The sequence below is a fragment of the Erpetoichthys calabaricus genome, chromosome 2, assembly GCF_900747795.2.
Source record: "Erpetoichthys calabaricus chromosome 2, fErpCal1.3, whole genome shotgun sequence".
NCBI lineage: Eukaryota > Metazoa > Chordata > Cladistia > Polypteriformes > Polypteridae > Erpetoichthys > Erpetoichthys calabaricus.
Window position 1 is genome coordinate 253402719 of NC_041395.2, and position 264498 is coordinate 253667216.

Sequence of the window (264498 nt, forward strand, 5' to 3'; positions counted from 1 at the left end):
TGAACGATTTACACGGGGCACCTTTTTCCTTGGTGTGGAATCATGTCCACCTAGATTCTGTAACAAATTGATGAGCATATTTTGCGTAAGGTAGCACGTATTATAACAATCCAGAATCTGTTCTACCCCATGTCAATCATATCAGAGAGGCTAAGAAACGCTTCACTAAAGCCGATGTGGTCATTACACCAGTATGTGCACAAGACACTCCTCATTAAACGTTTTTGATTCCCAGATTTGTAGCTGATATGTATTATTGATTTCCAAAAAGTAATGTGAGTAAAAGCGTGTGCTGCATAACTAATCACAACTGTCTTTAAAACAGAATCAGCGCCATCAACAGTGTCTTCTGCAATTTTAGAAAAGCCTCGGGATTTCTGTGTTAATGAGACAAAAAAGTTGTAAAGAGACTTTGCGAATTCATCCAGAGGTGGACATAAAGATCACTCAAGTACTGACAAGAATGAACAGCTGGATAAGCACATCTGGAGCCAAACTTTCAAAAAATCATGTGACTTTGTCAGCAACATCCTTTCCTTGTGAATGCATCTTATCAAAGGCTGCGGTGGGGGGTAAATAAATAATTTTCCGAACTGCTGAACAACAGAGTAAATCATTGATGTAAATAGAATTATTGAAAGACTAAGCTTTTGTCGTTTCTGTATTCTAAAACCATCTTCCAGTTACACAATCCCCTGCAGTCACTGACATGTTTAACGTTCCCTGCTCCTTAACCTGTCTTGTTACCCAAAGCATCAACACTGAGTTTCATTCAAGGCTTTACCCTCTTTCCTTTCATAGACATAAAATAAAACACACATTTCCTCTACATACGTGTCCAATAATAATAGTAAACTGGCAGGTGCCTTGTCTCCCATTACGTGAGGTCGTCTGCCGCCCCTCAGTTGCACTGGCACACGTTACACTGGGGACAAATACTATGGAGAATACCGACAATGTACACCTTCAGAAGTGAAATAAATCGACTGTATAAGTAGAACATTTCAGACAAACGATGAGTTTTGTTAATCATAAACAATGCAACTTAACTATTATATGTGTTGTTACTTTTTCATTTATTCTCACCAAACGTTACATATCTACATGGGAGATGAACATGGGTAATATGTTTATAATCATTCTCATTAAAATACACTGTCAAAATATATTAATGAACAAATTGAGACACATTGGCCTTTAGGAAATATAAAAAAGTGTGTGCACTGTCATTTAGGACAGAATGCATTGTTAACATTACGCACTCTCTACTGACACAATGTCACGAAAATAAAAAGAAACAGCACAGTCCATGCAAACTCTTATCCTCTTTGATTTTTGACCTTATGATTAATTGTCAATATCAAATAAATAAAGTCATTATTAAGAAGATGACACGTCTGCTATAGTCAGTTCAATTAACACTCCTTTTAAAATGGTTGCATATACGGAAAATAAAAGAGAATCTCAATGATGCGGGACTCGCGAGTAGTAATGAATAATATGTGACACTGAGAAATTATAATTCCTAATAACGGGAACAAGTAAAAACTATGACTTCCTAAAACGAACACTGTAAATGTAGGCATTTCAATAAATAATTTAGAAGGCATGTGTGTGCATTTCAGTATCGATTTAAGAACTAGGTAGGCCACCTGTTGTACTATAAACAGTAGCTCAAGCAGCACTTAACAGTAAATAGTCTAACAGGACAATAACTGACTGAAATGAAGAGGCCGCACCACTGACAATGAAGGTTCACACTGTCATTCTGCATGTTTAGAAGATGCTGATTGGCTGAAACTGTTTATAGTGAATTGTCCCAAGTTGGAAGTGCCGTATAGTGATCAGAAATGAAAAGACACATTTCAGCATGCTGGACAGTAGTTTGTTTTACTACAATACTAATTCAGTACGACACCAGGGTCTCCAAACACACAACTGTGAAGCTTATTACATTGTACAGTGAAACTCTTTACATACACAATATAATTAGGGATGTGTACCCATCTGGCTGACTACGGCGGCCCAACCTCCCCTCGATAGCTCAATTTGCTCGCTATCCATCCAAGTTGGAAATTTTTGTTAAATGGAAGAATTGAAAAAAAAAAACTTTTCACAAGAGGAGGATCAATGATGCGAACCCCTGGTGTTTTTACTGAGAGACAGTTGCAATACCATTCAGCCACCTAATCGGGATAATTAACGAGCTCCGCACAACTGAACTACTACTACTGTTCTTACTGCAGCGGATGTAGACATTATATGTTGTTTGACATATGCACGTTAAATTGCTTTAATTGTTGTACTCTCCTAATGAAGACAAAAAAATTATATTTATAGATGTATACTATATGACGTATGGTCTTGAAGAAAATTAAGCGTTGCATAAAAAGGTTGCACGAATTACCTAATCTTTTTATATATATAAAGTTGATATATGACAATATATCTTTGACACTATGTATCAGACAAAGGAAATCACATCAATCCACAATAACAATAATGAATTTTCAGCAACTACCTGAATTGTCATTTCAGGCAGTCACTTAACTATATCAACTGAAGTGAGTAGTGTCAATACGAATTACAAAACTTTAAGTAGAGAGTTATGTATCAGATAGACTCTCAAAAATATAGAGGTCAATGCCTTTGAGTATGTTGAGGCTTCACAAAGCCTCCTTTAACTGCTCATGTCTGCTCAGTGCTTCAACGGCCTTGACAATTCAATAACCAGTGTGCATGTCTGCTCGGTGCTCTGAACTGTGTGTCATGATGCAATACCAGTGCGCATGTTTGCTCGATGCTTCGAACTGCATGTCAACCCAGTACACATGTCTGCTCGGTGCTTCGAAGCACGTGTCATGATGCAATCCCGGTGCGCATGTCTGCTCAGTGCTTTAAACCAAGCTTGACAATTCCAGTGCACATGTCTGCTTAGTGCTTCGAATCATTATTCATCGAGCTCCCATTTAAAGTACATATGGCATCAGCAGAGTTCAAAAACTTGACAGAATTGCCAGGCGAAATGAATGTTTGTGGATGATTAATACATTTTAAATGATTGTGCCCGATAATACTTAGTGGCAAAAAATAAAACTATAAATTATACATCATACAAATGCCGACTTGTAGAATGCATAATGCTGTAAAGAAGAGCTTTAGTAATACGGGTGACGACACCTCTCACTTTAATACTCTCATAAATATTCATTCTTCACCTTGTGCAACGTTTTCATGCAACACTGAATGTACGTCATATAGTATACATCTATATATAATTGTTTTCGTCTTCATTACATACATTATATACATCCACTCTGCTAAAAACAGTAGTGGTGCAGCGGTAGTATTGCCGCCCCATAATAAGGCATGCATGGGTTCGGGTCTTACGTCCACCCAGTGTGAATTGTTACACAAAAGAGTCTGGTTTTCTTTTTTTTTTTTCATTTAACTGCAAATTCCACCGTGGACCGATAGCGAGCAAGGCGAGTTATAGAAGTGGGTTTGGATTGCCATACGCAGTAAAGATATATCAAACGTGTATATATAATATATCAATGGGCATCTTGTTTTATGTTTATAACAAAACAAATTATTTGAGTGACGATTTCAACTGTTATTGTAGTTGCTGATGGTGGGTTTAGCGGTTTAAATTTTTAAATATTAAATTAATCAGGTAGAATGTGTTCTTACTTTGAGTGTGGGGGGAGGGGCTACACAGTAAATGTGTAGACTGGACAACTATCATAAGTGTTTTAGGAAATGTTTTATTATAGCACTGTGCTGTGACTAAGAGAACTTTTTACTGATCATCTATCTGGACCTTGAAGATGTGTTCACGAAGGAGGGATGCTGCGGGTAAAGGCAAATGCTTTTTCGACAGCAGGTCCAGATGTGTTTATCCTGCTGCTTTTTGTTGCCTCAGCACTCAAGAGGATCTTTAATGCCGACCTTGATACATACAATGCTCACTTGATACATGCAATGCTCACTTGATACATGCAATGCTCACCTTGGAGTGTCCCGTGTGTGTCTGTGTGTCAGTGTGCCAGTGACTGATCTGTGCCGTGTCTCTCAGCCTCTCTAATGTGCTCTGGATCAACACCTTTGAATGTTTGGTGCAGCAGAGCAAACTCAACCTGATCTGCCACAGTAGGTTTGTTATCACCTTATTCAATGGAGGGATTCATAGACGTCAAATAGCAATGAATAGAAGATGGATTAATGTAAGTACGTGAGCTGCCTTATACGCAATTATTCATCGCATTTTGATGGTGATTCTAAGTGGGGATGATTCCCGATAAAGATCTCTTATGCGATCCTTCCACAGTACAGTATCTCTCAAAATTATTTAGTTCAAACTGGTTATAAAGATTTCACTCCTGATCGTTATTTTTATTATTATTAATTTTGATGAATCTTTAATTCGAATCGAACTCGGGCTTGCACTATGCTCAAAATTTGGAAAGCAACCACCTTAGTTAGTTGAGCCACTGATGTCATCTTTTTTTCATAGCAAACTTGTTACTTTTGCGCTCCACAAAATATTGTATTAATTAATGAAATATCTCAATACTTGATCGAATAATAACATCTGTGATTTAAGGAATTCAGCTTTTCTTTCTCAAATGTGCTTACTTATATCATGGCAAAGTACAGGGATAAACCTTTATTTTCTGTCTACTCCGTTTTAATTAAATTAGAAGAAAGAAAGCATTTAAGGCTATTAAATGTGATCTCAAGAAAAGAGGGCTAATTATAATACTAATAACAGGAGTGATAATAATGATACAGTGCAAAAGTGAATATTCATTGAAAGAGCCAGAGATCCAAGAGTGAGGCGTCTTATTTTAACTCTTGCTATCGTATAGTACATTCTGCCTGTTGGCATTAGTTTTTTATATATATATATATATATATATATATATATATATATATAAAATTGTTTACGTGTTTGAAACGAAAATTATGTATGAGCGTTTGAAACGGAAACTACGTATGACCACAGAACATATTATAATACACCTTTTTTAAATTTCAGATACCCACAATACCATCAAAAAAACAATTTATTGGGGAACTTGAGGAACCGTCAACATCGACAAAAAGAGTCAGGTTACACAGAGAAAGTGAGACAGAAGCAGATCGAGAGAGAAGGCTCGCTGATCAACGTATACGATCACAATTGAGGGCCTCACAAACACCTGAACAACGTGCTGAACAAAATTGAATTCACGGATGCAGTATTCACAGGCTACCACGTCACTCTGGCGTCAAGATCTGTATATGGAGGGATTCAATTATAACATTGAAAAAGATTATTGCCTACATCCAAAAGTTACAATTGGAGAAATGGACATTATGTGTGAGTACTGCCAAGCAAAGAATTTTAAATTAGAATCACATGGGAAGTGTTGTTCAGACAACAAGGTGAAATTAACACCTTTAAGTCATCCACCTGAACCGTTGTTGTCTCTTATTTCTGGCGCAAATCCACATTCAACTCATTTTCTACAGAACATTAGGAAATACAATTCGTGTTTTCAGATGACATCGTTTGGCACCACGGCTGCTACCGAAGAGTCTGGGTAATGTATCTTTACTTCTTAAATGTTAATGTTTTACTGTTTAATAATTTATACTCTTCTTATATGTTGTTCAAATTCTTTTATCAAAATATTTTACTGTTTAATAATTTATATTTATATGCAATGTGCTTCTTATATATTACATATTCTCATATGATAATCATGTTAATAATGTTGTTTATATTGATTTCTATGTTATTGTAAATGCTCTTTATTTGTTGAAAAATAAAATTGGTAATTAACAAACTTATTTTATAAACACTGCATTTTATTTTTTTCCCTTGCACTCAGTGAGTGAAGCCACTGGGTAATCAGCCAGTATATATATATATATATATATATATATTAGACATCAGACACTAGAAGCCGCTGACAAACCCTTCTCTTTGTTGCCAGTCTGTAGCAGCGAAAAAGTAAAAGCAATAAGAGTTTTAACAGATGTCATTGAAGTGGATCATGAGTTTGTACAACGTTAATGAAAACGACCAGGAGGTGTCACTAGAGAGGTGAGTGTCAAATGCTTCGAAGCTTTGATACGATTTCCGACACAATTACTTCAAACGTTTTGATGCTTCGTGAGGCTTCACTCCGCCCATCTCTACAGTATATATGTATTGTGAGAACTAGCCCAAACACCATCAGACAGACATCAGTAGTTCTATAAAACACACAGTTTATTTACAGTTTAAACCACGCACACACACACAGTGCCCTGCACCAATCACCCTCACACGGGCCTTTAAACGTCCGTGGGCTGCCTTTCTTCCTCTCACTGGAGCTTCGTGCTCCTCCTGCACCCGACTCTTGCTCCCCGACTGTAGGAAGGCGGCCCCTTTTATAATCACCCGGATGTGCTCCAGGTGCTTGTTGACGTCCTTCCAGCAGCACTTCCTGGTGTGGCGGAAGTGGTGCATGAGCACCCGGAAGCACTCCGGGCATCTCTGGTGTGGCGGAAGTGCAGATATCCCGGGCTCTATGAGGCTCGGGGCGTCCCCTGGCGGTGGCCATGGGCCGTAATGGATTTAAGCCTCCACGCTCTGTCCCCGTGGTACCCACACTATCCACGGTGGTTGCCCCCTTGTGGCCCGGGGGACGTATAGTCTGCCTCCTGGTCCTTCCAGGCGTCCTGGCTGGGTCTGATCCCCAGCCGCCTCCTGCCATATATAATATGCGTGTGTGTGTGTGTGTGTATTGTATATATGTGTACATTATATGTGTGTATATATGTATATGCATGTTATATATATATTTATATATATATATATTGTGACCAGACAGGGTTGCACCAGTCACCCAAACCCAACACAAACAGATAGCAGGCACACATATATAATATGTGTGTGTGTGTGTGTGTGTATTGTATATATGTGTACATTATATATGTGTGTATATATGTATATGCATGTTTATATATATATATATATATATATATATATATATATATATATATATATATAGTGACCAGACAGGGGTGCACCCAAACCCAACACAAACAGATGGCAGGCACACATGGTTATTTACACAGGGAAGCTCTTTATCCCTTGCTCCCCACAGCAGCATAGTACAACGCACCTATTTAAGCACAATATGCACAGTACTATCTTTCTTCTTCCTTTTCTCTCTCTTGGGTCTCTGCCTCCTCCACTCCTCCTTGTAAGCAGTGTTGTTGTTGTTGCTGCTGTCCTCGTCCACATTCTCCTTCTGATTCTGGTTCCTTGAGTGATGTGAGGCAGCTTTTTTTACGCTGTACCTGAGAGCACTTCAGGTGGCTCATCAGTGTTATCTGGAAGTACTCCCAGGTGTGGCGGAAACCCAAAGTAGGACTTTGCAGCTCCCCCTGGGTTCCTCCACAGAACCCAACAGGGATGTGCCAAACTGCAATTCCCATGGAGCCCTGTGGAAATTCAAGGTGCTACTGCAACCTACGGGGTCTACCATCTAACGCTCCAGGGAAGGCAATGTCCTGTGCGCATCTGCTCCCCCAGTCCTTCCTGTATATTGGCCTCCTGGCCAGGAAAGCCAGAGCCGTCCTTCACTCTCTCTCTCTCTCTCTCTCTCTCTCTCTCTCTCTCTCTCTCTCTCTCTCTCTCTCTCTCTCTCTCTCTCTCTCTCTCTCTCTCTCTCTCTCTCTCTCTGTGTGTATATATATATATATATATATATATATATATATATATATATATATTGCATAAAAAATCTTTTAACGCAATGAGATGTGACTTTTTGGAAAATATTTTTTTCAAGTCCCGCAAGACGAGAATATTGCCATGATATTTTTAAAAGTCACACCCTCCAAGCAAACCATTTTCAAAAAACACCATGGTACTCTCGCCTCTCATTTGTGTGAATGCTTTTGTCATACACAGCTCCTGCTCTTTCAGCTCTTATAAATTTTAATGTTTTCCTCACTTTAAGTTCCCAATTAAAGAAGACATATAATGTCCAAATCTTATTGAAGAATTTCATCATGAAGAGTTATCAACAGAAAAGATGAGTACACGGGCAATCCTAGCAGCGAGAAACAAGGAAGTCAAAAGAATTTACGCCAAAAATGGTTAAATGCATATCAATAGACTATGCTGAAACTGTTGTTGGTGGTTGTGCGGAAGATGAAAACAACAACTTACAATATCCCGAAGAATATCTACAACCGTTAACACCGTCAGATCTTCCACCAAACGAATTACTGTAGAAAGAAGGATGTATCCAAGAAAGGTAATGTAGTACATCTCCCACGGATAACATTAGACACAAAAGGAGATCTTGATACACCATTCGTATTAAAACATTAACAGTTTCCCATTAGAATAGCTTTTGCAAAGACAATTAACAAGTCTCAGAGCCAAACATTTGAAAAAGTTGTTTTATTTAATAGAGAGAAAGAAACAAAATGCAATCATGGGCAGTTATACGTCGCGTGGATGCAAATGTAACACTTCACATGCAGCAGAACCGCAAAGATGCTAGCACGCGAATATACACACATTCATACGTACAGGTGGTGTAGTGCTACTGTTTCACAGCTGCAGAATCACACGTTGGAATCCCAGCCTGGGCAAAGATAGTATTTATGGTCATTGTATGTTCTTACCGTGTCTGTGGAGGTTGTTAATTGGCTATTCCAGCTTCCTTTCCAAAGCCCACAATAAGGTCAACAGTCACTTAAAAAGACCTGTAGGTGTTTGCATGAGTGAGCCCTGTGATGGACTTATGCCCCACCTTGTGACCAATACTACTAGGATAGACCCCTTGCCCTCTACCACAAAGAAATGGTTTAATTGGACATAAGAATCCCATTTTGTGTTATTTCTAAAATAATGTATTGGGGAATCACTGTATAACTGTTGCATTATGAAAATGATTAAATCATTGAGTTTATTAACAAAATAAAGTATATAGAGAGGCAATAACAAAGAACATTAAGTAAGTTAACAGGACAAAATTTTGTTCCCCGGGCTTGACTGATTTAGAATCCTTTCTACCAAATGACATGGCTTCTTCACTTATCTCAAGTCTGAAGTATTGGAAAGCATTTCTCTTCTCCCCTACTGCTTCTTTGACTTGAGCCTGAGCCCTCTTCCTGCCGATAGTTTATCCTTTGGCCCAAACCCCTCTCCTGACTCGGGCTAATCCCCAAGATCAGTTGTTTTAAAGTTGTCCCTACATTTATTATAGGGACACCAACTTTGAACTCTCTGTAGCAGGCCCAAGTATCTCTACCTCAACCTGAACCTTCAGTTACTTTAACAGGCCCGGTGTCCAACGTAGTCTTCATGCTGCCTGCTCTGTTAATTTGGAAGCCTGGTTTTCTGATCTTTCACCTCTTTCTCATCTGCATTTTTTCCATCTAGTTTTCATCCTTTTTTGCCCCTGAGAGTCAGGTATTCCTGGCAATCTACCGTCCTGGAAAAATAGGCATGACCTGTCCAGGCCTTACCACTCTGTTACTACTAGGGGGCTCTGCCCCCTGCTCGCTTCGCTCGCCAACCCCTGGTGTTGGGAATGACAAAGAGCGTGATGTATGAATGAGATATAGAATAGTGTGACGGTGTAGATGATGCAAATAGAAAGCAAACAATAAAGTGTGTGGCACAGTGTAAAGGTTTATTTGAAAATTTCTTTGTACACGCCGTTTAAGTGTAAAAGGTAATTCCAGCTCAGAACTTGTAAGGTCATTTAAGATGGTTATTGTTGTGATCAGAGTCAAGTTTGTCAGAGCTTAGAAAGAGTTGTGTCTCTCCAGGAAGTAATGGAATGACTTGGGTATTAATGTTTTCCATATTAATATTTTTTGGACATAATATAGTGCGTTGTGTTAAAAGGGGCATTTGGTCTAATGAGATTGCTGTTCGAAATGTCTCTGTAACTAAGTTGTCGCAGATAAAGGCTTGAGGAATTGTAATAATATGTGCCTGAAGTCCAGCTGTATTGGTGAGTGTACCATTTCTCAGTTGTAATAAGCAATTGTTATGATCTGGTTCTGGATATCGTATCTTTTTTACTAACTGTATGTTTTGAAAGCAATGCCAATTGTCTGCGTATTTTAAGGTGCACTGAACAATAGCTGAGTGCATGGCATCTGGAAGAATAGCTAATCACTGTCTAAAATCTCCTCCTCATAAAAGTACCTTTCCTTCAAATCGAATATTATTATTCATAAACGTTTGTAGAAGTTTATGAATGGTGTTGAGTAAGTGACTACATGCCATTGAACATTCATCAATAAACAACATTTTTTGAAGACGGATGTCACGTGCAGTGCCACCGTTAATGTTCATAGTGGATACCGATTTGTAGGATCTAATGTAGTTCATAAAGATTTCACTTTCAGGTACATCGTCAGTTATAAGCTTCTGTAGATATTCAGTATATGAATGTAAAGAAGGCAGTCTAATTTGACCCTTTTGACAACAACGTGTAAATGTATAACTTGTATTTCCAGTTGTTTCTTCAGGGAAGTGAACTGAATGACAATGATTGCAAATGACATTCATTAATCCGAATGAATTTTACTGGTGTATGTTTTTCTTGTGCCGTTTGAGAGGCGCGTTGTTGCATGTGTAGTATTTGGGACGTGTTGTTTTGGAGCTGTAATCGATTTGCCTGTGCTGTGTGAGAAGCCCGTTGTAGCCTTCGCTGCCATTAACGTATGTCTGAGACGGGAGGTGTTTCGTTTTGAATCCGTGCCTGTTTCGATGCAGCACTTTGATTGATAGTTTGCGTCATGTGGATCTAGGATGTAGATTTGTGCATATTTGCGTTGTTGATTTGTTTCAGGGTGCACTGTTCCAATGCGATGCAGTATTTGTGCACATATGCGAAAGTAGTATGGGCCATTGCCTTTTGGTGGCCTGATATTTACTCCGGTATATGCAAAAGCAAATGAACCATTGTAGGATCTAATGCAGTTCATAAAGTTTTTACTTTTAGGTACATCGTTAGTTAGAAGCTTTAGTTGAGCTTTGCGTTTTTGGAGTCGAGACATTTTTTCTTTTAGAAATATGGATAAGTAATAAGGAGAATTGCACTCACTGTTAATATGGAGCCTTTTCTGCGGTTGAACGGTTAATAGTGCCTTATTGTAATGAGATCCACCTATGCTGCATAGCCGTCTATTTTGTTGTTTCTTTCGTTTTCGTGTGTTTGTTCCTGTTATCCTTTCCTTTTCGTTTTGTACCCGTGACCGTGTATTCATGACTTGTTTCTTTCTCAGCATGCGAAATATGGATAAGTAATAAGAAGGATCGCAGTCACTGTTAATATGTTTCTTTTTCTGCAGTTGAACGGTTAATAGTGCTTTATTGTAAGGAGATCCACCAATGCTGACACCTATGCTGTCTAGTGTGAAGGTGTTGATGTTCACTTTAGAATATGTGGGCTTTGGGTGTCACTTCTTATGGATGTGGGGGGGGTTGAGGATTGTTGTCGCGCGAGCGTCTTCTTTCTTTTTGTGTTCCTGTGTCTTGTTGAATCCCCCTCTTTGTGTGTGTCCCGTCCCTTGCTTGTAGGGTCTGTGGGGTGGTTTTGTGTTCTTTTTTTTGTGTTCCATGGGCTTGTTGAATCCCCCTCTTGGTGTGTGTCCCGTCCGGTGCCTGTAGGGGGGGGGGTGCCTTGCTGTTGTGCGCGAGCCTCTTTTTTTTTTTTTTTTTTTTTTTTTTTTGGGTCTAGTTTCGTGTGCAATGTGTTTCGTGCTTTGCTTGCGTTTGAATACTTTTTTATGTGCCGTTTCCTTTTTTCGGTGCTCTTTGCGCCTCATTTCTCAATTTTTCCTGTGCTCACTCCTTTTTTCTGTGGTCTTGTCCGCCTCTCGCGGCCCCTCATCCGCCTCTCTCGCCCTCTTCTATCCGCCTTTCTCGGCTCCTCAGCCGACCCTCGCGGACTCTTTTTGCGCCTGCGCAGTACGTCTTTTTGCAGCTACGGCCCATTGCCGGATGCGGACTGTTTTTGCGCCTGCGCAGTACGTCTTTTTGCAGCTACGGCCCATTGCCGGATGTGCCTGCGTCCATCATCCGGTTTAGCATTCTCGGTTAGTAATATGGATTGGTGGTACCTCAGCACACATATTGCCCACTAGTGGCCCCTGTTCTCCCCTTCTGCTGCTAGATATGCCTCGTTCTCATTACCATGAAACGTAACTTTGTCCTATGCCAATATGTTGGTGAATATTTAGTACTGCCATTATTAAAGTAGCATATGGATTAGTAACAAGTTTGAAATTTGTTTGAGCATGACTGTATTTCCCCTTAAGTCACATTTTTTCCTATGGTGTATGATTCATCTTAATGAGACATTCAGTACTTACCACATCAGTATATAAATCATAAACTCATGCACAAAAATGGGCTCATCTGCTGGGTTTTTTTGTGGTTAATTGAATTAATGATATTTGTCTTTGAGCTTTATTAATTAATGTCAATCAGATGATGAAGAATTGTTACACATAAACACCACACACCCTAACTTCAAAGACTGTTTGAAAAAACAGCCTTATGTCTAGAATTTTATCACACCTCTATTTATGAACAATATCTTCACACTGTTTATGCCAACTTAGTTTATAGTGTCTCACTCATATAAGTAAATTCAGTCTCTTCTAGGGTCCAATCTTAAAAAAGAACACTGGGAAAGGAAATAGAGGTTGGACAACCGCTCACTTATCCTTTGTTTCCACCCTTAGCCAGGAAGACCATAAATGAATGAAAAACATGAGGTGTCACCTCCACACCCACCTCTTCTTCTTCTATCTATTTTAAAAGAGGGCAGCACAGGAAGAGGTCATCATTTTGGGACCAGTGCATGCAGAAAGCACAGTGTTGTTCGTAATTCTTGCTCACCTTTTCACAACAATCGGAGGAAAATGCCTTCATTCATTCATTGAGGTAACCCTTGTAACATCTTTTTGTATTTTTTTTCACAGGACATTTACACTCTATAAAATAGCTTCTCCAAAGTGAAGACTTTGAGTGATTGGCATCATTGAAACCTTGTTTTTCTTTGCAGATTTTTTTTCCTTTTCAGCTTTATAACAATGTAAGATATTTGTCAAATGATTAGAGATCATTCAGTCAATCAAGCTTCTTTTAGTTATCAAATAGGTGAATTGTCCCAATATCTCACCCAGATATTTTATTTTAAAACTTGTCAAGTTTTCGGCTTCAACTATAAGGCCTGAACATTAGGCAGAGGCTTTTGAAATAAAAGATTCTGAACAAAGATGATCCATCATCTCAATTTCTGAAGGTAGGAAGCAATTCTAGACTGTAGGGCCAAAATTATGACCTTAAAATACATTATAAGAAAGGTAAGGTAATGGAAAGTATTGGAACCTACCGGGCACTGATGGTCATGAAAGCAGCTGAATGTTTTCAGAGATGTTCAAGGAATGTGTTGAACAGCAGAACTAGATGACTTTGTGCTACAGAAGGGAGCCACTTGAGATGCATCAAAAACAAGAAACCTAATATTTAACCAATGCTGTGCATCAGCAACTATGTCAGTGTGCAATCTTGGCACATCATGAAGAGACCATTAAATTATTTTGCAGGTGGCAGAATGAACTCAAGGTAGATGAAACATAGCAATTAATGTAGATCCTCTCACTTCACATTGCAATGATTTAGCCTGGATACCTGAGTAACCCAGCCTGGATGGTGCAGCTAGACACTGACTCCTAGGTGAAAACATAAAAGGCCTAAGTCCCCCCAAAAAACATTCACAAGCCTACTCTATCCACTCTAAGATCACATAGAGTCAGATCTTATGATACCAGTTACCAAACCAGTCCATTTCAGAGAGCTCTAATGCTCGCATTTGGTGAGCCAATTTAGAATCGTTAATTAACCCAAACTTACTGTAGGTAGTATGGTAGGTACCGTAAATACAGACATGCACTCTCAAACCCTCTTAATTCAGTTTAGGGTCAGAGCCTGTTCTGCAAGCCAGGAAAAAACCAGGACAGGACACAAGTCCATCACAGGGCACCAGCAACCACACTGTGTCCAGTTTAGAGTCATCAGTTAACTTAAGCAGCACATCCCAGTTAACACCCAGGCAGACGCTGAGAACATGGAAACTCCACACCGATAATGATGTTGAGTTTGAACTCAGGATGGAGGATTGATAATGCAGAAGGTCATGTAAATTTGACACAGATGAAGAATTTACCCAGGGTAGCGTGACAAAGCAGTAATTAGTGTGCCGTCATGCCTATAGAATTAATTCGAAGGCTTTGCATGATTTATTTTCCATTTTTAACGTTACGTTTTTGGTAGGACTTTAGTTTAGAAAGCCATTATAAGCAGCTATTAACCGTGTGCATGTTATAATACTTTGTATAAGCCTTTTAAATATGAAATAAAACAACATAAAATAACTAACATATCTGAAGATTCTTACAATTGTATATTTATTTTACTAATTAGCATAACGAATAAAATGTTTCTAGACTATAAATAGCTGGTTTATAATGGATACCTCAAGTTTGGCCATATTTTTAGTGATTTCTTCTTATATAACATGCTACGGTGGTTGCCCGTTTGTCTGACCAAGATTTAAAATCACTTGTAGCTTGCAAACCGTTTGACTTATTGACCTGAAATTTGGTATACATGTACTACGTGACGTCTACTATCCGCTTTTGGGGTGATGATTGACCTCCAAGGTTATTCCATCCATCCATCCATTATCCAACCTGCTATATCCTAACTACAGGGTCACGGGGGTCTGCTGGAGCCAATCTCAGCCAACACAGGGCGCAAGGCAGGAAACAAACTCCGGGCAGGGCGCAAACACACACACACTCACACACCAAGGACAATTTAGGTTCGCCAATGCACCTAACCTGCATGTCTTTGGACTGTGGGAGGAAATCGGAGTACCCAGAGGAAATTCACGCAGACACAGGGAGAACATGCAAACTCCACTCAGGGAGGACCCGGGAAGTGAACCCAGGTCTCCTAACTGCGAGGCAGCAGCGCTACCCATTGCACCACCATGCCGCCCATGTTATTTTTGCTTTTATTTTTATTTTATTTTATTGTAGAATCAACTCTCGGCAGTGGCCAGCAGGGCATCTGTGCGGCGCATGAATATGGGTGCTGTTCTCATTCCCTACCATCTTCACAGTCACTTCCCGTTCTGCTTCATATCTTAAATCATTCTTGAGGCAGATTGAAGACTTAAGTGCCAGCTTAAGGGAAAAATGAAAGAAAACGTACTAACTAATTGCAACACAAACACTGACTTAATCAGTTTTAATGCGAAAAGATGCTGACGAAAGAAGAGAAGAAGCAGGCCGCTAGGGTGGACAACTGAAGAGCTGCTCAGGAAGCAGCAAGCGCATCAACCTCTGAGCAAACGAATGCTAAATGTACAGAGAAAGAGTATGAAACCTAGGAATGCTCAAGTCAAGTGTATTCACTGCCAGTTATCGTGCAGTGCGCCGTTACTGGTGTAAAAATAATACGTAAAAAAATCCAAATGAGATGCATCAGTGATGAGTATTCTTAGGTTTAAACTTCAGTAATTGGAGCACAAGCAGGTTAGAAGATGTGCTCAGAGTCAGAGGTGTTCAGTCAGTGCTCCATAGTGCCTTATCCACTAGGCCATGCAGCCTGCTCAAGCATTCACCTGTGGGAGGAGATGAAAGGCAGAAACAGATACAGTTACAGGGGGTTCTGCCCCAGTGTGGAGATGAGTCACAAGCCATTAGGTGGCCTGCTTTCCGGTGAATGGATTACAAAGCTCCTTGATCTGCTGCACTGACAGCTATCAGGAACAATAACATGATATACAGAAAACGAGTCATGGGTGCAGCAGTTTTGTGTTTCTTAGATAACAATAAGGATTTATTTTCCATGAAAGTCTGATTGTACAGCTGTGTTCTGCCTTGTGTGTGGAATGTATTCTATTTAAAGCTGTCTTTGTGCAGCCGGCTTCATTTATTCAATACTTACACTGAACACTAGAGGGCAAAATAAGACAAGAGAGCCAACTGAAGAAAGCAAGTTTTCAATGTGACAAGAATGTGTTTTCATGTGGCAGATGGGAGAAAAGTAATCCATTTTGTTAATACTGTGCTCAATAATGGCAGCCCTGGAGTAGAATTTACACTGCAGCATGTATGTGTCAAACACATGGACACCAGCATGCTGCTCAAAAATAAAGTTATTGGGGATCAGAAAAAGTACATTTTCATCTAAGAACTGGACATCCATTTTTCAATAGCAATTTCTGTAATGTGAGGCCGTGAAAGTGATTGTTTATGCTCTACTTATTTATTATGAGAAGCAGCACCTGATGTTGCATGTGCAAATAAGTTTAAATTCTGGTCTGTTCATCTGCTAGTCTGGCTTCAGTGTTTTTTGACATTTCACCAGGTGGCATTGTCATTTATACTGTATTAAAAAAACACCCAAATGTGCCCCCAGGGTCATTTGGCAGGGTGGGCTCTATGCATAGATAAGGAGGGTGCCAATCATATCATGAAGGTATCAACAGTCTTAAAGAGGGAAGTTCATTCATTTCAAATGCATTAGTGAGAGAGTTGATTTTGAAAGAGGACCTGTAGATTTCATACATAATTACCAAGGGGGACAGTTCTTGATTTCATATGCAAATCGGGGGGCGCCACTCATTTATTTCAAATGCGATCTCAAGTACGACAATTTCCAACGGGAAAACCTTTTGTCCATCATTTTCAGTTACAGATAGGACTTTGCAATCTAAAAGTGAGAATCTTTGGATGTCTCATTTTGGGCTCTTGCAACCAACTCTGCCTAGGAGCGCAATTAACCCTTAAGTTGCCTCTGGTGTCAGGACATAGCCTATAGTCTTCATCTGATCAACTGATGGAGCTGAGATTGGTCCAATGGTGTATATTTGTATACTGGGTATACAAATTTATATATACAGTAGATATAATTACACATACACCAAAACTGGCCAAACATGTAAAACAGCTATAAAAGTAGGTGTACAAAAATATATAAATCACATTTGTTCAGAATTGTTTTGTCAATTATAAAAACATTGAACTTTTTATGGTCATAAATACAATGTTATACAAATAAGATGACTTTTAAATATCTATAAACAAAGCCATGGTTATTTGTCACCCAGGTGAACTAAAGCATCCATTGAACTGTTTAAGGCTCATTGCTGGACAGATTTCCCTTTATGATTTTGCTCCATTTTTCCCATCCCAGCATTATACATTTTATTAGTGGGGCACACACTGGACCAAGGCAAGGCATCCTAGAAGCTTTCTTGAACGTATAAGACTAAGGCTAGTTTGAGAACTAATATGGGTCTAAAATGAGACGTCAAAAATGCTGATTAAGCAGAGTTCTTGCCCTTAAATAGTGAATTGGGTATTCGAGGACTGTGATGGAAATTAAAAATTAATGAGAAGTACATTCATTATAGAAACCCGGAAGGTAACCTCTTGAGTCATCTGAAACAAACCATCGAGTAATGTTGTTGAAGAAGAAACCTTGAAAACATTTATGAAGTATCTGATTGAGGTGTGAGGGCTGAATGGCTAAATGAAATATTCCTGATGGATTAACTGGTCTCTACTCACCTGTCCAAAAATTAGTTTAGCCATGTGGCCCACCCTGAGCCCACCTGAATGTCATTCATCTATCCATTTCAAAACCACTTTATCCAGCTTATTAATGCCTTGTGAATGACAATATTTTTTTTAAAAAAGTAAGCAATTATTTTGGGTTGTCTAGTAATTAATTAACTCTTTATAAATGTCAAATATACAGTTTTAATATACTGTAATTCCAAGTGTCCATTACAAACCTGCATTGATGGACATCAGTACCTGGGCCATGGTGCTGTACTTGCTGTGTGCCTTGGGATCAGATTCAGCTCTATTCAAAAATAGAGCATCTTCAGCTTTGAGGGCATTGTCATATGTACGCGGGACATTCAAAAAGTTTCTGCACTTTTATATTTTCATTGGAAACGGTGAAGGCGGGAGGAGTAGTAATTGGGCTTTAAAAACTTGGTATGATACTGGGAAAATTGCATCTCAAAGGAAGGTGACTTTGTAGAAAAGTGTTGTAATTTGTTTTTTAAATTCTTTAATAGAGTTAAAAAAAATGCAGGAACTTTTTGAATGTCCCTCGTATATTACATCAAAAAGCGAGGTGGTGTATTTTGAAAGTGCTGATATATGAAAGACTCAACCCACCTACACCTGAACACCAGCAAAACCAAGGAGCTGGTGGTGGATTTTAGGAGGCCCAGGCCCCTTATGGACCCCGTGATCATCAGAGGTGACTGTGTGCAGAGGATGCAGACCTATAAATACCTGGGAGTTCAGCTGGATGATAAACTGGACTGGACTGCCAATACTGATGCTCTGTGTAAGAAAGGACAGAGCCGACTATACTTCCTTAGAAGGCTGGTGTCATTCAACATCTGCAATAAGATGCTGCAGATGTTCTACCAGACGGTTGTGGCGAGTGCCCTCTTCTACGCAGTGATGTGCTGGGGAGGCAGCATAAAGAAGAGGGATGCCTCACGCCTGGACAAACTGGTGAGGAAGGCAGGCTCTATTGTTGGCATGGAGCTGGACAGTTTGACATCTGTGGCAGAGCGACGGGAGCTGAGCAGGCTCCTGTCAATAATGAAGAATCCACTGCATCCACTGAACAGTATCATCTCCAGACAGAGGAGCAGCTTCAGCGACAGACTGCTGTCAATGTCCTGCTCCACTGACAGACTCAGGAGATCGTTCCTCCCCTACACTATGCGACTCTTCAGTACTTTATTAGTATGCTGCTGCTGGAGTATGTGAATTTCCCCTTGGGATTAATAAAGTATCTATCTATCTATCTATCTATCTATCTATCTATCTATCTATCTATCTATCTATCTATCTATCTATCTATCTATCTATCTATCTATCTATCTATCTATCTATCTATCTATCTATCTATCTATCTATCTATCTATCTATCTATCTATATCAAAGTGTGATTTAGTTTTATTATATCAAAGAGCAGGATGTAGGTGTGTGGTCACCCTTGGTGTTGTATTAAGTCTGAGTACTTGAGTCTGATGTTTGAAATAATGCTGCTGCATTAATCACTGGGTGAATGTTGCTATATAAAAGGAAATTGTTCGGAATTCTTGCATCTACTTTTTCAAGTACAGCACTTTCCTTTTAGTATAAGCCCAGAATGTTACATATAACATTCAACAATAGAAAATGGAAGAGTGTAACATAACAGTCTCCATTTAAGGACAGGCTGCAAGTCCGTCACAGAGACCACACTTGCAAATACTCGCACTGCCCCTCACCCATGGCCAACTAAGGAAACAGATTAAAGTGTCAGTTAACATTATGAATTATTCAGCTAAACAGAAAACAATAACGATAAAGAAAGGAGAAACCATTTTGCAGGCACTCCCATTTTTGTTTGGGAAAGTAAATAGCATTTTTGCTCTCTGGAGCATTAGAGACATCACTCTCAATATGCTGTAAGAGGTGGTGATAAAAAAATAATAAAACTGCTCTTAAGACACATCAATAAAACACCAAAGCACAGTAAAAACACAATCAATTAGATAGTAAAATATCTTTTAATTAAATATACAGTGGATCATAAAGTACAAAATTGTTTTCTTTTTTGCCAGCTATGTGATTGGGAAACTAATGGCACATTGTATCAAAAGCATTTCCAGAAGTAAAGCTTTAAAAACAAAAATATACACACGCACACACACACATACGCACACACACAACCCCCTCCCGCTCCCACCCCCCAAAAAAGAACAAAAAGAAATAACAAAATGAAACTGAGTATTTATAGTTGGCTCAGCATTTAAACTGTAGTGTTTAATCTATAAAAGGTTACTCGGTAACCTTAAGAACAAGGAGTTACTACATAGTGTTAACCAACTACATTGTACTATATACAGTTAAATCACCTTACAGATAACAAAAAGGCTAAAGATGAGTAACACAAGTGTCCATTATTTACAGCATCAAAAAAGAAACAACAGAGACAAGTTTTGTTTTGCATTGCCTTCCAGCATGAAAGATTTGAAACCCAAAGAAACGCATTGAGTCGCTGCTGAAACAGACTTGTAAGTGCTGATGAAAGACATTCAATCACAGAGCTGACCCCGCCCCGCCCCCTTACAATCTGAACGATAACAGAACGCGCACGTGCGTGCGTGTCGTGTACGCGCACACAGTCAAAGTTCTGCTCGGAGATGCTGACCCCGTGTCTGCCGCTTTCTGCTTTAACACCTTATCATCGCGCGCCTTAGAACGCAGTTTATGGGTTAATTCGAAGTCTTTAACTAAATGTGATGTGTTTAACTTCAGCGCTACATCTTCCCACATATTTTTCCAAATTAATTGTGACTCTTTTACTATAATGAAGGTACAATCCTCCATTCATTTAACGTTCACAACTAACCATAAATAGAGCTGTGTCAGCTACCCTCCTCCAAGCTGGTTATGGTTTTAAAAAATGAATTCAACTAGAAAAAAAAAGTGATAAAAGTTGCAGCTTCAAAATGATGCCATCCAAAATGTGTAACTCATTCAGCTGGGCACTTAGCAACCGAACGTGTTGCTCCAAAACATCGGAACACATTCGCTCCAGACACTAACGAGATACTCACCTCTAATAAATAAAGCGAACCTGTCAGAATTTATTCCAATACTGGTGTCAAAATAGCCTGTATTAAAAAAGTCTTAAGCCTAGAATTCTTTTTTATTTTTTCACTTTTTCATTACAAAATATGCACAGTTTTATGACATGCCTTATCTCCAAGCAGATTTGTAACGTTCATTTACAATTAAATCTTTGAAAAATGGCTTTAGGTTTTTCTGACCGGGGCTGGTAATTTCTTGCCACGACAGAATCTCAGATTGTCTTTGTCACATTTTCCGTCAAAAGCGGAATTGATCAGAAAGCGTTCAATTCCCAGTGCAGCATAATCTCCAAAAACACATTACTGATTTTCTTTAATGTTCACCAGCTTGTTTATCTCAATGCAAACATTTTGTGTGCAGCGTAATTGTTTTCAACTGACTACATCATCAAAAAAGCATGTTCAGACATAAAACAGCTGGTCTATTTTGGTTCATTTTTTAGAGCCTCATAACCCTGAAAAGTAAAGTTAAAAGGACTTGTAAAAACACACAAAGTCAACTTAATTTGGAACTAATCTTACTTTTTCATGTGGGTTGCCGGACGACAGACAAAAATGTCAAGATTAAAAAAAAAAAGAAGAAGAAATAAAAAGAAGCAGCAGTACACTGCAAGTAAGTAATACAAAAATATGTTTGCATTACAGTAGACAGCAAGTAGAAGACAAGTTTGAACAGTTTCTTCATATATAAATAATTTGTATGCTTCGATGTCCATAGAGATATGAATGTGTATGCTGTTTTCATATATACATATGTTCAGTATAAATATAAAGATATGTGTATATACACACAGTGATGGTATGTACTGACACACTTGTGTGGTATATACATTGCTTGAGCGTGTATATACACATATATACAATATAAACATAGATATGTGCTTATACACACACAGTATATACATACTGTATAGCTGCATTGTATGTACAATGTCATGTGTACACATATAGTATAAATATTTGTGTATATATAAACTGTGTTTGTTTGTGCACCTATACCTACCATATACAATGTGCTTGTGTGTGTGTATACACATATAGAAAGGGTGAATTTAAAGATGTGCATATGGTATGTACACTCAGTATGTACATGCATACACTTCATACATATAATGCATTTGTGTGTATATAGCATATATTCAGTGTGAATGTATAGATATACACACTATATATAGTGTGTGTCTGTGTATATATATATATATATAATATAAACACATACACACACATTTATTCTAAATATATGGATGCATATTTACATACTTTATATGTGTATGTGCAGTATACATATTTACTGGTATGTACAATGTGTGTCTTTACTGGCTTATACATATATACAGTATCAGTATACAGATATGTACATCCACACACAGTGTGTGTATATACATATACTGTATATTTACATATATATACAGTGTGGATGTGGTACATATACATATATACATATCTACAATACACACATATATAAAACTTTATCAGTACTGTATATATACACAGTTTATGTATGTATACATCCCTACCTAAAATATGTATACAGTGTGTGTATACTGTACTGTATATGTTTTTTTTTACATTTGAACTTAGCAAAAGACATAACAGGTTGACTTCCTACTTTGCAATTACAGCTTTTAGGCCTTAACAAAGTGACAAATGAACAAGCTGCTTCCCCACTATAGTCCCCCATCTTTGAAATTCCCATACGAAATGATTCGAGAGTTCAGGTCCTATCATTCAAGCAAGCACAGGTATTACAAAAATTCACATCAGTCTCAGTGAAGCCAACACAAGCACACCAGTATGAATTCATTTACAGAGCAAAATAACAAGATCCCACTGTATATAGACTGTAAAACAGAAGAACTTATAAATAGCAAAGCAAAAAATTAAATAAAAATAAAAGAAAACGAACAATACCACAAAATATTAAATTATTTTGAAACACTTCTCTGACAGTAAAGAGCCGATTTAAATACATGCCCCATCGCTGTGTTTCTGCTGTAGTTTGTTTTTCATAGTGTTGCTAAATGGAAACGTCCAGAAGCTAACTGAAATTACACTGTACATTGCATTGATTTGTCATGCCACTATTTTTTTTTTATTATCCTCATTACCCTTTGGAAACTCTGCAATAATTCTCCAAAAATCTTTAACCAGGGCAAATTCCTTTTCTTCCTTATTGCTTGTCTCTACTTTACATCGCTTTGTATATGCCTCTCCTCCACTAAGCATGAAAACGAGACTGAAAATAGTTGCAGGAATGGATACAATTCTGTTTTAAAAACAAAACACTCAGAATCATCCCATATTCAACGTAATGTGCAAAACATTTTTTTTCTTTTAAAGTGGCATTATCGGGTGTAATAGGGGCCTGTCCCAGACTGAAGCAATAATGATTGTGTTGCTTTCCTTAACTATGAGAACATGCCTAACGCAAAAATGCCGACCATCCAGGTGGAATTTTCAATTACTTTGCCATATGGAATGTCAGGCTATTACTAATGTCTTGTGATCACAGTTCGTGTTTTCCGTTTCAAAGTTTTGTACTTGGATGTACTGAAGACAGCTGCGAGGGATTGAATGAGGACTGTGGATTTAATGCAGATAAAGGGTACAGGCCATGGTGCAAGAGTTCCCCATAAGAAGGCCCTACTGGTGCAGCTGCTGTAGCTAAATGCCTATAAATCTGAGGAGGGTTGGCAGAAGAAGAGAGAAGTTGTCTTTGCATCATTATGGAATGGATTGTCAAAGGTGGCATCAATGGAGAGATTACTGCTTGGTTTTTCAAGTACTGCAAGGGGTGAGAATAACCTGCTGGGAGGTGGCTGCCCAGGCTATCACACATGTCCTGCACCTGAGAAACAAAGGTTCCCGGATAAATACCCGAAAAAATAGGAGTTGGCAGGGGAAACTTATGGCTATCCAACAGGCTTCCGGCATGCGTGGTCTCTACGGATTTGCTTGCTTCACCATCTGGCTCTGGGGTTTTACTGGAAGTCTCCTTAGTCATGTGCATAGGCGTGACAGCTCGAATTTTTTTCTCTGGAGTCCCGCTTTCTAATTCCTCAAGGTTCCTCTTCAGCGGCCTAGCAGCCCCCACATTTTGGGTGCAGGTTTTGGTGCTCAGGATAGGTCGAGGCGCCACATCCTCTCCTCGTGAACTTGGTGGCTTTCCTGATGCTCGAAGGGGCTCAGCAGGCTTCTTTGGAGTTGACATAGTCATTGGAGGCACTCGACAGGCTTTAGGGTTGCAGTCAATGCCCGACACCTGTGTGCGAGTGGCTTGAAAGAGTGGCGCATTTTTGTTTTCCTGTTGCATCAGCGTCTGACTCATGCTGGATGTTAGGGGCTTTGATGAAGGCAGTTTGTGAGCAGAGGATTTGGGAAGACTCAAGTCCGTTGGCTGGTCATCCGATGAAATGTCACTGGTGGCCATTTTATCTTTCTCATTCATGGGAGGTCGATAAATGGTGGTCGTTTTCTCCAGATGTTTCTTTTGAGCAAAAGGAGAAACATTTTCATGGTCCTGGATGTACAGTGTTTCCCTTGACAGGTATTTGGATAACTGCTCCTTGTTCAAGTGATGCTCTGCATGCCTGTACAGACTGTGCAAGTGAGGTGAGGAGTAGAACTCTGCAAAATAGGTGGGCATCTGGCATGGTTGCACTGTCCTATTCTCCTGACTTTTTTCCTTTTCTTGAACATCAGACCTGTAATGCTCCACAGAAGAGGACATCTGGTGCTTGGAAAGGTCACAGGGGAAAGAATCAGACTTTCCGCACATGTCATTTTTGAAGACCTCACTTGCTGCCTTTCTTTCATCTGAGTTTCGTGCCTTAAAACTCTGGGCGTGCTGGATGACAGAGGGCCTGCTGACCATGATGGTCTCAGGGGTGGAAACCTGTGGACCTGGGGGCACAGTCACCTCTTCTCCATTGCTGCCGACTATTTTCTTCAAGACTAATGGCTGGCTTGAACCAAATGAATAACTGTTCGGCAAACAAGTGCCACTAACCTGTGATAACAGCTTCTTTTTGGCCAAAGGTGACATAATGCCTGAATTGCTCCTTGGATAGAGTACTGGCGAATAACTGGCACTGACTTCATCCTTGCCAGCTGCATCCTTCTCTTTGCCGTTTTCAGACACAAGAGTGGTTCTAATAGCTTGCTGCTTTAAAGACAGCAGTGGGCTCTTATCTAAAGAGTTTTGAGTTTCACTAAATCCTGTTGGATCTGCTTTTGTTTGGGGAGAGGTGCTGCAGCGCTCTGGTGTGACTGGTTCTTCTTGACTTGGTTGAGTGCTGGGAGCAGCTGGCTGTGGTGACACTGAACAGTGCGCACTGGCTGCTTTTTCCTGCAGTTCAATGCTTAGTTTGTCCAAAATACTTTGTATTCGTGACTCCTGTTTAGTGTTTACAGTAGCATCTGGAGTCACTGTGATGTTTGTCTCTCCTTCTAATGAGGAACCCTTGGAAGAAGATGAAGGGCTTGGTACTGTGGCAAGATGCACAACTTCTTCCTTGATGATATTCTGATTACTGCTACTCGTGCAAACTTCTACGAGTCCGGTACTTTGCTGGGCTTCATCTTTGTCTTTGACTTCTACCTTCACTGTAATTTGCTGCTGTGACTGGAATGCCACATCCACAGACGTCTTTCCAGGATCAGGTGCCTGAGAGGAAAAAAAAAATATCTACTATTAGTTCAGTCAGAAAAATAGCTAAAAAACAGTCAAATAGTCAAATTGAAAAATAGTTAAAAAATAATCAAATCATATCTACTGATTTAGTCTTTGTAAAGCACTAATATATTCTGTCTTTCACTTTCAGCATCTGAGTCCTCATTTTTGTCAAATATGTAAGTTGGACATGTGTATTTTGTGCTGTTTTTATGTTTTTTAGTGTTTCTTTATATTGTCTGGATGGATAGCAGTCTTGCATTATGCTAAGGACCCAAATTGGCCAGAATACAGTGATTTCATGCAGATGTGGCCAAAGGACACACAAGGACGTCTATTCTATTCTATTCTATTCTATTCTATTTCTATTCTATAAAAAGCTGGCAATAAAAGGATGGACAGTTTTTCTGAACTGTTTAAAAAAGATAGACTTCGTCTTTTGATGACATTTCTGCTAATTATTTTGTCTTTTTTTTGTACATTGACATTTTTGTGTTAAATTTACTTTTTGCTTTATTTCCTTGTTTCTTTTTGTTTTCAGCATTGTGATGAATGTGCCCATTAAGGTTTAGATAAAATAGGTAGGCACTCAGACAGGATACATGGTGTCAGTTGGTTAAAACGGGGCCTTCTGTACTATTGCTCAACTTCTGTTTAGGTGCTCTATAAGGTTAGCGCTAGGGTCAACTAGGGATTTAAGCACATGGCCCATTATAAATGTTAATCTCACATGGCTGTAGCTCTTTGAATACAGAATAAGAGAATTTAGAAGGTCAGCTAATTAAATATTGAGATCAACTCAGTGATCGTAGAACTACTTAGTATGAAAAACTGCAGTCAGGGGATCCTCAGAACTGTAAAAGTCAAAGCACCACAACATTAAAGTACAAACTGGCAGGGTGAAAAACTGAATGATTCTCTTTTATGGGTTGTCTAATTGTTATGTTTTAATGCAGACATTTTGTAAATAATCTGGCTGTAATTTTTTATTCATTTTTTGTCTCTTACAGGAAAAAAATGCACTGGATACAGTATATACACTGATCAGCCACAACATTATAAACTATCGACCTAATATTGTGTAGGTCGCCCTCAAGGGACTACACCAGACTTCTGAAGTTGTCCTGTGGTGTTTGGTATCAAGATGCTAGTGGCAGATCTTTTAAGTCCTGTCAGTTGTGAGGTGAGGCCTACACGGAATAAACTTTATTTTTCCAGTATAGTCCCACAGATGCTTGATCAAACTAAGATCTGGGAAATTTGATGGTTAAGTCAACACCTTGAACTCTTTGTCATGTTCCTTAATCTATTCCTGAACAATGTTTGCACTTTGGAAGGGCACAGTATCCTGCTGAAAGAGGCCACTGTCATCAGGCAATAACATTACCTTGAAGTGGTGTATGAGGTTTGCAAAAATCTTTTGGTAGGTAGTTCTGATGTTCAATTGCCCTATGTGGATGGTTTTGGTGGTGGACATGAGTCTGTATGGGCACTGTAACCGGTCTGTGGCTACACAGCCCAATACACAGAAAGCTGTCATGCAGCTTATGGCTAGCATTAATTTTTTTCAGCAATTTGTGTTACAGTAACTCTGTTGTGGGATCAGACAAGAAAAGCTAGTCTTCCCTCTCCACACACATCAATGAGCCTTGGGGGCCCATGACCCTGTTTCAGATTCACCGGTTACCATTCTTTGGGAGTATTTTTGGTAGGTACTAACCGATACATGCAAGGAACAATCCTTACGACCTGCCATTTTGGAGGTGCTCCCATTACAATTTGGTCCTTGTCTATGCTGCTCAGATCCTTATGCTTGCCCCTTTTTTCTGTTTCCAACACATCACCTTCAAGAACTGACTGTTTACATGCTACCTAATATATCACACCCTTTGAGAGGTGCCACCGTAATGAGATAATCAATGTTATTCACTTGACTTGTAAGTGGTTTTAATGATGTAGCTGATCGTTGTATGTCAAACACAATATAAACATGACTTTAAAAGCACTTAGCTTTGTATTCATGACATCAGTACATTCTGAGGCATAAAGCTTGTAACCATTCATTGTTTACTTTGTAATACTTTTACATATACATACATACTAGGGGGCTTCGCCCCCTGCTTGTTTTGCTCGCCAGCCCCCCGTCCTGCACTACGTGCCAGCCACTTCACATCTCTGTCGCTTGCATATGTGGATTTCACTTCACCAAACAACAAATCTTTTAATTATTGTGGATACACCTCTTTATTGGGAAGAAACACTACTTTTCCCTGATGGCAACACGAATTAGACGATCTACAAGTCTCCGACTTCAAGGTTAAAGCCGAACAATTTATTCGATCTCTTTTCTTTGTTCTGTTATTTCACCAAGTAATAATTTCTGTTTGTTTGTGCTAATGCAGTCTTTACTATCATTTTTTTGAGACTTTTGAATTTTCATACTTTCATAACCTGCTCTGCATGTGTATCGTGCCAACATTTTTAAACCTCTTTACGACATTCTATTTTGTCATCTACTCTTTGTCTTTTATTTCTTGCCCCAGGCATGGTTAAATCTCTTGGCACAAAGTCTCATCTCGCAGGACATGAAAGTGACTCTCTCTCAAAAAGTCCCGTCTCATCAACAGGCTAAAAAGTCTCGTCTCGTTCCAGGTATATAATTTCATCCTTGCAGACATCTGACAGCCATATAAACTGTAAACTTCCAACAGCCATATTAAGATGTTTATTAATTAGGAATAGCATACTAATATATATAAATATTCCTCACTGTCCTACTGCTAAGCTTCGGTGGGTTTGTCCACCTTTAAGGCGAAAGTTTATACATTGCAGTCCAAAATATATATTACTAAATTTACCAACCTAAAAGTGCTAAAAATAGTTTGCATATTGATGTAAATCATTTTTATGAATTTAATGGAAGGAAAAAACACAACTGCTACAGATATGCTGACTTTCTAAAAGTTCTTGCCGTCCCCTTGTTCCATTACTGCTTTCTGCAAAACAATCAAAGGCCCAAATTTAGAAGACCCTCACCCCACCCCCTCCTTTTAAACATGATTCATACTCGAAAAAAACGTGATGTGATAAACATGTGTTTGAGCTCTAAGGAAAAAGTAAACCCTTCAGATTAATTTTAACATTTTTTTTTCTTAAAATGCTGCAAGTTTAAATTATAAACATAGCGCTAAGCAGAACTAGACTTTTTTTAGATACAGATGGCAGTTGAATGTAGCCATGCATTTGATCAAGACAATTACTTAAAGAGCAAAAGCCAAATGTAAGCATTTGCCTTCTGAGTGATTACATTAAATTAGATAAAAGGTTTGGACCACTGAAATAAGTCTAATAGGGCCTGTGTTTTAATGCGTTTGCATGGCTTGCCAGTGTAACACCTGTTTGAGCATATTCGATTCTATTCTTCTTGCCACTTTGAAGGCTATGGACTGTGACCCCAGAGGTCATGGCCAGTTTCCATTTACCACAGTAATGACTAACGGTCTTTTTCATGTCACTTACAATTTTGCTACAATGGACGAGTGATGTCCGGGTAATTATGTCTTCCATGGCTAATTTTTTTTTTTATAGCTCTGTGGTTTTCACAGTGTTCTGATTTCAGGCACGGCATACAACAAGTAGGAAGTGGGAGAAAGCAAAACTGCTATTTTTTTCTTAAAAGCTTTTAAAAGGAAAAACAAAAGTTATCTTTTATGTGTACATAATATCATTAATACACAATACTGATTTATAGCCACCACTACTGCACTGGCTCTGTATATCAGTACAGCAACATTCATGACATAAAATCCTAACTTTGTGTAAGGTGCATTTCATTCATTTATTTGTGTGACTGATGCTTTTATTGTTACAAGTAAGATTACATCACACACGTATTTAAAGAACGGCAGCACTGGTCATCTATGGTTAAGGAAATGTAGTTTTCAGGGAGCTTTAAATATCTTAAATTGATCAGAGAAACTGCAAGCTTATTGAAAATGATGTTTAAGTAAGATTAGCTGAAGCTCAGGCAAAACAGAAAGTAACATCTGGCCTTGGGGGTGATAAGAAGATGCCAAACATTTCAGTCATTTGAGGAACTGGCCTTGCCTTATGGATATAAATTCTGGCAAATAATTAAATGATATGAATAGTGGATAAGAAGAATAGAAGCATGTTAAATTAAGGGCATATCATAATTTAAACTGGACTGAATTAAGGGTGAGAGAATCAAGAACAATCTTAATGTTATGAATATAGCCGACAACATGAGACGAGCCAGACAGGGATAGTATGGCCAACTGAAAATGAAGTATCAACCACATGGTTGTGAAGAGTCTTTATGGGGACTAATTTGTGAGGTGCACAGGAATATATTTTTCATTGGGTGTTGCTTTGTCTCACGTTCACTTCCTTCCTCTGCCCTCAGACAGGAGGACTCTGACTCCTTTTCCTCAGTTCCTCAGAGAAGAAGAGTGGCATCATTTCTAGGCCAACTGTGGAGGAAGGCACACCACTGGAATTTACTTTTTTCTAACAACTACATTTGCCAGTGCTAAGGTGAGTTAAATATGGTTACCCCGGCAACCCCAGCTCTTTTTATGTGTCTCCATTTGATATTTTACAAGAGGAAAGCAGGACCAAGATGATGTTTCACAAAGAGATGGGTAGGGGCAGTCAAAAAGAACTGAAGACTTATGGCAGAGAAAGACAAAAATATCTAAAATCTCCTGCTTAGGACAAGTATGTCAACAGTGTACAGTAGAAGATGAACACAGATTGGTGATGTGACTTGTTCTGAGCATGTACGCATCTGTGTTTTTGTGCAAATCAATGTAAGTGCCCTTAGGCTATACCTAGTGAACATTGCTACATGAGAATAAATGAAATTGGATTAATTATACTGGTCTGCAGTGGTTCAGGGCTACTTGCAGTTTTGCCCACAATGTGGCCAGAATAGGCTCAGGTTCCCCACCACCCAGAATGAGCTGAAGCAAGTTTAAGAATTTCCTGCTATTTTAATTATATAGTCCACCTTGTGGCTTACGGTGCAACGTCTTAATCACTACACCACACTGCTTAGATGGTGTACTTTTTCACTTACTGTGTAACAAATCAAAAAAATAATATTCCAAATACAAGTCAAAACACGAAAAGAGAACCAAAACAGCTTTACATCAATTAGAAACCAGCTTCTATAGGGTCTCTACTTCAGCGCTGAACAAAGAAGTTGAGTGTGAGATTAATGAATAGATTTTTTTAACAACATTAAATAACTCTAAAAAAAAGTGGGACGGGGGTGGGGGATAAGCAGTAAAATATTTATTACATATTTTAAGAACTTGCACTTTATTTTTCCCCAGGGAGTGACTAACAACTAAAAAATGTCAGCTGTTGTTGCTTTTGTTATTTGAAGTTTCTTTTTTTAATAAATGAAAGCTTGCTCAGAAACACAGAGAAACGGGCAGGCTAATCTTTCTAGCAGAGAATGGTCCCTTCTCTTGCCGCTTTTATTGATTTTATGAAGCTGTTATTTAATGACAACTAAACAGATCAGTCTCAGATGTTTGTATTTCTCCTGTTTCTGCATAAAGGAATCCAGTTTCAAAATGATTTTATCAAGCAGCAGTGCTCTCAGGAGCCTTTAAAATTACAGGGACATACCAGACGGATGAGTGAGAAATTATCCAGGAAAAACTATTCAATATGCGCCACTGCGGCTCCCCTTTTACAATAATAATACAATGGTATTGTATTGTTTATTTATTGCTTGTGATAGTTCAAAATATATCAAGTGCTGCAGCTTGTAAACAAGACTCTACGTAAGCTGTTATTATTTTAATAATTATAAAAGCATTTCATTTTTTTATCTCCCTAATGGAAACATTTTTTCAAATATAAAATACATGTTTCCTCTAGTACAATACAAATGTTCTTTTTGTTCCTACTTGTTCTTAACTAGAAATGCAAAGACATTTGCAAATCACCATGGATTTATTGGATTTTTGAGATAAAAATAGCTCATGTGGTTTATGTAACATCAAAACACGCCAATGCTTAGCTCTCCACATAATAGTAGATCAAATACTGTATGAAATACAGCCACCACGAGTGAAATCTGTTTTGCAAGGAATAAATATTATTTATCATAATAAATCTGCCTACATGCTTTTTTTAAATGTTTTGAGGTTGACATAAATAGTGTCCACATTCAACCAACGCAACAGAATGCTTTTCAGTTTTGTAACAATAGTGTCTACGTTGCCTTAGCTTGTGGCATTGTCTTATTCCTAAACCCTGTGAATAGTTGGCCGGCAGAATTAGATTTGTAATAAAGTAAATCCTGACCTTAACAAGAATAAGAAAAAAAAAAAACATCATTTCTAAAATGAGACTTAAATACAGCTTTTACTCCAGAAAGCATGTGGTTTAAAATTATCAGATGGCTCTTTCTAATGGATCTTATAACTGGACTGACCTCATATAAATAAAGCCAAGGCATGTTTTCATTTAAATTACTATTATGTTAGTCCAATTAAGGAAATAAATAGAACAAACAAAAGTTAGATTGAAAAAAATAATCTGATCAATGTGTTATGGAACGTTTCCTTGCTGGAAGGTTATTTCTAAAACAGGAGGAAAAATGCAATTACTTGAATGCACACTTTAAGTAATCAAAAAGCACATTTGCTAAATCAATGCATAATATGTCTCACATGTAGTGGAGTGTGGGAAAGAGAGAAGCATGTAGCCTGAGACTTAAAAAAAACAAAACAAAACAGATGCTGCTTCACGGGTAATGCAGTTTAGAGGCCAGGGATAGGCTGGTGCAGTTATAATTAGTGGCAGCAGGTGGCACCGTTGTGCTCAGTGTCTTTTCGATAGCCCTTTAGTTTGGGTACTGCAGAAATGCATCACTCAATTACTCTTATGTAACAAGACCTTCACAAAGATTTCTTTTGGTCTTCATAGCAGTTATAAAGACATCAGTAGATAGGTTATTCATCTCTGTGCGGTGTGATATATGAACATGATGGGAGAATTAGTTGTTTAAGTGAAGGATTCACAGGTCTTATACTAAAACTAACGAAGGTTTCACAGGTCTTATACTAAAACTAATTATGTAATATCAAGACTTAAACCAACTCAGACCACCCCAAAGTGAATTCTGGTTATTAGTTCACATTGCAGAGATAGATAAACACTTTGCTGATGCTTTGTAATGTGACAAAGACCCAAAGAAGTGTACGTTAAGGTGTTCTTATATTATAGTAAATGAGTAATAGATACATTTTTGCGGTACCCAAACTAAAGTGTTACCACCTTCTATTTTATAATACAATTAAAAAAATGTCATTCATGGAAACACATGTGGACTACATGTTATTATCGAATCCCCTTCCACTCTGATCAGTTTTGCTTTTCAAGATTGCTGCAAAAACAGGGTAGGAATGAAGACCATCCAGAATTATCGCCTGACTTGACCTGAATCAGAATGAGGAAGAACAACCTAATAATATGAATGTGCATTTTAAAAAAATGCTATCATATTTGCTGTCCTGCATGTGTTTATGTAAAAAAAGGAATATTTTGTACAGCTCGTACTCTCGCCTCAACCTCACTCTTGGCCCTGTCCTCTACGAGAAGTAAAACAGAATTCTTTTAAGCCTCATTATCAATTCATGTTTTTGCTCCCACTGCTCACTTGTAACAGGCTCACTGGAAGTGGGATCTAAAAAAGGAAACAAAAATAGTGCAGACTGCATAATATTGTAATGATCTACAGTACTTTCACAGATGTTGGGTGAGTGAATAATTCATATAAGAATGGCCTGTTTAATAAGTAACAACCATTGATTTACAATATGTTCCGTCTTCTTACAAACTCATTTGCGCATGTTTCTACTCTGACAATTTTAGGTAGTTTAGTACAGCAGTACTTCAGTTAATGAAGCAGATGTGTTCTAAGAACCTTAGTTCATTATAAGACACTTTGGATACATCAAGATGCAACTGCATTCACTCACCCCACATTCCTCCAGGACTTTTGTCTCCTTTTCCTTCTTTGGCTTCTGAATTTGTTCACTCTTGATGCGCTTTGCCATGTTAACTTTGGGTTTCCCCTGTCCCTCCTGAGGGCTTGCTTCCTGCTTTCGAGGTTTTACAGGGGGAAGAGGCTTATCTTCTTCTCCTTTAATATGCCTTTCATAGGGCAGAATAAGTCTGAAAAAGTAGAAAAAAACATATAAGAAATATTTCTATATTTACTCAATTGAATATGATTATACACTATCAACATTTCTACAGAGCATTTCACACCTGCTTAAAGCAATTTAGGGTCACGGTGATACCAGAGCTTCAGTAACATGGAGAAGGGTCTAGTTGCAGCTTGTAATACGTATGACATAGATCAGGTAATGCCCATAACGTCAGTTATAAAATGCCCTTTGACTCAGATAACCCTCCTACAACCCTAATCTTAACCATAGTATAACGGTGTCCTAATGTTAATCATAGTCTAATGTGATGGGTGTTACGTGACTGACGTTGAGGGCATTTCGTGATGTTGGGACATTACATGACTGACCTCATAAGTACTGCGGTCTGTAATTACACTCTTTTGGTAACACTGGACACAAAATAGTAAAATCCTTGGATTGAAAGCAAAGGCTATTGCAACACACCTAAGTTAATGAATACACAAAATTTATTTTGATAAATACAAATTTATTGTCATTTTATTTACTTTATATTTTTAACACACACCACAGATATAAGTATATCATAATCAAAAGGTCTTGTGCATTCTTCTTCTTCTTTCGGCTGCTCCTGTTAGGGGTTGCCACAGCAGATCGTTGTTTTCTATATCTTCCTGTCCTCTACATCTTGCTCTGTTACACCCATCACCTGCATGTATGTCATTAAATTGCACACACAGAGTTGTAAGTATTTGATTTTATTCTAAGTTTATGTAAGGTTATAAAATATATTTTATGTTACTAAAGAAACTAAGAGTTTACTTCACACACACTATTTGTTGTTGGTGTTATCCATAGTACTAAACGAGAATGGTAAACCAGAAGGCATGGATGCAGGTACACGGCGATGGGACCATGAGACATAATGCGCAGGCGCCTACAGTGCGCGTCTCATAAACCGCAAGCGAAGTCTGATCCACCGCAAACGAAGGAGTCACGGCCCAAAAACGAAAGAGCTCAACTAACATGAATGAGAAATGAAGCAACAACGCGCCCATAGCTAACGACTAATGACACAGCCACACAAAAAAGAGGATTCTGCGCTGCACCCCAGAGTCAAACGGAAGAGGCTACGGAGGCCCCACAGGTCCACAAAGATAGTACGGAAGACGCGTGAAAGTACGAAAGGCGCATGCGCCTACAACGCGCTTCTGAACTAAATGGCCACACTACACAGCATGGTCCACGAGCTTCTAACACACCTACGGAGGCCCCACAGGTCCACAAAGATAGTACGGAAGGCGTGTGAAAGTACGAAAGGCGCATGCGCCTACAACGCGCTTCTGAACTAACGTCCACACTACACAGCATGGTCCGGGTAATAAGAATAAACAAACTCTCCGTATTAAACGTACGGCATCCTCACACGTCCAAACCATATAGCATATGTGAATCACATTACAGTGATGCATTATTAACAGTACAACCACAGAAAACGCTCCGTATTAACAGTAAGTGCAATTATCCATATTACTAATGGTAGACAACGGATACCTAATAGAGTCACGGTCACGGCTCCAAAACGATCCAGCTCAACTAAAGGAGCTACAAAAGCGAGCCCGCATGGATAAAAACAATAGACGTGGGCGCCTACAACGCGCGTCTGAAACCACAGAAGCAAAACTGTCTCGGCTCCAAAACCAAACAGCTCGACTAACGGAGCTACAAAAACGAGCCCGCATGGACAAATACAATGTACATAGACGCCTACAACGCGCGTCTGAAACTGCGGAAGCAAAGCAGGCACAAAAGCTGGGGTATCACCTTGGTAACCCCATGTACTTTTGAAACTGCGAGAGGAAAATAGCACGACTTTACAGACAGGAGTCCAATGCAGAACTCTACTTACTTTTTTACTTTGTAAAAAAAAATTATTAACTGCTGATGATATAGATCGTTTTGTCTGTGCTGAAATTCCAAACAGAGAAACCTATCTTGACCTTATTAAAAAAATTCAGCATATTGGGACTTGCAAGATTACAAATATTGTTTTTACAGAAGTTCAGAAATAAAAGTGAAACTAATGAAGTAACAACAATTCAAAGAAAAAAAATCTTTAAAGTGTGTATCCGGAAAACCAAACACGGGGGTTGGCGAGCAAAGCGAGCAGGGGGCGATGCCCCCTAGTTATGACTAATCACAAATTATGCCTGACTGTATGGTATATCTGGAAATGTAAATTCCTAATAACTTCCATCTTGAATGTCATCAAATCAAAACATTATTTTTTGTTGTAATATAATTTTAATGACTAGTGCAGGTTTTCTCTTTTTGAGGGTGGGGAAAGCTTACTTCAAAACCAATTTAACATTTCACAGTAACTAATATGATAAGACAATGAAAAGTCTGACTTTGAGTTTGGTTGTAGGAAGGTTCGTACAGGTTGTCCTTTTGCATACTTAGCCTGTGGTTTTGATTAGAGGGTATTTGGGAGGCCTAGCCAACCTAGCCAAGCAGCGCTGGGTGCAAGGCATGAAGCGATCTTTGTTAATGACACTGTCCTGTTCCCACCCACATTCGCTCACTCAGGTGCACCTTAAACCTGTCAGTTTACATAACATGTTTATGTCTGGAATGGGGAAGACAACCTAATAAAAACACATGTAGAATACTGCAAAGTCTACCACGACAAGGTGTAATGTCAGGAATGTTCAACGTAGTGATCTTTGCACTTATACATAACATGCCCAAAATGTTTAATCTTGTCTCTCAAACACTCTGGCCTCCAAATAAAATTATCATTGTGTCGCTAGTTAGTGTATGTATAGCCACCATCTAACCAGCCATGATGATTATATATAATTACAGAGAAATTTAGGTGAAATATACAGATACTCAGAAGTATGCAATGAAAAAGAAAACAGAATGAGTAATGTGATTTTACCTGATTTTACTGTCACTTGTGTTGCCCATTACATAATAATAATAATGCATAAATTAACTGTATTCATGTAAGTAAATAATGTGTAACTGCTCTATACGAAGTACACTAAGAGCACAAGAAATATTTGTTTTTAATATATATGAACATTTCAAGATTTGATCTTCATTTAAACAATATCTACAGATAAAGGTGATATAACAGACATTATTCTACATTTACATTTTGCAATCCATTGAAAAATTTAAATACACATAAATGCAAATTCCGCATGTGGAAAAAGTAAGTACACTGCTACATTTGTCACTACCTCAAACATCTAAAATTAGGATCAAGTGCTAATGATTTAAACATCATTAGAGAAGACCTTGGAAGAACCTGTCTTATTTGAAACACAGACATTTAGTTTGATTTAAGTCTCTGTTGTTGATGTGTGTGTTATCACTATGCCTGGACCTGAAAGACCTTTTCTGAGGCCCCCAGAAAGAAGAAAATAGATGCCTATGAGCCAGAAAAGAAATTAAAAAGATCTCCACACAATTGTAAATCAACCAAACCACTGTCTGAAAGATCACTTGCAAGTGGAGAAGATTTCTATCAGCTGCCAACTTGTCCAAGCCATGCTGCCTCACCAAGTTCATCCAAAGAGCAAGACACAAGATGTTGAAAGAAATCTTTACGAGCCCCAGAATTTAATCATTGGACCTATAGATAGCTCTTTGCCACTGCTGATCTCAAAGTGTCCAAGTCTACCATTAGAAAAAGGCTGCACAAGTTTGATCTAAATGGAAGCAGTGGCAAGAGAAAAACTTAGCTGTTCAGAAAAAAACTTCAGGGCAGATTAAGGATTGCTGATGAACACCTTGGCAAAGATCAGGACTTCAGGAATAATGTGCTCTGGTCAGACAAAACAAAAACAGAATTATTTGGCCAATGATCTAGAAGAAATGTTTGGTGAAAACCAAAGAGTGATTTTTACCAAAAGAATCTGATTAAACATGCTGGTAGAAATGTTATGTTTTAGGGCTGCTTTGCTGCATCAGGACCTGAGCACCTCACTACATAAGATCCATTATGAATTCTTCTTTGTACCAGAGAATACTTGAACATATTGTCAGACCATTTGTCAGAACATTGAAGCTAAAATGAAGGTGGACCTTGCAACATGACCATGACCCTAAACATACCAGTAAATCCACCTAGGAATGGCTGAAAGGAAAGAAATGGTGGCCCTGGAATGGCCAAGTCAAAGCCAGAGTCTGAATCCTATCATGATGATGTGTGGGGGAATCTGAAACAGGCCCTTCATACAAGACACCCCTTAAACATTACATAGTATATAGCAGAAAGAATTGTGCGCAGTGGGGTTCTGGCGGGTGGCGCAGTTTCACCTAGTCAATGTCACAAGACTAGTAGACAAATATTGGAAATGTCAACTTGAGGGGCCAATACTAGCCATTAGAGCCAAGGGTGGACTTAGTTTTTAGTCCGAAATGGCATGGCTGTTAATTTTTCATTGAAAAAATTATTGTAAAGTCAATTTTTTTTAAATTTAACTGCCTTTACACATACACACTGTTTAAATGAAGTTCCAACTTTGATATGCCCACATATGTTAAAAAAGAAAAAAACAGTTCATGGAGTGTGCTGACTTTTTTACGTGACTATAAGTAAAATGATTGGGTGGCCAGTGCTGCCTCACAACTACAAAGTTCTTGTTTAGGTATGGGGTCTGGACACTCCATTTTTCCCCCATATCTCAAAAGATGTACATGTTAGGTTAAAGAGTTATTCTTTATTGATCTGCTGTGCTTGTGTCCTGTGTTGGAGTGGCACCTGCCCAGGGCTACAGAGAAGGGCATAATTTCCCTGTGACCTTAAGCTCAAAAAACTGTTTAGAAAATAAATGGAAAGACTGTATTATATACTTAGGACATTATTATCAAAGGTAGAAACCAACACTCCCATCATATTTGCTATAAAGCATCAGTTAAGACTTGCTAATTTAGTTTACATGCACATCTTTATAATAGCCAAAGTAACCCATATAAGCATATGGAGAATGTGCAGACATTATACAGACACTAAGTGTGTAGTCAACATATTTATATATATATAAATATATATAATACACATATATATATATAAATAAATAATATATATATATATATATAAATAATATATATATATATATATATATATATATATATATATATATATATATATATATAAATTACATATATATATATATATTTATATATATATATATATATATATATATATATATATATATATATATATATATATATATATATATATATATATATACATACAGTACCTGTCCATATGTAATGGAGCACAGTAGCACCGAAGTGTCCCAGGACTAAATCGTTGTTGGCCCTGTGGATTTTGTATGTTGTTTTCCTCTCACATCCTCAAAGACTTTGATGTAAGGTAAAATGTTGGCTGTAATGCGAGTGAGCCCTGTGATGGACTGGTTCCCTGCCTAGGGTTGCTTTCTGCCTTGTACCCAGTGCTGTCAGAATAGGCCCCACTCCATGAGCCAATTAAATGGATTCAGAGAATGACTGACTATGTATATTGGTTTTGTTTAGGCTTCTGAGGACCCTTTGATATACTGCCACCCTGACTGGGTCTCTTTTCTACTAGGAAGATACATTCCACTTCGTACAACCCTGCCTTGTACTTATTTGGTCTTAGCTGGCAGCTGATGTTGTGCCCTCTTTGTGGATTCTCGCATACGAGTGTATGTTCTCCCTGAATTTGTGTTCATTTCCTGTAGGGAGTTAGGTTTCCTCCTCCATTCCAAAGTCATGCCAAATATCACTTGACTGTTATGCATCGCCAGAGTTTGAGTTAACGTGCTGTGATAAATGTATTTCCATCCACTGTGGGCTGCCTGCCTTGTTCTAGCAGGTAAAGAAAATGGATGGGTGAAAATTACCAAACAAGTACTAATATGATGAGGACAAAGTATTCAATGACGGACATTTTTACATATTCAAACAGTAGTCAGATGGAGCTGAATCAAGTCTTTTGTGTAAGAGTGCAGTCAACCATACAGGTCTTCTAAAGGCAACGGCTCAAATTACATTAGTAAGTATCTTTGTAATGTGCAGTACTGCCAATCATCTAAGTGTGACATTAGTAAAGTGAAAAATTATGACATGTTTTTCCTGTGGTATCATCCCCCTAGCCTCCCCAACACACACACATACACAATTCAAAAATGGAACATTTATGACAGAAAGCATTATCACAATATTCTTCTGCGGCATGTTTGAAGGCCTTTTCTTTACAAAGTGTAATATACTTTGTGTGATTAATGAGCCACAACGGGAGTAATAATGGGCTTGGGAGAATTATAAATATTAACACAGTCCAGATGCATTTTTGCGGCCCTGAGTTTAGAAACCAAACAAAAAGACAGAATGAAAGAAAAAAAAAAAAAAAAAAAAACGAATACAGGGAGAATATAAACACTTAATTTAAGCACACGCAACAAGTCGTTAGCAAAGATTCTACAGTAATAATAACTGATGGCATCATTCTTCTGCAGCCTCTGCCTTTCCTGTTCGCGCCAGCATTGGGTCCCTGGCTCAAGCACATAAAGGAGCATGCTCAGGCATGGCGTTGTGCAGAAAAGCATGAATAAAAAGTATGCTGGCTAGAATTTGGCGGAGCGCCAGCAATGAAGCTAAGCCGGAGCCCACAGGGAACATTCATCTTCAGATCCCATTACCAAAAGAGTTTAAACATGTTACAGCTGCTAAAACTGGAAAACGCTCTCTGTATGCAGACAAATCAAAATAGCTTACAGCTGCCAAATACCTGATTCCCACTGTAATGTTTCAGTTAATGTTTATATAATGAAAACATAATAATGCATACAAAGACTTATCCTGTTCACAAGTAATCCGCTGAAGCCAGAAAAAAACAGAATGCGAGTCCGTTTCTCGGGCTCATTTGGAACAGTTTAATGGCTGCCTTTACTTTTTGACCCGCTTTCTCAATGAGTTTTGAGCGGCAACGGAACAATGTTTCAACTTTTTGAAAAGAAAATCTTGGCCGGATGATCCTTGTTAAGTTGACACTGTGATTTATAAAGCATGCACAAATAATAGCGCCAACCCCCCCACCCCGAAAAAATTTACGCCACACTGTACACTGACACTGTTTCCTTCTAAGGGAGTTTGTAACAACTGCCTTATTAAGATTTGCTTTATGACAGCCATATTATTTCATTTCTGTGCAAATTGGCCATGGAGAGGATTATTTCCTTTATAGGAAAAAATAGACATACTGTACATCCAAACAGATCTGCAAAGTTTTAATTTTTTTTTTGTTATTTTTCACTGCGCTCAGCAGCTGGCAAGGAGTCAAGAGTAAAAGTACATTTCATGCAGCTGGTCAAAAAGGACGTGTGCCAGGAGCGAGATATTTTATCTGGAATGAAATGTGTGAGACACACAAATAGGGAGGCAGTGCGAGGGGAGGGGAGGAATGAGTCAGGTAGAACAGCCTAAAATGTCACAGAGCTGCTTATCAGCAAGTCATTATTATTAGCATCATTATTAGGAAACCGTACACTTGGCTTAAGAGCCCACAAAGTGTGAATTTGCCACAGGGCACAAAACACAATTTAAGCACCCCCAACGCTGAAGCTCCATTCTTTATGCAGGCTGTTTAATGCCAGGAATTACACACACTGGGTCAAAGATTTTTTTTTTTAGTTAAATGTCTGACACTGCATATCAAGTGACTGATAATATCTCTATACATTTACCTTACAACAATTGTCCTGCTTTAGTTACAGGTTTTTGTATACATTATCCATGCTCAACTACCTTTAAAAGCAGAAATGTGTAAACCTAGTAGTGGCCTGGAGGGGTGGTGGGGTTCAGCCCGCATGCTGCAAAAAGGAAAACTAAAAAAAAACAAAACAAAAAAAAAAGAGGTTGACTAAATAAAGCTTGTTCATCTGAACAGTTTGCAAATGTGGTTAATCGGCAGGAGGCTGTGGGTAATTTAGCCTAAGTATAAATCCACTTTCCAGGTTTGTACAGTTTGCCATTATCAAAAATGCCTAAATCTCACCAGCATCAGGAGAGACACATGAGACACACTCGTATTCACACATCCAAGGCAAGGCAGCCTGAACTACACGTATTTTGGGAGGTGGCAAGAAAATCAGAGTAACTACGGAGAAAGTCACAAAGACATGGAGAGAATGTGCAGATGCCACACAGATAGCAGCGAGGCAGGGATCTTAAGAATGGATGCCGAAGGTGTGAGGGTACTGTAATAACCATTTTTCCAGCACCTTTAAAGACTGCAAAGCAAGAAATCTTTACCATAAAAGCAAATAAAGAAAATAATACAAGCAGAACTGAAAAGCGAAACAAAGTCTCTAACTGGCATTTTGTCGCAAGAATAAACTGACGATATCATGGGCAGAGTGCAAAATCACTGAAGTGGGGAGCGGTCAGGGGTTACACCCACTCACAGATCCCCCAGCTTCCACATTTAGGATTGTGCAGTAGTTGAGGTGTTTGCTGAGGGTGACAGATGTTTCTCCTATAAGCTTACAAATTAATACCAAAACTTGCTGTTACGAATTTAAAAAATTCAAAGGCTTCACCTTTCACTATGTTTGGTATTTTAGATCTGTTTTCTGATACATGTCACTATAGAAATAAAAAAAAAAAAGAAAAAAGCAGTAAAAATGAAATTAAAACAACAACTTTGCTTTTCTGGTTTTACTACATTGTCCTATGTCACCCAGGTTTGGGCACATTGCTTAGACGCACACTGATAAGTGGAAGAATTTTTTTTTTCTCTCTTTCAATTAATTCTGCTATCAATTTTCTTAAGCCCTCTCATAAAGTGATTTCAGTATTTTATGAGTATCTATCTATCTATCTATCTATCTATCTATCTATCTATCTGTCTGTCTGTCTGTCTGTCTGTCTGTCTGTCTGTCTGTCTGTCTGTCTGTCTGTCTGTCTTTCTTTCTTTTTAAAAAATGTTTCCATTCAAACCATGTAAAATATCTTAATATAATAAAGAATGCTAAGTTCAATTTAACAAGTTATTATTAAATTATAAGTTAAACATTAGTATGACTTTTGTTATGTGAAATGTTTCATACCTGTCTATATAACTATCTGAGTAGATCTCTAAAATAATGTGAATGTATGTTAAATGTATACATTAATGTTTTTATTTTTTGAATCTATATACAGATTATTTCAAATATAAAAACAAATCTATCTATTGTAAAGGAACGTGTGGACAGACTGGAGTCCCGGCCAGGTCAGTTAATGGTGTCTTTCCGGGTCAGGGGGGCCATTGGAGTGGAAGGAAAGAAGGAGATTGCCTTACAAAGTCCAATAGTCCTCCAATGCACTAGGTGGCAGCATCCCACTGGGATTACTCTCATTTCAACACCTGCAAGGCCGCATGTGAGTGGAAGCTCTGGTGGCCAGCCCTGTTAGGGTCAATGGGTGCTGCAAGAGGAAGCTGCGAGGGGCAGGCTCCCGTCAGGAAAAAATCTCACCTGGCATGGAAGTGATTCTAGGAGGCACTGTAAAAACCCCTGGGTACAGGAGAAAATATGCTGTAAAAGACTAAAAACTCACTGCCATTTCAGGAAGAAAGAAGGAGGGTTGTTTAAACTTGAGTCTTGTAAAAAGGTATTTGTTTAATGAAAGACTTAATTTTAACCTGGGACTGTGCTTGTGGCAAATGTGTCATGGGTTTGGGGTTTCAGTATGCCCCCTAGTGGCCACTCTATCTATCTATCTATCTATCTATCTATCTATCTATCTATCTATCTATCTATCTATCTATCTATCTATCTGTCTGTCTGTCTGTCTGTCTGTCTGTCTGTCTGTCTGTCTGTCTGTCTGTCTGTATCTACACATTAAATACTTCATGTACTGATCTTTCTTAATCCAGTTTTAGGGTCAAAAGCCCATCCTGGCATGAACCAATCCTTGATAAAATATCAGGCCACTGTAGAACACACTCATGCACACATTCACAGTAAATAACTATGGACATGTACCGTATAAATAATGTGGGTGTAGATACATTTTTCTGGGTCTTTGAAGATACCCCTCAGGTAGAATTCCATTGCAGCCATGCATAAACAGAGATGAACTGCTGCTTGGACTGTTTCATTTCTTTTATTGTCACTTCAACCCTCTCTGATTAGCTCATAGATTTTTTGTAACCACTTTGGAGCTGATGAACAGTCTCCACGTTCCCATTCTTTACGTGTTTTACCTTTGTCTGACACTGCAGACGTTTCTATATGCATAATGAAGGTATGTGTGAATGCCATTTGATGGGATTTACTCATTCACTTGAAATAGAAAAACACTGCAAATAACTGCAATGATCGATCAGCCAATTACTCTCACTGAACTATCAAAACATAAGTAAGTGAGTGTGGTAAAAGCACATTTTTTTAAGTTTGAGGCAAAAGAGTTACCCACTAACTATGCTATTGCATATTTAAACATTGTCAGGCATTTCCAAAATGCTAATTACCTATGGCACAATCATCATAAATTAGCCTGGAATGGATAGTATGCCACCTATCAATGGTTTCTGCATTGCATCATTTGTCAAGATCAGCGTCCACCTCCATTATAGTAGATACGTAAATGGTTAGATTTGCAAATATATTTATTATATGTGCATTATACTTAGGTGTGTGTTTATACTGTAATTATAACTAAGCTTCTGTTCACTAAAATTTGGGTTATTTGACAAAACAGAGTCCAGTCTGTCATGCTAGTCTTAGTCAACACACTGTATTTTCTTGTCTGAAAAAAAAAAAAACCTGTCCACCATGACAGCATTTTCTTTTAATAAACCTTCACAGCTCCAACCCAACCCTCTACTATCAGATTTATTTTTATCACTTACCACAAATGATTTATATAGTACTGTCTGCTAGACTGTTTTGCCTTTTTTCATGACTTTTTCTAATTTTATTTTCTCTGGTAGCTAAAAAAGTGGCATCAGTGCTATACATTGTACAATAATAAGACTGTGATGGTTAAAAGAAATATGACAGGTGAGCTGGAATTGTCGAATATGAGGATTGTCACTATAATGCTGTATCTTCATACAGGAAAACATTAATCTTGCTGATATCATCAAATATGGCTTTGGACTTTGATTAATTTGTCACTGTGGCATGATATTTAAAAATACATACTGATACTCTGAATTGAAGCAAGCAATTTTTTCAAATTACAATTCTGTTCCTTGGCTGTAAGGATTTAATTATTATTTTTTAAACCATTTAGCAAATGGTGTATGCTCAAATGCACTATCATTCAGATTAATAGAGGCGACTGGCAATAGCTGGAAGATAAAGACGATGGCACAACACAGACTTTTTTTGTCATAATACACACTGAGGTGAACAAGGCCTTCACTTGGTGTTGCTAACACCTGCCTATCCATCCATTAGTAGAGTCTGATGAGAACTCCTTAGCAATGTTCAACTGCTCATTACTCCTACATACTGAGATATATATATATATATATATATATATATATATATATATACATACATACATGTACTCACCCGCCACTTTATTAGCTACACCTTGCCAGAACTGGTTTGGACCCCCTTTTGTCTTCGGACCTGCTGTAATTCTTCATGGCATAGATTCAATAAGGTGCTAGAAACATTCCTCAGTGACTCTGGTCCAAATTGACAGAACAGCATCACAGATTTTCTGCAAATTTGTCGGCTGTACATTCCATGATACAAATCTTGCATTCCACCACATCCCAAAGGTGCTTTAATGGATTGTGATCTGATGACTGGGGAAACCAGTCTGAGATTATTTGAGCTTTGGGACATGGCGCGTTATCCTGCTGGAAGTAGCCATCAGAAGACTGTGCTCATAAAGGGATGGACATGGTCAACAACAATACTCAGGTAGGCTGTGGTGTCTAAACAATGCTCAATTGCTCTTAAGGGGCCCAAAGTGTGCCAAGAATACATCCCCCACACCATTACAACAACTCCAACAGCCTGATCCATTGACACAAGGCAGGATGGGTCCATGATTTCAAGTCGTTGATGTCCCAATTCTGACCTTACCATCCAAATATTGCAGCAGAAATTGAAACTCGTCAGACCAGGCAACATTTTTCTAATCTTCTATTGTCCAGTTTTGGTGAGTCCGTGTGAATTATAGCCTCAGTTGCCTGTTCTTAGCTGACAGGATTGGCACCCTGTGTGGTTTCCTGGTGCTGTAGCAAATCTGCTTGAAGGTTTGATTTGTTAATGTATTCAGAGATGCATATCTCAGTTTTAACAGGGTGGTTATTTGACTTACTGATGCCTTTCTATCAGCTCAAACCAGTCTGGTGATTCTCCTCCGACCTCTGGTATCAAAAAGGAATTTTCATTCAGACAACTGCCACTCACTGGATATTTATCCTTTTTGGACCATTCTCTGTAAACCCTAGACATGGTTGTGCATGAAAATGCCAGCACATGAGCAGTTTCTCAATACTCATAGCAGCCTGTCTGGCACCAACAACCATGCCAGATTCAAAGTCACTTAATTCACCTTTCTTCCTCATTCCGATGCTCAGTTTAAACTTCAGTAGGTTGTCTTGACAGTGTCTACATGCCTAAATGCATTGAGTTGCTGCCATGTGATTGGCAGATTAGATATTTGTGTTAACAGTTGAACAGGTGCACCTAATAAAGTGGCCGGTGAGTGTATATATATATATATATATATATATATATATATATATATATATATATATATATATACACTCATATATGAGTATACACACATATATATGAGTATATATATATATACTCAAAATTTTATGAAATAATAAATAAGAAAAACATTGCTTCAATATTGGGCAGTAAGTATGGAGATGGCATCCAACATACTGATTCCTCAAAAGGCTGCAGATATCTTTCACTCAGGCAACTTCAGCCTAGATGCTGGTTTATCCAGTGTTAAATTGGGCATTGCTAAAAATTGGTTATTCGTTAAACAAGCCAGTAACATTTTCAATTAAAGGGCCCACTTGCTACTAACGGCTGGCAATAGTAGTACAAATTATTTCTAAATTACTTAATTTAAAAAGTGTTAGTCATTCAGAACTCATTTAGGCTAGAATTTGTCCTCATTGATGATGAGTTTTCCTTGAATTAAGCATGCTGCTTTATAAATAATTAATACGTAAGAGTTCCTAATCATTACATGCTGGAAATGTGAGAACGTTGGGCGACTTATCAAGGTTTGCTGGGTTAAGATATGCTAGGAAACCTTATTTAACTAACTTAAATAAATAAAATCAATTTTACATTTCTCTTTTTGAACAAACTACAAGGGTAGGATTTTGTTTCTAAAATATTTACGGTATGAAAATGTGGCCTCCCAGTCCTAAGCACAGAAGCACAAGTGTGTCATGACTTCATTAAAAGTTACAAATTCAACCATTCATTTTCTGTACTCTTTGCATTCTTATTTTTAACATTATTATTTCTATTTTCTTTTCAAGTACACCAATTTGTGTTTTTCTATTAAATAACGTGATGTTTCTTATTTTAATACATTCTTATTTTATCATAGCACTGGAAAGTGGCCAGGTATTGTATATTAGTATGACATGCAAGTAAGAGCTTCACGGCACTCACTGTCCTCAACATCTGGCACATTGCTAATATTGTTACTACTACTACTCCTCAATTCACTTCTTCTATTCTGATGGTTGTGGCGGGGGTAGGGCAGTGGCAAAATTAATCTTAACAATACAAGAGGCAACTCTTGGTGGGACGCCAGTCTGTCCAAGGGCATGTGAACACATAAGGACACTTTGAAGTAGTCAATCAACCTACTAACTTGTGCAAAATATTCTATAAATAAAAAAAGTCACTCTAAAGATGAAGCAAGACAATCTATTCATTCGATATCTTAAAATGGACCATTATCATGCTACAAATCAAGCCTATGCAGACCTATAGCAGAGCAATTTTTTCTTTTACATGTTTCTTGTTGGGCATGGCAATGTTTTATAAAATTCTGTCTCACAGCTCCAAGACAGTGGGTTCCAATCCCAGTTTGATCACTTTATATGTGGCGTTGACATGTTCTCCCCATGTCGTTTTGTAGGTACTCTGAAAGACCTGCAGGTGAGTGTGTCTTACAACAGACTGGTGCAGGGTCAGGGTGTGTACAACAGTTACACTGTTGATATTCAGCTGGATGGCTATTTCCCATGTTTCGTATAAAAATTACAACAATTTCTGTTATTACTGTCATACAACTACTAAGTACAGTGGCTAATACTGCTGTCTCAAGCATCCAAAGGTGTGTATTTGATTCTTTTTTCAGGGTGGTGTGGAGTTTCTGAATGAGTGCAACAGCCCCTGTACTGTTCCGCCACCTTGTGAGTCAACAACAGAAGATTTATACTCGGAAGAGTTACAACAAGTAAAAAGTACCTTACACTCCATGTAACTAGAATAGACTCTACTTGTCCAAGAACTTGAAATGGCAGGATTGGATGGGTTATGTCTGTAACAAGACACATTGAAGTCACATATAGTACAGCAGTGAATTTTTCCTTGCAATACTTTTTTGCTATCAAACTTCATTGTGAATTCTGATTTATTGCTGTTTACAAAAGCTGCTTAAACGATTTCAGCCAGACCTACAAGGAACAAAGTGCAAGCTGAAAGAAAAAAAAAGTCCCATAATTCTGAGGTGTGGCTTTATGGCCACACACATTTCTAGTGAGACCAGTCTTGAGTATGTTGGCATGTGCTATCAGTCTAAGAAGGCTTTTACCTGGCACTTCATGGATTATTCTACAAACTGTGTGTCAGTTGGGCATTTTTTCAGTAGACAACAAACTTTTCATCTTGCCACTAAAAACTCTACATAGTAAAAGCACATGAGCACATTTTGGGCTGCCTCTTGCATTTAATCTACTCGAGCCGAAGCTGTTAAAACCGTGCCCAATCCTTATACTGAATATCTTCAATAAAGGGCAGGATATCATCTTACCTGTTGGGTATTATTACATTTATAGAAAATTGAAAGCTGAGAATCATGCAATTTAACTAAAAAAAGTGTGTGCATGGGGGAGCTGGTGGATCCTTGGGGTTTCAGTCTTGGAAATACCAGCATATTAGATCAAAGAGTGATTTATCCCCATAATTCATTCATTGTGAAAATACTTATACATGGCTGTTATGGTTAAATAATGCTGCCCACTCAATTATTGCCACCCTAGTTGACTGCCTAGATTGCCTGTATGGTTGAGCCAGCCCTGAAGATGTGGCTTCTTATCAGTGCATTGGCTTCCACAAGTCGGATGCTGCCATTCAAGGTGTCTGGGTCAGGCCAATAGAAAAACAATCTATTATGAGACATTTCATTTTTAAATTTACGAACCTTGATAATGATCTAATTTTAATAAGCACTCACCACTTTCATGATTTACTCTCTACGTAGCTACTAAACAGTGCCAGAACTGAAAAGTGAAAGCTGGTTCAGGCAATAAACCCCCTTCTGTCAGCAGGATTATAATCTCATTTGAGGGATAGCCATTCTGCATTTGGTGGGAAGACTGCCGGCCAACTTTGCTCTCCCACAGAAGGGAGTATAATAAACACGTCTTCTAGATGGTCTACTGGATTCAAGGATCCCATCCATCAAGCCCTGGGTTAATGACAGCGTTTAAACAAGTCACTTAAACTTCCCAGCTCTTGATCCTGCTGATAGGAAGTGAGAGCTAAGGCTCTATTAGGAGGGGTTCAGCTATACCCATTTACATTCTATTTTGTGTAAAATTCTGTGGGGGCCATTAGCAGATCACATGTGCAGAATTAATGTAAACATCATGATAATAAGAGGCAGCCACAAACATAAATGACAAAAACAAATCTCTGTGGCTGATAGAAAAAGAGAAAAACATTGTGGTTTAGGCTCTAACAAAAAAATACACTGTATTTTTTGCAAAGAAATTTGTAATATTTGCATATATTGTATAGTATATATGTTCTGATCCCCCACAATATTATATTAGAGAGATCTAGCATGCATAGATGTGAGTTTTTGAATTCGAGTGTCAAGATGAAACAAAGTCATAGGCCACAAGAACTTTAGAAAAATATTCACCACAGCCTGGAACAAGCCAGGCGGTTAACTAAAAGATAAACAGGGCCTATTTTGTTTAAGATACTAGCAAAAGGCGGTATAAGAAATTAGGTTACCACCTCACAGTACATCAGCTGCTGGAACTCTTTCTGTTTCACAATGCATAAGGATTTCCTCCAGTAGTCCAAAATCAGGGCTTTAGGCTGAACTCTGGAGGTACTAATAGTCTTATACTTACAGTATGCTGCATTTGAGATCAGGATAACCTAAACAAGTTTCTGTGGCCTGTCCCCCACATAGGCTTAAATGCCAGCCCTTGTGCTTACTGTCCACTGCAGAGTGCACTTCATTATATCACTAGTATATCTGCCATTTACACAAGCTTTGAAAGTAAAAACTGGGTTAGCTAGGTTAAGCAATCACTAAAGACAAACCAATTATACACACTCAACATTCAGTATATCCCATCAACAAATAACGACTTTACAGGTGTCATATAGTAGATATCAATCAATGTCCCATTAGTAATGTACAAGATTTGATTTTTCAATCTAAATCAATGGCTTATATAGGTATACTGTATACTGTAACTGAGTTAAGGGCTGACCATGTTGCATTGAGTGATGCAGTGATGTTTTGCCCTGCACTTAAAAACAATAGCTTCTCATTCTACAGGAATGTTCCTTTAGGTGAACATGTTAAGTTGGTATTTTTTTCTACTTTGTAGCTGGAATACGCAGGTTCGAGTCATAGAGGAGAATCTTTTGCACTTAGAGAATTTCTCTCCCTTTCTCTGTCTGTTTCAGTATATATATATATATATATATATATATATATATATATATATATATATATATATATATATATTGTCACACACGAGCGCTTGGGGAGCAGCTGATTGACCCGGTTTGCTTCGCAATAAGACCCACAGGGGAACAACGGCAGTGTACTAATCTTTCTTTCTTTGCTTCCTTAGAAAGGCCAAGACGTCGCAGCCATAAAATGCGCCCAGATGACTCTAGAAGACGCACCCTTCCGGGTTCCTTTCTTCCCTCTGTTTAACCTTGATGACGTCATGCTCCCATAATCCATCACAACTATCCCAGCATTCCTCACCTTAATATCTGGTCCGCCACCATAAAATGTCCATCCTCCCTCCCTTCAATGTCTTTTTGAGTTTGAAAAACCAACTGATGATAATTTTGCTTTACAGTATACGGGGCTAAAAACCCCAAATCTTCATAATTGTTGTGTCTTTATTACAATATATTTATTTATTTATAGACAGTACAAACACATGTAAATTTATATAAATAGATACCCTTACATAGCATCTCATCCAGAATTAGCTTCTCTGTTACAGTCCATGATGCCAGGATAACCTTTGGTTTGCTGTTCCTGCAACCCTGAATTAAATTACTTTATTTAACAATCTGCCTCTATATGTAAATTGTATATATATATATAATATATATTGTGTGTGTGTGCATGTGTGTGTGGATGTGTGTATGGGGGAAGTCCCATCAAAAACCCTGGCTGGATACAAAAAGGGCCATGCAGAATCTTTATAAAAGATTTATTCTTCACAAAAATGCTGTTCAATAACAACATAGCTCTCTGAAACACAAAGGCAATACGATTTGCCCAAAACAATAAGGCAATCCAAAAGTAACCAAACTCCGAATACAGAAAGCATGAAGTCAAAATCTGAAAGTCACAAACAAAGTAGAAGATTGCGGTAACTCGCCACTCACTACCACTTTCAAATCAACCACCGGGAATTGTGGAAGACTTTCTGGATTTATAGAGCATAGGGCAGTTCCTGGTGGTGATTAGAAGATGGTCCCGACTCTTGAGGGACCACCTGTAAAATACAGTACATGGAACAGAACACGTCATCAAAGGTAGCAACTGCTGCATTTTTTTCTTAAACACTTTGGGATTCGAACTTCATTGTCTCACTGAATTACAGCATCTGTCTGTCTGTTTTCCTTATAATTACCTTTTGTGATGTTATATTTTGCATACTCTATGAAGCAAGAATCAGGCAGCTAGACACTGGCAGCATGATACACTTGGCCAAATGTGTACATTTTACTATGTCCATCGAAAGACACAATAAATCTGAGATAAACTGATTACAACACTTTTTTTATCAGTGCATAGTCTTGATTTTTTTGAAAAAAACAATACTGTTGTCCACCTACATATTGTCATTAAGTTTGCAATATCAATCAAATATTTGCATTAAGTGCTTTTTGAAGTAAAAAAAAAAACAATCGCACACACACACACAGCAGATTAACCAATGGAGCCAAACCGAGATTGAACAGAATGAAGCACATTTTTTGTATATCTGTTGAAGGTTCTGTTTTTAAGAATGTGATAGTAGTAGGGTGTTGTACTGTGTTAGCCATTTTGGATGTAATGAGAAGTCAAGCAAAATGACACCTTTTATTGGCTAACTAAAAAGATTACAATATGCAAGCTTTCGAGGCAACTCAGGCCCCTTCTTCAGAACAACTGAAGAAGAAGCCTGAATGTGATAGGAAGAGAACAGGATGGTGCTTCTCAGTGACTAAAAATAATTTGTAACTTTGTTCTTTTTTTTTTGGTAGACATTTTTCAGTCTCACTGTAAACTGAGGCAGTATTAATTTTTGGCTTTGATGCTAATGGAAAATTAAGATTTTTTTGCAGTTTTAGCAATTTTAAATCACCATTGTACCATTACTGAATACAACTACTCTGATGTCATTTAATACAGAGTTCTGCAACAATCTCTTTCACACCAACACCACTTAGGAGAGTATGTAGTATGTTCAACAGGAAGCTGCTGAAATAAACCAATAAAACTATCTCCTGGAAAAAATATAAATATTATATACACAATAGTACTTAGTTACATAGCCTTTCTGATACATCCGATTAACCAACAGCATTATAACTGAGGCCCACTGACTTAGAAAATTTCTAAGCAGGAAGCCGGATAAGAGAGATGGAGAGAGTATAAGTATCTGTTTAATGAGGAACACTACATACAATAAAAACTGAAAGGAATTTAATATAAACATACCCACATATATATAATCAATCAAAAGAAGGCAGAAACAAAGTAGACAGTATATCTATATACTATATACTAAGTAGACAGATATCTATCTATCTATCTATCTATCTATCTATCTATCTATCTATCTATCTCTCTCTCTCTCTCTCTCTCTCTCTCTCTCTCTCTCTCTCTCTCTCTCTCTCTCTCTCTCTCTCTCTCTCTCTCTCTCTCTGTGTCTGTCTGTCTGTCTGTCTGTCTGTCTGTCTGTCTGTCTGTATACCTACACTTTTCTTTCAACCAATGGAATCGATGCGGTTCTGGACATGAATCCAGACTTTGCTGAGGATTCTACTGCAGCAGTCCACTCAGAGTTATATGCAGCTGTCTCACTGCTTCTCCTATTGGGCCCTAGATTATATAACAATGATATCCATAATATGTATATGTAAATTCTTTACATAATCTTATATTGAGGACAACAACAATTATACAAGAAAGTATGATATATTCATTTGTGATTTAGCTGCCAAATTCAAGGGCTCAAAAGAACAGATAAAGTGAAATATAAATGCAACTTTCTTCCTTTTCTTTACGTAACATTCCTTACAAATTGCAGAAATGTCCAAAACTCTTGGCAACCAATAATTCCTTATTAATAACCTAATATTAGGCAAATACCGGCATTCTGTCCACTGCACATTCCTGTCTTGTACATATTGACGCCATGATACATTTGGGAACCTCTGAGATTCTGAATTGGAACTAGCAGGGAAAAAACAGATTAAGTAATGTAAGTAAAAATGTCATCTAAAAATATGATTTACATTGTACTTATTTTTCTTATCTAATAATGTTTGCTTGAGATAAAGTCCTGAGTGCCAATACTTTACTTCTGTTTGTATTTTGTATGGTATTTAGTTATAAGTAACTTAGTAACCAAGTATTTTACAAGATTTTAAATACTGTACTTTCATTTCTTTGGACTACATTTTTAAACTAATATGCAGCATGGACAGCCACAGATTTATTTACATATTTTTTATGTACAAACTGTGAATTTGCTTGATACTGCAGTTTTAATCTTTAATCTAAATATCTGTATTTCTTGCTTGTACCTGCGCATTTGTATTAATGAAAGTTTGCATGATTTTAATTACTGCTTGATGTGCAAGGACACCACAAAAATGCAATAACCTTTACTGATTAGCCAATGCATTAAAGTATGAATAAATTTCATTATCTGCACCGAAGGAAGGGTATAACTGATGAACACATTAAAAAGTTCAAAGCAATTAGTTTAAATTTGCACAGGCTCTTGAAGCGCTAATATCTACAGTATGCATCTACAAAGTGTTTCTCCACTTCTCTCTACTGGCAGGAAATAAGACCACTTCTGAAAATAAAATTAAAAAAATAATAATAAAAAAAACAAGGCAGTTGTGTGTAGAGCAGCTCTGCATTTCACACCCTGATGGAATGCTTTCATTAACAATATTTGAAGCCAAGCCCTTTTTAGGTAGATTAAACTTTCCACTTGCTACTTGTGCTCTTCTGAATGTTTATTAAAAACAGTAGTAACCACGACTGCACCACTGAGGAAGTGGGGAGGAAAGCATAACCTATAAATACAGTCAAGAATTTGTGCAAAAGCTATGCAGTAGCAGTACAACTTTTGACCTTGTTGAAAATGAGATCAGTACCGTTTCATTACTGCATGGCTGCATGTCTTACTTGAGTTACATGTAAACTAAATAATTGAAAAATAGAAGTTCCTTCTTTATGAAGAGTCAGTTTATGTCTAAATCTGTTTTTATGAAAAATGTTTTTTTATGTTTCTGGACTTTGTCAAATTCACTTGTCTGTAATAAACTGTTAAACAAATTTCTTAGAAATAAGAATTATTTTGGTTTCTCCATTTTGGCATACAGCAGACTTTTCTATCACCAGACAATTCGTTTTACTTTCATCCATTTTCTGAACCTGTATCTTGTAACTCAGGGTGATGAAGGCTGACTTATTCTCTATCCATGCACATTTTGAACCCTCTTATTCCATTTAAGGTTATGGAGCCAGTTTGTTTTGAGATTCCATAAAATAAAGAGAAGTTTTCTTTTTTGAAAGCACACTGGCTCTCCCCTTCCCCTTGAGTGAAACTCATTTTGTATTGGAGAAGTATTGATTTTCACCACCAGGTGGCACTCTTTCCTAGAAGACCTCCTATGAAAAAATAATTCAAATCAGCAGAATGTTGCCTGTTCTTAGCTTTTGCTTATATAGATCTTACTCTGGCTTACCCTTCAGAGCAGTTCTGCAGCCCCTACACAAGTACAGCCATGTTGTGCAAAGGCAGAGTGACTTTATTTCTACCTCATGTCTTCATATAAAATCTCAAATTCTCTAACAGAGGAGCTAGCACTGCTTACAAACAGGTTGCAAAGCATCTAGGCTACTATAATACATGAATAATGCTGCCTAATACATCTTTAAAGTTAGATATTTGGCTAAAAGACAACATTTCGCTTATGTTTTGTGAACTATTTTTAAAATATTACACAAAAATTGAAATCAGGTTTGCACCAAAGTTACTCCTTGAAGCACAAAAGATTATTACTGTGTATCATTATTATCTATGCATAAACCCTCATTAATTGCATAGATTATTATCTATGCTTAAACTCTCAATAATTCCATTGACCATTTTAGTTCTATTTTATATAGCTCATTTCATATCTATCTATCTATCTATCTATCTATCTATCTATCTATCTATCTATCTATCTATCTATCTATCTATCTATCTATCTATCTATCTATCTATCTGTCTGTCTGTCTGTCTGTCTGTCTGTCTGTCTGTCTGTCTGTCTGTCTGTCTGTCTGTCTGTCTACTCATACAGTTTTTTTATGACATTAAAATAATAAGTTCATAAAATGTGCTCCAATTGAAGCAATATAAAGAGATCCTAGAAAACTGGGACACACTGTAAGTAGCCCAAACAAAACAAAACAAAAAAGCAGTATCACGGCAGCACTGGAGTCAATGTAGGCGCTGAAGACCTAGTGGACAGAGACAGAGACACTCACCTACAGTATGAATACTGAATTTTGGGGAGTACTTTTTGATGTTTTTTCAAAGTGTAATATATTAATGTAATAAAGAATATCACACATATATCAAATTAAAAAACAACATGCTTAAATAATAAGCACAACATCTGGATAATTTGCATTCTGTAATACATGAAATCCTCTGTAAAGGACAATTCTAAAAGAAAATAAATATCTTTTCCAGAGAGCGCGCATTACATAATTGCCATCCTGTTTACACTTGGCCCTGCTGGGATGTTACGGCCACGACTGCCGTATCTGTATAACCATATTATTTACAGGATTTTGTTCATCACATGTGTTATCTGATGAAACGTTGGCCATTTTTTCTAGCCGGCACTTTACTGTTGGTTCCTGTCATGTGAATAAACTGTAGCTGTTTTCGGTGGCTCTGTAAACACCGTATTCTTATGGTGCCTCTTTTAATGACTCAAGCTGTATTGTTTTCAGTTAAGCTCTATTCATTTACGGAATCAATTCCAATGCGAAGTAAAATGTTTCCTTGTGAGTAAAGGTCAGCACATGCATTTGATAATGTTTCAGTCAAAGCTGCAAATCCTGCCATTAATCTTGGTGAAAGCTGAAACAGTACAGCTTTATCATTGTACTTCTGTATGATATATACATATATATGTATATATAGTACATGTTTATTTTAATATATACAGATATATAAATAAAGTTTGGGTTGCTCTTGGAAATAACCTGCTAAGCCGGGGAAAAACACTGCATTTTACAACAAAAAAAATATACTGATAACATAGACAAACAATTGACATCATGACTGATATATCTGTTGGATAAGCCTGAAATTCGACTCCAGTGAAATCAGTCACAGTAGTATATTACAAAATGCCCATGGAGGGACAGGATAGCCAGTTTCCCAGCACTTTTTCTAGGGACATGAGCCTCCAGAGGTTTAGTTTCCTCTGTTACATAGCCAAGGGGCTTTATCTTAATTTACTTTATGTTACAATTTACTTACTTCACTATCATCTGGAGCTCTAAGAACCTGAAGACTGCACAAGTATGACAAATTTTACTGTCTGATCTCTTTATCAGTCTTTTATTGGGCCTGTTTCAGGGTTGTGGGTTTTTAACTGTAAGTGTATTTTGTTAGTAAAAGTGCTGGTGTAATGTTGCCTCTCAGGTACAAGGAGCAGACTTTAAATTCTGGACTGGCCAATTTCTGTGTGATTTTTACGTGTTCTCTCTGGGTCTCACACCCCAAAGGCTAATCAGTGGCTCCCAAATGAGGGAGTGTGAATGTCTACATGAGTTGCGCTGTGATGGCACATATGCTTTGGTTGTGTGACAATAAAATTGGATTAAGCAGGTCAGAAAAGATAGACAATTTAGAATTAAGTAGAAAATGACCTTTGTTTTGTAACTCTCCTTAAAACAACCACTTAGTTAAGATTATGTAAAAAAAAAGAGCTCAGTGACTAAGAGGAATATAAGCAGGGACTCTCCAGCAGATTAGTTAGTGTTCAACAAGGGAAGCTTTCTGTTTAAAATGCTTCCTGAAAATAGTTCTCTTCACAGAGTAAACATTCATTTTACTGTTCCTTTGGAGAAAATGTCTAGTGAGTTTATATTAAAATACAAAACCTTGAAAATACAGTGAGAAACAAAGGTAAAAAATCAACATCTTCAGAAAGGAAAAGAAGCTTAACCACATGCCTGATTCTGCCGTCTTATCGTAATGTGATCTCAGCTGATGTTTAAACAGAAGATTGTTTTCTTCATGAAAGGAAGGTATCTAAATATGAAGCAAACTGTGTAGAGTGCAGTATTCTTACATCAGGAGGCTCATCTTTTGCCTCTGATGAAGCAAACAAGTGATTTCTAAAATAAGTTTCAGTTTAAATGAACTGATAACGCAGCTGGAGAAAAAAGACAAGAACAGCAGAGAGAGCTGGAAAAATAAAAAATGCATACATATAGTACATATGTGTAAAGCAAACCTCTAAAAGGATGTCTGTTGGAGAGGTTTACAAAGCAGTGCCTCAGGCTAGCTACTAAAAAAAAAAAAATGAAAAAGAAAAAAAGAAAGAAAAGAAAAATATATACAATGAATATGAAAGAGGCCACGAGAAACAAAACCATTAGGCAAGTATAAGAATGTCTCATATTATGTCCCTGTTACGCCACGGTTCACTAGCTGTGTGAGTGCACACATAAGAGTATGCAAGTGTGTATCTAAATTGTCACTACTTGTCCCACCTGAGAGGCGCGCTTGAAGCTCTCATTGTGCATGCCTGGTTTTGAAGAGGAAAAAATATCCCAAACAGAGAGAAGGCAGGTCAGGAATGGTGGACAGTCAGTAAGTAGCTTCAGCTGCACAGAGCGTGACAAGATAGAGAAGAGTAATCTCTAGTAACTGGCCTGTCTGGTACATAGTCAGAGCCTCATAGCCATGAGTGTAAGGAGCAAGAAAGGGGGTACCAATAGGAGTTTTGAATGGGGAATAATAATAATAATAATAATAATTCATTAGATATATATTGTACATTTTCTCAGTACTCAAATTGCTACCACACAGGGGGGACCCAGGATGCAAACCCATGAGCTCCTTACTGCAAGGCAGTAGCACTATCACTACAGGCTGACAAAGAACAACCCCGATGTCCTGCTCTGTAGTGATGAATATGGATAACTCATATTTTTTGGCAGTTTGACATTTTTAAATGTAACCTTGCTACTGTGTTCATCTATCTATGTAAATCTCTAGCGCGAAAGATTATTACTTTGCATCATTATTATCTATGCTTATACTCTCATTAATTGCGTATGTTTTCACTTTAGATTTTAGACCATTTTATTTCTATTTTATATAGCTAATTTCATATCTATCTATCTATCTATCTATCTAAGAAGTAGACCAGTACAGATATCTATCTATTCACCTGTCTGTCTGTCTGTCTCTGCTCATATAGAGTTTTTATGACATTAAATAACAAGTTCATAAAATATGCTGAAATTAAAGAAATATAAAGAGATCATAGAAAACTGCTCAGGGACACAATGCAAGTAGCCCAAATAAGCAAATCATGGTAGCATTACAGACAATGTAATGCATTAAAAACCTAGTACACCGAGACAGAGACAGAAAGGGCAGAGGGTACTACCCTACAAATCTAAAATCCTCCATTCAAATCCCCTGTCAGTGTGGAGTTTACATGATCTAGCCGTGTCTCAGTGGGGTTTTCACCGGGCATTTCTGTTTTCTTCCCACCATTAAAAAAATACTTATGTGTGTTAATTGACAAGTCTATAATAGCCTAGCATGGCTGTGTGCATGAAAAGGTACAGCAATGGACTGGCATCTTCTCCAGAACTAGATGTCACCTGAGTAGGCTTTCTGTAGCTTTGTTGCACATATAAACACATAATTAAACATTCAAATAGCTAATACTTTAGTAATGTCATTTATTGCAGGTATGACCGGAGTTGAATAGGCTGTGAAACAACTAACCACTAAGCCACTGTGCCTCTCTGTATATATATATATATATATATATATATATATATATATATATATATATATATTCTGAACACTTTTAGGACCCCCCAGCAGGACGGTACTGCTTGTCCATTGCCGAGGCAACCACAGGTTCGCAGCACAGCAGCATAGCACAGTAGAAACAGCTACGAGCTGATCAAGGCGTTATAAATGCATGGAACAGTATTACTTGGCCACTGACCTGGCCCCTACTATGCCCGTTTGCTGTGTCTGTGTATAGGAAAGTGGTAGCTCCCGCTGCAATAAATAACCCTGCTGTCCCTGTTTCAAGTTGAATAAAGCGGGTTTTGCTAATGTACAGAGACTCAGCCTTGTATTTTGGAATGCGTCACAATATATATAATAAATTAATGTCTTATGATGAATATGCAGATTAAACTGATTAACACTGATGTAAAGAGTTTAATTCTGGTGTATCTTTTTAAAAATGCCTGGCGATTTGTACACTTTTTTAGATAACATACAGATACAAAAAAAAGTGATCTGTGTTGTAACACACACACACGCACACACATATGTATGTACTGTAAAAATAAATATATATATATTTCTTAGGAAAATGAACATTAAAATAACTAACACTCAAGTAAACAATTTATTTCAGGTATATTTTTTTAAAAATGCCTGGCGGCTTGTAAATTTTTTTTTTTAAATACCACAATTACATAAATAATAAGTGATCTGTGTTATTAGGTAACCAGGTTGCACTCCCAGAGGCTTTGTAAAGAAGATGACCTTTGAACCAATCCCAAACTGCACACTAAAACAGTGTTTTTAAAGAATGCCAAACTTTGCCTTTGTCATGACTGGCTTTCAGTCCTAAAATTACCTCATTGTTCCCCCAAGGGCAAAATCCATTACTGTTTGAACAGGAGCTTTAATTATTAAAAGTGTTGAAAAATAGGCAGCTTGTACAGCATTCTTGTACAACATCAGGCATTACACTTTTCATAGGCACATTCTCCTATTGGATTAGGCCAAGCTTGAAAATTAGTTCAAATAACGCTTTCAAATAAAAGTGTTTCTAACACTTTGCCAAGTCCCAGGGAACTTTTTTTTACATACAGAATACAAACACATGCCTGAATTTTCCTAGAGAAGAGAGATAAATTGGCCTTTATGGAATGCTACCACTGCTTGAACAATCATGTGGATATTACAATGTACAGTTCGTGCACATCAGTGCAACCCTCAACTTCTTCAGAGGCATGGAATAGAAATAATAAAAACTATTTGTATACTTGATATTATGAGAGAAAAATAATACAGGAATGGTGCCTATTATTTATTGTTAATTCATTAAAAAAAAACAACAACTGCATTTTAGCTCAGTTAGACTTGTCTAAACTCATCACAGCTATAAATAATGAATCAACTAACCAAGCAAAATCACTTTACATTGCCAATTGGCCAACCTATAACTAATAAAAGGCTTCTGGTTGAAAAATATTAGCTTTTCATTAGTGTTAACTGATTTTCAGAGTCAAGCAGTTCACATCGCGCACTGAGATTCGGGGCCAAAGCTACAGGCGCTGTGCTTCAGTCAAATGCTAACAGAGAAGTTTTACAACAAAGCCACAACAGTCTGGAATTTCAGATCTGTGGCATGTTTAGACCAGTCAGGCCAGCTGGAACATACATGAATTAATTTGTTTAAATAATCATTGCTGCTGTTGTTTTTAAGTAACTGACAGTATCTAATGCGCAGAGTCAGCTACTCCTAGAAACAGGCAGTGGAAAAATGACCTAAATAGCCTGCTAAATCACAGCTAAGTAAAGATATCAGGATTAAGGCATACAAAAAGTGTGTAATTTAGCTGCACACACAACGTGACATTAAAAATACAGATTACATTCTTCTAAATATCAGTTTTTAGAGAGTTTGTACTTTCTGGAATAATAAAACACTACATGTTTAAAACATTAGCAAAGCTCCCTCTAGGGAAGATGGAAAATCACAAGAGTTAAATGAGGAGTAGATGTGACTTTATTCTGAGAAACTGTTTCTAGGCTTTCTTCAAACCTTCCATGTACAAGGAATAAAAAAAAGTTCATTTGACACACCATTGCCTTTGCAGACTGTAAGGAAAATGCAGTTTAGCTTTAGCTAATTAGACATTCCCTGCAAGATCACATATTTGGTTAATATAAAGTGAATTTTAATTGAGATCTTTTTTCTTTTTTTTTTATCATTTCCATGCTGTGTGCAGTTAAGTAAAAGACATCCCACACAAATTAATTTTTTTTATCAATCACAATATCATCAGAGGGAATCTTTTGTAAAGGTTTAAGTCGCCAGGCATATTCTAAAGTAGAGCATTATTTACAATGCAGATAAAATGCTTTTGTTGGGGGTGGGTGCAAATGATGTAGAAGTTATCTACTTTCTGGAACAAAGTGTTCACAAGATAATTTTCATGACTGATTTTATATATATATATATATATATATATATATATATATATAATTATGTCTCATTGTTTCCCAACTTAATTATCTCCTGTACCTGTCCTCTATTTCAGGCACAGTATGAAGCAAAAATTAAATAAATAAATAAATGAATACATAACAGAGTCTATTTAAGGTTGACTCATTGCAACTGATGACCTCCTTTTTAATAGCAGAGTACAGATTAGTTAGTAATAAAAAGCATTAAGCAATCTCAACTGTTAAGCAGCACAAAGAGCAGGAAACTACCATAGGGCCTCTTGTGCATGATAAAGGCCATTCACTGTTCCTGATAAATTTGGTGTTGTTACGTCAATATTACCAGTGAGTTTCTTTAAAGTATTCATTTCTTATACTTTCATCATCTGTTGAAAAACATCTCTGGCTTTGGTTATCCTTCACTGTCTTCAGTTCTAAAACTGTAATATTTAGCTGTGAATCATAGCTGCCTGTAGACATCAAAGACACATTCATCTCTGACTGACTATAAATGACTACTTCTGCATCCTTGCTAGAATGGTGCTCTAGATGACTTAACGCCACATGTAATGTTGAATTTAACCAGAATTGCCTGTACATGGAGCATATGCACATTATGGGTAATAATGTACAGCCAATGACTGGGTACTGTCCTAAGAGAAGATGGGAGATTGACTGGGGCACAGGTATTGCCCAAGGGAAGAAAAATGTTCTTGAGGGAATGTATAGGTCATGAAATCGTCTTGTTCATGAAGACATTTCATCTGTGGGAGGATATTTTTCCTTGAGGTTTGTTATCACTAGAAGGGTAAAGACCATAATAAACAGTACTTCAGAGGATATTCTTTTGAGGGAGGAATATTGCTATGATAACGGACATTGCATTATTGAGGTTCAAACCAAGATCTGAGCAAACTTTCTATCATATTGTGGATTTTTGCATGTATTATTAGATAGTAAACATTCTGATTAATTCTGAGAATGTCCAAAACAGTCACACAAAATGCTAATGATAGGAGCCTAAATCATTTATTTAAAAGTGGGAAGAGGCTTATGAGGTTCAATTGAAAGGAACTAGTGAGACATACTTAATCATTAAGCAATAAATTCACCAATGCAACTTAAACCAAAATCAGTAAGTAGAAACTGTTCATTTTTTAAACAGGCGAAAAATGAAAAACTAAAAGAAAACCGGATCACATAGAAACTGTTCAGATAGCTAACCTTTTTGAGCCAATGAGATGTAGTCACTAAACAATCCACATCTCAGAGTTTGAAAGATGGCCGCCATGATACACTCATGCAGTGAATGCACTTTTAACAATGTGCGGTGTTGTAACAACAGAAATACCAAATGGTGCAGAAGCAAGAGACTCCTTCAAAACAATAAACATAAACCAAAAATAAAACAGCAAAATCACTTAATTCCTCAGATAAAAGTTGTGATTTACTTCTGCATTATATATATATCCTTTTGCTGAGGATGTAGCAACAACCCCTTACAACATCTGGAAGGTTTATACTATATTCCAGAATCCCATTTTCAGAAAGCAAATGCTACAGTGAACTGTTTTGTATTCTCCTCTTGTTGGCTCAAGCAGTAAAAACACCTTACACAAGTCCACATTTGAAAAGTCAGAGGATTAGTTCTGGAACATCCGTAAGCCGGCTATTTGCAGAAAATCTCTTTTTCACTTTCTTTTGTTTATTTAACAGTCCATTATTTTATGCAATGGGATCTAATGAGTTTTTAATGATTCAGATTGTGATTTCACAAGCTGTCAGCCAAGCATGGAAGTGAATACATGACAATCTGCTCATACAGCACTGGGTGAATCACTAATTCAATGGAGAGACCAAATTCCTGCAGCTTTTGCCTAGGCTTATCTGAAGAACAACCCTAGTAGATGTGGACAGCCCTCTGAAGCAAACTCTTGCCATTCCACACAGTGATATAAATGCAGTAAAATCAGTCTTTAAAGCAGAAGGTGTGGACCATTGCAACCAAAAAAAACCGAAAAAACAATAGCTGGTCTTACCGTTCATAGTGCCTTCTTGTGCATGTAGCTGCACTGGTGCTCCCTGGATTCCCCCCCAGTTCATCATACACATTTTTCCACTGTCGGCGAGCAGTTATCTGTTGCAAAGATGAGAAGGCAGCGTTGGAGATATCATGGCAATATTGAAAAAACTGTTAAACATAATGGAGATATCTGCAGTTGACTAAAACAAGCATTACTGAGCACCAAGTACACTCTTAAAAATAAACGTGCCACAGTGTTTTTACAGATTGATACAATTGGGGAACCAGTTTTGGTTCTCAAAAGACCCATCTATCGACATGATGGTTCCAGGAAGAATCTTTTTTGTTTATTAACAGGCTCCATAGATACAATAGATAACCATGAATAGATAGCAACAGATTTGTGAAACCCCAGTGGTTCATGTGTTTAAAAAGCACTCTTCCTTGTACAGGAACCCACCTACCATCATAACTGGGAAGGTGTAATGCTTAAATATGTGCATTAAGACACAATTCAAGACAACAGAAACAATGTTAGCCCAGAGATTAAATAAGCATTGCTTCTATTTTTCATATTTAGTACATGATGGCCTTTTGTTTGCAAAATGCATGTTCTTTCACAATATAAATGGTTTACTTCGCTAAACTCAAACGCACTGCCTCATTGGTCTTGGACATATTCTGCTGCTTCACTTTATATATTTTGAGGCTAGAGCTGCCATTCATTAGAATACTGGGTTGATCTACCCAAGTTGTACACAAAACCCTAATTGTATCCAAAACTGTTTCGTTAGTAGTTTGCAGTCATGCAAAGGGTTGGTTTAAAGCTCAGCTCTGTTTTAAGGAAAACTTCAACTACAACTGATACATTTACCCTTTGATTTGAAGTGACATTGCCAATGATGTTTTTTTCCCTACAGTTTTAATCTATTTTTGTTTCTGCTTTTTCCATCATGGCTTCAAAGTTGGAAACGATGATGCACCAAGCACCTCGGCTTGAAAACACAAGCTCACAAATAAAATGCTCATGCAAAAAAAGAAGACCTCCAGTTGTTTCCAAAGCTCAATAATCTTAATTTTGAACTAATTCTCAATCGGGTGGTAAATTTAAGACTCCCTCCCTCATTGCTCCGAGATTTGCTCACATATTACATTTGGCAAAGTATAGTAGGCCTAATATACATCTCCTGCCTATTCCTTCTGATGTGGTAACTGAAAAAAATGTCCAGTTTGCCAAAAAAATGCCTAGTGGTACAATCACATAAAATATATATTAGAATCAGCTTTGTTAACTTTTAGGGTGGGGCTCCTAGAGTGCATTGTGATAGCTCCTACATCTTCCTCCTGTGAGATGATGCCAGTTTGACTGGAGAATTATCTGTGCCACCCAATCCAATATGACAATGGCTACAAATGTAACATTTCTAGTTTATTAAGAAATGTACCAGTTACCAGCTACACTGCCAAATTGACATTTCTTTATTATAGCACTGGCTTGCTGTAAAGTAATAGTCTCAACAGAGGAAAATATTATTAGGAAAGTATTATATAGTCCCCGCTAACTTCCTCATCTGAAAAAGTTGCACATGTTTTCCACTTGCAGGATTATAGCATTAGTATGGTGCAAATCCGATTCGAGAGGCTACTTGCAAATCTAGACTAATTTGTGAATGATTATTTATTTAAAGCAGTCAGTAACATGGAATGCACAATAAAAAGGGGGGCTACTTACCAATTCATAACCTCCCAGTTTCTGAGCAGCTTGAAACATAGTCCAAAGGTTTACTGTTAGAAGGACAATAAGTATTTAAGTCAACACTACCCTAAACAAAAAGAAATCAAAAATCCACACAAATAAGGTGCTAACAACTTTCCTAGGGTGCCAGTTTCAGGATTTTTTTTTCTTTCTAAGCACTAGTGATCTATGAATTTTGTTTTACACTTAATATACACAAATAGAAGGCACCACTTTACAGCAGTATCAAAATTACTTTCTTTGGCTCATTATGCCAGGTAGTTAATTTCAGTAAATTCAGGTAATTTTTTTAGTTGGATCCAAAAATGGGTAAGTGAATTGTTATAAAACCATGCAAGTATATCCTTGTCATTAGAATGGATCATTCATTTGTACAATTTTTATTGGAAATTATACTAATAAAAGGTTTTCCCATCTTGGGTATTATTCAATTCACTGTCTCTCCAGTTACTATAAAATTAATTACTTAAAAGAAGCTAGGAATGATGATTGGGTTGATGGAGGCTTACTATAAACAAACTAGCAGCCATCCAGAAAATGCATCAAGATTAAAAGATTGATTGTTCAGAAAGTAGCCAGAGAGATAATTATTGCAATAAATACATTAAAAATCAAAACACTTGATTCATCCATCTATCCATTTATTAGCTCTGCTTGATCCAGTTTTAGGGTCAGGGGAGCCAAAGCCATTCCTGGCAACATCAAGAGCAAAGCAAGATCCAACTCTGGACATAGTGTCCACACTTGCTCATATGGGGACAATTGTAGACTCGCCAATTAGCATAACACATCTTTTCAAAACTGCAGAATAACCTCACTCAGATAAAACAAATATATACAAATTCCACACAAACAATAATCGGGTTGGAATTCAAACTAAGAAGTTCTTAGCTGTGCCACACAGAGTATTAATCTATTGAAATAAGCCATTCCTAAATGAGTCCTAGTATGAAAGGTAATGATGTGCCGATAACCTTTGGCATTCAAACACTACTCTGCTCCCATCAGTGGACCAAGTTTATACCATGAATGTATACTAAATCAACACCACACAGGATAGGCCAATGCACTCAACGTGAGCTGGAATTCATCAAATGTTTACTTCACTTTAACACGGACAGTGTCTGTATGTCTTAGGTCACACTATGACCAATCTCCTTTAGGTCAATGGCTGCCATATGCCATCAATATGCCAATTTAATCGGACGCATTCTTGCTCCAAGTTGAAGACTCATGGTCTCAAGGTGCCCAACTGCTTTACTGACATAATGACACACACTCAACAGTTAATAGTTAATGGGGTATCCTAATAAGAGGCTAATCAGTGTATTTCAACTCTGGCTTCTTCCTTACTTGTAATATTTTGTGAATCATCAATAGTAGGAATTTAAGATTACACAATCATGTCCCTTTTAAAGAAAAACACACTATTTCCTTATCTGCTTGCATTATTGATTTTTGTGTGAACCAAAGGTCTTGGAATGGAATTTTACAGCTAGTTACATTATCCAGCCAGTCATACATTATAGAAAGGTTTTAGTCACATCGAAACTTCCTCTGAAAAGTTAATATATTTAGGACATTTTGTATAAGAACGTCACTATTTGCTTTAGAGATACTAGCGAATTCCAACTGGGCATTATTTGAAAAGTGAATCCAATAAATAAAGATTTCTTGATGGCAATTTTACTGATGGCTGTCAGAAATGAATGCCTATTTTTGATACACTTTGAAAAGAACTATTTAAAAGCAAAGTCTGCAGACAGAAAATGCAGCATACACACTTCAGTTCTGCTGCATACTGAAAAGTATTCTTAGCCATTATTAGTAAACCTTTGGTCTGCCCAAAATGATTAGCAAGCATTATAAACAAATAGATTCCATTACAATGAGTATTGCAAACTCTTTCCTATTTGTCAGTAGGTTTAGTGTTTTATAGCGGAGATTTTGAAACTTAATTCTGGGGAATCACAGTGGTTTTGGAATTTTTTTCCAGCTGACTTCTTAATCAGAGGCTAATTTTAAATAAACTGCTTTTTTAATTTGTAAGGCTAGAGTTATTTTTGTAATACTGAATAAAACAATGTCTTACATATGATTTAGATCAGTTTAATACCTAATTTGTTAAGAATGTCTTATTTATGCATATGTTGAAAGGGTTGAGAAAATATATCTTGTGAAATACAATGCAGTTAGTAGACTACATTACAAAATGAACACAATTTAACAAAGTCCCAATGCTCTTTAACACACTGCAAAGCATTTATAAATCTTTGGTCAAAAAATATCTGCAGACAAAGCAAGAACATTGTATGTCACTGAATACAAGGAATCTGATAAAGATAGTCATTGAGACTGAGGGCTTGCAGCCAACAGGGTGTGTCAAAACATCATTTCAATAATTTTGTTTCTCTAGACCTGTCACTAATATGATTTTTTTGGGGATTACACATCTTGGCTAATTATTTCATTGCTAAATCAACTGTTTCTGCATGAAGGCAGTGAGAAGGTGCAGTCTATCCAGGTAAGAACCATTATCTGAATGGGATACCAGTCCATTTCAAGACAATCACTCAAAGACATCCACTTTGAACAATTTACAGTCCTCATTTTATGATAAGTATTTAAACTGTGAATTAGTCCAAGTGAAAACGCCATCTGGAGAATTAAAACCTGTATATGTGAATATATCGCAAATATATGATATATACAGTTTATGATATATATGCACATACAATATATATATATATATATATATATATATATATATATATATATATATATATATATATATATATATATGCATTATACTGTATATGACTCACTTTTCAGTTCATTGTCATAGGGCTCTGGAACCTTAACCAGATGAGTTACTTGGGGGTCTAGCATATCAAGAAGCACACCCAATCACGGTCACACTACTGTTCTCATTATTAATGCAAAGCTAAGGAATGGTGTAGGAGTAACGTAAACTGTTGGAGAATCTGCAACATCTATGCTTGGGGCTGTTCAGCCATAACTGAACCACTCCTAAATGGTAAAACTACTTGTTGTGTTGCCAAGCCTTCTAATAAGTGGGGTTATTAAAAAACACAGACCTTTCCATTTCCTAAATATGCACATTATACAGTATATGGTTGCAGGGGACAGAAACTATTCCAGGATCATCAGGTGTAAGACAGAATAAAACCCTGAATAGAGCACTAGTTCATCACAGGACACACTTATTTATAGAGAAGCACTCACAAATTCTGAGTCAATGTTGGGTGCAAATAACCTATTAGACACAGCTCCCACTACCTGATATGACTTGAACCTATGGTGTGATGCACACTGGATATCTCCCATTTACCATTTATTTGCCCACATCCTTGTTAATGTCTTACTATTATTCAATCCATTTAAACTCTTGCTCTTTTCTCTCAACAGCCTGGCCAAATGTCCACAGGCATCAACAACCTTGCCTCAACTCTAAAGATCCTACACCTGACACAAAATCATTTATTTTCTTAACCATTTTGGGGTCAAAGGCTGGAGCTGAATCTGGCCATATTGGGCAAAAAACAGGAATGAGTACAGTATACATTGCTAGTCCACACACCTATGCTAAAAATCAAAAAAATAAACTAAATGAATGTCTTTGGACTGCAGGAAGAAACCATTTCTTTAAGATAAACAGGTTGTTTAAACAGAAGGCAGCATGCTGTGAACAGGTACATTAATAAATGACAGTGTTACAGCAGTCTTCTAAAGGACACATTCTTGTTAGGGGTCGCATCTGTTTTTCAGAAATTAGTTACTTTTAAATGATAATTTAGACAAAGAAAGCTTTTAACAAGAAGTTCATGGAGATGGTTTCTTTGAATTGAGTGGTCGGGAATATAAAGCTGTTTTAGCAGATTTATTAGAAAATCAAAGCACCCTGTTGGATCATTCCAAAAATCAATCAGGTGTTCATAACCTGTTTTCTAAGAAGAAGAAGAGGATGTATAAGTCAGCTATAGATCTAAAAACTAGAGTAAATATGGTCACTGCCAACAGGAACAAGTTCAAAGAAGGTGGCCAGAAACCAGGTCCACCTTGGATGTTTCAGTGAACAGTTCACACAGAAGGCTATGTCAATTACCCCCTTAACACTCTGAATAACAGAGTGACCTCCCTCTCCACTCTCATTTCCTACTTACACTTTCAGGTTTTACTTTTGAACTTGTATTTGTCTTTAATGAAATTTGAATTTGAATATTTAAAAAACGGGTGGTGTGGGTGATTAGCACTACTGCCTCACAGCTCTGGAGTTCCTGGGTTCAAATGGCAGCACCACTCATTTATTCCTCTATTCCCACATCACAAAATGACACGTTTTAGATGAAGTGGTCTCATGTGAATGAGTGTGGGTATGTGCAGGAGAGTGCCTTCTGATGGACTGCCAGTCTGCATACCTGTCCAGGGTTGAAACCAGTTATGATCTTAATAACATCAGCTAAGTGTGAATTGGAGGGATAGACACGATATTTAAATTACAACTGGAACTTATCAAGGGAAATTGTGCTTACAGGTACGCTTTACAGGGCTTGAGTGAAAATCTGGGACATCCAAGTGATTATATGAATAGACATTTGGACCCCGTCCAGAAACATGGAAAGATGTGGAAGGAGATCCTGCTTTAATTAAGAAGACACATTAACAAGTGATAGGTTGTCAAATCAAAACCCCAAGCCTTCATAGACATGCTCTCATTATACAGATGTGATTAGGTTAGTCCTGCTTTATATGGCATCTTTGACCAGTCATTAAACTCACCCAAAAAGGGGGGGGGAAGGGGGCGCAGAGAGGGTATAGTGGCTCTGGAGCTGAATAAGCTGCATAATCTTGATAATTAAGAGGCTAAAAAAATAGCAAGACCATAATGCGTTCCTCGCTTTTAATTACACCGCATTATTCACCGCAGAATCATCAGCTTAATGGCAATTCATTACACGACAGATAATGTTGTTGTGAAGCCCATTTTAGCTTCTTGGCAAAAGTGCTCAATTTGTCTTATTTTAGCGACTCTATGACATGAACAATTACCTGGTGTGTGTGTGTGTGTGTGTGTGTGTGTGTGTGTGTGCATGTGTGTGTGCGCGCGCGTTTATCTAACTTGATACAGCCAGACAGGAATCACAGTAAATAACCTAAAAGGCACCTCACGAAGACCTTGGTTAGTCCCAGGGGGTCTGCCTGTTCTCAATGGGATAGTGCCATTGCTGCTCTGGCTCCTCTGTGATCTTACACTGGATAAGCAGGTTAAGGGTTTGAATAGATGAATCAGATATTTTTTTGATGACAGAAATAGCATATAATAGCTTGTACTTACTTTGCTTGAAACCAAGGTAAGGTATCCTTTCAATCGGAGTTTTTCGTTCTTTCATGTATTTGTACAGAGCAACAAGGAACGCCTGCTCATCGGCTCTGCACTCCTCACCTGCCCCCATTTTAGAGTGGTCTTCTGCCAACGTTTTTTTACAATTGCCGTTGCTTTTTGGTTTGGCCCCAATAGGCTTTTGCTCCGTTTTTACCTGGAATTAAAAAGGCATCAAGAAATAAACTGGGTAAGCTAAGGCAGCTGATTATTTAGATCTCAACCCATCTTAGATAGGTAGTACAGCTAGTAATTTTAATAAGGAAAAACAAACTTTGTTAACTTGTCCATGTCTTGGTTATGTGTTTCAAATGAAGATTTTAACACTTATTTGCTTCAATGCAAAATAATAATAATAATAAAAACATTTACATCACATGTATCTAAAATCAACACCCAATGGCAAAGGGGCACATTTAAGATGCAAGCTGTGTTGTGCTTTAAACTTTCAAACCTTGATAGTCAGAGGTTGAACGTGACACTAGAACTAAAATGAATATAAAAATGTCAGACATAAAATGCATTAGCCTACATGCAGGACATTTGTCCATATTTTTAGTTTTATTGCCTACTATGTTTATTCATTGAATCTTTTTATTTTTGCGTGGCACCACCACTGAGTCACACGTTCTTTAGTAATCTTGCTTAGTATGAAGGTCCTACCCAAAAGCAAATATTCATTGACTGATCTCTTATCCTGCCACTAAAAAAATCACTTCCTGAGACTTGGAAAATAGATTATGCAGGCATATAATCACATACAACAGAGGGCATTTCACTACTTGCAGTCACCTATTTTAATGAAATATATTATATTCCACCTCTTTTATTTTTTACTTTTGTATTCTTTGACCACAACTTAACCAAACAAGCAAAGTTAAGAGTAAAGTGCAGCCTGCTGAGTCTCAGTCACTCTAAACATAATGATGCAAACAACTTTGCCTGAGGTCAGTTAAGAGCTGATCAACATGACACTGGCCTGGAAGAAGAATAATAGAAGAACAAATCTTGTGCTGAACATGTAAACATTGACAGAGTACACCCCAATGTAAGCCATTAGCCTTGTGTGGAAGATAAGAGACTCTCCTGATGATTTTTCTGCTGAAACTGATCAGATGATATACAGGATGTCTTCATTTGATTTAACTTTGCTTTGTAATCACAGGATGGAGTTTGTCTTTATTTGCTGGGATAGGCTCGTGTGATGTGAATGTGAGAGACGACAAAAAATGAGAGTTTATCCAGAAGTTCAATTAATAGAATGCTGTACCAAAGGAAAGAAGAAATACAAATATTTTGGACCACGCAAACAGAGGAGAATCTTATCTGTTTGATGTTTTGTGTTTATCAGTCCATGACAGAATTGAAAAAGGAAAGTAAATGGGTAGAGATTGCAGCTTAACTCGCCATACCTATAAAGCCTTCATACATGGACCAGAAAATTCATGATATGTTGAATAAGTGAAACTGTGCTGAAAAGTCTTCATGAAGTGCTGAACAGGAATTTGCCACCCTATGCAATGCCTAGTCTTCTAATCAGACATCCTCAAGGCAAAGAGATCCAACAACTTTAGTTCTTAAGTTATTTTTTTTTTTGACCACACAAGTGGTGCTGCACATTCCCAAATGAAAATTGCTTGAGTTTTGTGAAGATGTCATTTGTAAGGGAGTATGAAAACCAGATATGATCCATTACCTGTTAGGAGGCAACTTATACAACATTTTATGATATCTCCTCTAACCCCCACAGTTAACTCTACAATGACAGCTTCTGATTATGTTTTCATAAAGGCTGTCCTTCACATCTAAAAGGCATTTCCAGTAAAAAAAGTCAGCTCATGTACTCAGCATTTAAACCACTTTCAACTAATAATATGATTGCCCAAACTATCAGTCTGTGGTAAATTTAAATACCTTGGCAAAGGCTTTTCCTTCTGAACTGCTGCTGCTGCTTACACCATTTTGGGTTTGTGAATCACGTCGCTGGGAAATGGAAAGCTTCTTCTTTCGTGGTCGGCCTTTAAGGTTCGGAGCTGCAAATGAAGATACCAAGAGTTAAGTGCAAAGTACAGCATGTTGAGTGTCTCAGTCATTCAAAAACATAATGATGCAAACAACTTCACTTGAAGTCAATTAAGAGCTCATCAATGTGACACTGGCCTGGAAGCAGAAAAGAAGAACAAATCTTAGGCTGAACATGGAAACATTGATAGAGTGCATCCCAATGTAAGCCATTAGCCTTGTGTGGAAGATAGGATACTCTGCTGACGGTTTTCTGCTAAAACAGATTAGATGTTGCTGATAACGCACTGGAAATGTATCACAAATGGTTACATTTTCAGAAGGCCTTTCCTTTTACATGTGCTGACTAAGAAAACTTAATTAAATACAGCTTCTGCGAGATTACAACACCTTATCGCACACAAATTTCAGCCTTACTAACTGCAGAATGTTTTTTTCTAAGTGAAGCTGATAACATCTTGAACTTCCTTCTACAGTTTATAATTTAACACTGCTAGCATAATACCGGCTACCAAAAACAAAACAAAAGGCATCCTTTTTGAAACCCTCAATCAACAAGTGATCTGAAGTGTGTTAAGACCCTTTTGTCTAAATGAACAAATACCAAATGCCCACCCCCTCAAATTATCACAAGAAGAAATTTAGTGTCCATGTTGTTCTGCAACTTAGTTTTTGCCTATTGATCACACAATACACACACAACAGAAATTCATCCCTCCTTTATTTTTTAAATCCACTTTGTTCATTACATGGTAGCAGAAGAGCAGACGCAGAAGATAACTTTGAATAGAACTCCTGCCTGTCACAGGGCACACACAAATGTACATACTGTATTGATCAATTTAAGAACATAAGATTGTCAAATTAAATTAAGAACATTCAGTTCATCAAGCTCATTTATTTAAGACTACATGATTATTTAGGGACCCCAAATAACTTCTGGATGCTAAAGACAATGGAGTTACTAGAGAAAACTAACATAACAAGAGTAAAAGTACCTAACTACGTTCTGACTGTGGCCAGACCGGCCATCCATCCTTCCATTTTCTGGATAAGCTTCTTCTCAATAAGTGTTGCAAAGTACCGTATACTATCCAAATAACATTGGATACAAGGCGGAAAAACAACCCTGAATAGGACCCAAGGCCTTGACGTGGAACCCTCACTCACACACCTAATAAAGTATCTATCTATCTATCTATCTATCTATCTATCTATCTATCTATCTATCTATCTATCTATCTATCTATCTATCTATCTATCTACACTAACGCTCATTCATGCTGGCCAATTTAGAGATAAATGTAGGTGGAAAAGTGGAGCACCTTAAGAAAACATGGTAAGAACATGCAAACTTCATACTGACAAGAAAATGGATAAGCAGGGTTAAAATAGTGTAAAAGCATTTAGGCCACAACAATAAAACGGTCACTTTTACCTAGAAAACAAAGACTGAGTGTTAAGCATGTGATAATGAATGTCTTTGGTTACTTATTTGGCATTGTAAAGATGTATGTGGGGGCCAATAAACAAAACATTGCAAAACTTAAATGTTTAAAATACAGGATTGCTACAGTCACTAGAATTTTAAATTGCATTCTTTTAATGCAGTTCTATGGATCATTCGTGCTTAATTCTACTGGCACAACAGACGCTCTTGCCTTCTGCTTTAGATAAATCCCATGTGTCACATCTGAAATGCTCATAATGTCTGAGAAAATATCTGTTTGCTGTTACTGAACCAAGTGCTTTGATTTAAGATTTATGCTGTTTCATTTCTGCCCATTTATATTGCTATTGAAATTAAAGCTCGTAATTTAAATAAATATTATTGTGGCAAAACACTTTTCATGTGGCCGTTAGTTAAGAGCAACCTCAAGTTCCCTTCTATTGATTGGAACTTAATCAATAGATACAGATGTGTAGCATTCATCAGTTTAAAGCTCCAGTCACACAGCTGCCACATAGCTGTATAGAAAAATGGGCTACTTTGATTTCTGAACTGAGCACTCTGGAGTCTTATGAGAGTAATGTTTGCCATCATCTACAAGGTATGTATCCATCCATTAAAGCATTTTTTGAATGTGCACTTTCCATTGCAGGGTCTCCATTGGCAGTATAGTGTGCAAGAATGGAAACATCCCTGGTTGAAAATGATGCCAATGAGCACATCAACATTAATACATAATGACCTGTACAGTACACAGCCGTCGATTAACCCAACATGTACTTCTTTGGGATTTGGGAGGAAATTGGAGTCCCCCGAGAAAACCACTGAGAAAGTAACTTGCACTGTGTGAATGACGACTGAACCTCATTACATAAAGTGAATTAGATCCGTTGCGGTAATGTTGTCCTGGCAATAATAGTCTTCCTATTGTTGTGTTAGTCACTTCTACTGCTGAGTATTGATTCAGCTTCTATTTCCAAGATAATTCTTTTCCGGATTTGGTGCATTGATAAGTAATTCAGTTAACTTAACATTTTAGCCCTTTGCCGAGTGAGCTTTCATTAGACGCTTAAATCGGAAAAGCAGTTTGTAAAAATAAGGATTACAAAAATCAGTCTATCGTACAACAGACAAAGTTACAAGGAGGAAATTAAAAAGCGATAAAAAAAGCTTAATTGCTTTGAACTTTGCATCTTATTGTTGTGGTAGGCTCCGGCTACCCACAATCCAGTCCTGGAATATGCAGGTTCAGTAAATGGATGGATGCAAATGTATCTGCACATGGCGACACATGTAAGAGAAACAACTGAAAATTAAGAGAAGGAGGAATGGCGAAGAGTAATACTTACAATCACAAGGTCCATGCGGTTGCTTTTTGGCCTCACTCTGACAAGCAGGAGTATATGCTACGCTAATTAGCTTGCTTTTTGTCCGCTCCAGTGTAGGTACAACATTAATGATGTGAATCTGATTCTCCAAGCTTTAATGAGGGTGCAGTTGTAGTCTGTATTTAGTTTAAATTCACTTTTGCCATACATCGGTATCCGAGGCAATGTGGAATCACTTTAAATTTTCAATGATGCTTGTTTTTAATTGAAATTGCAACTAGGTCAACATGATCTGAAACATAACAGATGTAACCAAATTCTCAGCATAATAGCAGAGTTAAAAAATAGGCGCAACATGATACAAACATGTGCCTGCAGTTAAACATCTGCAGAAGTTACTGTACCATTACTGATGCCTGGCCATGCAATGAAAGAATAAATAAACAAGAAAATAAAAAGTCAAAGCTCTAATCCCATATTAAAAAAAAAAAAAAAGACAAAGTGAGAGTATGTTACCCGCTTCTATCACTGATCAGCTCTCCAGCAAGGTTTTCCAACATGAGTGCCACTGCCTGTGACAATCCGAGTACTACGGCTGTCTGGAACTGTGTGAAAGACTTGGCTTTTTGCTCCCAGTTTACAATTACTGTTAGCCCTCCTTGCCACTCCATTACTCACACAAAAACAGATTAGTGACACTTGTACGTAAGTGCAGGATGAAGGACCTGGATGAAAGACAGCTGAGTTCAGCTGCCAGTGTAACACTGACCTCTGCACCCCATTTTACCACATCAAGGAGTTCCCTTGGGACCTTGTGTCCTTGTGACAGTATGCATATGCAGATGAAGGAACCTCGCAAACCACCGCACCAGAGCTTGTGAAGCAAAACCATCAAAACCAATTTTCAGCCCCCAAGCGTTATTGTTAAAAACTGTCAGAACGTCGCATGGATATCCTATTTTTTCATCACTCACTTCTTAATGATTCGCATAAACAGTCATGTGTTCTCCACCTTTAGATAATGATATTCCGATGGCACCCGTTGGTAAAATATGATGAAGCCATTTCCATAATACAACCAGAATAATTACTGTGTGTTTATGTCTGTAAAATAGCCTCACTTCCCCAGTTTATTTTAAGGAAATATTTTAATTTAAAGGAGATGCTGATTTCTGCCAGGAGCTAAGGTAAAAGCTCATCATTAAAAAAGCAAATTAATAACTGCAGTGCATCAGAATGTAATTAAAGAAAATGGAATACCGTAATAAATTGTTCAGGCAGCAAAGATGCCACATGATATACACTTTCTTCCATAATAAGAAAGAAAAAGAAATTGCCTTTTGTTTTAATACATTTCTCTAGATTGTTAGTACTTGCAGAATGAAAAATGAACCAGGGCTCATTTCACTGAGTGCATGCTCTGACATCACTCACCGTCACTCCCACTCTCTTCATACACAACCTGCCATATTTACAAGCTTTAGTATTGTTTTGCAATATCCTTATTGCATGAATACAATACATTTTGGGTAATTTCAAACTCAAGGACCTGGCGCAACTCGTTCAGCCAGTTCTGTATACATTAGGCCTTTCAGCTTACTTATACTGTAGGTCAATAAAGAGCTAAGGATCTGCTTCAATCAGGAGCCTAAGAGCAACATGTAAAACCTCTCTTTATGTGGCGCATTTCACCACGCAACAAAAGATCATTCAGCCCATGAACACTTTATTGTAATTTAATAACTGAAAAGGTGATGTGAAAAAAAAATAAAAGAGAATAAAGACCACAACTTGACTGAATGGAAATTTACAAAAATTTACATACACATTTTACAAAGCTAGTGACACTGTGAAACTGTGAGCAATATCAGAAACTCAAAGCGGCTACACTGAGGTTAGGTCAGGGCTCAACTCCCTCAAATTAGAAACTACACGCTGTACTAATTGTTTGTAAATATTTAATCAGGAGAAGTTTTAACATTCAAGGATTCAAAAAAATCATGTCTGTCACACATTATATTAAAAGGACAACATGTTAAGTCAATGTTTATGTCACTGCTCACAGCTCCAGAATGGTCTGGACACTGTGCAGACTCTTCTTGTTCTACCTGGGTCTCTAAGTATTTTCCTCCATGTACTCTCAGATCCCAAAATGCAAATCATTATTTGTATTGAATGACAACTGCTACGGTTATTTTGCTCAAAATCTACATTTTTCTAGCACTATGCACTACTCATGACAGTGATGTTTAATTTGGAATGTGTGATTCTTTTTGGAGTCATCATATTCACAGACTACCACACTCATTGTCTATATAGACACACACATACACAAAGTGTAGTGGCCAAATCATGTGCAGAGATGTCTAAAAATGTGTAAATCCCAAGAAAAATTGCAGTTGAAATTTTCACCCCATCACAATTCTTTCTCGGTATGCATATGGTCATTCATGTGGGTTTGGTGAGTGCTTTACAGGGCTTAGTGTGAAGAAGCACAGCGGGAGAAAGAAAAGGGATTTTGCACCAACATGCTTTTCATTCAATCCCAACACCACAAAGAGACTACCGGACCAAATATAAAGAAGACCACCACCGGAATTGGGTGTAGAACCACTGATGGAAGAAGCTGATCTCTCTTCTGAGCACTGCCACAATAACAAAATATAATTCATTATTTTATGACAAACTTTACCACCCTTTTACCACAAGGGGAGCTATATGGAATTATTTTGGCTAGTACTTCAAGCCCTTGATGTTTTTTTGTCTATTTTTATTGAAATGATACAGTACATACCTACAAATATATAAAGGGAAAGCAAAAACTTGGAAGTGACCCGCACATGATTTTCGCTACATAAAGATGTTAAAAAAAAAAAACAGCAGTATGTTGCTTTATTATATGGCTAAAATGAAAGAAACATATTGCTTTTGAAAAAAAGAAATATTTTCCTCATTCCTCAGTTGTGCTGCAGTGAAACCGTTAAACCATTACATTATGAGGTGATTTTTCTAAAAAAATCAATAGGTTTCAAGAATGTTACAATCCTAATAACTGTGCCCAGCTTCATTTGAATTGAGTAATTTGTTTCTGAATCTTGTGTTCATACTCTCCCACCCCAACACGCACACACAGGCAGACAGAAAATCATAGGATACCTAAAATGTGACAATCCATTGAAAAACTGAGCCATACTTTCCATATTTACACAGAAAAAAAAATCTGATTTGTCTACTTAAAGGTATAAAATTTGGCAGGCTGGTATTTTATTATATGGAATGAAGCTGAAAGGTCATATTGCATTGAATGTGTGCCTATTCTCGTTCCCCAATTGTGTATTTGAGAAAAGTGAGAAGAAAAAGAAACCTAGACGATAAATAAATAATACAAGCAAAAACACTGCTCTGCAGTATGAACAAAAATAACATTTTTTTTAATCTTGTGTAATTATGGTGATATTCAGTAAATTGATGGAAACCTATCATTTTCTTACACAACCTGGTTTTTAGCTCTGAAAAATCCTAAACTCAATTTTAAATACATACTACTAATTACACAATATGAAATAGATTTTAAATAAAGCACTCCTACTATGCTATTCAAAAAACATTTTTTTTTAAATTATGGGCTGGGGTTTATGTTTTCATCTTCTTGCTCAGACTCTGGTATTAGATGTGAGCGCGCTGGCAGAGAGAACATGAGTGCTCTCAAAGGATGGATTTCTTGAGGGCACATTAATTATGAATAGTGTAGATTTTGCCCATCAAGAAAAAGGAAAAAGCAAGTACATTGAAAATCAAAATTATTTGCCAAGCAACATCATCTCTTTTAACATTGCCGAGGTGAGAAATTAGAAAACATGAGGCACAGTGGAATTGCAGCCGGACAAAGCTTGCAGAATTTCATCTGAAAGGAATAATGTGACTTGATTCTAATTATGAGTAGGTCTAATTCGAGCCTGTGGTTTTCTTTACCCACAGGACTGCTTTCTACCACATGGTGAGAAACATATTTCAGCAAGCAACATTATTAACTCATGACCAACTGTCATTTGATCATTATCTAACCCAAAAAAAGGCTTAATACACATACACAAAAAAAGAAGACCCTTATTTGGTCAAAAATGAACTTTCTGAATCAGCCTCAAAGACTCCTTTTTTTTCATTTGTTGCCAATGTGTTTTTAGTTTTATAGACTAAGAGGTAAAAAAACATTTGAAAGTGACGACAGGAAAAGAAATGTTTGCAGTGTTTAACAGAGAAAAAAAAGCTTAGGTGATTCATCTATTTCCTGGTAGTTACAGCAATTTGGATCCATGCATGGTGAGTCGCCCTCTGCTGTTGGTTTCAAGAGCTGCTTGAATAACAATCCTTTCACTGTATACGTAACCAAAAAAAAAAAAAATTCTAATTACAGGGCTATGCTGGAAAGCGGCTTAGATAAGACACACTCACTTATATTGTTTCTCCAGTTCTGGGGAAGTTCCTGGGTATTTTTTTTCAGTATATCACTGTATAAAAAAGACAATCCTATCTACACTTCTTAGAAATGACATCATAACCACTTTTTAATTTGCTTTTTTTTTTAAAAACAAAATAGCATTTTTATTGCCACTACATATACCAAATGATTCACCCAGTCTTTCAGATGCACAATTCCATGTTCTCAGGCTCTAGTTAAAAATAGGAACCACACAAGTCCAGGCAAACTTGCCCATGCACACACACACACACACACACACACACACACACACACACACACACACACACACACACACACAACAATAACAACAACATTTATTTATATAGCACATTTTCATACAAATAATGTAGCTCAAAGTCCTTATGTAGCTCAAAGTGCTTGTGTGTGCACACACGTGCACATACACACACACACTAAAATTAAAATTCCAAGTTTGCCACCCTAATAACACGTATCGCTGAAAGTACTTTCATGACCATTACACCCAGTATTTCTAAACATAAATATAAAGCTTGCATACAACACAAATAATATAACCGATTATTCTGTTGTGTACACATATAGTATACTTACACGCACACAAGATCATATAATAGATGGACCATCACTAAGGCGACATTATTGCCATTTTTTTTAAATCTAGACGTGAGCACAAATCCATGCACCTATCCATCCATGCTTACTCACTGTAGTCACTGAAGGCCAGTCACACAATTATGATCCTAAGTCAACATCACATCCACTTGTACACTTCTGTCCAACTAGACGTGATGTCTGGGACAGTATGAGGACTGCACTGCTCAGATTTACTGCACACTCAGCCTTCAAATGACTCAATGTCTGTCTAATATCCTGAAGTAAGGGTTTACTATTTTACTGAATACACAATAATAACACTGATGATAACATAAACGATAGTAACATTTTTATATTATCTTAATAGGAGAAACAGAAAAGGTGTTTAACAGCATTAGTAAGATCATGGTGATGTTTACAGTGCACTCATCTATTTTATAAACACATTACATACCCAGGACTCCTGTGCTTGTATACTTCATGTTGTTTTTTTTATTTTTTCTCATGCACTGTACATCAACTATTACAACTGTGCAATGACAGGTTATTATTTCTGTCAGGCACCTCAACTGTCATGCTGCAATTTTTAATAACAACACTGTGTGATTCATTAAACAGTGTATGCAGATATTTTAATCATTAATTCTTTAGACTTGTATCAATAAACATTTTGATATTTTAGCGGTAAACAATAGGGTAGAGATTAATTTTTGCAGTGCACTAGTAATATGGTTTAGTGGCTAAAGCGTTAAGATAGTGAACCACAAGATTACTTGTTCAGTCCCCACTAGTAACTCGCCGCATGATCGAGGGAATCACTTAAAATGCTCCAACTACGAAACAAACATGAAACAACTGTGGCTATGGATCTGTGAGGAGTGTTTGGGTGTGTACAATATCAAATTAGGGCCACACATGTTTATGTTTATATTAGACATTATAATTGAAAGAACCCCACTGATTGGTGACGCATTTATCAAATTAATCTGTGACTGAGCAAATGGAGTGCTGTAACAGGGAAAGATAGTAAAACCAGTACGGTAACAGTGCATGACATGGTGGAAATAACATTTTATGATTCAGATGTGGACTGAGCTCTCATTAGCTTATATATACACAGACAGACACACACATCCATCCATATTCAAGCCCATTTTTTTCATTATGGGATCATAAGAAGTCAGTGACCAGCCCAAGACCATGAAAGGAAAGGTAGGAGCCATTCTGGTATGCAGCAACCATCCATCACAGCTCATTTATACCAGTTTATAGCCACCGATTTATCTGACATGCAGATCTTTGGTACCATAACCTAAGCAGACCGGGGTAGAAAGTGCAAACTCTAAACACAAAGTACCTTGTGGCAAACTCGGTCAGACAGCATTACTGTTGATTTGGAAATGCTCCGAACAGTTTGTTTGGCCATCACAATTTGGCTCTTGTCAAAGTCAAAGTCTCTCAGATCCTCATCCTTGGCCATTTTTCCTGCTTCCAACACATCAGTTTCAAGAGCTGACTGTTCACATGCTGCCTAATATATCCTACCTTTTGAGAGGTACCCTTTTAATGAAATATTCAATGTTATTTACTTCACCTGTTGAGGTCAAACACTCTAAAAGCTTGTTTTCGAGTAAGTGGTAGCAATAGAAGGGAAGACATGGTCAATCCAAGATTAGTAATGCTCACTTGCCATTTGGCAGCAGGCAATCAGTACTTCATGTACTAGATGTTATACCACCGGAATTATATTCTGTAGATGCAAAAATATAAATGGCTGCATATATATGCAACAGTGGCACATAGAGGCCTTACTAAGTATTTTATAGCCCTTAAGGGAATATGCACTTTGTGTTTCATATCAGAGCTTCTTCCTAATGATCTTGCTACAAACATGATCCTCCTTGACTCAGTTTTCACACTCAAATATTTCACTTCTTAATTAATTTATTGTAACCCCAGACTTAGTAATTTTTTTCTGTTTTCTGAAATTATAAAACCCCATTGAGAATTTTCATTCATTTTCTGACTGTTTAGTTCAACGTCAGTGTCGTTGAGATCTTGGCAACAGAAACCCAGCCCTAGATAGGAGGACACTAAAGCTGCTCATTCACCAAACATGCATGTCTTTGGAATGGGAGAGGAAAACCAGATTACCTAGAGGAAAAAAAAAGGCATGCAAACCTAGACAGAACGTCTGCTAACCTTTGTGTACCTCTGCCACTCAACGAAAATTCACTTACTGATAAATATATCAATGAAACACCCTATATTGCTGGAAGATAAACGATTCTGATAGATCATTAATCATTCCAAAAACTCAGAAGGCATCTATAAAGTATGGCCATTATCATGCATATGATCATCATACTGTCATTTCAGAGATGGAATTCGAGGCACCATCAGAGAGGACAGCTTCTAAAACTGGCAGGGCAGCAAATCTGTTTGGTCTCTCTGTAAACCAGAAACCACCCTCTGAAAAGCCTGTCTCTATTCCCTTTCTTTCCAGCAAAGATAGCACGATGTTCACACTCATGATTGTTGGGTATTAAAAAAAAGATGACCACGATACAAATTATTACATGCACATCCCACATCTGTAGTACGAATTTGATCTACTTTTTGGGCTATCCACAAACATTCATTTCTTAGGCTGCTGAAGGGGACTGTTTCAATAAATCACCAAGCCATTAAAAACCATCCTTAAAAATATACGTTGACATTTGAGAATTTAATTACTCTTGTATTCCAATGTTTTGCTAGTAGGATTTATGTTCTGAGTTACAGTGAGCCATCCAAACTTTCAGCAGTACACCAACTAGCCAGTCATTCACTCTTTCATTTTCTGGACAGGTGCAAAGCAGTAAATGAAGTGCTGAATTATAATGTCGCCTTGTGTATACATGCGTTTGAAAATTTATCCTCGATAATGTAGCAAGCTTATGACTGCCATTCAAATGCAGGATTTAAAATGAACACATTAATCAATACGCAGACAATCCATTCTTTAGGTTAGAACATTCCTAAATTGTTGATTCAAGTGAGAAATAATAACCCATTATTGAAGCCCTAATTACTTGAACCAAGGTACTTTCTTTTGAGAACACCATGCAGTGCAATTCATGAGGGAAGCCTCTGCAAACAATAAAGTCCAGATATCTTGATAAATCCCAGAGTTCATCTTACAGCTCGCGCATGTCTGAAGGCATCTGATATGCCAATTTGAAATGGACTTGGCAGGGGTCATTTCTTGCATGGAATGGTTTGAATAATTGCAAAAGTTCATAAGAAGTATGATTTATAGGAGAAACAAATTAATATTCACATCTGGAACAATGGATTCCACTGTAACCAGATCTCTCATCTGGAAGTTCATGTACCATCTAGCTCACTTTGTCTTCAATTACAAATGTCACATAAACACCACAGAATGTCATGTTTTGTTCTAAACAATAGATGTAAGGACTTGCTAGAAAAAAATGATTGCCAGTGACCACTCCATTAAACCACTTTATAAAATAATAATGTCTTACTCTGTGATCTTTTTGCATATTGTTTTTTTTTTTGCATGTATTTGGAGTTTCTCGTATTCAATAGCTTCTCCTCTCAGGTTAACAGTCCACTCAATGCAGGCTTGACTGTTCATATGGACACAAGACTCTATTTACAATCACACAAGCCATTACTCTTTTATTGAGTTTCAGTAAATTGTTGCCATTGCTAGCCTACTTACATAAACTAGCAACAACATTAAACCCATTTTGGGCTTTTAAAGGATAAAATAAAGCCTAATGGTATCTGATGCATTTGCAGATTTACAAAGCTAATAACAAATAAATTAAACATGCCAGTGCTACAATATGCACCAAGATATTTTAATCTCAAAACGGCATTCGGAGAGCCTTACAGCTGCCAGAACAAACGGCTACACTTGCATAACAAAAGCTGAATTAATTAAAGCAAAGTCTCTACAAGGAAGCAGGCTTGAAGCTTATTGGCAGCTCTGATTTGACCCAATGATAGTATGTGTTTGCTTTTATTCTGAAAAGGACTGGTGTCTGATACAGTTCACTCCCTACTTAATACAAAATCCATCTGAGATCAGGTCATTCTCCTCATTATTGCATAATGGAAACAGCAGTTTAAGAAAGTGGATGGACTATAAATATGGTGAAGAATCCCTAGAATCTTGTCTGCATGCCTGTGAATATTTGGTCAAGTTGCAAGCTATTATCAGAAATGAGCTGAAACAGAACCTTAAAAAATGTTAACAATGTCTGGATGATGCAGAAACCATAAGCCCGTATGTTCTTGTACCTAGCATTTGGCAACAGATCACCCAAAATGCAAGAATTTGAATTTAAAGAATAAACAGGTATGCCATCAGAAAAGTCATAAAACTGTCAATATCTATCTATCTATCTATCTATCTATCTATCTATCTATCTATCTATCTATCTATCTATCTATCTATCTATCTATCTATCTATCTATCTATCTATCTAATCATATAGTACACTCCATTTCTTTCTGTTTATCTAAGCTCTGTAAGTAGTATATCATGTAAATGAGAACTCCATGTTATATTTTTGCCAAGAGCTGCCCTAATATCATCAGGTTTAGCATACTGGTTGCATTATACTTTTTCTAGGCAGTACATAATTCTGTTAAGAGAACACATATTTCACTATAATGAAAACCCCAGTACAAACACACTGATCTAGTCTAGGGAAATCAGAATCCATTATAACTGCATTATTTTGTTCCATGCTGTTTCTTGGGTATTGTATCTCCTGTTAAAATGAGTACAGCCTTGTTTAATATTGCAATAAACAAAGATATTTGATGTATTCTTTGTTTAACAAAACAGCAATTCTCAAGTTAAAAGAAAAACAAGAAAAAACCAAACACACACACACACACACACTTGCAACAAACTCAGCTCATATGGTGTTTACACAACATGCTTCGCTTGCCAGTATGAGAAACATGACTTTGCCCTCAAGCTGCATTCTTCCATTGACAAATGATCCAGGTCATATTGGCCAGGGAGAATTACTTACTTATCTGAAATTCTTTTAAAATTTGTTTCCCATTTCCTAGATAACAAAATGATCAAAATGCCTTTTTGCTTTTGTTATGTTAATTAAGATACATTTTGGCAGCAAGACACAGCAGCTAAGGTGTTTGTTCATTATAATGAAATAATATAAACCCCTTGAGAGTGAGAGAAGAGGGAAAAAAGAATGACACATAAGATCCTCTTACCACATTCCAAAACTCTGATTTCCTGTAAATATAATTGCACAATACGTCAGATGTCTTTAAATACACTCATTCCTTTAAGTTGTAAGAAATACACAGCTTCAACACCACAAGATCTCTGTTCTTGTGTCAAGGGGCCAGTCCAAATTATAAAATTCTCCTGAACCAGATGTAATTTGCTTATGTGAAATGGGTAATATATTTTTTGCCTGTTCCCACCATATTAACAGTGATAAACTAAGACAGGTGCTAACAGTAATATTATTCATTGTGGTGTCTACAAAGCATAATACAACATAGATGGCTAAAGCTCTTTCTTTCTTTCTTTCTTTCTTTCTTTCTTTCTTTCTTTCTTTCTTTCTTTCTTTCTTTCTTTCTTTTACTATTCTGTTACTATTCTGTTCTAATCTCTTCTTGGGAGAGATACCAAATTCAGAGTGCTACAAAACCCACCATCATAACAGCACACTGGCCTGGACTTTTAAACTCATTGCCACGGTAGCCAATTTTACGTTCACTTACTTCAGTTTTTAATTATTTATTTGGACATACTGCTTTACAATTGTTTCATTTCCAACCCGCATCTATTTCAAACCCACTTAGTACAATTCAGGGTTGTAAATACCTAATATAGCAGAATTGGAACCAAAGTAGGAACCAACCTTAAATGGGGCACCAGTCCATTACAGCACTGGGGAAAAATAAATATTAAAGCAAAGCTAAAATAAGTAAGTGTAGTGTAAAGAATATTGGCCGGTAAATTTTCCAGTCCCTACTTTACCATTACAAAGTCATAGAACTAAAGTGCCTATTGTGACAGCACTAATCCAAGATAGGACAGGATATGCTTGGTCCTTCTGGGCCAGTTTTAGAGTTGTGGTTGAGGTGGTACTCATGGGTTTGAACCTGACCCCAGCAGGCTGAAACCTCAGTGTGTCACCTTGAGTAGGTCAATCATCAGTGCTTCAGTTTAACCCATTTGTACTTCTGACGTACTTTTAAAGACTACATATAAACTAAAGAGTAGCTGACAGAAAATAATTGGAAATGAAAAACATGAATTGTCTGTATTTTCAACAAAGGAAATGTTTCCAATTATTCAAGAAAGCCCATTTGAAAAACTGTAACTGACTTCTGATTAAGAAATTACTTTAAACATAAAGCAGCAGCCACAGGAAATTTCCAGTGATGGCACTCCTGCCTTTCAGGATCAGATGTTCCATGGTGTCAAAAAATTCTCCTTAAATGACAGAAGCCCATATGGGCTCCTACTGGAAAATAAGGAAATAAAACAATGAGTCGTGAAAGCTCTGTGCCAACAATAAGCGAAACCGTCACACCAAACAGAGTATGAATCTTATGCCAATTGTTGTCTGTGTCTAAGTGGAATTTCCTCCAGGTCCTCCAGTTTTTCTCCTCCATTCTCAAAGTTGTCAAACATCTCTCTAAATGTGATACTGTAAGTAATTCAACTTTAAAGAATATGTCCTATTCTTGCCGAACAAGTTGCAAAATGATTTTTTTTCACAAAATTACAAATTAAAGTCTATAACGAATATTGTACTGATCACCTAGGAATTAGATGCCCTTACACTTTTGCACCTCACTTTGCCACAGATATGCTTGATATTCCAAAACAATGGTTTCAAAAACATTTTAGAATTAGCATGATGAATAAACAATGGGATGTGCACAGTCAGTACCGCAATATCTTCCACTTTAATTAGCAGCATACCCAAACCCATTTCTGGGCTGGATCATTAGAACATTAAAATATCAGAAAAGCTGTGATGAGTCAAGATGATTCAGCCCATCCTTCCTATTCACATTGATAGTTCAAAACAAAAGAGATCTGACCATCGGCCTGTACTTCTCAAGGTCATCACAGGATGGTCAAGACTGTTCAAGACCTAGGAATGCTTTAAATATTACGAGAACAAGAGAGGAATAAAGGGAAATTCAAAAAAAGCTTTTTCTTTTCTTTATGTTTTTACAAGAGAACATAAAACTTGTGCTATTCCTTTCTGTTTTTCAGATGTTACTGCGAGTGTTTTCTCCAGCTAAATCTGGGGTTTTCCAAGTTGTTGAAGTGCTTCAGACATCATTGACGAATCAGCATTTTCTCACATCACACTAAAATACTGTAGGTGACGAATTTGTACAACTTGCACGCCCACATACATCTATCATAAATTACGCAGTTTCACTTTTGCATTAAAGTGATTTAACACTTAATACTTCCTTACAATCTTTATATTATTTACATTTGAATTGCAGCACTCACTCAATTAGATAACACACAATATAATATTTTCAAAGCCCCTAAATCCAATTCAGGGTCACAGTGAGGCTGTCTACTGCAGCAGCATCAAGCACAGACCAACCCAAGATGGGGTGCTAGTGGAGCCCTATCACACACAAGACAGTGCCACACAGGGCCAATTTGGAAGCAAAAATTAATTTTATAGATGTACACTTGGGGATATACAGTGGTGTGAAAAACTATTTGCCCCCTTCCTGATTTCTTATTCTTTTGCATGTTTGTCACACAAAATGTTTCTGATCATCAAACACATTTAACCATTAGTCAAATATAACACAAGTAAACACAAAATGCAGTTTGTAAATGGTGGTTTTTATTATTTAGGGAGAAAAAAAATCCAAACTTACATGGCCCTGTGTGAAAAAGTAATTGCCCCCTTGTTAAAAAATAACCTAACTGTGGTGTATCACACCTGAGTTCAATTTCCGTAGCCACCCCCAGGCCTGATTACTGCCACACCTGTTTCAATCAAGAAATCACTTAAATAGGAGTTGCCTGACACAGAGAAGTAGACCAAAAGCACCTCAAAAGCTAGACATCATGCCAAGATCCAAAGAAATTCAGGAACAAATGAGAACAGAAGTAATTGAGATCTATCAGTCTGGTAAAGGTTATAAAGCCATTTCTAAAGCTTTGGGACTCCAGCGAACCACAGTGAGAGCCATTATCCACAAATGGCAAAAACATGGAACAGTGATGAACCTTCCCAGGAGTGGCCGGCCGACCAACCAAAATTACCCCAAGAGCGCAGAGACGACTCATCCGAGAGGTCACAAAAGACCCCAGGACAATGTCTAAAGAACTGCAGGCCTCACTTGCCTCAATTAAGGTCAGTGTTCACGACTCCACCATAAGAAAGAGACTGGGCAAAAATGGCCTGCATGGCAGATTTCCAAGACGCAAACCACTGTTAAGCAAAAAGAACATTAGGGCTCGTCTCAATTTTGCTAAGAAACATCTCAATGATTGCCAAGACTTTTTGGAAAATACCTTGTGGACTGATGAGTCAAAAGTTGAACTTTTTGGAAGGCAAATGTCCCGTTACATCTGGCGTAAAAGGAACACAGCATTTCAGAAAAAGAACATCATACCAACAGTAAAATATGGTGGTGGTAGTGTGATGGTCTGGGGTTGTTTTGCTGCTTCAGGACCTGGAAGGCTTGCTGTGATAGATGGAACCATGAATTCTACTGTCTACCAAAAAATCCTGAAGGAGAATGTCCGGCCATCTGTTCGTCAACTCAAGCTGAAGCGATCTTGGGTGCTGCAACAGGACAATGACCCAAAACACACCAGCAAATCCACCTCTGAATGGCTGAAGAAAAACAAAATGAAGACTTTGGAGTGGCCTAGTCAAAGTCCTGACCTGAATCCAATTGAGATGCTATGGCATAACCTTAAAAAGGCGGTTCATGCTAGAAAACCCTCAAATAAAGCTGAATTACAACAATTTTGCAAAGATGAGTGGGCCAAAATTCCTCCAGAGTGCTGTAAAAGACTCATTGCAAGTTATCGCAAACGCTTGATTGCAGTTATTGCTGCTAAGGGTGGCCCAACCAGTTATTAGGTTCAGGGGGCAATTACTTTTTCACACAGGGCCATGTAGGTTTGGATTTTTTTTTTCTCCCTAAATAATAAAAACCACCATTTACAAACTGCATTTTGTGTTTACTTGTGTTATATTTGACTAATGGTTAAATGTGTTTGATGATCAGAAACATTTTGTGTGACAAACATGCAAAAGAATAAGAAATCAGGAAGGGGGCAAATAGTTTTTCACACCACTGTAGATGGAAAACTCAACATAGAAGAGAATAGAGAGAATGGCCAGACCTCATAGGATTTGAACCTTAGGGTGTACACATACTAGGCACGTTTGTTCCGTACCTTGCCCAAGCGCGACTGTCCCCACTCCCTACCTCCCCCACTGGCCTGCACTCACACAGCGCTTAACATTACGGGCCTGGGCATGGTTTTGTCATAACCATGCGACTTCGTGTAAACCCAGACCAAGATCTGAACATGGAGTGACAGCATGCACGTCAAAATGATTTTACTTATTTTGTGGTTGCTTTGGAGTCGTGTATAACGCTCTGCCCTCTTACAGATTTATTGAGTATGCAGCACAAAGTTTTGATGTTAATCGTGCTGCACATACGAGAAGATTGAGACAAATGATGTTAAGGGAGAAATTTGCAGCTTTTATTACCAATTACAATTCACGTTCATGTGTAAGGTTAGAATAAAAACTTTTATCTCAAAAGATATTAAATGAAAAGAGAATAGCACTATCTGACTTGCATCATTGACGTCATGTCTGTTTTCCATGCTCGGGCACCATTAGCGATCACACTGTTCCCGAATGCTACTGAACCATGCTCAGGCCCACCTTTTCCAAGCAGGCCAGGGCATAGTAAAGTTGGCCCAGCACTACTCCAGATAACACAGGTATCTTTCAATCAAGATGGAAAGTGATGTGGATGATTGGTTAAGGTGCTGGACTGTAACACATAAGGTTCCTATTTCAATCCTCATTGTGATCCCTCACCTAACTGAAAAATTACTCAACACAGTAGATGTGCAAGTAAAAAATTCATTGCACTATGTGCACATAAACCTCAGCTTTATGGAATGGTAGTAATGTTGCCATTAGTAGGATGAACACATTTTCAGATTTAAAATTATTAAAACAAAAAATAATCACACCTGTGTGATACCCATCAGGCAGTCTTCTTATTTTAAGTATGAACTGTATGAGTAAGTTCTATGGAACTGATTGACTTTGTGAAAATGCTTATTCAAATTCATTGCGTATAAAGCCACCAATCCAGTAAACGGCTTGCTATCAAACACAAGACACTCACACTCAGTCCCTGCCATCTTACTGAGGAGTAGTTCTGGTCATACTGATACAGGCTGTGACCCTGTAAAGAAAAATGCAGGTTCAGAAATGAACAGATTGGAGCGATCTTATGTTCTCAGTGTCTGACTAGCGAAAATACTGTATCATTTTATAAGAACTGAAATAGCCAAAAAAAATATTTTTACATCTTTAAATTTCTTTCTAGAGATACAGTAAAAAAAAAAAAAAAAAGATTTAATCTACATTATTGAAAAAACAAGAGCAGTGTCCATGTTTACTACTCAGAAATAAACAGATGCCCAGAAATAACAAATACACTTTTTGGAGAAGTTTCAACCTTATCTGGTTAGAAACCACAGCTACAGTGTGAGCGAGCACACTGACATAAGGCAAAAGGCAAAAGCCTACTTTTCTTTCTCTTGGGCTGGATTATTCATCAGGGAAGCAATTTTTCTTAAAAGGGTGGGTGGCATCACTCTGTGTCAGGTCAGGTCTAGCAAAGGATTCCAAGGATTTACCTTTTCCACAACACTGATAAATCTAGACACACTAGATAAAAGTGGAGATCTGCTGAGCCATAACGGAAGCCACCATCTGCTTTTCCATTAATACAGTAATATGATGTTCTGTGGCTGAGTGATGCAAATATCTACTGATATGATATTGAGCTGCCTAGGCAAAGCTAATTTTTATAATGATGACACCAGAAAAAAATCATCACCTGTGCCTGCAAACCAAAGCAATTTGAAAAAGGGGGATTCCCCGCTTCATCAATATAAAAGCATCTTTCTATTTAATGATGGGGCACATTACAACAAACGTCACAAAAGAAGATCCAGCTATCCACACCTGAATGACTAAATAGTATTGGAAAAGTACAGTATACCAAATTAACAGTACAACTAAATGGCTACTGATTAAGAAATTGGCTAAACTGTCATCCTATGGCTTTGAATCTCATGCCTGGTTGCTGTCAGTGTTGAATTTGCATGTTCTCCCTGTGTCTTTACCTCTGCATACTCTGTTTCTATATCCTACATCCCCAAGGACAAACATGATAGATCAATGGGTGATTCCAAATTAGCTTTGCATAGATATGCAGAGGAATGGGCCTTTGGATGAACTGATATCCACTTTAGGTCTTCCACCGAGAACTGCTGCCCCCACACTATCCGGACTTAGATTAAGCCAGTTTGAGAAGTTGTATTACAACAGTCACCAGGGAAAACCTCAGCTGCCACTGAAAAAAAAATATTCCATAGCATAAAAAATAAACGTGAAAGGCCACAAGCCACATAGAAATCTAGATAAGCATTATTTAACCTGCTTAACGCAGGTGCAGGAGGGGTTATACTAGCAGCATGAAATGTAATTCAGGAAACTACCATCTGTGAGGTGCCAGTCCATCACATATCACACTTATACACAAGCAGATAATTTTGAGGTGCCTATTACTTTACTATATCATTGGTAAGATATGTCAGGGCTAAATCGAGGTACCAACACAGACACAGGATTAAAATGCAAACTCCGTGCAGACTGCGTCCAGGTCAGAATTCAAAGTCAGGACCACTACTGTGCCGTCCAGCGTTGAGATCTATTTGAATTTAACTTGCCTATTCAATTTCCAAAAAAAACAACTCAATAAGGGTAGTAACCAGTCTGCATTTGTTCAGAATTCCCAAACTAAAAAAATCTAAATAAGACTCAAAAGATATTTTTGTTATCACGAAAACAGAATGAAAGCCACCATTTACCAGGCTTTGCTGGTGTCATGTGGGCTGGTGCAAGACTAAGATTGAGTGGGCTTTAAACTTTACTTTTATCAGTTTTTCCCTTTTGTCAGCTCTGTTTTCCTTTCTTTTAACATTTAGCAGGACAGAATTGTCTGTCGTGTTCACTTCAATGGCAACTTTAAATCAAGTTAAGATTTTTATTTTAGATTTGGGACCAGAGATTAGAATGGAGATTCCTGTTACACGGGAGACAGCAGGCATTGTAACTTGAGCAGTGAGTACTTATCACTGGACTCTAAAACCAGTCAATGATTACTTCACATATGTTTACAAGAAACATAATATATCGTGCACACTGATCTCTTTCCTTGAAGTGAACTGTAAAACATTTGATATACGCATTTTGTAAATGGCAGGAACAACGAGGGCAATTAATTTCAGATTCCTTTTCCATTAAATTTTACACAGTTCATACAAAGAAAAAAAAATTTACTCACTAAGTCAAACAAAAAACACAAAAATTGTAAATTTCATAAACTGCAAGAACATCAAAGAACATTAATTTCAGGATCCTTTTCTATAAAACTGCAGGAATAGGGAAATGTATCCAATTTTTCGTAGACGCTTACACAGCATATGCTTGTCTCTGTACCTATAAAGCAAAACCTGTTTGTCTTAATGCACAATTTTCAAGCCACAAACTTGATATTTTGAACACATGTAGTTTTAACCTAAGTCAGGCTTTGGCTTGGCTAATAACTTAACTCTTGCCACCGCTCCTGGGGGCAAGTCAGTGCCAAAAAATACTACAATGTGATCTATTGACAAAAAATAAGGACCAAGCAGGTTATAATGAATGAGGAAAAGGTTACCACACTTTGCTTTCAATCCGAGTTCGATTCTCAACTATTACATTTAACTTTTTTCTTTGATTGAACATTTCCTTAACTAACTTGTGCTTCCAAGCCACTCCAAATGGCTGAATCTTGTCTCCAGTGTTTCCAACCATGTTCTTTGCAACAGAGGAAAAAATCAAGAATACAAATAAGCTTACCAATATCAGGAGTAGTTAAGCCCTAAACACAACAAGTTTAAGGATAACAAACTTAGGGAATATATCATTTGTAGTTACTTTTTATATTTTTGCTTTTTTTGACTGGCAATGCCGGGTGACTCAGCTAGTAACCATATAAATAAAAACATTTTGCCACAAAGTACAAGATAGTCTTTGTTGGAGAACACAGTTTACTGTGAATATCCTTTTTAAAGCAGAATTTAAATGTGGTGTACACATTTGTTAAGCCACCTTCAAAGCTCACTAGGCGATCTCAATTGGCAAAATGTAATACAATCTATACCACTTTACAGCCAAGTGAATGGGATATCTCGACAACTGTGGCTGTATAATTTGGCAGCACATGGTGCTAATCCTGTCCAGGACTGGGACAGAAGAAATCATTCTTCTCTAGGTAATCATCGTCAAAAACAGATAGCACGGAGCCTAGGATATAAAGTTTATGCCAAGTAAATATTTTGTGTAATGCACTTATTTCATTCATGAGACATGAAGCTATGTATCACAAAAAAAAAGTATCTGCCAACAGAGTCAATTTTATATTAACTGGTTACACATTAACATAAGAATCTGAGAAATTGTTGCTTGAACAGAGAGTATTTCAATCAAGCTAAAGGCAATTGCCTAAGAGAGCAATAGGCAAAAGCCACAAAGAATAAGAAAGTCATTATGCACTGGCTTGACTTGCACAAAGAAGGCAGTTAAGACTTGACATACACCATTAAAAGTACAATCCAAGCCTCCCACCCTAAAGGAATATCCAGAGTTAATTAGTCAAAAGTAAAGTAGTCCCAAATAGGCACACATCATTCAGGAAAATCCCAATGATTGCAAACCTTGTAGGCCCTGTCAACTTGGTCTTGTGACAGGGGTTTAATATCCTTTATGTGGGTTTAGCCACATTGGCCAGCTGGCCCCCCAAATTGCCTTCCTTCATGTTTCACAGGCATCTGTAATGATGAAATCTGTTTTTTTATACCATTATTCTCTGTCACAGAACAACTCTACCTTTTCCTCCACATGCCCTGGCTGCTCCACCTCAGGTTCTTATTTATTGTTTTTTACGGTGGTCCGTCCAATCTGTCAGTCAAACTCAACACGTTTTCGGTTCCATTCTCATGACAGTCCTTCATGTTTTATATTCAGTGGCTACTTTTCACTGTATGTAACTCTTAACATAGCATCATGGGCAGCACAAACGGTCAGACTATCACACTTCACCTCTGTAATGTCATTTTACTCCTTTCTTTTCACGAATGCAGTTTGGTTCCCTCAAGTCAAATACTTTGATCAATTCCCTCTGCTCTTTTGACCTTCTGCTCACAACAAATGAAGAACACTGATGGGTGGTGAATTTAGCGGCAGGAATTGCTTATAGTCCATCCCATTCATTTAACAGCACGGCAAGTGCACTTCAATGGAACACAGAACGCATTCACAGTGGACTCGTTTGCAGAGCCAACTTCCACATCTTATCTAGGCGCAATCCCTGATCATATCTCAAAATGGATGGATGGATGGATGGATGGTTACCCTGAAAAGAACATTCCAGAAAATAAATAAGTTATGGGATCAGCAGACACTGATCTAAAAAAGTGTTCAGAATATTGGCATAGCAAGACATCAATTTTGAGAAAAGTTGAATCGCGAAGAACTGGGTTTCGAAGTTCTTCAGAGAAAATGAACCAGGACGGCAATATATTGCTGCACAATAGGGGGTGGAAATTTCAAATATTTATGAAGGAAACTGGATGTGTCATAAGGAGAAGGCTATCCATTTCTGTCTGAAATTTCAGGAATGGTATGAATCCATTCACCCCCTTACTCCAACCATGCTCTTACCTGTACATGACATGTTTTGTCCAATCACACTGCTTAACCTACAAATTGTTTATATGACCTGTGTCGGCCCTAAGCAACAAACAACAGGCCTCTAAGAAGCCTGCGTATTTGCACCAAATCACTAATGCCTCATGTCGAACACTGAGCGCTTCTCACAACATGTGCTAATTATGCCTGTGAAATCACAACCGCCTGCTAGAAGGACCCATTTCAATTAAACATTATTGCATTTCCAAGGCTTTACTGTAAACAACATTCGACATTTGTTTTGTAGTCAATAAAAAACTCAGAGACTAATTAGCTGACAGTTAATGCTTAACTGAAGAGTAATGCATGCGCCACTGAAGACAAATAAGAGCAAATACATTACTTAAGATGGTACATTACTAATAATAAACACGAGGGAGGCGGTTAACTTTCAACCGGGAACAATGAAGGCTGACATCACCTAGAAAGATCCTTGGACTTTGATTTGAATGTAACCAAAAACAGTTGGCCTAGGAGTTATTTTTAAAGAGTAAAATGCTTAAAATATTTAACTCTAAAAATGGGGTGTTTTTTTTTTTTTGGAGGGGGGGTGTTCCAAGAAACACAGTATACAATTACAGCACATTATGTAAGCATTCCATAGGGCTTGAATCATTATGAAACCAAATTACAAAATGACACAATGTTTTTTTTCCTCTTCTCCTTCTTCTGTAAATGAGCTTGCGAGAGACATCTTGATAATCGTTCTTCCCATTTTAGAAATAAATGTTTGCCTATTCTTGGGAAAGCACGATGAAATAAAACACTGTTAGCGATATTTCAATTTCTTTTTTTCCATTCCCCTCCCCCTCCTCCTCCTCTCCCCCTTCCCGCCCCCTTTGATTTACTAAATCAGAACAATCTTTTTGTCGGTCTTGTAAAAATACATTTGTTGTGAGATGTGACCCTTTGAGGTATGCAGCCTTGATTTTACAATACTAGTGAAAGTTTCCTGGCTGCAGTGCTGGGGTGAGCTGCCAAGAGCTGAAAATTACAACGCAAACATGCTGTGTGTCAGCTGAAAAGCAAGGATGAGGCTTTATTTATCTTTTTTTAAGCAAACCTACGAGTCACACTGCACTAACTGTGTAAGAAATATTTTCCCCTTGCAGACGTAATTGTAGTTGCTCCTCGCTACAAGTTTTCTAATTACCTTGTTGATGCACATTTTTTTTATTCTTTTACCCACTCTCATTTTCTCCAAATTAGTGTGATTTCGTTAAGTATGCTTTGTCGTTGAAAGACCCAGCACCACAATGCAGCAACTACTTGTTCAGCTGATCTCAACAGCTTTTAAGGCTGCAATTGGGAGGCACTTCAGAACGGAAGGCTATTATTTCTGCATGAATACTATTGTGCTATGCTAACTCACCATGGCCTGCAACTCTCTACCTAAAAAGAAGACCAGAAATGATTTCCAGGACTAAATATGAAATGTACACAAGAGGTTTTTAGTACTGAGAACAAATAAAGGTGTAATTATCAAGTAATCAGCCTTGCCTCCTTTAAGTATTTTCATACAGCAAGGAACAGCATGACGCTAACAAAACACACAAAAAATGGATACAAAGATGTTGTTTGTTTAAAAACTACTAATTTGTTTTTCCTATTGGAAATGACAGAGCTTGTAAGTAAATGTGTAGGGTGGCACACTTGATAGAACTGTTGTCTCATGACTAAAGTGTTCAGTTCCCAGCCTGATTAATATTCTGGAACAGTTTGTTACCCTTAACTCTAATAATATGAAGGATATTCCCTGCATGGAATTTGGCATGTTCTCCCCATATCCATATGGGTTTCCTCCTGGTGCTTTGGTTTCCCCCCACAGCACACAGACATGCAGGTTAGGTGATTCTAACTTAGCCCTAGCTTGTGTGTATGTGTGTTCACCACGAGATGGACTGGCATCCCCTGCGCAGGGGATTGTTCCTGCCTTACACCCTAAGCTCCAGCCCCTGATAACTGTGCTCAGGATAAAAGGGGGGTTAGAAAATAGTATGGTATGGTATGAAGAACATGTAACTTGCTTTGTTGGGTGATTAGGGTTTATTGGACTGCTTTTCTGTCCAGGGTTCTGTTTCACAGCTAAAGTTACTGAGGTCTGGCTGCCCAAACTTGCAAGTCAAAATATAGAAATCAGAGTTATGTGTGTCAGAGTGGTTAGTGCATATTCTCTCACAGCTAAACAGACCTGGACTCATTCCCAAGTCTAGTTATTGCCTTTGAAGAGTCTGCACCTTCTTCCCATATTTCCATTAATTTTTCACCATGTGTCACATCTGAAAGACATGTACGTCACCAAATGACTGTGGGTGTGTGTATGAGAAAGTCTTATGTTGGACTGGTATCTCTTCCAGAACTGCTTTGCGTCTTACACATGCTGTTATTATGATGGAATTATGCAAACATTGTAACTGAAAATGCAGGTTTAACAACTGGAGTGATGGATAATTTTAATAGGGTTGGGACAGCAGTTAGCGAAGCTGTGTCACAGTCCCAGAAACACAGGTTCAATTATCGGCCTGGCTAATCCGTCTCTCTTTGTGACGTTTGCACATACCACTCATATCTGTGTTAATCTTTTCCAAGTATTTCCACTTAAATCTAAACAAACATGAAATTCCTCTGAAACAGTGTGGTTGTGTAGCTAACTAAGTTGTATGATGGGCTAGCACCTTCATCCAAAGCTGTTTCCTGTCTTGCACCTCCAAGAAAGTGGGGGCAAAAAATGGATGCACAATATGTGCAATATGTGCATAGTACTATTAAGAGTGGCACACTTATTATTGCTGTTTTTCATAGATCCAGGGACCATGTTGGGATTCCCTCTATGTTCAGACAATACTTTTCAGGTCTATGTGGGTTTTCTCCAGATATTCCAATATCCTCCAACATAAATGTTAGATTTAATGATGACTTGTCTAATGAGGATTGGTGTGTAATTGCGCCCTGGGAAGAACTAGCATCCCACTCAGGATTGTTTTTTGCATTGTGCCTGCTGAAGCTGGAGCAGTCAGACACTCCACAGGTCAGGTCAGGTCAGGTTGGAAAGCATACACTGGTACAGCGCATTGCTGCACTCACCACACGACAAAACAGCTCAGGATCCTGGTTGGCAACCCCTCAGGTAGACAGGAGGTCTAGTCCCACCCTCGAGAAATGACCAGCTATCTGCCACAGCCAGGTGTTATGTGGATGTCCCCTTAACCAGGTGCAGCTGCTCGAGTCCTCAGCAATGAGGATCCTGCGAGCCGGATCATCTTTGGGGAATCGCGGCACATGGCCATAGTACCGTAACTGATGCTTCCTCGCAAAGCAGGTAATGTGCTTATTTGGTACACAAAGTCAAACCAGCAGTACCCAAGGATTTTCCAAAGAGACACAGTACTAACACTGGATAGCATCCATGTGTCGCAACCATATAGCAAAACTCTTTAAAGTTTCTTTAGAGTCCTGGTGCTTTTTTTGTTTTTTTTTTCTATACACTCCACACAAACTGAAAATGGAAGCTATGAAGATGAATGATTTACAGCTCCTGGGACCCGGTTTCCATTCTGGCCCTTGACGTAGTCTGAATTCAACTTCAGTATTCTCCTCAGGTCTGTATTGATTTTCTGCAGGTCTTCTCCTGCATCCCAAAGAGATTTACGTTTAGTGGTTCTCCTGGGGTGAGTGAGTGTGAGTGTCTGTGAGAGTGCCACAAAATACACTGGTCTCCCATTCATGGTAAGCTTCTGCCTTTGACCTGATGCTGCTGTGATTATTGCTTCAGTTCCACACAATTCAAATTAAAAAATGCAGGGTTTGAAATTGGGTGATATTATTGGAATAGTACAATAACTAGTGACACTACCACACAGCTTCACGAACTTGGGTTTAACTCCTGGTCTAGTTATTTTCTGCATAGAATGGGTTCATAAAATGTGTTAACATAAAGCAAAATGTCATGGAAAACTACAAACATTTGTTTAAATCCCAATAAAGGCAAAGATATGAAAATGACAATTGAACTCATAGTAGCAGACAAATTTAAAAAAGGGTGCAGCCAGCCCAATCCCACCGCTCCCACTATGTTTACCTTGTCACACACAGTATTTTAAGCTAACCTCCTGGTCTTCATCGTGCTAACAGTTTCATAATAACAGAGGCTTGCTGCAGGCCATTCAGGAGACAGATGCTCTTTCTTCTCCCTTGGCTGAATTTGCACTCTTTTTATGGACAGTGGGAGGGTCTGGAGTATCACAGGTACTCTCATACCACGGGTTTGTTTGTAATTTGATCACCTTGGGCACTGATATCTAATTAACATCATTCGTCATCAGGCAGCACCTTCCCATATTTCCCTATCCTCCTGTTTCATTTCCCTTCAGGTCTGTCAGCTATAAAACCAAATGTCACCTTTGAACAATGTTTATCTTTATCAACGCTTCACAAATCTATAGTTTGGGCCATAAAGTAATTTAATACCTTTTTATTTTCCTTTTTGGTGGATCTAGGTTAAGGTTTATATAAAACAAATCTAGATTTAGCCGACCAGCCCCCTACCACCACCACCTTAAGTCGTGCTAATAAGAAAAAAACCTTCATGACTAATTTGATTCATTATATAAAAATGAAACATATCCTGAGCTCCTGGAGACAGCATCTTTTTTTAGACCTCAAGGAATCAGGCATTCTGCTCTCAAACGCACGTGTCTTTGTTTTTTCAACTTCTTCTTAAAGAATTCTTTTTGTGATTTTCTATTTTTTTTTTTTACCATTAGGTCTACTGTCTTTCATTTTCCATGACCACTTTTTCCAATTCAAGGAGGCTGGGAACTTATTGTGAAAGCACTGGGTCCAAGGCAGGAAGTAACCCCGCACAAAAGTGCCAATTCACTACAGGGTATCCTCATGTAAACACCCACAATGGGTCATAATGGGCCAATTTAAAGTCGCCATTTAACTGACCCTGTCTGCAAGGCTTTGGGAGAAAAACCCACCAAAAAAAAAAAAAAGAAAGAAAGATATCCCCAGACATGGGGACAATGTGCAAATTCCACACTCCTGGACCTCTGGGGCTGTAGCACTAATTATAGCGCCACTCTATATTAAATGTCTAAAATCATCTAATTATATTGGAATAAAGCGAGACACAGCTGACCTAAGAGGGAGTCAGGAGCCATGGTAGTCATTCCATTAAATGGTCATAACCTCATGTAAAGAAGCTTTATAACTGAATATTATACAAAGCAGGATAGTATGTTTGATGTAATCAAAAATATGCTTACAATTATAAAAGTGGAACAGTGATTAGAATTCACATCTCCAGAGGACGTGACTTTGGTACATAGACCAGTCATTGGAGTTTCACATCCTTTCATTCATGTCTTAGTTTTTTTTTTCTTTTTGGCCAAGCATGAGTGGTGATGGCAGTGCAAGTATGCCCAGCGGTGGTCTGGCATTCTACATACAGCTGGTTGGAGCTTTTGAGCCACATAATGTTGTGATAAAATTTGCATGTTAGGTTCACCAGTAACTCTACGCTAGTCTAGTATGTGTAAGGGTGTGCGGGTGTACACACGAGTGTAGCTCAAGGTATCATGTTCAGAACTGAGATGGAAGCAGCTGGTTTTGAAGATAGATGGATGGATGGATGGAATTACACAGGGAACTCAAAGGCAAAGAAATACAAAGATCAAACACTGGGCTGGTCGAACCATGGAAACAAAAATCTGTAATTGTCAAAAAGGGTTCATCAGACACTGGAAGAGACTCTCAGTTAATGGGAATATGTTCAAATGTAGCTTACAATGGGCAAAAACAAAACAGTCACATGGAAATGTGTGGGATAGCTCACTGGTACAGGACTTCTCACTTCCAGCCTCGCCATTTCTGGGAGCTTGGTTCAATTCTCAGTCCAGTCACGGGTCTGGGCTGAGTTTGCACTTTCTGCCTATGATTTATAAGGGTCTTCTTTGAGCATTCCCATTTTGTAAAGATGTGTGGGTTTAGGAAAACAGACACTTAATAAGTGGTGGGTGTCATGGATGAGTGTCTTATCTTGGTTAACCAAGGTTGCCTTTCTTTTTGTCATAGTATGCACTAACTAATACAGTGGAATTTAATGCTAAGAATGTCAGTTCAGTCCCATCTCCAACTCACTATGTGACCCTAAGGAGGTCACTAAAATTGTTTTTATTGAAAAGTATTTTATTGCATCCTGAACTTTTAGGTTGTCCTGGGTAAATAAATTAGACAAATTCATAATGATTCTAATGATAATGGTGTGAATAATTAACAAGAAGAGGAATAATAATAATAATAATAATAATAATAATAATAATAATAATAAGAAGAAGAAGAAGAAGAAGAAGAAGAAGAAGAAGAAGGTAACTTTGAGTGAATCACTTAAGCTGGTCCAACTGTAAAAATTCATAGAAGCTGTTGTAATGTATTGTGACCTTTTAAGTCACCTTAGCGCCAAAAAGCTACACAATAATTAGAAAGCAGGTTCAAGAAAAGGAGATTAAAAATTAAGAGAGTAAACACAAAATTATAATTTACTGTTAGCCCCATAAAACATAAGCAAGTAAAATAAGCAGCCTGTAAATGTTACAGATGTGATAAATCAGTGCAGACTCGGTTCATTTAACAATTATAAAGAGTTTTGGCTTTTCTATTAAATATACCATTGATGTAGCGAGAGTGTATGTAGCTTGTGAATGTCCAACATGCCGTAGATGTGAAGGTTAGGTCAACTGTCAGCTCTGAATTAGCCCCATGAGTGAGTGCGCCCTGTGCTAGACTGGCATCCGAACCGCACTGGCTCTGTTCCTGCGTTCGCTGCTGCTGCCAGGATTGGCTCCGGGCTCACTGACTTGGAACTGGATTAAGCGCAAGTAATGAATGATAATGATGAATGGATGAATACTTTTAAGAACCTTTTACACCAAAATAAGGGTCTGAGGCACTTTTGCATTACTAAAACACATAAAATACCCAAAATATAAAACAATAATTACCTAAATAAAATATGCATTTCTCAAAAAGTTTTTATAAAAAGAATCTAAACACATTTAAAAGTTTTGATTTGACTCTTGATTTTAACACATCAAGGGATTAAAGCTGTCTAATGGTGCTTGAAATAGAGATTGGAACTATTAATATTTTATCAAAAATATGATAAGAATTATTTTAACATTTTTCCGTTTTCGGTTTCAGACTAACAATACAGAATACAATGATCCAGTTACAAAATGGAATTCTATTTAGTTTATAATCTTTCACATCCATGCTGACGAATATTCTTTTCCTAAAGGTAACACACAATTGATTAGATGCAATAATCTTTAACATACATGGCTGCCCATGTGACAGTCTCATGATCACAGAGGCTCATTAACACACATCACAGTCACAGCTTTGAATCGCTGCCAGTTGCAGAAGTTCTGCTGACTGAACTTTGACCTCGTAACTAATAACTTCAGACTTCATCGAAATCTCCCAGCCCTTTGTACAAGCCAGCAACACCCATTCACTACAACTGAATTTCTCCATCACTTCTTTAGAGCAAAAAAAAAAAAAATAAAGGAAAGAGCCGTTAATAACGCATCCTGCTTCCAGCACTGTTCTCATTTTCCTCTTAGACATAACAATGTTTCTCTCTGCTTTCTTTTGAGAATTAACTACATAAGCGTCAAGAATTTCCCCTTTTGTATGTCAGCTATGATGCAAAGAGTTGTAATAATAGGCATTGAAATAAAAACAAAGACTAACCCACCGAGTTGCGCTCTGTTGGCAGGCTGAACGCTCACCGTCAGTTCGCTTCCACTGCGTCCAGAAAAGTTCATCAAACTGGCTCTTGTAAAAAAACGAGACGCAGCCCCCGGGTCAGATTTTCCGAGGCATAAAGTAATTCAGACTCATGTTTGATACAGTAGCTGACGAAAGAAATCCGGAACAACAACAAAAAATGAACTTGATTTTCCCGTTACAGAGAAGGTTTATGAAAATCAGGCCGCTTTTACATAAACTTAATAAAGCATCATCTGTTTTAAATATTAATGTTTTTAATTTGCTGCAGTTCTTTTTTGTGATGTCGATATGCAGAGAAAGCCAAACCTGTTCAAAGCTATTTTCAAAAAAGATTTAAAAAAATGCTCGGCTATAAAATCAAAATGAAATGGAAGATTATGCAGCGTCTGCTTTAGGTTTTCAAAAAAGTTAACTTTTGTGGAAGCTTCATTTTGTTGTCAGCCTTCCTCCCGGAGACGTTTTTAAAGTCAGCTTTCACTGAGAAAACCAATGGCACCCCAGGCATTTAATTTATAAGGACCCTTTCTGTTGAGCGTGGCATTGCCACCTTTCTGATTCAGCATCTTTGGGTTCAACTCAAATACCTGGAGGAGGTCCTAGTGGTGTTTGAATGTTCTCCCTGTGCCGGAGTGGGTTTTCCTCCAACATCCCCATAAAAGAGCAGGGTAATTGTCATTCCCTATTTGGACTGTGTGTGCATAAATGGGCTTTGTGATGAACGGGCACTCTTTCCAGGACTGTTTCCTGCCTTGCTCTCAATGCTGCTGGGATAGGCTCCAGACCTTCGCATTCCTTAAAGTTGATCTGAGACTCTTACATTAGTTTTCAATGAAGAATGCAATCCCAAGGCTTTCTTTCTTTCTTTCTTTCTTTCTTTCTTTCTTTCTTTCTTTCTTTCTTTCTTTCTTTCTTTCTTTCTTTCTTTCTTTCTTTCTTTCTTTCTTTCTTTCTTTCCAGTTAAAGCACAGCGCAAGTGGTCCCAAAAGTGGATTGGATGTGGGAGCTCAACAGGCAAAGGCAACTGTGTGTTTTAGCATGAAGGGCCTCAGCCACTGCATCATAATGATGTCTGGTCAATTTTTACACAACATTTCCAACCAGTGTGTCAAACATCTTACAAGCTGCACAGCACACATCACTCATGGTAGAACACTGGGCTAGTAACACTTTTATAAAATATTATATTTACATTGATTTACATTAATTTATTGATCAAATGCTTTTACCTGTAGCAACTTGTGAACTATAATACTGTGAAGACAGTTGTTTATGTAGTCTTAAAATTGAACAATGGAAAGAGAGAAGTCTAGCATGGATTGGAAGCTGTGAGATGAATGTTTTCTGTCTATCAGCATCTATAATTTATATAGCACCTTTCATATTTATTCATTGTTCCATTTTAAAAGTTTATTAAAGTTTATAAGTTTGAAATTAATTTCATGAAAATTGTGCACGGTAGTGTGCAGTGGTTAGCACTGCTGCCTCACAACCCCAAAGGGTGCAAATCCCGTTGTCATTGTCAGTGTAGAATTTGTATTTTCTCCTTGTGACTGTGTGGGTTTTGTTAGGAGTACTCCGGTTTTCTTTTTGCATCACAAACACATACAGGTTAGGCTAACTGGCAATAAAAAAAATTACTTGTGGCTGTGTATGAGTGTGCTGATTGATGGACCAGTGCTTCAATCATATACTGTATATACAGGGGTGAGAAAAAGGAGGTTTACAGTTGTTTGTACAGAAAAAGACATGGAAGTTATGATTATTACATAGCTTCATTAACTCAATAGCATTATTAGCTTCTTTATTTACTCAATCGAATGTCACAATAACACAGTGCATGTAGGTACAATCTCATAAGTGCCTCAATTGCCAGCCTTGCTTACTCACAACTGTAAACCTACTTTTGCCCATCCCTGTGTATATTATATATATTAATATATTAATTATATAGTCAGACATGTGTTCTTTGAGGAAATCGTCAAGGCTTTGATAAGGCAAGGAATACCACCCCAAGAAGAAAGAGGGTGCCATCATTAAATCCATCACCCTTTTCATCAACAAGAGGACGAGTGAAACCAGTTTCTGCTATTGCCGTGAAGCCCCATCCCATCCCAGATGGCAATATAAGAATCCCAAAGCCCCCAGAAGTAAGCTTTCAGATTCAGACCAGACTTAAGACTGTGACGGGACAACTCCCCTACTTGACTTTCTGTTGAAAGGATTATTGCCAATTGCACCATTGAGTGCATTTTTCTTTTCATTATTTATTTCCATGTAATTAAACTGGGATTACGGGCTGGTGCCCAAAACTTTTTTTTTTTGCTGATGACTTTTGTTTTCTCAATTTATACACACATACACACACACACACACACATACATTATATATATAGGAAGAGAATGACCCCCCCCCCCCCCAGGGTAAGCACATTTACTGCATACTATGGTAAGGATGAACATCTGTGTAAATATATAAATATAAAAATACACACCTATATTTAGCCATTCAGAGCATAAATCACAATGACAGACTAATTATCAATTATACTTCTTGCTCAATAGAAATGCAAAAAAAAAATTAAAATTTTTTTTTTGTCTTTTTCAGATCTCGTCTCACCACCCAGGGGCTTCTTTCATTTCAGGTCTGCTCCGTTAGCAGGAGATATACAATAAATTAAAAGAAGAAGTGGAAGGCCAACCCACCAGCCTCCTTCAATATCTCCTTCCAGAGAACATCACTACAAATCAATGTTCATAACAGGGCCATTTCTAAAGTTACTTGTACTTCATAAAAAAGATGTATTCAAGTGCTGACATGCCGTGTTCTTTATTGAAAGGAAAGTAATACTTTTGAACAACAACTGTCGGCTTACTGTCTCCTGAGGATTTATTGCTAAGAAGAAGTGATTTCATCTAAAGAGCTAGCTGGGAGCATAATTAGCCCACATCAAGAAAACGCTACAATAAACTTTTGTCAGATGCAACACTTAATTCACTCATACAAGCTAATGCATTTGCTGGTTCCGTTTACTTTTGCTTCTAGGAAAACACCAATAGACAGCAGATGGTCAAATCTGAATAGCAAGAAGGCTTTACTAGGAGGAAGATAAATTTAGCAGAATCATAAACTCTTGCCTAGACCAGCTTAATAAATAATAAGATGGTGCTATTTCCCAGTAAAACAAGATTGAGAACCGTTGTGCTGCGTTAAGCAATACTCTTCGCATCACAAGCCCTCCTACACACAAGTTTCACAATGTTTTAATTGAGTATTTTGCAAGTCACAGCTGCCTAATAAGCAAACTAGATAAAGCAAGGGGGAGAACACAGTACGAGGTAAAATAATAGAAATTTGGTTTTAATTTTACATAATGCATGTTTAAAGAGTTACTGGAAAATATTACACAGCTTGCTGCTGCTGCTGCTGCTGCTTTTCTCTTCTCTTTTTAGGAGTGGGTGTACTCATAATAATTTAACTGTGTTCAAACACATAAACCAATTCTCTTTTCAATCGAGTTGCTTTCAGGAATGTTGGCACTGGCTGTTGCTGCTGAATTTCTTTCTCTATTCACCGGAATATCAGGATCCAAAGAGAAGGAGTTAACACCCCAGGGAGTGTTCAAAATGTAAATGTTAAGATGCTGGTGGATTTTTTTTTTAAATCCTTCCAAAGTAAGAGCAGCATGGTGGTCCAAAGTGATCTAGAAATTTGAGAAGACTAATTTCAAAATTTACAGTGTATCTGATCAAGTTCTGTTTTTATTAGTTGTGCTAGCTGACGCATTATGATGTCTGTTTTTCAAAAGGGTATTTCAGAAAGGCCTTTTAATATGCAAAATAAATACATAACTGCAGTGCCATCTGAGATGTTGACACAGAACAATTTCACAATAATTTCAAAGTTGTAGCTATGAGCCAATCCGTGTGTACAAAGGAGCAATATGAAATATTTGATTTTTAAAGCAAACACAGGATGAAGGCTGTTCATTTGTAAACTTCATCGTTTCTATGACTTTGCTTGAAAAACGCAGAGCCATGTGCGCTGCCATTATTAAAGAATCTGAGCCAGCCAGAGACATAAACGAAGAAATTAAAAACATTTCAAGATGACTCAAATAATGTTCAAAGCCTCATCTGAGTGAGCATTTTATGATCTCAGCCTCAGAAAGCCCTTTTTTTCCCCCAGGACTGGAGCTAAAGGCAGGACTTAATGCTATGTCTCATTTCTGTGAACAATGAAAATGATCAGTCTATAGAACTCCTTAATAGTAGTAATTACATGAGGCGCACGCAGAAAATAGTGATTAGTTTAAATTCTGTTTACTTAACTGCTGGGACAAGCTATGTTCGAGCGTATTACATGCCTGTACTGTTTACACTCTGGAATGTCTACAGTGTTACACATTAAAAAATCAGAAAAGGAAAAAAAAAGAGAAGCAATCTTTCAGGAACATCTGGATATCATTAATAACCTGCATTAAGAAACCGTGGCCAAATAAGAGCAAGGACTCCAAAGGAATTTCGAAAATGTTCTCGCTTTATGTTTGCAAAATCTGAACATGACTCTTTCAAGCAAATATTATTAGATGTAAAGCATAAGATAGGAGTCACATTTAGCCTTGGTGCATGTTGATTGTTCATCAAGAGATTGTTTATATGCACACATACATATGACTTAATAACATCTATGAGATATTACTAAATGTAGTCAAAATATAACATGCCTAGCAGCAACAGGAACAGAGTGATAATACAATGGAGGAACTATAAGGTTCAACATGAAAAACGTATTGTGTTTTTAACAAGCCAGCTTTTAGATTGTATCATATTACAATAAAAACTGGGTAAAAGGTCACAATACATTTAATAAATGTTACAGAGCACGTAAGATAACAGCTGAACCAATTTGGTTGATGCTTTACAATTTTTGCCTCCTATGATGAATATTACATCCTTCCTTTCTTAGTTTATTATTTTTCAAGTGATCCCTAGGTGTTCCTTTTATCCAGGCACTTCACTTTACAGTTAGATATGTAGAATATTAAGGATTGTGCAATTCCAACAACATGGCCAGAAATTATGTGTGTCACATTTTACTAAAAGAGAAATGTTTAAGATGGAAATAACTGGCTCAAGTAAAAGAGTGAGGGGAGATTTCCAGTAACAGGCATATCTAAGGTTCCACTAGGTTTACAGAGGCCTCATTGTCTGTTGTTCAGTCAATATGAATTGACAAGCTTTGCTTGGCTAAATAGCATCTGATCATCCAAACCCTTCTTTGGTTTTTATGTTTGATAATCCTACCCACCTGCCAAGCAGCACTAGCTCTCAGAACACAAAAGGGAGAAATAGAGCCTAGTTTCAGGGAAGTAGAAGAGACTTACAGCTGGCCATTATGCTGAAAATGTTACACCATTTGAAGTGTGGAGAGTTCCTCACTGTGCTGTGATTGTAGATTGTGTTGTGCATTCTGCTAGATGGCAGCAGAGAACGCACTGAGCATTAGAGCGGTATTACTATGATTCTTTGTTTCTTTAACATTTATATATTTATTTTGTACATATCCTGATATATAACTATTTCAAATATATTCAATGTTATGTTTTATTTTGATCTGTGTTGCAGTTTTTTAGTAAAACTTGAGAATAGGCTTCACTATTTTGTGCAGTTTTGTTGATGACGACGGAACCATTCTACCGGCATAAAAGATCCCGACAAACCACAGTAAGTCAGCGTTTCTCAACCTTTAAGTATTTGCGACCCGAGTTTTCATAACAGTTTTAATCGCGCCCCCCCCCCCCCCAACGTTTTTTTTTGAAACCCTAATAAAATTTATTCCAATATTTTTTTGCTGCCGATACACCGCTACAAGTTTAAAATTTCCCTACAAATAGCGAAATAGCGAATGACACATATGGCAACATTCGCGCCTCGTTTTTTGTTACTTCCCCCAGTTTGAGAACCGCTGCAGTAAGTATTTAAGTTTGTGGAAACATTCTCAAATTCGCTGTCAGTAGCTGGCTTTCTATGAAACCATCTGATAGTCAGGAATGTTCATGTGTTTGACTTTTTCTTTTTGGTTTGTGTTTTGAGGTCAGTCATTTTGATTTCTTTCGGTTTTGTGTTTTTGACCTTGCTCTGTTTAAGGCTTCACCTTTCATTTCCATTATTTCCTATTTCTATTTTATTAAACAGACCAGCACAAGTATGGGAACTGAACAAAGTTTAACATTCAATTTTCATAAAATTAGATTATGCTAAAAGCGTTACACTATTTGAAACATGGCGAATCCCTGCACCTCATCCTTGGAAGACGATTGTGCCATCCATCCTGCTAGGTGGCAGCAGAGAGTATTAGGTGTGGACTGCACGTTCATCACTGCCCTCTAGGGGAATGGGGACGTCACAAGATAATTCAATCGTCATGTAACTGACTACTTCCAAATTCAATCATCTGCACAAAAATAAATCAAATTGGGCGTGGGTTTTGAGTAGTTTATGTTTATATCATGTTTGATATTAATCAAATGCTTATAGCTCTCCCTTTGAAATTTTACTTGGGAGATGACAGTGGCTTTTATTGGGAACAAGTAAGCCCGCGATTCGCTAGCGAATCGGAAATCCAAGAATGGCAATCAGTTTCTGTTCCGTCCAATATCTGGATGGATGACATATCATGGAGGGTGGGTGCGTCTGGGGAAATGTCATTTAATTACATAAGCATATCTGTACTAAAGCGGTTTCGTTTTGTGGAGACGTGATTCCGTTGCCTTTACTGACACCGACTGCTGGCAGAGTGGAGCACAGCAAGTTTAGTTTAAAGGTTGTGGTGTTCGTGTGCCAGCCACTGAGTCTGGGAAGCCGCTGTGTTAGAGTCTGTGACCGTTATGTGATCTATATTACTGGCACAGTGGATTAGAGCAAGTGTTGCTCACAGGTTGTGTTGTTTGGGCGCCACCTACTGACTCTGGGAAGCCGCTGCGTTTTGGGAAACCGCTGCGTTTGACTCTGGGGCGGGCGCCACGGCGCATTACGTTGTGTTATTTGGGCACCACCTACTGACTCTGGGAAGCCGCCGCGGTTTGGGAAGTCGCTGCGTTTGACTCTAGGGCGGGTGCCGCCGCATTTTGGGACGCCGCTGCGTTTGACTCTGGACTCTGGGGCGGGTGCCAAACTGAATGACCGTTATGTGATCTCTATTACTGGCACAGTGGATTAGAGCAAGTCTAGTTTATAGGTTGTGTTGTTTGGGTGCCACCTACTGACTCTGGGAATCTGCCGTGTTTTGGGAAGCCGCCGCGTTTGACTGTACAGGTTGTGTTGTTTGGGCGCTCAGAGGTTGTATTGTTTGGGCGCCACCTACTGACTCTGGGAAGCCGCTGCGTTTTGGAAAGCAGCTGCGTTTGACTTTGGACTCTGGGGCGGGCGCCAAGGCCGCAGTGCGCATGCGCCTCGGTGCGTCCGCCGTGCATATATTAACTGTGGTTTAGTAAGATAGATGTTTATTTCCTTTCAAGTGCTACACAACATCAGTTCTTACTTGTAAGGGACAAATCTGAGTTACTAAGATGACTCATCTAATATTTGCTTAATTACTTTTCAAAAATGTGCAGAACACATAGCCAACTTAATATTTGTCTTTGTCACTCTGTAGATTATTGAAATGGGCAGACAGACCAAAATGTGTCCTAGATGCCTGTTTCCTAAAGAGCTATCTGTCTAAAATGTGAGACACAAACCCCCCCCCCCCCCACCCCCCAACACAAGGTACCAGCCTCTTCCGTTCTTGCTCTTAGAAGGGCTGCCCCTCTACTGTAAGCCTTTTGGCCCTCTTGCAGGCTACAGCAACTCCATTACTTTTCAACTTCTATTACACTCGCTACACCCTGTGTCTTCAGATGCAAGGTGCGAAAAACCAAATGTATTGTATCTGCCTAAACCTATACAAGCTGTCCACACCTCAGCCTATGCTTTACCATCAACGGTTGACATGGACGAACATCTTAAATATTTAGTACTCTGCACTTGTGAACTTTTCTGTCCTACTGTATATTTGCATAAATAATTAGGATCTTCATGAAATGCAGGCCTGCATATGACCAACAACACTGATAAATTTTAATGCAAATAATGTACTCATATGTAAAATCATGAATACAACTGAACAACTTGGTACTGTTGACTAAATACAACAAAACATCAATATGCAGAGCACATTCATTGTCTTCAGCACAGTCAGCAGTTCGGGAACCAAACAGACCACATTTGCTAGTTTTGTTTGACCAATTCTTGCAAATACCAAAAGGTTACACATTTAATGAATGTTGCAGATGACATTTTTTCCATTTATTTTAAAAGTAGTATAAAGATAATTTTGACAGCCAAATATTGGTGGATTTATCTTCTAGTACAGTATTTGACTGTCGATCATTTCCTTTTTTTATCTCTAATTTGCAAACAGAGAAAACATGTTTAAAAACATTATGGCTGTTGCACTACAGTTATTAAAGTTATTAAAGACAAAATAATCAGTAACTTACAGCAAATTCTGTAATTTGTTTTTAACGAAATAAACGAATAAACTGTGTCACAAGAGCAGGGACACCAAAAAAAATTTTAGGTGTCAGTGACAACACACGACCCTATCAAGAAACTCCATAGATTTTTCTCTTCAAGTGTTTGCCTTCCAGGCAGAAACAACATGTGCAAATAATGAAAGCTGGGCAGAATCCTGGAGGAAAGTGAAGGAAAAGAATTGGAGAAAATGGAGTTACTTATAATTTTGTCAACATATGGCAGTAGCGGCTTCACCCAAGCATAATGAGTAGCTGCAGTGCAGAAACAGACAGCACACATTAGACAAGCCAACAATATAATAGTAATAAAAATAAATGCATACAATTTAAAAATCTTACAAAGGAAAGGTGAGTTAAACAAACCAATTGAGCATTTTTATATTGGGAAGAAAGAACATTTGTAAACATTTGTCTAACCATTGTCTGCTGGTGTTAGAGGTTTTAAATAAGATTTTGGTGAAGTGTGCTTGAGTTTGCCACAGAAAGGGATGAATGGATGCCAAAGGGGAAGGGGGAAGCTGCATTAAAAAAAATTAATACAATAAAAAAAAGAATATCTTCAATGATAAGATGTATATACAAAAACAAAAGTAACCAATTTAAAATGTAGTCAACGAAGGATAGCAGAAAAATACTAGAAGAACCCTCAGGATTAGAATAACTGAACACAGAAAGCACTTGTGTTATTTGCTATGTTCAGCTTTTAAGCACAGTTCACCAAGATAGATATAATATACAGATAGATCAGATAATGAGTAAAATGTACTGTATATCAGAAAAACACACACATGTATACACAGTTTTAGATGCAATATACTTTCTACATACAATACACATATTAAAAAAATAACAAAACCTGGCTAAAATGATTTTGTGCAGTAAGTAAAACTAACAGCTTTACTGAATACAGTATAGGACTATCCATCAATCACGTCATATTCATTCTTTTACTGGGAAGGCGAGCTCTGAAAAATATTTCATTATAACCTTTTAAAAACACCCATAACGAGTAACAGTCATTCACTTCTTCTAATAAACTCCATGTCTTCATTAATTTTCTGAACCATCTTAATCCAAATCAGGGCTGTGTCAAGCATTGGGCTTACAGTAGACACCTACACCGGACAGGGCGCCAATCTACTAATAAATGTAACTCCCAATCATTCTATGAAATTTAGGATTGCTTATGTCTGATTAAGAAAATGAAAGCTACCCTGGGATACCACATGTGGTTATTCTTAATAACCACGACTTCAGTGCTTTAGCCTCAGGGCTAATAAAGAAAGGAATGACAAAAGCAGGCAGGACCTCACTAATTCATTTCATTAAATATTTTAGCAATAGTGGGGGAGCAAAAACAGAATAATGAACAGAGACAGTGGAAATAAACAAGGCAGTCCTGCATATTACACTAGCACTATGCTTTGTTTAAATAATTCAAGAGAGGATAGCATAAGATAGAATGCCATTCCTTGTCAGAAAATACAAAACAATCTCCTGGTATTTATCCACTTCCTCTTACATTTCACTCAGTTTTTCCTTATTAATTCTTTATTTGAACATGCTTCCATGTAGCCTCTATACCACCGTCATAAAGGCTCCAAAACATGTCACTATACTACAAAAAGCATGTCACTACTATAAATATAATTCAATGCAAGGCATGTTTTTTCGATTGGTTTTAACAACTTCACCTTTACTACTTAAACTGTGCCCATATATACATTTTATGTATACTCCAATCTTCAAGCATCCCTTTGCACAGACAAAAATTTTGAATAGATAGATAGATAGATAGATAGATAGATAGATAGATAGATAGATAGATAGATAGATAGATAGATAGATAGATAGATAGATAGATAGATAGATAGATAGATAGATAGATAGATAGATAGATAGATAGATAGATTATTACTGTTCAGATAGGTGAAGTTCATAATAATCATAACAGCCACAAGATAATGGTCAGTAGATGGTCCTGTCCTCTGTGTCAATAATACATAGCCAGAGGTTCCCCACAGGCCATACAAAGCAAATACAAAGTGAATTGTAAAACACATTTCAATGATGGGGTGGTACAGTGGCAATGCCGCTGCCTCACAACAAAGAGGCTTGGGTTTACCTTCCAGGTCCTCCAAGCATGGAGTTTGCATGATCTCCGTGTGTCCATGTGGGTTTCCACCCACAGTGCTAAACTGTCTCTAGTGTGTGTCTGTGTGTTCACCCTGCGATGGACTGGCATTCTGTCTAGGAACTGTTCCTGTCTTGTGCCCAAAGCTTGCTGGGATAGGCTCCAGCTTCCTTGTGACTGGGCTATAGATAAAGTGGGTTTAGAAAACAAATCATACCAAGGACCCAAGTGATTATATAAAACTCAGCTTTGGAGTCTGGAAAGGAAGAGGAGCGGAAGAAGTAGAAAAGAAAAAATGCAGAGATGCTGTATAGGAGAAATTGGAAAGCCACCTGAAATTATGGAAAACAATGCATTAAATATGTTTAAGATTATGAGATTCTTGTGGGAGTATTTCACCACATTGTCTTGAATGCGTATAAACAGCGATCCTGTGGCTCTGAAAATACTGGTTTTGGCATTGGCCAGAAAATGATGCATTCTTTTTCTCATATAACTATATTTTTGCTTATCTCAGTGCAATAATGCCTAATCACCTCATTAACGATTATGAGATTGTAATTTTACAGCAGACACAATTAACTTTGTCTAATCCTGTCATATAGAATCTTTAAACATCTACATCAGTCTCATGAAGACATGTTACAGCAATGGAAAGTGGCAAGTGATGCCCACCAATAAATGGGAGATGAGCCACAAGTCTGCTAGTCTCTACCGGTTGCATTGGCAGTGGGTCCTTCACAGACTGCGAAAGGAGGGAAGCCAAAACATATTAGCTTTAATGTGAAGAATCACATCAATGCTTGACTTTAATACCAATGACTGGGGCTTCTCAAAGACAATATGAGCAGACAGGCTCTTTAGACAAAACAAAATCAAACCCATTATCAGGAATTACTGGTCACTCAGAGATTTCTAGTCTCATCAGATATTAAACAGTAAGCAGAAGCCACATTAATTGATTATTCCTCTTAAACCTGTGACAGATCAAGGGTTTTGCTCAAGCTCAGTGAGGCTGTGTACTGCTACCTTGACGTCTGCCTGGTTTTGGCTACCATTAGCAAAACAGGGAATCTCACTTGTTCACAATATTTCATTTCAAAAGCAGGTTGACCTTTTTAATACAGTACAAAACTCCTTGTTTGTACAAGTTAGGTGAGCAGTAGAGGAAAATAAAACAAAAAAAAGATGCTTTTTTCTGTATTTCTGATCTCTAGTAAAATATAATTACAATCGGCTTTGTCGTTTTTATTAGTCACACGATATTAAAGACATGCCTTATGTTCTTTGAGGTTCATAAAACCATTCCAGTTTAAAAAAAACAGTTTCAAGTAGTGTTTAACATTTGAAATTAGCGTTTATTGGCCGTTTCATTAATCTCTAGTAAAATATAATTACTACCAACTTTGTCATTTTTATTTGTCTCACGATATTAAAGATGAGAAAGACATGTCTAGTGTTCTTTGAGGTTCATAAAACTGTTTCAGTTAAAAAAAAACAGTTTCAAGTAGTGTTTAACATTTGAAATTAGTGTTTATTGGCCGTTTCATTACTTACACTGCATAAAATTCTGAGCTAAAATGAACACTTTGCAGGGTTAGCTGTCGCCTCGCTATTTATTACTTTAAATGCAATCAGTGAATTTTCATCACATTAGTGTCAATGACAATTTGTGCAGAAACTGTCTCTCTCCTAATGCATTCCAACTAAGATATGTACAGTACTTATTCATTCAGAATAACATAAAGTACATTTTTTATTTCAACTCTCTGAAAAAACTGGTTCTTTGACATTTTTCTTCTTACTCTCATTACAGCTCTCTTTATTTGGGCCAGCATGGAGCTCCGTGAGTGACAAGCTTTGTGTGGCTTAATTCCATTTACGATACGCACATACTGACTGAAATCACTCCTAACACTTTTTTTTTTTTTACATTTCCTAAAACAGTATAATGCCTGTGATGGTAGGCTTAAACGACTTCACTTGGAGAATAACTGCAAAAACACTGCCAAAGTAAAGAATATGGTTTATCTTGTGTAGCAGAGTTCCCTGCCACAATGTAAGAATTCCCATTTTCTGTTGACGGACGGAGTGCTAGAGAAAAAAAAGTTACTATGAAACCAAAAAAAAAATTCTTAATTAAAAAAAAAAATGTAACTATAGAATGCAACTTTGTTAAACGTACAGTTAGCAGTACAATGGACAAAAATAAATTGTTAAATTAACAAAATGGTAAAGATTACAATAGCGACTAATATATAAGCTAACAAAAGAACTTTAATTCAATTTAATACAGTGATCCACTATTCACCAAATTACTAAGTAATCTTTTACTTAGCTTAGGAACCGTATATATCATTAACACTGTAACAACAACGATCACTTAACTCACATGCACAGTTACAGTTTTGAACTTTGAGTTTCAAGTGCATCTCCTCAGCTATCAGAGCTCCATGGTCCTTTCAGACAGGTGCCAACATTCACAAACCAGACACAAAGATAAACTTACCAAACTCATCGCAGATACTCTCATTCTCAATAAGAGTGGGATGATCAAATGTATCACGGCAGTAAAGAATCTGAGTGTTGCTGTTTAAGGCTGCGATCCCTCCCAAAGCGAGCACCATCTGGTCACTCAACAGAGATGATGGGGTTTCCTGAAGTCGTGCAATCATGGAGCGGTAACGGCAATACTGGGGATAACTCAGAATAAGCACTTTCTTTTCTTCATCATCCTCACCTAGAAGAAAAGAAAAGAAAAGAAAAGAGGGGGAGGGAGTTATCCACCCTGTAATTTTCAGCCTAAAACTGCACTAAAATTCCAACAAGAATATCTAATTAAAACATTTGTGTTTTTTTCTTTTTTCTTTCAGTAATCCAAAAGTTACCTAAAAAGACAATAAATATAAATGAGTATTATGCCAAAACAAGAGTGAGCCAAAAAAATTCCAGAGGCTTGCAATGCCTGTGACTGAATAGTTAGGATTGCATGACAAAAGAAGAGCAAAAACTAGCTGGCAACACAAATGTCCAATACTTGTCATTAGAGGTTTAGTGAAATGTTTCCCTTGCAATAAAAGTATATATTTGGAGTAAAGAAGAAGTTACTTTTATATACACAGCCGTAGTATTGTCATTAAATCTGCCTGAGAACAAAAACAAAATTGCCAAGTTTCACAATGGAAGCGTTCACAGTTAATGACTGCGAGAAAGTGGCTTAAGTGAATGTATTGACGGTCGCTCTGCTCTCATGAATGGCTGGTTATGACTCATCTTCTGTTTTTCCACACACATCCTTTTCGGCCCCAATCGGTTTTAAAATTTTTTTGTGTATTGCACTCTGGTGTTTGTGTTCACAAGTGGTGATAGAGGTGAGGGTGCTGGGCCTGCATGTATTCCAAACAATGCACAAGAAAGTAAATGTCATCAGTCAGATGGGAGGTTCGCAGACGATCAATTCACTATGCAATTTCAACACATTTGAAGAATTCTTTTATTGTGACATTTTCTTTATTGCAACATAACTGGTCTAACTTTTGAAGAATTTAAATAAGCGTACATTGCAGGGATAATGTGCTTTTAACTGAAAATGTGCATTGTGTTTGTTTAGTGAGGCAAACAAAACTAAAAATCATATCAACTGTGAACTGTTCACAGGCTTTGCATACATGAAAGAAAGAATTCATATATCATTCCATTTTAAACAAACTTAATCTAATTCAGGGTCATGCGTGCTGAAGAGTGGAAACATAAAAGAAATCTGGTATTACAGCACTCTTCCTCATTCCAAAGACAAATATGCTGTGGTAAAATGGTGACTCTGAATGGGACTGGTGGGAATGAGTGTAGGTGCGCAAGAGGGAGTGGGCTCTGTGATGGATGGCTGCCCTATCCAGGACTGGTAGTGCACTTCTATCCCAAGTCGAACCACAAATAGAAGACAAAGGTTCAACAAAAAGATGAAGAAACACATTAAGGAGGTACAGAGCAAGTGGAATATATGCATTGAAAGCAAAAAGGTTGAATTCCAGTCAAGAAGTGAATACAGTTCTGCTCTAATGAGATTTACCACAATACTGCAGTGAGCTCAGTGCCTAGGTGGTGTAGCTTGGGCCCTTAACCATTTGGGATGTTCTGTCTTCACAAGCGCACTATAACATAGTGTGTAGAATGAACGGGGGCAAAAATCTGATGGTAACTAAACAAGGACGGAGAGTTGCCAGATGTCTCTAAATCTAGCAGGTTGTTTCTAGTTTTTCTAACCTATTGGCCAGTTCAATGACAATTACTTCTTTGTGGTTTTTATGATTTACTGAACTGAAAGCGGGAGACTCATTGTGTCAATGTAAAAGCTTTAGATTTATTTCATGATATAATTCTCTAGGCACACATCACAGCTTTTTAACAGAATTGCTGCATACGTCTACTAGAGATAATATTCAAAGACTGAACCAAAATATTTATTCTGACATTATCGATGCATTTGCCCTTTGTCAGTATATCTTGGTCACCATGTCTTAATTTTTGATTTGCAAGAATCTAATGCAGGCAAAAGCTTGTGCTTGAAGACTGAGCATTTTAATACTGCACAGGCCCAGCCTTCATTTATTATTCAATTCAGTTATTCAACATGTGTCATTCATTACTAGTGATAGTTGGCTGATTATACCTGTATGCGTATATTATATTGGTACAGGTGCAACCGCTTTCACTGCCAGGTGGTTTTCAGTCAGTTACCAAGGGGACAAGGGATTTTGGATAATCCAGACTTTTTTCCCCAACTGGAAAGTTTTTACTTAACAGAGGACCCTAACTAGTTAGCTGTAAAGTAATCCTAATAACAGGGCCGTGTATTTTTTTATTGTTGCAATTTATAGTACTGATTACGGCGCATGATTCATTTTAGTATTGTGTGTAGGTTTTTTGACACCAGCCACTATTTATAATTAGTTTATTTTCTTGTTCATATTTAAATCCTATCTGAATCATATAAATATACTATGCATCTATATGTAGATATAAATAAAATACATATACTGTCCATCTGTCTCTAGATAGTCTATATAGTATTTATATATATACTGTATATACATATATATTTTATGTAAGTATTAGAACGGAAAAAGCCTGCCCTGTTTCTGGCAGCCAACAAACATTGAAGCTATCGGAAAGTCCCTGTGCACATTATCTTTCCTTTTGTTTCTCTTTGTTAGTTCTGTTATCTGTGTGTATTTGCTGAAAAGAAGACATGCCTTATTTAACACAGCAGTGTCTTTCGATTGTGGGGTTGTATATTTGATTGTGCTTCCTTCAAGCTGACACTTGAGGAATTTGTGTCCTGGTGCAGGTGCTGCTGGGAAACACATAATTCAGAAATTTGCAGAAAAGATGGCATACTTCAACTTCCACACTGACACAAAGAAACCCTTCCACCTGTACCCTAAAGGCTATGGCGAACATTGAGGATAATATAGAATGAAGTTCGCAATGATGTAGCGCTTGTCACAACAGATGGGTATGTCGTGAAGTCATGTTAATGATCATTCTATGATCTGCATGTTACATTTTTGTGTGACACTCAATTTATACTGTATATTGTGTATACTGTCAAACACTCTAACTCCATGAGTCACGTAACCGGAGTCAATTTCAGGAGAGGAACATTGGAAAGTAAGGTGGAATTGATATTCACTCAGTCTTCATTCCCCTCATTTCGAATAGATAAATGCTGCTTGGATAAGCAAACTTGGCGACCTGCCTATGGCTCTGCCTATTCCAGTCAGAAAGGAAAAAAGAACAGTGTCACAGGAAGACGTCATCAGTTGACCAGCAGACCAAGGAGATGGCACTCCTGTGATTGTTCTTTACCATGTCTATCAATAATGAATACTGAGGAACATTTGTGTTTCTCGTCTTATTAGCCAGTAAATGGGGTTACCTGATTGGTAACACAACTTCTATCCACACACACATATATATAAATATACTGTATATATATATATATATATATATATATATAACTATATATCTAAACTAGCCGTCCCCTACGAGCTCTGCTTGAATAGTAGTGAAATAGGGACAAACTTTAAAAATCAATAAACAAACAGGTATCGCTAGCTAAGTGCAGGCAGGTACACTCCAAAACGTGGTGACAGGTAGACGGACTCAAACAGAGGCTGGCGCATGAGTGAGGAGGACCCTGCCCGGCTCCCTGCTCCTGACGTTCACGTTTCCCCCTCCCCTCAGCCTGCAGCCTGTGTCTCAGATTAGCAGAAATATATCGCTCCTGCAAGTGAACTATGTTTCTTAGCGCAATGAGAAAAATCGCAAAATCAACCGGAATGTTCAAGCAAATGACAGAAAAAAACCCGATTTAAATCTGTTTAGTTCTCTCATTCGCTAGCTAAGCAGATGTAAGATACGCCCCAAGGCGAGCGTGTGAGTGAGGAAGATATATATATATATATATATATATATCCATCCATCCATTTTCCAACCCGCTGAATCCGAACACAGGGTCACGGGGGTCTGCTGGAGCCAATCCCAGCCAACACAGGGCACAAGGCAGGAACCAATCCTGGGCAGGGTGCCAACCCACCGCAGTATATATATATATATATATATATATATATATATATATGTTCTTATATTTACTTGGCAACATGGATCACTCCAGACTTGCATGTGGCAGAAAGTGATCATGTTTGGGATAGCTGTAACTTCACTGCACAGTTCTTAATTCCTTAAAGTAGTACACAAGGCTCAAAGGTGCTGTGGTTCCAGGTTGTTCCAGAGCTTGGAAGTTATTTTAGGGAGATATAAGGGACACTTTATCTCTGTGTTTTGTAGATATGAAAGTGTGGAATCCAGGCTACTAGACTCATAGAGATTCTGCACGCTGTCACAGAGCAGACTACAGTATTACGTTTACTTTGGTGTCTCCTTTTTTTTACCCGAACCCCCTAAATTTGGTTTAATTAAACCATTCTTGTTCTTTCAGAGCTTTACTCATTTTTGATCCTGCTTTAAAATACATTTGTTTAAACACTTTCATATCCACACAAGCTGTCATCTAACTTCAAACGCTCCAGGGTTACAAGAAATTTGAGCCTAGCAAAGCAGCAAAATCTATATGTTAACACCAGATCACACATACAGACACATAAAGTACACACACTTGCTAAAGACAATATTCAAAAAATAGTTAATTAATAGTTTTTAAAACATCAAATGAACATGGTGGGGAAGAGGAAAAAAAACTTGTTTATTTGATATTCTTTGGCCTCTTCTCGTTTCTTTCTGAATACTAAATACCCTGGGGTTAAATTTGTATATTTATGTTTCAAGAGGAAAAAAAATCTGGTGCCCCTTAAAATCTCTGAGTCAATAATTTTCCTGACCTTCAAGCATTAAAGCACCTAAGGCATATTTTAAAAGTCTTCTAATTTTACATCTATAGCAGTAATACACACTGCAATACCATTCTCTCCCGACATGTTAAACAATTACTGACTTGAAGTTCCTTTACAGCAAATGTTTCATTTTTAGAAATAAAAACACACACACAGGAAAAAATAAACCAGGGAGGCAGCCAAGACGAAAGGCCGTTTCAATAAAGAGACCTTTTGTTCACAAAGCCATCCCTTCCAAATAAAGGAACTCTTATCTTTATGTAAGAAATTTAATTGCTTAGGGCTGCACTATCATTAGGGAACAAGGAAAATCACATTATGCAATTTTCTTTCAACCTTTTGACAAGCAGCTTTTGTGCAAGCCCCAGGTAAGCACTGATTGGCTCCCATATCTGTCTTAAAAAAAGAAAAACCAACCCAGTTAAGTTTCCCATGTCGGCTCTGATCAGGACAAAATATGGGGTTGTAGTGGGGAACACAAATTCACTCAAATTTTGACTACCAAGCAAAGGAAGCGTGAAGTGGGTCAGCTGTGTAAACGCTGAGTACAATGAAGTGAGGGTTGTGCTCAGTCCTCTGTACAGTAAACCATAATCATAGAGGGTATAGGGAAAGTTGAAGATTTAGAGGGGGCGGGGCTTGTCCACACACTTTCATTATTCCTCAAATGGAACAAGCCTTTCATTTTCCAGATGTTTTCCTGTAACACACCATCACAAAGCATTGGCCTTCCAGTGCTGGATCATGCATGTGCAGTAAATATTCCAAACTCACTTTCATGTTTCTGAATCACAGAAATAAAAGACACATGACAAAAATTAATCAGACATTGTGTTCCTTCCCATCTTCTAGTTGGGGGTTGGGGATAATTACCATATCAAATGTAAATAACATTCCTCAATTTACCCATATGATTTAATATTATGTGATATGTCAAAAAATGAACCTAATTTGTGTGAAGAGTGTTATATCTCGATCAAAGAAAATGCCATAAAAATGTGGTGCATTGCTGTGCAAAGCTTCATTGATCTAGGTTGAAGTCTGCCTGTGGAGAGATTTTTGCCTGTATGCCTTTCCACATCCTAAAGACACCGTGGCTGTAAACAGACTTAGTGCCTTAAAACGGATTGCTATCCTGCCTAGGGTTTGTTCCTGCCTTGCAGCTGTTGATGCTGGGACAGTCCCCAGTGACTTTGCAATTGAAAAAGCAGGTGCACAAAACAGAAGAGCAGAACAGTTCAAAGTTGAAGTTTATTGTCAAATGTACAGAGAGTCCTGTGAAATTCATATGTCGAAAAGGAGAAACATCAAATCTAGTCACATTATTGTTTCATTAGAGCACATTCTCCCTTTTCTTCAGTAGCTTTAGAGTTAAAAGGCTTAACTGAATCATGTGATCTGTGCCTTCTTTTTTTCCTAATGTGTTCCTGTTTTTCTGCTGTCAGCGTAATAATGTTGGACTAAAAAGAGTAACGCATTTATTCAGCAAAAGACAAACAATCTGTTCCTGAAATTAAAAATGTCAATTCAGCCACACCTAACTGGTAAAGTATTGACCCCTGTGGTGGTGGTAATGGTTATATGGGGGGGGGGGGGGGGGGGGGGGGGGGGTAACAAAAAAGGAAAAAACATTTAAACAACTTATTCCCCTAAGCTCCTAAAATCCCTGTTTATTCAGAATCCTTATGCTAAATGCAGAGACGGTGATATAATCACCTAGGCAAACATTTGTCTAATGAACGTAATGCATTTAGATTTTTTTTGCCTGACTGCTCAAATTAAAAAAAAAAAATCTCTCGCATATAAAATAAGTGCTAGCAGCAACAAACCACAGAAAGTCTTGGAAAGGAATTTAACTGTTTGTGTACACGGAGGACGGCGATCATAATACAATACAGCAAAAAGGCACAGATCATTCCATAAAAATACAGCAGCCACGCTCTTTACGCCACTGCATGATACAATCGGTTATATTTATATAATCAAATGCTTTATTTCTTGCTAACCAAATCAGTCTTGAATGACTAATTAACAAGAACCTGTTTCCCACAGTTTGCACAACGAATCCTGTTGCCACACTCATGAAAACAAGTCGTTTATCTTGTGGGCTTTCATTTGATAAGCAGCTTGTTCATCAGCTGTGACTATCGGCTTGTTATTTTATTCAATTAATCAAAGACATGCTTTTTATGGGGCAAACAAGCAGCCTGTGCACATGCAGTATATGTAACAGTAGGGCTATTATAACACCGACATGCGTTCTATGTCTTGCACAGTGGACAGAAACAAAGCTGTTTTGTATTCCACGTATGTCGCTGGGCTTTGTGACTGATCTGCGAGTATTGATTTCAAGCTTGCACTTTCCTATTTAAGCAGTGCCTTTCATGTGTATTACTAAAACTTTGTCACTTTCCTTTTTGCAGCATTGGCACTTTTTAACAATGGTGCTGCCACCTTAGACAGAAGGAATGAACCTTCTGAAAGTGCTAGGTCACCACTTTATACAGATATACTTAAATCTACGTACAATAAACATGGTGTTGGGGGAGCTGCTGAGTCCATGATTCCATCCCCCCATCTGTCGAGCCCATCCACCCATGTACTGAGCCCTTCCAGGCATTCAAATATTTTGACCCTAATTTAAAAATTAATAGTTCAGTTTCCAGCAGCTATTAATCTATACACTGCACACTCCCATTGATCCATCCATTCATTAATTAACCTAAAGTACCCATCCATTTACTGAACCCTCTCATCTAGCCATCTTTTTATCCATCAACTTATAGAATCCATCCATTAATTAATTAAATCCATCCATCCATCCATCCATCCATCCATCCATCCATCCATCCATCAACTTACAAAATACATTCACCTTTTTACTGTAACTCCATAAATCTACCCATCCACAATAGTTAAACTATTGATTGATTTACCTAACCCATCCCTCCACCCATTTACCAAGGCTATCCATCCATTTACCATATACTCCCCTCTACTTATTCAAACACTCATTTATTGAACCCATCTATCCATTTATTGATGCCACCTCTCCAACCCTAAGCTTAATGAATCATTTACTGAACCCTCCCAAACACCCATCCATCCATTTACGGAAACCTCCAATTCATTCATCCTTCAACTTATACGGCAGATTTGTCCATCTACTGGGCAAACGCATCCATCCAATCACTACTAGACTTGTCTATTCATTTATTCAACCCTCCCATCACTCATCCATTCATTATTTTAGTGAACTTATCCATCCATTCATCCATCCAACAACTGATAGAACTCATCTATCTATTAACTAAATTCTCTCATTCATTCATCCATTTACTGGACCCATTAATCTTTTTACTGAACTAATACATAAACCTATTCATCAGCTTACCTACTTCTTTCATCAATTTAATTACCCTATATGTGTAGCCATATTATGAGCCCATTAATTCATGTGGTAAATCCTCCCATCAATTCATCAAACTATTTTTTGAACTCATCCATCCATCAAAAAATAAAACCTATCCATTCATTTAATGAACACATATATCCATTGTCATGCATGTGTACCAGTGAATTGCCTTTCAGGCTCGCCTAAGGTATAATGGTATCACCCCAGGACAAGAGGGGGGCGCTGCTGCTAACAGTCCTGTTTCCTTTTTTCCCTCACAGCCACGAGAAACCAGCCCTTGAGGGCACTGGTGCCAAAGAAACCCACCCCTTCAAATTTGCTCAGTATAAAAGGGTGGTGCTCAGGAAGGTGGCGTCTCCTTTTGGACCTTTACTTTGCTGGAGAAAGAGTCTCTTGCTAAAGTGACTAATTTAAAAGGATATCTGGCCTAGTAATATAGCACCACAGAGGATGTGTTTTGTTTAAAGTCTTTGATTTTTTGTTTGAATTAAACAAGGTTTTGCCCATTTGGCATCCCAATTTTTTGAACTTGCCCTTCTAACTCATCTGTTCAATAACTTACTAAATCCACACGCACATTTATTCAACCCTCCAGCGCATTCATTCATTCACCTATAAATTGAATCTATCATCCAATCATCCACTCACACATCCATTCTTTTCATCCAGCAACTTATAGCAATCTCTCATCCATTTACTGAACCTTTCCATCCATTCACCAATGCACTAAATCTGTACATCTTTCTACTGAAACCAATGATACAGCTATTCATGAATAATATACTTAACCTATTCCTCCACCCATGTTCCGAGCCCAGCTGTCCATGAACTGAACCATGCCATCCATTCACCTAACTGGCAGTTTACTGAACCCATCAATCTATTTATTCATCTATTGACTGCAACCATTACTCATCCATAACTATTTATTGAACCCTCCCAAGTATTCATCCCTCCATTTATTTATGGAGCCTATTAATTTACTGAAATTTCATTCTATCCATTCATTCATCTGTTCATTCAATAAATCCATCAATTCATTCATGAAGTCAGTTATCTCATCCGTTTACTAAACCCATTCATCTTGGCTTCATTAGTATCTTTCCAACAACTTACTTAGCCCATCTGTTCACTTACTGAGCACAGCCATTCATCCACCTATCCATCCATTTTGCCATTGATCACTTTACTGAATCCATTTATACATTTTCATCAGAATACAAAATACATTCTACTCATTCTTTTATCAATTTACTAAAAACATCTATCCACCCACTAACTAAACCAATTCATCCATGCATCAGTTTTCTGAAACCATCTAACTATCTACCATACTTCTAACCATTCATCTGTTTAGTGAAATCAACCATCCATCCCTCCACTGAACATATCCACCTTCTTACTGGCAGTGTAGAGTAGGGGTAATGGTGAGGAGTTTACACAGTACTGTTGCTGGTTACGTCCCAACACTCAATCAGTCTGAACAGGTCACTGTATGTAAACAGCTGGTCTGTGAATCTGTGTTATGTAAGGTGCACAGGAATTGTGCTATATAATAAAGTCTTGTTTATTAATCCAATTACAGGGCCACATTGGGGCAAGCTCACCCCAGAAGCTTGGGGTGCAAGAGAGGAACAAACCTTAAATGAGGTACCAATCCATTCATTGTAAGAGAATAGAGGTAGCTATAAAACCAAAAAAGAGCAATATCATGTTTGTATTAGATCCAAATATCTTGTGCTGGAGTTAAAAGCCTTTAGTGTGTACCATAAATAAATATCTCATGCTCTGTGCTCAAAGAATTTAGTGAACAATTGAAGATAAGGCTAATAAAAGTTTCAAAGGATTATTTTTGTTTAAGTGTACCGAGACCTTCTGTAGTGAATGCTGGCTCAGTAAGCGATCACACAGGTTTATACCTGTGCTTAATTACCTTAAGTGTAAATTGTGCCACTAATTTTGTTTGCTACTCTCTAATGCCAGAATGTAAAGCTTTCAACTTAATATATTCTCTTTTACAGACAGAAGAGATTTGCAATGTATATTTTCTCCCAGACTCTTGTTAAATTTTGCCTTTATTTGATTTTTTTCCCTTACAAATCCAAATTGAGTTAAACCACATTTTCCAAAATATACCCAAATGTCAATGTGAAACACTTTTTTCATGATTTATGTTACCTTGTGTTATTTTATTACATTAGACATTCCATTCTCTAAGCTGTGTGCTTTCAGAGCAGCTCCCTAGCAACCAGCAAAAGCAGCCCTCTGATTTTATATAACTGGCAGCTCTCCAGTTTTAACTGTCTGTGTTATTGATTGGTGCATTGCAAAGTTTGCATTTAATAGCTTCTGTAATACATGACAGAATTATACTGAATTCCTCATGCCAAATTATTCTTTCAGCTGACATAAAGATTGCTGTTAGGAAAAGAACCAATAGTTAACAGAAGGATGGGTTGAAGCATACTTTAGTTAGAACATAATGAAGCATTCTCATCATGCCTGCCCCCAGATGAACCAATAAACATCTATACCAATATGCTATTACTATTTTAAAAAGAGCTCAATATATTTTTCCAAGAAGCGTGTTACAAACGTGCCAGTGAAAGAGCTAAAGATCACAGAGTAACAGAGTCCAATAATTTTAAAATTCTTGGGGACAATCCAAAGAACTTCCAGAAAACAGGATTTTTTTCCTCTTAGTTTCTATGATTGAACATTACCAGATATGCTAAAAAAAACTCACTTGTATACAAGCCCACTGGTAGGGAAGAGTATGACACAGATGGGAGGAATTCAATTTCCTTTCCATTATACGGATAAAAAAGAACAAGCTAACAATAAACACTGCAAAGCTCGCCACTAGCATTAAAATATAAATGCAGCTGGATGGAATGAAACTGTATGCAGCAGCCATCACTTCCTCAAAGCTGGTTATTATTACAACTGTTTACCTGTAAAGAGCTACCAAGGTAAAATAAGAAAATAAACAAGACTTTAAATAAATACTTTGAATCTTGTTCATTTATTTTCTAAACATACATAAAGGAACATGTAAGAACCAGCTCTGACCTGGACACCAGTCCACAACTGGGCACACGCATACAAATACAAGTACATTTACTCCTAATAGGTTACTACTTTAGGGACACTTTTGGCATGTGAAAAGTAAATAACAGAGAGAAAATATCCACGCTCTAAAGAAAAAGTGTAAACAAACTTGATATGAAAGCCTCTATAAGATAGATAGATAGATAGATAGATAGATAGATAGATAGATAGATAGATAGATAGATAGATAGATAGATAGATAGATAGATAGATAGATAGATAGATAGAGGGGCGGCACGGTGGCGCAGTGGGTAGCGCTGCTGCCTCGCAGTTGGGAGATCTGGGGACCTGGGTTCAATTCCCGGGTCCTCCCTGCGTGGAGTTTGCATGTTCTCCCCGTGTCTGCGTGGGTTTCCTCCGGGCGCTCCGGTTTCCTCCCACAGTCCAAAGACATGCAGGTTAGGTGGATTGGCGATTCTAAATTGGCCCTAGTGTGTGCTTTGTGTGTGGGTGTGTTTGTGTGTGTCCTGCAGTGGGTTGGCACCCTGCCCGGGATTGGTTCCTGCCTTGTGCCCTGTGTTGGCTGGGATTGGCTCCAGCAGACCCCCGTGACCCTGTGTTTGGATTCAGCGGGTTGGAAAATGGATGGATGGATGGATGGATAGATAGATAGATAGATAGATAGATAGATAGATAGATAGATAGATAGATAGATAGATAGATAGATAGATAGATAGATAGATAGATAGATAGATAGATAGCCTAAGTAAACTAGCCAATAAACATTTTACTACAGATAAATGCAATAAGAAAGGTTAGAGTACTTTGGAAGCAAAAACATGACAAATGAAGTGCTAAAGCAAAATAAAAAGACTTTCACACCTCCCTCTATCTGCTGTCTCCCACGTTTCGTACCCCTCTCCTTCCTCCTGCCATGTGAACTCACATCCACTCTCCACCCGATCCTAAGTTCCTTCGGCTTTTTCCGAGGTCACTTCTAGTCTCCTTTGAAATACCTCTGGTTCAGGCACAGGCCTATTAAACTGCTGGGTTTGTCCGCCTAGAGCTTCCTGTGGTGCCCCCATGTATCCCTGTCAGACAGGTGGTCCATTTTTAACCAAAGGGTCAGATAAGTAGCTTCAATAGCACCTTCCCGTTGCCCACAGTGACCAAGCTGGAAAAAAAAAATGTACTCTTTTCTTGTGCATTTCCCACTGTCCTTCCAATATATTTACATCCCTTGACTAATTCAAGAGATGTCTTTTCCTCTATCTTTACCTGACATTCCTTCTACAGCAGATTACAATTGGTCTCCTGTTCAGGCCCTGAGCCCAATCACCTTTACAATAAACAGTCAGATAGATAGATGCCTATATGATTGGCAGCTGTTATCCAAACAAACATTGTACATGTAGCAACTATACCTAGGCTCCCATCTTACCCCCCATCATATCCCCACAATTTGTGTTTAAATTAGAAGAGAGCCATATGATGATTAACACACAAAGTATCTATAACATTAACACAATTCATACTAATCTGAAATAAGCAGAATCAATACACTTTACAGAAAGGGAAAACAATGGCACCAAACACCTTTTTCAAGATGACCTAATAAATGACCCTATAATATCTAGCTAGATATTAACTTCTTGCAGAAAAAGTCCTGTACAAATCACAAGTTGTGTAGTTACCTTTATTGTGCTTAAAATGCTTTTTTTGAAACTTCATGACTTTTACAATCAGCACAGGGAGATTACAAACAGAAGCAAATAATACACACCTTTCCAAACTTGACAGGCCAAGCCAAAAAATATTTTGCAAAACTGGAATGAGTGAAAGGTAAGCTGTTAATTGCTTTTCCGTAAAGCCTGCATTTGACTCCAAGTGCTGCAAATGGCAGAGATCCTGTGACCATTGTTATGTAATCTCCAATCACTACTCAGCGTGCTTAAGCACATATTTGATTAAAGTGTGTATTGTTCCAAAATATTTTTCTATATTACAGTGCTAGTGGCAAGTTGACAATAAAAGTATATTAAGTGACTAAATAGACAGTATAGAACATTCAATATCCTTGACGTCTTTAGCAACTATCCTGAAAACAATAACTGTGTCTTGAATGTGTGAAAAAAAAATTCTCAGATTATCACGCACAATCAAAAGCCGGAAAATTAAAAATCTAACACAGTGAGACATGTTATAATGCAAACATATCATTTTAATGAAACCCACAAGGTCAGGCATTGCATCTGTTTTAGTACTTATTAAGTTTTCAATCACAGCAAACCACGTTCTCAAGCTTTATACAGTAAGGGTTTGAAGAAATAAATGTTGTGTAAGTGCAGTTTGTTGCATGTAATTAATAAACTGTTCCATTATTGTTTAAGTTAGGCTAAAAATTATACTGCACACTGAAATACTTACTTCCCAAAGCTGTTATTCATTTCAGGGAAAAAAAAAAACATACACGTTTCTCTTTTTCCTATATGTAAGCATTTAATGAAGGTTCCAACTTCATTAACCTTCCCAAAGTTGCAGTAGCCAAGCAGCAAACAAAATAAAAATAAATGATCTCACAGTTTGACCTGAAGTAGGTACAAATTCTATGGTTTTCCTCCTACATACTAAAGATATGCGTGCTAAGCTAGCTGGCTTGGTGCGAGTCTGCTCTATGATGAGTTTGGTTCCCACCTGTACTCAAATGCATCAGCTCTACATGACCCCCAACTGGATAAGTGGGTTAAAATGAGAGCCACATGGTTTATATTAAAAAGACATTGGGATGGTTTACAACTATTAATGTCTCAAGGTGTATGCTACAAAATCCGGAAATGCTCTCCTGGAGGAATTGCTCAAAAAGATTGCCCAAAAACAATGTTTCTCAAGAGACCTCAGTCTGACCAGGAGACACAACCCTAACAAGTCTTGGAAGGGACACGGGTCCATCAGAAGGTAAAAACAGTCACATTTAGCCACATTAAAAATGCCAAAAATCCCAGTAATCATATGATTGGGATGAGGGAAGATACTGGAGCACTCTAAGAAAACCTGTACATACAGAGGTCTAAACTGGTGGGGTGGGGGCATGGGTACTGTGCCACCTTTTTCTCCAGACAAGCCAATATAAATTATTGGAGGAGAGGAGAGAGTGGTTGGCTGGTCTGCTTCCCTAGCCCTTGGGTGGACAAACACATTAAAGAGAGAGAAAGAAGAAACAGAAAGTATATGTTTTACTTGTCTGAACAACCCCTTTGCTTCTTCCCGTATAGGCCTTAAATCCAAGAATAAAAATGAACAGATCAAAGGACAGAATTAAATTACAGATAAAGGCCAATCACAAATTAGCACTTATCTAGATACATTATGTTTAAAAATGCAGATTTCAGCGTCTTTCAATGGCTTGTAACAGACTTGGAATTCCATTAGTAAACATTTTGCTAATGTCAATACGAAATTTCAATATTTATTAACCTGTAAAGTAATAAGGTATTTACATTCAGATTATTCATTTATCTCAGACATTCTTTGGCTTGGTGGAAGTTACATGGAGCTAAATAGGCAAATTAAACAAGCTTTTTTTATTTAAAGAAAGCACTTTTAGCCTGGTAGCCAGTATATGCAAATATCAAGCTGTTTCTGTGTTCAAAAGCTGCTATAAAACATTCTTTTTTCAAATTAGAACCAAAATCATTCAGTGAAACTATATTCAATAATTCTATCAATAAAGGGAACATCTCAAGAAAGATAAGGCACGATTAAGGTCTGAACACTCCATGTGTATTGTTTGCACACATATCCTTCTCAGGGGTTACAAGTAGTTTAAAAGGCGGAAATTAATGAATTTGGTGTGCATCATTTTTTTTTTCTGTTTTCCAATGTAATGCAAAGTGCAAAAAGTTAATCTTAATAGCAGAGCCAGGTTAAACAGCCTGGAGGTTTGGCAACTTTGTAATAATAAATGAATAACGAAATTGTTTTCTGAAGCAGTTACAGTAAAAATCCCTCTCCTGTAGGAAGCTCCAAACTATACAGTGCCCCTACTTCCACAAAATGCTCAGAGACAAAAGGGAATAAATTGGGGAAGGCTGCAAGGTGACCATTACAACATGCTGAATTTACTGTGGCATCTGAGAGGAGATAGGAACACAGGAAGGCTACAAACTATTGACTGGTACCTCCAGAAAAGTTATTAGTTTTCTACCTGGAAGGCCACAGTATCTCTGTTGGGGCCCAATTGAATTGGATCTAAGTGCCTTAGTGAAGAAATATTTTTAAAATCCTTCATATTTACGTTTTTATCAATCCGGCCACACTGCTGGCATAAAGACTATCAAAACAAGATCAAACATTCAGTAAAGGTTTTGTCACATGATGATGTTTGGCTGTTTTTATAAATCCCTTTATGATCCTCTCAAGAAGATAGGATGAAAAGAACAAGATGCAAACAGCTTCATAAAATCACCTCTACAAGAGACAGAAGCCAGAGACAATATACCCGCTGTGGCTGCTGAAATATTCTTCTGTATATTTGGATAGTCCTTACTGTATAAGCTGTCTGATGCAGCTGCTGTCTGTTCTGAGGTCCTTTTATGTCACCCAAGTCATAAAATTAATACCTCAACTGATTTCTTTTTTAACATGGAGTAATGGATAGACAATAAAAGTATTAATTTCCTGAAAGGTCACTCCTTTGGGAAATGAATACTGTTTTGTAGAATATCCAAGTAACTGTTAAAGAATTTATATAAATAGAAAAAAGAAGAATAAATCTAAGCATCCCTCCAAAGCATTACATATTTTTTCATATTAACCCATCAGTGACATTCTGGCATGTAAATACATGGGAAGATGGGAAATCAAAAACTTTACTAGGTATATTGCTGATAGGCATAACTTAGTTTAGCTAAGTAATTAAGGTTTTAAGATTTCTACAAAACATCTACAAAACTATCCATTTCACTTTTATTTAGCACTTTATACTGTAGCTCTAAGCTTGATTTTTTTTGACAGTATTCATTTGCTCTACACAAAATGCATGTTCTTCGTCTTCTTTTACTTGAAACCTCCTCCCTAATATCAGGGTTCAGAGATTTGGAACCTCCATCTCCATTTCTCCCTGTCTGCAGAATCCTTCATATCAATTGCTGCCAAGTCTCTCCGCCTAAGTCTCTGCTTTTGATCTTTGTTCTTCCTCCAAGGACTGCCATGCTTTTCCAGTTGGGTTGTCCTCCCTACTGTATGCAATGTGCCCTGACTGCCTCACTCTACTTTCCATGACTTTCATCACACATAACTTGACACCTAACCTGCTATTTTTTGAACGGCCTCATTTTGTTTTACTTTCTCTTGGTGAGAACCCCAGTAGTCATTGCAGCATACACATTTCTATTCTGAGGAGCAATTCCTCCTTTTTCTTTCAATTGGTCCACACTTCACAGCCATACAGCAACCAACATTGGTTGGGCTACTTTCTTATACAACCTTGGAAGTCTTTGATCATTTATAACTTCTCTCACTTCTTTCTATTTTATCCATCCTATTTTAACTTTCTCCTCTATTACTATTTCACAAACACATTTTGCCTCAAACAACAAGCCCAGATGCTTGAAGTGGCTGTTATGTGCTAGCTTTACATTTCTTCTGTCTTGAACTCTAATTATTCTATTCCCTCCTTTACTGCATATCATAACTTTCTCCTCTGCACAATGATGCTTGACCCTTTTCTACAGAGGTTCAATGTCAGTAACAGCAAGTGCAAGTCTTTCTCATAGGATATACTTTCTATCTTTGGACTTCCACTGCCTAGTTATATTAAACATTTGTACATGTGCTTTCCTTCTGCATCCCAAAGCCATACATGTTAGGTTAACTGGTGATTCTGAATTGCTTTAAAGTTGGATGGGCAAGTGGGCCCTGCAAAGGAGTGGTTCCCATCTTGTACCTGACATCCCTACAAAGGGTCAAGCCATCCAACACCCACAACTGGATTAAGCAAATGTAACAGTTATTTTTACTTAGGTGTACAAACTTTAAACTAAACATGCCACACACCTACAGATTTAACTAACTGCTTTGGCTCATTCCACAATACACAACAGGTTTAAATCTTTGCTTTACATAATACTGTATACTGTATACAGATAACAATACTGTATACAGATAACAGTCAAAATTCTTCATGTTTCAAGAAAGCACAAATGCCCCATTAAAAGGGTGAAACACACTCATTCCATACCTTCCAGATCTGCACACCCTTTTCTGAAGACAACACTCATTTTGGGTAACGAACTATCAATAATCGGGGTCTTTAAACTTGTGTCTAGTGTTATTCATAAATGTAGACATTGGTATCAAGAAATACTGTTTTTGTTTTTGTGTGTTCGCTTTGCTTTCTATTCTTTTTTTTAATGTAAAATAATTGATAAACAGGGATGTCCAACTCCTGGAGGGCTCCAGTGACTGTAGGTTTTCATTCTTACCACTTTCCTAATTAGTGCCCAGTTTTGCTGCTAATTAACTTCTTTTGCCTTAATTTTAATTGACTTACTATTTAAGACTCATACCCCTTAATTTTTTCCTATTTTGCTTAATTAGCAGAAAAACAATAATGACATATAAAAAAGCAAACATATGAACAACGATCCTGTCCATCATACAATATCTGCAAATAAAGAAAGGTGAAGGTCTTAGTAATGCTGATCTGCTCAGGTGCAAAAAGCATTTTGACGGAGTTCTTAGAAAAAAGAAAATCAACCATTTTGATTGTGGAAGAAGAGAATATCAAGAAGCCATAGAATTATATAACGGGTTTAATTAATAACAAGAATCAGCTTCTAACTAAGAAACTGGTTGGAGTGAAATTGGTTGAAGTTTGATGCCCCGGGTTGGCTGATCATCTGTTGGCTTTCTTCACATCTCATTTTGTTTGGCTGCCATTTAAGGAAAAAAGGATCAATTCAGACGAGGTAAGACAATTAAAATAATGGGAAGTCAATTAAAAAAAATGGTTACTGAATGATAAAGTAGCAGGATGGAGAACCTGCAGCCAATGTGGCCCTCAAGGATTGGAGTTGAACATATGAGTGAGATAGATAGATGGACAGATGGACGGATGAACGGACATACAGACAGGAAAATAAAAGGTTGGCTGTTCAGTCCCTGGCTCTGATTCACTACGTGGCACTGAAGTGGTTTTCACTATTGAAAGATGCTATATAAAATAACGAATGATGAGACAATTGGAAATGAATCTATCTAAAGGCCACCTTAAATTATTAATGCTGAGTAAATTAAGCATATATCTCAGTTCATGTTTTATCCAATATAATATACAATTTAGAAAGTAATGCAGTTTATTCCTCTGTAGCTCATAATTTACTGCCTGCAGATTTAGTCCTCTTGGCTTCACTCCAAACTTAAGTCATAGAAGGGAGTAATGATATGAGCAGATCAGTGTTTTATAATAGAAAAAAGCTCATGTAAATCTCCAACAGGTCTGCAAATAATCAAGGCATGATGACTATAAAAGACATAGCCTGAAAATTGCAGAGCGAACATTAAACCACTCCACTCTGCTCAAATGAATGTAAGCAAAATATAATGTCAAATAAAACATTAATTTAATTACTTTGGAATGTTTGGCCTTTTAAATTAGTTTAGAGGAAGCACATTCCAGTAATACATGGTTTGTATCAGTTGGTCAGACAGACCTGTGATCATCAATGAAAGCTCTTGCAATCTGTTGTTAATAAACAGCACAGGGAGTACAGTTGAAGTCATGATGGAAATGTATAGCATCTGAAAAAGAACGCCCTTTGTTCCATTTGCCTGTTAAGGAAACACAATTTTCTACATACTGTCATGGCAATAGAATATGCAGTTATTTGCACTTGTACCAGAATACATTACTCTAAATCATGAGCATGAAGAACTGTTCCTGTAATATTCTCTCAAAACTTCAGTTTCCTGTGTCAGCATATGTATTCAGTGTAAAGCAGGATTCAGAGGCAAAAAAAACCCAACAGTTAAATCAAAGTAATCTTTGTTCAGAATCTTTTATATCAATACAATTTTAAGCATTATGCCACTGAAAACAATGCGTATTGAGTTGGGCCTCTAAACTAAAGCTTCCACATATTGAAAAAGCCTTAGGGACGAATGCCAAAAACAGCTAACAGATAAATCATTGTTAATGCCTTTTTTCCCTTGGCAACAAATAAAAAACATGCACAGTACACATATCATTAGTCCTAGAGCCAAAAAAAAAAACAACTGGACACAAGTATACAGGAATCAAGAAGCTTGCTCTTTAAAGTTTTTAATACTGTACCAAATTATTTCTTAATTTTTACATACTAATGAGGTTTAATGAGTTACAAAGTAAAACTGGGGTCTCTCAGTTGCCATGTAATAGTTCACCTGATCACTCAAGCTCCACTCAGCTTGGAATGGTGACCACTGACAAAATGTAGCTGAAACGTATGAATTCAGCATACTAGACAGCAACATACGCAGATGAGTCGACCTCTGCATTTCACTTTCTTGAACAGTGATTGTACAGTACAGCAGCTCACATACAGTACAGCATTCCAATATGGACAGAAAAACAAATCAAATTTGGCTATTGCAAATATCCTACCAGAAAAACAAGTGGCAAATATAAACAAGCAGGCCATGTGACACTATGACATGAGAAGGGAACTTGAATACTTCATCAACAGCACCATCAACAAGTCTGCATTCTGGTGCACTGGTCTCTAAAGTCACCAAAACAATGCACTGCCTAATCCAATTCATGGTGTTAATTTAGGGGGGAGATGTCCATCCCAGTAGTACTGGGCAAATGGTAAGAGGGAGTGCATGAGTCCAGGACATGAAACATTCATCTACTCACTCACACTCACTCCAACTTAAGAGTCACAGAATAATTATCACAAGCACATGAAGAGTATGCAGACTACGTAAAGACAGCGGCAAGACTGAGATTCAAAACCATATTTTCTGGATTATACCAAACATGTAGTTGGATCTCTTAGTGCATAAAAGTAATGTTTATAAACCTGAAAATGCATTGTACTTGGAATTGCAAGAGCACAGCCTATCCTCGCAAAGGCTACAATATGGGCCCACCTAGTACATTTCCCACTAACTTCAATATGAGTTGCAACAATTTAGCGTTCTTTAAAAATATTTGCATGGACAAGTCACAAACTCCAGCTTCTGCAATACATGCCTGTCCCCAACTACAAATAATGCATAAGAAATAAGAACACCATAAAACTGATACAAGGTTCAGCTATAACAGGAAGTACAGCCTGTAAAGAAATGTCTTCACATCCTGGAAAATCTCACCTCATTCTTCCCACCATCCCACCCCATTTTGGATTTAATTTTCCAAAAACAAAATCAACAATGAATAAAGGGGAACACATTATCACTGGATGGATGAAACCGCACCATACAATGTGGGAAATAAAATGCCTGAGTTCTGAGTCTTTTCTCTGAAAGTTTTGCAGAATTTGCTCTCACACTGAACATCCACTGGCACGGCACCAACTCTGTGGCACATTAGAGATGCCCATGCTATTGCTGGTACTGTGCCGAAGAGATCTCCCCCAGCAAAGCATTTCTCTGTGATGAATTAAAAGCTTAACCTCCTGCTCTCCTTAGATCAACCAGCCACTAATAAAGAAACCCACATTCTTTGATGGGCTTCTTAGGCAAAAGACCTGGAATATTCTGGAATGTAAGGCACACAGTTAAATATGTTAATCCTAACACAGCGTTGCAATCTGTCCTCTATTTTGCATCATTACGCTGTCACTTCAGCTGTGCCGAATTTCTGTTCTGCTTTGGCACAGAATGGGACATATGTCATGAATTAAAACCCAACACTTTATGTACTAAAGATGGCAAACTTTGCATTTGGCTGTTAAGAGATAAGAAAGGGACTTCCCCTTTTGATTTTTGTTTTTTTTTATTTATCGCCACTCTATTACAGCTCAGGACCTTTTACTGATTAATGCTTTCAGGCAACTACATCATCAAGCACAATGAAGCAATTTATAATAAAATCTTAATCTCTGGAGTTTTTTCTTTTTTGGCCCATTTTTCCAAATAATGATGCCAGTAATCAGGAAACTGTATTAAACTATGTAACTATCAGGTATCACTTCATCTTTTTTCCAGGTTCATACCTGTGTATTCATGGGCAGCATGTGGACAGCCATCTTTTTATACTGTATATGCCTTGTGCATTGGTGCCACTTAGAGTATGTGCTCATCCTATGCACTCCGCATAATCCAGTGGATTTTCTCCCAGTCCTACACAAATGCCATGAGGCTGATTGGCATTTTTAATGTTTTGCATTGTGGCTAAGCCACAGGAATTGAATCCACCAGGTTGCCAGTTCTAATCACCATCTGACCCATTGAGTGATCCTAAGCATTATCAATTTCTGTCTTTACATTTTAGGAGATCATCCATCCATTTTCTAATGTAGTTTTTCCAGGCCAGAGATTCTTTGGGAGCCAGGGTCCTTTCTAGCTACATGAGGCCCAGAAGGACCCAACTCTGGCTGGGAAGTTGGCCTATCAAACAATGCACAGAATAAATGAGGTTTGGAATTCAAGTGGATGCATGACAAAACAGCACAGAAATATCATGCAGACTCCACATAGACAGCTACCAAGCGGGGAGCTGATCCTCAAAGAATTAACACTCATGCACATACCTAAACTAAGGAAATGACAGCGAATGAACCAAATAATAATAATAATAATTCTTTACATTTATATAGCGCTTTTCTCATGAGGTCTGTAGGACTTTGCAAGTGGATTTTGGAATTCCTAACCAAAAGAGTTCTCCATGCTGACCCTCAACACAGGCACCCCACAGGGATGTGCCTTGTTCACCTGTAAATGCGTGGCCTAACATAGCTTCAACTCCAAAATTTAACTCCCTGGTTCGTGTTTCAAGATGGGTAATGTTGCGCACCCTCTCAACAACATTCCCTCAGATGTAGATGGCAGTGTAGTCTACCTCTTGTTCTGCTTCCTGTAACCTATGAACAGTTCCTTGGTTTTTGCTGACATAAATGGTGAGGTTGTTGTACTGGAACCATTGAGTCAGTAGGTAAAGCTCTCTTCCATAAGCTGTCTCATCATTGTTGGTGATCAGGCCTATGTAAGTGGAGTCATCAGCAAATTTACTTCTTCAGACATGTGAGAACAGTTTGTATTTCTGTCTGTTTTCACAAACTTCTACAGGTTTACAGTACTTTCCATCCACACTGGATGCATCACATCCAGGAATGGTACCTGCTTGGCTCAAGAACATAAAGCACTGCTGATGGTGTTGAAGGTGGCACAGAAAATTACCAACACCCAGCTGCCTTCTGTTCTGGACATCTACTACACTTGCTTCTTTATAAAGGCAAATGGGATTATTAAAGACCTATGTCATCCCGCATAGCTGCTTTTCTCACCTCTCCTAATGGTACAGAACTATTGACACTCACACCAGTAGATACGGGTTACTGAACAGCCAGCCATAATAACAAATATTGTAAATATTGGTGAATAGATTTTGTTTATATTCTATTCTATGTGTGTGTCCTTTGTCCATATTGTGTTGTTTTAACTGTTCTGAACAGAGAGACAAATAAGAATTTCAATGTGCTGTGTACTTGAATTAGAGCCATGAGGCAGCTATCGCATAGCCTTATGCTCAAACACACTCAAACTCAGTCACTGTACGGTCACCATTCAGACAGAAAGCAAGTCTTTAGTGTCTGACAGTCAAATGGCAACTCCACAGGAGACATATGCAAATGTGGAGAGAATGTGCAAACTCACCCAGAGAGTGAATAAAACCTAGGTCTCCAGAACTAAGTAACAACAGTGGAATCTACTGTGACGCCATAATGCTTAAGCATTCACTTTTATGCACAAACCTAATCTGGACCAAATTGTGGTCAATAGACTGCAGGTGTACACTGTTAAGGTTAGTCTACCCTAACACGATCTGGGCAGACAAACTATACCCATTAGGCACTCCAGCACAGGAATGTACACAATTTAAGGTGCTCATTTAATTAGTTACCACTGAGTTGAAGATTTCACTGTAAAACTCTTCACTAAAATGGACTGGTGCCTTGTGCCCAGCACTGCAAGACCATGACCATGAAGTGGATTAGCCAGTTAGTAAACAGATGGATGGCCACCAACTTTTGAGAAATACAAGTATCTAAATGTATGCAGTCTAAAATGACTCCATGAGTGAGCACGGATGAGTATGCATCACCATGATTTGGTAACTGGTGTAGGATTTCATCCTGTTGTACAGCCCATTGCCCCAATGATTGAACAAAGCAGGTATTGTAAAAAGAAAAAACATAGTTATCATTCAGCTGGACAGAGACATTACACATGTGGACTTCTGGTTCCAGGCCTGCTCCATGGGCATGAGACCACCTGGCAAACCAAGCCAAGGTTGCATTGTATTCCTTTCAGCTGGCGAGTCCATTGCAGGGGACAGACACTGATAGATAATTGTAAACTAGATACCTTCCTAATAAATAAATGCTTAATCATGTGAATTAACACAGAGCCAACATCCATTCTATCAGATACCTTTACAAAACTATTAAAAAAAAAGGAACTTCCGACCTCCTCCCCAAATAGTGGACTTTTAATAACTTACAGTAACTTTTGAATATAAGGTGGCAGTTTGAATGCAGAAATGAATTACGAGTTTCATTTCCAGCCTTCCTACAAACTAAAAATGCATTTTTTAAGATTAAGAACTTCCCTTTACCAAACAACAGCAAGCACACAACCTCAAACCCCTTTCTTCATACGTTTCCCATGTGACTGCAGAAAAGACACAGATATCATAACATAATCCAAGCTAATGTGATCCAGACTGTGTGATTTGAAAAAAACAGCGGAATGAAATTTCACCTTTTATTAACAGAACAGACGGATCATGATGTGAATATCAATGTAATACAAATATCTCTGGTTTCCAGAGCTCTGTAGCTAGCTGGTGGTTATTTATCAAACATGCACGCTCAAAGCGCACGGGTGGAAGTTAAAAGGCATTTCCTCAAAGCCACATTTAATTCACGGATTGTCCACAAAATTGTCTGAGGTGGGAAGGGGAGAGGGGTTAGTTGCGAGCGGCCTGATGTCTGAGCTTTAAAGACACTGATACACTCAAGATCTCAATATGACTGTCTCGATTTTTGCTACACCATGTCAAGCCATTGTTTCTATAGCTTGGGCCTTAAATTATTTCTTAGTAGTACTATAAAAGTAACAGAAAGAAAATTAATTCCTCAATAGTAGAAAATAGGCAAGTGTATTAAAGCAGAGACAGATTCTGTTTTCCTTAAAGAGAATTATAAAGATTTGATTTAAAGCAAACGCAGAATTTCACAACCAAAGTGAGTGAAGAACATGGATAAGGACCTCATAGAGGCAGGTAGGGTCAAGATAAGCTCATCTCTTAAGTTCAAGAGGTTAATCACAGAGTTTTCACAGAGGCAGGTCAGGAGGGTTGTGTATCCTTAACCATACCCTGTGTCGTACACGGCTGGGCGTCAGACCCGGCCGGGACGCCTGAAAGGACTTGGTCCTGGTATATTTGTCCTCCGGGCCACGAGGGGGCAACCGCCCTGGAGTAGAAGAGGCCCACGGAAGGGGAGCAGGAAGGCTCAAGACCGTTGGGACCTCTGGTCACCACCAGGGGGCGCCCCGAGCCTCATGGAACCCGGGACTTATTCACTTCCGCCACACCCATGGAGGACGATCCTTCCAGGGTCACCCGGAGTGCTTCTGGGTGCTCTCCTGATGCTTCTGCCACACCAGGACGTGATGTCAGGTAGAGCACCTGGAGCTCATCCGGGTGAGGATAAAGGGGGCCACCTCCCTCCTGTCAGTGAGCTGGAGTCGGGAGCAGGAGCAGGACGAAGCTCCTGGAGAGAGGAGACAGGTGGCCCAGGGACGAGGAGAGAGAAGGCCCAGGAGAAAGGTGACTGGGGCTGAAGACATTGTTGTTGTGCGGGACTGAGTAGTGTGTTGTGGGAAGACAAAATAAAAGTACATTTGATAAAGATGTGGTCTCCGACTGGTGGTGTCCGGGCAAATATCACACCTGAAACTGTCAGACCCCCCCACCCGAAACCCCCAAAACCCCCACTACCCCAAGCCAGATGCAGTGCGGAGTTACAATATAAACCTCCAATATTCTTTTTCAGATTCAAGACCCTATGAGCTAACCTCTAAACGACAAATCAAGAGTCACTAAACCATCGTTTAAAGATGTACATGTTAAGTGACTTTAAATCGACTCTGTACAAATGAAGAAGAACGAGTGTGCCTTGACATAAACTAACGTCATGAACAGTGCTGTTTCTTGCATTGCTGCTTAACCAGGCACCCCCAACACTACCCATCCCCACACTTTGCGAAAACATCAAAAAAAAAAACAACATTTGCTTGAGATGCATTTAGAAATTGCAAAGGAAGACTGAGTAATTACAGGAACAGTTTTTGATTACTTAAGCATTGAGCCCCATAAAAATGTTTATTTAAAGGTCACATGTGGCATTATAAAATGAACATTCCCATGTTTTGTTTGTCATTTTTGCTAAATTAAAACAAAAAAAAAAGTTCACTACAGAAAAATCCCCAAGGAGACCGCAAAGCACTGCTTAAATTATAAGCCATAAATAAAACCTTCTGATGCCCACTTGATTATTATTTTTCAGATTATTTGCCTGCTTCTTGGCTTATTATAATCCATTTTGTGCATCTTTTTTGTTTTAATTTTTTTTGCCTTTTCTTCACCGGTTTCTTACACCTGGAGTTCTCTTTAAACAAAACGTGCTTTATTATTTTTTTTCTTTTATTATGACTGTTTAATTAATGATTGCTTTCTGTCAGAACAATGCAGGGTTTCCAAGTGTGCAGCATAATGCTGAGCCGAATTAGTCTCTTCTTTCTCTGCATAACAAGGAAGCGTAAATTTAAGCTAGAGATGGCCTTTGGTACGCTGCCAGAATATTTAGCTTAGCAAGCAAATTCAGGGACATTTTGAGCAACAGCATTTAGTACCCTGACAACACATGCAAGGTTGATATAGCCATTGAAGAGCCACTCATTAGCATTACAAAAAACATACATACATACATAATAAGGTTACAAGTTTGACGATAAATACATCCATTAACATTCATTCTTTATGCACTATTTACCCTTTATGTTCTATAGCTGCAAAAGACATTACATTTTGTATTGATTCTGCCCACTGTCTGCTGTGATAAAGAACAGATTCAAGGCCCTTCCTATCATGAACTGCCTCAGATAAGCATCCGCTTTGCATGCAAATACAGGGCAGTATAAGAAAATAAACAGCTGACCAATTATCATTAAACACCAAGTTGGCACTTTACCCAGCCGCGAGGTGTATATTACATCTGGTAATTCATTTATATTCATTGTTCTGTACTGAGATTTAAAAATAGATGTGCTGCAAAAATTGAAAACCAAAATCATGGTCTGCTGTGATGAATGCTGACTGTCTGTTCATATATGGCTCTGCCCTGGTATGTCTGCTACATATGAACAATTAAATATAAGAATGCAGCCATAAGGACGAACGTAGACTCGGCATGTTGAGCCATACACCTTAAAATGCCTTTGTTAGGTAGTTTACTTTATATAGTATATAACCAAGAAATGAATGATCCGGACTACAGCAAGCATCTAAACAAAGACATTCACACAGGTATGACTCAAGATAAACTGAGAAACTGCTACTATAAACCAGTCATTAAAGCAACACCACTATAAAGATACTGTTCTGGACCTGTTTTAAATATTTTCAAACTGATAGCTACACTTGTGCTGCTCCTTATTTATGAATAGATGAATTTACACTAAGTTTAATGTAGAGAAAAGCCAAGCAAAATGACACCTTTTATTGGCTAACTAAAAAGATTACAATATGCAAGCTTTCGAGGCAACTCAGGCCCCTTCTTCAGGTAAGATGTAATCAATGTAATCAAGGCCATGTCACATCTAGCCTGAAGAAGGGGCCTGAGTTGCCTCGAAAGCTTGCATATTGTAATCTTTTTAGTTAGCCAATAAAAGGTGTCATTTTGCTTGGCTTTTCTCTACATTCATAATGGCTAACACGGTACAACACCCTAGTACTACACTAAGTTTAAGAATGAAATTCAATATTAAAACTCCTCTAACCTTGGTATCATTCTTTAAATTGTAATGCCTAATAATGTTTACCTTTAGAAATGGAGTGTGCTCAATGTGTGCCAAAATCTCTGGCTGCCATGACCCTGAACTCAATTAAATGTGTATGATATTTGAAAGATGGAAGGATGTTTGTTATTACGATCATAATCGCAATATATAAAAGTATTAGAAATAAATTAACAACAAATTATACATCAAAAACCAACACTACAGAAAAGCTTACAACATTAACATTCCCAAGCTTGGGTTTTATATAGAGATAATGCAGTGAAGTCAGACCTTGCACTTAAATATAAATTTCCTTCTATCTGTCCATCTATCTATAACACAGTATAAGCAAATCCTCCCTTAACCTTTTCCAAGCTTTAAGTTTATTACATAGATACTTATGTATTCATGCAAACCATTGGTGGATTGTATGGAGCTGCAGCTTATTCTGGTAGCACTGTGCACAATGTAGCAAGCATCCCTGGATTAGATTCCACTCCATTGTAGTGCAATATGTACATATATTATTTATATACAGCTGATATTCTGTGCAGGTAGTGTTGCGGTCTCACAGATCTAGCAGTCTAGATTCAGATCCCATACCTGGAAACTGTCCACATGGAATTCACACATCTTCCCCATATCTGTGTTGGCTTTCTTGCCACTTTAACAAAAACATGGAGGATAGGTTAATTCCCAACTCCAAACTGGCCTCAGTGTGGGTATGTGGATCAGTTGGCCTTTCAATGGACTAGTACCTTCTCCAGGGTTAATTTCTGTTCTGTATCCCTTGTTGTTCAGATAGGCTCCAGTCCCAATGACTGATTTCAGTTATGCAGGCTTGAGAATGAGAAGACATGTGATGATATTAAGATCTGTGTTAGCAATCTCAGGAAGTGTAGTGATTACATTCTATAGTGGCCACCATTGTGGTACTTCTGTCAAATCCTACAGCCAGCTACTATCTGTTTGGAGTGTGCATAGTCTCTGAATCTCCATGATTTCTCCCCAGTTGCTATCATTTTGCATCCACATCTCAAAATGTTCAAGTTAGGTTAATTTTTGACACTAAACTTTTGATGTGTGTAAGAGTGGGTTCAGGGTCGGTTCTTGCCATGTGCTGACTGCTTTTGACATGACAGTTCCCAGCCTCCTACAACCCCAAATTGAATTAAGTGATTTTGAGAATGTTATGGGCCACACTGCTTAATGCTCACAACTCTAATTTCAGGTTTGTGGCCAGTTGCTCTCAACGTGTGAATTCTACACATTTTTCAAGTATCCAGCAATTCCAGTTTCCTGTCACATCTATAAATGTGCTTTTTGGGGTCACACTTAAATCTAAATTCACACATTGTCACTCAGTGTACCATGTGACTGACTGGTGTTCCTGTCTAAGATTAGTTTCCCCTATGCATACAATGCTACAAATCTTGATACATACATACAATCTCAATACATTTAGTTTCCAAAATAAAAAAAATGAATGGATGTTAAAAAAAATAGTTGCCCTTTGTGACTTTCATGATCATGCAAACAGGTCTGGATAACATTAATCGCCATTTCCTACTTTTCATCTCCATTTAATGGTACATAAATAAGGTAAATAAATTACCAAGCTCTGCTTTTTCCTTTAGGACATCTTTGAAGTTCAGGCCACTGTTTAGAGTTGATTGTCTGTATTTCTGCAGGGCATCCCGCTGCCCGTTTTTTCCCAGCTCTTTTTGGACTGATGGCTTTAGTGGAATGGCTTTCAGGCCACACTTCCAATCTGAGCAATCCAAGCTTGCCCATTTGACCAGGTTATCCAACTTCACTATCACCTTCTCTGAAACAGCAATGACTTCATCCTGTAAGAAAGTGTTAGAAAATAAAGCATCAGTTTCAACACTGGATGCATGTTTATGAGTCGATTGAAATACATGGCAGTATCTTAATGGGCACATAACAGTTAGTTAACCTGCCATCAGCACCCCTGCTATATCTGTACCCCTATGACCTCCTTTACTCACAAGGATCTCAGATGAGAAACGACCGTTAGCCAAGGGACAATATGAAACACATTTTTCTAAACTTGAGCTAATAATATAATTATCATAGCTGTGCACTTGAAACAAACTGAAAATTTCTAAGGAGGCATTCACAGCACCAAAAAAGCCAAGTACTGCTTTAATGAATGGCATATTTCCTTTCCAATTAACTTGCATCTGCTAAACTGTTATTACATGTAAAATGGTCAAATAAATTCAAAAGGTAAATTAGCCTAAAAACAACACTAGGGGTAATGGTCAGAGGTACCATCCCAATCTGGACATACTTTTTAAATTAAATAACCAGATAACTCCTTTTTTTTATTTTTTTAACCAAGGTCAAAAGTGCAGTAAGATCCAAGTGGAGCTTTTTTAGCTGGAAAACAGATCAATGTTATTATGTGTAAATCTAAACCACACAGTTTTGCAAAGGAACGCTCAATTCTGTTAAGTGATCCTTCCAGTTGAACACACATAGCCACAGGAATCACATCAACCTCAGCTATGTATCAAAAAGGACTATCTATAATTATTAAGAATCACTTTTCCCCCATTCTAAGCCATAAATATTAAATTATGAAATAATAAATATGAATTTCACATATGAGACAGTGCCATCATATTTAAAAGCATGTAATTTAGAGTGGCTTTTGAAAGGAGCAAGTAAAAAGACAAACTTCAGCTTTAACAGCTGATATTTTGTGGGAAATTTAAAATAATAAGGATGCTTCACAAAATCACTTCTCTAGGATTTTTTTTTGTAAATACTCACATTAAAAAAATGTAAGGCTTATACCACCCATAATCATTTTTGTTGGCTGTTTTTAATTAAAGGACAACACAGAGTATTTGACATTAAAAAAAAAAACTTTCTTGTTGCCTTTGGCGTGTTATTGTTTAATTAGTAACTTCCTTTTATTGTATACCAAAACAGTAAGCTAAACAAGAAAAACATCCAAAATGATGTACATGTTTGGACCGGTAGAATCCATTCCTGAACTAAGTGAGTGCTTTCTAAATAACACAGTTCACTTAGCAAATTCAAATATTGTTACTCATCATTGCTCACTTTGTTAACATATACTGCTGATAGAGATCACCTTAAAGCTTGCCCATGTGAAAGCAAAAAACATTCATTCTGCATTCTGGCAAATTTTAATGAGGGGGCATTATGGTGCAACTATGAATTAGCCTTTCACAACACAGGTATAAAAAGTTGATCTAATTAACCGACACTCCTCATGGTGCACAGGAAGGTGTATTGCTATTTGATCCATTGAGGTGAATGTGCCACAGTTGCATATTATTGTAACTACGCACTTCAGTTTTACTCCAACGTAACACTGCCAATTCTGCTTTATATACACTTCATGGATAAAGTCATGACAGGATCGGGCACACATTAGTCAGCTCTGGGGACAGCAGCTGTCCACTGCAGAGCCCACTCCCTAACACACCCAAACAGGTCCAATTACAAATCACTAATTAGCCTAACCTGCACATCTTTGGGTCCGTGGGAGGAAAATGGGAGCACCCTGAGGAACCCACACATAGACATTGGGGAACATGCAAGCTCTACATTGACAATAACCAAATGTGAGAGTCAAATGCACCACTGCACTACTATGCTATCCCCACTGTAGTTACACATGTATTCATTTGTCAGGAGAATAACTGTAATGATTGAATATGCTAGATATAATTTGCCAGCTACATCTATCATAATATCACTCATCTAATTTCTATACATCTTTGCCTGCATGTTGAGGATGCAGACTTCTTTTTCCAAGAATTTCAAATCCATTGTTAAGATATAATCCCTCCACATACCCTGTGTCCTCCCAATGGGTCCTGCCATATTCACCTACAAGAGCAAGATAACCAAGAAACAATTTTACCCACTGACCACATCACAGTAGTTAATGGGCCTAGTGAGTGTTTGTAATTTGTTCTATAAATAGACACCTAACACGCCCTCTAGCTTATCTCTGAACTTCAAACTGAAATGCTTGAAACAAGACACAGGTATATGTAAATTGATTATCTCTGTTTGACTTCTTCATTTTGCTTAAATGAAGAATAATAGGGTTGTGAAATGTAAGAATCTTCAAAAAGCCAAAGTATGAGTTACACCTAAACACATCTGACATAAATACATAAAGCCCATATAAATAACTCAAAGTAACAAGTGTGTCCGAGGTTTAAAACAGCAGGAATCTAACCACAATGACTTGGTGCCGACAGATGTCACTTTACTCATTCTGCAAAGGCAACTCAGTGCTACATGAGAACATACAAACCAAATGTTTCCAGGTGCACTTATATCCATCCATTTATTAATACATGTTTGTCAGTCCAGGATTGTGGGCTACCCGGTAGTGACTACCCTAGCATTATTGAGATAACAAAGAAACAAATACCAGTCCATTACAAGGCTTTACAAGGCACACCAGCCCTCATTGACTCAAAATCCAAATTTACAGTCACCAATTATCTGAACATGCAAGTTTTTCTGATTTGGGAGGAAGTCAGAATACCTGGAGGAAAACCTCTATTATGTAAGAACGTGCAAAAATCACACAGACTGGGAATTGAACCCTCATCCACAATACTGTCCATCAGTCATATTGCAAGAAGACATAAATCACATACATGTATATTTAAAGAAAAAGCCGAGATAAAAAGAAAGTAAACCTTAGCCCATCTTCAAACCAACTTAATCTAATTCGGAGTTCCTGGAGAATCAGAACCTATCCGAGTGCCCACGGCACCTGCCCTTATCAGAGCCTGCCCACGTATACACTCACACAAGGACCAGTTCAGGATGTCCAATTAACTTTTGGAGACGTAGATAGAAACCCAGGGTACCCAGAGGAAAACCTACACCAACACAGGGGAAAACATGCAAATGCAATTAAGCGGGTACAGGATTTGAACCCAGGATACTGCATATGTTAGGGTTCAGTTCTCATTGTATTATAAAAGATTATATGTATTAGTGTAGCCATGTATAGATTATTTGAACCCTCTACCGAACTTGAAGTATTTTAAATATGAGAGAAGCCAACCCTAGTCATCCCAGTGCAGAAAAACGCATTGAATCATCCATCCATCCATCCATCTGTATACCCATTTCTTTTATTACCTTACCTTTTCCACTACAAGCTCAAGAAGGAACCCAAGTCTATCCAAGAACCAGTACTACATATGACAGCAGTTGATAGCTGGCCAAACATATGGGCACACTCACATCCACATTCATTCAAACTGCAACAATCAGGCCAATGTGCACATTTTTACAATAGGAAAAAAACAAATTACCACAAAAAATCACAAGGACATGAGATGAACATGTAAACCTCCATACAGACAATGATTGGGCCAGGAATCGAACCCAAATCAAGGAAATAATGCCTAGCACTCAGTTCTAGTAGTACCACAAGTAAAGCATCTCCAGCCTCTCAGTTTTCCAGTTAAGCATCAATACTGTGTTCTCTTAAAGCCGATCACAAAGTGAATAATCCATTGGACTGTGCATCATATCTGAATAAAAATTCACATAAAAGCAGCCTCATACAGCTCTGTCTCTCTTTTACTAAGAAGGTCAAAAAGTTGTTTAAGTGATGTAATTTAAATTCACTTCTAAATAATTAAGGCCAAGTCATATGATATCAGCCTGTTAAAAGCTGTTGGCTTCATTCTTTAAACTTTGCTCTTGTACAATAACAAGCTTTGCATAGATTGCCTTTTTTTTTCTTTTCTACCCCAGGAATGTTGATGCTCTCAAAGAGATTCAGTGACAACTGTTGCCATTCACGACTGTCTACACGCCTTAAATTAGGTTATGGGAAGCATTCTGCTACCTATTATTTCACATTAAGGGGAATTTAAAGTATAAGCTGACTGAAGCCCAGCAGTAAAGCAGCTATCCCACAAACTGTGTCATGCTGAGAATGTTTTACTCGACTACTTTCAAAGGTCACCACAAGAATTCTCCAGGTCACAACAGATTTGTACACCTGCTTGCATGTCTATTGAATTATTGACCTGGCAACATGAAAAATTCGCTTAGCAGAAATTGAGGAAGTTCTTTTTTTTCTGTTTAATAAGGCTGATATCTTAAGTAGGATGTTTTCCAGAAAGTTGTTAACTTTACTGCATTAGAACACACCCACTAGCACCAGAATACTAGACAACTGCAAAAGTGACCTGAACTGAGTTTTTAGGATGCTTCATGTTGCCACAGATCCATTTAAGTAGAATCCAGCAATCTAATATTAACCACGAGGCCAAATGTGCTGCATAAAATAGATGGTGGTATTTTTCTCTTTAACTTATCTTGTGATCGTATTGTCTAATACATCTCACTTTACAATGTCACATCTAACATTCTACACTGTTGGCTAAGGCGGCATATCAGTTACACACTTGGCATGCTAATGGATGTCAACAAACCACATGCTAGGCAAACATACAGCTCTTTTAGTAATCGATTTTGTTTTTATCTGAAATTAAAAACAATTTAATCTTGCTGTTAAAACTCTACAATAGGATAATCCGGGCCATTCTATGAAATGGTGTGACAGTCAGAATCTGCCAAATTCTTCATTAAGTTTCCCCTGGAATGCAATTTTTCCACCCATTTGCTGGACCTCATAAAGCAGCTTCAGTTTTTACCCCCCTTTAAATTCCACACATTGCTTGGTATGTAAGTCATATGGCATGTTCAATATATCCTATTTTAAAACAGTTCGAGCATTAAAGATGTGACACTAACTTTAGGTGCATCACAGCACTAATGGTGTGTGCTTCAGCTGAACCTGGTGGGATTTTGCATCTTGAGAATTCCAGCTTATAGAACAAAAATAGGTCATCCATAAATTTCTACATCACACACAGACACCTCTAAATGTAAGCGTACTGTACTTGTCTACAACAAACCAAAGATGCTCCCTGGATGGGTGCCAGCAAAAGCCTTTTTTAGCAGTAACAATAGCCCAGTCACATAGAGCTATAATTCATATTCTTTCAAAACAGTACCTACAAATTAAAAATGAAAAAAAAAAGCCTGATTTCTTGTTTATCACACAACATCTTGTTTTTATGATCTAAGACAAGATGTCAGAAGCTATGGCTATCATCTTTAAAGACCTATTTTACTAAAACAGTGAAAAAAGTCAGGTATCTGTGAATTCTATTTTTGAACAAGTCATGATGTTTGCATTTACTATATATAGTACAGGGATGAACAAGGCTTGGCTATTAAAGTGCGACGTATCTATCTATATATATATATATATATATATATATATATATAGAGAGAGAGAGAGAGAGAGAGAGAGAGAGAGAGACAGAGAGAGAAAGAAAGAAAGAAAGAAAGAAAGAAAGAAAGAAAGAAAGAAAGAAAGAAAGAAAAGCCATCGTCACTTGCTACCTACAGAGTTTGTGCAACAGATTCAGAAAATAATTCCTTCTGCTCATCAAATATTAAAGCCAAATGCTCCATCGACTGCAGCACTCATCATATAAAATGTCGACATGATCACTTTTTTTGTTTTATATTACAGAATGCAATATTTAAACACTGAGCAATTTCTTACACAAATGTCTTGATAACACAATGCTTTTATTGTGCAACAGATTAGGCGTATCACTACAATCAGATACTCGCTCAATTGGCATATTTCTGGGAAAAATGTAAACACTTCTAATCTCACCAGTTCCAGGTAGCGTTTGCATATTGTTCTATAAGAGAGTGTTATGTTAAGCTGTTCATACCGAAACTTAAGTTACTTATTAAAAGTAAATTGTCTGTACAAAAAAGAAAAAGCATTAGTAGCCTAGCAACTTTCATTTCACCAGAAAAATGTTTAATACTGTAAATCATTCAATACTCTGAGCTCAAAGCAAGAAAATATTGGCAGGAATGTCCTGCAAAGACGATAGAGTCACTACCACGAAATAAAAACAGCAGATGTCTTAATGAGAGTGTTATGTTGCCCTCTTTAGGCCCGTTCTCCAAGTGTTAGATTCTGTAGGCCGACTGCCAGAGAACCAATGCTGAGAGCTTGTTGCTGTTTATGCTGCTGCTATTCTGCTAATGAATGACTAACTCAGGGCCAGAGGGGAAATGACATCACCGGGGTGTACAACAGAAAGCATCTGGAAACGTACTACCTGACTTTATCACCATGATCACAACTGTTTATTGCACAATGCATTTGCATATTCGAGGCGTGTTATGTTTGCTTGATTCACACACTGTCAAGCACAACCGCAATAGTTCAGTAAAGTAATACTACTAAGCATTTCTGGGTAAAGTACATAGATGGCGAGCTAATAATTAACAAAAGTTGAAAGACAAAAAAGTTTGTCCTTGGTGCAAAGTATCATAAATAAGAAAAGCACCACATCTCAGCAGAAAGAAAAATGTCTTTAAGCACAAGAAATCTACAATGGCGTATAGATTATATAGATTACCAGGCTTACATAAGCAATGATTGTTGACTTCAATTAAATGGAAACAAATCTACACAAACTGACACACTAGTTCCGTACTATAAACTGTACACTCTTTCAGATATCATGTGTCCAACCTCAACTATGAGAAAATCAACATGATATTTAACAGTCTTCAGTGCCTGCAGGTCTCCAAGTATCTTCAGCGCCCAAAATAGTATCCAGTAATAAAGGCAGCCATGAAAAATTATACAGTACAAGACAGATGATACGACTCACTTTATTAAAAAAGGAAAGCTACAACATCTGTGTTATTAAACATTGTTAAATGTGTCCAGGTCTCTCATGTGCACAAAGAAATATCCATTTATAAAGAGAAGGAGGGAGAATGAGACAGTAACCTCAGAGGATGTTCTATAACTCCCTTTACCAAAATAGAATTCTGCTACTTTCACATGTTCAAACTGTAATCACCTGAAAGTACTACAATTTTGACACCAGGTCAGACAGACAGAGAAATGTGCATGCAACTGAAGAAAAAAGAACTACAAATGGAATAACAGAATAAAATCCATCTGTGAAAAATAACTTATTGGACATAGAGATGGCATTCACTTGCTTACTCACAACACTGACCAAGATAACTGAATCAGTAACTGGAAAGACTGATAACAGGATTTAGTTGCCTTATATAATTTCACTTGGTGACACAGAATAAGAATGATACACCACAGCCACAGCAAACAATAGTAGCTGAAGCTGGGAAGAAATCTGCTGCCATGCAAAGCTTGATAAATTGTACATTGGGAAGGATACATGAAAATTACTGTAGCTCACATTATGCATGCAGCTGTACATAATGTGTATATGTGCAATATATTTTTAAATATACCTATATCTGAAGTGTGTGCGTGTATTTGCAAAGCAAGTTTAAATACGCACACACTAAATAAAATATATTCTGTCTAGACAGTGCATAACATATTCTGTCCCTACCTGAAACTTAAATGATTGTGAGTAAAGGAAAAAATGTATCTGTTATGTATGTTTCTGAATAAGATATTTAAAAAGTAAATAACACTAAACAAAAAAAAATGAAAATTTTATACTTCATAATGTATAAGATAGACAGAGATAGAGAATGTATACACACCTGCACAATTTAATGTACATTTACTTGCTATATACTGTATGTTTTCTTCAAATAGACGGATAAATGAAAGATTTTAAAACTTTCATTTACTTTATGCTATTTATATAACTCTATATGATATACACATATGCCATCAGAGTTTACCATGCCTCGCTCTGTCACTCTTTATCTATATAGTATAATAAGCACATATGCAGAAATAGACCATTCACCCCTATCTGTATTTATGGACATGTGTATTTATATACACCTGCATACACATTCTAGACACAACCAAATGGCTTATTACCACAAACATACAGTATATGCACGCACACACACACACACACATAAACCAGGCCAGAAAGGATCAATAGTATGATTTCACATTTCCTCTGGTAACACATTGGTTACTTTTTTAACACACTGACACGTGGGTTTAAACTGGTGAGCAGATGAAAACACTTCTAAAGAAACGTCACAATTACATTTCTAAACGACACCTCAAGTATTACATACTCTCAAAAACAAAATCGCTGTTTTGCAATCATTCCAGGTCATATTCCTCTAAGGAGCTGTAGCTCTTTAAATTATACAGCAGGTAACCGATTCCCCCAACAACAGTGCTTTGGGTCACTAACTGCTACGTTCATGTCATTCAGTAAAAGTGCTAACTCGGTACAAATTTAGTCCTTTCCTGAAAACAGCATTTGTAACCCTGGACAGTCTTCATTTGCTTTTCAGGTTTCCAGTTGAGGCACTGCAGCCACAACAACCCTAGCAGCTATGCTTCCTTCCGGCATATTTAGTTAATTTTCATATGAAGTTCACTTCAAAAGCAGATAAGATGAGCATTTATTAAACTGATACTGAGAACAAAATAAGCCTTTTTTTTTTACAAGTAAATGAAATATTCCTGCAGACAAAATTCCTTTGTGAAAGGATTTATATATACCATAGCAGGCGTTGTCCTTGGATAATGTTTCTTTTCCCCTGAATCGTGAATCATGTTAACGGAACAAATTTGAAACGCAAATAATGTGAAGAGCCGCTGTACAGGGAAAGGGAGGGGGAGAGGGGGGTCTTAAGGGGGAGGGGAGGCACTGGATGAAAAGTTATCTGGGAGGAGATTGCGCTAAGATCTGAGTAAATGAGAGGTCGAATATCTTAATGTGTTTTTTTTTAGCATTCGTAGCTAGTTACGATTTGTACAGTCCGGAACAGTCACATACAGTACGAGGCATTAAAAAAAGAAAGAAAAGTCACCACCTCCAAAGAAAATATGTGCATCTCATTAAAATTTAATAACCCCCTTTAAGGTGCTTGAGAAACCTGTTGCGTGTTATGAAGAGGAAATTTGATACTCTGGCTCCTCTGAAAAAAAGACAATAAAGTTCACTCAACATGAGCTATTTTCTTTATTAAAAAAGACACGTTTATCGTATTTACATTACTGGGACGGGATCAAAACAGGTTTTCTCTTGTAGATTATTTTGTATGTGAGTGAAATGTAAATCCAGTTCCATTTGACACTAGCATTTACTGCAAAATGTCGCTCCTAATGCGAAATAAAAATAATACGCCTTCACCATAATAACAAAAACAATTTAAGGAAATCGTATAAAATAAGTGGCGCAGACGTCTTATTGTGGTCTGCTCGTAACTGAAACCGCACGAACACTTTCCTGTTCCATTTTATTAAGATATATAAGCCTCTCATTGCCGATATGCAGAACCGATACGCTATAGTCCATGATGATGACCTTTACAAACGTCACACCGGGCTTGAAAGGCGACGTTATCTGTTGACAGTATCAAATTTCCATAGTATAATTATTGTTCATGTTGTTGTAGTTATTAATAATCAAGCGCTCGTACTGTTACTGGGAGCTCTCTAGCGCACCCAGGGAAAATGTCCGCTTACAATAAATACTTGGCAGCACAGCTCTATCATGTTAGAATGGCAAAAACATTCCGGACTGTAAATTGAAACTGACAGATGATATTTTATGGATTAAGGGTAAATGTTTTGCTCACTCTTTTAACATGTTTGTGCTAGTTGTATCTCTGTTTAATACACGCCCAATTGGAGCAGAATGTGTGTGCGCGAGTGCGTGTGTGTGTGTGTGTGTGTGTGTGTGAGAGAGAGAGTGTGACTGGAGAGGAGGGGTGTGTGTTAGGGGGCGCATTTTAAAATGAAATTGTATTACCTGTCATCTAACACCTTATTCAATACGACTTTAGCAGCTCAGCGGCATACAATTTCAGCCTCCATTTCGTAATTTCCGCTTGCAGATATTAAGCAAGCGAAATAATTAAAAACATAAAAGACAAACAAACTGTCAAGACATAGCGATAATACCCCCCAGCCCCCAATTCAACAACGTGAATATCATTACGGGGTCGAATAATAATGTTGTTAAAGGGATAACAGGAAAGCAACATCATTGTCTCAAAGCGTATCATGCATTGTTCAAGCATTATGTATTAATATACAAGAAAAGCAGAAACAATATGAAAGGAAATCAGCTGCATTCTACGGGTCTGTTTTTCTAAGACTCTCGTATCGTAAGCCATTCACTTAGCTCTCTTTTGATAGCACGTCCTTAACACGTCAAAGTCGAATTCAGTCCAAATATCCGCATTTACCTCTCCATGAATGACAGTCCTTCCCTGGGGAGTATCTTCTGGGAGAAAATAAAGTTTGGAGCTGGATAAAAGTTGCTTGGTCGTTCTTTCCTCCCACAACAGCTGGAGCTCCGCTATGCAAATCGGATCCTCTGGCTTACATCTTACAAAGAAGAAGTCGCCAAGGGACAAAATTCTTGGTCTGCCTTCAAGGTGAAATTTAAAAGCCTTGTAGAAAATGTAAGGTCCGTGTAAACCACAGGGTGAGCCTACCCACTACAGAAATTTAAGAGAAACAGAAAAAAAATCTGATTATTATTTTGTGATATAAAGCGTGCGATCCAGCCCTTAAAAATCAGCAGTGCTTTACAGAGTAAAATATACAGTAGTGAAATATTTCATTAAACAGATAAGAAATTCTGAAACCAAATCCAATATGTATTTTAATGTATATCGCTAAAGTTTTGTATTAAAAAGTTTACGATTTTACAGTCATGTGTTCATAAAATGTATAATAATATATCTGGTAGCGATACATTCTTAAAATACTGACAATAATGTACATAAAATAAAAGCGAGGCAGCGTAGATAATAATACCTGGGGTGAGTTGGGCTCCATCTCGACGCTCTGAATTGATTAAACTCAACATTCTCTCCAAACTTGTTGGCTTGAATGGATTGCTAACGGTCCTGGAAGGGGAAACCACATTCTCACGCTGCGCGATTCGATTCCTCAATATGAAACGCCGAATTTTGTAAACCAACGCGTTTAAAATGTTCAAAATTGCTACGTAATATTTTTTCGGGCTCAGAAGTTTGTAATCTTATGATCTCTTTTCTTCTGAGACTCAAATTTGCATTTATCAAATTCTAAAAAGCCCTAGCAGCTGCGGAGAAACGTAACTAACAACGCGCAAAAACGATCGTTTAAATGTAATCTATTTCTTTTGAGCTCATCCTATTAGTCCAAAGAAAGTATCAATCTCTTGTAAAAGCTAAGATACACTGAGATTAATTTCTAATTATCATTTTATAACTTTTCTTGGAAAAATGTGAAATTTATGAGTTACACAACTTCTAGGACCTGCATCTAGGACGTCTGTATGTATAATAGAAAGAACATTTCCTGCAGAGATTCAGGGGCGCTCTTCTTCCTAATTTTTTTTTTCAATTACATGAAATACATTAGTTACACTTTCATGATAGTTAAATTGTATCTTGTATGTGAATAATAGTACTTATTTTTATTCTAATTAGGGGGTATTTACTTAATCTGATAAATGCAGTGTATAACAATGCTTATCAATAACCTATATTTGCATATGTGCGTTAATAGCGAAGAATTTAACGGGGGAAGGAGACTCGGCATGAAATATAGATGTGAGCAGTCATCACGAGATTTGCAGAACAACAGAAAACGTTGAATAGCTGCCATTATGCCTATGAACGTGAATATGTAACGAGCTTAATTGATCGCGCAGACACACACACACACGCACACCCGCGCGCACACACACACACACACACACACACAAATATAGCCGTACATGAAAAATAAATAGAAATGACGCATTCTGCTGAGTATGCGCGAACTTAGTCGATTGCTGTTCTCATCGCGGCTCTGCTGTTCTCGTCTATGTGATAAAAGAAGGGAAGGTTTGGCATACACAATGTAATGCAGAACCATGTTTGCAATTTGTTGCAAAAGTTGGCATGCGCGAATAATACGCGCTTGCAATAGATGGGCATACAGCCAAGGGCATGTACTTTCTTTCTGGTTATACTTGTATATTAAAAGAATGCTGTTGAAATAAATCCAAGGTGATTGGTCTCAGGTCCTGGAAAATTACTATCAACACGCGCAAAACCTTGGCGCAAAGAGCAAGGAACTAAGCTGCAGCGAGCGTGATAGCAGCAAAAGTTACATTGCAAAGAAATACCTCGGAGACTCGAAATAAATTGAATTTGGGCAACATTAATAAAGGCTTTTTGTTCCACTAATACATTTTTCCGCGCAAGGCTATTTGTTTTATATGCCTAACTAGAAGTCAGTTAATAGTCTATTACAATATGAAAGTTGAAACATGTTTAATAAATTACAGGATGCCGCATTTATAAGCGAGCTATTTTTATATCTTATGCAATGTTTGATCTCAAGTCACGAGGACTGCTAAGTGCACTGTAGGCTCAATTAAAGTCTGTATGCAAGTGTGTGTGTGTGTGCGTGTATGTGTGTATGTTGTGAGGAGGTGGGGGGGGGGGGTTGGCTCGAATTGGGTAAAACAGCATTATAACAATCCTTTACCAGGAAATCGACATTTCAAAACGATGCACGCATATGATACAGTCATTAATTACATGTAGCCAGCAGGGGATGGGGGGGGGGGGGGGGGGGGGGGGAGTACTGTTCAGTTCAGTGCAGGGTTCAGTAAGTACTTGGCGTGTTTAAAGATTTAAAGAAGAATTATGGTACAGTGCGTTACAACTCATTCGAGTGGGCGGAATCGGATGTAAACTGTTATTTATGCGTATAGCAATTTCTATTTAAAAAGGGAAGAACCGCAGCGGAGAAGTATTCGTGTTCTAGGCTAACAGAAAAAAACAAACAAAAATACAGAACACGAGTAAACTATTACTTTAACAATTTAACATTCCCGCCTCGTGCTCCCTCCCACTCCGAAAAAAATCGCCTTTAAACTTTTAAAGATGAACAAAAATGAAAAAATGTGTAAGCCAATCTCTGTTGGGACCTGTTGTTTGAAGCAGTTTCCTGAAAGACCTGCTCGCATGTTTACTTAGCAAACCTCAATGTAAATGCCTTTGGGGCATTACTGTGATGTTACTTATACAGTACTTTAAATTAGTGTCAACAACCGGTCTCAATATTCGCAAAGATATTTTCCTCTTCGTTATGCTTAACAACTCATTGAGTTATTCAAATGTTCTAGCATATAAAAAATGTGTGTCTTTTAATGTCATTGAAACATGCGGCGCAGCGATCCTTGGAAAAAAAAATGAAAGATTTTTTTTAATATTGTCGTTTATTACTCTCTAAAAATATCAGTTTCGTCATTCTATTAGTACCTAATTTGTAATTAGATAAACTGAGTGAATTTCAATCATTTTTTTATTTCATGTGTTTCCTTTATTGTGCAAACACATCTGCCACTAATTGTATCGGGTTGCGTTGAAATGTATAAAGCGTGTTCTGACAGTACTGTTAGTGAAGGGCGCTATATAAAATAAAGCTTGATTGTGTGATTACATCATACCAGTGGTGTTATTTATTGTTTATCCGGCTGAGGCAATGGACTGTAAATTGTCTTCCCATTAGGCTCAGTTTGCGCTGCTGACTCACTGTGCAACTCTCTGCAACTCACTTAACCTACGAGTGCTACAAATGTAAAATTGTACCCGTAAACAATTGTTACATTAATACACTGCCTGAGGAGACTGTTAACTCTAGAAAGGCGCTATATATAAAAGACAAGCCTTCCGACCTCTTGGATCGTTACACTTCTGATAAATTAGGACCGATTAGCTGCATTCCTCATGCAAATTAATCTTCATCAGTCAGATTATAGAATTTCCTGGATGATCCTTATAGGTCCGTTTTCTTCACGTGATAGAAAGCCGCTTTCTCTTTTTGCCTTCTGATAGTTAGGTCATCGTGTTTATATTCCGTTCTTTGCCTGTTCCTTCCTACTGTACGTCAGCTCCTGCAATGCATGCTTTAAAACACGTTAAGTGCGTGGCCAGTGTAACACGGTAATGCAGTTATTAGGTTACTTTATTTGAGCCCCTGAGAGGAGTAATAGCATGTGTATTCAAAGCACCATCAATCACATCACCTATGTAAGACATCAGACGTTGACACCCAGGGATTAAATGCGAGGTCCTGCAGTGCTGTACTTACACTAATGTTGAATACTATTTCTAGAACAAAGAATGAATGTTTAAATTCAGACATCAGCACAACCGCAATAGCCAAGATATTAAAAAAATACTTGCTAAGGCAGCTCTAATAGGCACCCCATATAAAAACAAGAATAACCATGTTCATAAACAGCCGCATCCGTATTATTAGATCGCAGCTCAGAAATATTACTCTTAAAATTGTCTGCTGCATGATCCGCCTCATGCTGTGCATTTACTCACTCACTACTGTCGCAATGTCGCTCTTCCGCTTGCTTATTGGTTTGAAATATCAAATTCTAATAATAGATGATGATATCATCTCAAAGAATATTTTTGTGCATTTAACTGTGCTTTATACTACGTGTAGTATAATCAGTATCATTACAACAGATTGACAGCCTAATCGCAAAGAAGAACCCTTTCATTTGGAGACGTTATGGGACAACTATGTTTCGATAATGGTAAAGACAGCCCATCTGCATATATTTAAAAAACTGTTCGTTAAGTATGAATGTTATGTTAATATGTTGGCACTGGGGTTAAACTATCCGCGATGCATGTTATATTTACAGCCCCCCCCCCCCCAAAAAGACACCACCTTCTCCAAAAAAAAAAGAAACATTCTGTGTTAAGGACCATAATGTTTAAAAGAAACACAAGTAAAGAATCAGCTGGGCACCAATCCCGTGAATAACTGCTACATTAATTGATAAAGGACACCCACAGAGAAAGATATTTTGACCTTCATTCAAGGACTTGTGAGGATTTACGGCGGGCACAACAAATGCTCCGAGGAATGCCATTATTTACTGTTTTTATTTAATATGTCTTACTCTTTCGGGCTCTTTCTCAAAATGTGACCGTGTTTTTGGCCCAAATTTGTCCCGCACACTTTGCGTATCTGTGCACGTTCAGTTTTCAACTTGATTTGCATTTTTCACAGAATATCGTTGCTCGAAGGATCTGAGTCAGGATTTAGGAGTTATTTTCTGATTACGAAAGTAATTCACGAAGCAAAATCAGAAGGCAAGCGTCAGCAATTTTGTTTCCCTTTAGCAGATAATAATACAGTACTTACATGTCTGACAGGCTATTAAAGACTAAACACTGCGGCTTGTGGTAAAATACGGAACTGCAACATCTTTGTAATGCTTTTTTGTTTTTTATTAAATTATTTTTAATATCCACAATTGATGCAATGTATTTGTCATTTAACTGCCACACGGAGACCATTTGTAGTGCTTGTATAAATTAAATTAAATAAATTGACTACTATAGTCAGTATTATTGCATAATGTTTAATAATTAAACTAGATCGAGGATCTGCAGCTTGAAGAAACTTTTTTGTAACGTTATAATCTTCCACTATTGAGTTTTTCAAAAATGAACTTGAATGCAGTATACGCACCATATTTAGTCAAGTCAGAAAGCTATACGTGTTTTCTTTTCCCTGTAATGATATTACAATTCCAGATTTATTTAACTCAATAATTTATTTTATAACAATTAGTTTTTCACTTAAAGCTGTTTACGTCTTTTCTAGAAGATTGGCTGAGTGCTGTGTAACACTTACAGAAAACAGAGCAGTTAATGAATACCTAACACATTAGAGCTATCGTTAATATTTTATAAAAGTTCTTGAAGAGTAATACAATATATTTTAGAAATATGCTGTGTGAAAATAAAGTGACAAAAACTTCCTCTCTCTTGAAGAAACAGTGGCTTGAGTTCTATTCTCAGCCCCGGGTCTTTATAAAGTTCTCATGATTCTAACCCGTTGTTAGGCAGTGTTGGAAAATGTTTTTTTTTTTTTAATGGATGGATTAGTTTCCTTTATGGTTTAAATCACAACAATCCTAAAATACGTGTGTATTTCTTATTAAAATCTATTTTAATATTTGGATTGGTCCTGCGGAGTTCTTGCGTTTAGGTAACAATAGATTTTCTAACTGCCGACTACATTACCCAGAGAACACTGCGTGACTGTATTATCGTTGGTGCACCATGTGACACGTTCTGCTGAAGAATATCCCTCGGGACATGCAATCAGCTCTACTTTTCATTGCATCAAGGAAGATATATTAGCGCACGAGAACCTTTCACATTAACCGCAGTCCAAGAATAAGATTAAGAAGAAAGAATCCTGGGAGAATAATGTTAGTTTAATATGATGCAGTAATGATCCTTTAGTCAGTATTTATTCTCAGGAGGTTAGACAATGGCAACGTTTTAAGACATTTCATATGAAATATAGCAAAACAAATATGTCGTATTTTTCTCGTTTTAAAAATAAATGTATATTATTTCCATTATATCACTTCCAGAGCTGTTCACGGAACAGAGTGTGGGTATTTCTTTAACAATGAGCCTACCACATCTATCTCAATCAGAGGAAAAACAATAGCCGCGAAATCTTATGTAACACCTCTGACATTGTAATCCTACAATAGGTAGCTAGGCAGTACAACACTTTTGTGGCTACCTCTTGAAATGCAACTCTCTCATTTTAAACCACACCTTTTCGGTGTTTTGGTAACATTTACAGTGACTATGTGCCCTACATTTCTACGTGATCCAGATTTGCTAAAAGCAGCAGCTGACACACATTGTTCTCCTTTCTAGTTTGACTCGAGTCAGCTAATTGAATTGACAATCGAGAGCAGAATCCAAGTCCACAGGAAGAAAACAGCTGAAATGAACACATGATCTTGATTGAATTGTTCTCATATGTCTTTGCCAATAATTGATTTACTCCAGACTGAAGAAGTAGTTGTGTGTTAAACATTAACAGAAATACATTTAGAGAAAAGGAATGTTAATGTTCGCTTGGGCTATAAAAACTGTATTTTAATGTGTTGTTTTATATTTCTGCATAATGCATTTAAAGCTAGCTAAACTAATGCAGATTATTTTCCATAATGAATTACACTATTACAGGAACATGATTAGACGGGGCTGACTAAACCCACACCCTCCACAATCTGTTCTGTATTTTTAAACCTTAAATATATTAATATGGCACTCAAATTAACTTCTCAGAGCAATTAGTCACACCTAACATGGCAGAAGCTGGAGACTACACAATCTTTGGTGGTGGGCTGAAGTGCAGTAGGATAGCTCTCTAGGGTAATTCACTTTTTTCTATTTTTTGTGTATGCACTCCTTACATTCTGTAAATATAATTAAAGATCTTGCTTACCCTCTGGAATCTGATAATGTCCACAGTGAGAAAAACTCAAATGGGAATCACCAATCCAAAAAAAGGAGGTAGTCCTTGAGGGACAGACTCAGCTAAAGATGTAGATGAGCTAAATATGCATGTTCTGTTTGACAATATGAGGAAATGTTTTAGTCAATTAGCTCATCACTATGGGTAAATCAGTGCAGTATGCTGCAGCTTTTAGGACAAACCCGGAATTTTCCAGCGTGGAGTAAAGGAGTTTAACAAAGAAAAGAAGACAATCTGATAGGAGTTTGGAGTGCTATTGAACACAGTAGGATGCCCTGATTTAAGGGTCCAACCACTCAAGAACCAGTTTGCCAATAACGAAGGTTTGCTGCCAATTCCGGTGCAGTGATAGTGCTGCTGCTTTGCAGTAAGGAGACTGTGGAAGATTGTGGGTTCGCTTTCCGGTTCCTCCCTGTGTGGATAGCGCTTTGAGTACTGAGAAAAGCGCTATATAAATGTAATGAATTATTATTATTATTATTATTATTATTATCCATCCATCCATCCATTTTCCAACCCGCTGAATCCAAACACAGGGTCACGGGGGTTTGCTGGAGCCAATCCCAGCCAACACAGGGCACAAGGCAGGAACCAATCCCGGGCAGGGTGCCAACCCACCGCAGGACACACACAAACACACCCACACACCAAGCACACACTAGGGCCAATTTAGAATCGCCAATCCACCTAACCTGCATGTCTTCGGACTGTGGGAGGAAACCGGAGCGCCCGGAGGAAACCCACGCAGACACGGGGAGAACATGCAAACTCCACGCAGGGAGGACCTGGGAAGTGAACCCAGGTCCCCAGATCACCCAACTGCGAGGCAGCAGCGCTACCCACTACGCCACCGTGCCGCCCTATTATTATTATTATTATTATTATTATTATTAATTCCCCTGAACAACCTAAACACACAACTTAGCCAACTTGATTTATAACTATTCAAAGGCTAGTAATGGAAACAACTGACAACTTTTAGGCACCTTTAAACATTTTCCATATAATGGTTACTTTCGTTCTCACCTTCCCATTAAGTGTTCTTCCTTGTTACTATTTTCACTGGTGATAACAAAACAATACACAAAATTGTAGCGAGAAAAATTAGAAGGTATGACGATAAAAAATTAAAACTGGTTATATAAGGTAATGAGATACATGAAAACTCTATGCACTAGTCAAAACATTAAAATCATAACAGAACCCTCTTCTAAGGCATGCAGCTCCAAATGTGCCCATCAGGCTTCCTGGGGTGACATAACAGAAGGAAGAGCAGAAATTGTGGAGCATGACTGTTACAAAAAGTAAGTGACAGATCTTCCAAACCATAAACCCATCAGTGCACTAAATAATAAATCCTAGGACCTTAACACTGGGAATCCAGACTTTGGATGGGTGGATTCTGAAGTGTCAACTTATACATTATCAGACCTAGAGATTAAAAGGATGACCTATAATCTTTGTTAGCCTTGCAGAGAAAAGGCTACCAGCTATAAAAGGATAACCAGGAGGACAAAACCAAAAATCAGTTCTCTCAAATGTCAAAACCAAGTTTGAACCCAGAAATCACAGTAAGAGTAATCAAAGCAAAGGTCAGAACCAAGAAATCTTATTAACAATACTAACATATGAACACAGACAAGTTTTTTTCTTTGCTATATCCACAAACTTGGATAGTGACATGTCTGACGCTTCGCTTTTTGTATCAGTTCATTGATGAAATCAACCATGTGACTTCCAAGACTGCACACCATAGCAACCATCATTGCATCATGATGATGGCAACACAACAAGGCAGCTCCCAAACACCACAAAATAATTTATAATAACTAATAACAAATTCTATCATAAAAATAAATGCAAATATAAAAAAACACACACACACTGGGAAGCAGCTCTTAAAAAGGTTTAAACAAACATATAAAAATTTGCCAAGTACAGAATCATAACATAACTTAGTAATGGTTCATGGGGCAGGCAAATGCTACTTAGTTCTTTTACATCCTTTAGCACTTTGTTTTATTTTATTTTTTTCTTTGTACATTTTATTCTGTGAAGTCTAATAATTTTATTCTTTGGTTGAATCTCAGGGATATTAAAAACACTTTTGTTTTCTAGTTGTAATTTTGTTAAGATCTTGTTGATTTTGTTTATTGTTATGTCTAGAAACTTACAGTGATTCCATTTTGTTTTAACAGGCACCATCATTTTGAAGAACTATTGCAATGACTCCCAGTTGTTTCCGGGGGAGTGCAATAACATTTAAACTGGCCCTGTGTGTAATATCCTGGTGCAAGTTTGTGGATGTTCAAAAAATATTTAGCATTGTCTTAGTGAGGCTTAAATGAGACTTTTGACAATAAACTCTGGCATAGTACCTTAAACTTTGATTTTCTGATTAGAGTTTTGGGTTAGAAACTTTGGTTTCTTTTTTGACTACCTGATTTTGGCACATTTTAATGACCAAGGCTTTGCTTCATCTCTTGGTCCTGGCTACATTCTGTACTGTCCTGCCACAATAATGACAAAACAACACTTGCTAGAGCATCACCATCTCTTTACCAGTAGTGCAATGATGTAGTGCATCATTACTTCTGGTCCTCATTGGGTAGCAATGAGAGCCATTACCAACAACAAAATGACCATGTTTGCCTCAAAATGGCGGTACCCATATTAAAAAGCACTACACAAACTGGCCCAATAAATGTGAAACACAATGATAAATAATTACAACATTTGTATATAATAACATAAACAAAAACAAAGCTTATTAAAGGAATTTGCAGTAGTCAAAATTCTAAAATCATAACACTAACACCCTAAATTTATTTTATAATCCCAAATCAGAAAAAGTTGGGAAGGTATGGAAAATGCAGATCAGAAAAAACACAATGTATCTTAAATTTACTTTGAATTTTATTTCATTGTAGACAGTAGGAACCCAAGATATTTTATGTTTTATCTGGTCAACTGTATTTCATTTGTTAACATACTGTATATCAGTTCCTGCATTTCAGGCCTGCAACACACTCCAAAAAAAGTTGGGACAGGAGCAAATTACAGCCAGTAAAATATTATATAATAACGTGATGTTAACAGGTGATTATAATCATGATTTGGTACAAAAGCAGTATCCCCAAAAGGCAGGGTCTTTGAGTAGCAAAGATGGACACAGAATCTCCAGTCTGTCAACAAATGCAGACAAATGAGAAACTTATTGAAATGTTTAAAAACAATGTTCCTCAAAGAAAGTTTGGAAGGAATTAGCCTATTTCTCCCTCTACAGTGCATAATATCATTAAATGATTCAATGAACTTGAAGGAATTTCAGTGCATAAAAGGGCAAGGGTGCAATCCTAAGCTGAACGCTGGTGATCTCTGGTCCCTCACATGGAACTGTCACTCATCAATAGCTGATAAAACCACATGGGCAGGGGATTACTTTGGCAAACCTTTGTCAAGCACTACAATACGGAGTTACATTCACAGATACCACTTAAAACTTTACTGTGCAAAAAATAAAGCCTTATGTTAAATATGTCCGGAAGCAGTGTTGACTTCTCTGAGCTTGGAGGCATCTGGGATGGACCATCACACAGTGGAAATTTGTACTGTGGTCAGAAGAATCAGTATTCCAGATTATTTTTGGAAGAAATGGATGTTGTGTGTTCCAGACCGAAGATGAAAATTGACCATTCAAACTGTTATTAGTAACAAGTCCAAAAGCCAGGGTCTGTCATGGTATGGGGTTGTGTCAATGCCTTGGGCAAAGATAATTTATACTTCAGTGATGGCAGCATTAATACAAAAAAGTACCTTCAGATTCTAGAGCAACATATACTGCCTTCAAGACAACATCTTTTCCAAGGATGTCCATGCATTTTTCAACAAGACAATGGAAGACCACATTCTGCACATATTTCAAAAGCATGGCTGCTGAAGAGGGTACAGGTACTGGACTGGCCTGCCCACAATAGAGATTGTGTGGAGGACTTTGAAACGAAAATTGCGATATTGACAACCCCATACTGTTGTACACCTTAAGACATGTTTGTAGGGAGACTGGAACAAAATAACACCTGAAACAGTTCATTGTTTGGTATCCTCAGTGCCAACACCTATTTAAAGTATTGTGAGAAGGAATGGCAACATTGCAAAGTGGTGAATGCTTTACCATCCCGATTTTTTTTGTAATGTGTTGCAGGCTGGAAATGCGGGAATGGATGTATATTAACAAATGAAATGAAGTTGACCAGACAAAACATTAAATATCTTGGGTTCATACTGTCTGCAATGCAATAAAACTCAAAGTAAATTTAAGAATCACCATGTTTTTTTTATTTGCTCTTTCATACAGTTCCAACTTTAAATGATTTGGGGTTGTATTTCTAAAAGGCATAGTATGACTACAAAATCAGTTGGTCTTAATCTGCACTTCTCCCCTTTAATTTACCAGTATCAAAAGTTGGCTCTTTCTCTGTCTTCCCCACTGCCAGGATGAACTAGAGAACCTGGTACTGATGTCTCTACTTTATTGTGGGACATTGCTGTGTCAAATTAGAGTTGTTTTTTCAGGAAATGTTCAGATTGTCTTCTCTTCCCCTTATCATTCCAGATAAGCAATCATCAACATGAACATTGTTCCTTCTTTTAATTTTGTCAGAGTACTCTCCAGTCAAAAACTTTTTCTGAAGTGACATTCCTTATTTTCCATTTGCAATGGAATAGAAAAGACTTTCTATTAAGCCTTCCATCCTGATCTGTCAGAGGGTGGGAAGGAAGTTTTTCAGCAGCAAAAATATTTGACTTGGTGTTTACCATTTACCTAATTTGAAACTGGTTAAATCATCTCATCAACCCACTGTCCTGGTTGCCCATTGATCTCAACCTGGAATCCCCTAATCCCTCTCTGTTCATTTTTTGACTTGTTTGAGATTAAGATTGCATATTTTGAATTTACTGTAGACCCCTTTAGTTTCTTTAGAATGTGTAACCTGGCACAGAATTGCAAGGTTTCTTGGTTCCTGCCCACTCTTGTTCTCTGTACGTCTATTTTTCATAATACAGTCTTTGGATCTCTTTCCTGATCAGTTCGCCTGAAGGTATTATGTCACTTGTTGATATTTTAGATGACTTAGGACCTGGAATGTTTCGATCACTGAGGTCCATGTTTTGTGTTCAATGCACCTCTGTTCTGCTTTTATCCTTCACTTGAGATCACTTAACTTGAAGGTGAATGATGCTCCATTTTTTCTCAGTCTTTTTTTAATTGTTCCTGCTTTTTGTCTTGAAATCTGAAGCGAGAGGTGTTTCTGTATGAAGTTCTACCTAAGGCCTTCATTATTTTTGTATTTAGTTTGAAAATGTGACTTCCCATTCTTGACATCTTTTTTTTGAAAAACTATTTAAAAAATTGTATTTCTTCTTAAACCTCCAATCATCAAGATACTCATTTTAAATCTGTGCATTGTCTGTATCTTCATCTCGCACTACTGATTCTTACTGCCATCTCCGGCCTTATATCCCCATGTATATATTTCCCATATTTTGGCCTTGCCCCCCAAGTTTGACTCTCAGTGTACCATATCTGACTCTTTACCTTCAGATTTCTCTATTCTTTATGCTAATGTTATTCTTCCCCTGAACAACTCCGCTTTTCCTGTTACTTCTATTAAATAAAATCTGTTCTCTTTTGGGCACAATTACTGCTAAATTAGCTCTGACCTCCTGCTAGAAATTCTCTGATTCCTTTTCTTTTAACATCTGGATAACCTTTTTCTGTAATATGATCTTGTTTGAACACTCTCTGGCATGTTTAAACCCCAATAACAAAAACTGGTGGTCTGCTCTGAGATGGTTTGGAAGCTGGGTACTGGTGGTTGGGTTAAGGTGACTGTTTACTTTTGTGACTTGTCCTTTTGTCTATATGTATATTTTTACTTCTCTTCAGACTGCCACAGTGGCCACACCTTATCCTGTGGCTGTGTGAACATCGATAGTTGTGTGCCCTTTCTGCATGTGTGAGCTGAGTATCTTGCAGGCAGATACCATTCTATTGTACGTTTCTGATTTAAAGCTGGCTGATATTTGTGTGTTGTGTAACTCATTTGATATATATATACCAATGTTCACAATATTTTTTAATTATGTTTTGCACTCATCACTACCCAATAGGTGGAGTCAGTTCAGGTACAAGTATGGTAAGGAGAGGAGGGTGGTTCACAGACTTAATGCCACACAATGGCACAATGGTGATACTTGGATTCAAAAGGTTCCTAGTGTAGAAGAGCTGGAAGAGTCAGTTTATTCTGATACTCTCAGGCTATCTGTCAACATTAGTATAGATTATTAATAGACACATGTAGTATGTATGTGTTTTAAAGCCAATCACTAGTAATAATCCATTTACTATTCACCTAAGCCTTTCAAAAATGATATTTTTGTAAGAATAAATAACAGCATACAACTACCTGCATTTTCTTTCACATTCAAACTTTGCAAATCTCACTGTATAAAATTAACTTTTTTCACATATTTCATACATCTACTGAATAACAAATAGAGCCATGTATGTCCATTCTCTATATGTGAGCTCTGAATGTGCTGTTTATATGAATTATTCATTCAGCACTGCATTTCACACTGACTTGTAAAGAGAACAAAACAAGTAAATGCTAATTCTGTGCTTAAAAAGACAAAAACATTTTTGTTCCTACTGCAGATCCATGCTGACTCAGCCAGTCCTTCTATTTTCTGTACTCACGTTTTATTCTATAGAACTATAGAATACAAACTAGTTCTAGACCAACCACTGGTCCATAACATGACATATATGTACACACTCACTACTCACTACAACAGCAAAATGCAAATTCCACACAGAGGGTACCCCAGCCATGAATCATATCATAGTCCAAATGCTGTGAGGTGGTAATGCCCCAGGCTTCACCACAGTGCCAGCCCCACAGAGTAAATTTATGTGGTCACGTGGTGTCTAACAGGTGTTATGAAATTTTTAGAGCTTGAGAGGACCATTGTTAAAGAGTTATCATACCTGCACAGCATATGGCCTCTTGGGCTATTATTGAGAAGGGTCTACAGGTTGCACAGTTTTATAGTCCATCCTGTTTTTGTGTTTTGTATGGGTACATATTGTTCATAGATTTCTGTCTGGGTAAAATTATTTTGTAAGCATCAATAGACTGCAGATGTTGCAGTTCTTTACAGATGTAAGCAGAATAATGGCTCTAGAAATGACCTTAGGCATTGCCCCTTGTTAAAATGAAGTGAATAGTTTAGGCAGGAGCTGCAATACTGGGTAGAACTACAAGGAGTCACCTCTGACCAGCCAGTAAGTTATACATATTAAAAATACAAATACAAGTATAAGAAGATTATTGTGTTACGTTTTATAGCATTCAGGCACATGATAACTGCTGAGACTTCTGCTTCCTTTCTGAGATTGTAGATTGAGATCTGAAACCCTCTAGGCAGCCTTTAGGGACCACACCAAGTAGCAGGGAAATGTCCAATGCTGTAATTTGTTATAGACTGTTATGTCTATTCATGCAAAAAAACTGTGCTCATTGACTAATTCTTGCTATCAACTTGAGCCCTCCAAGTTAAATTACTTCTGTGGATTTATGCTTGTGATTGCAAATGAACAAACCCAACCTTATGCCGAAAATGTGTATTAGAACGAAGAATATTTAACTTTAGAATAACCACACTCACAGTGTCACCAACAATAAAGGTAAAGGCAAAGCTAAAATTAATCTAAACCTGAAGGGGAACCAAGCACTAAGTGATAAGGAAGAAACAACATGGAAAAGGGTATCAGCCCATTGCAGGGCAATTCCCACAGTCACTCACAACAGGCCAAGTTAGAGTGGCAAATTAACCAAACATGCACATCTTAGTGATGTGAGAGGAAAACACATGCAGGCACAGGGAGAATGTATAAAGTTTAAACTGAGAGTAACCTGATTGAGATTGAAACCCAGTTTCCAGAAGTTGTGAGTGAGCAATCTCAAAATTCATAACACAAAATTGTTATATATCTAGATAGTTAGAGGAAGTCCAAAAAGATACTAATTTGGAATTAGTTCTGCATTTGAATATGTATATTTACATTTATATAGCTCCAGGTTTGACAGGTTGAGTGGCAATAAGAAAACAATTGCTAAAATTGCAAAATAAGAAAAAGAGGTTTGCATGGGCTAGAAACCATCACCAATCTTAATTTACAGTGCAATTAAAGGATAGAACCCATAAACAATTAGAGATAAAGATCTATCTATCTATCTATCTATCTATCTATCTATCTATCTATCTATCTATCTATCTATCTATCTATCTATCTATCTATCTATCTATCTATCTATCTATCTATCTATCTATCTATCTATCTATCTATCTATCTATCTATCTATTGCACCGCTATTAAGCAGTTGTCCTGTGAACCGCCTGGACAACCTGAAAACCGCCTGTGAACTGTTGACAAACAAAAACGTGTTGTCTGATTCTGTTGTGGCTTTGAATCTGCCAGACTTATTCCTGTCAGAGTTTCCCCCAGTTTCCATGTTCCTTTTGATGGTGCAGGAAACCATATTCACTGACACCTTTACTTACTTTGCACTACGCTAAATGAAAAACCTGCACTTTAAGCATTATAATTGCCTGCCTGCCTGCCTGTCTGTCTCTCTTTGTTGATTGCCTTGTTCTTGTCATTGTGATTGCAATATACAGTGGAATATGGTCCAACTAATTCTTCAGATGTTTTACCAACACAGTTTCTTCCAACATTACTTTTATAAAGACAGAAGGTTTGTAAGTAATCAAAAATCTTTGGAACACTTGTAGGAATTTCAAGGATTAATTAACTTCCATTACTGTAGAAAAGCTCTAAGTTGTTAACCCATAATTTGTTCCACAAGAAGGGTCTTTTTGTACCTCTGAAAATGACATTATTTTTCAGTTTCTGATAACCTAAACTTTTGTATATACACATTGTAAGAGAGGATATGGACTGGCTAGCATCCCACTGAGGATGGATGGAGCTTTACCTGGCTTGGAGGCATTTATAAGGGATGATGCTAACAAACAGATGGACATTCTGCCTATGATTGATGGCTCTGTATCTGGCCCAAATGTGTTTAAAATGGATGGTCCTAGTGGAAGAACAGGTATCTTGCATAGGATGTAAAATTACTTGGATGGCAGAGAGGCTTTAATAACAAATAGAAAGAAGGGGACTGCCTCCTGAGGTCATGTAAATTCTCAACACAATGTGTGGTACTTTCCCTCATGTGGCTCTCCCATTTACACACCTGCAGGACAACCTGGGAGCTATAGTTCCACGGCATGGCCATGTTGGTTTTTATGAGAGATGCTAGGAGGACATGCAGGGAGGATGATCCCTTATTTTAATGTGGTTACAACTGATCCAGAAGTGCTTACTAGATGTGAGGCAATGGTACCAGAAGTTCTCCCAGGTCTAGGATACCAAGGAAAGTCAGAGTCAGGGCCTGAGTGGAGTGACACTCCCCTGGGGAGACTTGGAGAAAGGGAGGAAGGAAGGAAAGGAATGAAAACAGAAGAAATAGACAAAAGGATCTTATTGTGCTGATTCCTAGGAAAAAGCCTGTTTTACGGTACTCTGTTAAATAAAGAATTGAACATTTGAACTCAGGGCTATATATATATATATATATATATATATATATATATATATATATATATATATATATATATATATATATATATATATAGTGTTTTTATTGTATTCTTGTCTATCACTTTTTAATTGGATGAAATGAAGCCTTTCTTAATGCATTTACAATTAAATTAATGTTATTTCCATAGCAACATCAGTTATATGGAATTTAATGAGGTGAAGCTTACACCTACAAATCTCAACCAAAATGTGACAGGTGCAGCTATTGTTTTCCAACATCTCCATAACAAACAATAAAACATGTTTGGATATATTAATCAAACAAATAACAAGAACATAAAATAAAAACAAATGTATACTACAAGCCATAACATTGGCACAGTGGATAGTGTTGCTCCTTCAGCCCTTCAGAAGACTTATGTCCATCTCTTTGTGTGGGGTTTGTATGTTCTCTCCCTGTCTGCATTGTTTTTCACTCACTGTGGTTTTTATCCCACATTCGAAACATATTAGTGTTAGAGTTTCTGGTAGCTGTGAGGTAGTTTGGTGTGAATACGTGTGAATATGAGCATGAGTGTGTGCTGTATTGGCTTTGAACCTCAACTTATTTTGATTTTGCCTCCTGTGTAAAGCTGATAGGATAAGCTTCAGATTCTTATAACCCTAACTTAGATTCAGCTTGTTGAAAAATTGATTTATATATGGGTATAGTGATATGCGATAAAACGATAATAAGCAAAGTAGAGGTAAAGGTCTGTATTACTATAGTAAGACTAGTGTTATTTATTCGCAATAATAAAATAAGAGGAAGTGAAACTTAAGAGAACTGAATTGAGACTGTTGAGGTGGGCTTTGAATGTCTCACTGAGGAAGAAACTGAGGAATGAAGACATTGATCGAAGGACAGAAGTGGTAAAGATCACTGGGAATTTTAGAGAGGCTAGAATGAGATGACTGGATATGTGTTAAGGGAGGAGATGATTGAAATAGTCTGGATAAGAATAAGGCTGAGAAGGAGACAGAGGTGGAGATGGGGAGACTGTGTGGGGAGAGATATATAAGGGAGGAAGATACAGAAGAGGGGCAAAGATGGGGGCGACTCGGTATGGCAGTTGTCCCCTAGAAGAGTGACAGCAACAGGAAATACAAAGAGGAAAAAAAAGAAGACAAAGAAGAAGATCTATTAGTGTGGTTTTAGACAAAGAAGTAAACTGAAAACACACCTGCTTCTTAAATTACTGTTAAATTTGCTCAAGAGTTAGACTTGATATGACCAGGATGTTTTAATACCCCCTTTACTTTCTCCAGGGATTAATGCTGAGCAACTTAACCTGCCTATTTTCTAATTGTTAAAATGGTGTTACACAATGGAGAATAATCCTTAAGGCATATTGTTTACTGAAATCTCTTTCTCTGGCTCTTCCTACACAATACTGTACATGCATGATAGATCTTGATTAAAGACTCACCCATGACTGATTAACTACTGTGATCACATCTTTCGTTTTTATATTTTCCATTACATCCACAAGAGACTTCAGCAATCTGCACACAAAAACAAAACGGAGACTAATTATATTTTTTGTGAAATCGCCATAGTATGATTGCTGATGTTATCAAACATATCACAGTTTTCATGATGTTTGTAGGACTGAACTCTGTATCCTTTTTTCCAGCATATGTTTTATTCATTGGTAAATGTAATAACTTCACACTCATTTTTTGATGGTAATGTATAAATGAATATCATGAAAAGAGCAATACTGGAGCCCAATATACTCATTTGTGCTTGTCATTCTTTTTTGCTTTGTTTGAGCATGAACTGTGTATTCCTGTAAAGGAATATTCTTATAAGCAGCATATTTCAAATCTCTTTATCATAGAGCACAAGAAAAACACTGTAGAGTTTAATACAGTAGAAAGATATCTAGGGATGTTGTTAAGGAAAAGCAGAAAATGGATGACAGATCAGCTTTAAATGTCCCCATTTATCCTCTGTATTGATGTACACTGTAGCAAAGCTCTGTTTAATGCACTCTAAAACGGTGACTGCTGTACAAAACTGAACTGATACACACAGGTTGACATATTTGTGATCCTCCGCATATGGACTTCCACTGCTGTGTCTTCTTCAGGGCTGTTAAAGATTACTGACTGACCCAGTTAATAAGTGTCATTTTAGTAAATCAGTCTTTCCATCAAGATGAATATTTTCTAATGGGAAACTTTGTGTGAGAAAGGTTTGGGAGACTTCAAGTAATCAATATGACTACAGTCTTAGCATGTCAGTGGGTAAATGATAGTGAAATTAAAGCTGTAGATTGTTGAAATGATACCTCCTAACATTTACTGAAAACAATCTGATCATGAGCACTCTGCTCTTGCGTATGTCAATATATCACACATCACACAGACATTCTAACAAAATGAATCACAATTGTCCACTTCTCACAGTGAATACTGTCAAAAAACACTTTAAAAAAGACTTTTTAAGAGAATGTTGCAAAATCAAATGAAAAAAACTGAGAATGATGACTGCCTGTACAGAGAAAGACACTCCCAAATGGCCTGATATTTTGTACTTGTTCAGTGATTGTCTAGAATAAACATTTTCTGCAATTTGAGTAAAATTATAAGGCATTTGGAAGATGGAATCATGTTGTCAGTTTGCAAATGACATCAATATTGGTTTCCAGGTGCATTTAGTCCCTGTCGCTTTTCACCTGTCACTAATTTCTCAGATGATTTGCGAACATGTGTACATTTTTATGATGCTTCTGAAATATTGGTGTGCAGAGATAAATAATATATGATCATAAGGTAAATGGGACATTAAGACTAAGGAATAAATCAATAATGAAGGTCCATTGGCGTGAAAGAAAGTGAAGATTGAAAAAATATTAGCATGTCACAGTTTGGAGTTGACATCGCATGAATATCTAGAGTGTTAGCCCTTTAAAGAGAAAGTTGCAGTGGCAAGGGATAAATATGATAGGTAGCTTCAAAAGAAATGTAACACTTTAGTTTAAATACTACAAAAAATCCTATATTACTCATACACAGTTATGTAAGAGGACTTCTACAATAGCTTCTTTTTGGTCTTACTAAGATTTACAAAGCATCTATCACATGGTCATTTACCTTTGTGCAGTGTGACATATTGACCAGCTAGTGAAATTAACTGTAAACATGAAGGATTTACAGGTCTTATACTTTAATGTGCAATTTCAAGAGAAACTTGTCTCAGTTAAGCCATCTTTGAGCATTCCAAAGAGAAGTTATTTTAGTAGGCGATATTGCAATCATAAATAAACACTTAATTGCTACTTTTGAAACATTATTAAGACTAAAAGAAGCCTTTGCTACTCTCTTGTTCCATGCATCCATCCATTATCCAACCCGCTATATCCTAACTACAGGGTCACGTGGGTCTGCTGGAGCCAATCCCAGCCAACACAGGGCGCAAGGCAGGAAACAAACCCCGGTTAGGGCGCCAACCCACTGTAGCTTGCTCCACAATAGTAAATAAGTAATAGATGCATTTTTGCAATACCTAAATAAAGTGTTACCAACAGATACAATGTTAAAATGTTAGATATTCTCCATAGGTTGTTTCATTCCTAATCTTAATCTTCTTCTTGATTTTCAGAACCAACACATCACAAGACTACAAGCTGACAAGATCAGGCTGTTCTGACTAGCATTGTTCACACATTAACATTTGCTTTAACATGTTTACAGTTATACTAATCTGTGGCATAAAGGTCCATGAACTGTTACTTTGCACCACACTTTAATATTAACTTTTGGTTTAAGAGGGAAAAATAAACATATTGAAATTGAAAAAGAAGTACTACAGTATTTTGCACATTTTTTTACAGGATGAATATCTGACTGACTGCAGTGGGCTGGTGCCCTGCCTGGGGTTTGTTTCGTGCCTTGCACCCTGTGTTGGCTGGGATTGACTCCAGCAGACCCCCGTGACCCTGTAGATAGGATATAGAGGGTTGGATAATGGATGGATGGATGATTAACTGATCCAAGCTGACAAATTTATCCATTGGGTGACCAGATATCTCCTGTTTCCCAGGACAGTCCAGAATATCAGTCAATTTTTGTGTCCTGATATATTCTCTAAAAATTTTTAGTTATTCTGTATTATAAATGTAACTGATTTCTCATTCCAGTAACTTATGCAAGCCTTGTACTGTGCACATGTTTGCATGCAGTACCTTAAAGAACATTAATGCATTGCATTTATTTACAAATCCCATTTTCTATTCAAGATTTGACCAATCATAATCTCATGTCAACACTCATGTTTTTTAAGCCTTGTATGTGCTCAGAGAACAATGGCTACAGGTAAAAATAGGTTACAAGTAGCCCAGCACGTCAAGTTAAGGTATAACATTTGTAGTGAGAAGGCAAGCAAAATCCATTCATCCATCCATTATATTCTAACTACAGGGTCACGGGGGTCTGCTGGAGCCAATCCCAACCAACACAGGGCGCAAGGCATGAAACAAACCCTGGGCAGGGTGCCAACCCGCGGGGCACACACACCCACACACCAAGCACACACTAGGGACAATTTAGAATCGTCAATGCATCTAACCTGCATGTCTTTGGACTGTGGGAGGAAATCCACGCAGACATGGGGAGAACATGCAACCTCCATGCAGGGAGGACCTGGGAAGCGAACCCAGGTCTCCTTACTGCAAGGTAGCAGCGCTACCACTGTGCCACCATGCCGCCCCATCAAGCAAAATGACGCCTTTTATTGACTAACTAAAAAGATTACAATATGCAAGCTTTCGAGGCAACTCAGGCGCAACTCAGGCCCCTTCTTCAGGCAAGATGTAATGATCACACAATAAAAGGTGTCATTTTGCTTGACTTCTCACTACATTCATAATGGCTAACATGGTACAACACCCTAGTACTACAGGTATAACATTTGTAAAGTCTTTTTACAAAAATATGACCCAGGTATCAGAGATGTTGTTAGCAGTAATGCAGAGTGGTTTACATATGAAATTTTAGCATCTGTGGTTAGAAATGAAATTTGTTTTCATACCTGGGAAGAATAAACGGATGGGATATCTGTATCCAGGTAAATGCAAGAAAACCATGAGGCAAAGAGAAAGAAGCTGTGTTATCCATTTGCAGATATGGAGAAGGCAGTTGACAGGGTACCATGAGAGGTGGTAAGTTGAGCATTATGAATATTATGTGTTAAAAAAGGCTGCAGCATTGTCAGTTTATGAAGAAACATAAATGGTGGTAAGTAAAACAAAGAGTATAGCAAACGTTTTAAGGTGAAGGTCAGGCTGCAACAGGGTAATATTCAAATTGTTGTGCTATTAATGATAGTGACAGAGTTAGTGACCAGAGAAGTGTGTGAAGAATGCTGACAAGGTAAATGCAGAAAATAGCAAGGTGGTGGCGGAAGGCAATATGGCATAAGGTGTTGAAAAAGTAGGTGCATGGCCATGCAGTGAGTGGAGTTGAGGTCTTGGGGAAAAACTCAATCCAATCCATTGGTTGTTGGAAAGGGTGCAAAAAAGACGTAGTGTTGTGAAGAGTATTCTCCATGCCATGAGTATGATCTTTGTTTCCAGAAAGTATAGAAGAGTGAAAGAGTGAAGAATGATGGTGTAGCAAGTAATTTTAGATATCAATGATAGAGCTGTTCTGGAGAGAAAATAGGGAAGTTCTGCTATTTTGGTGACATGTTGAGTTCAGGTGGCGGTATGGGCACACCAGCAATAGCGTATTGCCAAGAAATGGAAACAGCAGGCTACAAAGCAAAGAAAACGATGAGACAGAAAATGAAATGCATAACATGCCAAACCAATAAATCAAGCCTATCCTTCATCAACACCAAAATATAAACTAAAGTGACACAGCTGCTAATTTGTTTGCCAGAAATGAATAACTAATTCGCTCAAAGCTCTTTTAGAATGTATCCACAAACTTGTGATTCTGGCCTATATGTTTTTCACTGCTAATGTCACTTGGCTCAGCAACTCCAGGAAAATATTCCTCATGACAGAAATCTAAAATGGTTGGGGGCATAATAATAAATAAGAACTGATTTCTACCATGCCATAATAAATGCTTCATATTTCAAATATTTGGAATTCTCATATGTCAAAACACAGAAAATAGTCCTGAAACCCAACAAGAACATTTTATAAAGCCTAGAAAAAATGTACAATGTTAGATAATCATAACAGATAGAAAGGGTGAGTGTGTAAAAGAAATTCTGTGAGTTTCACCATTCTCACTACTAGTAATCTTTCTGACATTGAAAGGAAAAGTTCAAGAAAACTGTTTGAGAAGTGTATGGGACTGAGATATGGGTGAAGGCAAAACATGAAGCAAAGCTGGAAAAAATAGAGATGAGAATGGTCAAGTGAATGTATGGAGTGTCATGGAGTGAGAGGAAGGTAAAAGATAAAAGACGTAGGGTAGAGGAAATACATGATGTGCAGGAGAAACAGACTAAGGCAGTTTGGGCCTATGCAGCAAAAGGTTAGGTGAATGGGTGTACCAAGATGGAGGTGGATGGGATGAGGCCCAGGGGGAGGCTGAAGAAGTCGTGGTTGGAGGTGGTGTCAACTGATATGAAAAGAATGGGTCTCACCTCCAAGGAAGCTCAGGGCCATGGAGAGTGGATCAAACAGATCTGGGGAAGCAATCATCTAACCTGGGTAAACCCAGAAAATGGGTATTGATGATAAAAAGGTTAGTAGTTCCCACCCTATTAGGCACAGGATCGTCTTAACGCATGGGCACAATGAGCCCTAGCTGGGAGCCCCAGGAGCATAGGGACCCACGATGTTTCTGATGCCTATGTATGTTTCTGTTTTACTATCAAAACAGGTGTCCCAGCACACTACTTTGCCCAGGGGTCTATGACGCTGGCAAGATGGTCCTGATTAGGCAGTGTGTTTTCTTTTATGCAGTTTTTTCCCCATTATTTGTTTAATGTGCATGTCTAATTGTCTACAGTGTATGAGTTTGCATTATATTGTAAATTCAAAAATTTGCAGAAAAATATTGCTCATTTGACGCATTATAAGTCAACCAAATAAGCACCACTCCCTGCCCCCACTATGCCACCCAACCATGTACCAAACATTCTGCTCACTTTGTCCATCCTCCTCCTTGTCATTGTTTTGAGTAAATCTTATTTCCTTTAAAACGCTGTCTTCACTGAAACATTTAAGGAAGCTGAACTTTATCATGGCAGATGTCGGGAAGTTATTTGCCAGGCAGCTTTGAATGGGATGCCAGTCTATCAAGAGGAACACTTGCATACAAACTCACAATCAAATCAAGCCAGGTTGGAGATGCCAGCTTGTAAGTTCTTTTGATGTGATTAAAAACCTGCTTTACTCATAATAAATAAATAAAAACAAAACACACACAAACACAGACTTGCCAGTAACTGAAATCCGGTCTCCAGAGCTGTTAGGTGACAGAGTCACTCGCTGTACTATCACTCCACTAAGCTAGCACACATTAGCTGCATCACCAAGTACCGCTTCAATTTGGTGAGATTATAAAAAGGAAGTACGATGCTATCAGCAGATTAAAGAATCTTGAGTTACAGTTGCTTTGGTCACTGCTGCTAAGGTGGACAGAGAATTGATTTGACGTCAGTGGTGCCCATGCTGAGCCAAAGGAAAAGATAAATAAAAGCAATAAAGACATCTTTATTTAGGAGACTGAAGATCTTATTAGGTGTTTAGCTGAAATTCTACCACTGACCAGGCTTCCCAGTATTAAGGAGATGATATAATGTTTCTTCTTTTTGCAAAAAAAAAATTAGCATCAAGCTAATCCCTTCCAACATATAGAGTTGCTTTTCAAATGGAACAAAAGGAAGCTTTTGGATCACCCAACAAGAACCTGGTTGACAGGCTTAGTTGCTAGGCAAAATGTGCAATGCAGTGTGCCAGTACTTTATTCTATCTCTCTGCAGTATGACTGGGTAACAGGTAATCAAATAACAAATAGAGGTTGTAGTGAAGACCCAAATTGGGATTATTCTTTCACCTGTCGGGGAAAGTATACAAAGTCTAGCATTTAATACATATAACCACAGCTCACTAACATCAGAGGTGAGTGAAAAAAGTAAGAAAAAGAATTAAAAGACGGATAAAGTACTGTGTTGTTTTTTTGCCATTTGTTATCCTTGCTGGCCTAATACTGGTGTGTTTTTAATGCTAATGCTTCCCATTTACTCAGAGAGGTAACATAAACATGTAAATAGGGAAATTTGATGAAAACATGCTGATCCCTCTATATGTAGAGGAATCATTGACTTAAACAATGAAGGCTAATTTTCTATAGTAGCTTCATGAAGAAGAACATTGCAAATGATCTGGCACGAAGAAGAGCTCTGACTTTAATGATCTGGGTCAAATAGGGAACAATTTAGTTAGAGGGGATGTTACTAATTGTGGTTTCAGCAGCTATATGTGCCAAGTTTTGGCGTCTTTGCCTTTTGATTTGTCTACTTTGTGAGTTGAAGAATGTTTGCTTTTCATTGGTTTTAATAGTGCCTGAATAATACTGTATTTTTTAAATTAATTGTTGAATGCTTATGTAAACTGAAAACCATAGTATCATTATGACCAACGAAACAGTCAGATATGAGTAAAAAGAATAAAAAATGCAGTAGCTAGAGTCTCCAGTTCTCACTTTGGATGACTTTGACCACAAAACTCCTAACTGGCTCAGCTGCAAAGGCTTAATTTCTAAATCCTCTTCTAGACCCCACTACATACTCACAAGGCTCTAAATTCAGAAAACCCAGAACACCTGTCTCTGCTGCTTATTCCAGATGAGACTACTAAAATTGTCACATGCAGGCCTTATCGCTATCCCAGAGCCTCCCTTTATAAATTCAGCTTAATACTCATTCACTAACTCTCTGTATCACCTTACATTACAATTCTATATTAAGTGTATATTTTTGTCCAAAGCCACACACACCTGGGTCTATGAAATTCTATCATTATAATGAGCTTCTTGAAAAATGTTCATAATAGCTTAGCTGAGTTTAACCAAAAATATCATATTTATCCGTTGCTCTCAATGCACCGTAACAGCAATCTCAGAGCATGAGTCAGTGTTTTTGAGCGCCAAACACAATAAATCCTCTCTCTTCCATCTGCCAGGACTTGCTCTTCTAAAAGAACTTCTGTATCGTATTAGTGATAGCTACATTTAAACTGTTATTTATTGAACATTCTAGACATACAGTATGTGTGAGCACTGAAACATGAAATATGAAAAGTTTGGATAATTATTGAATGCACACACACACATACTCACATATACGTAAATATAATGCACACCATACATATAAATATATATATATATATATATATATATATATATATATATATATATATATATATATATATATATACGTTTATCCATTGGACACACTAAACTTGTCCAATGTGTGAGTGTGTTTTATAATTAACTAAGACTGGTTTAAGCTTTATACTCAGTGATGTCAACATTCAGCTTCATGCAGGCCAAAAAATTGGATTATGTAGTATTTGGAAATATATATTTTAATGAGGGATCATGGAGATAAGCCAAATTACAAGAGGGTAGGGGAGGACCACAGACCATGACAATGCATTCTATCAAATCGCTGGGTAGCAGTGCATATCTGTGAATGCTCTGGTTTAGTTTCCTATGGTGATGTCTGGGAACTGCAGTTCACATGGGTGACTTTGTCAAGCTTCTCCTGGCTTGCTGGGTGTAGTTTGGGAATGTATCCTCACTGTCCCACAGAGGCACTATATTACCTTAAAGTGTTACCATTTTATTGTCCTGTCGCACTGTAAGTTCTCCTTGGTTGGGGCACATGAGTACAGATTTAGGATAGTCATATTGGCAAGATCTCATGTGGCATGAGGAGGAGGAGGCAGTGTTGCACACCCCAGCCAAGAAGGGAACTGCACAAGTCCAGTATTTTTTATATCTCTAACATGACCAAAAGCAATCGCCTCATTTCCCCTTAACTTTCTGTCTTCGTCTCTCACCCTTCGCATGTCCCTCCTGCCATTTAGTCTTTGCTGCAACACTCCTACCACCACTAGACTTAGCATGCTTGTGTTGTGAAGTAACTAAACACCTCTGCCCACAGTCATTTTAAGTCCAGCCTCAGATATGGTCAGATGTGACCTCTGTTTGACTACGGGGACACCAGGCAACAGAACCCCCTAGCTGTCTTTGTGTATTTGCACCCTTTGGACCGCAGATATTTGTTGAATAAAATTTTTGCTTCAGCTGTGATCGTGCTAAGAAATGGAGCATGCATTTCATGCAAATAAATACCACAATCAGAACAGCACTGCTGTACAACCTAACACCATAACTGCATAGAGAATTGGAGCTGGTGGCGAGTGAAAAAGGGCAGCTGCCCTGCCCAGGAAAAAGAGATGAGGTGTTGAGCTGCATGGAAAGTGAAATGGTGAAGTGGAGAAAGAAAAGTTAGGCGAAACTCAGAAAAGACACGGTTAGAAAGTGGCCTCCTTGGATTCACACAGTACTCCCAATTCTGTCAGCTTCTTGTTATTCCTCACATGTGGTATAAAATACATTCAAATTCAAGCCTGACAGGATTGTTGAACAGTCTTATATACATACAGTTCTACAAATGCGAGGTTGGATTGGTGACTTGGTAGTAAAATACATGTCAATATTGCAGAGAACTGGGGTGTTCTCTTGGAGCTTTGACCTTGACGTACTGCCAAACTGCTATTGGCAAAGGAAAAGCAGGGAACTGCAGATAAAGCATACTGGCCCACTCCAAGGCCTATGTAGAACACAAACTAGGAGAGACGGCATGCGTTGGAAAGTTTACGCTCTTGCACATCTCACTAAACATGTTCCCCTTGGACAGAAAATAGAGGAGGTGGAAACCGTGCACAATTCACAATATTATTTGTTTTTACCTGTTCTCATATCTACAGTACGTAAAAAGTGGAGTTCACTACGGGGACACATAAATGTGCAGTCTGTAAATGTCAATGTTGTATATAATAAATTAAAGGAAACCACAATTCAGTACATATTGCTTTTGATCTAAACCTTCCCAAAACTTTGTAATGGCACAAGATTGCATATCAAAGTGTTACATTCAAATCTGACGGAAGCTACCTGTTTTACAGGATCTGCTACAGGGTGAAACTATATTTATACCCAAAATTTACATTATTCCTACTAATTACCTGTTTGAATTTAAATGATTACAGTTTTTTTTTTTGCAATGACCTTCAGCAAAAGCCAAGTCACCAATAAAAGTAAGAAATGATCTATGGCAGCAATGTTTTACTCATGTACAATTCTATGTCACATGTTCAAGAGTCAGTGGCACAGTGGTAATGCTGCTGTCTCACAGAAAGAAGACCAGGGTTCATGTCCAGTGTCTATGTCAAGTTTGTATGTTCTCCCTGTGTCTGAGCGGGTGTGCTTTGATTTCCTCTCACAGTCCAAAGACATGCAGGTTAGGTGGATTGGTGATGCTAAACTGGCTGTGATGCGTGTATGTGTTCATCCTGTGATGGACTGGTGCCCTGTCCAGGGATTATTTCTGCCTTGTGTGTGGAATTAGAAAAACGTATAATATTCAAGAATAAAGAGCACCAGCAAACTAATAATATTAGCACCTGGAAAAAAATAAAACAAACATTATATTCAGAAACATACTCAGTTATTTACATAGAAGTTTTGATACATCTGATTAATTGACGGCACTATAACTAAAGCCCATTATATATATATATTATGATAGATGTCCGGGGACCTTGCCCCACCTGGACACCTGGAGATGGGAAGGACCGGGAGAGCGGCTATATCTTCCCCAGAACACAAGAGGATGACCTCCCTGGATTGTATGGGGGCCACAGAGCTTGTAAGCTCAACCTTATGGGGGGATATGACCACCACCAGGGGGCGCCCTGTAGCTCCGGAACTGTGGTCCGCAGCACTTCTGCCACAACCAGAAGTGCTGCCAGAAGAGGAGCTGGATGCCTATGCAGCACTTCTGCCACACCTGGAAGTGCTGCCGGTTGTTAATTGCTGAGCACCTGGATTACTTCCGGGTGCGCTATAAAAGGGGCCACCTCACTCCATTCCAGGAGCCGGAGTCAAGTGGAAGAGGACGGAGCTTGTGTGTGAGGAGTGGAGGTGGCAGAAGAGAGAGAAAGAGCATTATTGTTGCTAATTGTGCACTGTGGGTTTGTGCTACGAAATAAACGTGTGTGTTTTGAAACATTTGGAGTCCATGTCTGTCTGTGTCCGGGTTCAAGGTTCACAATATATAAATAAATATATGCCACTTCATTAGGGTGACCTGAGGGCCCGACGTCCACTAGTGGGCTCTGTGCTCACTGCCCGGCACCATGGAGCTCAATTGGAATTTGCAGTAGAATACCAGTATTGACATGTCCACCTCTGGCACCCTGTGCTTTTCACAGATGAGAGCATGTTCACCGTGAACACATGTGACAGACGTGAAAGGGTCTGGAGAAACCTTGGAGAATGTTATGCTTCCTGTAACATCGTTCAGCATGACTGGTTTTGTGATGGGTCAGTGATGGTCTGGGGAGGGATATCCAAGGAGGGACACACAGACCTCTAAAGGCTAGACAAAGGCACCTTGACTGCCATTAGGAGTTGGGATGAAATCCTTAGACACTTTGTCATACCCTATGCTGGTGTAGTGGGTCCTGGATTCCTCCTGGTGCACGACGATGCCTCATGTGGCAAGAGTATGCAGGCAGTTCCTGGAAGGTGAAGGAATTGATACCATTGACTGGTCCCCATGTTCGACTGATCTAAATCCAATTGAACACCTCTGGGACATTATGTTTCGGTCTATCTGATGCCACCAGGTAGCACCTCAGACTGTCCAGGAGCTCAGTGGTGCCCGGTCCAGATCTGGGAGGAGATCCACCAGGACCTCCTATATATATAGGCAGACAATAGAGGATTTGGAGAGGATGTCCGAGAAACCACTGAAGATGGCGCAGGTGTATTTAAGGACGCTCGGCACAGGACTCTCCACCCACGTAGATATTGCAGTACAGGTGAGTGAATTGTTCCCGGATGGATCAGAAGGGGGGTGAGTAAAACTGGTGCTGACAGTGGACATGGGTGTGATGAATGACATTTCGGCAGTAGGGGAAAAAGATTGTGGGCTAGACAAGACTGAGCAGTTTATTAGTGCCGGTGTCCAGACTCCCCAGCCTCCTGCCAACCTGGCTGCGGTTGCAGTCTAAAGGGATGCAGAGAGCACGGGGTCTCTCCTCATGCCATAGAGAGACCCAGAATGTCTAGAGAACTAAGGAGATCCATAAGAAAAAGCTGGGGGCCTCATGTATAATGCCGTGTGTAGAATTTACACTAAAACATTGCATTCCAACACAACTCAGAGTCCTTCCAATACAACTCGGAGTCCTGCCACATGCAAAAGTTCGCTGATGACACTGCTATCATGGGCTGCATCAGGAGTGGGCAGGAGGAGGAGTATAGGGACCTAATCAAGGACTTTGTTAAATGGTGCGACTCAAACCACCTACACCTGAATACCAGCAAAACCAAGGAGCTGGTGGTGGATTTTAGGAGGCCCAGACCCCTCATGGACCCCGTGATCATCAGAGGTGACTGTGTGCAGATGGTGCAGACCTATAAATACCTGGGAGTGCAGCTGGATGATAAATTAGACTGGACTGCCAATACTGATGCTCTGTGTAAGAAAGGACAGAGCCGGTTATACTTCCTTAGAAGGCTGGCGTCCTTCAACATCTGCAATAAGATGCTGCAGATGTTCTATCAGACGGTTGTGGCGAGCGCCCTCTTCTACGCAGTGGTGTGCTGGGGAGGCAGCATTAAGAAGAAAGACGCCTCACGCCTGGACAAACTGGTGAGGAACGCAGGCTCTATTGTTGGCATGGAGCTAGACAGTTTGACATCTGTGGCAGAGAGACAGGCGCTCAGCAGGCTCCTATCAATTATTGAAAATCCACTGCATCCACTGAACAGTATCATCTCGAGACAGAGGAGCAGCTTCAGCAACAGACTGCTGTCACTGTCCTGCTCCACTGACAGACTGAGGAGATCGTTCCTCCCCTAAACTATGCGACTTTTCAATTCCACCCGGGGGGGGGGGGGGGGTTAAACGTTAACATTATATAAAGTTATTGTCTGTTTTTACCTGCATTATTATCAATCTTTAATTTAATATTGTTTTTTGTATCAGTAAGGTGCTGCTGGAGTATGTGAATCTCCCCTTGGGATTAATAAAGTATCTATCTATCTATCTATCTATCTATCTATCTATCTATCTATCTATCTATCTATCTATCTATCTATCTATCTATCTATCTATCTATCTATCTATCTATCTATCTATCTATCTATCTATCTACAGACAAAACTTGAAATGTGCATACAAAAATATCCAGATGCATAAAATTGTGCATACTGTGCATAAATCCCAATGAATGTTTTAATGCATATGCACATGCCAACAGCCCCGACTCCTCCCAGTATTTTGCATAATTAAATATGCAAATCAATGTAAATAGCCCCTTCTGGTCAGTGTTTTGTTAAAAGACAATGGCAAAAGCACATGGAAAAAAGAAGAATTTCAGCGAATGTGAAGTGGAAGCAAGGAAAAATGTACTATTTGCTGGCTTAAGCATTGGTATAAGCAACAAAAGGAAATTCATGGAGTGTTACAGCTTGGCAGAAACAATCAAAAATTCAAGTTCAGAAAGTTACACAGTGCCTGAAATAAAAAAAGAAGCGGTCAGATATCAAAGTCAATGTGAAAAGGCGAGTCACAGCCCACTGTCTGTTTATTCTGTTTCAAACAATATTACAAAAGCTGACACCACATGCTGAGGAAATGACTCCAAGTGGTGATGGTGCTGCTATACTGAGCACATCTTCAGGTGCTGGTTGCACACACACCTCTACTTCAGAAACCGCTAGGAGGCCATCTTGCTGTGTGCTGACGGATGCTGTTCTGGAGTCACAAAATGCAGTAGTGCATGCTGTAAGAGATGTGGCCAATGAACTAAGAAACATACTTGTATTTGTATGTAATTTTGACCACAAATTAAATGAATTGCTTAAGAAATAAATATTGCATCTGATTACCTGTTTTTACATTTTGCTAATTACATTCAAATGAAGTTGTAATGCTGTGCGATTTGGCTGATAATTTGGTGGGTCAGGGTCAGATTCATTATATCACATCTTTTATCTGAAAACACCTTTATAGTGTAGTGTCAGCACCAAGTGCCACAACAGATAGGTTCTCTGCTCTTTACATGGCTCTTTGAGGTGACTCTCTATCCTTTAAAGGACCGCTTGCCTTTTGCCACACTAGTTGGAAAAAGCGTGTGTGACTGCAGAGCTGCTGTTTTTATAAGCTCTCTTGCTATAGATAATGTATTGTCAGCTCATTCTTTTTGTGATTCATCCCTGGCTGATGTAACTTGTCCAGCTCCGTTGCAATAGCAAAGTGCATGCAGTTGAACGCTCCAATTACATTTGGAAAACCGGACGTTGCTGTGAATTGCACTTTGATGTTTGCCAGTTCAACCACAGTATAAGATGATCATATATCTGGATGACAAGCGAATAATACCATCCCATACAGCTGGCATGGTGCGACTCAGTGATGTTTGTGAAATACCCGATTGGCAAGCAAATTCATGTTGAAAAGCTCCTGTGGTTAAAAGCCCGAGAGTGAACAGAACTTGCAAATGAGGAAGTAGAGCACAATTCCTCAAAGTATGCCTTCGTAAAACCAGCACCATTTCAGCACACAGCTCCAAGAGGGTAGCTCTTGGAAATCGAAATTGACTTAGAAGCCAGTCATCACCATCTATAAATGTGCACTCTCTTCTAATTTTTACATTTGCGATGTCTTCTATCAACACTAAAACAGCTGCGGTAGTTGGAAAAGTTTGGCCATTCCCTGCACCATTATATTGTTACAAAATGATTACAATCAACTGAATTAAAAATGTAAAACTTATGCAATTAAATTCGGTGTATTTGATAAATCCTGTGTCATTGATGCAAATCTAAAAATGAAAGGGACACCGCACAGAAACAGTAGCACTGCTTTGACACTGGGTGCTGCCTGTTTGCAAAAACTTGTGTACGCTTGGTTTGAAAATGTGCATGGCTTTACGGCAAGTTTACTTTTTATACATCCTGAAGTGAGCATGGAAATGGATGTGTGCAACATTTTGTGCGTGTGCAACATTTTGTGCGTATGCAACGTTTTACATGAGACCCTAGGTCTACAAACATTGCAGCGCGTGAGCCTTTATGCTTACATGCAATGGAGGGCCTTTCAGATTCAGAGAGACAAGTCGACCTCAGCTGGACGTGAGGTGGAGGAGGAGGAGTTTCTGTCCTGTTTCTACTCTTGCAGGTCATGGGCACCAGGGGGGCAGCGGCTGTTTTACAAATGCCGCAGGCCAAGCCATGGCTAGAGACGTTGCCTGAAGAGGATGAAGGTACAGGTACAGGTGTCAGTAATCTGAGTCAGCACAGCGTCTCCCCATCACTGTCTTGTTTCTGTGTTGCAGAGTGGAGTCATGGACTGGCCAACCCCAACGGCCCATCCTGGAGTAAGACAGCCCTAGTCGGACAGGCCACTTCACTCCACATGTCTCAGCTGAGGGAGGGGCCATGTGGTGTATGGCCAGGGCCCTTACCTGGCTGGGATGCCTCTATAATAGAAGGACTCGGGGATAGACCATGCTCAGGGCATTATCTCCTCTAGAATGCTAGAGGGGTACTCCCCAGGTTTGTTGCGACACTACGGACTCCCACGGGGTTTCATGGGAATTGGAATTTGGTACAGCCCTGTTGGGTCACGTGGGTGCCGCCATGGGGTGCTTTAGGAAATGTGATGCCCTTTATTGTAATAATGGAGCTAGAGTCTGGAGGTGGAGAACAAAGCTTGCTGGAGGAGGAGTGTAGGCAGAAGAGAGAGAGCGAAGAAGAGAAGACATTGCCATGTACAGTGGAACCTCGGTTCACGAATGTCTCGGCACACGTACAAATTGGTTTACGACCAAAAAATTCGCCAAACTTTTGCCTCGGTTCATGACCACACACTCGGTATACGAACAAGCCAGTTTCCCTTTTAGTTTGTACATGTTCAGTCTATCCCTGTGCATTTCCTGTGCAGCAAGCCATAGAGAGAGAGTGAGAGAGTGCGACACAGACACACACACACACACACGCACGCACACACACATACACAGGCAGTGCAAGAGAGAGAGCACACACACAGGCAGCACGAGAGAGAGACAGACGCACACACACAGGCAGCGCGAGAGAGAGGGGGCTGGATGCATAAGGTAGGAAGGCAGTTAAAGAATGCACTGGGCTTGATTTTGTTTTCACTTCTGTATACAGCGATCGGTTCGTAGTGTGCATTGTTGCAATGTTACTTTTCTTGGTGGTTTATTAAATTACGGACTTTTTCAAATGTTCATTTTTTTTCCTGTGCTTAAAACTCATTAAAAAAAAGTGTTTTTAGCCAGCGGTTGGTAGCGCTATAGCGCGAACTATTGCAGTGTTAGTTTTCTCTGTTGTTCAAGGTTTTCTCAGTGTTATTCAATGTTTTTACATTTAGTTTACTATTACGCTGTGCATTCTATGGTTTAATTAACTATATTTGTGCTTAAAAACTTATATATTTACATACAGTTTGTATGGTCTGGAACGGATTAATTGTATTTACATACAATCCTATGAGGGAAATTGCTTTGGTTCACGATCAAATCGGTTTACGACCAGAGTTTTGGAACGAATTATGGTCGTGAACCGAGGTTCCACTGTACTGGTCATTGTACTGTAACTGTGCTGAGAAGGTGTGAAACAAGTGAAGTGTTTCCCACAGCCAAAATAAAAAAACTTCCAGCCATTACAATTGACTTCACTTACAGTTCCACCAAGATAATGCTGTTTCCAACTCCTGCATTCAGCGTCACTTCCTGCCAACCATTTCCTGTTCCCATAATTCCTTACTGTATTTAAACGCCATATTGTACCATAAACTTTGTCAATTGTTACCTCTCAGGACGTTTGATCATTTATTTTTGCATTTTTGCTTTAATTGTCCACAGGACAATATACAGGTACGGTCCCCAAAACTTTATCTTTGTGGAGTTTCTTCTTTTTTGGGACATATTCCCACTATATATATATATATATATATATATATATATATATATATATATATATATATATATATATATATATATATATATGTATACATTCATATGAAAAAGTTTGGGAACCCCTCTTAATTCTTTGGATTTTTGTTTATCATTGGCTGAGCTTTCAAAGTAGTAACTTCCTTTTAATATATGACATGCCTTTTGGAAACAGTAGTATTTCAGCAGTGACATTAAATTTATTGGATTAACAGAAAATATGCAATATGCATCATAACAAAATTAGACAGGTGCATAAATTTAGGAACCCCAACAGAGATATTACCTCAATACTTAGTTGAGCCTCCTTTTCCAAATATAACAGCCTCTAGGCGCCTCCTATAGCCTTTGATGAGTGTCTGGATTCTGGATGGAGGTATATTTGACCACTCTTCCATACAAAACCTCTCCAGTTCAGTTAAATTTGATGGCTGCCGAGCTTGGACAACCTGCTTCAAATCATTCCATAGACTTTCAATGATATTCAAGTCAGGGGACTGTGACGGCCATTCCAGAACATTGTACTTCTCCCTCTGCATGAATGCCTTTGTAGATTTCGAACTGTGTTTTGGGTCATTGTCTTGTTGGAATATCCAACCCCTGTGTAACTTTGTGACTGATGCTTGAACATTATCCTGAAGAATTTGTTGATATTGGGTTGAATTCATCCGACCCCCAATTTTAACAAGGGCCCCAGTCCCTGAACTAGCCACACAGCCCCACAGCATGATGGAACCTCCACCAAATTTGACAGTAGGTAGCAGCTGTTTTTCTTGGAATGCGTTGTTCTTCTTCTGCCATGCAAAGCGCTTTTTGTTCTGACTACATAACTCAATTTTTTTCTCATCAGTCCAAAGCACTTTGTTCCAAAATGAATCTGGCTTGTCTAAATGAGCATTTGCATACAACAAGCAACTCTGTTTGTGGTGTGAGTGCAGAAAGGGCTTCTTTCTCATTACCCTGCCATATGGATGTTCTTTGTGTAAATTGCGCTGAATTGTAGAATGATGGTACAGATACACCATCTGCAACAAGATGTTCTTGCAGGTCTTTGGAGGTGATCTGTGGGTTGTCTGTAACCATTCTCACAATCCTGTACATATGCCGCTCCTGTATTTTTCTTGGCCTGCCAGACCTGCTGGGTTTAACAGCAACTGTGCCTGTGGCCTTCCATTTCCTGATTACATTCCTTACAGTTAAAACTGACAGTTTAAACCTCTGAGATAGCTTTTTGTAGCCTTCCCCTAAACCATGAAACTGAACAATCTTTGTTTTCAGATCTTTTGAGAGTTGCTTTGAGGATCCCATGCTGTCACTCTTCAGAGGAGAGTCAAAGGGAAACACAACTTGCAATTGACCACCTTAAATACCTTTTCTCATGAGTGGACACACCTGTCTATGAAGTTCAAGGCTTAACGAGCTAATCCAACCAATTTGGTGTTGTAAGTAATCAGTATTGAGAAGTTACATGCATTCAAATCAGCAAAATTACAAGGGTACCCAAATTTTTGCACAGCCAGTTTTTCACATTTGGTTTAATTTCATATAACTAAATACTGCTTCACTAAAAATTTTTGTTCGGAAAACACCTCAGTACTCAGATGTTCCTAGGAAATGAAAGACATGCCACTGTTATTTTTTTTGTTGAAAGTAGAATAAATTATTATGCAGGCTGAAAGGGGTTCCCAAACTTTTTCATATGACTGTATATACACATTCTAGTTGTATGTGTAAATATAGTATTTCTCAGACTTTCTCTGCCATTTTTCACCAATTCAATTGCTAGATTTATTTATAGATAGGTAACATATGAATATGAAATAAAAGGGCAGCAACTTGTCAATGCTATTGAAAAAGAGAAGAAATTTTCTGGGCATCAACAAAAAGTGTTTTAGAAACTGAAAGACTTGGGGCTGTAAGTCAGGTAATGGAGATGCCCTTCATAACTAAAAATAAAATTGTATATTATTGTTAAAACCTCATTTGGCTCTTGATGGCTGTATGTGGAGCTATGAATATGATAAATGTTCAGCTTTGAAAAGAATAGATAGTATTTATAAATGAGGGTAGGCCAGCTAAATGTTTTAATATTGCTACTTTTTAGTACATAAATAGGAAAAAAAATGTGCCGATCAGGCAGCCAAGAAGTGCAGTTGTGAAACTGAAGAGTACTGTGACAATGTATTTTTAGTAAATGCAAATCTTCAGGTTATGGATCAGTATATTTATTTAAAGCAGGGACACTGTGTACATATTCTGCCAGCACATTCACACCACCCATACCACATGTCAAGGAAAAGCCTGATCAGCAACATTTTGCTTATGTGCATCAAGGTGTGTGGATCCACATTCCTTTCGAGTCCACAACACAACACCACAGTAAAGATTTAGACTTACTGCCTTTAGTTGTTCTGTAGCAGGTCATTCTTTGCGTGTCTATATTTTTCTGTCTTGCCATCTAAATTGAAATATTTTTTCAAGTACTAGTTACCTGATGCCGATGAAGAAATCTATAGTTATGTCTTTCTTTTCTTTTCCTGAGGCAGTTTTCTTTGAATGTGACCTAGATCAAATAAAAAATGGTATCTATTCAAAACAGAGTAAAAAGAGCAATGAAGGTAATGTCCCCTGTGAAAACAGGCAGCACAGAGACTGTTTGTTGGTACAGGTTGTAACTGAAAATGACCTGTAATTTAAATGGAAGGAAAAAGAAACAACAAATGTGACATTTATCACAGCTCAAGTAAATCTGATCTGATCCACAAAAAGCACATTGTGCTAAACTGCACCCTGAGGGTACAGCAAAACTATTGCAAAACTCAGTGCAAATTCATTCCCCCTCTTAAATATTACATCATACAAGATTCCACTGGTAAAAATCAAAGAATTCACATCCTTTTTATGATTCATTGTCATATTTTTGCTATTACTACACCTGCCCATTTAAGTGGATGCAAAAGAAATATGAGATTCAAATAATAGTTTGGCTTGTTGCTTTCAGTATTCATCACTTCTTAATTTCATTCTTAGCACATGTTTTCCTATGTGTTGAGAAGTTATTTTTGTTAAGGCTACAGTGAATTAAATAAATGTGGCTAAGTTACACTCAGCTTTTGCATGTGTTGGTGAGTGAATATTAAAGGAATTTTTGAATTAGAATACAAATAGATTTTATGGCTGCACAATTTCAACCACCTAAAGAAGATAAAAAAATATTCTGATTCTTTTATGTTCCTAAACATCTTATCTTCGGATTTTACCTACAATGTACATAGTCAAATGGCAGCAACCAATCATGTTGCCTAAAATATTAAATAGTAGTGGTAAAGATAAGCTATTGCTCATAGAAGGAATGAATGGCAATCTTTTCCCAAATAAATAACTGACAGGATGCTCACTGTTGTTATGTCTACTGTAGGCTAGTCAACACGAACGGTAGGAGCTAAATTAGATCAGGAGATGAAGCAAAGGAAAATCTTAGGCAAGACAAAGGATAATTGAAAAAAACAGGCAAAAACTGTAGCCAAAAAGTTAAAAGGAATGCCAGCAACCTGACATACAAGGAGAGCACACAAAACAGTATATTTTGTTTATTACATTTTTTTAGAAAGACCCAAGATCCAAATCAAAGAATTAAACAATATATTTGTTTAGAAAGACAGAAAGTACTGGGATGCTATTTTAGTTGAGACTAAATGAATATTAAAAAGGAGATTATTTCAAAGAAAGGACCTAACAAAACAAAGTAAAAGCATTTTTTTTCTTTTAATAAAGACTGTTATATTGTAGTTGTGGTCTCATGCCTGGCTCAGGTGTTCTTTCATTTTATGTATTTATTTGATTGTCTTTTGTGTATTCTTTTGTAATTCACGTTTCACAGAATGTTTTTGTCTTTTCTTTTTGCATATTTTATGTTGTGGTTGTTAAGTATGTCGAGTTACTTTATTTTTTGTTTTGTTTGGTATTCTCCAATGTTCACTTTATATTTAGCCTAAGGGGGCAGAGACCCTAACACTGTAGCTGTGGGACTGCTCACATGAATATATGGATCAGTGTAAACCTCAGTGCTTGTGCTGGGGCACTGCTGAAAACTTCTGTTTAGCCCTCTTTTGATTTTTTTTAATTTAATCTATTTTTCTTTTTTTGATTTTCTGGTTATTAAACTTTGTCTCTGGATATGAATTTTTGGATCATTGACATTGGGTTGTTTACTTTTACCTTTGCTTTTTAGACATACAGTATATTTTTCTATTTCAGTTTTGGTGTTGACATTTTTTTCTTAATAAAATCTTGAAATATAAAGGAACTTTGTTTTTGTCATTTGGGCTAAGGGTTTAACACTTTCCCTTCGTGGAGTTTTAATAATTGTTTTTTTTCTAGATTGTGCTTCATTTTAGTCAGTGCAGTCAATGAGCCCTGCTTCTTGAGTTTAGAGCCCAGTTATTTCTTAATTCTAAGAATATTGGAGTCTTGAGGCCTTGTTTTTGGTGGCGTTGTCTCTTTTAGAGTTTGTGAGTTGCATAAATCAAACAAAAGACTTTGACTTAACAAATGACTTCATTTCTTTCAGAAAATAAGAATGAGCTTTCCAGTGTTTATATGTTCTTTGGTTATAACCATATGCATGTTCACAGGCACTGCCATGTTTTATAACATATATGAAATGACATCACTATGTCACAACAAAATGACATGTGCATCACAATGCAACAACACAAGTGTCAGCTATGTGCAACTATGGGGCAACTACAAGGCTCCATCAATAAGGGCAATACCCCTTCTGAGCTTGAGATGGTGCTGTCAGCAATACCTTTCTCCTTTTTTGCCTCCAGGACAGACCAGCCTCCTGACTACTGACCTCACAACTTAGGCTATCAGATCAGAAGTCCTGCTCATTCCGTCTTGGACAGGATAAAAAGAAATGTGATGCCAGAAGTCGGCATTCATTTGTGAAACCCAAGTATCATTTACTTTTCCAATTATAGTGTTTTCATCTTAATACAAATTAACATGGATGGGCACTGGTATAATTTATTTTTTGTAGTCATACTGTGTCTAATTCTTAATAAAGTCTAACAACTCTTGATTGAGGAGTTGCTTGTGGGGAATGAGACTAAGCATTTACTTTTATTCTTTTAATTATGAAGCAGTAATAATAAAGATTCACCACTATGTTTATTATTGGCAGGCATTTAATTAGATTTTTAAGGTTATTAATGTTAATTATAAAGATCTAAGAATATACCAACAGTAATGAGTATTTTGCATAGTTGGGGACATTAGGCACTAATTTTATTACCAAAACTCAGGCCTGGATATAGAATGCTCAGGGTGGAGGGGCAATAAGAAATTTTGAGTGGGCACCTTTGACTATACAACAGTGCAGTAGTGGTTTGTGACCAGAGTGGGGCACCTGGACATATTTATTTTTAATGTTTTAACAGTTTTAACTCTGCATTATTATTATTATTATTATTATGATTATTATTGTTCTAGGGCGGCACGGTGGCGCAGTGGGTAGCGCTGCTGCCTCGCAGTTGGGAGACCTGGGGACCTGGGTTCGCTTCCCGGGTCCTCCCTGCGTGGAGTTTGCATGTTCTCCCCGTGTCTGCATGGGTTTCCTCCGGGCGCTCCGGTTTCCTCCCACAGTCCAAAGACATGCAGGTTAGGTGGATTGGCGATTCTAAATTGGCCCTAGTGTGTGCTTGGTGTGTGGGTGTGTTTGTGTGTGTCCTGCGGTGGGTTGGCAAACTGCCCGTGATTGGTTCCTGCCTTGTGCCCTGTGTTGGCTGGGATTGGCTCCAGCAGACCCCTGTGACCCTGTGTTCGGATTCAGCGGGTTGGAAAATGGATGGATGGATTATTATTGTTATGATAGATAGATAGATAGATAGATAGATAGATAGATAGATAGATAGATAGATAGATAGATACTGCTAATGATCAAACCTAAACTTTGACTTATCTACTGACATATTAATGGCAATTAATGGCAGTTTGGTCACCTTATCTAAGAATTTTTTCAAGGAATTTTCCAACTGTACTAGAATCCCTGGTGCCTCTGTGCAAATAGCTTTCATAGCTCTACCATCTTCAGAAACCACCGAATGTGCAAGATAGCCTCCTGATTTGAGTCACATTATAGTGACTTTTAATCAAAGGGGTATTATAATTCCGAGCTACATTATAATGATGAGAAAAAGAATAAAGTGACCCAAATAGGTCAAAGATATTTTTTGCACATGGCTTCCGATGAGCTGCAATCACCACTGCTAAGTGCAGTTGATGGTTATAGCAGTTAACATATAGAATTTGTCTACCAAGCTTCTGGTGCAACAATGCCTACACCCACCCTTGTTCCCACTCATGTCCTACACCCTATCATAACATTGGCTGATTATATTATCAGGACGGTAACCCTCAGTGGACAGGTGTCTGATTATTTCTGTGGTTAATGTATACTGTATATTCAGCATCTAACTGAGTCATGTCCAGCTAACCAATTAAATGTTCCTCTGGAACAGAGCTGCAGACAAACCATATCACTATTGATAGATTCTCTATGTTACCTCTATCTCAAGTCCCATCACCTTTGATAAAGAATCCAGGAGTGTCTGCCTTTTCATATTTCTTTTTCACTTTATGCAAAACTAAACTGGCAAGAATGTCAATAATCTCACTTTGTATGTTTTTTGATGCATACTTTGCGTTTGGAGGAATACTGTACTTTTTTCTGTTTCATCAAGTTCACTTAGATCATTTTCAGCTACAAGAACTACTACCTGCATTGTGTTGGTTCAAAATGTCACCCATTATTTTAATCTAATCCAGTAATTAGCATAAATAAAAACTGACAACTGTGTCCATTAAAAGAATGTTAGTTAGAGTGAGGCACATTTACTTGTACTATTCTAATTAGGTAACGTTATTAATAAAGACTTTTAATTTGGCCTGCTAAAAATATGTTGGGGAAGTGGGTATAATTTAACATTTATTTCTCACGTTCTCGTCTATTTTATTTTCTAATCTTTTTCTTAAATTCTGGTGGCTGGTGATTGGACTTCTTAAAATCTTTGACAATATTGCATCATTTGCTACTGGTTATTAATCTTATTTTAACAGTCCAACAAGCAAAATAAAAAATGTAAGTGCAGAGAGGCACATCCATCAGTGAATTATTATATGGTAAGAGCGATCCCTTTGAATCACTCATTTATTTCTTTGACAGCCTTAATGGTATGCACTATCACAAAATACCTTATTAAGCAATATTAAAAACATGAATTGATTGTCCATAGATGAAGTATTAGTCCAAAGTCTGAATAGGCAGTATATTACAAACATGAATGAATGTGCGTGTGTGTGTGGGTGAGATTGTGTGCACCTTTTTCTGAGTCTATGCATATGTGTGGAGTGTAGTAATAGTAGAAGTATTCTCATGTGTACACAGTACAATGAATGTCTTACATGCATGGCTGACCTACATGCAGCATCATACTTGACCAATATGCAGTACATACTGAGTGTACTTACTTGTACTGTATATACAGTATGCATTTGTGTATGTGTGCAAGAGTTTGCATGAGAGCACATGTACATGAGAAGAGGCCACTCCGCCTAACAAGCTCATCTCATAATATTAAACTGAGATCTGAAGGACCTTAAAGTCCTGCTCTGTACCTCACTAAGTTTATTCTGTGTATGTGTGGTTCTTTTTGTGAAGGAAAACTTTCTAATATTTGTGTGAATTATGCCCTTAAGAAATTTCCAACCATGTCCCTGTGTGTTTTTAAATGTATGAATTTAAAGAGTATTGATATACAGTATACTGTATGTGTGTATCAGCCTGGGCTGGTGTATGGGTGCGTAATAATAATAATAACACATTTTATTTATATAGCATGTAACTCTGCATACAAGTGAGTCTGTTCATGTGTGCCTACAGTCTGTGTACAATGTTAAAACTAATGGTTCTTTACTGGATTGTAGGGTTCCTCATAGAACCATTGCTTGGCAAAGAACCATTTCACTCTGGGAAGGGTTCTTTGCATATGAAATTTTCTCTTTTGGTTTTGAAAAGGTTTTTAATATGTGGACAAAACAAAAATCTTTAATGTGTAGTAGGCTACCTACACTCTTAAAAATAAAGGTCCCTGAGTGGTTCTTCAGAGCAATGCCATTGGGGAACCATTTTTGGTTCCCAATAGACCCATCCACATGAAGGTTCCAGAAAGAACCTTTATTTATTTAGATCTGTAACAGGCTCCATACAGTAAATAACCATGAATAGATGGTAACAGATTTGTGAAATACCAGTGGGTCATGATTTTAATGATTTTAATGATCTTTACTTTGGATTTATGGGCTTTAGGTTAAGATTTAGCATAAATACGATTGTGTGTTTGAATGGCATTACAAGTTATTAAATTTGACCATCCAGGCTTTTTAAACAGAAATGTGTCCACATGGAAAGATGGTTTTGAATAGAAGACGGAACTCTTGAGTAATGAATGAGGAAAAAGGGCAGATCTACAATTCAAAAGCTCAATCCCATGTGAACCTTTTTCTTCTGTGTGCTCTGCTCTGATTTTCCAGAAGTACTTATTTAACAATATTTTGTGAAAAAATGCATGTGTTTTGACTGTTGTGAGCATATGACTGGCTGTAAATACAGCACTGACTTGTGAATGTCTGTCAGCAGCCCATACAGTGATTCACCTCAAATTGACAACTTGAAGATGTCCTTGCTTTGTAAAAATGTTGTTTCTTGTGTTTTTTTATTTTTTGTTTATTTTTTAATTTTGGTAAATTTAAACTGGCAAAATGAGCATGTTGTTGGGTGACATCTTATGTAATTTATTCTGAAACAGAGTTAGGAAGTATAAATTAAAATAAGTTGCAACGTTTAGTGAACTAACCGTCGCATGGTGTGGATGTAGGCATGGTATGAACCCCAAACTTGAAGTGCTGAGACTAAAAAATAAAAAAAAGCAACAAACTATAAAAATATCAGACTAAAAGACTTAAACAATACCCAATTCATGTTTTGTTTCTTTTCAAAGTTAACTCAATCTGAGCAGCTATAAAAGAATGAAATCTGAATAGACTCCACACAGTTTCAGGTCCTATGCAGAACGCCAGCCACACACTTACAAAAAGTAACTGGACACACTTGTCAGCATGCTAATAAGAAACAGCTTTAACACAACAGAGGCTCTGCTTAATGGTGCTTGTCAGTTTGGGATGAACTGGAAGATGAGAGCAGAGTGCAACCAGGACGCAAGGGTGCGCTGTTGGAAATATGAGTTAATAGACCTGAATGTGTCTTGACTAAGCCAAGGGAAAGAAAGAAAGAAAGAAAGAAAGAAAGAAAGAAAGAAAGAAAGAAAGAAAGAAAGAAAGAAAGAAAGAAAGAAAGAAAGAAAGAAAAACAAATAAAATTATTTTTTCTGGAGCTTCTAGCAAAAGGAAAAAGTTTGTTTTCTGGAACTTCTAGCAATGAACATTGTGTTTTGAAGTTAAAGTGCCATCATTCCTCTGATTGTCTGTGCCTCACAGCAATAGCCTTTTTATTATGTTTCTTTTCCAGTGCAGCTATAGAAAAAAAATCTCAGAGTCTGAAATTTCTTATGGTATTGATTTTTAAACCAATTTTCTTTTGTATTACTCATCTTTCCTTAGATAAGTGCAAAGGAAACAGAGACAGAGAGAGAGAGAGACTACATATCATTTGGATTCATTCAGCATCATTTATGACTGTACTGACTGAGGGGAATAAGCAATAAAAGAAGCGCATTACATGCAGATAGGAACGAACATCTGTACTTGTGCATTTCACTCATTGTTAGTGTATGCGCTGAAGTATTAGGCCGCCCCATGACCATGATCGCAAATCATCTCACCTATTTACGCAGAAAAGCTTTGCAAAAATTGTTTCTACTCCATCATTGTTAAGCTATCTTGATTGATTTTCAGTCATTAAGGTGATGCTTTTATTTAAAACTGAAATGTAACGGCACCCCAAATGAATCGCTGAATCATAATAGCAGTGTTCTTGTATGGGTGGAAAGGCAGAGGATTTAATTACCTTAACATACTGTGAAAGGCAGGGTATGGCTGCACTTCTATGCACGATCATTTAGAAGGCTACTCAATGCTTTGCCCTTTTTGCCATTTAATAAAATTTAATTTAGTAATAATGATAATCGAATAGACACTTCCAGAAGCATAGAAATGAGCTTAATTGTGAGTCTTTCTGTAATTTCTGCAGCTACTGATCTCAGGAAATGTATTTCTCACTGCTGCCTGCTTAAAGATCCTGCAGTTACTATTAACAGCAGTCAGTATAAATAAGGCAGAGTGCTGACTCAAAAATGATAAGCCACCTAAAGAAATTAACAAAAGCTAATGCCCTTTCATTAAAAATAGCATAACGCTTTGTACTGACCGTTTTAGGTTTCCTAAAGAACAGGTGCTGGCAGACAGTGTTAGGAATTTTATGTGAAAGGCAGCACCGTGGTTGCTTTCTATTTCTTAAAATGTTGTCACTAACTTCTCCTGATATTTGTTTCAAAGACTAAAAATTCATATGGAAGTTTAGATCAAGCTTTAACTTCTCCTGGTCTCACTTCTTGTTGTCAGCTGTTCCATTGACACTTTTCCATTCATGTGGGCCAGACGTTAGGCTATGGTACTCAAATAGTTTAGAGGGCCAGCTGTAAAGAGATTCTTCCAGCATGGCAGCAGCTATATCGTTACCTAATGAAATTTCCATTGCAGGATTGTGCTGAGTCAAAGCATTTCCTGCCATCATCAGGTTCATGGTAGGATAATAGTCCATCGTAGAGCATACCCCTATAACAGGACAATTTAGACCCATCAAATAACCAAACATGTAAGTTTTTATGATGAGAGAAGAAAGGTGAGATACGCAGAGAAAATGAAGTCCACATACAGAGAAGTCCAGCAGCGAACTGCACTGAGTCTCCTGAAACTGAGAGGCAGCACACATGTACAGAATGCCATTTGCCTACTTTTAGATAGATAGATAGATAGATAGATACTTTATTTAGACTGGAATATACTATTCTTGTTGTCATTTACAGAGTTGTTCTTCTTTTCTGCATCATTTTTTTCAACTTCTTAATTAATTAATTTATTTTTCTTGGCTGATGTTAAGATGCCTAATTCTGTTGAACAACTTAAGAGGTGTTGTATCTTTTTAATTCATTGTGTTACTTATTCCTCCTTTAAAAAAAAACTCTTTTGATTATGTAGTTTTTTCAGCTATTTTTGTTATTTCTCTACCATCCTTGTTATACTTGTATGATATTCCTATTTTTGGACTATTACGGTATTGATGTTATTTTGTTATTTATATGTATGTACTACCATCATTTTGTTGTGATTGTTTTTGTTCACTTTATATTTAGGTATTTCTCTAAAAAATAACTTTAAAAAATTTTGTATTAATATATATTAGTTGTGATCAATTTTTATTGATTTAAAGAATTTAACAGAGACATAAAGAAGGTCAATTGAAAAGGAAGAGATCTGAATATTCCAAACAGAGTCCAGTGCCCTCCCACAAAGAAACCCTCCAACCTCCACCCCTGAGCCTAGCAGCAGTGTTTAATATCACCAAAAGCGAGGAAAATTATTAAGTAAGAAAAGCCTCAGGAACACAGTTGACTTGCATTTTGATGTACCCAGCCTTATTACCAAAGTACCACTGAAAATCTACAGTAGAAAACTACACCTTTAGAACATTCGAACATCAGGACAATCTAGACTGGAGCAGGCCATTCAGCCCAACAAAGCTCACCAGTCCTATCCACTTAATTCTTCATAAAGTTTAGTTTTGAAACTTCCTAAAGTACTATTGTCTTCCACACTACTTGGGAACTTATTCCTTGTGTCTATGGATCTCTGCTTGAAATGTCCATGCAAAATGTACCCTTAACAAGTTTCCAACTGTGTTCCGCTGTTCTTGAAGAACTCATTTTAAAGTAACAGTCTTGGTCCACTGTACTAATTCCCTTCATAATTTTAAACATGTCAATTATGTCACCCCTAAATCTATTTTTGCTTAAACTGAAAAGGCTTAAATCTTATAATCTTAGCTCATAATTCATCCCCTATAGCCCTGGAATCAGCCTAGTGCTTTTTCTGAACATTTTTTGGCGCTGCTATGTCCTTTTTGCATCCTGGAGGCCAAAAACTGCACACAGTACACCAGATGAGGCCTCACCACCGCATTACAAAGCTTGAGCATAACCTCCTTGGACTTGTACTCTACATATTGTGCTATATACTGTGGCACCCGGCTGGGGGTGGTACCAAGCCGGGACGCCCAGGAATACCGAAGGAGGGCTTGTGCCTCCTCCAGACCACAAGGGGGCGACCGCCCTGGTTCCCCAGTAGGGGCGCCTTGGTCGCCACCAGGGGGCACCCCCGTTCCTGGAAAGCCCTGGACCCCAGCACTTCCACCACACCAGGAAGTGCTGGGGGGAAGATGTGTGGGGACACCCGGAGTGCTTCCAGGTACACAGCCGGCACTTCCACCACACTGGGGAGTGCAGGTGGGAGATTGCCAGAATGCACCTGGACCACATCTGGGTGCATTTAAAAGGGGCCGCCTCCCTTCACAGAGTGGCTAGAGTCAGGTGGAAGAGGACGAGGTCTGAGGAGGAGAGAGAAGGAGGCGGCCTGAAGAGGCATACTGTGGTGTTGGCCTGGACTATTGGGGTGATTGGTGCTGCGGCACTGGGGTTTGTGCACATTTGATTACTGTAAATATTGTAAAAAAACGTGTGCTGGGTGCAAACACGATGTCCGTCTGTCTGTGTCCGGGGCTCATTCCACAATACTCTAACATTCTGTTAACCTTCTTAATGGCTTCTTGAACACTTTTGGGAAATCGATAGTTTAGAGTCCACTATGACTCCTAAATCCTTCTCATAAGGTGTACTTTCAATTTTCAGACCTCCCATTGTGTATTCAAACTCAACATTTTTCCTTCTTATGTGTAATGTTTTATATTTACTTACATTAAATTTCATCTGCCACAAATCTGCCCAAGCCTCTCTGTTCTAATGATTCAAAAAATTCTAAATGACCTGTGTGACAGTTTAAGGGTCCCCGTGACCCCCTGAACCCTCAGACCAGACGTCAGAGACCAGATAAAAGTCCAATAATAATATTTATTATTATAAATAAGTGCACAAAGCACCACTACTCCAATAAACAATAATCACTACAATAATAAACAATCCTCCACTCCCAGACGCTTAGCCACCCTACCTCCCAACTCAGCTCGACGTCTGGGATTTCCCACGGTCCTTTTATAATCCCTGACCCGGAAGTGTTTCCAACCCCCCAGTCCATGTAACTTTCCATCACTTCCGGGTCAGATAAACAGTTCTCTTCTTCTTCATCCCGGAAGCACATCATTCCTCCTGTCGCTGTGACTAAGACGCACTTCCGGGGCGTAGGGCACGTAATAATCCTTGGGCCTCCCTGCAGCGTCCTCTAGCGGCCCCCATGGTATCCAGCAGGGCTGTGGATAAAAACCCCATTGTCCAGGATTCCCTGCTGGCCTTCGGGGCACCTCCATGCTGCAGGGAGAGCTTCACCTGGCGGCTTGGGGGTATTGGCCGGGATGAACGGTCGGCCATATTCCACACCTGATACCATATAGCTTGGTATCATCTGCAAACTTAACCAGATTATTATTTATATTCCTAACCAAATCATATATATATATTAAAATACCAGCAGCCCTATGACTGATCCCTGTGTAACACCACTCTTAACATCAGCCGATTCTGATAGGGTTCCACACACCATAATCCTCTACTTCCTGGGTCTGAGCCAGTTTTGCACCTATCTACACACAACACCCTGAACTTCCACTTCTTTTACTTTGATGTCCAAGAGTTTTCTTAACACCAATTTCAGTGAGGACTTTGAAGTTGCAAACTTGTTAATCATGTGGGTTTAGAGTACCAGACGTCTGGGTTTGATTTGCAACTCTGTTCTTCTTTTGCACTTTATCCATAGGGATTTTCTCCAAGTACTGATATGCCTTTACATATTCCAAAGAAGTGCAGATTAGGCTAAGGGATGACTTTGACTTGGCATGGTGCGAATGAGCTCTGGGATGGACTTGAATCCCATCAAGGGTTGGTTCCCACTTTCCACAGTATGCCCTGAATATAAAAAGTAACTTCAGAGATGTTTGGATAGATACAATATATACAGACATATACAGTTTGATAAAGTAACAGAAAATAAAATAAGTTTGAGGTCATAGCTGGAGCTTTAAACCATATAAAGACAAATCTGGAACTTTAGAAGATCAGGAATCATAAAACTAAACAAACTTTTGTTAGCAATAGTGAAACAAGGCTATAGAACACTGAAAGGGTCAGCATTTGAACGTCCCAAGTGTCTAACAGTTTAATAGGAGGGTTGGCAGTACAAACAGATATTCAGAATTGTTCAAATTCACCTCTTTGCATCTCTTGAAAGAAGGGTTATGAAAACAATTTCTATCAACATAGAAAACTAATATAGTTAATCCAGCACAGAGTTTATATGGTCATAACATTTGGCACTTCTTACCCAAGCCCCCTTGATTGACTGATACCTTCATTTCCTTTTCATAGCTTCAATAAATACAATAGAAAAACTATTCATATTGGCATATTCAAATAGTGCTACATCATTTAAGTGATTTGAGCGAGACAAAGGTGGTACTTAATTAAAATGTATTAGTACATTTAAACAATGTTCACAAAATATTATTGACTCTTACTGAGAGTTCACAGAAGAAAGTAACAACAGTTTACTGCATAGGGTTGTTTTGCTGCTATTAAAGAGTCAGAATGATGAAGCTGAAATTGTGTGTGTCATGGAGTAGCACTGGCCAGAAGCAAGTAGTGTGTTGTTTCTGTATTGAAGATGTGAATGACATGATAATTATACAAGGCTACGTGATACTTTTCACCCTTGATAGGTTTAATATAGTATTGAATAATTTGTCAAAAAGTTTACTTCTAAAAAAGTACATTGAATGAATCTTAACTAGAATAACACAAAGATGAATATTGTATACATAGTTTTTATGATACAATATTATTTAACTGAAAATGTATTAACCAGAAAGATTGCATTACTCCATCTCATCATCATCTGCCTCCTCATCCCTTTATTCAGTTACTTCCATGTACTTTTGTATGATGTTTTTTTTTGCTCAAAGCAATTATCAATTACAAGTTCAAAGTGCTCCTGCCAGAGTGAAATGAAGCATAATGATCACTTTCAAAGATTTTCAAAGATTGTTCTAACATCCCCTCCTGTTTACAGATGTTAGTTTCCATATTATAGAAAACTATAGATTACCCGCCTCATGGCTTCAACTCTTTCGACCTCTCTGTCTTTTTAAGACACTCCATCACATTAATAAAACGTTTGAAAATTTGCATCTTCTCAATGAGAAGTGGGAGCACGAGACAGGATATAGCAAGAAGTATTTAGTCAGAAATCAAAAACTGGATAGATGACTTGCAGCGATTACCTGTATCTAGCAATTACTTTGAAGAATGCTAACTGGGGTTGGCATTTAATGAATAACCACCATACACTGAATGAGTTTTCAATTGTTTTTCTAATACAGGGTGTCATTTTCCTATTGTGCTATATTATGTACTGTATGTAAGGATTCTTCTAATTAAGATGATGTGTTAGCAGTTATCATGATAGAGCATACTTCCCAAAGCAAGCAATTAAAAGAAAATAATTTACAGTGGAGCTGTAAATATGTAGGTGAAAATTCTAGGGCAGGCCATAGCTAAGCCATGTTACCAAGAAAGGCAAATGCAAGAGAGCATCTCAAACTAAAAAACTCTTATCTGGAGCACATATTTCAGAGTCTAAGTAAAACTAGATGCATAGGATGTGCAATTCTGAGCTAAATTAGAATAGATTGAGCAAGAATGTATTCCATCTAGGGCCAACTTTCATTCACTGTCTGAAAATATAATTATTAGGTTTTATTCCCAGTGCTGTCTAAGATTAGCTAGAGATGTGTTATTATGGAAGCACTGGGAGATACATCCTTTTTCAGTTGTATTGCACAGTGAAGCCTGTGAAGTGAGAGGACAATTAGGAAAGTGGGCAAAGCTGCTTTTGGTGAAATTTCTAAAGTTTAATGGACGACATTTTTGGTGACAGGCTATATTTGAGGTGACATTCTTGAAAAGATTTAAATATATTACGTATATAAAGATCTGTAGAGGTTCTAATGCTAAATGCATTCCTTATATTAAGTTTTGTATGCTGGGGAAAATCAGGTTAGCTGATGAATGTGCAATTGATAGCAAGACTTTCATCTTCACCAGCACTGAGTTCCAGATTCTCAGGGGATATTTAGCCACAGATTTTTTACAACAATTGTATAATGCTGGAACACAGAGTAGAATGTAAGTGAAAGGAGTGTAAAATCAGTATTCCATAGATAACCAGGCAAGTGCAGATTCAATACTATCTGATTCCACACTAGGTGTCAAATTATGGACCTTCGCTAGCCGGTTATAAAACTGAATATTAGGTAGAACTTCAGCTATCTCTGCTTTAGGTCTCCAAAGTAATTTGCCCATTTTATATTCCAAATCAACAAATTTATAGCTGTGTTTATTTATTTACATTTATTTATACATGTATTAGCTGTAAAGAACTGGAAAAATATAAAAGAAAATTATCTTAGTGTCATTCAAAAAAAAAAGTTGATATCTTACAGAGTTTCATAAATATTTATATTTCTTTGTTTAATATGTTTTGAACTCATGAAAGAACAGATTTCTTACATGTTTTATGAATATTATGTGGTAATGTCTTAACAGACTTTTCTCCATGATTATAATACATATATTGCATTGTTGTGTTAAATGGCTTCTTTAGGTCAAATATTTTGCAATGAATACATACAGTCACTTATCAAATTATTTGGAACACCTGTACACCTGCTTATCCATACAATTGTCTAATCAGCCAATAGTATCTATCTATCTATCTATCTATCTATCTATCTATCTATCTATCTATCTATCTATCTATCTATCTATCTATCTATCTATCTATCTATCTATCTATCTATCTAATGAGGAAGCAGGGCAATGTATGAAATCATGCAGATATGGCCAGGAGCTTCAGTTAATGTTCACAAACACCAGAATGGGGAAAAATGTCATCTCAGTGATTTCGACAGTGGCATGACTATTGGTTTGAGTATTTCTGTAATTGCTGATCTCTTGTGATTTTCATGCACAATACTCTCCAAGGTTCACTTAGAATAGTGAGAAAACAAACAAAAAATCTACTTAGCAACAGATCTTTGGACAGATATGCCTTGTTAATGGGGAGGTCAGAGGAGAATGGCTAGACTGGTCTGAGTGAGCGGAAAGGCTACTTTAACTCTATACAACTGTGGTGAGCATAAAAGCATGGCAGAATGCTCAACATGTCGAAGCTTGAGGCGGATGCACTATAACAACAGAAGACCATGTCGGGTTCCACTCCTGTCAGCCAAGTACAGATAGTTAAGGCTGCAGTGGGCACAGGCTTTCTAAAACTGGACAGATGAAGACTGGATAATGTAGCCTGGTCTGATGAATCTCAGTGTTTGCTGAGGCACACAGGTGGTAGAGTCAGAATTTTGGGCCAACAGCACGAATCCATGCATCCTACTTTTCTTACGGCAACTAGTCCAGACTGGTGGTGGTGATGTAATAATGTGGGGATATTTTCTTTGGCACACTTTGGGCCTGTTAATACCAATCATTCATTGTGAGAAAGACTCAGCTATTTGACCATGTGGATCCCTTCATGGCCACAACTTACCCATCTTCTAATGGCTACTTTCAGTATGACAATACATAGAAGGCAAAGTCTTCTAAAACTGGTTTCATGAACATGACCATGAATTCAGCGTTCATCACTGGGCTTCCCAGTCTCTGGATCCAATACAATGGTAGAATTGGCGAACTGCAATATGAATGTGCAGCTGATGAATCTGCAGAAACTATGAGATGTAATCATCTCAACATGGACCAAAATCTCAAAGGAATGTTTCCAACATCTTTTGGAATCCATGCCATGATGATCTGAGGCTGTTTTTAAAAGCCAAAGTGTGCCTGGCCTAACCAGTATTACTAAAGTGTTCCCTATGATTTGCTCAATGAGTGCGTATTTGATTTAAGGAAGACAGCAGAAGTTTCAAGGTAATGTTTTTATACTCACTGATCATGGTGCCTTTAAGTGGTGTTTTGCTGTATGTTGATTAGTATACGCAAGTAAAAAATGCCAGTGTACTGTGTTACACGTGATAATATACACCCTATGAACATATAAACAAATAACTCAAGTGAAAATATATAATAAGTTCCTCATTTAATTTTTTGATCCACACAACTGAGCTCTGCTTAAACATTATGGCATTGATTTCAATAAAGAAGTTAAGAAGCAGATTTTGCAAAGATGCATATTTAGTAAAATCATCATTTGTCATTAACAGTTAATTGAAATTCCAGTTACAGAATATGTTGAAATGAGTTATGAGCATGTTGCAAAGACAACACAGTTGCACATTTTAACCTAAGGATGCCCTCCCTTCTTTATTAGTCTACAAGAGAGTATTAAGGGTAGGCAATAAATGCAAGACTTTGACTGGAAAATTAAGTATATAAGGTACCTGTGTATCAATGAGATACTACATTCTGTATGTTCTGTGTTCTTGCTTATTACTGCTTGGTGCACATTTTTCATGTTGAACTTTTCATCAAGTCTCAACATATGTATTCACATACAGCGAGAGGATGCATCATACACATGCATGTACTGAAGTGAACGTCAGAAAGGTTAAACCCATCATATTATGTTAACTTGGCTGCTGCTGACAATGAGAACAGCTCACAACGGTCAGTAATAATCAAACCACAACAATACATTCTTGAAAAGCAATACATTTTCCAAAATAATACCTCCATTATTTCACAGCCTGAAATAGGCATTTCATTATGAATGATTGATTCATCATTTACAATTTCTTTTAATTTTCTACCTTCGCTTTTTGTAATGTTTAGAGTAAATGTACCATACATACAGTCGTGGCCAAAAGTTCTGAGTATGACACAAGTATTGGTTTCCACAAAGTTTGCTGCTTCACTGTTTTTAAATCTATTTGTCAGATGTTTCTATGGTATACTGAAGTATAATTATACTCATTTCATAAGTTTCAAAGGTTTTTATTGACAATTACATTAAGTTTATGGAGAGACTCAATATTTGCAGTGTTGGCCCTTCTTTTTCAAGACCTCTTTAATTCATCCTGGCATGCTGTCAATCAACTTCTGGGCCAAATCCTGACTGATGGCAGCCCATTCTTGTGTAATCAATGCTCGGAGTTTGTCAGAATTTGTGGGTTTTTGTTTGTCCGTCCTCCTCTTGAGGACTGATCACAAGTTCTCAATGGGATTAAGGTCTGGGGAGTTTCCTGGCCATGGACCCAAAAGTTCGATGTTTTGTTCCTCCGAGGCACTTAGTTATCACTTTTACCTTATGGCATAGTGCTCCATCATGCTGGAAAAGGCATTGTTCTTCACCAAACTGTTCTTGCATGCAGATGAAGGTCAACATCCTCTGTCCTGGGTAATTCTTAGCAATTAGTTAATACCTTTGCAATATATGACTCTGGAATCAGCAATCATTACACGTGGTATGGGATTAACTAGATATTATTAACAAAGAAACAACCATCGGTTTTGAGAAGAAAAAGAATACTGTTGTGAAGGCTGAAAAAGATCAGCTCCACAGGTCTGATAAAAGAGAATATGTAAAAGATATAATGAATCTCAATAACACAATAGTCAAGTGAAAGTCAACAAAATGTTACAAAATAATATTTTTGTTCATGTAATATCCATTCCAAGCTACATTTGGAAATAACATTTCCAAAAAAAATTGTTTTTTAAAGAACAGAAGTACAAATTTGGTGAGAATAGGCCATTGAGAATATAATACAGCTCATCCTAATTTACCTTTCTTATCTATAGTACTACTGTTATCCATTCTACATGATAATTTCCATTTGATTCTTTCTTAGCAAAAACTTTTGGTTTGTCTGAAATCCCATACCATACCTTAACCATTTTCCACTTGTGCCCCATATTTTTGTTAGAGAACTCCTTTTAAAGTAACTGTGCTAAATTCCTTCATTATTTTGAACACTTCCGTCCTGTATCCTCTTAACCTTTGCTTGCTTAACAGAAAAGATTTAAGCTCTTCAATCTTTCAATGCTCGTACTCAATGCCCTAACATCTTCTCTGCACTTTCTCTAATGCTGTTGTATCTTTTTGTATTATGGAGATCAGGACTGCTCACAGTACACCAGATTAAGCCTCATGGGTGCAAAGCATAGTTTAAGAATAGCCTTCCTTGACCTTTAATCAACAACTAAGGCTATGTATTCCAGCATCATGTTAGCTTTCTAAATTTCTTCTGTACCCTGCTTGGATATGAACAGTAATATTTCCACTACATATCTTGAGTCCTTTCTCTTCTTTCCTGTAATAACTTATATTTAATTATAATACATTTCATCTGTCACATATATGCACAAGTCTGAATTCTGTCCACATCCATCTAAAATGAATCTGCTGACTCCAGGGTATCAGCCATGTCATCTAAATTAGCTTCATTAGCAAAACTAACTGGTAATTTAGTTTTGTATATACAGTAGATCATTTATAAGAGCAACAAGCCCAGCACTGATCCCTGGAAGACGCCACTCTTGCTCCTCTTCCTCTAACTCTGTGCTTTCTGTGGCTTGGCCAATTTACACCAATTTACAGTTGAACTCTCACTTCTTTTGTCTTGATCACAAATCTCTCAATGTGGTACATTATCAAAAGCTTTTAGAAAATCAAAATAAATAATATTGTCTGTGCTCCTTTGATCAAATTCTTCTGCTGTTTCCTTATACAATTTAGCTTATTCATGAAATCTGATCTTGGCAATTCACACCTGTGCTGACTGTTCACTAATACACCTGTATTTGACAAATGTTACTCAATCTTTTCCTTAGTAATTACTTCCTTTGTGATAAGTTTACTAGCCTGTGGTTACTAGAATTGGCCTGCTCACCTTTTTTGCGTAATGGAACAACATATGGAATAACATTTACCGGCTTCCACTTTTATGAATCTACAAAAATATATATATATAAATAAACGTGTTTATGGTTTATACTTGTACATGTAATCACTTACTCTAGAATAACTTTAATCCAGCATTTCTGATTGTTTTGATTTCAGCCTTTTAATCCTATCTCCAAATCAGTGAATACATGCTAACAGTCCCTATAGCTAGTGGGAGGTTATCACATTCTTTACTCATAAAAGTGTGAAAAATAGGATAACTAATATATAATATCCACCTTAATAAAAGGATAAGTGTCTGTGTGTCTGTCTCTGTGTTCATCCAGTTGCTATGTCTGTGTCATTCCAAAAGATGGTGCATTAGAAAAATTTTTATAATAAAATGCATTGCATTTGTCATTTCAACAGATGGCACATTAGAAAAAATTAACACCACTTTTGCGAATCCCATACCAAATAGCATGAAACAGAGACATATGATTGCAAACGTTAACATTGAGGTCTGTGTTGATTATTTTCAACGTATCATAGACGGGCAGCACTGCTAGTAATATAATATAATATAATATAATATAATATAATATAATATAATATAATATAATATAATATAATATAATATAATATAATATAATATAATATAATATAATACTGCGGTGGGTTGGCATCCTGCCCGGGATTGGTTCCTGCCTTGTGCCCTGTGTTAGCTGGGATTGGCTCCAGCAGACCCCCATGACCCTGTGTTCAGATTCAGCGGGTTGGAAAATGGATAATATAATATAATACAATATAATATAATATAATATAATATAATATAATATAATATAATATAATATAATATAATATAATATAATACAATCTTTATATATTCGTTTGTCTGTCCAGGATTTTAAATCACCTGTAGCTCGCAAACCCTTTGACCTATTGAACTAAAATTTGGTACACATATACTACGTGATGTCTACTATCCGCTTTCGAGCTGATGATTGACCTCCAAGATTATTCCTCTTTTTATTTTTATTTTATTTCATTATAGAATCAACTCTCGGCAGCAGCCAGCAGGGCGGCTGTGCGGCACACGCATACGGGCGTTGTTCTCATCCCTTCGCCATCACTTCCCCTACCTCTTCATATCTTAAATCATTCTTGAGGCAAATTGAAGAGCTTAAGTGAAAAATTAAAGAAAATGTAACAAGTAATTGCAACACAAACACTACCTTAATCTGTTTTAATCCGAAGAGATGGCGACAAAAGAAAAGAAGAGCAGGCCCAGTAGGGTGGAGAAAAGTAGAGCTACTCAGGAAGCAGCAAGCACATCAACCTCTGAGCAAATGAATGCTAAACATACAGAGAAAGAGTATGAAAACTATGAATGCTCTAGTCAAGTGTATTCACTGCATGTTATCGTGCAGTGCGCCACTACTGGTATAATATAATATAATATAACTCAAATGTCCATGTGGGTTTCCATCAAGTGCTTCGGTTTCCTCCCCCAGTTCAAACACATGCAGGTTAGGAGGACTGGCGATGTTAAGTTTGCCCTAGTGGGCACGTGTCTTTCTGTCTGTCTATGTGTTCATCCTGTGATGGACTGATACCTATCCAGGATTGTTCCTACTTTGTGCTCTGTGCTTGCTAGAATAGACTCCAACCCCGTGACCCTGCCCAGCATTAAGCAAAGCTATGGTATAATATAATTATTATTTGAATTTACTGTTTCATTTTGTGTGTGTTTCATTTGGGCCTTCTTCTTCTTTTTCTTCTTCTTTCGGCTGCTCCCGTTAGGGGTTGCCACAGCGGATCATCCAAAATTGTTGTCCGCATGTTGATTTGGCAAAATTTTATACCGGATGCCCTTCCTGACATAACCCTCCCCATTCATCTGGTCCTCATAGATTTAAATTCCTCATTCTCTATTGTTTAATTATTTAAATATTGAAATCTCCAGGTCATCTCTATCATTTTCTACAGTAATCCAGTCTAACTGCCTTTTAGTATTCCTAATGCCCTTTTCAACTATTACTTTGTTGTGCTTAAGAGCCCTATGTTTAATGGTGGTGTTATTCATTTGGCCTCTGTTATTTGGCTGTGTTTTCCTTTGGCATTTTCTTTTTACTTTCTAATTCAAGCACTCTGGATTTTCTTTGAAAGTCCTAAGGTTTCCAAATTTTGACATTAACTTTTCTACAACTGAATATTTTTGGGTATAAAGATGAGAGTATACAGTATGTGCTCTCATGTTCCTCAAGATGATGGGTGTTGTACCACTGTAAACTAATGTCATCAACCAGTTATCATTTTTTACCTTTTTATGCATCCCACCTTTTGCTTTAGTTTACATTTTGAGATGAAAAGGACACAAAAAAATGTTACTCCATGTCTAATGTCGCAACCAGTGCTGTTTAATGATGATTTAGTGTTTTAACATCTTTCAGTGGTGACTCTAGTGCATAATATCAACCAATAATGGTGACAAGAACTTTACTATATATTCATTGATCATTTCAATAAAAGTTCTACTTAGAATTAGAAGGAGTAAAGGAATAAAATATCCATTTTATAAAATGTATGAGCCCCACTTTTGTCTTGTTTGTGTATGGAAACAGTTATTTGTTATGGCATAAACTGTGAGATAAATTTAAATATTAGTCACAGCATCATTTTTGCAGCCTTAGTTTGCTGCTAATGTTGTTTGCCAATTCTTTTTCATTTAGCAGTAATCCTAAATTTAGGTCTGTATTAATTTTAGAAAAACAAAAAATAATTTTAAATTATTTTCAGATCTAAAGAAAAATACAATTTTAAGAGGCATTATTTTCATGCAGAGGCTTCATCCTCCACATTTTCTAGCAATACTAATAGTAGTAATGCTAATATACTGTAAATACCAATGTGGTCAAATTTGCTAAGCTGGTAGCAGCAGCCGAAATGGTAGCCCTAAAAAAATTCTTTTAAAATCTTTGACTAGTACAGGTTTCCTGGGACCCTAGGCAGTCTGTAAAGTCAAAATAGAGTACCCAAAGCAGAGCGTAAATGGAGACAAACATAATTAAGAGTGCACTATGAAATTTGGAAGTCTTCTATAACTAAATATGGCTCTGACGTTTGATGTGATTAATGGCAGTAGATGAACCAACAAGTGTTATTCTAAACTACTGACCATCTATCTATCTATCTATTAAAGCTCCATCAATAGAGTGGATGAAAAAACCATCCATCCATCCATTTTCCAACCCGCTGAATCCGAACACAGGGTCACAGGAGCCAATCCCAGCCAATACAGGGCACAAGGCAGGAACCAATCCCGGGCAGGGTGCCAACCCACCGCAGGACACACACAAACACACCCACACTAGGGCCAATTTAGAATCGCCAATCCACCTAACCTGCATGTCTTTGGACTGTGGGAGGAAACCGGAGCGCCCGGAGGAAACCCACGCAGACACGGGGAGAACATGCAAACTCCACGCAGGGAGGACCCGGGAAGCGAACCCAGGTCCCCAGGTCTCCCAACTGCGAGGCAGCAGCGCTACCCACTGCGCCACCGTGCCGCCCAGATGAGGAAACCACTGGTAGTCAATTGCATATATTTCATGCAACATATTTTACAGGAAAGACGAATAAAATAAGAACTAGTATGTTACAGATCTCAAGAACAGAATTGGTTGGAGCTCCTTTTATTCAGCAGTCATTTTCCAAAATAAATGCAATTGTACATCATAGATAATTACTCAACTCAAATGTCCATTTGCAACCTTGATCCAGTTCCTACAGGAAGTCTCAGATTGCTTAATCAACAATGTCGTAAACAGCTCAACAGAGTCTGTGGTATTTTCTCACATTACTTAAAAAGCTGTAGTAGTCAACACTCTGTTTTAGAAAAACAATGTTGAACATTTCACTTATCTCTAACCAACCTCTTTTAAAGACTAAATCTAGAAAAGGTATTTTTTCACAATGGATTACTTAAATAAATATTAATTAATAACTTGATGGGCGGCACCGCTGCTGCCTCTCAGTTAGGAGACCTGGGTTTGCTTCCCAGGTCCTCCCTACGTGCAGTTTGCATGTTCTCCCCATGTCTGCATGGGTTTCCTCCGGGTGCTCCGGTTTCCTCCCACAGTCCAAAGACATGCAGGTTAGGTGCATTGGCAATCCTAAAATGTCCCTAGTGTGTGTGTGTGTGTGTGTGCGCCCTGTGGTTTGCTGGAGCCCTGCCTGGGTTTGTTCGTGCCTTGCACCTTGTGCTGGCTGGAATTGGCTCCAGCAGACCCCCGTGACCCTGTAGTTAGGATATAGCGGGTTGGAGAATGACGGACTGACTGACTAATAACTTGATCAGTGTTAAGTAACGTAGAGTGCCCCAGTTCATGATCATGGTATATACCATGTATATGTACATACTGAATATAAATCCAAAAGTTTATTTTCTCCAATATGCGCACTGGTTGGTATTATGTATTCTGGCCATCAGACCATACATATAATATGTAATGACATCTAGCAATGACTTTTGCCATTATAACCATTACAAAGTTACAAAATGCCTATGGTCAATTGTAATTTAATTAACATTTATTTTGGTTTGGGAATAATCATTTCCTCCTTTATTTGTAATTGTACATTTTTTTTACTGCTTTGACCACACCTTTGTATGAAAATGTTCGATGTAAATAAACGTTGTAGTTGGAGGACCTTTGTTGGGTGTGTACGAAGATAAAATGATTAAAATTCACTTACAGTTTCTGCCACTTTATGGCAAATTTGAGGCATAGGATGTCCAGATAATATCTGCTACCATCAAAAGTTTATCTGGCACAGGTCTGCAGAAGTGTCACTCTCTAAAATGTCTCAGGACACCAGAGATTCCATCTATGAAAGAAGTACATTCATACAACTGTTATAAATGCTGTGAGTTTTGCACAATGTTTTTGTATTGGCAACTGCCAAAATCACATGCACAAGGGAACTTTGGCATTATGCCATCCATCGCGGTTAACACATACCCCTCTCCTTTCATCATTTTACTTAGAAGCTTTAGATCCATACATATACATATATAAATATAAACCAGGGCACAACTTTAGATCTCTTTGTTGATTTTACACCTCACCAGTCAAATAAATATTGGCTTTTCTTTTGGGAAACGTTGATGGATTACACTCTTGTCACAGACACTGAAAGAATTTAGCTGGCACAAAGAAATTGAAAAATAACAACTACAATTATTATTTAACATGTAGCATGTGAAGCCATTAAACTAATACTGATTGGAAGGATGCTAACGGGGTCCCGATGATATAGTCTGCAAGGACATTCTTCAACCCCACAGGCTCTATGAAGCCAAAGCTTTCTTATTAGAGTCCACAAACAGCACATAACACAGAAAACATCAAAACAAACCACACAATAAAATGAGGAATTAATAAGGTGGGAACAATTAAACAATCAGGACCAATAGCTGGCAGAGATTAACAAATAATAATGCACACCTTTGTATAACCTAAACAAAAATGTGATTAAGCTCTTCAGAAGAGCTGAGAAAAGCTAACAGTTTACCTTCCATGCCTCAGTCAACTTTGTTCAAAAAGGAACTTGCTGGAATGACACCCTCCAAGTCATGGGCGCAAAACTCGACAAGATACAAAAAAAGAAATTAAAAAACAAAATGCAACAAACCTGCATTTTAATTGGAATAAAAAAACTCAACATACAGTAGTAGGTGTTATATTAAGCTAAATTACTTGAGCACAATATGTGTTTTGTACTTTTTAAATTCTTTTCATTGGCCCTGTGGCAACAGCAACATTATGACCCCGCAGATTATTGATGTCTGAGCGCCACGTAAGCCTTGCTGTCTTTGAATAACTGCTTCAAAAGTGGTAAAACTTATTTGCATTTTTGCTTTTGAAGTATCTCACTTTTCCTTCAGAGTGACTATTTGATGTAACTGTACTTTCTGAAATCTGTTTGAAACAGCGCTGAATTCCTAAGTTTCCTTAACCAGTTGTATCCCTGCTGGAGCTTCTTCAAAAGTGACTTCTTCCTTGATGAGTGTGTTGCATTATTTTGCAATAAATAATGAGATACCTGTGATTTTTTTTTCATAAACTGTGGATTCTTGTGTAATGTGCCTGGGGGTGCAGAAATAATACTTTTGTGTTTTTGGGGTCAAAAATTGGTTAAGCTGTTGCACACACCATTCTTGAATACTGTTGAATATCTGAATATTGTTTGTGGTGACTGTTGTCTTCTGTTTAGTGTATCTGGTGTTTTTCTTTTTTGTATTCTGAGGAGTTAAATGGCTATTAGGCAAACGTCCTATTTTATGCACCCTATCCATGCTTGTAACATATTACAGTGCTACACTGTATTTACATTTGGACAGGTTTTTCTGTTCCTACTTGCCAAGTTGATATGACACCCTTTAAGCACAATCTGAACCTTTAGACCTTACATTTATTTATTTGGCTGATGCCTTTATCCAAGACCAATTACAACATTTATGGTTACATTTCTTTTGGGCTTCCAATTGGAGCACAGGCAGATCAAGTGACTTGCTCATGGTCACATAATGTCAGTAGCAGGATTAGAACCCATAACCTCAAGGTCTGAAGTCCAAAGCCTTAACCACTACACTACACAGCCGGCCTTTTTTTTAGGTTCTGTTGTTTTGTCTGTTGATTTCCAACTTAAATTTTCCTCTAGTTTAGAAAACAACGAAAATTCAGACCTTGTTCACTGGGCACAGTGTTCTGAAGAGTGTAATGTAAACTAAATGTCAAGGGTTCCTTCACTGTAACACTTTGCCATCTTTGTGAATATTGGCAAGCTTTCTGGGTACAAGATGTAAAGTAAATATTCTTTTAGCTGACTTCTTCTGTAATTAATTTAATTGTAATGTTACAGTTTGTTTCTGATTATATTATGTGTGACCAAATCAGTTTCAAAATCACAATTTAGAATGCTTTAAAATAAATACTTTTTAAATTTATACACTGCAATTAACAGTAAGAAGATTGTTATTATTAATATATTGGTAATTGTAACTCTATAAAAATCAACTTACCCTAAATTCTAAAACTATGCAAGACATCAGTCCTTCAGTTTTCCATAAAGGCTTAATTTGACTTTAATCTGAATTTTCCCATGGGATTAATCTAATCTAATCTAATTGTACAGAGCAGGGTTACAGGGAAGCTGAAATTTATCTCAGTAAGCATTGGGAGCAACGCAGAAACAATTCCTGGACAGGGTGCCAGTCCATCGCCAGGTGAACACCCAGACACACACACATACACTCTCACACACTAACACACTAGGGGCAATTTAGCATAAGAATGTAGAACATAAGAAATTTAACTAACAAGTGGAGACCATTCAGTCCGTCAAGCTTGTTTGCTTAGCTAACAGATAAGCTGTCCCAATGCCAAACCACCGATGCCAATCCACTTAACCTGTACAGTCTGTCTTTGGACTGGAGAAAACCAGAGCACCTGGGGGAAACCCACATGGACACTGGGGGAACATGCAAACTCCATGTAGGGAACACTCTGGATCTGAACCCTGGTCTCTTTGTTGCAAAGCATGGCTGGCATAAAGTATGACATACAGCATATGAAACTTTATTTTGTGTATGTGGTTTTAATAAACTATAATGCCAAACACCACTACAACAGTGCAACTATGGCACCACTCATAATATGTACATTTAATTACAAAATGCTATGTTACCAATTAAATATTCCATTGATATAGAAAACTTGAGCTTCTCACTGTCTAGGTGTATAATGTTTGTTCTTGTTTTGTTTTGTTTTCTTTTAATTTTTGGTTAGTTAGTGTAAAGAGTACATTATAATATAAAATATGTAGCAAAAAACCTAGAAAAGTCACATACATATATTTTTTTAATGTGCAGGATGACTGGTGACTGAATTGACCTTGTGCAAATAAATAGACCAATAGATTAGGAAAGGCACTATAAAATAGATAGATTGATCAGGTTGTGTTAAAGCATGTAATTAAGCCTATCCAATAACAGACACTAAGAATACATTTAGATTATTCCTCATAGCAATTGGATGTGTATGGCACACAGAAAGCTGCTTGTAAAAACTCAATGGCTACACCTCAAGCTAACTGGAGGTTTTAGAAAACCTAGAATCGATGGAAAAGGCTTCATCCTGGGCAGGTTCTCCTGACTTGCAAATTGTATAGCATTATTATAAATGAGCTAAGCTGACTTTGATTCCCAGCTTACAGTTCTTTTTCCCTTACATAACCATTTGGTTAGGACTATGTTTCAAGTGCAATATAGCTATATTTTTGAAGAGGAAAAAGTCATCTTTAGAAAAAGGCTACTCTTATTTCACATCAACTGTGTGCCAAAGAATGCATTACGAGTATTTACCATGAAGTTTGTTTAATTTTATCCTCAATAGAGCAGCACTGCACTTCCCAGGATTTATAGCCAATGTATTTCGTATTCCCCAGGGTGCATGCACTGGGAATCTGTGTTTTACTGTCTTGCAATTAAAGAAAAAATACGGAAAATATGAGGAATAAAAGTCTATTGTGACAGCATACAGTTCTAAGTATGGAGAATTCTACTAATAATACAGAAGACCTGAGGAATGATAATTACCTTATTAATCTTTTACGGTAATGCATATTATGTTAGTAGTTACAGAGCAAGAACTGCTTCCAAGAACTTCAAAGCTAGTTCTTTTTTTAATCTGATTTAGTAAAATAATTTTGATGAATGAGAGTTATTTATTGAGTGCATTCTGGAATCAGTCTGCTTTTATGAAATGCGGTTTAGCTGTTAAATTATGAACATTATAATGCTGTATTTGTCATTTTTTGGCAGTTTGTTTACACTCTTGATATTAAAACTGTACTTCATTAGGGTGTAAGCCTCTTAATTTTTTTTTAATAAAACACATTGTTGCATGTCAGCACATTGAGAGCAGTTGGCTGTTTTTCAACTTTGCTATGCAGTCTTTACAGAATTAATCATAACTGCATCAAATTGAAAAACCTTGGCATTACATTTAAATACATAAATAAAAATCCATACTGAATTATTGATTATATTACATGCATACATCTGGAAGCAACATGCATTACTTCATAATTTTTTTTCCTTATTGAAAGGTCTAATTCACTACAACTGCTTTTTATTCTCAACTTCAAAGGCACCAGCATATAAATTAACTTACAATATGCTGAACACGTCTGAAGTTTGTTACATAAATGACCATTTTAACTTTGAGCAGCATCACTAAACAAGAACCTAGCAGGTCAAAATGTGTGGTAATCACTTTGTAAAATGCCAAAACTACTTCAGGAACAAGCTTTGCTGGCATAAAGTATGACATACAGTATATGTAACGTTTTCGTGTGTGGTTTTAATAAACTATAATGCCAAACACCACCACTTGAAATGGAATGTCAGCAGTTTACAGAAGGGTTTATGGGATTGCAAAATGAACATGGAAGAATAACATTTGAAGTTAATTGAACCATGTCATACATTCAAGCATTTCTAAAATTGAAATGTAGATTTTTGCTATGATAGCAGAGCTGTTTCTCTTTGGACAGTGCCATTTGTGCCCATGTGTTTATATATACAGTATGTTTAAAACGAGAACAAAAAAACTGTTGCAAAATGTGAGGCTCTCTTAAAAACTAGAGGTTCTTGAATGATATAATGGATTAGCACAATTCTTAAAATAATACAATTTCTTAATTGCTGTTTATGTTAATAATCCAAAATGTGCTCTATGTGTGATCTTTGTCATTGCACTGAATGAATATACAGCACCTGCAGGGGAAATGACAGCTAGGGTGATATTGCAGAAATTTGCCTAATAGATTCTGAATTTAATAATTATGGCATTTTTTACTTTTAATTAGCCGGGCTTAATGAGGTAAAACAGTGGATAAGTGAATATTATTTATGTTTAATCTCCAAAAAAAATAACTTCTTTTAATGGGTAGTAATTCTTTACATTGAAGTTCAAATGGTGTGAACTTTAGTATGACTGAATCCACTGACAAACGTTTAACCTTTAGTTGTCATCTCTGAATTTTTAAACTTTTATTATTATTATTATTTACAGGATCTTGAAAAGTCTGATCACTCATTTGACTCTTTGAATTCATTTTTCCTAAATTGTTTAAGTCACTAGAGTATTTCTCGACGGTTAGCTCAAAATCCACAGTAAGAATCATAAATAGAACTCATAAGTATGATGGCACAACTTTGGTTCTTAAGTGGCAGAGCTGATTTTAAAATCTTAATTTTGATATGCTACCGCACAAAATATTTATATGTTCTTACAAAACATGTTAATGTCTGTTCTCTACAGCATATATTGTGATCTCTGCAGGTTTGCTTAAAGGTCCAGGGACAAGGAGGAGTCCCAGTGTTTTACCATCAGGCCCCATCCTAGCACTATTACAGAGACCCATTAGTCTTAGTATTAAATAAAATCTGAGGACTCATTATTTTAGTATAGTATACTTCACTAGAGGAAGAGCAGGTCTCCCTGTTATGATAAGGCACAAGTAAATATACATCAGCAACCAGAAGGCGAGGTGCATACCTCTGGAGACTTTGCAGGACAGTCTCTCTGCAGGGTATACTCTGCACTTGGCATCTCATAGCAAGGGAGTAGGAGAGCCATCTTCAATGGCATTGAAGCTGTAGAGAAAGCCTCCAGATGGTTCTGGATCAAGACAAAATATATGTGGGGCATTGCTGTTAGGGCACAAACCGAGGTTTGATCACCTGGGTGACCGTGTCTGAAAAGATCCAAAACAAGCAGTGAACTAGGTAACATCGTAGATGATGCTCCCCAGCTTAGAATTAGTAGATGTATCATCACAACACTATTACAACTTCTGAGACTGTTCGTATAAATTGTTATTAATGTTAGGAATTACCCTAATCTGACTGCTGCTTGACTTTTGGATTTTCTTTGTCAACTTTTTTATCCTGCAATGGCACTTGGTGTTAATAAGAGCAGATACATCTGCTCATAAATTCTGATCCTGGATTGCTGCAATAGCTGCAGGTTTTTGTTTAACCATTTTCTCAATTAGTAACCAATTATTACTGCTATCAAACATTTTCATTTCTGTTGCCATTTTTTAGATTCAGGACCCTTAATAACAACAATGAAACCAAAGGTGAGGCATCAGATGACCAGCTAACTTCATCAAATTTGCACCTTTCTGTCCACCACATATGTCTCTATAAAATATTTGAGAAGAAAATATGAAGGCCTGAGAAATATTGATTTGTTCTGTTCCCAGGAAAAAAGAAAATCAACAGTTTTAGAAATTTTGGGAGTGGCAGAATGAGCATTACCAGCAGGAATTTGCTTCCAGTTAAGAAACTGGCTGGAGTAAAAATGGTGGACTTTTAGGAACCAAATTTCAGATGCCAGAGTTAGTTGCTTAAGGAAAAAAAAACCAAGTCAATTAAAATTAAGTCAAAAGAAATATCTTCCGTTAGCTGCAGTAATTGGCTCCTAATTAAGAAAATGGCTAGAATGAAAACCTGTAGCCACTGCACCCCTCCAGGATTTGAGTCTGACACCCCTGTCCTTGACAATGGTGGACCAATTGTCAAACCTTGTTGCTATTCTGCAGGAGTCCTCATTGTTTGCCTATGCCATTAGAGATTGCATTGTATCTGCATGTGAAAACAGAGGGCTTTCTGACAAAGGATAGCTTGAATGTGATAATTTGGTAATTGATATAAGAATTTTATTTGTATCAAAAAATCAAAAACCTTAGGCAGTGTATATTTCTCTGTATATAATTTTTTTTTTGTATCCAGCCTTTCATTACAGTTTTTTTTACTACTGCATACCATTTTTTGTTTTAAATACACAATATTTGTTACAGTACTTGGCGTGCTGAGCTTATAAGTGGAATAAATAGAATTGATTCTGACATCCTATACTAGCTCTATGGCTCGATTTTGCCATCTCGTTCTATTTTTAGGATTTATATGAATATTTTGTTGCCAGTAAATACAGTAGACCAATTAAATAAACCACAGTCTTTCTTATTCATACAGTCATGCAGATTTGTACTATGGTAGTGTCATGTTAAATATTGCAATTTGTAGCTAGGGTTATACAGTATTAAACAAATATTTGAATGAAATCTAATTTTGCTGGTTTTGCTTGTTGTGTTCCGCTATAATATGCTGTCTTGTGAAGTTCCAACAAATAAGAAATTTTAAAGATGTGTTTTTTATTATTTGTACTGTATTTATAGAAAGAAAAAATGTGAATGACTCTGAATGTGCCATGAAATCAAGGGCTCCTAAAAAGTGCTTATTAATAGTGTTACAGTTATGTAGCAGTGTTATGACACCATTGCTAAATCTTTCTTTGTTTTGTGTGCAGACTACAATGGACATAAAATAACTTTTAATTTCAGGGAAAACTTTATTTGAAAGTATTGGGTGTTGTGTTCACATTGAGTCCTTTCCAGCACACATAACTCTCAGTGTCATCTCTGAAGGACTGAGGCCTTGTATTTTGATAAAGCTGTTCCGGAAAAGGGTGGGCTGTAAATAGGAATGAAAGGCTGTTATACTGAAATATGTGCTTGATGTAAACTATTACATGTTACAGACCAGTAGCTCTCACGTAAAAACCTTTGATAAGCTGCTCTGTAAACAACTAATGCTCTGGGTTACAGAACACCTCAGCTACCTGCAGTTTGCCTACCAGTCACATAAAAGAATACTATAGATGGCCCACTGATCTATGTGCTCAAAAGAGCTTACTCCTACCTGGAGCAAGTTTTTAAAAGATAGAAGGTTATAGAAGGTAACACCTAACCTGAGTGCTGATTCAGCAAAACATACTGACTTAAAAAGTGACAGGACCTTAATGTAGTCTGCATCATTCCTCTAACATACACTACTATTTATTTTGTATTCAAAGATGAGTATTTATCATCAATCCACTATATTTAATATTTAATTAAGCACATTGTAGGAGAAATTTCCCTTTGAAAATATGAAATGAAAGTCAATGTTATATTTTCTAATGATATCTCCCAGTGGAAGCACGTAAAATAGACACAGGTAAGGTATTGAGCCCTGTGTAGCTCCGTACATTTGAACATTAGAACAGTTATGATGAGAGTAGGCCATTCTGCCCAACAAGCTAACCAAAGATAATGACAGGTACCATTATCACATTACTGTACATACTGAAAGTGATTTGATAAATCTGAACTAAACCAATCAAGGTCAGTATCTGACAGAGTAAGTAATTGTTCATGCCTGCTTTTTGTAACTGAATACAGTGGCCAGCGGTGTTGAAACTGCACCTAAATCTAAAAGCTTAATTACTTAGGGCATTCCTTTGTTCAGATGATATTACAATCTCACAATTTTGCAGCACGATTTAGTGCCTTCCTCTACTGTGTGTATAGGTCTGGGTTTGATCATAATGTAATTGTCTTCACATTTTTTTTACAATATTACGCCATGACTTGTATGCTCTGCATTGCTACAAATGCAAGTAAGTTTGCCCTTGAGGATCAAACAATTACTGTCTATCTATCTATATATTATTAGTCATACTCTATCTATCTATCTATCTATCTATCTATCTATCTATCTATCTATCTATCTATCTATCTATCTATCTATCTATCTATCTATCTATCTATCTATCTATCTATCTATCTATCTATCTATCTATCTATCTATCTATCTATCTATCTATCTATCTATCTATCTATCTATCTATCTATCTAGATTTTTATTCTCTGTTGTTAAGATAACTTAACATTCCAGGCCCATTATGCTCACACTGTGCTCAGTAGTGTGAGGAGAGCCTGGGAACTGACTGAAGAAACTAAACTGAAAAAGTAATGTCAGCTGCCCTAATTGGAGGTGTTCAATGGAAATGTAACAATTTACTTCATCAGGCAGAAGTAAACAACAAACAAGAATAATTGTGTCAGATATTTGAAGTGTTATAGTGTATGCTTCAACTTAAACATTTTAAATCTAAATATTTTCGAATTGTAATAGAAATGTGTTATTTTTCACCCTCTCATAGAGGTCCATAAAGGGCTAGATCCCTAGTAAAGGAACAGAAATCAAAAATAACACCTTCAAGTACTTCTGATCATTTTTGCCAAAAGCACAGATTAGTTTACTTTTTATCGTAAGGGTGTTTCCTGCACTAAACATATTTCAAAAATGGTCTAAAAATCAGGAGTTTTCAGGTCTAGAGAGCTATAAAATAGCGAAGAACCCTAAAAAGCTCAAGGTGTTGCATAACTAGTTGAATGGTATATCATAATTGGGGTTTTCTTGTATTGGTAAGTCAAGAGGCACTGGACAAAAAAGAAGAGATTTCAGAGCATTCATAAGTAATTCTCATGAACACAATACAAGCATAAGTAAAGATGGCTTATTTAAACCTCTGTACATAATCTAGATAGTCGCCTTTACATGAATACACCTATGCGATCCAGGAGACCATTTCTATACTAAAACCATTCCTCCCTGAGCGTTTCTCATTTTGGCAAACTTTATTTAACTCAGTCAGCAGTTCTGAATTTGGACCATTTTACTGCTTTAAAAATAAGTTTTGCTTTCTCTTCCCAACCTCTTTGGCTATTTCAATTGTAATATAATATTTTGTTAGTTTTTTAAATTGATGTATCTCACCAAGTGAACAGGATTCTTCTGCGTACTTGCCTTCAGCAAAGGAAGCCAACATATAATATGTAAAATGGCTTTCCCCATATTAATTTGTTGACTAAATGTCCTAGTAAAAGTGAATAAAATTAAGGACATTAGATAAAATAAAGTTTGATGTGTTTACAGGTTGACCTTTGCATTAGCTTCATTGGTTATAGACCTATTATGAAACAATATTTGATTGTTTATCATTAATATTTGAAGAATGGCAACTTAGAATTAGATGTGTAAAGTACTTTGTGACAGTGGTTATAATAAAAGTGCTTTCAAAAACAAAAGACTGGCTGAATTAAATGAACAATCTTACAGAGGAAACTAGTTGTTATATCAAAAACATTGAATGAAATATTTTTAAAATAATTCTGGTTAAGGAATGTAGTTCATAAAATAAAATGAAAATTTGACTGATTGAAGGGGTGATGTGGAGATGCAGCAAGTGATGTTACTGCACTTACAGTATATGTGAATTTTGTGCATGCCCCTTACTTTCCTTTCAAAGACAAAAGTCACATTGTCACATGGATTTGCAATTTTGTAGAGGTCTAGAGTAGACTTTTGTGATCTAGGATAGGTTTCTTCTTTGCACCTGTTACCATCCTGCATGTCAACCCCTTATGATGATCTAGGACAAAGCAGATATAGAAAATGATTACCTTCCTTGTACTGCAACATAATTTTATATCATGAATGTTTAACTAAACAGCAAGCTGAAGTCTGAGTTGCATGGCACTCCATATTGAGTACAAGTCAAGGGACGATAGATAGATAGATAGATAGATAGATAGATAGATAGATAGATAGATAGATAGATAGATAGATAGATAGATAGATAGATAGATAGATAGATAGATAGATAGATAGATAGATAGATAGATAGATAGATAGATAGATAGATAGATAGATACTTTATTAATCCCAAGGGGAAATTCACATACAACATGCTTGTGAGAACCTTATCTGATATCTTGTGTGAAGATTTGGTCCTTGTATTGAGGATGGGAAAGGTGCTATATAAATAAATTGTATTGTTATTACTATTAGTATTACAAAAAAGACATAGCCATGCGAGAGAAAGTCCAGAGACAAGCTACTAGACTTCAGAAGTGTGGAATATGAACAATGATTAGAAAAAGTAGCTAATCTTTTTAGTTTAAGCAAACTGAACTTAAGAGTGGGTATAATAGAGAAGTTAATTATGAAAAGAATAAATCAGGTAGATGCCAGCTATCAGTTAATATGAGCTCTGAAGCTAGAACAGATGGAAACTTAGTAAGGGTCAATGCGACACAGACAAGTTTTTCTGCATACAAAGAGCAATACATATATGGAACACATTACTAAGTTATCTGGTAGATAGTACATTTTTTTGGATTTTTTTCTTCTGTTTGATGATTTTTTGAAAAGGTTAGGTAAGTAGGAATTGATGAGCAATGTGGGGCTGAACTTGTCAAAATTATTTTGATGTTTTTACTAACCATATTGGCCTGTTCCTTTTTATTCTGTAGATGACACTGAACAGCTCCATAGATATGGTATAAAACTTGTCACTAAAACATCTGCAATTTATATAACACCTTGTCCATAGTTCACACCATCTCAAGGTGCCTTACAAGAACAGAACTACAGTTTCACTTTTTTAAAATATTTTTTGCCTTTAGTGCATAGAGAAGTTAAGAGATTTACTCAGCTCAGATATCAATTGGTCAGGGAACAAATGGTTCTACAGTTCCAGGTCCACTGTTTTATCCACCAGGCCACCCCTGAGTGCAACCACAACGTCTTCAAAACTGCTAACCAAAGAGCCTCATGCTCAACATCTTGTTATATGTAACACTTTGAGCTACATTATCTGTATGAAAATTTGTTATATAAATAAATGTTGTTGTTGTTGTTATATGGAAAACAAGTATTTATTTCAAATAAAATGCAAAATGTTCAAGAAAAACCTCAAAATTTAAAAAAAAATACATTCTTCTGCACTAATATAAATGAGTAGGTGTTTTTCAGTCTATCATTTATTTTTCTCATTTTCATAAGTAACCGCATAGAAGACCCCCATCAACAGGAGTGCTTGACCCTCATTGCTCAATTGTGTTTTCTGTGATGCTGCCTTTACTTTTAATTTCATTTCATTTTTTTTTCGGACATTGTGGCAGAACAAAAATAAATCTACAGAAATTCAAGTCTCAGATTAAAATTTTATATTGTTATAAGGAGTACAAATTTAAGTGTTTGACTGATACACTAACTTAGTCATCAGGGGAACTGAAAAAGTGTTTATTTTTTGTCAATTATTGCATATTACAGGGACAAACAGAAACATAGCAACATATTATTATGTCTGCCATGTGTTTTTATTTTTCTTTTTGCTGGCAAAGATTGTGCTTAAAGCTCTAAGTAAATAAGCTGCAAACAGGCCATGTGAAATGATACTGTAGTGAGTAATTACAACTATGGTTTAAAAAACATTAATGCATTTGAGGGCTTGGCTGCACTCAAGAGCTCCTTTTAGTAGAAAACTGTACATACCAGTTTTAGCATCTCTTTACAGAATAGGCTGTTTTTGCAGACCAAGACAAATCCTCTGAATTAGTTTAAATATGGAGAATCCTAATGGTGCGTGGGTGGCACAGTGGTTAATTCTATTGCCTCATGGATCCTTTACCCTAAGTTTGAATACCATACCTTCTCCGCATCTATACATGGATTTTTCTTTGGGCACTTTGGTTTTAATCCGAAAAACATGGGTATTGGGCTCATTAGTTATTCTAAACTGAACCAATGTGAGTGTGTGTGGTGAAGCGTGTCTGGGATCCATGGCATATCCGGTTGGTGCAGTATATTTTAAAGAATTGCGCAGCTCAGACTTTGTGAGGAAGGAAAGCTTTGTAGCCATGGAGTTTTTAATGGGGAATTGACTGACTGCTTGTTCACGTGCAATCAGCACAGCCATCCTCCATCCTCCATTTTTTGTTAGGAAAGTAACTACACTCACAGGGCTACAAAAAAAGTGTGAATAGCTCAGTGGAATCTATCAAAAAGGAAAGACAAATGGAAGGAAAAATCAAGGAAAATGAGAGCGATAAAGAGCAAAGACAGGTGGTCGGGGATGCCCCGGCGTGAAGTGAAAGGAACAATGCTGCAGAGGAGGATGGAACCTTGTTGAGTGGTCAAAGCAAGGGAGATTGTGGGCTCCAGGAAGGTGGACGAGTAAGTTGGGCTTGGTGTGTGTCCCAGCAAATGCCCAATGAATTGGTTGGGATGGGAGCCAGTTGGTGGGCCACATTTACTGGGGTTTCAGCTCTATTGAGCAGACCAATAGGTGAGAAGGAGACAATAAAGTGAGAGTGAGCACTGAACAACAGAGAAGAATGGGCATTTTTATGCCTGGTTTTATCCATTTGTTTATTGAACTTATTTATTGGATTTTAACTTCTTCAGTACGTACAATATTAGTTTAATAGATTATTTGATTATATGATTTGATAAGATGAATGAACTGCACTTTTTATCACTGCTTTGTGTTAAATTTCAATAAGCACACTCTGCACTTAGGCCCTATACTTGTTATGTCTTTACTCTCTCTAGTCCAATGAGATGGAAGGTGCCCATGAATGCGGGCACCCGGGGCGTGACAGCGTGCAGGAAGAGGTTAAGTTCACTTGCATAGCATGTAGATCAATTAGAAATAAACTTCATACCCATGTGGAGATTAATTTCTTGTTGTCACTGTATGGGAGTTGCCTTTCTGTTTCTCCCATTCCCTTTTTACTGTATATAGGTTCATGGGGCCAAAAGTTCTGAACAATTTTGAACTTCCTGAATACCTGATACATTCGGAGTTCACTTTGGGCATGTTTGGTGCAACGTTCTTGATTAAAAAGCAGGACAGACTTTGAGTAATCTAGGGTCCCCAGTATCCTTTCCAGTGATTTCCTTTGTGTTTTTACATTGGAGGGAGAGTAAAATATGATTGTCTCTCTCTGAAAAGAATGGCTCAGGTCAGTGAGAGGTGTATAGCAAGGCCATAAGAAAGAGTGAGAAAAATGCAGCCAGTAGTGTTATAAACTAACATGTCAGTGCAGGAGTAAACTCACATGCTGGGTGGTAGTCCAGTATATGCACTGGGTGCCCCACAAAATCACAGAAGAGTGCGTACAAGCACTAAAGAGAAAGAGTGCCAACCTAGGAGAAAACATTCAAAGCCCTCCTGAAAAAGATGAAAGAGAACAGGTGACCCAGTAGATGTGAAGGATTCCCTATACTCTAGCGAGAAAAAGAGAAGAAAAGTTATGAAGGGTTTAAAAAAACTACTGATTATCTGTTGGCCAATGAGTAGCAGTGCATGTTTGCATGTCAAGAAAAACACGGCATAGAATTACAACAGACAAGGGTCAGTCTTAACCGTCACATTTCAGGTGGTTCCATGCAATATCGACATGGAAGGAGAGGCAGCCAAATTCAACCTTGATTAAAAAAAAAGCGAAAGTCACAGCCTATCTTGTTTGTAGAGCATGCACTAGCAGTCACTATGTACAAAAAAATGTAAAAACAAAATTATTGTAAATGTGTAAAATAATGAGTGGCATACTGATGCACCTCAGGAGCTTGCATGCTCTCTCCATGTTCACATGGGATTGATTAGGATAGTCTGGTCTCCTGCCGCAGTCCCAAGGGAATGTTGTTGATCACATTTAAAACTGGCTCTGTACGAGTACAGTACAGTATGTGTGGGTGTGTGTGGGAGTGTGTCCTGCAGTTAACTGGCATCCTTTTCAGAGCTGGCTCTTACTTTGTGTTCACTTTCTCTGTCTTCCCATGACATTGCACTCAATAAGCAGGTTCAGTTAATAAATGAGAGGAAATTGCTAAAACTTGATTTTTACTCATTAGTTTAAATAAATGTGTCTGCAATCATAGAACTAAAGCCAATTTGTACAGCCTGGGGCCCAAAATCAGGTTCACTTATTTACCTTCTGCTAGAAAATGACACATCAAGTTCATTAAAAAAAAAGAACTTTAAAAATAAATCCAAAGCTTTTGCTTTGTTTTGGCATTACCTACTTAATTGCTTGGAGTGCAAAAATGGGGATCCAATATGGGGAGGAGTGAGACAAAAGAGAGATCCAAAGGTTATTGAGCCAGGGGACTTCTAAAATTACTCTCTAGAAACTGGCATTTATACTGACAGCTAGAGGACTGCTGCACCATTTTATGAACAGTCCAAATGTTCATGTCTTTGAGAGGAATGTGGTGCCTAGAAGGAGAACACTCTTTCTAAACAACATATGTCGGTACAGGCAGCTCTGGTGATATTTGCTGCCTGTCATTTTAAATAGAAAAGTGACCTGAAGGGTGTAAGGTAAGTAGTGTGAAGTAGAGATTAGGTTACGAGTTCAGTCTCAATGAGTGATTCATTTTGTGACTCACTTGACCTATTTGTACTCTCAATTGCAATATTAAGAAAACAGTTGTGGAGATCACTAAGAAATATGCTATAAAAAGTAAATGCAATACTAATGTCATCTCAGGTGACATAGTGTGGGCAATATGAATAAGACCTGACCTGTAGAATGGTATAAATATCTGCCAAATGCTAGTGAGCACCTCTGTCTGGTATAAGTGCCAGGCAATCATGGGTAAAGCCAAAATAGTACAAAAGAGAAAAAAAGGCAAACACTTGAAAGGAGGAGTGAATACAAGAAAAGATGAGGCAGCTGCCCCATAACCCCTAATTGGGGTCTGGATGTGTGTTGGATTGTCTCTTCTATATTTCTCTCCATTTAAGAAAAAGCACGCTAATGTCTCTGAACTAATGGTTGGGTACATGAGTCAAATTATTTCTGTTTATCAATACATAAAAAGTCTGAATTAGGGTGAGCTGCCCTAACTCAGATTGCTCATAAGAAATTTAATGATTTACTTCATTAGGTAGAAGTACATAATAAACAAATATTGTTTTGTTAAATATTTTACATAGGGCTGGGAATCGATTTAAAACTATAAATGTTTGCAAATTATGGTAATTAATTGCAACTAACATTAAAACAGTTAATTATAAACTTCATATATAAATCATGAAGTAAATACAAACTAAATCCATCCATCCATCCATCCATCCATTATCCATCCATCCATCTATCCATTTTCCAACCCGCTGAATCCAAACACAGGGTCACAGGGGTCTGCTGGAGCCAATCCCAGCCAACACAGGGTGCAAGGCAGGAAACAAACCCCGGGCAGGGCGCCAGCCCACCGCAGGGCGCACACACACACACACCCACACACCAAGCACACACTAGGGACAATTTAGAATCGCCAATGCACCTAACCTGCATGTCTTTGGACTGTGGGAGGAAACCGGCATGCAAACTCTACGCAAGGGGGACCCGGGAAGCAATCCCGGGTCTCCTAACTGCAAGGCAGCAGCGCCACCGCTGCGTCACCATGCCGCCCACAAACTAAATCACAAAATTAATATAGAATCAACAAATTGAATTGATCTTCTTTCAGAAACATGAAATAAAAAAAGTTTTACCTTTGCAACTTTTCTCTAGAATTTCACCAGGTTTGCCAAAACCCCATTCAGCTGCACCTATGTCAGTATGTATAAATCAAGAAAATAAACACCAGTGCTACATACTGATATGTGGCATATTATTGTAAATGGTGTAATACGAAATTTTAAACTTTTAAATGAAAATTTTACTTCATTAAATTTTTAAAGGTAGTATGTAAATACTGGACGTGTAAGTAATTCATTAGGTACACACTTAACTTTTTTGTATTATTGTTTTGTAATAAAGAAAAATTACAAGAAAATGCCGCCCTGACCAAAGCAGTGCCTGAGGCATTTGCCTCTTGGCTAGCCCTGAAAACAACGATATTTTTAAATGCGTTAAACAGGCCACATTAATCGCAAAAATTAACGCGTTCACTTTCCCAGGCCTAATTTAAAATATTAAAATGTGTACTTCAGCTTAAATGTATAAAGTCTAAATATTCTTAATTGTAACAGAACATTGCAATTTGTCACTCTCTGATAGAGGTCCATAGAGGGCTAAACTCCTAGTAAAGGATTAAAAATCAAAAATAACATTACCATAATCATAGACCTTGAAAAATGATCTAAAATGATACCCCGCATGCTTATGTTTGAAATGTGTCATTTTTAACCTTCTGGGAGTGGCTGTTAGAGGGCTATGACCACTGGTTAGGAATCAGATATCAAAAATGTATTCATATTTGTGATCAACAACCTTGAAATAGCATAAAATGACAATCCACATATTACCGATTCCCATTTATTTGTAGTTTTATGAAAAGGAGTAAATTTGACTTTCCGTAACCAATTAGGTGTGAACCCCTGGGGTTGATTGGTGTGGCATGCACAATTTCAAGTCCTTCTAATATTTTTGCAGAAGATACCTTTATGTTTACTCTTTATCATAATGGTGTGATTTCCTGCACAAAATATGGCCCAAAATGGCCTTACATGTGGGGTTTTCAGGTCTATAGGGTCATACGTGGAGAACAGAACCCCAAAAAGTTTGAAGTTTTGCATAACTAGACATCAAGAAAAGCTGAACGGTAAATCATATGTGGGGATTTTCAAATACTGGTAAGTGATTTCGAAGTGTTAAATAAATCTTATGACCACAATTATATAAAATGTAATATATTTTAATAAACAGGTAAAGCTAATCAGAGCTTATATTATTCATATGTTTTTTGCTGGATTCACTGCAACATTAATGCCAAGAGTCATGAGAGGGAATGGAGCAGGTTCTATATATGTTATGACACCATTAGTGTTATGAATTAAGTTTTATTTAAAATTTTCCTGGGCTTTCCTTGTGGTATACAAATCATCTCAGTGTCGTTTCTGGGGGTTTTATACTCAGGCAACACATTGCTTAAGTTATTTTCTTGATTGGGGACCTCATTTAAAAGTGGAAAATGATCATCTTATTTTATGCCTTTTTAGACACCATTTTGTTTTGACAATGTGCATCACCATTTTGTGGATTCCATGATGCAAGTCCTGGTTGCTATGGATATGGCCAGTAGGGTCACAACATCGAGGGATCGTTGGTGAATGGTTAAAAGATAGTCTTGTTTGTATCCAGGATTTAGATAAAATGCAACAATCAGAGATCCTCTTTAGTTTGGATCTCTGGATATTTTGATCTTTGACTTTATTTTTTGGTTTTGTGATTTGGTTTTAACTTTTGTTTTATTTTTTGACTCTGTTCTTTCTCTTGTTCCTCATTCTACCTTTTTTGACTGCTTGGTTCAGTCACCACAATTAGAGTCATGTTTGTTTAATTTTTAATTTTTTTACTGGCTAAAATTCATTATTTTGTATTAAATAATATAACTTTGCTGACATTTTGTGCATTTTTTGTGGCTGTTTTCAAGAGGCCTGCCATTTTGTGCTTTTAGTCGCTATCATGCTGCATGTTTGCTAGGCATGTGATACTTTTGCCATATGACCTGCAGTGTCATAGTGTACATGATAAACTGTAAAAGACGGCGTTGCATTCTATGCGATATCTGAATTTTAAAATTTAAAGGAACAGCCTAAATTAGATTAAATGTTTTCCTAAATTAAGTTAAATGTTTTGTTAGAAAAAACATGAAGGGGATTTCAAACTTTGATTTTTACATTTTTTTTTTTGTTCTAGTTCACTGTTCCTCCATGTACCAACCCTGGCTATGACTGAAAACTCTCCCAGATAAATCAGAACAGTCTGAAGCAAGAGGGTGGAGATGTGGTGTAAAACAAGAGGAAACCTGTTGAGATAAAGAAACCCAGCAGCTGAAGGAGCTGGACCTGAAGAGGAATAGTCTGAGAATCAGGCAGAAGACGGTGACAGAGGAAATGAGAGGAAGCTCTAGCAGTGGAGCTGTGAAGGGTAAATGTTACTTGCAGAGCCCTGTAACGATACCTCTTTTAAAATATACTTTTAACATTCTGCAAAATTCTGCACTTATTCATTCACAAATATTGGATGCAATAATAGCTTTGCGTGTTAACATAATTGCTGTAGTTATTCTTATGATAAAAGTAGGCTTTGTCAGTATTATTCTGATATGTAAATTGGGTAAGGTGGGCGTTCTTTTGTTTAATCTGCTTTTTTTTTGCCTTGTGTATGCTTTCCTCTTTTGGTACATCTCTAAAAAATCATCCATTACCCATGCTGAAATGCTGTAAATGGGAATCCAACCTGAAATTTACATAATGGAATAAATGAAGAATGTAGTTTATTCATTTTCTGAATGAACTGCACCATCTGTGACTTACTGAGGATCAATATTGTGCAGTAAATTTTCAAACCTCAATTACTACTCAAAAATGAAACCAGGTTTTCTTGATAGATAAAATGCAAGCAATTATTTATCTGATCAAAGAATAAATAAAACAAGTAGTCCAGAAAGTTTGGGAGTATTTATTCCCGATGTCATCAAATATTACATTTTTTTAGCCATCCATTCTCAGACCTCCTTTTTAAATAGTACCATATTTAAGGTAGGAACCAACCCTGGACTGGATGGCTTTACTCCACATACATTCATACTGGGACAATTTTGATGCTTCAATACATGCAGGTGTTTCGGATACTGGAGGAAAGCCAGAGTACCTTAGGCAAAAGCCACACACAGACAGGGTGAATGTGCATACTCCACCCAGACAGTACCAGAGCTGAATTTTAAACAGAAGAGCCTGGGAATACGAGGCAGTATGGTTTGCTGTCTTGGACTATAACACTGAGCGGCAAAAATCTAAAATAAACTAGATGAGTAAAACAAATGCACTTTATCCTTACTAGGACTTGTGCTTCAATACTACTCGCAGGCCTGATTAAATTTAGAAATTCAATTTGTTTTATGTTAGACACTTGATCTGCAATGAGTTAATGACAATAAACTGTTATGAACAAGAAATTAATGTTGTGCAAAACATGACTATCTGGGCTGCATAATGGGCAGGATTCTTGTCATAGCTGTGTAAAATGGTGTTAAACAGATAACTTTTGTACTTTGACACTGCTTTTTTTCCTGCATCAAAGTGCCAAATGCATTAACATATCAGACCTGATAAGATTAACTGTAACATGTCAAATAACCCATTGTGTGTGAAACAAGTGTAAGTCTCATTTAGAAGTGGACTTTTGATGGAAAGTAAAAAAAATAAAGTCACTTCAACGTGAAAGATTAAAGAGTTACAAAAACTCATTAAAATGCTTAATTTCTGTTGTATTACCAATATTTCCTGTAAAAAAAAAGGAAAAATAAAAATTGTGGGAAACTTTTCAGAGCTGCATTGGAGGTCTAAGTGTTGAGGCCAACAAGGATTCATAATGAATTGTGTTGTTATCGTATAACAATCTTCATTGGAAAAGTTAATTTTAGAAATGTGTGAATAGAGACTCTGGGCCAATAGTTTAAAACCAAACAAAAAAAAGCAGCATTAAATGGAAAATATACCAGATATTTTATATCAGTTAATGTATGGCAGTAGATAAAGGAATGTATGAAACATTTTGATGCGAAAACAGGCTATTTATCCCAGTTTTGATTTTTGATTGATATATTTTTAACATTATGTCTACCCTGACATGAATTATTCAAACCTATCCTACCGGCCTCGGGTTCAAACCAGGTTAGACACACACAAGATTACAAGTTACAAGATGTCACAAAAATATCAGCATAGGCACAGGGAGAACACGCAATATCAGCTTTCAGGTAGTAACATTTTAGCTGTGTCACTCTCCATACTAGGAGAGCCCAACAAAACTGTTGTCACATTTCTACAGTTAGAACACAGAATGGTAAACTGATTTTCTCAGGATTATGCATTGAGTCAATGGTGGGGATTAATTATGCAACTCTACACTTTACAGTCTTATTTAAGTTTAGGTAGATGAAACTTTATTTGTTTCCCATAATAAACATCAATAATGGAGGTAGTTTTTTGTAGTTTTTTTAGGCTTTCCCAAATACCTCTTCTTCTCTCCCTTTTCCATTCTGTTTTGGTTAGAGACTGTTGTGACAAGTTACCGAATTCAAAGTGGTGGTACGATTTGCTGAAAATTTTGGTAGTAGATTCATGTGTTCAGGCGAGTTACACTGAAAAAGGAGCTCAGAAGCAGTAGCATCAAGGCCCGAAGTCAGATTAAAGTAAATCCAGATGATAAAGATGAGAGTAAGCATTCTTAATTTGTTTAATTCACTGAAACACCATTAACTTCCAGAAAAGAATAGGATATACAAATATAAAAAGAAAGAAAGGTTTAACAAAACATAACCAGAATGAATGCTGAATGCTTGCCTCCCACACTTCAATCCTGGTATGCATTTGGTAAAGCGGGTTCCCTAATTTTGCAAAGTAAAAATGCATACAGTACTCCGCATGAGGGGTCAAATGTGCATCGTACAGTCTGGACAGAACCTTCTTTAGATTCGTATACCACACCTTGAGATGTGTTACACATCCTATTTGTTTTGGGTGTAATGACAAGCATGGTGGCACAGAGATTAGTGCTGCCGTCTCACAGCTCAAGGAGACTGGATTCAAACTGTGAGTCTCCTGACTACCTCTGTGTAGTTTACAGGTTCTCTATATTACTGTCTGGACTTCTCATTTGTTTTTTTTCTTTCTTTTGTTTTGCTTTTTTCTCCCACTTTCCAAAAACATAGGCAATTAGCTCAAATGATGACTCTAAAAAAGAAAATGTGAGTGAGTGGGGCCTATGATGGACACAGGTTCAAAGATACAACTCAATTTTTTGACTCACGTTTGTTGCAGAGTTAGAAGGACTCTGCAAATTTAGTCTGACGTAACTCTGCCATGGTGCACTAGGCAGTTTTAAATAATGATTTAAACATTAAGAGCAGAAAAATCTCACTGACATGCTTTTAATTTTTAAAGACAAAGGACTCCTGTTTTTCATTGGCTGTTTTATGGCTTTGGGTTCTCTTTTTTTTTATTGAAGTCAGCTGAAATATGTTTTGCTTGAAAAGTACCAGTTACCTAACAGAAACAACACTGATAATAATATGACTTTCAAAATGATGCCTGAAATCATCAAAATCTGCAGTAAATAACACACAGTAATCTCTTTCATCTGCTCTCAAGCCAGCAGCTCAGATTAAGCCGATGTGCATGTACTTACAAGTTCAAATAGTGCCGTCTAACAAAGGGTTTTCTTTGTTTTGGCTCTCATCTGTCTTTTCTGCCGTTTCATTTAAAGATTGCTTATGTTTTTATTCAGCAATGTAAACTTTTTTCCCTATTAGATGGCTGCAACCACACTGAATTCAAATGGGGCATTCCAATATTGTGCAATGAAAACAAGGTTTTGAATTACATGGTAATTTAGGAATGTGTGGAAAGCCAAAAGTGTGTCTTAATAGTCGAAAGTTTTTTCTAAAAAAAAATGTTTTCAAATTTATTTTGTGAAAAAAAGAAGAAAACCAGGCATCTGGTTTTATAATGAGAACAAACCCACTGTTTGTATTTTTGCTAAATTTAAATGCATAGTGTAGATTTCATTAGACACTGGCATTTTTCTTTTGGCGTTATTTAATATTAACAAAAATAAAGTTTATCTTACATCAGTGTGTTGGAGCGCCACATAATATGTAAGTTTAGTTTGTCTGTGGCTTGCATTTCAATTTGCATTAATATGAAAGCTTATTTGACTAATGAAGACCAGGTGGCCTCACTACTTTGGATTTATGAAATCCTGCTTGCTTTGTTCATTGTTTTCCTTTTAGATTGACTGCTTTGCATCTATTAGAAGACAAGGACTATACATAGATAGCAAAAACAAAAAAAAAAAGTGAAGGAACTATTATTTTTTAAATCCAGAGATATAAGCCATGTGTTTAAAGTTACAATGTGGATTTTATTTCCCTCAAGAGGGTTACTTTGCAACACAGCAAAAGTGTGTGCAGATTATCAGATAAGGGACTGGTGAAAAGTTTATAAGCCTTCTCCTGCCAGAACAATATTTACAAATCAAGAAGGACATTTAACTAACACCTTTAACAATTGCTGAAATCTCTTCTTCCAAACAACAATATGCCTGATACCGTTGTTTTTATAAGCTGGTGAATTTATTTAATCCTGTTACCGGTAGACCCAATGTCAGGTATTCATATCAAGTGTAAGAAACATGATTTGGAAATGTCATTTTAGCTTTTCATCAGCTGCCATGCGACAGAGAGCCACCTGGTATCCCAGCAGAGTCTCTTGTGGGGAGAAAAAAAAAAGAATCGAGAGGCAGCAAAACAAATAGTATCTCAATCCATGGCAATCAATCAGAGATGATGAATGAGCCTGCAGCTATAGAAGGCAAGCAAAATTGGGTCAAAGGTTATTGTTTTTCTTTTTTTACTATTTTGTTGTTTAAATATTCAAAGGCAAGGCATTGAAAAATGATCATGTGCCTCATCATTTCGTAATTTATTTTTAAACAGCTCTTTAAAATTTGAGTGAAGGAGAAATTCCATCGCAACTCCAGTTACTTAAATTTCATATCATTTTACAAAAGAAGTGGAGAGTTGCACATTTCAAAATGTATTCAATTTTTGCACAAATAAGCAAAAAGCTTTTTATCGTTGGGAAATGATTACTTTGCAGGAATAATATATTGCTTCTATCATAAAAAATGCAAATATCAGTACTTGCAGGACAGGCTATACTTCTGCTTTCAAGTGTAACATAATAGTTTGAGTTCCTGGCAACATACAAAGTTCAATAAAATGTTTGCTTCGAAAAGCTTAAAATACACATAGATAGAGAGACAGAGTGTGACTAATAATAGATAGATAGATAGATAGATAGATAGATAGATAGATAGATAGATAGATAGATAGATAGATAGATAGATAGATAGATAGATAGATAGATAGATAGATAGATAGATAGATAGATAGATAGATAGATAGATAGATAGATAGATAGATAGATAGATAGAACAACAAAACATAGTTAATCAGGTCTCTTGAATTGGTCAACTTTGATGGCAGCTCCATCCTGCAGTGTGTGCAGTTCAAAAATAGACATCTCCTTCTGGGGGCACCTGGGTTTTATAGAGGTTGTGGGTGGGCGGAGTCAGTTGCTCTCACTGGGCATCTTCTCAGGACTGTGTAAAATAAGGGAGATGATACAATTAGAGATGGCACCCCCTCTTGTCCCGGGGTGGGGGTGGGGGTGTTACATACCTCAGCCTGGAGGGATCCTCTGACACTATCTATCTATCTATCTATCTATCTATCTATCTATCTATCTATCTATCTATCTATCTATCTATCTATCTATCTATCTATCTATCTATCTATCTATCTATCTATCTATCTATCTATCTATCTATCTATCTACTGTATTATTAGTCACAATCTATCTATCTATCTATCTATCTATCTATCTATCTATCTATCTATCTATCTATCTATCTATCTATCTATCTATCTATCTATCTATCTATCTATCTATCTATCTATCTATCTATCTATCTATCTCCAATTTACTAACTTTTCTAAACTTGAACTTCCAAAAGTTCAGCACATACTTGGCTATGCCATTCCACAAATTGAGCCATTACTACACACTATTCATGTGTCCCTGTAGAGCACATACTTTTTTTATTTATTGTCTGTCCTAAATTGCTTCTTACACTCTTGTATTGTACCATTTGACTTTTATTATATTTTTTATGGTTGTTTTACTGTACAGTACATGAAAACCACAAGGCATGCATACAAAATGCTGTCCAATGTGGTCCTGTTCTTTCCTTTTATTTATTTATTTTTTGCTCTCTCATTGTTCAGCAGTCAGCCCTAAAAGATTGTGCTGCTGACATTTGCAGTTTCATTTGCATGCAAACTTCATGTTAAAAATGTTTTGCTTACATATATTTTATGCATTTGGGCAGCAGGGAGGTGCAGTGCTTAACTCTGCTGCCTCATTACCGTACATACAAGTTCAAAACTTTGCACATTCGTTCTGCATTTATACTGTATGGTTTTCCTCCAACATCACAAAGACACACATGTCAAGTTAATTGATGGCTCTAAACTGACCTAACATGAAAATGGAGACGTGTGGGCAACTAACTTGAAGATAGAATGTTAACCCCATTTAGATTTAGTTCCCAGCTTATGCCTAAACTTTCCAAAAGAGGTAGAAGGAGCTTCAAATGCCTAAGAATGTTTTAAAGTTTGTTAAAAGGATTAAGTGAAACCATAACACTAATATCAACACTAATCACTGCATATATAAAATAGCTGTGTGGCAACAGTTTACAGACTCATAGCTCCAGATGACTGGTATGCCTCCCACAGCATGTGGCCATCAGTTTGTTTGTTTATGTGCTTCTTTAATGTTTTAAACACAACATTAATAATTAACCTAATCAACAGAGTTATTTATAAAATGCAAATTGTGTGAATTATGTCACCCCGTGACCTGGGGTTAGAAGTGGGTCACACATGTTCTGCATGTCATTAAAGGTGACTAAAAGTGGTGGCCTTCGATCTTGAAAATATTGTCATAAGGGTTGGAGAAACGGGTATTGGATCAGAATAAGATGGAGAATTGGATTGTGTATACATTGTGATGAAACTTTGAACCCAATTAAAAAAGGACTTTGCTCTAATACTCTATATTAAAGAAATACAATTTGGAAACCAGTTTGAAAAACGGTAGAGCCAAGCTATGCATGTTTGGCTTATTCATTTTTTTAAAAGGAATAACTGATTTATTACATCAACATCTGTATATTGTACTTGTAATATTATTTTTAATGTAATGCTCTTTAAGGCAGGACTTAATAATCAGTTGAAATTCTGGCCCGTATTCATTCATTCTTGCATTAGCAATCACGTAGGCTTAATAATGCCCTCTTCTGGCTTGTTAGATGTGTTTTTCCTTTTGTTTTTGATTGGACAGACATTTATGTATAATGTCATCAATTACCTCAGACTCTATTTAAAGCCTCTTTGCATAAACAAAGGATACAATTCACCATGGCTTAGCTTTTTTTAAAAGCCTTAAAGAATAGCAGCATTTTGATGTTAACCATATATTTAATGAGATTAAACGAAAGAATAAAACAGAAATGGATTGTGAATTTTCATAGGCGTCTGCTGCCATAAGTTTTGAATTTAAAGATATGCATAAGCACAGGATTTTAGTTAGGCTGTGTTTTGTAAAGTAATTAAATTTCTGTAACACACTGTTTCAGTGTTTGACCCCACAACTTACTGTAATTAGAAGCTGGGAAAAAATCAATGCTGTGCTGAAGAAGTCATTTGCAATTGTTCTCTAGCATCTAATAACATTGAATTTTATTTTTCACTTCAACCAACTATAAGCAAAACATTTTTATAAGCACGTAGATAAACATTTGGCTTGCCACTAGCAGTTGCTTTTAATAATTCAGTTACTGAATGACTGGAATATGGAGTGTAACAGTGTGTTACTATATATCATTGCTGCCTCTTTCGCTGATGTGGTAATTAGATTTAGCCTTATGGTCATGTTCAAAAACAGCACTTATTGTTAGGGCTTAATTAAGTGTGGCAAGCTAATGTCTGCTTCTATCTATAAAGCACCCACAGATTGCGCAATCCAGCAAGAGCAAGATTATTAATCAGGGTGTGACTCCAGAGGCCCAGTTTATATGAAAATGTGTGCAGAAGGGGTCCAAAGAACAGAACCACATACCCTACACCAGCGGGTTTTTAAGTTATCAACTGAAGTAGGGACACCTGTGCAAATTGTTTCATCTTGCAAGGCTTAATTTACTTTAATTACCGCAGAACATCTATACAGTAGGTTGTAACTTATTAGTTGTTCACTGAAGAAAGCCCATTTGTAATATTCTGATATTTCATTTTTTTCCCATTTTTGTTAACCTAAACTTTAAATTTACATCTCTGGCAGTTTATTGCTTACCTTTTTACCATTTTAAGTCATTCATTGCATTTCAACTGATTAAATTTGAAGAAAAACTGGAAAAACTTAGGTGTTCTAAAACTTTTTACTGGTAGTGTAGAAAAAAAAAACCTCTGGGCATCCTGAAGTAACGTGAAATTTCTGCTTACAGAGCCACTAAGAAACAAGGGTGAAAATATACACATAGCAAAACATTTAGGTGCACGAGAGGGTGCAGCACATACTGTAGTTAGCTGTTTTGAAAGTTTGACCATTTTAAATTTTTTTATTAACTTAATCAAAGTTTAATCAAACCTAATCAAAACCAAGGAGCAGGTGGTGGATTTTAGGAGGACCAGGCCCCTCATGGACCCCGTGATCATCAGAGGTGACTGTGTGCAGAGGGTGCAGATCTATAAATACCTGGGAGTGCAGCTGGATGATAAATTGGACTGGACTGCCATTACTGATGCTCTGTGCAAGAGAGGAAAGAGCCGACTATACTTCCATAGAAGGCCGACGTCCTTCAACATCTGCAATAAGTTGCTGCAGATATTCTATCAGACGGTTGTGGTGAGCACCCTCTTCTACGCGGTGGTGTGCTGGGGAGGCAGCATTAAGAAGAAGGACCCCTCACGCCTGGACAAACTGGTGAGGAAGGCAGGCTCTATTGTTGGCATGGAGCTGGACAGTTTGACGTCCGTGGTAGAGCGACGGGCACTGAGCAGGCTCCTGTCAGTCATGGAGAATCCACTGCATCCACTGAACAGTGTCATCTCCAGACAGAAGAGCGGCTTCAGCGACAGACTGCTGTCAATGTCCTGCTCCACTGACAAACTGAGGAGATCGTTCCTCCCCCACACTATGCGACTCTTCAATTCCACCCGGGGGGGGTAAACGTTAACATTATAGAAAGTTATTGTCTGTTATACCTACATTTTTATCACTCTTTAATTTAATATTGTTTTTATCAGTATGCTGCTGCTGGAGTATGTGAATTTCCCCTTGGGATTAATAAAGTATCTATCTATCTATCTATCTATCTATCTATCTATCTATCTATCTATCTATCTATCTATCTATCTATCTATCTATCTATCTATCTATCTATCTATCTATCTATCTATCTATCTATCTATCTATCTATCTATCTATCTATCTATCTATCTATCTATCTATCTATCTTCCAAAGAGACTGTAACAGAATACACAAAAACAAAGATAAATATGAATGAGTGATCCCTGTATATTGTATGTTGAAAAAGTTGCAGGCTTTTGCAAAAAAGAGAAAAGGACACAATAATATGTTGGCATAAGCCGGTGCCCTGAACATTTTTTCTTCTAAATGTGAATCTTATTTCAGACTGCCAGGGTTCTTGGTGTTGCTGGGTTTTATGAGATTCTTGACAGAAAGAGGCGGGTTTAATTGTGTAGGTGACAACAGAGGTCTTGTTTCAGGTGGTCTTCTGTCCTGAGGATGGGAAAGGGAAAGGCATGATTCTAACAGCGCCTACTTCTGGCTTGGAGTAGTATTACTAGTATGATACAAGCCCAGAAACTGTCCCCTGTCCCCCACATTTTCATTGAATAAATGTTTTTTATATCAACAAGTCATATCCAAAACTAACAGTGATAATAGAATGTAAATAGTTGCATTAGTAGTGTACATAAAAGAAATGTTTTTGACAGAATTTTACACATTCATAGAATTATAGGCTTGTGGTGCCCAAATTAGCTTTCATATATATAAAATTTCAAGTCAAGTGATGTATAAGTGCATTCTTTGTACTACTGTCAATTGTTGGATTTGGATGGTCTATGGCTAATTTTAGTTGAGATATCCTAAACATAACATATTTTAAAGAAGCATGCTTTGGGGATTTGAAATCTATGTTGGATTCTCAAAGCAAAGCTGCAAAGGATTATGATGGGCAGAAGTTTATTGTTGCACTTTCCCAATTAATTTTAGTAATAGAGAACTATTGAGTTATTATAATGTGCAAATAATGCAACCATGAGGCTTTTTTATTTTAATGTAAATACTTAACACTTGCATATTCACTGTATGCATAACAACCTATTGTGCGCCTTTTTCATTCCTTTCTAAGTATGTTGAGTGATTTCTTTCTTTCCTTGGTTTCATTTTTTACATTAATGTTCATAAAGATCATTTAACTGACCTGGTACAACTTCAAGCAGCAGGGAAAGAGAGCTATTTTTGCAGTGGTTCGCTCAAGTCATTTTTACAGCTTGTCTTGGAAGCATCAGGCACTCATTCATCTCGCTCAAAGTATTGTCTCGGGCCAGATATTCAAAAAACTGAACTGACACAAACTAAAGAAGATGTGCTATAGTAAAAGCACTTAGCATCAGTGTCATCTGCAGAGGCAATGCATCAATTCACCTAAGCAAGTACAGACTTTTATTTTACTCATCACTTTAACTTGCTGATTTTGAAAAGATTATTCCCCAATGTTCACTTTATTTCAACTAATGTTATGCCCAGGTTGGACGCTCCTTACCGGCATTAGAATAATGTCCTACATTCATACATTCTGGTCATTAAGCAAAACTTAAGCAAGCCAAGTAATTAAGGTAAACAAAATTCTTCAAATCAGAGCACAAAAAAAGCTTTTTTGACAAAATTTTAACCACAATTGGGTTTGCCCACATTGTCCCTCACTTTAGTTAAACTCCCAGACGTCACAGTCACAGCCAATAACCTAACAGACTTAGGTTAGAAATGGCATCACGTGCCCTGAGCACTTAGAAATTCTATTATTTGTGGGATGATTGCATAACTGCAGTTTAAAATTGACTGTCATTATGTTAAATTTTCTGCCTTTATCCAAAAGACATTCCCACTTCTGACACCATTAGGGGTTCTGTCATTGCTCCCTAACCTCAATAAAGCTTTGTCTTATAGCGGACATTGAAAAAAACTAAATGACAGAAACAAAAAGGAGCTTCTGTTCGCAACATCTTAACAGAATACTCCATCCAAAAAGTATCATTTTTATATCAGTTACTGAACTTAAATTGTTCATAGTGACAGCAGAAAAAATGTCATCTGTTGTTTAGAAAAGAGAGCAAATTGCTTATGCAGTGGGCTTAAATGGGGTCTCAACTTAAATAATAACAAATAATATCAAAACAACCCCAAGAAATGTCAAATTACTCATGACACATAATCCAAATGTCAGGTATTCAGTCACATACTTTCACAAACTTTTCAGGGACATATTTTTGCTAAATATTGTAAAGTAAATCATTTCTGAAAACTGTTCTGTCGATGACAGTGAAGCACAAAACTTGAGATCAAGCTTTTAAATTGAAGACCTGCCTCCCACCTTATTCATTGGTTAGGAATCCTGCTTACTCATAAGTTACATTTTGGCCACATTGTTACATTTATGTTAAAAGAGGTAAGTCGCAAGTGCAGAACTTCAAGGTTATTCAACAGCAGTTTGTGAAACTAAACCAGTGATTTGACCATCGTCCTATTGAAAAATGTAGGATGTTCACAAATACAAGGCATACTTTCCACCTGATGATGTTATCACACTCTTTCCTTTAACTTTTAATCTCTAATTGTACACCACTCTTAGAATATGCACTGCAATGTTGTTATCACGTGAGGTGTCATGGTATTCAATAAATGAGCGATTACTAGGCAGTAACCAATAAATGGGGGTGTTTTTACAATTCAGTTTATCCGTCTCATTTCTGTGTGCTTCAATGTTGTGCACAAGAGGATTCTACCGAAATTCTTTAATTAAAAAATATATTAGCAAGAATACACTTGTTCAAAATGTTGTTCAAGTTGGGTCCCCATTGGTCCGCATTGTGTGATCTGGTATTTACTCAATTGTTTTATGGGTTTTCTAGACTTGTTTCTGAATATGTATGCATCTATACTAGTTTTTTTTTTTACTTAAGAAATACATATTTAGCATTTCTTCTTGGAGGACTTCTTGATAAAGGTGTATATTTTTATTGTTATATTTATTGTTATATGTTGTTTTATTACATGCACCACGATATTTTACACTGTAGCATCAATGGTTACCATGAGGAGATTTCCCAGAAGAAATACAGGTCAGCACATGCATTCCTTATGTATCTGTGATTGAATAAACTTTATATTGTGTCATAGGTGGCAACGGCCAACAGAGTGGAAGGACCAGGGGAGAGGGCATTGGTGAGGCAATACCTCCCCGGGACACTAGAGGGCTGCCCTCCTGGGCGGCTGTGGCACCACAAATTCCCGCAGGGCATGTCGGGAACTGGAGTTTGGTGAAGCCCTTTTGGGTTCCATGGGGGCTGCCAGGGGGAGCTGCAGAGCCCTATGTAGGACCTCCTGCGCACCTGGGAATGATTACAGGTAATACTGATAAGCCACCTGGAACACTCCCAGGACCTGAATAAGAGGAGCCGCCTCACTCCATTCAATGGCCAGAGTCGGAGGGAAGAAGAAGACAAAGCCTGAGGAGGAGTTGAGGCGGATGGACTGGCGGCAAGAAGGGACTGTGTATTGGTGTGTTGTGGTGTTGGTATTTTGTACACTTTAAAACTGTAAATAAACCGGGTGTTGTGTTGAACCAGTGTCCTGCTTGTGTATGTCTGGGTTAGGGTGGCTGTACGCGCATTGGTGGCTCACAATAGTTTAGGGATTGTTTAGTGTTTACTTTCTCTTGGGTCTACAAAAAATATTTCTTGTGTAACAACTTTGATTCAGCATTGTTTTTTTGGGATCGATGAAAGATTTTTGACTCTCTGATTAACAAAGTTGGCAAAACTTTTGACTATGTCCATATCCCAGTCCTTTCTCATTAAAATCTTTTCTGTCTCAAAAAACATGCAAGCCCATTGTATGCAGAATTTTGCAATGTCCTTTCCCTGTGAAATCATGACATTACATTTTTTTTTAGCTGTCAATACACAAATTAAGGGTGAGTAACAGATTGAAATATTTTATTTTTGGCTGGAGTAGTCCCTTTAAACTCTCAGGCTAAACACGTACACTCTCTAACACAGGGCATTCTACTTCTTTACCCACTTTCACTGAGCCTGGTTTCACACTTAGTCACAGTGACAGATCCACCACCACCTGAGAATGAAACTTTGACTCCTGTGTTCACAATGGACATGTAAATGATCTGGCCAGCTAAATATTACTGTAATTCCATTTACTCAAGAAGCCAGTATCATGGGGGAAGTGCAGATTAATTGCAAATTAAACCCTGTTAAAGAAAAAAAAATGAATGTTGATAAAAATACAATAACTAGGTGAAAGTACATATTCCTATTGGAAGCCTACAGTTTAACATGGGTGTAACTGAAGTGACAATTAATATTTTCAGTAGAGCACTAGGAACAAGTTTAAAGTGCTGCAGTGATGAAATTAAACATTAATATTTTATTGCCATCAGTCATACTAACCGCATGTTGCAAACCAAAAGCACATCATTTAGGCTTAGTAACAAACACCTGGGCATACTTAGACAATTTTCTAGCAAACACACCTGTTAAATTGCCATGTTCATAGAGCATTCCGTTTCAACAACAGAACCAATAATTTAACGCTTTAAGTAAAAATTACACATCTCATACTTACAAATAAAATGAAAGCATAAATAATTTAGGTTTGTGAATGCTACTCAGTAAATGGTCTCCAAAGCACATTTAGGGTCAACTAATATTGAAATTAGTTAAATATTAAGATGGAAATTTAACCCTCAAGGGTCTAAGAGATGCTTATGTCTGAAAGTAGGCTTTAAGATTAAACAGTGAGATATTTATTATATATATATATATATATATATATATATATATATATATATATATATATATATATATATATATTGTCACAGATGACTGCGGTGATTACCTGGTCGGGATGCCTGGAGGGACCGGAAAGCGACATTAATAGCTTCCGGGGCACAAAGGGGCAGTCGCCCTGGATAAAAAGAGGACCACGGGACAAGGACAAAGAGGACTGGTACTATTGGGAACCGTGGCCACCGCCAGGGGGCGCTTTAAGCCTCAGGAGACCCGGATGTGATGACTTCCGCCACACTTGGCAAGATGGCGGATGGATCGACCAGGGACGCCCGGAGTGCTTCCGGTTCAAAGGGCAGCACTTCCGCCACACCAGGAAGTGCTGCCGGATGAATGTCATCAGCCACCTGGAGCACATCCGGGCAGGAATAAAAGGGGCCGCCTCCTTGCAGTCAGAGAGCCAGAGTCGGGAGTGGGAGAAGGACGAAGCTCCCTGGGGGAGTAGAGGCGGCAAAGGACTGAGACAGAGTATTGAGTGGTGATTATTGCTGAGGGCATTGTGTGTTAGTGTGAGAATTGTTTATTAATGGAAAATAAACGTGCGTGTTTTATAAAGATGTGGTATCCGACTGGTGGTGTCCGGGCAACTATCACAATATATATATACAGTATATATACTGTATATAAACTCATATGAAATGTTGTTCCGAATTGCACCACTAAAAATGAGTCCAGAGTGCATTATAGGTTCCTCTAAGAAATAACACGGTTTAGTGTAATCTTTTAATGTATATTTAAATAACACCCATTCACCCATTCTATGAACCTGCTTATTTCATATCAGGTTTGTGGTGGCAACAGCTAATTATTAATGAAACAAATAAAATAACTTACTAATTTAAAATAAAACACTTGCTATTAGCAAAATAATTTAGTGCAGTAAAAGCTAGTAGAGAATGTGACACAGATGGCCATCATCCATTCATGTTCTGGGCCTATGGATGTGGTTTAGGGTCACAGTGAGTTTATTATTGCAAAAGCAAAATGAATAACTTATTAATTTGTTAAAAAATACTCTCTGCAACTCAATTTATTATTTAAAGGGAAATTATCCATATGGACTGTAGGGACACTGTGGCCTCAAGGGGCATGATCATTTAATTTTCCAAGCCCATTTATTTCCTTGTCACATTGACAACAATGTGAGGAAGAAAAGGAATTCACCCAGGGAAAGGATAGCACACATACCAAATATCACAAGGATCATGGGTTGAAATTCGCCAGTTAATTACAGTACGGTAACCCTAATCACATGATTCACTTGTCTTAACTCCCACGATAAATATATGTGTGTACAGGGTACTACAAACTGTTTTTATGTGCAGTGGAAACACATCATTATACTATTTGTCTGTCCATTTCAGGACGATGGGAAAAGCTGGAGCAGAACTGGGTATGAGGTAGGAACCAGCCCTGGATGGGGTGCCAGCTCACTAAAAAGGGGTCAGTTTAAAACAATTAATTGGCAGTGAGCTGGAGGCTTTTAGTACAGAAACAAATGTAATAATCTAATATACATAGTATCTATCTATCTATCTATCTATCTATCTATCTATCTATCTATCTATCTATCTATCTATCTATCTATCTATCTATCTATCTATCTATCTATCTATCTATCTATCTATCTATCTATCTATTTGTATGTATTGTGGCAGGAGGACAGGGAGGAGATCTATATGTCCCGTGGGCCACAAGGGGCAACCGCCCTGGGTAGCAAGAAGACCACGGGGAAGTAGCAGGGAGGCTCAAATCCGTGGGGGCCCGTGGCTACCACCAGGGGGTGCCCCAAGCCTCATAAAGCCCGGGAGGTCTACACTTCCACCACACCTGGGAAGGTGGAGGAAGGACCTTCCAGCGATGCCCGGAGTGCTTCCAAGTGCTCACGCGGCACTTCCGTCACACCAGGAAATGCCGCCGTAAGAACGTCAGCGAGCACCTGGAGCATGTCCGGGTGACTATAAAGGGGGCTGCATTCCTACAGTCAAGGAGCGAGTGTCAGGAGCTGGAGGTGGACAAACCTCCAGCAACAGGAGGAAGAAAGGCGGCCCACGGACACTGGAGAGGCCCGTTTTTAGGGGTGTTTGTTGCGGGAGCACTGTGTGCTGTACGGGACTGTGTTGGGACTATGGGTGAGAATAAACGTGTGTTTTATAACCCTGCTGGTGTTAGTCTGATGGTGTTCAGGCGACCTCTCACAGTATCTACGAGGGTAAATCAAAAATGAAATATTAAATTATGCTGTAACTTCAACTGATAGAAGTTCATGCAATACCATACATTCATAATAGCTTCTGGGTAGTTCAGACACGCACGGTGCAGCACTCTGCCATTAATCTAGTTGAAGTCTAAGATGTTCCACTGTGGGATTGCACCATTGTTGAACAATGGGCCTGTAATGAAATTTCTTTAGGCAGAGGGAGTAAAACCAGCTGAAATTCACCAGAAGAAGTTGGCTTGTGCAGATCAATAAGCTGTTTAGGTACCCATATTGCGCAAACTTTACGGTACCCCAAGTCATCACACATGATGGAATATGTAGGTCCACATTGGGTATCCGAATGTGCACCAGTTACGAACAACATAATCCTTCAGTCTTCTCTGATGAAGGCATTCACTATGTCAATGTGGGCTTGTGTGATCAGTGTTGATGAATGACCAGATTGAGCTTCGTTGGTTACACGTGATATTCCTGCTTTAAACCTTTCAACCCACACATAAACGTTTCGTTGAATCATGCAGGTTTCACTTCTTTACTGAGCCAACATCCTTTGATGAATTTCAGACGCATTTTTTCAGCTTCTATCGTTTGCAGTTACCACATACTTTTCCATTTGCATTTACTTTTTGATTTATATACAGTATACAGTATAGATGTATATAAGGTGGATTCTTAAAGCATTCAGACACTTTCACTTTCTGCACACTTCATTGTTTTGCATATTTAATTTTAAATGCATAATTCTAACATTTTGCTCATCAAATTACACCCAATAACCCAGAATGACAAAGTGAAAATGTGTTTTCAGAAAGGTTTGCAAATTTATAAAAAAATCAACAACTGAAATCACTCATTTATATGAGTATTAAGACTGTATGCTATGACACTCCGTATTATGGCCATGTGCACCGTATGTGATTTACTTATCCTCAAGATGTGTCTAGAACTTGATAGGAGTCCACATGTGGCAAATTGAATTGATTGGACATCAATAGAATAGCACATGCCTGTGTATGTAGGGTCTCAAAATTCACACTGCAGGTCAGTAGAAAAACAAAACCATGAAGTCCAAGTTGCGGTGTGGCATAGATCATGGCAAGTGTATAAAACCATTTGCAAAGATCTGAATTTTCCCAGGGAACCCTGAGGCCTCAATAATTGTGAAATGGAAGAAATTTTGAAGTCTTTCCTAAGTTGACTTTCCAGCAAGAAGGGCTTTAGTCATGGATATGAACAAAATCCCATTTGTCATTCTAAACAGAGCTTTACAAGTCCTCTGCTGAGACAGGAGAATCTCTCAGAAAGACAACCATCTCAGCAGCACGCCATCAATTAGGTGATTATAGATGGAAGCCACTCTTGCCAAATGGCCTGTAAACTACTCTGAGAGCATGAGGAAAAAGATTCTCTGGTCTAATGAGACAAACATTGAACTTTTTGGGCAGAACTCCAAGCACTATGTCTGGCAAAGACCAGGCACTGCTCATCACCTGCACAATATCATCCCTACGGTAGGCAGGATGGTGGCAGCATCATGCTGTGGAGTGCTTCTAAGTTTCAGGAACGGGGAGACTGCTTAGAATTGTGGGTAAACCAAATCCAGAGAGGTCCTGAAACATATATCCAAGACAACACAAGAGTGGGTTTGGGACAAGTCTCTGACTGTCCTTACATGGTCCTGCTAAAGCCCAGACTTTAACATTAGTGGTGAGAACAGAAGATGGCAGTTTACAGATATTTCCCATTCAGTCTAACAGAAATTGAGAAGATCTGTCAGAAAGAATGGGATAAACTGCCCAAATTCAGGTATGCAAAACTCTTCACAATTTCCCCAAGAAGACATGAAGTTGTAATTAGCACCAAAAGGGTTTCTACAAAGTATTGAACTAAAGGTTAGAGAACTTACATGAATGAAAGATTTCAGGTTTTGGTTTTTAATAAATTAAAAAAAACATTCTGGACAACAATAACATTTTTTATATAGCAGATTTTCATACAACAATGTAGCTCAAAGTGCTTTACAACATAACAAACAGAAATTTACAAGAAAAGAAAAATAATTAAAATTAGGAAGTAATATTAAAAATAAATAACAACAAAACAAGGTGAGGTTAGATGGCCAGAAGGACAGAAAAAAAACTCCACTTAGACTGGAGAAAAAAAACAAAATCTGCAGGGGTTCCAAGGGGTTCTGTGCCTTGTTTTCACTTTTTCAAAAATGGCAGAAAGAGAAGGGGCCCAAATACTTTCTGAATCCACTATACGAGTCTCCATACCCCTTCTACAGAAACAATGTGCCAAGCAGATGAGTTCTCCCTGGATAGCATGGCAATTCTTTACACATCATAAAGCCGGGGGGGTTATTTTCCTATAACACATCTCTAATCACATCACTTTACCTGCCTGTGTTTGTACTGTAAATATTTACTCACAATTGTAATAAATGTGAATGATTTTTGGGAGGGCTGTTAGCCTTCATTGTACCATTTGCAGATTAATTTTTAAGTCCATTTAATTCAACTTAGGGCTGTGGAAGAAACAAGTGACAATAATGATCCTATAAACTGGAGGAGGATTGGGCATACGCTAGGGGCAAGCCCCAAATCAGATGCCATCTAACTCTTAAATGAGTCCCTGATCAAACTGAAATTTGTAATCAGGGCAAAAGTTTAACTGAACTGAGCCACGTTTTCACAATATTTCCAAAGATCAATTGTTTCCCCAACTTAGGCACTTTATTTTATGTATTTGAGTAAGCACACTGTAAGTAAGCAGAATGAATGGAGTAGGCTATAAAGTTCAGCCAGTTACCTAACCAGTTCTGAAGACAAACATTTGCATGCTTTTATTGAGACTTTAGAAAGGAAATCTAACACTGCGCTCTCCACAGGTTTTTACCATAAGGAAAAAAAGCAATATTATTAAGGTGAGATAGGACCATTTATGTCTCACAGACTTTCTAGATATAAAACCTTTTAAGTATTAAAAGCGAGCTTCCAAGAAGGTTGTATTATATTCCACCACTGATCACTCATAAGTAAAATGAATACCAATAAGAGTCTTACCTTCACCGATCACTCATAAGTAAAATGAATACCAATAAGAGTCTTACCTTCACCTCTTTGTTAATTACTTATACTTTAATATGTTCACTGTACTCCCCTATATTTGTGGAGTATTTTTTTTCCTTCATGCCAAACTATGGTTGCTTATAGGCTCACACACACAGCACCTGCTTCTAAATGAAAGTGCTTTTATAGGAGTCCACCAGCAGAGGGAGACAAAGCCTAAGCATCCCATAACAGGTCCATTCTGCTGAAAGCTCTCTGCACATTCACAGCACAACTTGTCGGGGAAGAAAATCCTTCACTAATATAGTAGCAAAGAGGCACGTTAGTTAGTGTTGTTTCAGAGACCTGGCTTTGATTGTGAGTCTAGAGCTTGACTATCTGGATTTTGCACATTGTCCCTATGTTCAGATGGCTTTTATGAATTTAATTCAGTTTACTCTCCATCCCTGAGACTTGAGTATCAGATGAACTGGTGATATAAACCTAGCCTGGTTTAAGTATAGATATGTGTATTATTGTACCCTCCGATGGACTGGCTATCTTTCCAGGCCTGCTACCAAAAGCAGGTTTAGACAATGGATGAGTGGATATTTTCTAAGTTCATATTCTACCCAGAATGAATGTTAATTGGTGAAATTGGATGCTTAAATTGTAATAGTGAATGCACTCGAGACAGTCAACCTTCTAGGCTAAAAGGTGCCTCTCACAAATAACACCACAACTGTGGACGGTCGCTTCTCTAAGAAGGTATTTTCATTATCGGAAACTAAACATTCTGAAAAGCCTCAAATCATAAAAAAGGAGCCTCCTATAAAGCACTAAATTTGACTGAAATAAACAGACTTAATGTGTTTATGAATATAAAGAGAAACATAAAGAGAAGAGTCAATTAAATCCAGATGTAGAGTGCTAATGATGAAAACAACATTTTATTTTACAGGGTGAAGTACACTAAATGTGAAATGGAAAGAGATTTTTTGACAATAATGTTGTTATGATTAATATATTTGCAAACATGCTTTCCCAATTGATTTCCCAGGGAAAGGGAGATTTGCTGCTATGTCAGCCCCATGGGAACTAAACACATGGAAGTGTTTCTCTGCAAACTAACAGATTAACAGGATGGAAAATGTTCATTTAAAAAGAAAAGAAAAAAAAAAAACAAACCCACAGCAGAGGCTCAATAACACACCCGCCACTATTGTGCCTTTAACACGAGCTCTCTATACAGCTAATGACTCAGGAAAGATCATTAGTAGTAATGCGTTCCCATAAAGTGCACTAGTTGGGATTTGCTCTTTTATCTTTATTTTGGCTCAGCATTCAATTCAATGAATAAAATGATGCAACATTTCTAATGCTTCTATTTAGGGGAATGAGATTAGCCAAGTCATTTATTATTAAATAATTGCAGCAATATGATTCCAAATTCTAGCTGGAATTTTAATTACAATATTATTATTCAATATCACATTCAGCTCCATTTATATACATCTGTATGCAGTATCCATGGGTGACATGGCGGAGCAGGGCAGCACTGCCTCGGTCTTGGGTTCAGATCTCTACTCAGTTCTTGTCTCTGTGACGCTTTGCACCTTCACTGTTCCCCCCCCCACCCCTCCACAGTTCTCAGTGATTTTTTTTTCCAGGCCCCAAAGTTTCTTCCCAATAATCCCTTGTATGTTTGGTTAAGGAGTAACTCTAAGTAAGCACGTTATGAGCGAGTGTGCACTATGATTTATTGGCACCCTGCCACTGGTGGTCCCTTCTCTGTGTGTATTAAGTTTGAGTCTTTGCACTCCCAAACAGAATAAATAGACAAATGCAAAATAATTCCTTTATAAAATACACTCCTTTGTACCATTGTTTTACAATTATATCCTTATTATGCAGAGACAAGTTAACAAGCCTTCTGGCTAGATAATCATCTCCGTACTAAAAAGAATAAAGCTTTATAATATCACAGCATTACGTCATTGTCAATTCACTTGGGTTATTTTGATTTGCACTGCATTGATCTTTACCATATTTAAATTAGCGTTTGTTTCGACTTTTACAGTCATCAGAAATATGCATTTTAATTTTATCTTTTGAATGCCACTGACTGCATCCATAATAGACTTTTCAAGTAGTAACCACCTTTTTTTATTGGTTTTTAACTCAGAATTAGTTGTAAATCAAGAACTTCTGCCACACACAAAAAATGACCATTGTAGACTTCTAATAAAGCATTTTTATTTTCTTTATTTGTACCCTGAAATTTCTTTTAATATGGTAATTGTTTCCAAAATTTTTTCACAGTTCTATCTCCAGCTTCAGTACCAATAAATCAAACTAAACTAGGCCACTATTTTTCAAAGAGTTCCACTTTGCATTATAATAATAAACCATTTCAGTCCATCTGCCCATTTTTTTCCAGCCTCGGTGGAGTCCATTGCAGAATTTATTATCATTTGAAATATAAAAGTCATTGTGAATTATGAATGGGCGGAGTGGTGGCTCTGAGGCTAAGGAGCTGCGCTGGTATCCCGAAGATTGCCAGTTCAAATCCCCGTCACTGCCAAAAAGGCCACTGCTCTGCTGGGCCCTTGAGCAAGGCCCTTAACCTGTAATTGCTCCAGGGGCGCTGTACAATGGCTGACCCTGCGCTCTGACTCCAAGGGGTATGCGAAAACTACCAAATTCCTAATACAAGAAATTGTATAAGGCGAAATAAAGAACAAAAAAAAAAAAAAAATGAACGATTTGTCATTTTTAACAGTTAATATTAAACTTACTGCAAGAGATATTTTGCGTTTTCGTAGGTAAATATTACAGACAATCAGGCTTTAAATTTACCATAGATTATGAGTGAATAAAACCATTTCATTGTGAAGTCATATTGCTTTATTGTTCTGACAAAGGGACATTGTTCCAACACAACTCTCTTTCTTTGCATTTCTAAAGCTAAACCTGAGTCATGGAAACTTCTATCCATCTCTTTTCTAACCTGCTTATCCAGTTCAGGGTCATGTGAAGCTGTGCCTATCTGGGCTGCTTCATGCAAAAGGCGGGGCACCAGTCCATCATAGGACCCACTCGCCCACACTTGGCCAGTTTAGAATTACGAATTAACACAACATGCATAACTTTGAAATATGAAACACAGGCAGAGCATGTAAAGTGCACAGAAAAAGAAACAGGGCTGAGGCTCCAAACAGGAAGTGCCAGGTAAACACGTGTAGACAGCAAAACTCCCCGTGTTAAATGAACATGTTAAACATATACAGAATATAGGTCCACTCTTTCACTTTAAAATGATAAAAATGAGATATGAGTCCACTCTTTCCTTTAAAGTATATGCAGTTTATGGGTCTACCTTTAAACTTTAAATGTATATATGGGTGTACTCTTTTCCTTTCCACAGACACAATAGCACGCAGACATACATTCAGCTCAAATAAAGTTTTTTTATTTAGCTCCAACACCTTCTTTACAACAACACCAGCAAAAATTCCCATTCACAATTTCCTCCACCATGAGAGAGAAGCCTACTGCCTCCCAACTATGGCTCAACTAAAGTGAGGCTTTCTTTTAAAGTTGACCTAGGAACTTCATCCGGTCTCCTGCTCTAGTCATCCAGAAATCTTCCAGGTTGTGCAGAAACCAGGGCAGTCCTCCCTCCCCCGGCAGTCTCCAAAGACCCTGACAGGGCTGTGTTTGCATACTCCAATTCCCATGCCACTTTGAGGGTGTCATAGTTGGGTTCAGCCCTGAGGAACACTGCCACGTACCGTGTGGTGGAATGACTTGTTCACCTGTTCTCCCTTCCTGGCATGTACAATACTTTTAATTGAGACTTTGACACTATTAGAGTTTATGTAACACTGATAATGTTGCTGTGTAACTTTTAATATGTTACAAATGTGGGTGTAAGCAGTTTTAAAGATGTGTTTGTATGGTCAAGTGGTTTAAGGCTTTGGACTCTTAAACCACAAAGCAGCAGGATCAACCCCTACCCCTGGGTTGCTGTTCATGTTACCTAATCTGCCTGTTCTCCTGCAGAAGAACACAAAACTGAACTGTTGTACTACACTACTGATGTGTAGGGGTGTGTTTTCAATGGATAATCACCCAATTTAGGATCGAAAAGGAATGAAGTCTACTGGGTGCGTGGCAGAAACAGACAATGAGAAAGGGTCCCAGTCCATTTCAAAGCATACAATCACATTCACATACACGGAACCAAGTTAGAGTGGCCCATTAACATGACACAGATATTTTTGGGATATAGTAGAGAAACTGGATTAGCTTGAGAAAAGCCCTCACAGATACTGGAAGAACTTATCACAGGTAGAGTCCAAGCAAGGATTTAAACCCAGCATACTGGAGCAACAAATGTTACCAATGCTCATTATTATACAAAAGGTGTAGTTTTTAACATCTCTTATCACCATTCTGCCTCATCGAATGGGGAAAAGCCAAAGGCTGTGAACCTTAATGTTCCCACAGTTTCCTGGATCATGGACTACCAGACCAACCGACAACAGATTGTGAGGCTGAGGGTGAGAAATGGAGGTGTTTAATACTGGAGAACTTCAGGGAACTGTCCTGTCCCCCTTCCTGTTTACCCTCTGCACAACAGACTTCCAGCACAATACCATTGCTTATAGCATTGACACATAGAGGGTTGCATTTTTTGTAGGTATGTCCTGTTTGGTGATTGTTAAATGTTAATAACAACACTGGTCGCTCAGATTCCTGTTTGTAAAATATGGGGTCTGTGTCTTTAAACAGGTTTGCATGGATATGGAGGGGCTTGTGGTATTTGTAGTTTGTCCTTTGTAGACACTGTACGCATAGAACTGGAACAGAAAGATGTGGCAGGACTTTTTGAGTTTTTCATTTTTTACCGATTTCGTCATCAGCAGCACCTAAGACCTTTTATTAACTGGACATTCGCAGCTGAATGGCCACTGGATTTAGGGTCAGCAGTGGGTTCTTGTTCTCCCAATCCAGTTTACAGATGCTCTTTGTGAAGAAGTGGACCTCAGAAGACCATTCACCTTCTGGACTCAGGTGGTAGGACTGTGTTCTCTATCCATGTTCTGGGGAGCTGTTTACTAAAGGGGAGTATTCCACTACATCTTTCTATCCAATAACCATTGTTTGCAGTTCAGGATCCACCTTCATCACTTACAGTAAAGACTTTTCCAGGACTGGAAAGATTGTCGGGATCCTGACCCTGGTGTTCATTTTGTACATTTGTCATTACCTTTCTTTGCTGTGTTTGTAATTAGTTATTACAGTAAATAATGAATATATATACTATATATTTGTTGCTGAATATATTTAATCTCTTTTGACATTTTTCTGGTGTGTTGTTAGTATTCGGATGTCAGGGTAGAAATACTGTAGAGCTTAGGTGTTGGACTGATTCTATCCCTCCTTATTTATTAAAAGCATAGCGGCTTCATCTCTATGCAAATCTGGTGGCGACCTCCGTACTCTCCCAGAAATCGGGGTTCTCTACATGCTTGCCATCTACAAAAATTTTGAGATGACTCATCCATCATAGGCTTTATTAATAATGGAGACCAATCAGAGTACAGGAAGGTTGTGGAGGACTTTTTCTTGTGGTGCAGGGACAACAACCTGCAACTCAACATCAGTAAGACAAAAGATCTGGTGGTGGACTTCCAGTGTGCCAACTAGCCTATGAGACCACTCACCCTCCAGGAGGAGGACGCAGAACTGGTGCACTGGTCTGACAACATAGTGTCAATTTACAAGAAGGAACAAAGAGCAGACTGTACTTGCTAAGGAGACACAGGCCTTCTGAGTGTATGCAGCAAGCTGCTGAAAATGCTCTACCAGTCCATAGTAGCCAGTGAGGTTTTCTATGCTGCAATTGCCTGGAGAAGCAACCTGAATTCAAAAGACGCACAATGCGTGAACAAACATATCAGGAAAGCCTGCTCCATCACAGGGTGAAACCTGGACACACTGGAAGCTATTCTGGAAAGCAGGATGGTGGTAAAATTGGATACCATCATGAAAAATACCCTCCATCTCCTCTAGGAGGCGCTCTTAGCCAAAGGCTCATTCCAGCACAGTATGCTAAGAAGCACCTCTGGGGGTCTTTTCTACAATTCACTGCTTCAACCTAATGTACTCACTAAGTTTATTTATTTATTTATAAATTGAATGATTGATTGATTGGATGTATTATCTGTCCTGTGAGGCTGCATTCTTATTTTGCATTATTCTGTTGCTGAATGCATATGAATTTCCCCATTAAGTTAATAAAGTTTATCTACTCTAATCTAATCTAGTTCAATATCCATCCATCCATCCATCCATTATCCAACCCGCTATATCCTAACTACAGGGTCATGGGGGTCTCCTGGAGCCAATCCCAGCCAACACAGGGCACAAGGCAGGAAACAAACCCCGGGCAGGGTGCCAGCAAATCGCAGGGCACACCCACACACACACACACCAAGCACACACTAGGGACAATTTAGGATTGCCAATGCACCTAACCTGCATGTCTTTGGAATGTGGGAGGAAACCGGAGCGCCCGGAGGAAACACATGCAGACACGGGGAGAACATGCAGGGAGAACATGCACACACTACCGCTGTGCCACAGTGCCACCCCATCTAATTCAATATGTTTTACAAAAAGCAAAAGAAGAGTTTCAATTACAAATGTACCATAAGATAGATAGATAGATAGATAGATAGATAGATAGATAGATAGATAGATAGATAGATAGATAGATAGATAGATAGATAGATAGATAAAGATTCCATAAGAGTATTAAGAATAAATCAAATTAAGGATTTTTAAGTTTCTCATTGTTACAATATAAAGGTGGAAACCAATATCTTCAATAAACAATAATACAATGTATGGAACTAATTAAATCATTCTAACCAAACAGTCACAACAAATTGCATTTTTCTTCAGCAGACACTGAATTTAAAGCAGCTGTGTTGCAGCAGTTCCAAAAATAAACACTGTTACATTTTATTGTAAATACATGTGTTTGCATAGCTGGCTAAATGTTGATACACAGGGGACTCTGGCTTACTGCTCACACAATGGAGTCATTTCACATAGCTCATAGCGACACACAATGTTCCTCACACAAGTTATGTAAGTCTGCACACTGTTCTAACTCTCTTTTAGACAATTAGTGGCTTAATTATGGAGAATCTTGTATGGGGTTTAATTTCTTCATTCTGTCCTACAAAATAATGCCCTACTGCCCAGCTTTATTTCCCACTGCATGCGCCCAGATCTACCTAATTATTTGACTTTGTACAGTTTCATTTTGAGAGGTCTGTGAAGCAATAAGCTCCAAGTAGAAAAGGCCTTTTTTTCATTTGTGTTTCTCATGTATTTTTCTGTTTCTAAAATTAAACTATTTCTTTTCAGGTGGATGTTTTTTAACCTCACAAAGCCATTAAAGAAATTACTGTCAGGAAGTTTAAAAAGACATTCCCAATGGAAGTAGACCGCACAGTGTGCTACACTGGTCCATGTTCTGCCTAACAGCTCAGTTCTCATTCTGGTTAATGGAACACCATGTCTATGTAGGCTTTCTGTGGGAAATCCTGTGTTCCTCCATATCTCAAAAACATACTAGCGATAGATTGTGGGTTTAACCTTACATATTATCAGCAAGTGTGTGTGTATGTGCCCTGGTAGAGTGTATTAAGGTTCATGATTCTATCCAAACGCTGGCATGATCAGGTAGTGGAAAAAGTGTGTTAAATTAGATGGATAAGGTGAAAATACATAATTAAATAAAACATACTGTGCACATGAGGAATGGCAATGCAGTGGTCAGCATTGCACCAGAGTCTGCAATTCAATTCGGTTCCCAAACACTTGTTTATGAAGTTTGCTTGTTCTTCTTGTGTCCACATGAACTTGGTCTGGGTTCTCTGATTTCTTCACATATTATGAAGACACTCAGGTAAGGTGAGTGTGGCCATAGGGACTGACTTAAAGACCACTAAGTCCAAACCTGACAGGAAAGGGCCTGACCATCCAACATTCTGTATTGTAGCCCAGAAAATAAGTCAAGGAATGTTTACTTCCATGACCTAAAGATGTGCATATGAAGATAACTGGTGACCTTAAGTTTAAGTGAAACGTTTAGATGGATCAATGATCTGTTCTGTGGTGCCACCATAGGCTACATTCCTAAATTATAATCAGGGATGTAAGAATTTGTGCAATATGAATGAATGAATAAATGAACCCTCACTTTCACAAAGTAAATAAGTGACTCTAAATTGGCCTCATTTGAGTGAGTGTTCAGTGTGTAGCTATGCCCTGGGACTGACCAGTGTTCTTCCTGATGTTTCCAGGAAAGACTCCAGCCTTC

General features: G+C 37.6%; 1 protein-coding gene across 1 annotated transcript; it reads right to left on the reverse strand.

The window, feature by feature from the left end:
- Positions 1 to 19669: 19669 nt before the first annotated feature.
- arid5b (AT-rich interaction domain 5B) lies at positions 19670 to 157613 on the reverse strand. Its single transcript, XM_028795383.2, has 10 exons — positions 157546 to 157613; positions 156969 to 157223; positions 146314 to 146548; positions 117061 to 117291; positions 72976 to 73094; positions 71017 to 71218; positions 65637 to 65689; positions 63921 to 64018; positions 33471 to 33666; positions 19670 to 25440 (listed from the first exon to the last, which is right to left on the reverse strand). Exons 1-10 carry the CDS (start codon positions 157564 to 157566, stop codon positions 23302 to 23304), a joined length of 3549 nt encoding a protein of 1182 aa, XP_028651216.1. The 5' UTR covers positions 157567 to 157613; the 3' UTR covers positions 19670 to 23301.
- Between the last annotated feature and the right edge of the window lie 106885 nt (positions 157614 to 264498).

Excerpts from the sequence above, each read along its gene's own strand:
- arid5b (XM_028795383.2), bottom strand. The coding sequence starts at position 157,566 with ATGGAGCCCAACTCACCCCAG. Across the intron at positions 33,667-63,920 it reads ACAAGAAGGCACTATGAACG|ACTTATTCTGCCCTATGAAA; the intron begins GTAAGACCAGCT and ends CTACTTTTTCAG. Across the intron at positions 25,441-33,470 it reads AAGTCCTGGAGGAATGTGGG|GCACCTGATCCTGGAAAGAC; the intron begins GTGAGTGAATGC and ends TTTTCCTCTCAG.